The 288,358-nt window shown below is 34.3% G+C and overlaps 4 protein-coding genes across 8 annotated transcripts in view; 1 reads left to right on the top strand and 3 right to left on the bottom strand.

The window, feature by feature from the left end:
- Positions 1–62,476, bottom strand: part of Tusp (WD40 superfamily protein Tusp) — a 93,970-nt gene extending 31,494 nt beyond the window's left edge. Inside the window, exons 1-2 of the mRNA XM_089632902.1 lie at positions 62,013–62,476; positions 31,071–31,235 (exon numbers count right to left, since the gene is read on the bottom strand). Of these exons, the coding sequence (XP_089489028.1) occupies positions 31,071–31,235; positions 62,013–62,108 (261 nt within the window). The 5' untranslated portion in view covers positions 62,109–62,476. The remainder of the gene's footprint in view (positions 1–31,070; positions 31,236–62,012) is intronic.
- Positions 62,477–65,616: 3,140 nt separating this feature from the next.
- Positions 65,617–74,066, bottom strand: LOC149423177 (DNA polymerase theta-like). Its single transcript, XM_089633060.1, has 7 exons — positions 72,039–74,066; positions 71,323–71,954; positions 69,364–69,545; positions 68,511–68,680; positions 68,105–68,435; positions 66,531–66,795; positions 65,617–65,912 (listed from the first exon to the last, which is right to left on the bottom strand). The coding sequence occupies exons 1-7, from the start codon at positions 73,832–73,834 to the stop codon at positions 65,617–65,619; spliced, it is 3,672 nt and encodes a 1,223-aa protein (XP_089489186.1). The 5' UTR covers positions 73,835–74,066.
- Positions 74,067–77,171: 3,105 nt separating this feature from the next.
- Atac3 (Ada2a-containing complex component 3) lies at positions 77,172–96,561 on the top strand. 3 transcript variants are annotated; one of them, XM_089632899.1, is made up of 10 exons: positions 77,172–77,369; positions 78,950–79,002; positions 82,758–82,910; positions 83,644–83,841; positions 86,255–86,468; positions 87,418–87,483; positions 90,991–91,100; positions 91,825–91,951; positions 93,885–94,462; positions 95,413–96,561. In XM_089632899.1, exons 2-10 carry the CDS (start codon positions 78,955–78,957, stop codon positions 95,626–95,628), a joined length of 1,710 nt encoding a protein of 569 aa, XP_089489025.1. In that variant the 5' UTR covers positions 77,172–77,369; positions 78,950–78,954; the 3' UTR covers positions 95,629–96,561. The 3 variants fall into 3 exon arrangements, with proteins under 3 accessions (XP_089489025.1, XP_089489027.1, XP_089489026.1); XM_089632901.1 differs by having other exon boundaries at positions 77,173–77,369; positions 91,003–91,100; XM_089632900.1 differs by lacking the exon at positions 77,172–77,369 and having other exon boundaries at positions 78,794–79,002.
- An 8,211-nt stretch (positions 96,562–104,772) lies between these two features.
- On the bottom strand, positions 104,773–287,900 carry LOC149423175 (uncharacterized). Of its 3 annotated transcripts, XM_089632534.1 has the most exons (7): positions 287,586–287,900; positions 231,910–232,205; positions 152,138–152,242; positions 108,685–114,499; positions 108,377–108,543; positions 106,803–107,014; positions 104,773–106,174 (listed from the first exon to the last, which is right to left on the bottom strand). In XM_089632534.1, the coding sequence occupies exons 4-7, from the start codon at positions 114,472–114,474 to the stop codon at positions 105,747–105,749; spliced, it is 6,597 nt and encodes a 2,198-aa protein (XP_089488660.1). In that variant the 5' UTR covers positions 114,475–114,499; positions 152,138–152,242; positions 231,910–232,205; positions 287,586–287,900; the 3' UTR covers positions 104,773–105,746. The 3 variants fall into 3 exon arrangements, with proteins under 3 accessions (XP_089488660.1, XP_089488661.1, XP_089488662.1); XM_089632535.1 differs by lacking the exons at positions 231,910–232,205; positions 287,586–287,900 and adding an exon at positions 191,261–192,108; XM_089632536.1 differs by lacking the exons at positions 231,910–232,205; positions 287,586–287,900 and having other exon boundaries at positions 108,685–114,495; positions 152,138–152,143.
- Between the last annotated feature and the right edge of the window lie 458 nt (positions 287,901–288,358).

Below are 288,358 nucleotides of genomic sequence, written 5' to 3'. Positions count from 1 at the left end.
ATAACATTGATAATTACGAGAGAGGTATGTTATTATAGCCTTCTTATAGCTATATTCCGTGCAGTTGAACACATCTACTACTTCTGAGAAAGCATTGCCAACTGCATGCAATCTAGGTATAAGCGAGTTTCTAAATGACTCAGTCCTGATATTGTTATTGAAATTAAAAAGAATTTTGGATCGAGTGGTTCTAGTGGGTATATGGAAGGTAATTAGGCTTAATATATCAGGGCTGTCTATAATACCATTGACAATTTTAAAAATAAAAGTCAAATCGGAAATAAGTCTTCTATCTGAAAGTTTAAGTAAGTTTAATTCTTTCATCAAGTGATTGTAATTTATTGATTCTATAGGTAGACCGAGTTTATAGTTAATGTATCTTAGGAATTTATGCTGAATTTTTTCAATAGAGTCGGAGTGGATTTTAAAGTAAGGACACCAAATAGGAGAATTATATTCGATTTGACTTCGAACAAGTGAGGAATATAAGATTTTTAGTGTTGAAATATTTTTAAAGTCTCTGCCATTTCGGAGAATGAAGCCGAGCATTTTTAATCCTTTGTTGGTGACTGTTTCTACATGTGAAAGAAAGTTAAATTTTGAATCGAAAATAATGCCGAGATCGTTAATTTCACTTACAGAGGCGAGAGAAACATTATTAATTTTGTATTGATAGTTAAGGGGTTGTGTTGTTCTAAAAAATCTTATAATGTGGCATTTACTAATATTGAGATAAAGTTTATTAGTTTTGCACCAATCTTGAAGTTTATTTAAATTTAATTGAATTTGAATACAGTCATTTATTGTTTTTATAATTTTAAATAGTTTAAGGTCATCGGCAAAAAGTAGCACTTCAACATTTTTATCAAATACAGTAACAATATCGTTTATGAAAAGGAGAAACAGTATTGGGCCTAAATGTGACCCTTGGGGTACACCGCTAGTAGCTATGAATTTGTGTGAAAGGTTAGAATTATTTTTTACTTGTAGATTTCTATTTGTTAAGTAGCTTTTTATCCATTCCAATAGTTTACCCTCAATTCCGATTTGACTAAGTTTATTGAGAAGAATTTTATGGTTAACTTTGTCAAACGCTTTTACAAAGTCTGTATATATTGAGTCGACTTGGGTTTTGTTTTCGAGTGAACATGCTATAAAATTTTCATATAAGGAGAGATTTGTTAGTGTGGATCTGCCTGGCATAAATCCATGTTGATTAGTTACAATGATGTTGTTAATATGTATGGAGATTTTATCGAGGATAAGTTTTTCAAACAGTTTGGGGATAGTTGAGAGCATGCAGATGGGTCGGTAATTAGTGACATCATGAATATCGCCTTTTTTAAATACAGGTGTTAGATAGCAATTTTTCCATAGGTCGGGGAAGCAGCCAGAATTTAATGATTGGTTAAATATATGACATAGTGGATTGGCTATTATTGATGCACAGTTAATTAGAAAGGCAGGACTAATTTTGTCAGGACCCGCTTTTTTCTTTAAGTCGAGTGTTTTTATTTTGCGTATAACATCAGGAACATTTATATGTAAAGCGGGAATGTGGACCGATTCCTTTGGATGAAAGGGTGGAAGTTGAACATTTGGGATATCATTATCGTAAACATTTTTGAAGAAGTCGGCAAACAAATTAACGATGTCATTAGTATCACTACTACTTTTCCCTTCGAAATACATGTATGTTGGTAGGCTAGGTTTGTTTTTTTCTTAGTGAGTTTACATGTGTAAAAAAGTTTTTGGTATTTGAAGGAATAGACTTTTCTGTGTTGAGTATGTATGTTTGATATAATTTTTTGGAGAGCTTTTTACAGTCAGTTCTATATTTATGAAATATTTTGTAGTCTGAGATAGAGTTGCTCTCTTTGAAATTTTTGTGCCAGATTTTTTTGTTAATTATTAAGTGTTTTAAGTCATTATTAAACCATTTGGGGAACTTTGATGGTTTGAATTGAATTAAGGGAACATATTTTTCAATAGCCGTGTTGATGATGGAGTAAAAAGATTCAAGATTTTGGTTAACATTTGTGTTTTTGTCTAAAAAGGACCAGTCTGTACTTTCTAAGTATTTTGTTATGAGTGGATAATCTGCCCTTGCAAAATTGTATGAATATTTAGGAACACTATTAGAGTAAATGTTTAGGAAGTTGTTAGTAATGGTGATGTTTAAGGGAGGATGGTGGGAATCTTCGGGAAGAAGGGGGTCTATGGATTTACATAATTTTACTGAAGGATCGCTACTAAATGCAAGATCTAGTAAATGGTGATTAGAGTTGTATACGTTATTAATTTGTTTAAGACCTAGGAAATTTGACATATTTATAATTTCACGAGCATTAGCAGATGTATTAAAATGAGTTGTTGAGTTATCGCTATGGGTAATCCAGTCTATATTGGGAGTATTGTAGTCGCCGATTAGCAGCATTCTAGCTTCCGGATATTTGAGCTTGAGGGCCTCTACATCTTCAATGTGGTTTACGTAAATTTGTGTAATTGATCCGGGAGGAATATAAACACATCCAAGAATGATTTTTCCTAGGTTCGTCTTGAGTAGTAGGAAAATTTGTTCTATATTTTTGTGTTTGCATTTTAGCCTGGATGAAGTTATAGATTTGGTGACTGATATTAATACACCTCCTCCTCTTGATTTGGTGCTGGTGGCGGTACTTCTATCTAAGCGGTAGGTGTTGTGTGAAGTGAAGCCTAGTTCTTCTGTGTTAAAGGACGGATCCAACCAAGTTTCAGTCAGGAAATATATATGAAAGGGATGGATTGGAATCGATGATCTTAGCTCATTAAGTTTTGTGCGGCAGCCTCTGATATTCTGATAGTAAGCCATGATAGGTTTTAGTTTTTTGAGTTACTATTTACAATAACAGGTTTATTATTTTTGTATTTTATTGTGAGTCCAATCTCACCATCTTTGGTTCTTTGTTCTAGTGTTAAACGTAGCTTGGTGAGATAGTTTCTTTGAGCTGGGGTTTGGTCTGAATAAATTTTAATACCGGGGTATTCGGTTATGTTGTTCTTTTTCTTCAGTATGTCTATGGCTTGGATGGAACTGTCAAGGATGACTTTAAGAGGTCGAGGTTTGTCAGGTTTTGTGATTCCCAGACGAAAAGTTGTTATGTTGGCTCGGGTGATGGATGAGTTAAGAGTTGTTAGTGTGGTTAAGATTCTCGTTGTATCATCAGTATTTTTTTCTATATGGGAACTGGCTGAGCTTTCAGGGAAGTTAAAAATAATTATGTTTTTTGACCGTTTTTTCCTCTCTTCGAGCTCATCGGCAGCTTCACACATTGATAAAGTTGATGAGTTTGTCGATTCTTGTGATGAGTTTGAATCTATCAATTTTGAAGAGACCATGTGCTCGTACGACTTGACCTGTCCCTCGAGAATTCCAACTTTTACACCTACATCCAACATAGTGCCAGAGAGGTTGGACAGTTTATTGAGTAGTTTGGTCATCTGATCTTTAGTTAGTTTTAAAGCGGGATCCGTTATGTTACTGTATAGAGCACTAATTTCTTCTTTCGCTTTATTGATATAAGAAAGAGCATCTGTGGCACTCATCTTGCAAGTTGGAATTTATAAAATTATTTTAATTTTATTTTATATAATATAGAGGTGACAACCCTGCACTTGAGTTGTCTGTGACAAGTTAGATGGGCAATTCACTTGCACACTTCGATACTCTGAATGTGTATGTCAGTAGTACTTCCTTCTGTATGGCGTTTGTTTGTGTGTGTCTAATGCGCTCTGGTGACAGTTGAGATTTGAGATATTAAGTTATAAATAAAGAGTTACCAGTTAGGCAGCTGCAACTATTATTTCACTGTTTAAGTTTAGATTTTAGTTGAGTTTTTGTAATAAAAATCACTACATAGAGTCCTTAGATTAATGTTTACTGTTAAATTTTGTGGAGCAAAAAAAGTATGTGTTCACTGTGACACTTGGTATTGTTGTTTCTATATAAATCATCCAAATATTATTATCTCACCACGGCGCTACTGAGAGTATCCAGCACCCTGGGACGAGATACAAAATGTACAGGTGTATCAGCACATATCCGAAAGACTTTAACCAGAAATTCCTGAGCATATTTGGAGTAAAAAATGTGGATATCATTTTGCTGTCGGGTGATGTTTTTTTTTCAATTAAAGACAAAAATGTAAATGAAAATTTCAAGATTTTTAATCAGTGTTACGAATTTGTAAACATTCCTTTTTATTGTTTACTGTAAAGTTTTAATTTAGTGGCTTGAAGGGTTTTAGCAAAACAGTCATTATCATTCAGTTACGCAATACCTAAATAAACTTATAACGAAAAAAAAGTTTGGCAATCTAGAGTGAAATTGATTACAATGCCAGTAACAAGATTAAATGTGTAAAAAAAACGGACTAAATGCCTAACCACATTCTGATTATAGAGACGAAATCATTCTGTGTAAAATAAAAGTACTACCTTAATATGCAATTTAATTTAATTTTTAATTTCCCGATAAAATTTTATTAAAACATAATATATTATATTATATTACATCATAATAATATTAATTTATATTACATTACAAACACTCTCCTGATAAAGCTGATGCTTGTGCTCAGGAGAAGAGAACTTGTATATTACCAGTGAAGTTATAAAGTAATCATTTTCAAAAGGAAGTTTAAAGTGAAAAGTTACATAATGAAATTTGAAGGTGAAAGGTTACAGAGTGAAGTTAAGTGAAAAGTTAGATATGCATATTATATGCATGCACATTTATTATTGTGTAGAGTAATAAAATGAAAAAATTTAAAGTTAAGTTGTAAAGTGATAATTTTAAGGGTTTGAAAAATTTTGAAGTGAAAGGTTACAGTGAAAGGTTAGAGTGAAAGTTAAGTGAAAAGTTAGACATGCAGGTTCATAAATACAAAATAAGTAATGAAATTAATAAAATAGTAGATTTTACTACAGTCATAGATTATATTATAAATAATACCATAGTAGAACATGATACCATACTCTCAGTATCGCCCTGATGAAAGACCACCATTCAGAATCCACGCGTTGCTGCAATGGCTTTAACCGTGTTTGATGACCAAATCTGAATAGCCAGGTACTTCCCCACCTTCCTCTTCCCCCTTTCCTTCCCCACCCCACTACCTTCAACCTCACTACAGTCCTAATGCTCAAGATGGGAGCAGTTGGGAATCTTGTGTGATATTCACAAAATCACATTTTATTTATCGTCAGCAATTTCCTCAAGAACTTATTTTTACTCTGAATTACTTTACAAGGAACTAATTGAAAAGACGCTTTTTAATTGAAAGGTTAACTTATTAATTAATATTAATTGCAAAATCAGAGGAGAGTAGTTAATGATAATTATTCTTATTTAGTTCAGTACGATCCAATTAAAGACATCGTACAGCTGCTGGTAGATTCTAATTCATACTCAAAACTGTAGCTATACCTAATAATACTAATACAACTTGTCGACTGTTCTGCTTTTTACTGTACAGAAATGTATTTTTTTTAATTTTATTTTTCTCTACAAGTTGAATAAAGTTTTTTACTGTAAACTTGATTGTACAGCCAGCTACACTAATGAGTGAACGTAAAGCCAACTAACCCGAATAAGAGTTCAATAGGAGGAACATTAAGTCGTTTTAAAAAAAAAAACATTTTATCCAATAGTTTGAGAAATAGGACACGAGCAGAGTACTGGTTCACAGATGATGAGATTTAATAATTTCTGGAAATGTTTTTTTTTTGAAAATCTCAACCTTGGAACGAGTTATCGGCGTTTGTATTCACACTTTCAGTCAGTGGTATATACTCGCTGTAAGCCTCGGTGAAAGATCACCATTCTGAATCTAAAAATTGCTTGAAATGACTTAAAGTGGCCAGCTCTAAATATCCAAGTACTTTCCCACCTTCCACTTCCCCATCTTCTTCCTTCCCCCTTTATCCTTCAATCTCACAAAACACCCCAATTGGAGGTGCCACAGTCTCGCTGGCTCCGGTAATCAGGAAGTAGTTTGGGAATCCTTCGAGGTATTCAAATTTTTGAACAAATCTTCACTTTTTCGGACTTTTTCAAGACCTGTTTCAATAATGTGCATGGTCATCAAAATATTATACAATAGTCAACGGTAAAAACCACAATATAAACTAATAACTGAAATTCCTTTAAGAAACACCATTGCGTCTACAAATGTAATCACGACTTTCTACTTATAACTGCCCGTTTAAAAGCACTTATTGCATAATTGATAAACTTGTTGTTGGTTGGATTAATTGTACCTCGAATATGAATATTTCAAGCGACTAATTATTGCTTATAATAATTTATTATCATTTTCCAAGTTGGAACTCGTTTGACAAGAATCAGACAATTCAGTAATTTTCGCGAGAATTCGCCAGTAATGTACCAGTAAGTTTACCTTTCTATTTGTATTTTTTAAATATTTTATTGCACATAACACGATTATTACCTCTCCATTTTACTAGTCCGAGCCGCGATACAAAATAATACTGACAGCCATTATTTTTAACAAAGACCGGACCCTAACAGCCTTACAAAAGGAGACGTGGTTTTTTTCTTTTGTTCATGTCCGCCCTTTCTTTGTCTGTAATCCTTTATTTGGGACTATCATTAAACCGCCTCACAACATCGCCCTACCGGGTAGCTACATAGCTGGCTGACTTGCTAGCAGGAGAGTGGCCGGGAGGGTGGTCCGCCAAACAACTAGGTCTTGGCAGACACTCCTTGCTTCATTATTGGCTTTTGGCCTGACTCAAGTGTTTAAAAATATATAAAGTTTAAAGAAATAATAAATTAAATTCGTTTTCTTAACTTAAGTACCTACACTGTTTACATTGTTTACGACCTAAGTAACACATTTTTATATAAGTACATTTTGATTTTGTTTTTCTCAAATATGTTTATTCTAATTTCTGTTTTCAGGCTATCGGGGAGGAGATACTACCTAGGAGATACCACTTTCAGTCTTTACTGAATTGGTGTACAATTTATTATGTTGTCTTGTGTAGTGTTCGTGTACTTGTTATGTTTTTATAAATGTTGTGTTTGTGTGTTTAAATTTGTTTTACATTTGTAGATTAATAGGCACGTATTATATTCGTACAATTTGTCTGATTTTAGGTAAGTTCATTTCTTGGTACATTTGTTTGGTGGGGGAATCTGGGTTATAGTTAAAAATTATTCGGTATTATTTATAAGTCGTTTAAATACGTGATGTCTTGATTTTTTTTTCTTAATGATTTGGTTAACTTGATCGTGCCATGTCTTCCTCAGGCGTCCCCGAAATCTTCTACCATTCACATTCATATGCGTTTATGTGTGTTGGAAAATGCAACTGACTGTAGTTACAAATTCAGAAGCAGACTGAATAAAAGTTTTTTCATTTCGAGGTTTTCAGTTAACAGTTTTTAACTGCACAACTCTTGCAAAGAACAAAGGGTGGGCAAATGTTGTTTAGAATAACAAAAATGTCTGCTAGTAAACAAAAGATTAATTTTACGAATAAGTTAATATTATGAATTTTCTAGTGAAGTCACAGCCATGCAGGTACTTTCGACTGAAAATGAATTTTTTGGGTGAAAGTTTTAAAATTGTGATGTATGAGGTTAGTGCCGAATTTTTTTTTGCATGGCTGATATCATGGCTACACAATAAAATAAGCATTTCAGAAAGAGCTGCAGGTACTGAGGAGTGGAAGGATATGGTGCAGAGGAAGGTGAGGGAATCCCTGGCTATTCACAAACACCGCTAAAGTCATTTTAATCAACGTTACAATTCTGAATGGTGGTCTTACACCAGAGAGTATTTCCACTCTGGATTCTGTGAGATGCAGATACACCAGCTTCCCGCTTGGCAAAATTTATGTTTCTGTTGCTATTATGCTGCGTATACATACGAGAGCCGAACTGCCGAGCTGAACCTCAACATATGGTAAATGAACGAAGCGGTTCCATGATAACTCAACACAGTGACAATTCAACACTCTTTTAAAAAGTGATATATAGTCATTAGAAACGGTTTAAAAAAAAATGAAACCTAACCTAACCTAACCTAACCTGACCTAACCTAACCTAACATACTTAACCCAGTTAATAAAGTTTTTCTTTCATCACTTTACATGACTTTATATAACTTTTTAAAGATGTGATGAATTATCATTTTGATGAGTTATCCGGTCACCGAACGAAGCACCGCAAATTTCGCGAAACGCCGCTTGCAGTGGCTTCGATTCTTTCCTCTAATTCGTGGCTCGGTTCGCGTTTCTATTCGCAAATTTATACGTACCATTACATACTACATCGAGCCATAATCGGCAGAACAGCGTAAGCGACAATTTGTAAATTATACAGGAGAAGGTTTTTTTTAATTAACTTTCTTAATTGATTCCAAAAAGGATTTAGGTTAATGAAGATTAATAATCTTTGGTTACTGCCTGTATGAAATGAAAATACTTTTTATTTGAATGCTTCCAGTTGTCGAGATAGTGGCGGTAACGCTGTTTTGCCTGTAACCCTAACAGATTTTTTTCCCTCTGAAATGTCGCTTACGCTATTTGGAGTAGATTTTTTTTAAATTTTTTATCATGCAATAGGCCATAAGTAACTACTAATAAAAAACATATATGTTTTTAAAGTAATATTTTTTTAATTATCTTGCTTGTACTTTACAGGGAAAATTAAGATTAAATGTTATTTTCTAAAAACAATAAAAATAAAAATGTTATTTCCAAAACAATAAAAATAAAACAAAAACATTTTAACAAATAATAAGCATAATAGATACAACGTATATATTTTTTTAATAATAGCCCTTATATCGGCAATTTTTCAAAACTTTGTTAGTTTGAGCCACATTTTTCAAAACTATTCACATGTCTTCCTGGTCGGATTCAGGTAAGGTATCTTCCACTGTGGATCCATGTGGCAGTTCCAAAAATTCATGCCTCATCCTCTCAGGAATAATACCTTTCTCGCAGAGACCTTTAAGATCCCTATACTTGATCTCCGTATTTTCGACTATAACACAAATTTACGCTTTCTCCATGGGGAGTGGTTAGCACCTTCTCGAGGTCAAAACTTGCGCACAAAATATCACTATCATTTTTGCTTTTAGCCTGATCATTAATGAAGATCTCTTTGCATTTTTCCTTTTCGCTGAGGTGACTTTTGTAAATATCCATTTCAGTTTGCTAAAGCTTCTCGTCACCGGACAAATTTTTCACTTTCTCACATAAAGAACACTTGTCCTTTTTAGGTAAATAAAAACCCAAGTTGAAATTAGTATTAAATATTTTTCTAAAAATATTCATACTCACAATGTTACTATGCCCAGATTCATCTAATGAATTAACATTTTCAATGTATATTTTATACACGGTTTTCACATTACGCAAATCGGCAGGAAGATATCTTTTCGAAGATTTATTTCGACATTAGTGAGATGGAACAGCGGGCAATTGTGTAGTAAACTTTATTACCATGTCCTTTTTTTCTTGGTCCGTTTTATTGGATGGATCGTGCTTTCCTCTCAAATCGGCCTTAGAAAAATTATTTTCTAAAATATTATTGCATGCATGCCTGATAGTCATTTGCCCGATGTCAAGAGTTTTCAAAATAAATTGCTGACAGACTTGAACTCTTTTCCTGTTCCAATTTATGAAATATTTATATGATGTATTTCTTCTGCTATCATTTTTAGCCCTTTTTCTTTTGATTGGCTGTTTGTTTATATACAAAAGAAGCCAGTCCCTCTGCCGCTGGTTGCTGGCCATGCCCCAATAAAATGCATGTATGTTAAGGCGATCTTCTTCACTGAATTGAATGGCACAGTTGTTGCCACATTTTTTATTTAGACACGGATTTGGTTTAACACTTTTGTGCTGTCCATTACATTTTAGTCCTCTCCTTCGCACTCTCTTTGGGACTAATTTTGATTTCCTTAACCCAGCATATCCAACAGATAAATGTGGATCACTAACACTGCCAATAAGTAAGCTTTCATCGCTCATTTCTGCATCTGCATCATCTGAATCAGGCTTCCAATACTCTTCAGATGGTTCGAAATCTAAACATAATTCAGTATCGGAGAATTGAACAATTGGACTTAAATGTGCTGTTGCTGAAGTGTTCCCATCACAAACATCTATTTTCTGATTATGGGGCTCCTCGTCAATACATAAAATTGTTCTTAAATTATTATCGGGGGGTTCCAGAATGTCCATCGAATCACTTTCGCTATCAGTGTAATCTACTAGACGGACAGTAGTCAAAGGTTTCGGTAATGTAGGTGACATTCTTGAATCACTATCTATCTTTGGCAGAATAATCGGTAAACCTGAAGAGGTATTGGCTATAGACTGTAATGCTATTTCTACCATCTTAGGCGTTCGAGTTTGTGGAGCCATCTGCACAAGAAAAGTATTTTGTATTAGTTTACTTCATAACACAATGACATTTTACCCCTTAAACGCACAGTGCGTAGTAGGTAACAGTAATTATACTAATATTATTTAACTAATTATACTAATATTTAAATACGTAACGTTAAATTAAACAGATTTACCTTGTAGAAATTCTGCTGACACGTTCGCACTGGTCATCCGATGGACGCTAACTGACAAAACTGGAACATTCTCTACCGTTCGGCGTAAGAACGTAACCGACCATATTGTCGCTTACGCTATCAAATGACGTCGGTTGCGCTGTTTTGCTCGCCTACAAGATTTGTAAGGAAGTTCATACGCTAAAAGGCACAGGTACCAAAAAAGCGTCAGGCGTATAAGATAGAACTGTTATATTTTTGTCGCAAACGTATTAGGTAACATTGAACTGCTTTTGTTAAAAATCGTAATTTGACAAAAAACGTCGCTTACGCTGTTCTGCCGATTATGGCTCGACATATAGATCGCAAACATTTAGAAAACCGACCGATTTGTACGACAATTCTGAACCGTTTTACCGTAGGTAATTTATATGGTTTGCCAAAATAATGATACGAATTCCAATTGGCCGCTCTTCTTTTAAGTGCTATAACTTCCGAGTAAATGTGACTAATTAGTTTTCTTACTGCCCGAAGAGGCATTTAACCCTCTTGGTCCTATATATCTATTTATGCTCCTCTTAACTCCCGTCTGAACACTTTCACGCCCGGGTAAACGGTACGGCCCCTACCGAGGGGACGTAAATGCCTCGGATATTGTCTTTCGGGTTTATTTAGGTGACCGTTTCTCCACGGTAGGACATACTTGGCCTTAATTGCAAGAGTTGCTCCCGCTTTCGAAGACCTACTGAACACTAAATGAAAATCAAATTAACGAAAGGTTCATTTTAACGTGTTGGACGCTGAGTTTTAATTCAATTTTCAAATGCCTGGAAAATGGATATACCTGCTTGGTATATACTCTATTTAGTCATTTAGAGCGTTTTGATATTATAAACTTTTAATATTCGTTTTTATTAATTAAGGACGGGTTGTTTCACAGAATTTGAACAATTCATCAAAGTTGATTTTCAAGTTATGTGAACTTCTATTCAATTTCTGTTATTTTTGGTACCTTCACAGAACTTGAAAATCAACATTGAAGTTTGATAATTTTTCAAATTCTGTAAAATAACCGGTCATTGGAATACATTTAATATGTAGGTACCTACGCAAAATCGTTGACTAAATAAATCAAGGCAGTCGGGTAAATGCAAATAATATGGTGAATTGTGTCAAATCACAAACTATTCACACGGAGAAAACTTATACGAATTAATTTATATTATTGTAAACATACATTTTTTTATAAAGTTTACCGATTTAGCGACTATATTAAATTATATTAGCTGTAAATATCAAAGTTTTATCTTGAATCAGACTACACTGTCAGTAACTACAGAATCTCTTTGTGTACCAAGTTTACAGCTGTTTCATTAGACAGCACAAAACAGATTTTGATTAGGAGTTACACGCAAAAGGCTACAGTCTTATTGCCTCTAATTTTAAATCTATGATATCAAGATAATCATTAAATTTTGACCAATTTTGATCTACATTAAAAGTCCAACGTAACATAGATATTTAATTGGATGAAAATTAATATTATATTGATCAAAATTGTTTTGCAAATAACACATTATAAATTAATGAAAAAGATAAAAATTATTACTGTGGGTTATCCTATTCAAAATAACAACTCTTATTGGAAAACCTTATATTTAAAAATGGAAGTGAACTAATTAATCTCCTAGAACTAAAAACCGTACATACGATTCATAGACTTACTTAATTTATCTAAGACGTGATCAATTAATTCTATTTCAGCATCCACAAACAAAATTTAGCAGTTATGAATGTTGAATATGACTAAAGGCCCCGTGAACTAATTAATTGCTTTTTTAGTATCAAAAAGATCACGCGGACTGTTAATTTACATTAAAGTTAATATTTCAATTCGATATTGTCATTTTTTTAACTTCTACATAGCTGTCTGACATTTAGGAATGTGATTCGTAGAGAGATGTGTCAGTGTTGCAAGCATATATCGAGTTCTGATCCATTGCGTTATCAACATCGGACTGGATATCAATAGTGTAACCATGCTCGGGAAAGCGTTGTAAAATCATCGGTAGTTACGCCTATCGATCCGATATTCTAAAGATATCAATTTCTAGACCCCCAGGAGATAGAAGGGCGAATAAAGAATAAACTTCCAGCCGAGCTTTTGAGTAGCCGATATTGTAATGTTATCAGAATAATAATATTTTTCATATACATATAAGAGTCGGTGAATTATTTTCCCATTTGATCTCTGGTGAGTTGACGTGTTGCTCTTGTATTGTTTTGTATTTATTTTGCTTATATAATGTTGATTGAGTAGATGATCATTTGTGGAAAAGTGTGTGGAAGGGTTTAGTTTTTCCTATGGCGAAGATTTAACCCGGCCATAAAATCGGAAAATAATATGACAATGACAGCGTAGGAATTACTCAACGCCAAAAATAGAAATAAATCACTTTCGATTTAATATTTGCACTCGGTTGGAATTTAGCGACGTGTGAATGGGATCATTTGGCAGCAACTATGTGTCAAGGCAGTTAGCTATTTATAGACCAGCTTTAATATATTATAATGCTGGTATTTTCCCCCACATTCCGTGATGTTATGCATTTAAGCTTTAATAAAAGAGAAATTTTTCACAGAAACCATTATTTCTGTACATAAAAACTTACGAACGTATTTGAAGAGCCTCGTAGAATGTTAATCATTAATTTTATTTGCACGAGCTTTTAAACGGCAGTGCCTACCTGAGAGCTCCCTGTCCTAAAAAAACTTTTTAGAATCCCGATGCAACTACTGCTTGTTTTCAAATTTATATAATATGAAAAAAACATTAGTTGCTTGATAAATACATTTTTTTATCTGAATACCGCACAACACTCAAGTACCGTGTGATTAAGGTATCCCCAATTAGGGTATTTTGTTGGAGAGGGAACATGAAGATTGTGACATACCGTACTCTTCAGATCGGGTCACTATACATGGCTAAAGCCATTTTAATGGTAGTCTTTTACAAGGAAGGTACCCGGAGTATGTATCAACCATCCTGGAGCATAATATACAGATAAACAGATGTTTCACGAAGTAAAATTCGTGAGTGAAATACCTCCGGCGGTACCCGTTATATAATTCGAACGCACTTCAACTGACTGTCGGCTTAGCGGAAAGGACGCTAGAACAAAATATTAAATATTTATGAAATGTCACCTAAGTGGGCTTAAAAGGAAAAGCAAAATACATTTTAGATAAGTACCCATCAACATTATTAGCTATCAACTTATTTATTAAAAGAAAGCAATAAAATTAATCAACTGCTATTATTTACAAAAATGTTGCGGGCATATAAACATCTAAGTATATGTATCTATCTATATATCTAAGTATCTAAGTATATATATTTCAAATGTATACTTGTTTTCATGTGTTACATCCGAATAAAAACTCATCTAAATATAATTTAATTATATTATAATTATTTCACCTATATATTTTTATTTGGTATGATTTCAGATTTTCACGGCCAAAAGTGTTATGGTGATTTCTTTTTGGGGTATTATGCCATGTTGCGCTACCTCCTTCTTTAGCCAACGTTTCGGACAGTATTGCAGAGACCATCATCAGGGCAGATGTGTAATTTGTGATGCGTAATATATGCATATTTTTTTAATGTGTAAACCGCAAGAGCCCCAACTGTTTCCAACCGCCTGGAGCCAGTGAGACTATGGCCTCCCCAATTGGGGTATGTTGCGAGGCTGAAGGTAGTGAGAAGAGGGAGGAGATGGGGAGAGGAAGGTGGGGAAGTACCAGACTATTCAGGTCTGAACACAAAAACTCGCGAGTGGAACCACGAATAATTCGCGGAAATTTTCTCCTGCTTATGGTAGCATTCGAGATTTTTTTCTTCGAATGCCATTGTTACGAAAAATGAACGTCACCCCTCACCACTGTAGATTTGTAAAATACGATAAATTTATATTCAGTAGATTCAGGCTTTTCACTTCATTCTACAAAAACTCTGAGAACCTTGTGATTAAAAATGTATTCCACGACAATCATTGTTCTTTCACGTCGGTGTAAGAACGTAATACAGTTCTCGACGTAACATTCACGTTTTCCAGAGTGATTCGAGGAATTTGAAGCACGTACAAGACTGGTGGACTATTGAAATTCCCGTTTACATAAGAAGAAATAATTGATATTCAATTCTTTGGAATCTTTGCCTGGAGCAAGAGAAAAATAACAAAATACTTAACGCGAGACCTGAAAAATGAATCTTAAGGGTTTGTACAATCACTTATTGATATTCTTACCTAAGACCGGGAGAGAAATAATAATGCCATCGAATCGGATATTGTCGGTACTTATTTAAATATAATTTTTTAAAGCCACACAGGATGCCCTGGGGTTTACCAGTGGGCGTGTCTGTGGATATTCAGGATATGCTGTGAGGAGAATATTTTCAAGGAAAGGTATGAAACATGAATATATATGAAATAAACATGAATTGGTAACTTTTAATCCGTAGACTATTGTTTTTTCTAATGTTAAAACTGTTTAAGCTGTGGACCTTTTATAACATAATCAATTATTCTTTGGCAATGAGTTTTATAAAGGTATAAGGGTACTTACGGAGGTGGAGGAACATTCACTTGTTGGGATGCACTTGGATTACACTGTAGTTGTGGTATTAGCAAAACTTTATTTTTGCGATGCGTTAAGATGATTTTTATTGCTATGCGATGCGTTTTGGGTAATAATGTTCACCTTGCGTCACGGCTGTTGGTTTTTGACTGACTGACTCCCGGACAAAGAGGAGAAGTATGAAGGAGAGGAAAACGGGGTTCAGGAACAAAATTCATTGCTTAATTTATTTATTGTTTTTGTGTTTAATTCGTAGAACTCCATTTAATTTTTTTTTATAAATTTAATTTAGATTAAATTTGATAATATTATTATTAAGTTCTGCAAGTGTTTTAGTTTTTTATTATTGTGACAGCTGTTTCGGCTTACAAGGCCATTTTGAAGAGTTTGAAAATGGCCTTGTAAGCCGAAACAGCTGTCACAATAATAAAAAACTAAAACACTTGCAGAACTTAATAATAATATTATCAAATTTAATCTAAATTAAATTTATAAAAAAAAAATTCATTGCCATAAACAATTCTCTATGAAACGACAATTAGCCTTTATTTGGCGTAAACAAAAACAAACCAATAAAAAACACATTTCTATGAATGTAATATGTATAATTCTGCTTTATAATCTTAATAATTAAAACAAAAAAAATCATTGCGTGAATAAATAAATAAATAATAAAATTAATAACAAGTTTCGGTGAAAGGTTTGTAGGGTAAATTATAGGGAGTTTACATCTCCCGAAAATAATGACAACATTACTTTTACCACATTCTTGTGAGGGTATCATTGTAAACCTGCGCTCGATACCTCGCGCGGCAAATAATTAATTCTGTCTCCAGCGGTCTAGCCGACGGTTTAGCCCTAAAATCTCTTATAGCGTACGCGATCAGTTTGTTCATAAAATTATTGTAACATGAGTTTTGTTAAAATAAAAACTAAATTGGAATTGTCCGAATTCTCATTATTACACACCGCGAGTAATCACGCAACCTTGGATTCTGCGGATTGGAGAACCACAGAATCATTTAGCCAACAACCCATTTAAATTGGCGATAATCACAATCCTCCAAAGGTTCAAAAACAAAAACAAAAATGTTGAGGGAAAACTGGCTGACAAGCAGCCATGTGGCAGCTTTGCTAGACTAAGTATATTTTTAAATTTAACCCGTATTACACACGAATTATTATTAAATAAAAAATAAAAGTTTAAAAAGCGTTGCTTGATGTGGCTTTAGCCGCTTTTGTTAACCAGGTACTTCCCCACCGTCCTCTTTCTCTTCTATTTCCTCTTCCAACTACCTTCAACCTTACAACATACCCCAATTGGGGATGCCATAACCTCATTGGCTTCAGACAGTTTTGAGCATTTTGGTCTCTTGCGTTACTCACATAATTTACTTTCAACTTCAGTTTAAATCAATTATTATGTGTAGGTGGTATCTAATGTTTTTTCTACTTCCAACATTATTTAATAAAAATCTTCACTTTTTGGTTGTGATTATTAGGTATTATTTTATTTGTAGGGGTTTTTAAAATAATTTATCAATTTATTTTCTTAACGTAAAGACTTTGGCTTGGCATTTTCAAATAAAGGTTAAAATAATAACATAAATAAATGTTTTCTTATCAGGAATTTAGGGGTGGGCTGAGCATTAAACAGAAAGAAGCGAAGCTAATTGATGCCCTTTAGAAATTTGTAATTTAAATGTTAGACTGAACAAGTTATTAAATTATACCTGTTGAATTCTGTGATCATGATAGCAATATACGATACTACTCTGCTCAGAGGCAAAGACTGTGTTTAGCTTAGTATAAAATAAATTCTACATAATTATTTTAGCTAATTAAAGGCGTAACATAATATTACATTGAATGAGTGGTCGGTGACTGTGTTGCCTAACGCGTCAGGTTCCCGCCCATGGGACTTGGGTTCAATTCCTCGGCTGGCTAAGTCTTCCTCCACTGCACAAACAACATATTACACTTATATTGATGGTAGTAGAAGATTTTTTTTAAATGTTAGGTTATTCGTAAACCGGGAATATTTTCTTGCTTTAAATAAAAAATTTTAAAACAAGACAGTTTTCCCTGAGAAAATTATACCTGTTCTTATTGCAATTTAAGGATGTATTAAAACAAATATTTTTTTATAAATAATACTGTTTTACCTGTGAAATTGCTTATTGTACCTTGTCTTATTGAAATTAAAGGATTTAAAGGGTAAATGTTTCAGCCAAATTAGGTTCCTACTCGGCTAAAAAACAGCTGTGAGCTATTAGCCAGGAATTTTTCTGAATAATGAGGTACCTACTTAAAGTTGTTCAATTCATTCATTTTCTACGTAGGTATTCTCTCTGAAAAGTCTATCCATTAAATTTCCTGGAGTTGTCGCCATTGTATACAAATTTTTTCTCGTCTGTGAAGAAATTATAAGGCGGACGTGGAAGAGTTTTAATGTGAGGAATTTATTTTCCAAATGGGATTTTGCGGCACGTGATTTCATGTTACATGAAATAAAAACTGAAATAATTGGATAACAACTAAACATCGATTCCACGTTTTTATAAACCACTGAAGAGAAACATGGTGAGTGCTGGCGTGTCCGAAGTAAGTTCAATCATTCCCTACTATTGCTAAAATAGAACAAATATTAAAATCCTTTCTCCAGTAGATAAACAATTTCATTGGCATGTCTGAGGCCTGGCTTAGTCGAAAGGTCAAAAGTACGGATGTAATTTTTTTAGTTATTTGTGTTTTAAATTATAGCATATAGGCGAAAAAACGATTTTTCATGATTTTAGAGGCAACTCAGACAATTATTTGTGAGTTAATGATAATTATATTATCCTACCAACTACGTAAATATAAAATAATAATTAAAAAATGATTAAAAAGCATTTTAATAGCATTAAATTAAAATTACAAATGACCGATTTATATTGAAACAAAACACTGTCGTATATACTCGTATATTAAAATTTACACCATAAAAACATTTTTACAATGTTTTATTTTATATTTCTTTAGGAATGGGAAAGAGGGTGTGTAGAATCACAACGTTTATTGAGTGTCGGTATGTTGCGTATGTCAATATGTTGTGATGACTCTGAACCGATACGCGACGCAGTGAATTCCCCAGGCCGAAGATCGTCACCGCGTCGAATCCACCAGGTTCATGGTCAACACTAGATGAAGTGGAGATGAACGGTTGTGGAGTGGTCGTGGTGATGACGTCGTTGGTGGAGACCAGACTTGTGGGTGGTGTTCAGCACTTGTGAAGACCATGGGTCTTCCTGAAGCCTCAGTGTGAAGAAAGTGACCCGAAGGTGCGGCGGACGGTCGACTGATGTGTAACGACGGGTACCTGCGGGCCTGTACAGAGTCGGTGCGGCGAGGAACCCCACAATTTGAATGGTGGTTCGGCTATCTACTGACTATATACGGTCCCCGTTAACTACAACCGGGAACTTTATGGCGGCGCAGGCAGCAGAACGTTCTCGTACGTTCTCGAGCGGTTGAAGTAGCTCGATGCGTTTACGAAATAATTCTCGTAGGTGCAAGATGCGATGCGTGAATCAAATTGGTTGGGTATTTTGGCCTCAAATCCAAAATTAATTTGTACATGAAAAAAGGCCGCTCAGCCGTTCCACGGCACACTGAATTTTTTGAATCACAAAAAAATCGACTAGTCACTAAGACTCCGTAGAGTCGCCACACTCGACCACGTATTTTATCACTGGGTTGATAAAATACAGGGTTTTCCAATAAGAGGTGTTATTTTGATATTCAATCGTAAAAGACAATGGTTTCGTTGCTTGTTGATAGTAAACGTTGTCCAGATCAATACCATCCAATTCCGGCCATAAAAAATCATTAATCATCTCTTGATAGCGCAATCCATTCACCGTAACTGTTTCTCCAGCCTCATTTTCTAAAAAGTAAGGTCCAACGACTCCGCCGGACCATAAACCGCGCCAAAAAGTCACACGTTGAGGATAGAGAGGCTTTTCAACAATAACTCTTGGGTTTTCCGAGCCCCAGATGCGACAATTTTGCTTGTTGACGAAGCCACCGAGGTGGAAATGGGCCTCATCACTCAAGATGATTTGCATTTGATTCACTCAAGTGAATTTTAATAATTTTAATACGTTGTTGAAGCGTTTATCGTCCCATTTTTATTAATGGCTTAGTTTCTTATTGTCAAATGTCAAAAAATGACAGCTTCAAAAGTAACATCTACCGAAATAACGGGCTATTCAAAATAACACCTCTTATTGGAAAACCCTGTATAATGATGTGCGTCGTAGCATTTTACATCAGCTTACGCTTATGTTCAGCGGCGTGTTTTACGTCAGCACAACATAAACTTTTCATGAAATACGAAGATAATTAATTTGTCAACTTGTGAACTTTTTAAGAGCTTAAGTTGATTCCTCGGAAATTACTCATTGCTTAAAGAGGAAACTTTTGATCAAATCAGATAAACCAAAAAATATGATGACGTTATAATTTTTGGCTTTCCTTCTTTACTTAAATATTCCAACCTTTCAAAAGTTTCGTTCTCCACTTCAACATTTCATCTATCCTTAGTGTCTCCCAAAATTTGAATCATTTAAGCTTTAACCTTTAGGGCTTAACCTTAAAAAATATAATCGCTAGAAAAACATCTAAATTGTACATTTTCCTTCCCTTTCTCCGCACTTTGATTCGTTGGTTAAGTAGGCTCGTTAAAATTTTAAAGTCAGAACAGCAAAAATACAAATAAAACCGATAAAAATCACTGAAAAAATTCTCTGAAAATTCTTCGGTTATGGGTACATCATATATTTATTTATCTATAAATTCACGCCCGGCTGGGCTTTTACATGTTCTTTTCTTATTTTTTTACAAAGAACATCGAAATAAACAACAAAATCAAAAAAAAATCAAAGTAAAATAAAAAAGAAAATATAAGACATAATAAAACACGACCTATTCAACAAAAACAATGTCAGAACGATATAAAGTGGAAAATAAACACACCAACATGCAAGATGGTAAAGTATTATACTAGGAAAATTACAAAACTTTGGTAAGATAAACAGAGCTACGTAGTTTCTATAGTTAAATTATATTATATTTGATCTTCTTCTTTCTGAAATAAATTAGGTAATGACTTGTTTATATTTGGTGAATGATGTGTTGAATATATCAACAACATCTTTATAGTCATTACCCAAATTTTGTATACGGCGAACGGGGGTATAGAATTGAGATTCTGTGTTGGAGTTATCACAATAGAACGGTAGATAATGCCTCGATGTTGGTATATGTAAAAAAATCAAGTATAATAGTTCAGGGCTGTCAATTATTGAATTTATGATTTTATATAAACATTTTTGGTCATTAACTATTCTACGCTCAGATAATTTTACTAAATTGAGTTGATGGTTTAAAGTTAATTTACGATAGTTATTAGTTCAGATCATAGAATATAAATTAAGTTAGTTAAAGTCTAGTTTCTATCACTACAGAATTTCATTGAATCACATTCTAACTCATATTTACGACTGTTAAATTGATTGTACCTAATATTTTAATATTACTTGCGTGGCAACTTTTCCTTATCCCTCTTCTCCCCTTTCCCGTTCCAACCCAAGTCTATTTAAGTATACTTATAATCACATTTATTTTATTGCTGTTTATTGTAGGCATATTATAGGTTTATCGTTTGTTGAATTTACATTCGTATTATTATTTTTCTTATTTGCTGCTTTATTCTGTTTTTTATTCTATTTTTATTAAATATTCTAGTTTACAGGTTAGTTTTATGTTTCTGAATGTCTATCTGTGAACATTAATAATTGCTCTGTTTTTTGTTATCCTCTTATGTATATTGTATTACTAAGACTGTTTATGTTCCTCAAATAAATAAATAAATTTTAAATTCACATTATATGAGTTGAATATCGATGGTTATAAGTTATGATAAATTTAAAATTTGGATAAATTCAATGCCGTGGCTCGATTGTGAAAATGACATTTCTATCAACTTGTATGTTGTGATTCCAATCTATTGAAAATATAAAATACGTAAAATACATATAATGGGGAACACGCGCATAGATTGCCCAATATTCTGAGAAACCTTCGAATGAAGTCTTTAATAAGAATTTTTGTACTGAAAGAATACTGTGTACCTGAAAACTTTTTTTATTTAATAGACAGGGTTTTCCAATAAGAGGTGTTATTTTGAATAGCCCGCTATTTCGGTAGATATTACTTTTGAAGCTGTCATTTCTTGACATTTGACAAGTAAAAACTACGCCATTAATAAAAATAGAACGATACACGCTTCAACAACGCATTGAAATTATAAAAATTCACTTGAGTGAATCAAATGCAAATCATCTTGAGGGATAAGGCCCATTTCCACCTCGGTGGCTTCGTCAACAAGCAAAATTGTCGTATCTGGGGCTCGGAACACCCAAGAGTTATTGTTGAAAAACCTCTCTATTTTCAACGTGTGACTGTTTGGTGCGGTTTATGGTCCGGCGGAGTCATTGTACCTTACTTTTTCGAAAATGAGGCTGGAGCAACAGTTACGGTGAATGGATCGCTATCGAGAGATAATTAATGATTTTTTATGGCCGGAATTGTATGGTATTGACCTGGACAACGTTTACTTTCAACAAGACGGCGCTACGTGACACACAAGCAACGAAACCATTGATCTTTTACGATTGACTATCAAAATAACACCTCTTATTGGAAAACCCTGTATTTAAGGTGGAAATAATATTATTCAAAACAATTTAGAAGTTTACTTTTTCTATTTTTTTTTCACTTGATCGTGGCACGTGTTCCTCGGGCGTGCCTTTCTTCCACCATTCACTACTGTGTACCATATTGTTACTACAAAAAAACTACATTATATCGTATTTTATTGGACTCCTTATCTCATTCCAATACAGAGATGATGGGTTAAGTCTTCCTCAGGCGTCCCCAATTTTTTCTACCGTTTGCTACTGTATACCACATCGTTACTATCAGGAGAATAAAGGGTTATAATCAATGGTCATTTTACATTAATATCTGGTTCGGACCTGGAAACCTGTTAAATTTCCATCTGATTATTTTGCTTTTATATAAAATTATTTGCCAGTTTAGGAAGTCTTTATTATCTTTTTTATTCGATTACTCCTTCCCTCATCTCGTGTAATGCGAGAATCTACGGCTTTTATTACGTGGAAAATGGGTTTTATTGGTTACTCTGAAGGGCGGAACGGTACAGCACACAACTATAAAGACTTTACCTACACTAAGAAGAATGGATGTTAGCATAAAATGATCTGTAAAAATAAGAATTATTTTCCCTTTCATTCCCGTAGATCAATAATGGATTTGTGGAAAAACGCCGCTCGGACTAAATTTTCACTGGTAACTAAATAATCAAATTCCTATTTGAATATTGAAAAAACATCCACTCATTGAGAAAGCAATTTCTAAACTAAAATCTATCTTTCTGGATAAAATTTTTTTGTAAAATTTACCAAAACTTTTCTTTAGCATTCGGGAGTATGGAGGTTGAATTCATTTAGTAATTTAAGTATGTTCAATTAGTGCACGGAGAAAAATGACTATTGCTAATTTATTAAGAATCTCTTTAAATTAGTGGTAATTCCGGTTAAAAAGGGATTGCAGGCCTTACGAATGAATGAACAGGTTATAGTAAATTACGAATATATTTTGATGTCGGAACTACTTATGGTGGATTACATATCAAATACTTTTATTAAAAAATTACTGACATATTATCTCGTAAGAAGGTACAAATTATAAACACATTATTTCGCAAAAACAAGGAAGTTATTACGAAAATAGAATCAGCTGGCGCACGGCGAAAATTTAGCTTCAGCACATGACGGGATAATAGAGTGGTTTTACTGAACTAGGTCCAGTGTACGTAATTTAGCGACCCGTTCATACAACTATTTCATTCGAACACACATATTATTTAAATGGCTATCCTTTTCGCACGCGGTGCTACATTTTTTGTTCGATTAGTTTGAATATAACGTGTCTTGTATTTTTATAATATCACTGGATAGATGTCGTAATTTTTCAAAATTACAAACATTCGATAGGTAAATCTCTGCTTTTGAAAGAAAATAATCCTGTGGAAAATATATTAATTTTTAATACTATATCTTCACAAATCATGCAATCATAATAGCCCGTGATTTTTCACGGATCTGCCCTGCCCTAGTAATATTTAATATGATATGATGCCTATGTAACATTTCGTGTAGATACTCAGTGTACCCTTTGTGCTTTTGTTGTACTTCCATTGGGTAATATGGATTCCATCTAACATATCAACTTCAACCCGCTGAATAGTATAAATCTAATTAATTTGAATTGTATTATTTCTAAACCATTAAATTTAAAGCTTTTTTATATACCGACCCGTTCTGACTCTTTGGAAGCTCTTTTATATACTACTATTAAGGGGTTGGTCAAACAAGTGATGAAAAACAAACTTTTTTAACCTACTTACAGCACTCGTTCTGAGAGCTTTTCTTTAATTTTGGGACTATTATTATGATGTTTTCTGCGAGCTCATGTATTTATAAATTAAGAGTAAATCGAGTAAATCCTGTCTTGATCACATCAATGTAAAAAATATTAACTTTATTGACACTTTTGTTATACACTCAACTATTTCAGACCACTATACAACATCTCTTTGTCTTAAAAACAAGCCTCCCACTTCTTCGAAAATTAAATACGTTGCTAAAACTAATTTCAACAATTTAATTGAGGACTTGAGCGCAGAAAACTGGCTAAATGTTCTAGATAAATCAGATACTGACTTAGCAATGAAAGAATTTATTATCAAACTACACGAGTATATATCAAAACACACAAGTAATATAACCGTATCTAATAAACAAATTAAATTCACACCATGGATCACCCTGGGGCTAGTTAAATCGATTCACAGAAGAAATCATCTTCATGAAAAGGCAAAAACATATCCTGAGAATTTGGTATTACAATGTTATTATAAAAAGTATAGGAATTTGTGTAAGAAATTAATTACATCGGCGAAAGAAAATTATTATAAAAAACTCATTTACGAAAACAACTGCAATCCAAAACGTTTTTGGGATACCTTTCGCAACATAACCAAATCCAAAATCAATAAATCTTCTGAAATAAAATCGCTATACATTAACACATCAAACTCTGAAGTCCCCAAAGATATGGCAAACTTTGCAAACAGTTACTTTTCATCTGTGGGTGACACACTGGCGAAAAAAATTCTCGATAAGTGTAAGAAATCAGAAACCGCTCTCGCCAATTTAAATATCCCTAGGATCGGTCACAAAATAGACTCAATCACAACTTCAACTAACGAAGTCATGAAGATAATTGACGACCTTAAGTCATCAAAAGCATGTGGTCCCGATAAGATTTCATCAAATCTTCTAAAAATCATTAAAGCATACATAGCCATACCGATTGCGTTCATTGCGAATCTAAGTTTTAAATCAGGGAAATTCCCTAACCATTTAAAGCAGTCAATCGTCATTTTACTGCATAAAAGTGGGGACAAATCACTGATACATAATTACCGGCCTGTTTCCTTGCTCAACTCTGTCTCTAAAATTATGGAGAAAATTGTAAAGAACCGTCTCATCCATTATCTCGAAAATAACAACATCCTTTCTAGTAGACAATTCGGCTTTCGCAAAGGTTTAAGCACTGAAAACGCCATCGCTAATTTGACAAAAATCATCTCTAATAATCTAGATAAAGGTAGTAAATGCATTGCACTTTTTTTAGATCTAGCTAAAGCGTTCGACACTATCTCGCACAAAATTCTGCTGAATAAACTACAGCGAATTGGGATACAGGGTCAAATTTTCAAGTGGTTGGTTAGTTACCTAGAAAACAGGTGCCAAAGAGTGGATATTAACGGTACTCTAAGTGATCCAGCCAAGATTAAATATGGCGTACCGCAAGGAAGTACACTAGGTCCCATATTGTTTAATGTTTATATAAATGACTTATGTAATACTTCATTTGCAGACCACATTATTACATTTGCTGACGATACAGTACTTTTATTCGAAGGCAAAACCTGGAATGAGTCTTGCAGTAAAGCTGAATTTGGCATAAACAAAGTTAAACAGTGGCTAGATAGTAATCTCCTCACTCTAAACTCGGATAAAACGAAATTCATCTGCTTCAGTTCAACTCAAGCGGGTCAACCACAAGAAATTATTAACATTAGAATACACTATTGTTACGACATTATTACATGTAAATGCAATACCTTAGAATATGTGGACAATATAAGATACCTAGGAATTATCATTGATAAATTTCTGAGATGGGACAAACACATAGCCTTTACTTCCACAAAGGTCAGGAAACTTACACATCTGTTTATAGCAATAAGAAATATTCTATGTCTAAATGATTTGAAACGAATTTACTTTTCAATGTGCAATTCCATATTAGACTATGCTTCCTTAGGTTGGGGAGGTTGTGCTAAAACCATACTCGATCCCTTAGCTAAATCCCAGAAATCGCTTATACCTCCACTTCGGCTAACCCCAATTGGCGCCGAGTCACGCATAGGAAAAAAAGACGACCAGTACTTCATGGTACCGCGACTGAGCATAAAGGCCTCATAGCCGTTGAAAGGCGCAAGTATATTCATGCCTGGCAATTCGATGTCAACACTACGGTCGAGGATATTGTAAATTTCCTTCTCAATATAAACAAAGAAATTGTTTACGATGTTGTCAAATTGACAGCCAAAGCTGACTACGCCTCTTTCCGGATTGGAGTCCCGGAATCGAAGCTTTCATTTTTTATGGACCCGAACATATGGCCAAATCATGTTGCATTCAATGAGTGGTTTTTTCGGAGAAACGTTGCAACCAATGATAAAACGAAACGCTCTAAGAGTGAGAAGTAATTCTAACCTCTCTATCTATTACCAAAACGTTCGAGGGCTAAATACGAAATTGGCAGTATTTAAAAACAACCTATTTGCTCGAGATAGCTTAGATTTAATAGCAATCACTGAATCGTGGCTGAAACCAAGTGTGCATAATTCAGAGCTATTTCCAGAAAATTATGTTGTCTTTCGTCGTGACCGCCTCACACGAGCGGGGGGTGTCGTCCTGGCTGTTCGTGCTGATTCTGTAACCCATGCTGAGAGGATTTCTTCAATGGACCTCCCCGACACTGAATCCCTGTGGGTGAAGCTATCCTTGAAATCTTCAACTGTTTTCGTATGTGTGATATATGTGCCACCTCGTTCTTCAACTTCGTTATACTACAACATGTTCGAAAAAATAGAAAGTAATTATAATCTTCTCAGTGACAAAAATATCTTAATATTAGGTGATTTGAACCTCCCTTCCTGTAACTCCAATATTGTGAACATGTTTAACTATTTTAAATGTTTCTACGGTTTGCAAGAATATAACTTGATATGTAATGATTATAATAACACTCTGGACATAGTTTTATGTAATGCCAAGGATCTTATAAAGTGTGTTGAGAAATGTCATGACCCTATTACAAACGAGGACAAGCACCACCCTGCTTTGTCTATAAGTATTAGTGAAACTCACTCAGGTGTTGCAAATTCATGTCTAAACCCAAGTCCAATAGAAGTTCCCTCCTATCATGGAGCTAGAACCATAAACGCATGGAGATTCAACAAAGGAAATTTCCACTTATTATATGAATTGCTTTCTGAATGCTCATGGCAACCGGTCTGCCAAAGTTCAACAGATATAAATGCATTATGTACAAATTTTTACAATTCAATTTACAATATATTCGACAAGTGTATACCCATTTCCACACCTCGCACTACGGCACACAGAGTATATCCTAAGTGGTACACCAATAGTATTATTTCAAATATTAAAATTAAACATATTTTTCATAAGCGATGGAAAAAAACACGTCACAACTTGGACTATGCTAGTTTTTCAGCCTATCGCTCCATCGTAAAACATGAAATCAGTGAAGCTTTTAAAAATCATTTAACTTCAATGGAAGAAAAATTATCTATCGATCCCAAACAGTTTTGGAAGTACATTAAGGATCTAAAAAAATCCAACAACTCATTTAAGTCTATGATTCTTGACGGAGAGGAATTGACTACTGATGATAAAATCGCAAATAGTTTTGCGACCTTTTTTTCTGTTTACAAAAATGTCCAACCAACTCTCAATATTGACTCTACCCTTCACACTGTACAGATTGGGCCCTCATTCGACCTGGTCAGTATTTCAGAAAAAGATGTTAAGGAGGCACTCTCAAATTTAAAGAAACCTCACTCCATCGGTCCTGACAATATTCCAACATTTATACTAAAGGGTTGTTCCGACCTTTTAATACCACCATTATGTCATCTCTTCAATGTTTGCCTAAAAAACGGGATTCTCCCAGACATCTGGAGATTAACTAAAATAACCCCTATCTACAAGAAGGGAGATAAACGCGATATCCGGAATTATCGACCAGTTGCCGTTCTATGTTCCATCATGAAAATATTCGAGAAAATTCTACATAAATATATACTTAATCACGTTAATCCAATTCTTGATGACCGTCAATATGGTTTTAGACCCCAGATGTCAGTAACATCAAACCTCTTATGCATCTCAGATTTCTTATCACAAACTCTCGACAATCGGGGACAGGTGGATGTTGCTTATTTCGACCTGGAAAAAGCATTCGACAAGGTTGACATCGACATTCTTCTAAATAAGCTAGCTTCATTTGGTTTTTCCAAAAGACTACTCTGTTTTTTTGCTTCATATTTTCGAAATCGTAGACAGTTTGTTTATTATAAGGGTTCCAGTTCTTTGGAATTCACAGTTTTTTCTGGAGTTCCTCAGGGGTCTATCCTTGGACCACTTCTGTTTCTGATTTTTATCAACGATATTGGTTCAGTCATCACACATTCGCTGTATTTACTATTTGCAGATGACTTGAAACTATATCGTTCAATAAAAAACCATCTCGACTGTATTCTCCTTCAACGTGACATTGACTGCGTCTCAAACTGGGCCAAAATAAATGGCTTGAACTTCAGTACACCCAAGTGCAATATCGTCTCGTATACAAGATCAAAGAAACCGCATGTATTTGAATATACAATCAATGAAATTATTCTCCAACACCTAAATCAAATCAAAGATCTAGGAGTTATTTACGACAGCAAACTAACCTTTCACCAACACATCGATGATTTAATAAGCAGAGGATACAGGCTTCTCGGCTTCGTAATTAGAAACTCATATCCGTTTCGTAACACAAAAACACTGACGTTATTATATAACACACTAGTCCTAAGTGTACTTGAATCAAACTCGATCATCTGGGCTCCACATGAATTAACATACACTTTACGCATTGAAAGAGTCCATAAAAAATTTTTAAGGTTTTTATTCTCGCGGCTCTATGGACGTTACCCTTGGCTTTACCCATCGATTTATATATTAGGCATGACCAATTACCACTCCCTAGAGACACGTAGAGGTATTGCTTTGCTTAAATATTTTTTCCAACTAATAAACGGTCACTTATCTAATAATGAGATACTGGCCCAATTAAATTTTTTTGTACCAGAGTCTCACTCTCGAGGACGTCATCACAATCTTCTATATAGTAGAGCAAGCCGCACTAATTTATTAATGAACTCACCTGTGGGGAGAGCTACGTGCTTTTTGAATGCGGTAGATAAGAAATTAGATTTATTTTTTGTGTCCTATAGCGCATTTACGAGATTTTTGGCATTGCATATACACTGCATAAATGGTACAATTATAACGTCTTAGGCTTTATTACCTGTAATTGTTATAAATAAATGTACAAATTATATATATAAATAAATAAATAAAAATAAATAAGAGTCATACTGAAAAAACCTTTCAGGTACCCCAGCGATTCATTGTTCGCAGAGTTTCGTGTTCTTGATGTAAGACAATTATACATGAGGAAAATCATATTACATACTCAAAAACAGAGGCACTACTTAGCTTCCGTAAACCATTGTCATAATACAAGACATGCAAAAAAAAACCCAACAGTTCCGCCCACCACTTCCTCATCTTTAGCACAGAGACAATTCTCATACTTAGGCCCTAAACTGCTCAATCTCATACCTGATGCATGGAAGGCAAAGAGTACTAATATTCTGCGTATGCAGGTAAACAATTGGCTTCTGGTCTTGGGGAGAGCTGAATGCGAGAATATGCTAAAAAACAGTAATTGAATTGTAAATTTTGTTTTTCTTTACATTCTTCTTTACATTTTAATTTATATTGGTATTATATTAGCATTACAGGAACTGTATTTTTACATAAAGAAAGTTCGAAAATTGCTCAATTCTTCGTGATATTTTTCCTTAAAGGAAAAGTTCCTTCTTTACTTTCATTTTTTATTTTTTTTTATTTTTCATTCCCTTGTTTTATCTATTAATATTTCTTTAATTTATTATATCAGCTAAACAATAGTAAAAAAAAAATGTCATGGTATAACTGAAAGTATACTAGATTATGAATATACATTTGTATTACTTTACCAACAGAATTTCTTCAATTCAGTTTCATTTTCAAATTCATTTTCTTGTTTTTATCTATTAATATTTCTTTCGTTTATTATGTCAGCTAAACAATAGTAAAATATGTCGTGGTATAACTGAAAGTATTCTAGAATATGAATATACATATGTATTATTTTAACAACAGAATAGTCAACACTATAATTTACATGTAAAAACATTATCATATTGGAATGTCCTAAAACGGGCAATCGCCTAGTTGGACATTTTAAGTTCATTAATTGTATTATGTAATATTTACAAACAAACAATAAATAAATAAATAAATAAATATAAACTCGATACAAAGAAGCCTTTTAAATGAATAACCGTTCCGTTCGCCATCGATCTTATGTATTAGCTCTATACGTAATGATTAAATTGAATTTAATCAAACAAAAAAGAAGCTGTTTAAAGTTCAAACGATAAAGTAAATTCTGATTCGATTTTAAACCATCAGAAACCAAAAGTATTTATTTTGAAAGGGTAAACTTTCCAGAAAATCTTTCAATAAAAAAGACTTGAAGAACATTTAAAAAAGTCTGAAGACAGAAAACTTGCAATTATGAGAATTAAGCTTGACGCACACTAGGTATATGTAAGATAATATATAAATATGCAGTCGTCACACATACATACAGTAATATTATAATAATATTAGTAAAATTCTTATAATCATATTATATATATGATTGTATGTGATTGTACATAGCGAGCGACATCGTGATTTAGGCCAAACCCACAAATATTTATACAGGGTGCTAAAAGGCGTATCTGACATACTGTAACCAGTAATTCCTGTAGTTATTTAGATTAAAAATGTGTATGACATTTTGCTACAATGAATTTATTTTTTTCAATTCAAAACGTCAAGAATCAGTAGGTATTCAAAAAAATCTTTCTTTGGAAGGAAAAAACACAACTAAAATGTTTTAATATACTATAATTTAAAGTATACTAAAAACCTATATATAATTTTTATTATACATATATAGCCAAAGTAAGAATCGTGACTCTCTTATCAGGCACAAAATTACCTCTTTTCTGATAAGGTATACATTTTGTATAATATATATGTACAATTCATATTCTTCATATTCTTTATATTTAAAAAAATAAGAATAAAGTAAAATTGTATTCCTCGTGTGTCAGAAGATTAAGAAGGGAGGAGAAGGCCAGTGCTGCCATATTGCAAGATTAATACAGTAATAAAAATGAACTAACGTCAGATCGGTGCCCCCTCAGGTTGTAATTGGTTCTCTGGGGCACATCGGCGTTCTTCCTGCAGTGGCTGGAGGTGAAAGTGACTCCGACGATCCCTCTCACGTTCCCTGTGGCAAGCCATCCTTCTTGGTAGTAGTTCGTGCGATTCAATTTCCATCCTTCGTCCTGTGAAAACATAAAAAAATATTGATATTTTTAAACGAATGATGTCTTGTAAACTTAGTCGTCGTGAATTTATTTGACTTCACGGAAGGTAGATAGGTCCAAGAAGGCTATACTATCACATCTTTTCAATCAATTCTAACCTTTTCTACTTATATTTTATACGTACTTGTACGTATGTACGTTGTTCGTATCTCTTAATTACATTTTATGTATAATGCCACATGTGTTGTTTTTAAAAATATTTTTTTCTTATGCTTTTATTTAAGGCGAAGCTTAATGCTAAATCATTATTTTGATTAATCTTTATAACGAATTTTTGTACATTATGAATACCAAAAAATATGCTTTAGATAAATTGAAGGTTTTCCTATCATATCGCTTGAGTAGAATACAAATAAAATAATAAATTACTCAATAAAAAATATAAATGTAAACTACAAAAAAATATTTTTTTTCAATAGAAATGTATGAACGCGTAAAGGATACAACTTTAAAATACAGTATTATAGCTAAGATTATTTGTGACAGTTTCACTTGATTACCTTTTTTGCTTTCTTATAAAATAAATAAAAAACAGTCTCCGTTTGTCAAGTGATTTTAATGCCTATTACCTACAATATAAGGTATACCAAGAATATTTACATTTTTGTAGCTTCCTCATAACTGTGACATGCAATTATTGTTCATGGTCAGGGCCGGCCCTATGCGGGTTCAATTGGTGCAGTACGCTCCGGGCGCAGAATTCACAAGGTGCCAATGCGCTGATAATACCCATAACGGTCTTAACACATCGCCCTTGAGATTGTTTTTCATAAAAAAGTCGCTACACAAAAATACAAATCACAATAAAATAGAATATTAGTGCTCAGTGATCTCCTACCTAGGCGTCTACTGGTTTTATTTATACCTTTGATATATTTTATAACCATCACATCGTTTGCCCGAATGATTAGGCACTTATTCAGAGAGCATATACCGCCAAACAACATGGTATTGACACACATTCCCTTGCTTCATTCACATTCGTACATTATCTTATATATGACTCAAGTATTTCATTCACTTTATCCTGCCATGTCTTCTTGGGACCTCGGGTGTCCACGACTTCTTCTAATAATATTTGGATGATTTTTATAGCGCCGTTTTTTATGAAAAAACACCTCAAAGGCGCTCCATGTATCTACCTACAAAATAATATGATATCTTGTAATTGTGGAAAAATATACTCAGACTACAGACAGTGTAGTCTGTTAAGACCTATTCACCTTTGAAAAGCAAATGTCAAAATAATATTTCTCGTCTCACTGTTCACATCTCTATATATCGTCGAACTGTAGATCGACTCAACAGCAAGCAAATGGCATCCACTAAAGGTTACTCAAAATAACGCCTATCGCCAATTCTTATGACTCCCGAGGTCTTGCAGCGCCTCGTAAATATTCATGAAGGAACAAGTGCACTCTTTCCGATCACTACTTCGCCACCACCCCTAGTGATCTCTATTAACCACAGATATTAGAAGAACGAGATATGCTATGTTGGCCGCCGGACCATAGGCGGAGTACTACCTAATTAGGGTACTTTGAATACTATCGGGACGTGTGCGCACAGAAATCTGTTCTATGTATTAGTGCCAACTGAAACGATACGTCCTTAGCGTAAGCGAAGGTGTGCAGTAGTATTGGTGAACAAAACCGGCGACACTGGGCAAAACAATTCCACTCAGTATGAACTGCTCATAGCACATCTCGCTCTTCTAATTTTAACACATCAATTTAAGAGGTTCCTACGTAGAATTGTATATATTTCAGTTGACTTAAAGACAGGTATTTACGTAAATAAAATAACTTCATGCGTGGGTCGTTCCTGTACACTTATCCAACCGCGTTAACAAGAAACGAGAAGTCAATAAATTAATATCAAAAATTAAGATCAAAACCGAGCCTAGGTATTTTTTCGTAGGTGCACAATAAAGACTCACGCATCAGTGAGGCAATTCCATTCTATCGCTTACCAGCTAACGGTTAATATCATTGATTTTGAATGCTTCAAACTTCCAATCCGTAGCCATATCTCGAGACAATCAGATATGAAAAAATCGGTTAAAAGGGAATAGAAACTATTTCGAAATCCATTCATGTTTATAGATACATCATTACAAGAAGCAATTCCACTGGCAAAATTCCAGAAAGCTTTCACCGAGATTCGTATCTAGAGCACGGGTAATATAATATGATTAAGTCATTCTGAAAATGCGACATTCCCATGACAGGTCGGTTAAATAGCTATTACTATTAGACTATTTTTAAATTAAACGTTATGTGCGCTTTTCACTAACAATATTAGGTAGAAATAGAAACATAAATAAATGTGGAACGACGTATGGTTTGATGGCGGTAGTAAAAAGTAATCCCTAGTGGGTTAACAGTTTACTCTGGTATAATCTGATTAAAAATTGAGCTACCCTATTATAGTGACTGTATCATATTTTTTCATGTTATTTAATTTATTTTAGATTTTATTAATATTGAGAAAAGTATGTAGTTATAATTATTAATATTCAGGAAAGGATTTTATTATCCCTAATGATACATATTATAGGTACTTATATATTATTTCTGCTTTATAATTTGTGTAATCTGTATTATTCAACTTGTATTGTGTATGTAAAATAATTTGTATTGGTAAGGCGAGACGAATGAACGAAGTTGTGTGGTATCAAAGTGTTAATTGAACCGATTTCAAATAATAAATGAATATCAGAACCGGAACACGTGTTCACGCATCTGCATTTGCCTTAATAATACATAATGACGAAATGCGAAAATATTAGGATTTTTGTGAACAAGTATTCCGAAATCGTGAATAAATATAATACGTGTTTTACTAAAAGTTTATCGGGAAAGCTATTAATTCATCTGCAGCCTGCAATCCCGCTTTTAACGGGATTACCAATAATTTGAAGACATTCTTAATAAATTAGAAATACTCATTTTTCTCCAAGTAAATAATATAAAATCGATTAAGGTTTGTTGTTTATCAATATATTAAATACACAAATAATAATAAACAAGCCTCTAATAGTCTAATAGATGTAAGTAATTATGGGTATCTGATATAATATCATTTCATCTAATATTATATCAGATATTCAAGTGTACCCATAATCACTTACATCTAGTAGAGGCATGTGTATTTAATATATTGAAAAACAAACAGTACTGTCAAATTACGGTATTAAATGTTTGCTCATAATAACAGAGCTTACCTGATTAACTATGGTAAATATGACATCAAATAATTCATTACTCATTCTCATTACTTATTGGAGAATCAATAAAGGCGCACGCGTCTTTACTCTTTGAAGAGTTTATTTATAATTAATTGTATTACCAACATATTGTAACTCCATATACTTTTTCAATAGGTACATTTACTTACAAGATTTATCTTCGGTACCACCCGAATAGGCTGAGAATTATCGAATTCAAAAAGATTCAAGTTATCAATAATTAGGTAGGTGTTTTGTAGAATACAGTTTGAATTAGCGATGAGTCGTCCATGAACGAGCCGCATAATCGAGCTAGCTCCGATGAGCCATATTCGTAAGACTCCCGGTAAACCGTAGCACGGCTCAATTGAAGGTTACTCTTTTTTATTAGGAGATATTTTATAAACACAACGCCATTAAAATTATCCAAGTATCAATTGTTATTACATACTCAAAAACGTGAACGGCGTCTGACAGTCCAATATCTGGTACGGTCGTGTAAGTGTCGTACGATCATTCATACGCCTATGCTGGGGGAGTCGTAGCGGGGGAGCCGTACCGGGGGAGTCGTATCGGGCGAGCACAGTATTCTCATACTGTGCTCGCGGCTCACGTTCAATTGACCCGTTGTTCAATTGAGTCGACTCTTTGAGCAGTACGAAATTATTGAGCTGATTCCGTGACTCCCGCTCGTAATAAAATGAGTCATGACCATAGACATACGAATATTAGTAGACCTGCCCTAAGTGATTAAAAGCGTATTATCCCCACTCCCCATACCGGTTCCATTGAGCCGGCTGGGCTCGCATATGGCCTCAAGTGAAATTTGAAAACGTGACGTCATCATTCTTGTGCGAACTATGGTCGAGGCATCATCGGTTCATTTTACGAAATAACACGGCAAAATGTTGACTTGTGATATGTAAACTTGTAAAAATAGATGTGAAAAAGAGAATAAACCCAATTGTCGTATTACATTCCATAAGTAAGCATTATTTTACTTTATTTTAAGCTTATTCACACCGTATTATATGGATCACTTTTAGAAACATATACTATCACATCACAATGTAGCGATTCTCAAGTGTGCTCATCGTTGTTTACTGGGGTAAGTAAATTATGAGACATTTGTAAAAGTGTCTTAACTAAATACTCTGAAACTAACTACGACTCTGAAAATAGAAGCTGCCTTACTTTGCCGAATTTGGACTTCGCAAATTAGTTCATAACGTGGCGAGTAATTTGCGCTCCCATGTAGAAATGTCTATTCATTCAAAAGCAGATTTTACTTTTAAGAACTAAATGGTGATATTATAATGCGAGATGCCTATTTACTGTCAGATTGATTTATTGACGAATCACAGTCAGCCTTACTCCCTTCGTTCTTCAACAGTTGATTTTACCCCTCGCCATTATCTTCTCGTCTATTAATTCCTATGTCTGTGGTCATGACCCATCGCTACTTCGAATACGCAAATACTTCGTAAACTGTACTAAAGTTGTGAAATATTATGAAGAACTCTATGGAAGGATATATTTTATCTAAATTAAGATTAAATACGAATTTTCTGAATTTCTTAAAAAAAAATTAACATTTAAACATTTGTTATTTTTAGAGTAAGTATGTACCTACCTATTTAGTTTGATCTTTTTTCACAAACAAATAAAACGAATATTTTTGTCACTAAGCACAAGAATGTTGAAAAGTTAAATATGAATCGAAAGTCAGACATTTTGACTGATGACATAAAATACTACCTACCTACATTGCACAAATTCTCTTTTTCTGTAGATTTTTTCTAATGAATACCTACCTAATTGTAATATCTTGAAAAATGTGAATAGCCGCCTTATTGAGACCATGATAATAAAAAAAGTAATATGTTTGAATTTTTCTGATTATTTTGATTTTTGTGGGTATTATGCCGTGTCGCGCTACTTCCTTTTTTAGCCAACATCATCATCGCATTTAACCTGTCTGACCTAAAGAAGGAGGTAGCACAACACGGCATAATACCCCAGCAGTCGCAAAAGCTCGGACAGGGCAAGCAAGGCGTCAGGTGGGTATTTTAATGGAAACCCTCCGAGGAACTAGCGTCAATGATCCCTTCGGCACCGGTGCATAGACTGCTTAGTCGGTAAATACGTCAAACACGCGCACAACATTTGTACACGGTTGATATTTGTCGCGTGAGAACGGGTCGATTTTCTTGAGTTCAACAACTCGACTGTGGAAAGATTTGCCGTCCTCTATGTTTCCTTCACTCTATAATATGGGATCTTCAACACCCATGTTCACTCTTTTATCTCCTAAAAATGCCCTTAACACGACATCCTCAAAGATGTAACATGCTCTGAGGAAAATTATTTTTCTTAGGCCCTCCTGTATAGAGCTAATGTAAAAAGAAACCCATTCGGGAAATATTGTGAAGCTGAAGAAAATTGGGGGTGAGGGGTGGAATAACGAGGTTGGGGAGAGCTTAGCGCTAGTTAGATTTTTTTCATTATGGTACAGAATTAATGACGTTCAAATAATTTTCAGATTTTTTTGTGTTCTTCATAAGAAAATCGATGAAGCAGAACGTTAGCATCGAGTGAATTGCTGAAAATGGTGCGCGTCGGATATTGAAAAGTGATTCGATGTGAATTAAATTAAAACGAACGCGGGAGTAAATGAGGAGGGAAATTCGTCAGATTGACCCATCGCTGAATCCAATCACACCCTTAATGGAAAATCACTTCAAGAGGAAATTACTTGCAAAGTTAGAATGTAATACCGAATGTAGATAGTTGTTATATGCGAAATGTACAACCATAATAATGCCAGGCTTCTGTAAATGGAGGATGTTTTATTATGTTCGTTATTTCTTTATTTATATGCAGTCTATACTTTTAGTGTGTTTTTAAGATGAAATTTAAAATCTTTATTGTTAATTATATTTCTCATACTTTCTGGTAATGCATTAAATTACTTATCATTAATAAATTTTTTAAATTAAATTTTATTTCATTTAATTAATTATTTTCATTATTTATGTTTAATTTCTTGGTAGAATCAGAAACAAAGTAAATAAAGAAACATGCCAGATAATATACAATACAATTATATCACCACACTTTAATTACTGTTCAAGTATTCTTTTTCTCTGCAATAAAGAGAAAATGAAAAAAATGCAAATACTGCAAAATAAAGCAATGCGAATAATACTTAAGCGCAACATATACACACGGATAAGAGACATGTTAAAGGAGCTGAATATTTTGACGGTGAAGCAAACTGTGTATTTGAATGTACTTATTTTTATACATAAAATTAACTTAGGGATGATGTCTAAGGAACTGAAAAGAAAAATAAATTACAATAACGAGATACACGGACACGGGACGAGAAATTCTAAGCAAATTAGATTGCCAACAAGAAAAAAAACAAGCACCCAAAAATCTCTGATGTACCAGGCCGTTCAACTATATAACAAAATCCCGAAGGAAATTGCTGTGATAGAAAATATTAATAAGTTCAAAAATGAATTAAGAAAATATGTCCATCTCAATTATTAATGTTTCTTTTTTTGTGACTTTATTGAAATATTTAAAGAAAGATTATGTTTGCCAAACAATGTACATGTTTATATGTTTATAAAACTATTAGCACACACGAAGATGTGAGCTAACTTAAGATTAATAAATAAATAAATAAATATTCTTCCAAATCATATTAATCATTAGTCTACCAATTCGTTAGTTAAATATAAAAAGTTTATTAAGATGTTTTTATTGACAGACAGACAGTCTTAATATTTTTTCATCCTTGTCCTTTCTTAAATAATAAGATTTTATATAAGTCCCATTTGCTAAAAACTGAATGCCGCCCTAGCTGTCTTTATTATCTATTGGTTTATTCTTGGGAATAATTATTAATAAGTAGTTATGGTTCAAATATTGTTACAATATACTGTCAAATTACCCATCTGGTAACTCAAATACATATTTTTTCTTTATTTTTGAAATATTTTGTATTCGTATGTAGTATTACTTTATGTTTGTGATCACTCTATGTTTACTTCACTCAAATGCAAATTGTTAACCTCGATAAAAAATGTGAGTTATGTATAGTGAGGTGCAATTTATAATTTTTTTTAAACTTTACTCTAAAATATTTTATTGATAAATGGCCCAATTTATTTTTTTTACATTTTGGAGTTGGGAGAATTGATCTTTGTCTGAGTTTTCTATTATTTTTAAATGATACAGTTTTATTTAGAATCTTATATTTTAAAAATTTTAACGTTTCATGGTAGAAGTATATCGTATTGATTTTCATACCTATGTATTATAAATAAATACACGTAAATAATCTAATAGAATATCAACTCCAATCACTATGGGAGTCCAAATTAAAACGAATTTAAACAAAAGTAATTTCGTTGATTCTAAGGAAAACTCATTAAATATCATTCAGCAATAATCGAGCAAAGATTTTTTCCTTTAAATTTTTTACCTACATAACATTAAGTACTAGTTTTTTTAATGAAAACCTTTATACGCGGAAAGTCACAAAAGTACAAAATCTAGGTACTAGGTCCTAGGTAGGTAAGTACTATGTATAAATAAATAATATTTTAAGAAATATATTTGATAATTTTATGAAACATTTAAAAATTAGATTAATCAATTCAAATTTCTGCTCTGGGTCGGTCTGTGAGTGACTCAATGAATTTGTTTGGAATTTAAAGGTTTTTTAATTAATAAGTTTAATTTAATCATTTTTAAAGTGGAACTGATATTGCCAAGAATTCTGACAAGAGTTAAAGTACCGACAATTATTTTTTTTTTAAGAAAATTATTTTGATTCTATATTATAAATGTATATTGCCGAGTTGACATCGCGTTTGGGTCCCACCCAGGCGAAGTGTGTTCAATTCCTCAGCTGGCTAAGTCCTTCATCACAACACAAGCAACATTTTCAGCTTACTGTGGTGGTAGTAGGAGATTTTCAAATATTGTCAGGTTATTCGTAACCCGAGAATGTTTGCCTTTCTTTAAAAAAAAAAAAAAATTCTTGACAATTCAGATTTCGTGATTTTTCAAAGGTCTACGCTTTTTCCATTTTCAAGAAAGCGTTATTTACTAAATAGCCTCCCGAGCTATGGCTACTTAAATTTGGGTAGGTGATTTTTATGAATTAAAATAAAGTATAAATTTAACAATTTTTAGAAATTTTATTATAAAACATAAAAATATGAAATATACGGTGAAACATAGGTGGGAATCCTTTTTTTTAAACTGCAGTAATCAGTTCATATGTTTCCTCATTAATATTTGGAGGTTTGACATTAATTTAATATCCCTTGAATTTTTACTGGTCTAATACTATGAAATGTAAAAAAAATTAATACTTACAAATTTGCTGAAATAATCTTGTAATTATTTTACTTACGTTTTATTCTGTTACTTGGGAAGTAAATTTCGGAAGTAAAGTTCAAAATGGGCCTAATGTAACAGCATAATTAAATTATTTTCTGTGATAAAATTACGAACCACAATAGTTTTAGGCCAATTTCCTAATAGGTAGAAGACACGCCATAAGGTTTATCGGGTAATTCTCTTCGCGAACAGCCTTTTTTAATAAATGATTTTGGTTTCGTATATAGTTTGAATAATATGATCAGAGAAAATATTGTTCTAGAATAATTATATAAAATCTGCCAGTATACTTTAAATCATTACAAATAGTTGTTTCGCATTTTTTTGTAATATAACTTAAAAAGTATTCACAAGAGAAGATTTTACAATGGAGTTTTAATACTAGTCTTATGCATGGCAGTGAGGCATGGAACTTGGCTGGAAGGATGAGATTAATATAGGTTCTTTATGCATAGCAAAATGATAATAAATTATTATAAGCAATTTATTATCCTTTGTGCTATGCATAAAAAACCTTGTCTTATAAACATTAGTTTATCATTAAAAAAATAATAATATTTGACAAGTCAAAATATTTCACCAACTAATGTAAATGTAATATGTCTCTACGCCATCTAGTGGGAAATTTAGCACTAACAAAGCTTTTCCTACAAAAATAAAGTTGGTTGTTTACAGGTGAAAAAATATAATAAGGAGTAATTGTTGATAGAAATACTAGTACATATTGAATTATTTGGCGTGTTGGAAATAAGCCGACGTGGCTCAGTGGTCCAGAGCGTCTGACCGGACATCAGAAGACGCGGGTTCAATTCCGAATGAGATTAATTTTAGATTATTTTGTGGGTATAAAAAAAATCAGTGGATTTGAACCAGTGGATTTGAACTGCATCGTTAACTGTCTCAACTCTAAACTCAACGCAGTAGAAATGATATCCCTTATGGAAGTTTTATGAGATGCTTTTTTCGTCCATGTTCAATACGGGACGTCTTTTGACATGGATTCGGAATTAATAATAAGGACGTTCTGTTTTGATATTGTAACGATTTTCGAACAGTTTAAGACGTCGGATATTATTTTACATATGTCGTCTGTCATTATGTTACGTAACTATATTATGTGGAAATTTCGCATATTTATTTCGTTTAACCAATTACAAATTTTAATTAATAACAATCTATTTGTTTCAAAGCCAATGGCTTCTTCGTCAGGATTATTAATTAATTTAATAATTAGATAATTAGTTAATTAGTTAATTTTCATTATCCTGACGAAGAAGCCAATGGATTTGAAAAATGATTATTATTAGTAATTAAAAGTACCATATAAAAAAATATTTCATTTTCATAAAATTTAAAATTTAATATTTATTTGATTTGTTGATGGCAACGACAATATCAAATAACACACTTTCATGTGTTGCCTATTTTTTACATTTTAGTAGGTACCTACCGTCAAAAATATTATCCCTTCTTTAATGACGTTCTTAATAATGATAAAGTAACGTAAAGATTTTTTTATATTTCATTTATTTATATGTTTTTATTTTATTTTATGTGAGTTATTCCGTTTTACGTTTTTTGTTGTTGTTATTTTTATCTTTAAATGTAATAATTGTTTATATCTCACGTAATATGTCAGACTGGGAATGCAATTTGACCCCAGTCCCGCTGGATTAAAAACTTTAATAAATAAAAACAAATAAAAAATATGGATCGCGATAACTACGAGTATATTGGTCCCGAAACTATTTCAAATGTTGATCGATATGAACAAAAAAAGTTGTGTAAAACGCCCATTAGGTTTGGATGGTTGTGAAGTAAAAAGAAGTTCGACCGTATCACAAATGAGAAAATCCAAAAAGAATACAAGGCCGATTCAAATCTGGAGAACAAGATTAAAGGTGGAAACACATTATTAAAACCCGACGCGACCCGATGAAACGCGATGCGTGTTGAGTCGAATCAAATGTATTGTTTTCTTATGACTAGAATCACACTATGAACATCCGACGCGACGCCATGTCGGATGTTCATAGTGTGATTCTGGTCATAAGAAAACAATACATTTGATTCGACTCAACACGCATCGCGTTTCATCGGGTCGCGTCGGGTTTTAATAATGTGTTTCCACCTTAAGAAAGGCCAAACGGTGCCTGATGCGATCACTATAATAAATAATATTCGGATGATTTGTATTTTTGTGAATAATGTCAAGGGCGATGTGTTGGGTGATATTATCAGCGCCTTGGCGCCTTGACAATTTGGCGCCCGGTGCGGACTAGCGATGTGTAGGTTCAGCCGGATTGAGTCCTTGAGCCCGAGTCCTTTGCGGGAAGCGGGTCCTACTCCCACTCCTTTTCGTAATCAACCACTCCCAGAGAACTCGGTCTGGGACTCGGACCGGAATGCCTCCAATCAACGACTCCCAGAGAACCCGGACCCGAGAATGCCTCTAAGGACTTGGACTCGGACCCGAATGCCTCTAATCAACAACTCCCAGAAAACTCGGACTCGGGGTCTCGAACCCGAATGCCTCCCTCCACCACCGGCCTCGCGAGTCCTGCAGTGAGTGGTAAGTTCTGGTGGTGAAGACATCTTCTGTTTACCTGCTTTACAGTAAGTGGATGTTTTGTTTATTGTTTAATATCTAGTACTTATTGGAGTTATTTGGGGTTATGAGTTGCTTTTCTAAACCGATGAGCTAATTAGTTAAATAATAATATCGACTGACATTATTTTAAAGTTTTATTTTAATTATCGTTCACTATTTTTATTTTTTGTGTTATTAAAAATACAAATTTCAGTGGTGTCTGTCTGTGTATCCGTAACTCTGGTTCAATGAACTGTAGAATATGGATTTGCTTTGATTTTAAAAATTGGAACTGATTGTCAACTGGTATTGGAAAGATTCAGACAAGCGATAAATTAGGTACCAAGATTATTTTATTCAATAATTGTTTATTTAAAATGGCTATCTTTTGTTAAATTTTTTTAGCTATGTCGTAATAGTGTTCATTCGAAAGGCAAATTTCTGGCAAATGTTTATTTTTAATGATCCTGAGACATATATATGTATATATTTGTGAAACCAAAAGGAAAAATATACAAATCAAGTATATAATATACACAAATCCTACAATAATATATTGAACAAAGTGTGTATGTATTGTAAAAGTAAAAAAAAATGGACTGGAATAAATAGATATTAAAACATGTTGTTAATTGTTAAAATTTTAATAGTTCAATGCTGTACCTAACTACTTCCTGACTTTGTTTTTAAAACATCTCGCCTTTACTGAGTTTCATTTGATAGAGGCTTCGACCAAGTACCTTTATCTATATCGATGGACAGAGATTATGAAAACGACAAATTCTCAACGACAACCGAAATTTATGTTACTACATTTGATTTATTACTGCTTACGCGTGTGCTAAAATTATCATCTGGAACTTGGAACCTAATACTACATCCGTTACGGCCTCGCATTAGCCGTAGCCCAATCAGCTGGAACACGACAAGACACGAATGGATTTCGTTGAACTTCGCCAAAATGTAAACTGCACAACTTGCGACTCGAGTGCGATGGGTGACGGGATTGACTCCGTGTTCTCGTGTGGGTCCGAGTTCTTGTGCGGGTCCTTGTCCTGCTACGGGTCCGAGTTCTTTCGCGGGTTCTATCCGAGTCCGAGTGCCGAGTCCTTGGCCGGACCCGTGCGTCCCGGTAGTCGCCCAGTACCCAGTCCGCACCCAAGAACTCGGACCCGGGACCCACTCCAAGAACTCGAGTTCTTTTAAAAGGAAGCAGTCCTCGGATGCCTCCGGAAAAATGCAGAACTCACCCACCTCTAGTGCGGACTGCTCCAATTGCCCCACATAGGGCCGGCCCTGGTAAATTGATGATTTAATGGTTTGGACAAGTAGAAAAGACGTACAAAGAAAGGTGTTTCAGGAAAATGATTGATGGGTAAGTGAATGAAAAAATAAGATTGGGTTGTTCCAGGAATACATGTCAAGATCCTGTCTAATATAAGAGGTATGTATGAGTTAATCTATGTATGTGATTGACCTTACAAAAATTTAAAATTGGGATACATCAACTATGGATGTGTAAACGCACAAAAAATAACAACGATAAAAAAGACCAGAGGACGTAGTCTGTATCTTTCGGGTTAACAAACCTGTAAGTTCGTGGTTTAACCTTCCCTTGCCGGTGCTGTCAACTGAGTGGACATTGTCTCTATTATATGAAAGATACCTACAGACTAGGCCCTCAGATAAAATAATTGGTTAAGTTATGTTAGTTTAGGATAAGTCAGGTTAGGTTCCATATTTTTTTTTACCTTTCTTGAGTGTTCTGTTTTTTTATGGTACCGGAAAAGCGTCGTCCCAAAAATCTAATTTTGCGAATGGGGCCACATCTTCAACGTGACCCCATTTCTCAGTCACACTAAAGGGATCTGAAGTCTGACATAATATATTATATTAAAAGCCCGGAGTTTTTTGTTGCTGACCATAGCAGCACTTTGTAACATCAGCGGCGACCTTTTCAATGGCTACAAAAAGACTCCGGGCTGACCACCCCCATTCACATAGAATCTATGGATATCAACTAAGAAGCTAAGAACATATTTTGCGTGAAAACATAAACCAGAAATAAAAATTAAAAACCATTATATTTTATTTGTTTTATTTTACATGTTTAACGGCCCTTTCACAGAAGACCAGATTCTTGCAAAATTAGGCAAAGAAATCGAAGATTAAAGTCTAAGATTTAAACTATAAATCACGAAAAATCAGTAGAAAAAATTATCCTACAAATATTAAATCAAGCCCTTCCAGGGAAAGAGTTTGACAACCGTAGAAAATGAATAATTAATTACAGCTTGACACACTTTATTTTGCAGGAGGCCAAAGGACGAATAACATTGCCTAAGTAGGCACCTTATGATAAATTTATAATATTAACCCAGTCCGCTCTTTGATGAAGCTGCGGAAATGCTAAGATTTTCATTATAAGGTATTTGGTGAATAAAAAACTATAAATGAATATCTACATAGAAATTAATAGGTAAATGGGTTTATATTAGAGTCGCAAAAAATTGCATTTCAATTTTTTATTGCTGTTTGTAGCTTAGATCTTCGATTGAATCTTACACTTCGTAATATTTTAAAAAGAATATGTCCCTAATCTCCGTTAAATTGTTTGCTCAGCTCTGCTCTTAACAATGGAAATAAATATGGCCTAAGCTTCATGTCAAACCACCCTTACACCAAATATCCCCCGGAACATGTAATTCTTTATGTAATACATAAGCCTCCTTCTTCAGAAAGCTAATTTAAGAATCGATCACAATATGATCCGATTGTTTGACTAGGCGCTCCCTTCCTTAACCCTTAAAGTACCAGCTAAAATATCGAGCGGTCCGCAATAAATAATAAATAAATAAATATTGGACAATTTTTATAGCGCCGCTTTTGTGAGTTATCACCTCAGGGGCGCTTTACAGTTGATGCAGGTATTAAAAAAAATATATAAATATTACCAAAATAAAGTGAAGTGTAAAGTAAAATGAAGAACAGGAACAGGTGACATGAAGATAGAAGATGGAGACTCTGCAGCAAGAATCCTAGGTCCAGCGAAAGAGTCCACCAACAGTACCAACACGAGGTTCGTCATCTATCCAGGTATGTGTCTGCTGCTAATAAAGCGCTGACACAATATCCTCAATAGATAACAGACCTTGGCAGCACCGCTGTGACGTTCGACGCGCTGACTGACACTATTTTCATAATAACTTACTAGATTTTAGCACAATGAAGTTTTTAACGTCTTATCAGAAGCGTAAATATATATCCTATATACAGGACAAGTATATGTCATTGAGGTTTGAAAATTAAAAAAAATATCGTTTTAATCTGCACCGTCTGTAGTTCTCAGTATAGCTACTTATATTCAGAGAAATATGTTTTTCTCTCTCTCTAATGTTATAAAATAATAAAATGTGATGAAAAAACACGAAAATATTCTCGAGTTTTATCATGTTTTTCAGCTTTCTTCACACTGAAAATAATTCATGAAAACGAAAAATTATGACATCTAACACGGAATTTGTCACGTGCTTTTTCACAGATAAAAGTCAATATTTGCAATTGATGTAAGGACAAAATAGAATAGTTTTAAGATACATTATTTTCTTGCAAAGTGAATAAAACTTATTTTAGTTTGCTTGGAGCATTTTTAAAATTTAAAATACAAAATGCAGGATTTCAAGTTTTAAATTATAGTTCAAAATCGAGGTAATTAGTGCTGTGAGCTACAAGGAAATCCGCGGTAGATTTTTTGGCACATTAGATGTCAACTCCTATTTCCCTTCCCTATAAACCTATTTGACACCTATTTGAAAGACATCTATTCTGCAGCCAATCATACCTTCCTTTTCCCCTCGGCATCATCCCAATTCACTGAACTTTCATTTCTTATTTAATCCTTGTATGGAGAGGAATCCATGCTGCGAAAAGCTGATAAGACTAACCGATTGAAAAATGTATAGGTTCATTGATAATTTAATCGAACGGTAAAAATTGAACGAAACCCTCCGGAAATGATGTTGGAAAAGCTCCTGTGGTTTTAAACTCCGATAATGTAATAATTTAAGCCCATTCCGCCTGCCTTTAAGAACGCTTTTTCAATAAATATGATTATTAAAAAGACTCTTTCGTAAGCAGGATCTACTTATCTTCAGAAAATTTGTGCAGTAAACGTTTATATTTTAAAATCAAAATATGATACTGACAACTAAATAGGTAGTTGCAAGTAAATTATTTTAAAGAGACCGTTGCTTCGGTTGTGGTGTACTGGATGGATAAAAAAATAATTTAATTAAGAAGCTGAAGAAAGAAACAAAAAAAACAACGGGCGGGAATTCCAGTTCGAAAAACTTTTTTGAAATTTTGATACTATCGATGTACAAAAATCCATTACATCTTCTCTTTAAAATAATTTACATGTACTCCGTTAGTCAATCCGTATATTATTCTACGAATAAAATTTTACATTCTAGAATATGCCACCATAAAAATAATATTATTGCATATAGGTATGGGGAACCTATTTACGCACATCTTAAGGCCCCGTAGTAAGCGTTCAAAGATGGTTTGAAAGGAAGATATTAGAGATGTTCCGACTAGTCGGTAAAGCCGACTATCCGGCCACTATTGTAGTCGTCGATTAGTCGGCGACTAATCGGCAAAGAGCGCCGACTATCCGGCTTCTTACGTTGTATGTATTTCTCAATAATATGAATGCGGGGAACTACATAAAATAAAAACCTTGATTATATATTATTTTTTTTATTTTATAATCAGTCTTATACATTAAAAAATGTAAAGCAATCTTTCTTTTGGTAATCAGTTTTTAAAATTACTTGCTTGTAAAGAAAACATAATTATAACATTTATTGAACAAAATTAGTACCTATCCTAATTAACATAAAAAACAACATAATATCTTCTTATCTTCAATGAACATTTATAAGTATTTCTTATTATTAAAATAAAAAGTAGATTTTTTAAATTAACAAACTCAGTTATATGTATTAAAGCAAGATTGTATGTACAAGATGCACAGTAATATATGTATATATTATATATATATCAAAAAATTCTAAACATGAACTGTTTGATAAAAACAAAAAAAATGAAAAAAAAACATATTTCTTATAACCATACCTACATAATCTAATCAAATCAAAGTCACAATTGTGACAACCAAAAATATCATAATCTCCTTATATTTTTTATAACTTACTTATATGTATTTTTTAATTAAGGGTAAATTATGATGTAAGAATACTAAAGCTTCTGCTTCAAACCGTAATCGGCTTAGCCGACTAGTCGGTCTTATTACAACCGACTAATCGGCTAGTCGGCTAGTCGGCTAAAGTCATAATCGGCACATCTCTAGAAGATATGTAAAAAATTATGTTAGAGAGCGCGCGATAATAATTAAGCGAAAATGGTGAAAATATTTAATGTTTGAAGTAGTTAGTTAAGTTGCATTTAAAAATACACTGTGAATTTTGTCATGCCTATAACATATTAAATAACGGAACAAACGCGTTTTTAATAATTTTCGGAGCTTACTTTGCGATTTTTTTCTTTCGAGGAAATTTTATATAATTACCGTCTCGGCATAACAAACGTCTTCAAACATTTTTTTTTTGTAACTTAAAAACTTATAGTGTTAAAGGGAAACATTTTATAAATCGGTAGAAATTGGGTATGCGGGGGCTTAAATTAGGCGCATAATAATCTTTTGTTGAATCCCTTCGTAATAGCGAGAGGTCATGACTCATTTTATTAAGAGAGGGAGTCAGGAACCAGCTCAATATTTTCATACGGCTCAAAGAGTCAACTCAATTGAACGGGAGCCGCGAGATCAGAGCGAATGAGAATATTGTGCTGACCCGACACGACTCGCTCGATACAGCTCGGCAAGACTCCCCCGCTACCGCACCACCAATACGGCCCCCAGTTCCCAGCAGATGAATGATCGTACGACTTTTGGTACCAGTGCGCATCCTCATACCACGAGAAGATAGTAGGTGTAGGTACTTATGTCCAAGTTCAGATGTCGGACTGTTAGACACCGTTTACGATGAGTATGTAATAACAATTAATAAATGGATCATTTTAATTGCGCTGTTTTTTCTAATATATCTCCTGATAAAAACAAAATAGTTCATAAAAATAGCTAACTCAATTGAGCGGCTCGTTCATGAACGACTCATCGCTATTTCGTAAGTAAACTTTCGGTTGGCAGCGATGTATTTTTGATATGAGAAAAAATAACAAAAGTTGTTGTTGCCTTCTAATATAAGACTCCGTTTAACACAATTTCTGAGAAAGAAACTATTTTCTTAGCGAAATGAAAATCCAACTCAATATTGATCGAGCTTTCGGACTTTTTAAAATAACGAAAAAACAGAATGATATCATGATTTTAAACTACCTTCGAAATTTGTGGCGTTTTAAGTCATTATCATTAATCATTTTATAACCTCTTCATATTGGAAATGAAAAACCCCCGGGGTTTTTTTTTCTCATTAATGAAAAATGCCTTGGCAACAATGGTGACAGTTTATGACACTTTGGATAAAAGGAGCCCGGGAGCTTTTGGACCTACAATATGAACATCGAATCATTTAGAGCGAAAAATGTTGTAATACATAGCCTCCATGCAGCTAGCTCCTTACCCTCGCGTCCAAAAACAAGTATGTTTCTAATTTTTAATTTTCTAAATCAAAAGCAAAATTTCTTCCAAAATCAAAAGATTTGTAAGTAGGTGCTTAAATACGTACCTACTTAATTATAAACCGTATATTTTTTTAAATCTCAATGACAATTCTTTTTTCAAAATTTCTCAGGCAGATAGTAACCATAATATTGAAAAAATGCGAAAAAGGAAGTCCAAGCAAACACGATGATTTCACACTAGAAAATTAATATTTACTGAACTATTAAAACAACCACGATCGAAATGTATATATTTGAAGTTAGGTTTTATGTATTTGAATGGGTAAATTACGTTCTTCCCATGAGTGTTAGTTTACTTCTAGGTTTTTTTTAAACTATATGCGATTCAGATGTTACAATGTTGCGCCCTGGTTACAAGTTTGATATGGTATATGAAACTATAATATACAGCAACATCATTTCAGTAACATGGCGTAGGTACTTATTTAATGTAATTTATTTTTTTATGTAACACCTCAAAAGAGCGACCCCGTCTGTAGAGCGTTGTGAGTCAAGGAAGGGATTTATTAATGCGGGTCTTGAGGAAGCCCGGATTATATGAATAAGGAAAAGCAGAAAAGAGTAATTCAGTTTTTACTGTTATATTCTAGAAAAAATGTAGAATAGATTTTTTACCTACGTTATGACACCATCAGAACTGCAAACCGTTAAAAAATTTGTTGTTTCTTATTGTTTTTAAAAATATATCTATTTCAATTTCACTTTTGTCATAGGTTATGCATGAATGTAAATCTTGTAAGACACACACGCGGACATTTACGCATTTCTCTCAAATCGGACATGACATTACAGTAGTTAATATACGAAATAAAAAGACCCTCGATGCAGCATCCCCAAAGATGACTCCCGTGTGGGGTTAATGTAAAAAAAATGTCGATCCTACCCGATCGGCATTTGGTGAGGTTAGTAGAGTTGTCGACTCCATTTCCTAAATTCCATATACTATCATAACAATAGCTACATATCCCTCATTTGTGAAAATACTCTATTTCGTGTATACTTCTGTTGACGTTCGTGTACTAGTGTTGATACGTTTTATCACATCTATTTTTAAAACTACAGAACAATGTGGCGGATACAAAGCTGATAGGTTCATACACAGCACAAATCAAACAGGAAATAGGGCATTGTATAGATACAATCTACGAGTAAGTACAACAGAAAACGATGAACAACTAATATAGGCTTATGGAAAACCCGGTAGATTAAAACGACGAGAATAATGGCAGAGCAACTTGCACCTACATATTATAGTATTCGATTTTATCCCACAAATGATTTAACCAATGGAAAATAACGTACCTACCTCGAGTTAAATGTATGATCACATACACACACAAAATATACATAGACTCCTAGATTCTAACACACATTCTTTTTTATGTGAGTGTAGAATGAGCCGCTTGCATGCATATTTAATTAACTTTTAAAAAATCGATTCAATTATTTATTTTTAAATTGACAATAAGGATTTTTTTAAAGATTCATGAACAAAAAATTTAAATATGATTTATTTATACGATTCTTAACCGTACAGTTAGATGGATAAATCCATAATATTAAAAAAAAACCTCAATGTTATTTACGTCTTATATTATGTTAAGTTACGACAGTTCACATCAATCTGACATCAAAAGTGGTGACCACATGGGATAGTTTAAATTTGTATGAACTTTCGAAAAGTGAAATGTCAATAAAGATCACTTTTATGATTTATAATATATAATAATAATTTATCTGGGGTGTTAAACATGCAACATTAAAAAAATAGCGGCGGTTTTAAAAAAGTTTTATAATTCATTCTAAATGCTGAGAGTTTCACAGAAATTCAAATACCAATCGGTGACATTTTGTTATTTTAACATAATATGAAAGGTTCTACAAGGATCCTTGAACAAATTGTAATCCGCCGACAAGTATACAACAGTATGACAGTTGCGCTTTTCTGCTAATCACAATTTGTTCAAATGTTGAAACTGACCTAGAATCGTAGTTTGATGGGGACCTTTCTGCATCACTTGTCTCCATTTTACATGTCTCCAAGATTTATTTACTTTAAACTCGGTCTACCAATAAATACAACAAATTACAACCACTTGAGAAAACAATTAAAATTATTAAAACTCAGATGGAAGACTCGTTTCCGACTTGACTTTTATTTTTAAAATTGTTAATGGAATTATAGACAGCCCTCATTTATTGAGCCTAGTCACCTTCAACATACCAACTAGAATTACTCGATCAAAAATTATTTTTAATTACAACAACAATATCAGGTCGGGGGTCATTTGGATACTCACTTGCACTTAGATTACATGTAGTTGGCAATAATTTCGCAGAGATTGTAGATGTGTTCAACTGCACGGAATATAGTTAGAGGAAGGCTATAGTAACATACCTCAATAATATTTATAACTAAGCTAAGCATAATACTATTCTTCTGCATTGAATTTCTATATTATCAAACATTTGTAAAACCCCGTAAGAGCGTAGAATATTTATAAATAAATATGTACAAAAATAAACACATTGGCGGCGATAGGTAATTGACGACAATGTTCCAATTTAATTTCTGTAACTTTATAATTTCTTCCCAATAGTAAAAAATATATAAAAATCATCAGTGGCCCATTTCCTGTTAACTGGGTCGCTTTGTTGGCCAGTGAACGATGCATTTTCTATTCAGGGCGGTGTATTGATTTAAAAATAAATTGCTATTCGTTCAATCAATTGAACAAGAGAACCAGTAGTTTTGCTTTGGTTGGTTGACGGAAGGGAGGTTCGTGGTAATGTATGGCTATATTAAGGCGATGCACCACGTCGCGTAACATTTGGAATCGGGCCGCTAACAATAACACTCAATATGTAAATGGCAATAAAGTTTAAAATCCCGCTTAACATCAGCCGCCTGTTTTATTTTTATTATTATTGTACGACGGATTACTAATGCATTTACAGTACAAATCTTCTGATTCTGATACACTTAACATCTATGAAGATAAGTATACAAAAATGTATCAAGGCCATTTAAAGTGGAATAATTCCACTGTTTCAGAAATTTCATTCAACAGCACCATTTCTCGTGTCATGCTATGTTGTGCTATAACAATTGTTCTGCCGTGTGGTATATTAAACAAGTCGTAGCGACGAGTATGGCTGAAGTTTTGGGCACGTATAAGCCGTAGCATTCCAAATGGAATAAGCTATCAAAAGAGTTATAAATTATATTAAAACTAAGTACCTATTGCATAGCGTTTGGTTTCCAGGCTAAATCTATTTGTTCCCTCAAGTAAGTTTATATGGGGTATGAAACTAAGGATTTTTTTCTGGATTTGTTCCAGCTTATTTAGATATTTAGTTTGTTGCGGAGTCCACACACCACTATCATACTCCAGCTTACTTCTTATAACGCCATCAAATATTGCAATCATATTGCACCTGGGTCATTAAACAGTTTACTTGTTTTGCTGATAAACCCCAGGAGTTTGTAGCAAGCTGGAGTGAGCCGTAATATGTGGTCCGAGAACGTCAGTTTAAAGACGACACACCATGATTCATCCAAAACAAACCAAGGCCAAAAAGTGTGCGAAGTTCACGGAAAGGCTGAAATAAGCCATTCGCGGTACGCCTGCACATATTGTACATATTGGACTGGGAATTGCGGCCCAAAGGATAGCTGTCGTAAATTGCAAAATTCCTGTTTAATAAAAGCCTTGTGGCTTGGCAAAACGTGTTTCCAAGTTTTTCCTCGCCTAGCGGTCTCCTAATGACGCCGTTATTATACAAACTAACTAGTTTCCAGGCCATCACTTATTATAGCACGCTATTGGAGGTTAACTTTCATCAATACGGTTTCCTCCAAGGATACTACGGACTATTTAGCAGTACGGAGTTTCCAGTGGCGCGGTAAAATTGAAAAAAATACATTATTGATGTTAGTTTAGCCGAATTTTTATTTTCTAAATTCTCTTTTTTATATGGGCAGGTCAGAGGCAGCGCCACCCCAAACTGAAAGAATCCTGAAAATTTCGCACAAAAAATTGAAAATTTGAAAAAAACAATAGATTTATATTGTTGGTTGCAACATTCAGAAAGCAGGATTTTTAAATCTTACAACTCTATCTCACTGAAAAGTCATTAATCGCTAGGGCGGGGGAGGGGGGTTTAATGAAAGGAGATACCAAAACAAGAAAATCGTTCTAGTCAGTCAAAACTTAAAAAAATATATGAATATGATTTCAATACTAAATTAACTGATTTAAAAATGACATGGTTGGGAAGTACAGTAAGCTATTCAGATCTGGTGACAAACTCGGCTAATGCCATTACAAGCAACGGAATAAATTCGGTTTAGGGTCACTCGAATAACCGAAATTGAACTTGATTTAGACTAATTTAGGGTCATTTTCAAAATTGGAACTGATTCGTCAAGAATTCAGACTATCTATATATTATTTTTCACGGGTCTGCGCTAGTATTATATAATTATGTATTACATAAAATCACATTAAATTTGAGTAGCTCTTACTGCTCGTCAATGGCGTCTGTGCAAAATATGAAACCAAATTCTGACAGTAGAAAAACTTAATGAAAAAAAAAACGCAAAACTAGTTACTCGTCAGTCACGAGAGTTAAAAAAGCACGCGAAGCTCGCGGTATAAAGCCGAGTAGCTCTTTCTGCTCGTCAATGGCATCTGTGTCAAAATATTAAGCTAAATTCAGACAAGCGAAAAAAACATAAACTCGTTACTCGTTAGTCACGAGACAAAAAACACGCGAAGCTCGCGGTATAATGGAAAAAATTACAGCCTGTCTTATCCGGGGTGAGCAGTGCATTGTTCAGTGCATTCACGACCAGGGAAGCATAGACGAGAGGGTGCACGAGATAATGTAGAGAGGGAGGAAGAAAACCCAGATTAATCCACCCTCTTCCTCCTTGTGATATACCTACCTACTAGAAGAAGTACTCCATACTTCAGCATCTGGAGCAGACCTACTTTATATCTCAAGTATAAACTTACTCCGAGACAGAGGCGGCCGGTTCGTGTAAATGCATTGAAATTACTTGCCTACCGCCAGCGAAAATGCTTTATTTAAAATCATAATAATAAATGTTTTTAAATAAAGTTATTCGAATTCGAAATTACAAGGTGTCCGGGGGTAAAGTGTATTAACTTAGGGACGTGATTCTATATGATCATTTTTACAACGTGTTAATGTAGTTAAAGGGTTGAATCGTTTGAATGGAAAAATATTTTAATATGGGAAATAAACAATGGAATTTCGAAAAAAGCTATTTATTTATTTTACTTCTCCCTTCGTCTAGAATCATCTGCCGAAGTTAGTCCACTTTACCCCATTTGATATGTGATATATTCGTCATTGGAAAGATAAATAATTATTCTTTTTTTTAAGTTTTTTATCCTAGATAAAATAAAATTACATTTTCACTTATTTAACTAGAAATAAGTAATACATTACGCATAAATAATACATTACATAACGATATTATTCACTTTCTTTGTTTTGTTGATTGAGCTTAAGAGGGAACTTTTTTTTAATGTACCTACACTTTTTTATTTTGTCTGGAAGGCAATTATTTATGTTGCCCCCCTCGTAACTAATGGATTGCTTGCCATAATGAGTATGTATGGTGTTTAAATGTATGTTATCGTGTTGCCGTGTAAAGTGTGTGTACTTGGAACGTTTTAATGAGTTCTGTATTTGTATGTGTGAGTTTATTATTTATTTTGTATTTAAGGAGACATGTATTAAATTCATATAATTTTCTTAATGTTATTAGTTTTCTTTCCATATATAATTTGTGTGGATTTTCTAGATTTGAGGTGAAATAGCTTTTTGATTACTTTGTTTTGTGTTACCCGTAGTTCATTTATCATATGCGTTTCCCCAGATTTCAATCAAGTAGTTTAAATGAGAATGTACGAGGCTATAATATAGACATTTTTAATGTTATTTGGAAACATATATGATAATCGGCTAAATACGCTAATTAAGGGGGTGATTTTATCTTTAATATCTTGAATATGCTGTTTAAATGTTAGGTGTTTATCAATGCTCAGCCTATGATATTTCTCCTGTAACACAGTTTGTATCAAATATTTATACATTACATTATTACACAGTTAATTTTTTTTAATTTGTCAAAGTGCATAATTACGAATTTGGGCATTTTTCCATGGACAGTTGAAAGTTAAAAAAAGTGACAGTTTTATTACTTATTTCAGCGCCCTTGAGGTGATTTCTCAGCGCCCTTGAGGTGATTTCTCAGCGCCCTTGAGGTGATTTCTCACGAAAACGGCGCTATATAAATTAGCCAAATATTATTATTATTATTATTACCTACACAACAGGAAAATGTTTTATAAATATCGAATTCTTTCAAAATTATGGACGTTCTGAGTCAAAATGTCCTGGTAACTTTTTTTGTCAACATTTTCATGTTTGGTATTAAAAAATATTTTTTAGAAAAAAACGATATTTTTTTCAATGCAAATATTTCAAATATAATTTTATCTACTTTCTAAAATAGTATTTCTTTTAACGATAACTTCAAAAATAAGTAATATGTAGCACATTTTAGATATCTCGGAGCATTCCGAAATTCCAAGAAAATTCACCATGTCGTTAGGACTTGTTGATAAAAAAGACCTGAAGGGTTAAGAAGTTTTTGAAGTGAAACTTCTTTAGGCGCGTAATGAATTTTCTGGGACGGAGTAAAACCGAGTCAGGATCGACACGAAAATGCGGGTACCCCCACCACCGCTCACCGTTCACTGTCCCTCTCTCACCATATGCGCTTGTTGAGGTGGGGGAGCCGCTCACGAACGTTCTCTCCCGACACGGGACAACAATCGATGCAGTTTTTGCACGATTCATTAAGGATTTAAGTGCTCATGTATATATCTCGCACTTTAGTTACCATAACCCAATTATCACGACATTAGGAAATGATATTCATGAAATTGACAATGAAAATGGCACATGATTGGTAAATTGTCATTGTAATTTCTTTGTAATTTTTAATTGTAATATTGTTATTTATGTAATATTGTATACTTGTGAATAAATTGAAAATTTTTGGAACTATACATTAATCGAACGTCATTCATCTATAAGAAAATATTAGAAAAAGCAAATCCATGCTTCGTCGTTGAATTATTTAACCTCTAATTTTCAAACTAACCTAAGAGAGAAAATAGAGATGATGAAATGAAAATAGAGAGAGAGGAATACTAGAAGTTTCACTTCTGTCTTGCGTAGGCTTGACACACCCACTTTTTTTATTCTTGCTGTCTTTTTTTTAAATTTCGAAATAAAAAATATAATAACAAGTTTTGGTATATTTTTTTACTGTGTTTTGAATTCTAGTTGTAATAAACGAATCTTATATTTTTTCTAGTAATTTAATAAAACAATTTTATGCATTTTTATTTGTAGTTCTGTGGAATTCAAATTAAAAGTGCTGAAACCATGAATTTATTTTCCTGTTCAAAATAGACGTAAACATGCAGTACCTATAAATCCCCTTTCCCTCCGAGAGGAGTTGCTTAACTAGCTCAGAACTCAGAATCTCTCCGACCGCCCCTGTCATAGACATGATGAAATGAAACCACTCTGTTCTAGACTCATCTCGCCTTTCCTCCCAACACCCCGTCTTACTTCTTGCCACATCTTGCTCCACTAAGGCTGGGTACTTCAAGGAGGTAGGTACTCATTGCTCAAGCAGCGGAACACACTTCAAAGTTACCAGAAATAATATTTCTATCAAAACACTGGTGAACATATACATCACTTGTTTTTATAGTAGAAATACTCTGACTTTCATTAATGGAAAACGGAGGGTGCTCTCGAAATACTGCAGATTTTTATATGAAACCGCACAAGTGTCGCAACAGTCTGGAGCCAGTGAGACTATGGCATCCCCAATCGGAATATGTTGTGAGGATGAAGAAGGTGGGGAGGGGAAGGATTTGCCAAAAGAGGCAGATGGGGAAGTACCTGGCTATTCATATCTGATCACCCAAACACGACTAAAGCCATTTCAAGCAACGTTTCAATTCAGAATGGTGGTCTTACACCAGGGCGACACTGAGAGTATCTTCCACTCTGGAACATGCCGCAAATATATTATATATTATTTTTAAATAGTGATTTGTGAAATAACACTAATTAATTGAATAAAATTGAATTCTAATTTACATTTTAACCTGCGACGTTTGGATTCATAGCCAAGGATCCTAATCACTCAACCGCGGAGGCCGTCGAAATACGTCAAATGCAATGATTTTAGAAATAGAAATTATGAGATAATTATTAACATCTTATAGGCCCGATATATCAGTTGGTTCAAACCCTCGCTATATGCCACATTGATCAATCAAATTTAGGCGAGTTAAATCGGTCGCTTAAGCCTTGGTAAGCCGCAGAATAGTATTTCAGAGTTTTCAGACTAGCTAGCTAGCAGTAACAAATGTCAAATATGACGTTTAGGTAATTAATTAAATTACGTACTTCCATCTCACCGAGATACACGTAAATTGCCTGATTTTATAATTATGGATTCATCCAACGATGAGGGATTTAGACGTTTTAATTCATAATCAATCTAAAATAGACAAATAGTCAGGTAAGGTATTATAAGAAGTATTTTTCAACATTCTGGTAAGTTTTTTCTGCTTTTGTTCGTCATATTTTCAGTACATGGATGCCATTGACTCCAGCAAACAAATACTTAAAATTCAATTAGCACCATGCTGATTGAAGTGGGGAACTTTATCAAAAAATCAACTCGCAAATTGAGCCTGCCTAAAACATTTGACATTTTGAAAGCTCTTGATCTCCCGATGACAGTAGAGAGCACAGATTGACCACTCACGTGGACAGTAATTTAGTTTTACACAGAAAAAAATAGCATATTCCTCAATTAAATCAAAGACAACACGTGTAACATTACTGATAACTATGTTGGCTTCCGATCTATATATAGATTATGTTCCAAGCCGCGCTAAACTCGATATTCCAATCAAGCCTAGCTTTAAATCAAGCGATATACTATGACTTATGAAACATGTCTCTACCTATAATACGTATGTATATTTACATAAGTTTTCGCATCTTTTTGAGAGTACCATATTTCAATGTACAGGGTTTTGCAATAAGAGGTGATATTTTGAATAGCCCGCTATTTCGGTAGATGTTACTATTGAAGCTGTCATTTTATGACATTTGACAAGTAGAAACTACGCCATTAATAAAAATGGAACGATACACGCTTCAACAACGCATTGAAATTATTAAAATTCACTTGAGTGAATCAAATGCAAATCATCTTGAGTGATGAGGCCCATTTCCACCTCGGTGGCTTCGTCAACAAGCAAAATTGTCGCATCTGGGGCTCGGAAAATCCAAGAGTTATTGTTGAAAAGCTTCTCTATCCTCAACGTGTGACTGTTTGGTGCGGTTTATGGTCGGCGGAGTCATTGGACCTTACTTTTTCGAAAATGAGGCTGGAGCAACAGTTACGGTGAATGGATTGCGCTATCGAGAGATGATTAATGATTTTTAATGGCCGGAATTGGATGGTATTGATCTGGACAACGTTTACTTTCAACAAGACGGCGCTACGTGCCACACAAGCAACGAAACCATTGATCTTTTACGATTGAATATCAAAATAACACCTCTTATTGGAAAACCCTGTAGTTTTTCATTCAACACAGGCTAGCCGCTAGCCTAGTGAGGCTGGTTATGAGAAACCTCAACTTTTTATATTTGTTACACACTACCTATTGTTTTTTTACATTATTATTTTATGTTGTTAATTCTATTTACTTCCTAATTTATAAACAAATATACACTTAACCCGTTTTCTTAATTATATATGCAAATTTCTAAAATATATATATTTTTTAATGTGAACACCGCACAAGTCTCAACTTCTACCAACCGCTTGGAGCCAGTGAGACTATGGCATCCCCAATTGGAATATGTGATGCTGAAGGTAGTGGGAGGGGAAGGAGATGGGAAAGAGGAAAAGTGGGAGGGTTCCCTGGCTATTCAGATCTGGTCACCAAACATAGTTAAAGCCATTTCAAGCAAAGTTTCAATTCTGAATGGAGATCTTACACAAGAGCGATACTGAGAGTATCTTCCACTCTGGAACGTTCCACAAGTATACCATATATTATTTTTAATGAATACATTTTGAAACAACACAAAAAAATCAAATATAATTTTCTCGCGCACGCCGAGATTTGAACCCGCGACCTTCGGATTGCTAGTCGAGAGCCTTGCTCCACGCCGACGGAGGGCGTCAATTATGCAATAAACTAATTTATCGTATTGGGGACGGAATTCATGAACTGCTACAAGCAGTCAATTTCGACAGAATATATGCAGTTCTCATACAAAAAATAACCTTCTTGGAAAATAAAACTGCACGATATGCGTCAGTCCGTGTACGATTATTTTGAATATCGCTGTACTAGTTTGTGAATTACCTATATTAGTATCTAGGTATATACTAGCGCAGAAATGTATAATTCAAAAAGGCGCTATTGCATACTAATATCTCGTTGAAACGTGTTCCACTATTATCACGCGAGTAGTAGTGCGCGAGGACCAGATTCGGTAGCTTCCGGTCGCTCGGCATTGGAGCGTTGGAGGTCAAATTGGATTAATTGGATGTAAAAAGCGGACCATTTTTTTTTTTGTCTCATCTAAATATAATACGTCAATGGGGAAAGTCTGAATTATCGACAAATCTGTTCCAATTGTGAAAATGACATATTAAATAATTTTCAGTTAAAATAATAAAATATTATGTTGTAGGTAGGTACTGAACAGCTTATTTGAATTCTCCAAACAAACACTTCCAATTTTCAAAGCAAATCGAAGAGTTCGTTGAAACGGAGTTACAGCAGATGGAATCATAACCGAAATATAAAACATTAGTAGGTACTTGAATTACTTACTTATAAACAATTTCTATTATATACTCAAAGAATAATTATTTTTATATACTACTACAGATTAAGAAATTGTATTGTAAAAGGAGGCTGAAATCTGGGAGCCAGTGAGTCTATGTTATTCACAGTTTGAAAGAAACAAATTATTTTACTTTTAAACTAAGTAGAGTGGATATTAGTAGGTAGGTAGGTAAATAGAAACATTAAAATTATCTTTGAAAATAGAAACATTAAAAATTCTTCGTGGAATAGCCAAACATGACCCAACTGATAATTCACTAAACCATCATCAGAAGACTCCTGCATCACACGCGTGAGTGAGTGAGTAAGTGAGTGAGTGAGTGAGTGAGTGAGTGAGTGAGTGAGTGAGTGAGTGAGTGAGTGAGTGAGTGAGTGCGTGAGTGCATACATATTTTATTAAAATAATTAGGTACGTCTTACATGGTTGCATGAACTAATTAAGTTTCCACATAAAATGCATATTATACACATAAAAACAAAGTGGAGTTGATAGAAAAATTAAATCTTTAAAAAACACGGATGAAAAGTATATATTTAGATAATGTAGAATAAAACAAGTACCTAAATAAAAATAAACATACTTAGGTACATCATAAAATAATGTTCAAATAATAATCAATGGTTCAAAGATAAACAAAATAAAGAAAGTTTAAGAACATAATGAAAATGAGAAAATAACTTAAATATCTCATGCCACGTATACATACGCGAGCAAAACTGCCGACTGAACCTCAACTTATGGGAAAGGTATGAAGCAACCGCAAATGGCGCGAAACGCCGCTAGCAGTTGCTTCCTTCCTTTCCCGTAATTCGTGGCTCCATTTGCAAATGTATACGTATCATAACACACAGTAGGGGTAGATGATTCGTAATTAAAAATTTGATTTTTTTTTTTCCAATATACGTTTTGTAAAAAATTCTCTTTCTCAACGGCAGATCATTTAGTAAAGTTGTCTACCAAATATTTAAGGTTAAGTACCTAAGCATTGATATAACTTTAAAAAACACGGGTACTTACCTACATCGTTAATATAATATTAAAATGCGAAAGTGTGTTTGTTTGTCCTTCTTTCACGTCGCAACGGAGCGACCGATCGACGTCATTGTTTGTGCATGGGGATAGTAGGATGACTGGAAAGTGGCATAGTCTACTACTCATCCTGGAAAAACAGTTCATTCCCGGAGGAAAATTCTTTTTAGAGTAATTTCTCCCTAAAACGCGAGCAAAGCCGCGAGTAAAAGCTAGATGTTAATATTTATGGTTGACTGAATGTTTTCATTGCTGACATGATGATTGAAATACGGTTATTTCCAAAAGAACAGAGCAGGAAAAATATGCATGATGAAGAAAAAATCATTATTTGCATAAAAATAGAACAAACAAACATAAATATTTAACCCTTAATTCAATAAAAGGTTTCCTGGTAGGAATAAATCAATTAAATAATAAATTCTGTACATTTCAGAACCATTTAGGTACCTACTTACTTTCCGAAAGCAAAACTATTCGCTATAATATTATAAGGAGTTTGATAGGTGTTATAATATTCTGTCAGACTACGAATTTTTTTCCTTGTAAAAAATACTTTATAGGTAGGTAAAAAACACAAAAAATTTAATTCAATCAAATATTTATGAGAAATAATAATAGAAAAGTTCTAGAGAGTTCTGTAAATACAAACCATTATCCAACACGTGTGCTAATACCAAGATATATATATATATATAATGATAATTGTGAAAGAAAAACAAACCTCTGGTAATTCGTCTGGCACTTTGCCCATCCATGACAGCGATAGTATGGAGCAATCACACTTTGCACTCGTATTCTGTTCAAAATGTAGGTGCATGTTGAATATTAATCCACCAAATTATTATTTAAATCCTTAACTACAGTCGAAAACGGTAGCAAATAAAACCGAAATAACACACTCGCGACAACACATCTTTACACTTACGGGGATAATATTATCTACTATATTTCAACGGGGTAAGAAAATTAAATAAAGCTTACAACAGAAAATATCATAAAAACATGTCCATTTTCATTGTAATTTGCGAGCACTTTTTAAAAATGTTGGTGGTTGGCTTAAAAGCAATAATAACAAAAGCGGATTTGTCACATAGTCTGGCGTCTGAAGTTGAATCTATTGCTAAGAATTTAACCGTATTATGAATTTTCACGAGAGGAACGTCAAACCACCCTTAAACATGTCTTTGTATTGATTTCCCGCTGCGAGGGGGAGAGGAATTTCCAGGGTGAACGTAAAATGTTCACGTTGTATAATTTACCTCCGATGTATTTATTCTCTAACATCCTACATCTAGCGGCCGGCGGGAGAAGCTCTTTGACAATGGTGCGCTGTCAGGGATAGGATGCGCGCGCAAATCGGAAAATTCTCCCTCGTTTTTTTACTACAATGCCCCATTTGTGTCATTTGACTTAATGCGGTGGAAAACAGTAATCAATTCACTTTATTATGAGCTTAGCGAAGTTCACATAAAAATAAATCACTAAGATCGATAGAGAGAATTTTAGTGGATTCAAAAATGATTGCATGATTGTAAAGATGATATAAAGGGAGGGAAAAATCGTATTTTAAGCAAGTGGGTACACTTTATAGGTTTGGAAAAAAATATGTTAATTATTTTGCAGTCAAATGATTAGAAAGCATTATGCTTACGTAGGCAAATGATAATATATTTATGATAAAATTTCGAAATTACAAAATTAATGTCTATGTACAGGGTGTCCCCCCTGGACATACCCCCTACAATAGTTCACTAACTTCGCGGGGGCGATTCTACATGACTTTAAAAGTTCAAAAGCAGTTTTTTTTTTCGAAATTCCATAATTTTAAGGTTAAAAAGTTGGAATATCTAAAAAACTTATTTTACCTTTTTTACTTCTACCATCATGTAGAATCACCTCCCGAAGTTAGTGCACTTTACCCCCGGATACATGTATTAATAAAAATGCAAATGTTTGTTTGTTCAGAAGGTGAAGATTTTTCGGAGATTTAAGATTTTGAACCAACCAACATTTACATTTTTATTTGTACACATATTGATCTTCTATAACAACTGAATTATATTATTATGAATGACTATTCAGAAGGATAATCGGCATTTTTTTATAAGAGTACATATTTTTAGTTTTAAAACATTCAAGTCAATAAAACAAAGTGTTTAATTTATAATAATATTTATTAATTCATCAGAAATGTTTGCAAGATAAAATCAAAAGTTCATTATTTAACATTTCATTTTCACTACATACTAAGAAAAATAGATTTCATACTAATTAATTTTAGAATATCATAAAATTATACTAAGAGTGATCGGTAATAATATAAAACTAAATAATAAGGAACTGCAGAAAATAAATATTATGGCTTAAAAATATATATATATTCATATATAGAATAACAAAAGCTGATTCTGAATACATATATAAGTTATATTATTATGAGTAGAGTTTATAAATAGTCATTAAAAACAAAAAAAAACACCACATCACTAAAATATACCGTTTGTTAGGTACCACTAACCTGCTGATTAATTACAACCAATCTTCGTCAGTAATATATCTTCAGTTTAAAACACTTTTTTTGCCACTTCATGGAGTATTCCACAAATGGCGGGGAATTTATAAGATTTCAAGAATTTAGTTTTTTGAGGGGAGAACCTTTTTGTGAGGAAAATTGGGGATTTTGGGTATTTCTTGATTAACCAATCATTTTGAAAATAATAATTTCAATCATCGTGAGAACGCTCTATATTTCGTTGTCGATCACAGAAAATTATCAAAAAAGATAGATCAAATCCGAAAATGACTAGATACTAAAAAAACCGTCCTAATTTCAATAGAATTTTGTTTCATTTTGTATGGGAATGACTCTGCGGCCTTTTTCATACAAAAATTAAATTTTGACACCAAAATACCCAAGCAAGCATAATAATTATTTTTTTAATCTAAAGGTATAGCATATTTAGTATGGATATATGCTATTTAATTTATTAGTGTTTAAAATTAAGATATGTAGGCAATTAAAAAATTCAAATTTTCATGATTTCAGAGGCAACTTTGGCTTTTTTTGTGAGTTAATTGTAATAAAAAATAATCTTGCCGTACCTCTGTGTTAATATAATGAAATATAAAATAGAAAAATACGTTTTTTGGGGTAGATATTTAAATTTATATATTATAAATTTGTCAACGTAAATTGGTCATTTATAATTTAAATTTACACTCATCAAAATGCTTTTTGCGATTATGTTTATTTTTTTATTTTATATCTCATCATATTAGTATAGTAAATAGAGTAATATTCTTTTAAATAATTATCATTAACTAAAAAATAAATAACTAAGATGCCTCTAAATCCACGAAAAATTGAATTGTTAGACGGCTTATTATATAAAACACAAATAAATAATGTAGCACATATCCATATTAGATATTTGCTAAACCGTTAAATAAAAAAAAAATCATTCATTTTGACCTCAAATCCAAATATAAATTTTGTATGAAAATAGCAGCTCAGCCGTTCCTCTTAAGGTGCTTGTGGGGATTTTGTGGATAATTTGAAAATCTCTTGTGGGTATTTTAGAACATACGCATTGGCAACCCTGATCCACATTAAAATTTAAACCAATGGAAATATTTTAATGCAGGTTTTCAAACACCGGTAAATTTTTTAACAGGTGCGGTCATGGATGTTTTTATGCTCTTTGATTCAATACAATAACATTAGTGACGAGATCCTTTTACCAAGTGTTCTTCGATGTTAAAAGCGGAAAATCGTCTTGACTCCCTTAGAAAACACAGCGCCAGTTGAAAAAAAGAATGTAGGCTTTTTGAGACGGGTGACTGGTGATGTCACCACAGATTTGATGCGTTTTTGGGAGACCCGACAAATTAAAACTTTGAAAATTATTTTAACTATTAAAACTACCTATAACAATGAAAAAATATACAGGTATTCAAAGGTTAGAAGGTCATTATTATTTTTTTTTAAATGGACTGCAGTTCCCCATTATGAAATCTTACAATCTAACAAAAACAAAATAATGTTTTAAAAATTCATTTTGTGTAGGTAGGTAGGTTAATAATCACAGCCAATAACGATTATAATAAAATGGAAATGACAGTGATTAAAAAAATGGACTGCAGTTCCTCATTATGAAATCTTACAATCTAACAAAAACAAAATTCATATCATAAAAATAGGGTTTAAAAATTCATTTTGTGTAGGTAGGTAGGTTAATTTTCACAGCCAATAACGATTATAATAAAATGGAAATGACAGTTCTTTAAATTGTATAATTGTTAGATGAAAATCATTGCCTCCCTCATCAATGTATTTCATTTAAATCTCCCCATAAAGTTCCTATTTTAACTTTGACTGGCAGAGGCACAGATAAAGAAACTGTATTTTCCATACAATCTCTAAAAAGGACCTTAAAATGGTCCACTTTTTCAATAGGCACTTCGTACATCAACTCATCATGCAATAGAAGAACAAGTTTAATATTATGCGGCTTTTGAAACGATTCCTCCAATGTCTTATGAATCAATATCATTGCAGACTTTAAAATATCCGCTGCGGATCCTTGAATTGTTGTGTTCACAGCCTGACGTTCTGCGTGAGCTGAAATTTTATAAAACTACAATAGTTAGTTGAGTATAGCAGTAGTGAATCCATGATTAAACAATCCTGATACTAAATACTTCCGGAAGAAATTCTTTAAATGATAGTGAAACCTCATTCGAAATCCCTTGCGCACTTTGGAAGAACTAAGCGCACAAACAGGCAGGCGCAGATAGCGACATTGTTTTATACTGTTTAGAGATTATTTAACCCAAAAAGGCTTTACTGTGGCAGTATCTATAAATTGTTAAAATAAAAAATGTTGCTATCAATAAAATATTACTGTTTTACAATTTGATTTTCATTCAGTTGGTATGCGAGGTACATAAGTAGTGATATATTGATTAGAATATAACTAAACATAATTATTTCCAGGATTACAACAACACAATACTTTTAAGGTTATTGAAATGTATTTTTGATTCGGTGATACACGGCCAGATGAACACAAAATTGACTGGGAAACTAGCGTTAAACTAAAATAAAGTAATGTATGTGTATAAAGATACAATTTTATTAAATAAATTTCAAATAATATTATACTAGAATCATGATAATAATTTTTTACTAAGGCTTGGAAATTTTAACAATAATTAAGAAATTGCTTGCAAAACTTACACTTTTCAGAAAACCTTGCGCTGTTGATAAGGTGCAGATATCTTCGTCTGCCACTGAGTGTCTCCACATATCCCAAGCGTCGACATTCTTGTATAATTTTATTGGTATAAATTTCAATGGCCGGATAAGCAGCATGAAATGAATTCATGAATACCGTAGCCTCCAGCTCAGGTATGTCCAGGATCTGAGCCAAAGTCTTGCAGCCCATTCCATAAATAATGCCATAGCACATTTGTTTGGCTTTTTGCCTGAGGTCATCATCCACCTAAAATCATATTAATTAATAATAATATATATCTTTATTTAAGAAAGTTTGCACATTACAACTAAAAATGCATATTGATGATGTACCTATATTGTACATTGATTTATAACTTTTCTTTTTTTTTAAAGGTTATAAAATTAACAGAAAAATACAAAAATAATATGATGAAGGTAAATTCCACAACGTAATACTAGAAGTCAGGATTTATTTCAGTGCAGAAATTCTGGGACTAACTACCATATGTATTGCTCTTTGCCCAGAATACTAATGGAGGGAAACAATTATACCAAGTCAGTGGACATCTTCAATTTATCTTTAAACAAATATAAAATGTTTTTAATGAAGCAATTCAGTTATATACAATAAATAATGTATATTTCTTAATATCCTCATGTAAAAGCCCCGAAAAAGGGCGTTAATAAGTAAATAAATAAATAAAAAAGAAAATAGAAGTACAGTTAGTTGAGGTTTCTCAAATACCGCCTCACTAGGCTAGTATTAATAACCAATATAATTACAATCACGAGATACACGGACACGGGACGAGAAATGCAAAGAGAGTCAGATTGCCAACAAGAAAAAATCAAGCACCCAGAAATCTCTCATATACCAGGCCGTCCAACTGTATAACAAAATCCCGAAGGAAGTTACTGAGATTGAGAAAATGGTTAAGTTTAAAGAGGAATTGAGAAAACATATTTTCCTCAAATATTGATGTTTTTTGTGACATATAATAAGTAGTTACATTTAAATATTTAAAGATACATTGTTTTCCAATTACTGTAATTTTTTGTTTTTAAAACTACATATTAGCGCACACGACGATGAGAGCTAATTAAAGATTAGTAAATAAATAAAATAATATGTTTAGTCATCATATTATATATAATCTAATCATATTATACATTATCATATCCTCGCATGGCAGGGGAAAAAAAATATACAACAACCTTTATTTGATTAAAAAAAAAAGTTAACTTCTTAGGAATTCGTGTAACAATGGTCAGGCATTACGGAATACATAGGTACTTATAATTTTTTTTTTAAGTTGGAAGAGTTAGGACTGGCTGTTCAGTTCAAGAAACTGTTCAATTCTCAATTAATTGTGGTTTCACCAGCGCTAATTGACTACACATAATATCTACAATATATACATACTTGGAAATATTGAAATGGACAATAACTTGATAGTAAAGTCTTTTGGTCAGCAGAATGCATAGTGTTAAATGGAAACATACGTAAAATCTTGGCAGAATAGTTACCAATATTATTAGGGGATTAATAAATTATTAAAGGCTTCAAAACAAACCTCATCTTCAGAAATGCACTTCCATGTTGCAGCAATAGATTTGAAAATATCTCCCTCCGACATTACTATTTTTCTGAGGGTGACATCACTGGACAAGTGACCCAAAAGTCTCAACTCCAGTTGACAGTAATCAGCCGATATCAGAACAGTACCGGAAGCAGAAGGAAATATATTTCGGCAGCTAAAGAAGTAGGTCATATCTTCACAGTCTTCAATTTGACTGAACAATAGTTGGGGTGGAATGTCAAAGTTTCTCGGCACGCTCTGAAGATTTGGTTCTTGCATAGACATTCTTCCCGTTGAGGTGTGAGTGCAATAAGAACTGTATATTCTAAAACATATTTAGATAATTAAATAGACTGAGGAGGTTGGTAACAGAAGTGAAAATGTTATGCTTCTAAATTACCTAGTGTCTGTTGTATTCTCCACGGCTTTCGCTGTCAGCGGAAACAGATTCTTAGTTAATATGGCATTTAATTTTCTCCAGCAGATAACTACCTGAGCCAAAGGATTGTCAATTTTCTCCAATGTCTTCTTGCTTGTGCTAACTTTGTGTCCTTTGTAGAGACCGAGGATCTTAAACAAATCAAAAGTGATTTTTTAAAAACCTGTTCATTCTAAATAATGAAGAATGGCAATAGATATTTGAAAATAATTCAAGAATCATGAAGCAACAATAATAATTGATGCATACCAAAATTAGTCAAGAAAGATTTGGAAGACTGAAGGGATGAATGTGTTAATGGACAGGTTATCATTATGTGAGACGGAATTTGGGAGGCGGGTTTGGGTACCGCCACCCCGGGAACCATTTATTTGATATCCAACACATCTGCCATAGGTCACCCTAAGTAGTTCGCTACGTTTGGTGATTTAACAGGGGTTCCTGGGTTCATCGGATGAGGTGGGTTCAGGATGCGCCGGTTTGGGGAGACCCTTTGACCTCTCTAACTGGTCTCTTGACTTATCGCCTTACGCCGCATCGGGAGGAATATATATCACTCCTCGACACACTGATCCCTAGATTCCTAGCCACCCGTCATACCTTTTTCCTTCCCAGAACTTCCTCTCCTTTAAAAGACCCTCCACACAGCATCTCCAATGATGACAGGCCCTGAGGGAAATTATTTTCCTCAAAGCCTCCAGTGTGGGATAAAATAAATAAAAATAAAAAATGTATGAAGAACCTGATCCAGTTGGCTGGTATTAATGAGGTGATGTTCCATATTCTTCGAAGAACAGTAGATTTCAATACAAACCTTAGCAACTTCCGAAGATGAAGTAAATCTAAATCGCCGACCCGTTATCTTGAATGCATGTTTCTCCAGCATGCTTTGTGTTGACTTGACTCGGCTAATCATTTCCCCAGCTTTTACTTTATCTACCTCCATACCCGACAGCTCACACTCAGCAATCACACGGAGAGCCTTCATCTCTGTACCTAAAAGAAATTACAACATGTTATTGAATACAATATTGAAATATGGCATAAACAATATGAATGTATGTATTAAAAAACTAGCCATAACATATTTTAATTGCCTTATTTTAAGCGCAAGCCTAACTTACCAAAGGTATGCAACATCTCATGGTGTTTTAATTTAATGTAATTTTTTAATGTCTCAGTAATGCAACAAGTCGCCCAGGCATTAAGACAAGCTGCATCTCTACATTCCTTATTCAGGAGTAATGATTTAAAATCCATTGAATTGTATTTTTCCATCTGTAAAAAAAAATCAGTGTGATGCATAAGTGAACATTCTAAATCACTAATAATAAAATATAGAAAAATAATAAATTTATTAGGAAACTAACCATGCTAGGTAGAGTTTTAAAGTCCCCTTCGGGTTCCAAAAGCCAATCAGCCACGAGAGGATCTTCCCAACTACATTCAATCTTTATATCACAGCATTTATTAAGTACCAAAAAGACATATTTGCTGTTGAACAAAGTAATTGTCCTTTCTTTTTCGTTAACCAAGGTGTTCAAAAACTTGTAGGTGTCTGAAATATTATCGCGACAGTCAAAGTAATAAGCAATACTACTTTTAACGAAGACAACAAATCCTCTCACGCTTTTACCTCGATAATGTTTTACCTTTTCCGTAGAAGCAATTTGATCAGACTGGCCATCATTTTTCACAATGTTGTGTCCAATTTTCATTAATTTATTTTGTGTAATCTCCATATCAATGTAAAGAGTGATTTCCTTAAAGCTTAAAATGTTTGAACAATACCTTTTGAATAAATCTTGATCCTTGCAAGCATTCACAGTATTTATTTCAAATGTTGAACTATTAAACCCTTTAATTTCAATGACTTTATGATCCCCTCGCTTAACATAATCCAAAATATATTCATGTGTTAACATTTCTCCATGATTCATCACTTTTATTTCCTTTAAATTAAAATCAATTTTTTTTATGTTATCTTGCATACATTTTCTTTTCTTACTCTTTTTATATTCTTTCCTAACTAGCTTCCTTTTGGGTGTGACGGTCTTAACATTTCTCATTGACATATCATATTCTGATATCTCTTGTGAGCTTAGAATGATGTTATCGGCAGAACTAAACTTTTGGCTGTCGCATATTTTATCTGCAAGAGATTCATCGAATGGAACAGCAAAAACATTCTCAATAGACAAAATATCATTTGTGAAGTTCATTTTAAAACTTTCTCCCTCTGTTACTTTACGTGGAAAAGTGAGTTTATCTTCAAATGCATTGTTGACAAAGCTACTTTGGGTTTTATCCAACAAACCGCAAAGCTGTGTATCAATTTCAATACTTTCTTCAAACATACTTAGATTTTTAGAATGATCACTTTGCAAAATGCTACAATTGCTTTTATAGCTTGCGTTGGCATTTATAGCACTGTTTTCAATTGAAATGTCTTGAATATTAAAATCGTACTCCGGAGAAAGACAATTTTTGGGTGAATTTATAAAATCATTTTCAGTATTTGTAAGATCTTTAAACATCAAGTCCGAAGTATCTCTAATAGAAATATTTATATCATCTTTTGGCTGTTCTTCGACAGAAGAATGAATGTTTAAAATATTTTCAACGATTGGAGTTGAATGTTTTAAAGATTGGCTGCATGATGTGTTTTCTATTTCTTGAGCATTCATGACATCTTCTATGTAAGTTTTAGGTGGTGTTGTTTCCATTTGATTCAAATGATGATTAGAATAGTCATAAGGGTTGGGAGAAATACACTTATCAGTTTGTTTAATTTGTTCTGAAAAAGCTGATAAGTTTCTCTTATTATCAGTTTGTGAAGGCGCTAGTTGGGTTGTTTTCAATTCCCACTTAACTTCAGTGACGCCCATTTCAAATTGCAAGTAAGTTCTTGCTTCGAGGATGAGTAAATCAGCAGCTTCCTTCGCTGTTACACCTTTCTTTCCCGTTATCCAAATGTTTCTTAATGAATTCCTCTTATCCACGTCGTACTTAATCTCTCCGTCTCTCTCCTTTCCACTTTGAAAAGGCACGGAGGCGTATAAGGCAGTTTCTGTTAGGCAAATGTCCGCACTGGCTAACTGGCAAATGGTTTCTATTCCCGCATTGAAGAGTGCTCGCGCCCTTAAACCATTTAGTGATTGTAGTCTCATCAAGTCAAGCAAATCACTTTGAATTCCAAACTGTAATCTGTCTTGAAACTGTGACACCAAAGTCTCAAAGCTGTTCCAGCCCAACTGTCGACTGAAGGCCGTTACCATTCCAGCAAATGTAGCGGCAGACTGCTGTAAACTTTGGAGCATTCCACGAGAACAACTGAAAGTCGCTGAAACTGTTGCTAATGGGACTTCATTTATTAAATCTTGTAAGGCAAGAGCAGTATAGAACCTAAAAAGAGAAAGAAAAAAAGTTTAAAATTAAATACTTATGGAAATTTTTTAAAATCTATTTTTTAAATACATTAATTTATACCTTCTTAAAACCTGCAATTTACATTGCATAGCCGGAGAATCCAACTTGACCGCCCCTCGCATACAACGGTAGATAAAGCTTTCTTGAATGCCAACCATCTCCCCTACCCGCTTCATGGCTTTACTCAAGCCATCCCATAGGTTCAACAAATGCATCCAATTCAACTCTCCCCACTGAGAGCATATACTGTAAGGAGTCACAAGATATATCATATGCAAATCTGTTTCTAGAACGAAGCATTCACGGGCCTTCTGCAATTCTTTAAATAATGTCAGTCCATCTTGCGGGGACATAGAGGACGAGAGGCAGGCCTTTCCTAAAGGTGTTGCCATGTAAAACAATTCATCAGATATTTTCTGTAGACGAATCAATTCATAATCTACTAACTGCTTGACTGTTTCTTCAGAATATTCCTCTGTGGATTCATTTTTCTCTAGACTATTCATTAAGAGTGTGCAGTTAATGAAAAGTTGTACATCCTCGGGAGTTTTTGCCACTTGACTTGCTATAGCTTCTAAGACTGCACGTAAAAGCTTATCTCCTCCTTTCAAACAACTGGATATTGGATCAAATGTGCCACATATCAATCCTTCAGCAACATTCTTATCATTTGCGGAACAGATTAAAATACTTTCTCCCGCTGTGTCGATTCCCATTCGACCGGCTCTTCCTACCATCTGTTTGTAAGTTTGTATATTAATAGGTTTTGAATGAAACGTTGGAGATCTTATGATAACTCTACGTGCCGGTAAGTTCACTCCTGAACTAAGAGTGGATGTAGAAACAAGGACCCTAATTGCGTTAGTTTTAAAAGCACCTTCAATTATATCTCTCTCGTCCATTGTAAGCCCTGCATGGTGAAATGCAACTCCAAAAGATATAGTTTGATGAAGCACATGATCTAAACCAGCGGGAGAAGCCTTGAGTTGTTCCAATACTTCACTTATAGCGGGACCATTTAGTTGTTCACGTAAATACTTCCCATAATTTGACTGTGAATAACCCAAACTTCTGAAGTTACCGGCTATTTGCTGAGCTAAATTCTCGCACCAGTTTTTAGTAGGACAAAATATTAAGACCGAACAACTCTCCATGATTGTCTCCAGACATAAATAAACAATATTGTCTTTGTCATTGACAAACTCTTCTGATGATTCAATGTTTCTAATGACTTCCTTGTTGGAGTTGTAAACACAGCCAGAATGGTGATACTGCTCTTCTAATGGAATCGGACGAAAGTCAGTCTTGTATAAATCAGCATTGAGCCATTCGGAAAGCAGGGAAAGATTTGGTAGTGTGGCAGACATACCTATTATTTGAATATCAATTTGTTCATATCTTTTAGTTACATACAATAGCTTTGTAAGTAAAAGCTCTAATATATAACCACGGTGAGGATCTCCCAATAAATGCAGCTCATCTACTACCACCGCTCCTAGATCAGCGATTGAGCCGTTTTCAAGAAGGTTATTAATTAGATTGTTGGCTTTTTCAATTGTACATATAGCAATGTGGATGGCTTGGAAGCCTCCGGGGGGTGAGTGAGATCCCATAAAACCTTCCACCCTTATTCCACTTTCACTAAAAATATCTTGAAAGTAAAACATCTTTTCTCTCACCACTGACACAAATGGTAAAATGATCATAACTTTCTTCTGGCGCTCGAGAACTGTTTTCATAGCCAATATTTCAGCAACCAAAGTTTTTCCCGCAGACGTGGGAGCTGAATAAACAAGGTTCCCATTATCATTAAGCACTTTTGAGTTTCCCAGACATTCCACTTGCCACGGAAACATATTCTTTACACCTTTGGAATGATATTTCGATATTATTTCCGGTGGCAAACCCCAATATTTAAGATCGGTTTGCTGATTCGATATTACATTTTCTGATAATATTTTTGATGTAATCGTTTTACTACTATTGCAAACGTGACTAAGTGGCAGAATTGAGATATTGTTGGTAACACCATTAAAACAATGAGTTTTAATTAGTAACGAATTGTGTAGTGATGTATTTTTCTGTGATTCGAAAACTTTGTTTGAAAGAGACCATGATGATGTAAAACCTTTGACAAAAGCCAAAGTATCCTCAAACTTTACATTCTTTGAATGAGTTTCATCAGTAAACGTTATATTCTCAACGAAATTACTTTCATTCAATAAATCATTACAAAGTTCCCTTTCTTCATCATTCATAATGAAAGTCGTACATAAGCTTCATAAAGTCATTTGAATTAATACAAAGCACTGCCCTCGTAACATTTTTAACACAATTAAATATCACAGAATCATTTTATCACAGATAGTAAAATCATTTATATTTATAAAATCAGCATGACACTTTTAAAAATTCAAATTATTCAACTGTCAGCTGTCAAAATTCGAATTTCAGCTGTTCCGTTTTTCGACAAACGGCTATACCCAGCTACGATTTAAAATATTGTGCAAGCGATAGTGATAGTTAACATCATCATTGGGCATGGAATTATTTACAATTTTTCAATATCTTAAAAAGTTCTTGGATTGTGGTCGTAAAAAGTGTGTAGTAGAATCATTGAATTGAGATATATCAAAACCTCCTAGATACGTGATCTAGAAGGTTTTGGATGTTTTGGATATATCGACCAATATCGACCGTATCGACCTATCGACCCGATCAGACCCACTTTATTTATGATCAGACCCTATCAACCCTTTCCTGGCATAGGATCGTAAGGTGGGTGGTTTATTTATGATCGTAAGCGTAAAAATTGCCTTTTACAGGAGGAGGTTTTTTCTAAATATCTAAGGTTGTGTTTGGTAAATTAATTTTAAATTAAAAACGTATGTATATAGTAAAGTAAAATAAGATTTTATAAATGTGATAATCGTCTCAAATTCAAGTACTTTTGGTTCTTTCGACGTTGTTTCGTGCTCCTTCTAGAGTTCCATGTCAATTCATCGTACCGATCATAAATAAACCCCTCACTTTACGATATAATTTTAGATGTTTTGTTTGGCACAAAATAAATTTAGTTTTAAATTTCTTAAATTTTTATTCGTAATAAAAAAGTATCTCTCCTTCGTTACATTTATTAATTTTAATTTACAATTCATAAAATGGAATAATTTTTAGAGCTCGAACTGATCAAAATAAATGCTCCGTTTTGTAGAAAATGTTCACTCTAAACACGTATGTATAGGAGAAACAAATTTTGAATATTTTTGTATTGTTATAATACCTACCTATCCATTTTGTTAATAAATTCAGTGAACTCTATTTACAATCAAAGAACGCAATTTTATAATTAGTTTTTAAAATGTGTATATAATAATGGTTCGTCAATACATAATCTGAGTTTTAATTATTATTATTATTATTGGTCTTCTTTATAAATTTCTGACAAAACACGGCACATAATATATAAGCGTTATGGGGAAACTCGAGATATTCTTCAATGAATCAAAAATTAATATTCCCTTGGCACAGATGGACTTAAGATCATTGTTTTTCATACTCCGCTATGTTCAACTTTTATATGGCTGTAACGGGCCAGATGAACAGACAGTACAATTTCGACGTGATCGTTTAGGAAGAAGTTGATTACGTCGCACCTACGAGTATGATTTTTGATTAATATTTGATCGTTGCACTTTTTTCTAAAATCTAGCAGATAGGTAAGTCAATGAAAATAACTTCCAATCCAAGAAATCTTCAACAGACATCTGACATTAATATATAAGCGAGAAACAGGTGCATCGACTTTTCACTACTTTCTATAAATCTTTCTATGAATTTCGAGGAAAATATCGAGTCTTCTAGGAAACTCCTGCGGAATTTGACTTCATTTCTTTAACATTTCAGAATTTCTCTACATTTTTGTGCTTTTTCCCATTTCCCAAAAAATATTTTTATCCCCTAGAACTAGACAAATTTCCCTATACATCACTTAACCGAGACATCGCGCCCAAAAACGTAAATTTATGATTATCTCTTATCATAAGATTTGTGTGTAGGTAGTTAAATACCTACCAACTTTATTAATACACACGACGCCATAATATGCGTACGACGAAACGAAGGGTTCATGCATGCCATGAATCCCTATATTATCAAAGCGGATCAGTAATTTTTTTATTTTATTTATCTATATAAAGTTTTTTACAAGTGGTTTTTCGATGCCTGTCTCACTAGGTTAAACCTGTGTCAAGACAGTAGTGATCCGCGAGCTGTGAGAACCGTTGAACAATCACCGGGTCACCCGTTCACCGGTCATCATTCGAGAACGACTCAGCTCACCAGCTCACCCGTTCACTCGTTCGCAAAGATCTGCGTATCCGATATGGAGAGGCGGTTCACTGAGCCAAGTCGTTTCTAATCTTCTAATCTCGGGCATCGGTCGATTACAAGATGGGCACAGTTCTCCGGCGATAACTTCAAAATGTATTTTAAAATACGTCAGTATTCGTAGGAACGTATATGTAAACTACATTTAGTATTAAAAGATCAATATATGTTTTTTCTAAAGTAAAGTACAGCAAATGTTGCACAGTTTTTAAAACTACACTACATGAGCATTTTTATATAACTTCTTAGGTTAGCGTAGTACATTTTTTTTACATTACGAGGAGTCGAATAAAAACAATGACATGAATCGAACAAATATATTTATTTTTGAAGGCAAAGGGACTTTTAGTTTTATTTTGGACTGTTATGAATAGGAAGGCTATTCAGGGTTGCGTAGTAAAATTTATAATTATAGAATATGAAAACTCGAAAAACTGATTTAAGAAGTCGATTTTCTCAACTTAATCGTGATATGTTATTCTGGTTAATCATGATTTGGCCTATTTACCCTCCAATGGATAATTTTGAGTTTTGGGACAGCTACAAGGTGTCCGGGGTAAAGGGAACAAACTTCGGAATTTACATGACAGTGACTAAGCCCCCCCAGTATCGAGTACTCTTTGAATAACATTAAAATTCAACATCTAGCCCCAGTTTTCTCGCGAAGTTAGCACGGTCGAATACTGGCTGAAAAATAAATAACTGACTTGCCACATCACGTCTACGTTCCCGAAATCGTTTTAATTATTTCGCAAGTTCTGCATTTAGCAATTCTGATGTAAATTGCAAATAACAAATTGTTATAATTCATGAGGAAAAAACAAAACAAAAAACATATATTTACACATTCGCGGTTATTTCCGATGTCAAAATATTGACAATCTTGTTTCGCGCTCAAAACTGCGATAATATAGAAGGCCGTGAAACCACTTTATTTGTGCTGGACGGTTATGGCTTCTTGTCAATGTGGTTATTATTTTGGATATTAGTGCACAAATTTCTGTAAGTTAACTTAGATAATGTTGTGCCGTGCTTCTAATATTCTAATTATATGACGCGACGTGATGGCAAATATTTAGGCGGCGATATTTATGCTACTTTACAGGAACAGGAAGTATCGCAAATATGGCGTATTTCTGTAGTTGTTAACATCCTCATCCTGTCACCATTCATTTGAAACTTCATTGACGTTTGACAAACAGATACGAAGATGTTTACAAGCATTGTATATTTCCATCGAGTAGGAAAATAATCGCCTATTCCCCCTGGCTATTATAAAACAAATTGGATTTACATTTGGCAGTTATCACGAAATGACATGGCTGTCTAACAAATATAAGATTTTATTTTTCGGTGTCATTAAAACTATATTGTGCATAATATAATATAGTTTCATAAAATTAATCTAACGGATGAGTCAGTAACATTCTAATAAAGATAATATCTTCCCGAACTAATGCAGGCTTTCTGACATTGTCATATTTTGAAGGTTATGCAGATATGAGTATAATATATTTTTAAAATTATTGATATATGGTATTCATTGAAGAAAATATAAAATCGTTTTTACTGCAGTACCTAAGGTAGTTTTCTTCAAAGACATTAATAATTATTATGCAATTTTTTTTGCAAAAGTCATTTTGAAGAGTATTTTTTTCTTTCTATTGATAGTGACAATTCGTGGTGGAATTCCATTATAATGATTTATCGAAACAATTTTAAACTTTTTTCATTTTTACCGTTATCATTCTCAGCCCATCACAGCCATCTTCAGACTGGTTTGAAAATTGGAAATTTACAATTGTTTCAATATATCATTAAGATTTTTTTATATTGTATGTGGTTGCATATCTAAATACATGCTCCTATTTATAGTGGCAAAAGAATCTACAGCGGGCTTTATTTTCAACTGCGCATTAAACAATTGAATATGTATATCCAAGAATTTTACCAGTTATTATACAATGAGTGAATGGGATAAATATAAATTGTAATAGCATTCGAAAAATGTATGGTACATTTTTTTACTAACTTCCGATTTTATGTCCGGGTTAAATCTTCCCCACAGGAAAAACTAAACCCTTCCACACACTTTTCCACAAATGATCATCTAGTCAATCAACATTATGCAAGTGCATTATATAAGCAAAATAAATACAAAACAATATAAGAATAACACGTCAACTCAACAGAGATCAAATGGGAAAATAATTCACCGACTCCAGATATTTTCATATCAGAGGGTTCGGCTCGGTAGAACTCCTAACAGGGCCTATAAATCCTACTGATCCCTCAACATAAATATTTAAAAAATCTTTCGTTATCCTACATGTATTCAAAATGACTGACTTTTGCATCTTTTTTATGTAGAAATTTTTTGATAGATCTAATATGCCTAAATTTTTAATGAGAGAGCTAGGTATAATGCCAGTAGCCGAAATAACAAATGGTAATATTTTTATAGTTTGAGATATTATATATTATTATTTTATATTTTTAACATACTATCAATCTTCTTTGTTCTTCAAAATGATTTGTAATAAATTTTTTATTACTTATTTTTAGCTGGTTTTCTGTTTCAGTAAAAATGATTTGCGAAGATGGAAGCGGACTCGATGGGGCTACACTCATTCCGGTAAATAAATCATTTTTTAAATTTTGAACTACTGTTTATTGAAATAAGTGCAAAAATTATTTACATCTGAATCTCGTGACACTGGACTCGTGGTTGAGTGGGTACCTTGTGAACCTGCATTACACAGGTTCCTTCCCATGCAAGAATTTTCCAATGTACATATTCACAAACAATTCTATTTTATAGTAAGTTATACTACCTATGTACATAAATATACGTCGCATATGTGGTGCATTCACTAAAACAACGTTTCCCAACCGCCGGTATGCGGAGATTTCTGCCAGTCCACGAATGATTCGGGAGCTACTAAAAATGAACCAAAAAAAAGGCAAAATAAAATGTATGAAATCAATTGCAATTCTTATAATATATTAATGCCCTTCCACCAATATTTAAGTATTTGTTTGCTTAATTGCTAGTTGTCAAGCCTATCCGCTTCTTATGGTGTCTGGAAGAACTACTGATATACATACACACATATATATATATGTATAAATATTATGCGGCAGGTAAGGTCAGGATAGTGAAAAACTTGACTTATTATGACAGCGTAGGTATAGTTCAACCTGCCTGAAACCGGGCTTAAGGCTGGTGTAACTATACCAATATATACTTCGATTGAAATTAATATATACTTCTTTTTGAACTGGGAATTGTTTTTCCCGGACCTCGCTAGAGTAATATTCATTAAGGCGATGCACTACGTCGTGTAATATTTTAAATCGAGCCGCTATCAATAACACCCCTTACGTAGATGGCGATAAGGTTTAAATTCCCGCTTAACACCATCCGCCTGTTTTGATTTATGCTAGAAAAAAACATGGCCAAAAAGTGCCTTTTATTTTATTTTGTGGATGTTCAGACATAAATATTTCATTTTTTTCGATCATTTTATAAATAACTTAATTTGCCACATTATACAATAAAATCATAACCGAAAATGGGTTCGTAAGTAGGAGATTTTGAACTTTAAAGCAGTTTTCATAGGCCTTATACGTTATTTTTTTCTGGGCTTATAAAAAGACTTATCTAAAAAAATACTCGATTATTTCAAAGGCCAAGATGTATTCTACTCGCAGTATTAAATTAGAGCATCTGAAACATTTCTAGGCGACCAAATTTTCAAACCAAAAACACATGATTTTGCATTACTACATACGTAGTGCATCGCCTTAACCCATCGGCATACCTGCCGCCAAGATTGGGGGGCTGCTCTTCTTTCGCATCGGCATACTGCCCCGCCCCATCGGGGCGACTAAAATTTTTCCCACGCACTTAGATAGTTCACAATAAAATTATAATCTATATAAAAGCATAAAAAGTGTTTCATTTGGGGAAATATGGTGTGCAATACTGCACAGTAATAATCCTTCTCAAGTATGCACAGATGATGTCAAATAAAAATATGGGGTGCAATACTGCACAGTAATAATCCTTCTCAAGTATGCACAGATGATGTCAAAAAATTAGCATGCCGATGGGTTGAAGAGGAGTTATTTTGCATTCAGAACATGGAAGTGGTTTTTTTTATCAGAGCTCACAAATCTGTGATGCTTTACAGACAATTAATACTTGCATTTAGAACATGGGAATGGATTCTTCCCCAACGGCCTCGAGCAATTTTCTCAATACATTTGATTTTCAAGATAATAAAATACTTTATTAAGAACAAAAGCATGTTTTTTTCACAGTAACTTGCTGGAATGTTATTCATTAAAGCAAATTTTTGAGAACATTAATAATTAATTTTAGAAATGGGAATGATTTCATCACTGTTTTTTTTTTAACATTTGAATAATAAATAAATAATTTCTCTCAGAGCCTATGTCGTCTTTTGGGATACTGTGTGGAGGGTCTTTTTTAAGGAAAGAAAGTTCTGAAAAGTTATGAGGGTTGGGTAAGAATCAAGGGATCAGTATGTCCAGGAGTCATGGACATATGAATATATCCCACCCACTGCGGGGATGCTGTGTGGAGGGTCTTTTAACCTTTCCTTATCTGTGGTGTGTATTTACTACACATTGCTTCTAATAACTTTAATAACTCTATAAATATAATAAATTCTGGGTTCAGATTTTAGGTATTCCTCCGTTATACATTTATGCACTGAATTAAAAAATAATATATTACATAGTTTTCAAATTCAATTAAAAATCAGAGTTTTTTTGTTAAAAATCGGGAACAAATACACCAATACAATCAACCGTGTGATACTAATACGCGAAGAGTGTGCGAGGAAATGACACGCTATTGATGTCCCGCTTTAATTCGCTATGCGGCAACATGAGACATCCACACTTCTGCAGTTGTAGTTTTTGATTTAGACCATCGATACCTACGACCGCACAGCTGTGTTTGTGCCAGCCGCCAGCCGCTAGCCAGTTGGCCGCGAACCGTCGTTAGATGTGGACCCCTCGCACGTTTCTTTAGCATCTGCCGATGGTTTTTTCATGTTTTCAGCAATTAAATTACAATTATTATCACTTTTGATATAAAATATAATAAACATAATCGATTAGCTATGAATATTCATATTTTTCGATATTAAATCGCTTATTTTGAGATGTGTATTGACTACACAGCACCGGAACGCGTGTATTTTTTTAGCACAGTAAGGGAAAGGTTAAAGGAGAGGAAGTTCTGGGAAGGAAAAAGGTATGAGGGGTGGGTAGGAATCTAGGGATCAGTGTATCGAGGAGTGATATATATTTCTCCCGATGCGGCATAAGGTGATGGGTCGAGAGACCAGTTGGAATGGTCAAAGGGTCTCCCCAGACCAGCCATTCCCGATCTGGCACACCACGCAGCTGATGGTCAGGAGCATCCTGAACACACCTCACCTGACGAACCTGGGCACCCCTGTTAATTCACCAAATGTAGCAAACCACTTGGGGTGACGTATGGCAGAGGTGTTGGCTATCCAATAAATGATTTCCGGGGCGACGGTACCCAAACCCACCTCCCAAATTGAAATTGGCTGAATCAACCACAAAAGCTTTATTCCGTTGCAAAGTTAATTGTGAACTAGGTTCTAGTAAATTTTTCAATGGGTTTAAAAATAACAAGGCACAGAAATTATTATAGATTGCGGTGCGAACAAAAATGGGTGGCCCAGGTCTGTGACTAACAAACAACATGTTTCTAGCAATTTATCAGGACTTTGTTGCAAAAATTATGTAAAAATAAAAAAAAGGAATTTTAAAATAAAAATTCCATATGTAGAGCTAACATATTTTTTTAAGTGAAATAAAACTGCAATGTAAATGGACATTTTAAAAATATTTTAAGAGTGATTTTCCAAAAATTTATTGACGATTTACATTTTAATAGATCTTTTAAAAAAAATGAGATCCCAAATCAATAGGTACATTTTGTGAAAAAAAAATTTACTGTAGTGGTAAAGCCAGTACGAATCTTAATCCCATTGTCAGTAGGTCTGCGTATAATCCTCAATTTTTTGCAGGTCCACAGGTATGAAAAATTTGGGAAACGCCACACTAAAACACATACATTGTATCAAAATGTGCCGCATGATGACGAGCCAATTTTTAGACCTGCCGTAAATAGCCGATACTGATTTTTGAAAAATATATTTTAACGAAATTGCTGATAAGTGGCGTAATCTTTTAGGATCACTGGTTAAACTTAATAAGAATGTTGTATAGGAGAGTGAGGAAGTTTTAGAAGTTGGTAACGGGAAGGTTAATAAAATAATATATATGTGTTTTGACGACTGTGTGTTTTCTTTTTTGTAGATTGATTGTGGCGGCTCTCTGGTGTCACGGAGCAGGGCCCAAAGCACCTCCGTGCTGGAGTTGGGCAAGAAGTTGTTGCAGAGCGCGCGGGAAGGAGACACCGTGTCCGTGCTTGACCTCATGAGCAAAGGAGCTCCATTCACTACCGACTGGGTACGATATTAAAAATAATTCAGTTAGATACATTCGATATGAAAAATTCTGTTGAGCACCAGTGTATACCATTGGTAATCTGCCATTAATACATTATTTTTGTTGGATTTTTACCTACTAGGCATACCATGGAAATATATATATATATTTTTTATTTATTTATTTATTTATTTATCTATCAATATAAAGTTTTTACTTGTATTTGTCGACATCTGTCTCACTAGGGTACACCTGTGTCGAGACAGACGTAATATTATGTTGCGGGTGCTCGGCATTCGAAAGGTTAATAGGCTTTGATTCAATTATAAATTTATCAATGTTTCTGTCAATCCAACGATATTATATCTGACATCGTCAGAGAAATGTGGAATAATCCTGTGTGAGAACTCATATTTACTTTGACTTTTTAAGTGTTATTTTCAATGTTGGATTTTGTTGTGTGAAGAATTAAGATGTGTCATATATTAGGTACCTACCTATAATAATATAAAGCCACTTGTACATGTCGGCCCAATGCATTGGGTTGGCCTCAAGATCTTTTGATGTGTGCACGAAAACCCACAATAATCGTGTTGACCAGACATACCTCTAATTTGTGAACATCTGTTTTTTTTAAAGCCATAATATTGTCAGGATATTGGTAATATGGGATATTCATTTATCTTTCTTTAAAAAAGATTTATTTGTACATATTCTGTCATTGTTTATGCATGTTTTGGTTTAATGGTTTCAGCTAGGAACATCTCCTCTACACTTAGCTGCCATGAACAACCATCTGGAGACTTGTGAAGTATTGCTGCGAGCTGGTATCGGAAAGGATGGAAGGACAAAAGTGGACAGAACACCGCTGCACTTTGCAGCCTATGAGGGTCACTCGGAAGTTGCCAAACTGCTTCTGGAACACGGAGTTGAAGTGCATTGTAGAGATATGGTATAAATCCTTTACTTTTCTCTTTAACCACTCCATAATAAAATAATTTATTTTCCAGAGATTATCCCTTGCAATCATGTCAGCAATCACCCTATGCAGTGTGAGTAGGATCAAGTAATCCCAGCATAATAGATTATACAATGTACAGGGTTTTCCAATAAGAGGTGTTATTTTGAATAGCCCGCTATTTCGGTAGATGTTACTTTTAAAGCTGTCATTTTTTGACATTTGAAAAGTAGAAACTACGCCATTAATAAAAATGGAACAATACACGCTTCAAATTATTAAAATTATCTATTATTAATTATTAGAATTCCATCGAAAAATTATCTTGAGTGATGAGGCCCATTTCCACCTCGGTGGCTTCGTCAACAAAATTGTCGCATCTGAGGCTCGGAAAACCCAAGAGTTATTGTTGAAAAGCCTCTCTATCCTCAACGTGTGACTGTTTAGTACGGTTTATAGTCCGGCGGAGTCATTGGACCTTACTTTTTCGAAAATGAGGCTGGAGCAACAGTTACGGTGAATGGATTGCGCTATCGAGAGCTGATTAATGATTTTTATTGCCGGAATTGGATGGTATTGATCTGGACAATGTTTACTTTCCACAAGACGGCGCTACGTGCCACACAAGCAACGAAACCATTGATCTTTTACGGGAAAAGTTTCTTTGAATATCAAAATAACACCTCTTATTGGAAAACCCTGTAGCACAGTACTCTAACACTAATCCGCTACTCCAAAGTTAGACTTACAATTAGTAAAAAGTGTGCAATTAGTGATAACGGCGGATTATAGTGCATACATACGAAATATGCTTAAAATTGGTATTTCGTCAAACAAACAAACACCACCGCTATCGATCTATCATTAAATTTTTTTTTTTTTTTTATGTAAAGTTAAAGTGTCATGTTTATGCTTGTGGGTAGACTCCATTTTGTAAAATTATTCAAACTTAAAACGAAACAAACAGAAACATATGCAAGAGTTGCTATAATACACAGAGGACTAATCGAAAACTGAAATGTCCAAAAACAATAATAATTAACCCTGGTGACTTGTAAAATGGTCAGCGAGAGTAAGATAGATGGCTGTATAGTATCTGAGTGTGTAGTAAGATAACCCAACCTGTCTGTGTGTAAAGCTTGCCGCTCAAGTCTAGGCACGCTGTGGACTCCTGAGTTACTGAGTTTATGCAATTACCGGCCAAGCTTGATTTTGTGATTTCAACTACATAGTAAGAAAATGGCGAATTATAGTAGTTGTTTCGTGACGCTGAATTGTTTTGTAACGCTTTTTCCGCTCCAACCAATAAGGAGGCTAGGATTCAAATTTTACTGGTTTGAATCTGCGCAGTGTTGCTTTGAGTTGAATCTAGCCGCCCGCGCCGGGGCCGTAGCGAAAATGTCATCTAATGACAGTTGACCGAAACACCATACCGATAAAAGAACCGATTTGTCAATTCGAATTTTAGCCGGAGTTATAATTAGCTCAATCTTATATGAGTGCCTGTGAATTCCTCCACCATATGAGCGCTACCAAAAGAACCATATCATCGAACATCACAACCAACTCTTCCGTAAGTCACATTTGCGAATACCTATCTTTTTGATTCAGCGAACAGAGCGTTCACATATCTGCCTAGATTATAATCTAACCAATGTGTCGATAGTCTACGCGAATATTGCACAGTAGTTGTTGGATAATAGAGCGCCGAACTACTGAGTGAGAACTATAGTTAAATATAAATACCCAATCCCGTGCGGACACCAGTCTTATGCCATGCTTGAGCTTCCTGCGCTGGGCGGTTCGGTTAAGAACGTACATTCAGATCCTGTGCAGAAAAGTCCCACAACGGACTGCGCTGCAAACCGTTGCCATACTTTATCGAATTTTAAGTTTTTGCGCAGGGTCTGGTTATTTCAATGTGAGCTCTTCGCCGGTCAACGTACGATCATGTCGTAGTTCATTCAAAGCATTCTCGAACCCTCCTGGTTCCAAAAATATGGTCACGTAGTTTTCCTCCAACTCGTCTAAATAATACCCAGATTTCATGTTAGGGCAAGTCTTTCTATTAGGATGTCTATGATCTTCACTATAAAACAGTAATCTGGTTGGATGATGCAGCAAAAATCTCTAACTTGAGCTCTAACTACATAAAATTTGCACCGCTTTGCTTTCTGAAATCTTTGGAATTTATATTATAATGAGAGTTATTATGATTACACTACATAAACAATGTAATGTCCACCTAAAACATTGGGACAGTTCAGGTTTTCAGCAGAACACCAGTTTACTGGCTTTGGATATGCCCTTATTTATTGAAATATCCTTCCTTATCACAGTGTGCCTTTATTGACATTTGTCTGCTGTTAGCTCCCGTCAATACATACCTATTGTTGATGGCTTACAGTTGCAAATGACTCCGCTTCACTGGGCGGTGGAGCGCGGCCACGAGGAGTGCGTCCTGGTGCTGCTGAATGAGGGGGCCAACCCTCGTGCCGAGAGTAAGTTCCTGAAGACGCCGCTATCCATCGCCGCCGAGATGGGCTGGGACTCCATGGTTGAGGTGCTGCAGTCCAACACCACCCGGGAAGCCACTATGAGCATACAGGATATGGCACAAGGTAGGTTAACTAACTAACCCTCGCGTCGAGACCAAGTTCCTGAAGGCGCCACTATCCATCACCGCCGAGATGATGGAGGTGCTGCAGTCCAACACCATCCGGGAAGCCACAATGAGCATATAGAATTATAGGCAGCTGTTCCTTGGAGGACAATGGTGTCATGTCAAAAAAAGAAAAAACATTCCTGGGTTACAAATAGCATAAAATATTTGAAAAATTCCTACTACACACCACTATTATAAGTGACAAATGTTGTTTGTGCCAGTTCCATGATAACTCAACACAGTGACAATTCAACACACTTTTAAAAAGTGATATAAAGTCATTAGAAACAATGAAAAAAAAATTATTTTAACCTAACCTACTTAATAAGGTTTTTGTTTCATTACTTTCCATGACTTTATATAACTATTTAAAGATGTGATGAATTATCATTGTGATGATTTATCCGGTCACGGTTTTTGCCATGATGTAGGATTTAGCTAGCAAAGGAATTGAACCCACAATGCCCGGGAACCCGGGGCATTTATTCACTCAGGTAATCAATAGGCACCATAAAAAAATGTAGGAAACTCCATTAAAACTGAGAACATGTACATTTAAGACCATCTGTACTTCATCGTACGAAAAAAACTATAATATCATTTGGATATGTTACTTTTTCCCTAGAAAAATGTACAAATGCAAGCAAATCTAAACACATAACTCATTTTCGATTGACCGCCGTTGAGTCGTCTCAAGAACGAGGTATGAATTAAAAAGAAAATGCTTAGAAGACAACTCGTTATGAAAGGAGACATGGAAATGAATATCCAAGTGCGGTAATAATGATTACAATTTGCACTTTGAAAGGCCATTCACATAACATAAATACTGATTATGCAAATACATAGCACGAGCCGTTCATTGATTGATTTTGTAATATTTATGTCATTTTGTTTCCTTTCAGATATGGAACAGACAGCGGAAAGTAACTTTATTACACACAACATAGACGTACTAAATATTGAAAATGGTAAGCAAAATAACATTATGCATGCTAAGACGTGGTTGGTCCATTTAAGCATTGAAAGCATTGCTCAACTATTCTGCTGACGCAAGCAAAAAGGCAGATATGTGAGACTTTTCATGTTTATCAACCTTTTATAATAAAAAAAAGTACATCAGAATGTGAAGATTGAAAATTTCCAATTGCCTTTTTGCTTGCGATGGCAGTATTTCCTCAACCTATTATAATAAAAAGTACATCAGAATGTGAACATTGTAATTTCCAATTGCCTTTTTGCTTGTGATGGCAGTATTTCCTCAACCTATTATAATAAAAAGTACATCAGAATGTGAACATTGTAATTTCCAATTGCCTTTTTGCTTGTGATGGCAGTATTTCCTCAACCTATTATAATAAAAAGCAGTGGCGGTTCTTCCCTTAGGTCAATTGGTGTTTGACCCCCCAAAATTATAAGACAACAATAATAATCAATTATGTGCATCAAAACAACTGGTCTAATTCTTATTTTATTTAAAATGTAACGCGAAACAGCGGCGGCGGCGAGTGACTACCAGTGACATCTGTTGTCTCTAATAGAAGCTTTCATTCACAAGTCCACACGATTGGTCGGGTCAATTTAAAGAATGTCCTCTTTGGCATCTTCTGTCCCTATGCGCGCCATAGAATAAACGAGATGGCACTATATTTTTCGTCGAAGTAAAAATTAGGTACCGAAGAAAACTTAGGGACGTTTAGGTCATGACCGTGGGGGTGACAACACGATGAATATTATATGTTTTACAGAGATGGTGACATAAACAAATGTCGGTTTTTCATTTACACGCTTGTAGTGTGTGGAACGATGGTTGTTTTTCAATTGGATAGTTCGAGAAACGTTTGGAATAATTATTTATGTTATTATCGATTTAGAATGAAGCTGTAGAATGAAACAAAACAAAAAAAAGTAAAAGATCATTGTCAAATAGAATCAAACTCTTATTTTATTTACTTTAATGTTGTGCACAACTACATTAAAACTAAACATCTTAAAAATAATTTGCCGTAAGTAGGTACATGGATTGTGTATTTATTTCAATGGAAATATTATAACAAATTGATAAAGATAATAATATATGGGCACACATTTTTTTCAAATGACCTACCACGACTGGATCCTTAGAGCCGCCTCTGATAAAAAGTACATCAGAATGTGAACATTGTAATTTCCAATTGCCTTTTTGCTTGTGATGGCAGTATTTCCTCAACCTATTATAATAAAAAGTACATCAGAATGTGAACATTGTAATTTCCAATTGCCTTTTTGCTTGTGATGGCAGTATTTCCTCAACCTATTATAATAAAAAGTACATCAGAATGTGAACATTGTAATTTCCAATTGCCTTTTTGCTTGTGATGGCAGTATTTCCTCAACCTATTATAATAAAAAGTACATCAGAATGTGAACATTGTAATTTCCAATTGCCTTTTTGCTTGTGATGGCAGTATTTCCTCAACCTATTATAATAAAAAGTACATCAGAATGTGAACATTGTAATTTCCAATTGCCTTTTTGCTTGTGATGGCAGTATTTCCTCAACCTATTATAATAAAAAGTACATCAGAATGTGAACATTGTAATTTCCAATTGCCTTTTTGCTTGTGATGGCAGTATTTCCTCAACCTATTATAATAAAAAGTACATCAGAATGTGAACATTGTAATTTCCAATTGCCTTTTTGCTTGTGATGGCAGTATTTCCTCAACCTATTATAATAAAAAGTACATCAGAATGTGAACATTGTAATTTCCAATTGCCTTTTTGCTTGTGATGGCAGTATTTCCTCAACCTATTATAATAAAAAGTACATCAGAATGTGAACATTGTAATTTCCAATTGCCTTTTTGCTTGTGATGGCAGTATTTCCTCAACCTATTATAATAAAAAGTACATCAGAATGTGAACATTGTAATTTCCAATTGCCTTTTTGCTTGTGATGGCAGTATTTCCTCAACCTATTATAATAAAAAGTACATCAGAATGTGAACATTGTAATTTCCAATTGCCTTTTTGCTTGTGATGGCAGTATTTCCTCAACCTATTATAATAAAAAGTACATCAGAATGTGAACATTGTAATTTCCAATTGCCTTTTTGCTTGTGATGGCAGTATTTCCTCAACCTATTATAATAAAAAGTACATCAGAATGTGAACATTGTAATTTCCAATTGCCTTTTTGCTTGTGATGGCAGTATTTCCTCAACCTATTATAATAAAAAGTACATCAGAATGTGAACATTGTAATTTCCAATTGCCTTTTTGCTTGTGATGGCAGTATTTCCTCAACCTATTATAATAAAAAGTACATCAGAATGTGAACATTGTAATTTCCAATTGCCTTTTTGCTTGTGATGGCAGTATTTCCTCAACCTATTATAATAAAAAGTACATCAGAATGTGAACATTGTAATTTCCAATTGCCTTTTTGCTTGTGATGGCAGTATTTCCTCAACCTATTATAATAAAAAGTACATCAGAATGTGAACATTGTAATTTCCAATTGCCTTTTTGCTTGTGATGGCAGTATTTCCTCAACCTATTATAATAAAAAGTACATCAGAATGTGAACATTGTAATTTCCAATTGCCTTTTTGCTTGTGATGGCAGTATTTCCTCAACCTATTATAATAAAAAGTACATCAGAATGTGAACATTGTAATTTCCAATTGCCTTTTTGCTTGTGATGGCAGTATTTCCTCAACCTATTATAATAAAAAGTACATCAGAATGTGAACATTGTAATTTCCAATTGCCTTTTTGCTTGTGATGGCAGTATTTCCTCAACCTATTATAATAAAAAGTACATCAGAATGTGAACATTGTAATTTCCAATTGCCTTTTTGCTTGTGATGGCAGTATTTCCTCAACCTATTATAATAAAAAGTACATCAGAATGTGAACATTGTAATTTCCAATTGCCTTTTTGCTTGTGATGGCAGTATTTCCTCAACCTATTATAATAAAAATTACATCAGAATGAGAACATTCATAATTTCCAATTGCGTTTTTGCTTCTGGTGGCAGTATTTCTGCTGAAACTGGTTTATTTATGTAAATATGCACCATTTAAATTTTAAAACTAGTAATTTTTCTAGCACTCCATCCAAAATGATCAATTTTTATGATGAATGTGAATGTACTTAGGGCGGGAACTTTTTAAATTTTTTAATGTGAATGCCGCACAAGAGTCACTCCGGAGTCAGTGGGACTACGGCATCCCCAATTGGGGTATGTTGAGAGGTTGAAGGAAGTGGGAAAGATCGGTAGAGGAAGATTGAGAACTACCTGGTTCCATCAAAAACGGGTAAAGTCATTTCAAGCAACGTCTTTCCAGGGTGCCACTGAGAGTATTTACCATTCAGGAAGTGGAATCCTCCAATCATTCATCATTTTTAAAGTTCCTTGCTTAGTTCAGAATATCACCAACTGCCCCTGATGAACTTACATTACATTATTTTTCACTCTTGATTTCATTAGATTATTTTGCAGAACGGCCAGTGGAGGAATCAGAAAATTCTCAGGAAATGGAAAACGAATTAGATCAAGAAAGTGAAGCACAAAATAATCTGGCATCACTTTTACCACAGGTAAATTATAGTCATAAATCATACATACATATTAGTAGATTCATTTACATAATCTACTGTTACTGTTATACTGACTCAAGTATTTTATGTACTTGATCGTGTCATGTCTTCTCGTTGCGTCCCTTACTTCTTCTTACGTGAAGTTTTAAAACATATATACTTCAACAGCCTTCCTGAAAACATCAAATCAATCGAAAACGATAAACACCTACTAAAAGCGACTAAAGAGAAGTTCAGTGTAAAAATACCACAATTATAAATTTTAATTTTTGTTCATTTACATATATTATTTAATATTAAAATTTCCTTGAATCATAATTATAAACATTAAATATTCTTCATCCTGATGCTCAACACTCTTTTAAACACAAGCGCCAGCTTCTATAGAAGAAAAACATTAAAAAAAAAAACAAAAGCAGTGAAAACTAGTTTTATGAATTATTTTAATTAACATACATTATTATACTCTGTAAATTGATTAATTATTTAATAAAAAAATAAAAAAATTGAAGAATCTCAGTTGTTAAAATGATTTTAAAAAAAAAATTTATGACCGTCACACAAAACAGAGAGCAGTAGAACTAACAAAATTGAATAAAATGGTTGTCATTGTATTTGGATATATATGTTGGTTCATAATATTTAAATAAAAACTTACTGCAAAATTGTAGCCCACTTTTTTGAACAATAGATGTTAGACTTATTGTATAATTATTTTGTTCAGGGCGAAGAATTTACAAATGAAGCCACTATGCAACTCCTAAAGGAACACGGTATTACCATGATACCAGCCGACAACACCAACACTGTTACTTCAGCCCTTCAGAGTGGCAGACGAATAGTACTCTCTGGTAACTATATTCACTTACAGTCAATGCTCAATTTGGTAGGCGGATATGGGTACCGCCGCCCCGGGAACCATTTATTGGATAATCAACACCTCTGCCATATCTCACCCCAAGTGGTTCGCTACGTTTGGTGACTTAGCAGGGGTGCCCAGGTTCATGGGGTGAGGTTTGTCTAGGTCTAGACCTTGCACCGCAGTGGGAGAAAAGGATTATTATGTCTGTCACTCCTGCACACACTGACCCCCAGATTCCTAACCACCCCTCATACCTGTTTTCTTCCCAGAACATTTTCTCTTTTTTATTTCCTTAAAAATACCCTTTAAACAACATCCCCAACAATGACATAGGACATTATTTTCCTCAGGCTCTCCTATGTGGAGCGAATGGAAAAAAAAAATGTTTGTTAAATCCAAATCTACGGACCTCGAAAACGAATAATAATAAAAACTATTCAAAGTACTAACTAACTATCACGCCGTTTCTCCGCAGGGGTAGGCAGACCACCAAACAACTCGGTCTTGGCACTCACTCCTTGTCTCATTCACATTCGTACATACTCTTCTGTTATTCCGCTCTTTGGCTTGGCCAAACTCAAATATTTGGTTCACTCGATCATGCCATATCTTTCTCGGATGTCCTGAACTTCTACCACCATTCACTTACGCATCACTTATTCTCTATGCACTTCTTTTTTCGTTAATTTGATCTACATGGCTAAACCATCCAATATTTTAATTTTATTCATTACCTCTACTTTCTTTGCAAACTTCTAAATTTGTAACAAGATCATACATGGCCATTTTCCATACATTATTTGCTTCTGTGATCGCATTTCTACAGAGTTTGTTGTACGTTCATCCTTCCTCTGCCAGTTCCATACCTCACTGACTCACATCAGGGTTGGTCTTGACACTCCACTGTGTACTGTTAGCCTCGCTCTTTGGACATCTTTCAATAGCCCCTTTCTGCAATATCTAGAATATAATGTACATTTATATAAATTTTGTTGTTAGAGTAGAATGCAGTAATTAATTACTTATAGGAAGTGAACAAAATAAGCAAGGACAGCGTGGAGCTATGAAGCGTTTTGATACCATCCCTGATATTATGGCAGTGAGGCATGAAATTGTCAGAAGATAGATGAAATGACTGAATGCAGAAAAACAGTGGTGCACAATCCGCAGCCCTCGATCCTATCTCGTGAGCCCATTTTATACCACACTTGTGGTGCAAAATTCCATAATGCCCGCAAAGGTTTAAAAAATAGTTCATGTTGCCCCCGCCTGCAAAATAGGTAGTTTTCAATGCAGTAAATCCATGTATGTATGTACATAGGATAAAATTATAAATCAGATTTATGATGATTGCAAGATAAATAAATACCTTGAGCGATAAAGATTTCCAGACCTTCAGTTTTGAATTCGGCAGCGCTCATTCAAAATAATCATACCTTTGAATATTAATGCGGAAACATATAAACTGCTTACTGTAGTTTAAAACCATTGAATCCTACTATACTTCATCGCTTATCCCATATTTGTAGGTTTTATAATTGGGCTGTTTGCGAAAAAGTAATTGTTATAAATAGGAAAAATTCTTCTACCTTAATTTAGGCAGCCATCGCTCAAGTCCTAGAGCGATGAGAACTAAATATGGGTAGCCATTGTTCGACTGGATAAGGTGTGTATACCAAATCAGGTGGATGTGATAATCATAATTCTTTTGAAGATCCTGATTCCCACTTCATTTTCTCTTCAATTACTCCACTCCTCGCTGTCCAGCGCTGCATGGAGAGTCGACACTATCGTTCCGGACGCCTGTGAGATTTGATCACTAATGGTGCCTTTAATAATTGAAGCAATATGGCAAATAATCTTTGTTGATTTGCATGTTTTTGAAATTTATTTATGAATCTTATGTATGTTTTTATTTTCAGATGCTGGGAAACTTATCCTTAAAGACAGTAAATTCCAAACAGAACCCCCGAAACCTGTGGAGATAAAGACGAAACCCATCATATTACCCACGGGAAAGATCAAAAGTACCAAAATCTACACAATGAGCAGCAGTCAATTCCTAGCCATGACGGGACAGAGCAAACCCAACATCTTACAAAAAGTTCCAATAGAAATCAAGAAAGAAAACGGAGGAATCAACCTAGTTAAGTTACCTAAAACAGCTCAAATTGTAAATATGAATGCGGCGAAATTAAACAAAACTCCCGTAAAACAGGGCCACAACACCATCACAGTTGTAAAGCAAGGGAAAGGAGGCAACATATTGTCATTTAAAGGGAATACCATATCTAAAGTCCCTGGGAATATCAACCTCAATGCTCTGACCAACATGAACCAGGGAAAGAACACAAAGCTGATACAGTTGAAGAGCGGCACCACCTTGGGGAATGCTGTCAAAATTGTAGTCAATAAAAATAGTTTAGGAAAATTCATAGCACAGATGCCAGTTAAGGATAATCAAATAATTAGCAACGGTGTCACTAATAATATTATTTCGGTAAGTTACACATTCATTATATTTATCATTATCATTTGAACAATTGAAGACACGGGTGGATAAAGCTATTTTTTTCTGTAACCCATCACCAACGAAAATCTTGCCCCGCTTCCTAGAGAGACCACCATTTAGAATAAAATGTTGCTTGAAATCCCTGTCGCTGACTTCATTGACTATTATATATATCTGAATAGCCAGATACTTCTCAATCTTCCCCTTATTCTAGTCTTATCTACTTCCTTCGCCTTACAAAAATCCCAAATTGATGATACTGTAGTTTTACTGGTTCCAGAACTCTTGTACAGGGGACGATGATTTACTCATTATACGTTCATCCACTCTTGTCTTCAATTATCACATGTTTTTATTAGTACCTTTTAATTTCCATCTTTATCAACTTTTGTCTTCAATCATGACATGTTTTTATTATTGCACTTAGCACAGATCTGTGAAAAAAATCACAGGATCGTCTTAAGTTTTTGTAAAATCAGTTACAATTTTGAAAATGACTAGTAATTTTCTGTTAAAAATATTATAGAGGTAGGTAAATAATTGAACATAAACACTAACCTGTGAAAAATCACGGGATAATCTAAATTCTTGACAAATCAGTTCCAATTTTGAAAAGGACAATTAAATAATTTTCTGTTGTAATATTATATATTATAGGTAGGTACTTTATCACTTTTCTGAATTCTTCAAACAATTTTGAAACTTACAAATTCAAAGCAAGTTTGAATTCATTGAACCAGAGTCACGTGGACAGACACCAAAAAAATGAGTATTTTTTATGGGAATTGTCTTTTCTGCAGATAAAGTTTGCCGAGTTATCTCGGGTATAGGAATTTCAGCACATAATAGCCGCCCGAGTATGCTCAGACGTAGTTCTTAAGCGATTAATTTCTATTTTGTGCAGTGATAATCATATGTTTCATTCCTTGTTCCCGCAGGAGGATAGTTTAAAGAAATTCAAAGAAGAGTACCAACTGATTCCAAAGAACTTAGTTAATGTGAGTGAAGTTGAAAAGTTACGAATAGAACTGAAGCAAGCAAAATCAGAGGCGGCCGAATACAAAAGAAAGTTTCAATTACTACAAAATGAACTGCAATTAATCAAAAGCAAATTTAATATAAGGACCATCCACAGTAACGTATCAGAACAATAAGCAATAACATATAATATACTGTCGATTACGCTTCATTGGAACACATCAGTTTCAGTGCCTACAACCTAGGCGTTTATTTTATTGTGATTTTTTTATTATCGTTATATTTCTTTACCCGCCTCACTAGACAAAGTCTGCTCTGAGGGGGGTAGAGAAAAAAATAATCATCACACCCAAACATTTTGTCCCAAATAAGCAAAGCTTAAGGTATGTACAAAAAAGATACATATTACATTTATTTGAGTTCTATCGAATGTGTGTTTAAATTTTATTTTATTTGTGAAAAAAAAATCATTACTAATATATAATTATGTACTAACTATAGGTACATATGAATATGAAAAACTTAATAAAATCAAAATAGGTACAAATTATTAAAAAAATCATGAACAAACATTTTTACATATTTTAATTACAGTAATCCAGAAAATTAATTTTTCATCAGTCTACGCTCACTAAACAACTTTACGTTGACGAATGTCGGCGGACAGCAAAAAGGCCGGCGTGGGCGAAGTCTGCCAAATTACTTTTGAATGAACTCGAACTTAACTATAATTCGTTTACTGAGACACATTTTGCAATGACTTCAGATTCGAGTTTCTCCCAATTAAACGGAATGGTGTCCCAGATAACTAAACTAAATTAGTATTGCATAGTTTATTTATTTTGTTTCTGTTTCTTGGGTTTTGGCCCAAATAATATGACCGTCCCGATGAACCGGTGTACCAATGAAGCGGAATCGACTGTATCTGACGAAACATTTTTTTATGTACAATAAATCTTAAAATAGGTAATTGTTATTTTTTCAAATTTTAACAAGTTAACTAATGGCCTTATATACATGATTGTTATACAGCAAATATATTTTAATGAAAATATTTAAAAAAAAAAAAAAAAAATTTATACCTAATAAAACCATTGTACATTTTTAAACTATTTTTTCATTCTCTTCTTTTTTTTCGATTTGGCTAAAGAGCTCGTATACTTGCCTGAAATTCATTAATGCCTGGATTAATTCATTATTAGCATATTAATCCATTTATTGAAGTAAAACATATTCCACATATTAATGAAGTTGTGTGCCTGTAGAATGATTTGCTGTCCTCTTGCTGTTTTTTACCTCCTTCAACTTGGATCTCTCCCAAGACCCAGGTTCACTCCTTCTTTTCCTTATAAAGACCCTCTACATAGCACAGGGGCGGTCCTGTGCAGGAGCAATTGGAGCAGTCCGCTCCGGCCAAGGAGCCAAAGCGTTCATAATACCGAACACAGCACCCTTGAGGTTTTTATTAGCGCCAGGCATTGGCTCGGGGCCGACCCTGACACAGCACTAAGATTACGTGTTGTTGAGTTAACATTCAAAACTCCGACCTCAACGCAAAGACAGCAGTACTCGTCAATAAAAGCTAGTGAATGTAGCTGTGCATCTTTTGACAGTTACTCACCAAAGTTTCGGCCATTTTGGACGCGCAGTTTTTAGTTTTCAGTCGTTTGAGTAAGTCGATGTGTGTGTTTTTGTGAAAATGGAAAAAATTGAATATCCAGCTGTTATTAAATTTTTGATTTTGAAAGGCAATACGCCTACGCAAATCAAAGATGAGTTGGACTCTGTGTATGGGGACTCTGCACCATCATTTACCACAATGAAATTTTGGGCAGCTGAATTTAAACGTGGCCGTAAGAGCTTGGGAGACGATGAACGTTCGGGACGTCCAAAAACTGCAACTCCTGAAGATAACATTGCTAAACTTCAACAATTAGTGTTAGACGACCGCCGAATTAAAGTGAGAGAGATAGCACAGGTTATGAAAATGTCCAAAGAACGTGTCGGTCACATATTAAATCAAGATTTTGACATGAGAAAGCTGTCCGCGCGTTGGGTGCCGCGTTTGCTCACGTTAGACCAAAAACGTGTTCGAATGAACATTTCCAACACTCGCGCAGTTTAGGCGCAATAAATCCGAGTTTTGGCGCCGATTAATTACTGTAGATGAAACTTGGATACACCATTATACGCCCGAAACAAAAATACAGTCAAAACAGTGGACTGTAAAGGGGGAACCGGCTCCAAAAAAAGCAAAAACTGTTTTCTCGGCTGGGGAAGTGATGGCGACTGTTTTTTGGGATATTCATGGAGTTATCTTAATTGGTTATCTTCAAAAGGGAAAAACTATTACAGGAGCATACTACGCATCATTACTTGACAAGCTGAAGGCAGAAATTGCGGAAAAACAACCACATTTTCAGAAAAAGAAAATCCTGTTTCACCAAGACAATGCACCGTCTCAAACCTCAGCGGTTGCCTTGGCAAAAATCCACGAATTACGGTTTGAACTGCTTGACCATCCGCCTTACTCACCAGATCTAGCCCCAAGCGACTTCTTTTTGCTCTCTAATCCTGGAGTACTATTTGGACGTGTGATGGGAGAAGTGTGTAGAGTTACAAGGAGACTATGTAGAAAAATAAATAAAAAACTTAGGAAAAAAATTCTTGTTTCATTGTAAGGGTCTGAAACTTTTCAGACCACCCTCGTATATAGTATAAAATATGCCGGGAGCACATAATTGAATTTACTACAACACAAGTTACAGAATGCACTTGCAATGATTTATTTATAATGCGTTAAGTAATTATTATATTAAAACTAATGTTCGGAAGAAAAGGGGAAAATCCCAGAAATATTTGCAGTGTTACTTGATACTTACGCATTGATGATGTAGAAGTGAGGTTATTTATTAGCGCCTTGTACATATTGCCTTTGAAGACATTCAAATTTTCTACTTAAAAGTCTCATTTAGCAAACTATCATGACAAGGATATGACAGGTAAAGTGATGAGAATAATTGTATTTATACAAAGAGACGCACATGGTGTTAGATACATTCAGCATCGCCTTGGTGAAAGTCATGAAAGACCACTATTCGGAATCGAAGCGTTGCTTGAAATGGCTTTAGCCGTGTTTGGTGGCCAGATACTTCCCCTCCCCATACCGTAATAGCCTAAACTCTTTTCATCACAGCTAAATGAAATAATACAATTTATTTGTAACACAACATAATTATTCCGAAATAAACAAAAATTTCAACATGGATAAAGATTTTTTTAATATCAACTCCACATAGGAGGCCCTGAGGAAAATAAATTACTGAGGGCCTATATCGTCTTGGGGATGCAGTGCGGAGGGTCTTTTTGAGAAGATGAGTTTGTGAAAATGTGCAGTTACGCCATTATGCACTATGCATTAATTTACACACACATTTCATGCACACCTATGAACGTACATGCGACCACTGTACTGAGATAATATTGTTGTCGGTTGTCCTACCTTCATTCTATTCCCGCACCTTTCTGTGCACCTGTGAAATCAGTCTGTTACAATAACCCGAACCGCATAGCTCACTTTACACCGCATCTGCGTGAGATCTTATCTTATTACATTTTACATCCACGCCCGTCTCGTGCAAAACCAAAAAAAAATTGTGTTCAGTGCTATCGCTATGAGGAGAATAGATAGGAAGAAAACGAGTGCCCCTTTTCCTAATGGTGAGTCCTTCCTTATCCATACAACATATTATTGTCTTATGTGCAATGGTAATTACACTAATATTCAAGGTCCTTCGGCAGACCGTTTTTTTACATTCCTTAAAAAACATACCATAAGACCCATGTTGAAGGAGGGAGGAAACACCTGTGCTGAAGGAATATATGATACAAGTCCCTTGGAGTATCTTCCATTGAAATGCCGGTAGAACAAGGACAGCATTCCCACCTGACAGCTGTGCTCTAAAGAATGCAATCTGTTTGTTAAGACAGGGGAATCTATCAAACGGACCGCCCGTTTATGAGATGAGTCGAGGGTGTTTTTCAAGTGTGTTGCAGCTCCAGACCAGAGGCTATATTCAAAGCATGTAGTGGTATGTACAAACCTACAGCGCGTGGAAAGATATACATGCCTTCCAAAGGGGTCCCCGATTTTTTCTACTTTTCACTACAGTATACCACATTGTTATCAACTGTTAAAAACATATTGTCTTTAATTCGACCTCGTATATCATTTCAGTCAGAGATAATGCGTTAAGTCTTCCTTGGGCGTCCCCGACTTTATCTACCATTCACCATTTTATACCACTTTGTTATCTACGTTTAAAAACATATTGTCTTTAATTTGACCCCGTATATCATTTCAGTCAGACATAATGCTTTAAGACTTCCTCGGGCGTCCCCGAATTTTTCTACCATTCACTACTGATTATGAATTTTTTTTATCTGCTTTAATTCAACTGATATGTACAAATATAAGTACAAGGAAATCAACTTAGATTTACCAAAAAATAATATTAAATATTATACCCATAAAGGTGAAAGAGAAACTTTCACAACTACTGTATGAAATCGACTATTTATTTTTTGTTTCGTTTCTAATTAATTATTGTAAAAATCAAACAACGTAGGTGGTGTTTAATATCACATTCAGAGTTGTTAGCCGATCTTCGTCTCTGTTCTTCATCGTTTGCAGTCAGTTCTTCAGAGTATCCATCGAAAACAACTTTAGAATTTTTGCCAAATTGAGCATGGAACCATAAATTGTATATTTAGTCAAGTTTTTTTAGTACGTTCATTTTTTTAAAGTAATTTTAGTAAACATTCAAAATATACAAGAGTTAAAGCACTAAGCGAAATAATAGAAGAAAAACATAAAATTATTCAAGAAAAATGTAAAGTGGAAAAACATAACACAGCGTTAATCTTTGTAAGGTTGCAACACTGTATCTATATTCTTCCTTCCCGTGTCCATAATCCATATCTTAATACTTCTTTTAAAGTCGGTTATTTTTATAATGGTTTTTATTGCAAGAGGGAGGTAAGGAGAAATATTAAATAGTTTTATAGAGAAATATTGCAAATTTATTTGCCCAAAAGTCGTTTTAGTTGTAGGTTAGTGACATGTATGTTGAAAATGTATGTAAATGAATCGACTTGAGTTTGTGTGTGCAAAGTTATCCTGGTTTTTAAATGCATAAATTATAATATCTTTTGAATATAATTGTTTCAGAGACATTACATTCAGGGAATTAAAAACGTAGTCTGTAGGGGTTCTGATGGGGACTCTAATTTAACTCTAGGGAAGCATAATTTTCCAAATTGCCTTTTGTGCTATATATCAGTGGCGGCTCGAGCACATTTTCGGTGGTGGGGACCGTCATTTTTTATGTGTAGATACTGACATTTCATTGCCAGAAAATGGGAGTACGAGATCCAATATAAATATATACACGAATAGGTTTTTTACTGCAACAAAAACACTAGCACATAACCAAGATTTTTTAGAAAACCACGCTGGATTAAAATTTAACTTTTTACGAGCTAACAACATGAAACTCGATTACAATGTCTCTAGGTTGGTGAGCACCTAGGCGTTTCACTTCTACTTTTTCGTCAAATGTTAACGTACTGAATTTATTATTCAGTAAAAAGTCGACTTCATTCATTTTTTCGAATAATTTCTAACAAAAATTATTATTAGATAAGAAGATAAGTCACGCACCTAACCAGAAACACCAAATATTCATAAATATTACGTTTAATAAAAAATAACACAAGTTTTAAACTGAAGTAGATACTTCAGTTTAAAGCGCTTTTACCACGAGAACGGCGCTATAGAAATAAGAAATGATCCGATCAATCGATTATATCAATACTATTATTTTACTTAAACGTCACAAACGATTATAACACGATAACGCATATTCTGACCCGTGCATAACTGACCTACCTCAATAATTAGAACTAAAACAAACCATCACAAGGGGATTTTCAAGTCTGTCCCCTGAGATTTCGTTAGAAGATTCAAATACGCATGCGCAAATTCATAACATTTCATACAAGAGTTTCTGTCCAAGTAGAATAATCACTTTAGTGGGAATAAATCCCTGGGGTTGTCCCCCAACTGCGCAGAACGTTCTGCGCATAACTGGACGCTAGCTAGTTCAGGCTCGTCGGTCCCGTTGGTATTAGTAAATTACTAATAGTAATTAGTATGCTGCAAGGAACGGAGGAGGCTAGTCGCACGTTCGTCGGAAGAAACTTTTCAAATTTCGAGCTTAAAAATTACCCTAATGAATTTTTAGTTGAAATTTCTGCAACTGTTAATTACTTTCATGTAAAGAATGCATTCATTATTTTTTGCGAACTGAAAGAATTGTCATTTTTTTCTTGGTAGATTTCTGGAATATCTGTAGTGGGGACTGTCCCCACGGTCCCCTTGTGAAGAACCGCCACTGCTATATATGCATATATATTGATGAAATATTCTTTTGAAAACTGATATTTTCTCTTAATTAATAAATTTCAATGAATGTACGGCATTTATCGCAAAATCGAAATGGAACAATTTTTCAGACTAACTAATAAGAAACTTAACTAAAAATAAAATGGTTTGATTTCATAAAGTAGTTAAAGAGATATTAGCGTATTCCAAAAGGCTTGCAATATGTTTTATGGAGAAGGTGGGGGGAGAAACACAAGGGGGAAAACCAGGGACTTAAATTGCATGTTTTAAAGGTGAAAAATACCATCTGTGAAAAATCCAGATTGCGGGGAATTATTTCCGACATTGGGTGTTTTTTTCCCTTTATTGACTGGGCTGATAGTAAACATGAAAAATTACGACATCTATCCAATAACATTATAAAAATTGAATCCTATAATTTCTATACCCGCTATATCCGATTTTTTTGACAAAATGATCTGAGTATGACATCTTGTTCACATTTTTGCGAGCAACAAGAGGAGCCTAAAATTGAGTTTCAAAACCCACCTTATCACGACCAAAAACCATGTTAAAACTGCGAGTGAGAAACCAAATCCGCTATATCATACAGAAAGTTACTATCAAAACGCGCTATATCGGATTCAACCAATCACAAGCAGTTATTTAGCCAAAATACAATATGGCCGCCGCTCTGACGCCACGCTCGTGTGTCAAAATGATCTACGCGTGTGTTTCTAAACCCGCCATGTCGGCTCAGTTGACTTTCAAAAGCCTCTATATCACGAAGTGAGTATCAAAATCCGCTTTATCCATTTTATTTATCGAAATTACTTAATTATTGCTAGACATATATAGAAAAATAAATGCTTTTCGAAATTTTATTACTCCAATTCATTATATAAAAAATTGTAATGCAATTACTTATGTACGCTAGAGATGTGACAGTTTTTTGCGGTTTTCTCCAAATCAATGAAAGTTGATATAGCGGGTATAGAAATTACACGACTCAATTCAAGAAGCCATAAATTCATACTAATTAAACAAAAGATGTAGCACTGCTTATGAAAAAGATAAGCCATTCAAAGAATATATGTATATCCATTCTAAAACATCAAGATAGTCAAACTGTTTAATAAAGTTAACTATGAAGTAGTCAATGATGCTCTCAGAAATACTATTTTGTTGTTAATACACAAGACTTGGCTACTGCAGTACAATATTTTTATGATATTATTGATGCCCTGACAGATGATCTGGTTCCACAGAAAGTAACCAAATTTCGGTGGCTTTAATTAATACAACGAAACAAATATTAAAGTTTTTTCATTCCTAGAAAACGCTACAAGAATCCATTGTATTATCAACCTTTCTCATTAATATACAAATTCAAAAATAACTCTTTCAATCTTTGCAGCAAAGAGAGTAAGTAGTAGCTGACTTAACATTTATACATAGAATTTTCGACAATAAAATTGACTGTACCGAACTTCTGTCCCTAATTTAAACATATCATAGGTACCCAACTCTAAATATTTAATATCTGTAAATTGTTTCATCACTGTAACAAATGTACTGTTTGTTTCTATAGTATCAAATAAATATTATGAACAAGCCACTGAAGTGTGTCCACTGGACCTAGTTCAGTGAAACAAGACGCATTGCCTCACACAGTAATGCACGTAATGCATTTACACTAATCTAAGCATCTGTCAAGCATTTCACGAAACATATACGCAGTTCGAATGAAGAGTAATTTCGGTACCTGCTTTATCGCTTGTCTGACAAGTTGTTTGAATTTTGAAAATGAAAAGTTAATCATTGTGATAATGTTACGCATTATGCAGGAATATTACTATTATTACGAATACATTACTTACTTACCCATGCACCAATAACCCTAATTAGTATGTTTAATTTTCTAGTCAAACAACCATTCAATGGGCGGTTTTTTAATTCCAACAGCAATGGTGTTTCATTTTTTTAATATGTGTGAGGGGATGAATGATGATGATTACATTTTCCCTTTAGGGGAAGCAGACATGTGAACATCGTTTGTCCCATTTTCAACAGCGCTTTCTTTCTTTTTTACATACTGCTATTTAGAGTGTAAGAAAGAGCTGCAGCATTATTGTATTAAATAACATACGTTTTGTGTTATTTTATGCTGTAGCCGTAGGAATTATAAAAGCACCCAATAAATTAATATCAAATTTATGAAAAGTCTGCCAAGAGCACAAGAACTTCAGGTTAAAAATAACATTTATGCAATCCTCACAACTTTGGGGTGGTACACATTGGGGAGCAATTTAGGCCTGTTGTATCACATTCATGCAATCCTCACAACTCTAGAGTTATACACATTGCACAATCGTATCATCAAATGCCTTAGCAGGAAATTTACGCCTGTTGTATCACGTTCATGCAATCCTCACAACTCTAGAGTTATAAGTATTGCGGAATCGTATTTAATAGGTATCATCAAATGCCTGAGCAGACCAATTTACGCCTGTTGTATCACGTTCATGCAATCCTCACAACTCTAGAGTTATACACATTGCGGAATCTTATGTAACAGGTATCATCCAATGCCTTAGCAGAGCAATTTACGTCGCTTCCAAGGTTGTGTTGATTGAATCTTACTTTGACAGGTCTGGTGGTGTCAAGTATTCATATTCTCTTCTATTCATCTTGTGTTTTATCATTATTTTGCACTTGGTAGATGTTTCTTTTTCAGTAAAAGCTTTTTATCAGGAGCATAAAATGTTTTAAACAAATATGGAAAATCATTTATTTTTACTCTATGTTATTGGTTTATTGTAAACATATTTATTTCATGCTGGTGAATAAATTAAAACAATTATTCTTCATTTGGAAAAAATATTTTATTAAAAAAATCGTAATAATTTTCTAGTCTCGTACTTTTTATAATAAACAAATCACGTAGGTAATACATTTATCTTTTTTATATAAACATCATAGAACAAGACTTAATATAATTTCACTCTATATATAATTGCATTCTCCCTTAACAAACTTATAAAATCACAGTTTAGTTGTGTTCTCTCCGTCCCTCCATTCATTTCACGTGTCGGCATATTCGATATATTTACTTGAAATGAACTAATGATAAGAAAAGCTGTACATTCGTTTTATATAATAGTGTGATATGCTATTTATGTTTATTTGATATTAAATACAATTATACAGAAGCACCTTAAAACAAATCAGGGTTAAACACATGGAATTCATTTAGGAAAATATAAATACAAGGATAAACGACATACATTTTATAATATAAAAGCAGGAGCTTTTCGTCTGCTATTCTTCAGTTCCCTTAACCGTATATTACTTAATAGCTATCTGTTAATTTTGAACAAAAACATAACGTATGTTAGTCAGCTATGTGACTAAATAAAATTTAAGTACCTAAATAACGATAAAAATAAAAACAACTAACGTAATGTTTATGTTGTCATAATGGTCATTAAATAAAAATAAAATTAATTATAACATAACATATATATTCATAATATGTCTGTGTAATATAGATCAATAATTTGATTTGCACATTGCGTAAAATCCCTTTCCTAATAAATTGTCCTATTTATCTTTACAACTTTCCGGTCAATTCCGTACACAACAATAATAATAATTGCACTCTGAAAACTAAACAAACTTTAACACAAAACTATCGTCGGTAACTGAGAAGAATCAGATTGGAAATATTTGAAATATTTGCAATATGACCATACTCAAATGTCAATACTATACATTCGGTTATTTACACTTTGATCACAAAACCTACTTCATAAAAATACTGTCACCGCTTGGAATGTTCTCCTTTTATCATCTAACTGTGACGGTTTCCATATTTAAGAGTTGTTTCACTTTTTCAGTGTAGCGAACTAGAGCTATTTTGGACGCTCGAATGTTGATCTTTTCACCGGCGGCCATGAGCTGTTGACACTGCGCGCGGTCCAGGAACTCTTGCATGCGGAGTTCCTTGAGGGAATCCCTGGGAGGACCTGCTCCGCAGTGGATCTGTTTGAGGAGTGCATCTCGGGACTTGACTTGGAGTAACGAGGCCAGGTCCTGTAGCAGGCACCAGAGACCGGTGTCGGGACTGTCAGCGGAGGTGGCGGGGGAGTGGGGACGCAGGCGGTAGAGCGGGGGCAGCGGGGCGTGGGCGGCAATCATCTCGATCGGTGCAGGGGGTGGGGTGGGGGGCGAGGTAGGAGGACTGGCCAACGGGTCAAATCCACTCTCCAAAGGATCTGAAAAGAAGAATACACATAAGTATATATTTACTTGATACAGGAAGAACCACCAACGAATGATGACTGAATAAATGCAAAGTGCACCCTTAATCAAAATTTTGATACATTCTTACTACTTGCACGAACACGTAGCATTATGTTGTGAAGTAAAATAATTAACTTCCATGTTAGGGATGACTTAGAAGAATGATTATGAAAATAATTATCTAAGTAGCATAACTACCAATAATTTAGAAATCTATATACAAACAAAATATTAACAGAGTTGTCAATTGATAGGCTACATCAGAGGGAAACAGGATAACAAATGTATGTATCAGTTTATATAATCTGGCAGAATATTTATGTATAATGCGGGGAGTTCCTCGGAGTAATATTTTTTAAAGTTCAGAGTTCTGTATAAAATAAAGGACTAGAATATCTTAAGAGGAACTAAAAGGTTAAACCATTTCTTTGGAGCTGATGACCTACATTTAGAGTTAAATCAGCGTTGGCAACACTGATGCCGTTCCAGTTAAAGTTTGTTTGGCGGCTCCAACGCATGGCGGTTGGTTGAGTGGAGGCGAAATTGAAGATGTCTGAAGAGCTAGATCATTTGCAAATTTAAATTAGAAAAAGTAGTTACCCATCAGTTTGCACGGCCCTTGAAACAGCCAAGGTTGGGGCACATTTCCTTGCACATCGTTCAAGTGCAGTTGCAGCAGCCTTGCCGCTTTACCTGTGCTGAGGGAGACGGGTGTCTGGCCAGAGTAGGTGGCAAGCAGCGGGTCTGCTCCGTACGACAACAGTAGGCGGATAATCTCCAGGTAGCCGTTTTCGCAGGCCTCGTGGAGTGGTCTGAAAAAACATAAAAGAAATATTATGTGGGCATGATGTCTGACCATTCTTCGCTCAATTTTCGTATGCGAAACTGTGCTTGCCATCATTTTGACATTCAAATGGGATGGCGATATATAAAGTCGGGCAATGTAAGAGAGACAGAGGGCGTGTTAAATGGGCTAGAACCAAAAGGTACTAAGTCAGTGGAGACATTGGATTCCATTCAAATCAATATGTATGCATTTCATTATTCTTATTTATTCGATGGATACAATTGAAAAGAGAATTATTTACGCTTTTTAAAATCGGAATACAACATCAAACTAAAATGGCGACACTGATCCCTATCGAATACTTAGAAGTTAGAATTTCAAAAGAAAACAATAATATTCTTGTAATATTTATTGAAGACAATACTAACGATTCTCAAATGAAGATTGAAACAGAAAAGATATGGTCCAAATTGAATTCTGAAAATTAACAAGAATAACCTGTAAACATAGTATTTATACCTAGAGCAGGGGGTGCCTAACCCAAATCATTCGGTGGGCCAAAATTTTTTATTTCTGAACTTATTAGGTGGGCAACACAGTGAATAAGGTCAGATTATGAATAATTCACATCCTGGGGGGGGTGGAGGCTAGAGAATTTCCGAACTACAATTTCCTGGAGAGGGGGGCACAAATTGGTGATGCATTTTATATTTTTACAGAATTATTATTTTCGTTTAAATACTGCATCTTCCACTTGCTAACCGGAGTGCTCGCTTTCTTGTTCTGCACTATACATATGTGTGTCCTTTGCACTTACCCCCCACTTATTAAAAGCAGGTCAGTTGCATTTGATCTTCTGAGATGTGTAGAAAAAAATATACCGGTCAGAATTGACGGTGCAAAATAAATCCTAGTGCGGCCATGCGCCTTGCATTTTTCAAGGAATAAATCAAAACCCCCATCGACAGTCCGAGGTCTAATAACAAGAAGGACTAATTTCACAAAATATAATATAAATATGATAAATTTACGAGAATGATTTTTTTTTTGTATGAATACCAAAATTTCAAAACTTCAATTGGGCTGCAGGTTGGGATTGCCTGCCTTAGAGACTTGGGGTATTATACCTGGTTATAACCATCAGCCTTTCTCTCTAGTATGTTGGGTATTAATAGCCTCATTAATTTCCTTTGATAGAAGGAAAATTGCTTTACTGATAATGACCACATCTGTGTTCTTGATTTAATGCAGAAATTAGAGTTTTATGTACCCAACAATTTGACAAGGGTGCGCCAGGCACAGAACTTTTATTGTTCTGAGTTAAGTATGTTTTGTTACTGGTTATAATTACTGTAAATATACATTTATGTATAATAAAATGCGTTACCTTATTCCCCCTTGCGCTGCCTCAGACACATCAGCTCCGTACTGCAACAGGAGCCTCGCAATATCCATATGTCCTCTTGAACAAGCTTCGTGCAGCGGGGTGTAACCCGCATTGTCCCGGCATGACGGCGGGATGTCCATCTTCTCCAAGCAGTAAGCCACGCAGTCCTACAATTAAACATTACATATTATGTGGGGTATTTAATTGGTGCAGCTAGTTAGCAAAGATTATCCATCTTGTTAATGATAAAACTAGATAAAATTGTATAAAAAGTAAGCTATTGAATATAGTTATATAATAGTACTTACGATATAGCCGAGTCTGGCAGCTCGATGCAAAACAGTTTCTCCCACACTCTTCTTTATGATCCAGTTTTTAATTTCCTTTTGAATGTCTTGAACTGACTCAGGGCTCGGTCTCGGTATGAAATTTCTTCTGCGTATTTTTGGAGGGTCTCCTTTTTTAATCAACTTTTTCTTCTTCCGTATATAATCAAATCCAGAGCTCAGCTTCCGTCTGTTGAACAGCCTCTTAAAACGTTTCTTTTTAATTGGAAGAACTGGAATCTCACCTCCTTTGGGAAGTCCTGTTGCAATATCTACTTCAATTTGAGGAGGGGAAATAGGTTCCTTCTTTATTATTTTAGAACCGCTTGAGGCAGATATTTTATTTTTCTTTGAAGCTAGTGATTTCAAGAAGTTGTCTCTCTTTTTCATTCTCAAAAGCCTTCCCTTTGCATCACATCTTTTAAGTCGAGAGCTTCTCAAACCTTCTCTCAGTGTACTACATACGATAGACTTCTTTATTTTCTTTGTAGCAATCACTTTGATTTTATTTTCTTCAATAATGGGTTTGACTTGCCCCATGATTTCCATGGCCTCCTCCGTGATCTCTTCTTTAGTACAAGCCACCGGGGGGGCGGAGGCAGGTCTCTCATCACCAAACACTTCCTTCATGGTGGCCCGGTGTTTAAGCACCCTCGTTTCGGTTCTTGTCCTAGATTTTAAAACCATGGGTGAAAATTCTTCTGTAGCACCTAACAAGCCATCTGTATTGTTGATAAAAGCGTCTCTGAAGGTAGACACAGTTTGTTTTCTGAAAGAGCCCAAATAAAAGAGTTCTTCCATGACTTTTTCTTTGGGAACATGCTTGTTGCCTTTTTTACTGTTGCTGTTAACTTTTTCTAAGCCAAGACTGGGGGTGGCCATTAATTCTAAAGGATTGGTGGATTTAGGTATCAATTTAGCATTCCCTTCCTCTTTTATTTTCTTCTTTTTAATATCTTTCTTCCCATATTTCTGAATTAAAGTATCTGTAATAGAAGACATTTCTTGCTTCTTTGCGTTTCTCTTGCTAGCAGTGGAAATAACAGTAGAGCAAGAGGCCTCTGAATCATAATTAGAATTCTTGATTGCGTAGAGAGAACTAGACATAGATTCAGAGTCACTATCCAGGTCTTGTTTGCACTTGTCCCGACCTTGGAAGATATTGAGAGCATATTTCTTCTGCGTGTATAGCTCTTCCGTGGATGTTGAAGGAGCCGGGGAATTGGGACAAGGATCGAGATCCGGCAGAGAAGTGGACACTCGGGGCCAGTGAGGCGGCCGGGTGACTTGTATGAGAGTGGCGGGCATTCTTAGAGACCTTTTGTATTTGTAAACTTCCTCTTCCCATCCGGGATGAAAATCTGAACCGTCGCCAAATCCCGGTTTTTTCAATTGCAAGTTATCCTCTTTCATATTGATCTCTTCTTTTGTTGGTGTTTTCATAGACTTCATTCCGTCTGCAGATGCAGACTTACTGACTGACAAGCTCTTCCTTTTTCTTAATCTATTTAGTTTTATCAACTCCTCCGAGTCACTGTCACTATCACTCGATGAATCACTTGGAAGCATTTCTTTTGCCCTCTCTTGTTTCCGTTTCTTAACTATGAGTTGTTCGTCATCGCTCGATGGTTCTCGGTCATCACTTTTATTTTGACTACTAGTATTTTGATTGAAAAATCGTTTTGAGATGTCATCATTTGCTTCTAATTTAATAATAGGAGATTTCCAATCTATATTCTTAGTTTTCTCTATCAAATTATTGGCCATTTGTTCCTTCTTGACTTTTTTGTTGATCAATGGAAGATCTTCGTCCGACGAGTCTGACACGGGTTTCACTTCCAGACATTCTTTAACTTCCTCCTTTATTTTCACAAGTAAAGGATTTGTCAATTGTTCTGTTTTAATATTATCAATTACATTAACTATCACAGGTTTTTCTATCTTTATTGAACTTTCTAAAACTTCGTTACTGGCCAAAATGGGTTCGTCCACCACAGAGTTGGTGTGTTTCCTTCTTCTGGCCTTTTTTACCTTCCCTGTTTTTAATTCTTCTAAAAAGCTATCACACGCTTCTGTCCAAAAAGAGTCCTCATCGGAAACTTTTTCAAACTTCACTTGCACTAAAGATTCTTCTCTAATTATTGCTAAAGATTCAGTTACAGTTTCTTTCAAACATATTTTCGGTGCGGGTTTTTCCATAGGAGGCACTTCGCATTCAGATCCACTATCTTGAAAATCGAAAACACATGAATCGGAGGAATTTCGAACTGTTGAACCATTATCATTTATAACAGAACCGCTACTGTCTTTCTCTGTTTTACTAAAAAGTCTCCGCCTGTGGGGGACAGAATCACCTTCATTATTGGGAGGACGCTCGACACTCTTTGTTTCTGTAATAGTTACTTTATTATCAGAATTAGGGACAGGTTGAATGAATCCCTTGAGTTCTGCTTTAGTCCTAATCCTAGCGGCAATATCTAACTCGGCGGGTATAGACGGGTCACTGGGAGAGATATTGGCGGCAGGCTCAGTCTTTATACAGTTATTCTGTAAATCATCTCTGATTCGTAAAGACTTTTGTGAAGAGTCTGAATCATATCTGATTGAATCTACGGCTCTAGGTACATGAACTTTGTACGGAACATTGTTGGAATTGATTTCTTGCAAATGAAGAGCTGCAGCCGAGCGATTATTATGTTCATTGTAATGTTTTGATTTCTTAGATTGGTACTCGGTATTGTCGACAGATTGAGGAGGACTATCATCAGATGGAATGACAATACAGTCATCATCGTTCAATTTTTGGCTTTCAGTATTTTTGGCTTCTAAACTATTTCTTAAAATACTCAGGACACGCTTGTCAGCGGGGGTTGTGTTTTGACTGTGAAAGCTGGCAGGGTTCAATGGAATAGTGTCTTGCTTGGCTGGAACAGTCTTTTCAGATAAACTGTAATCATAGTTGTGATGGTTTACGCTAGCGGCCTTGTGATTATGTTGATAGTAATCTTGGTGAGGATGCATCGCCTGGGAATGTGGCAGATGATACTTAGAAGAGTGCGGTTCAATATTTTCAGACTTTTTATATGTATGATTTTCATAGTGAGTTCTGTGAATTGGATTTGGTAAATTTGTTCCATTTGGAATATTATAATGGTTGGGAGCAGACACGCTCTCCTTGTGATGAGCCATGTTGATTCGTACGTGTCTATCATGGTTCCACGACTCGTACCTCGCTACTTTAGGCGGTATGATGTGATTTGGAATGTGACTGTCATCTCTCTTGCGGTTGTCTTCTTTACTAGGTGCGGTTTGAGGATGGCGACTCTGATCTTTTTCATGGTCATCCAAATTTATTGTTAAATCAATTTTTGGTAAACTAGGATCAATTCGACGGCTATAGCCTTGTGATCCATAGTTTGGCTTAGGAGGCACTTGCTCATATCGATTCCCATAACCTTGAGGTTCAATTTTAGGTTGTCCTTTTGGTAAGGTATATACCGCACTATGATGCGGCTTGGAGTAAGCTGGATCATAATGCGAGGGTGGTAATCTACTAGCTAAATATGACTGGTTAGGTTCTCTGTACTGAGTGGGAGCTTTTTCCGCATTGGTTTTGGGTGCTGCATTGAAGTTTGGAAGGAAATCAACCTTGTGAGAGTTGACATTATTAGGTTTAGCCGGAAACCTTTGTCTATGATTGACCATACTATTGGGGGGAGGCAGGTCTCTAACATTATTTACATTACTAACATTGTTGTGATGCAGGAGCTCAACTCTTTTGTCATAGGTGATATTCTCCATTTCATCTTTAGCCGTCGAGTCAGCCGGTATCCTGACAGTCTTGACGGATAGATCCAAGGGAGATTCTTTCTTGCTTTTGTGCACTGTTGAGGTAGTGGACTCCGGGCGAGAGTGTTGTCTCATGACATTCATCTGATTCACCAACGAAGTCACGGACACGGTCATCCGAGGTTGGTGTACAAGCAAAGCTGGTTTAGCTGCATTCCTACTAGTGGCAGGGTTGTGTTTTGGTGACATATCATAAGTGGCTTTAACCGCAGAACTGGATTGGTAGGATTGCATGTGATATCCCACTGACGTTGCCGAACTGGCACTGCTGGGTGCTGACGAATGGTTAGATGAGTTGGGGACGTGGTACTGTTGCCCATCAGGAGTATATGATTGACTATTAGGTAGATGAGATTTGAGATGCGGATAATCTTCAGGTAATCTAGAACTATGATGGTGAGGATGCACTGATGGAACTCTACTGTAATGATTAGGGCTATCTCCGGAAACCGAAGTATTGGCAACACTGGAGTGCGCACTATGCTGAGTTCTACTCGAGTTCACACTGTGTTGGGTGGTTAAGGACGGATGCCTCTGGTGGTCCACGCTCACCGGAGTCACTCTTTCTTGATAGTTAGTGGTAGAGGCAGAAGCTAGATGATTGTTCACAGCCTTATGGTGAGGTACTCGGCTCGTATAGTTATATTCCTGCGAGGAGATCACTTTCGCAGCACGAGACGAGCTCTCTTGAACCATTAAGGTTTTATGATTATTCATTGGAGAAGTATAAAAATCGTGAGTGCGACTGTAGGAAGACGGAGTGTGAGTTTGGTGAGTTGCAACCTTTTGGTTATATGCCTGCTGTCGGACTTGCTGGCTCACTTCCGCTTGATGAATATTCATGGCCTTGGATACAGGTAGCGCTCTGGCTTTCTGAGGCTGCACCAGTTGGGTGTAACTTCTCACAGGCAAATGGTGAGTAGACTTATCACGATCAGTCATTTGCCGATGGTCCACATTATTCTGCGAGGGATAGTAGCTCGAGGACCTCGAGTACTGTGGTTGAGCAACTCGGCTAGATTGCTGCGGCATGGGCTGCACAGGTAACTGGGACTTGTGCGGGTTCTTCAGATAATGATTAGAGGTGGGATACGATTCCAGCGTTTCGTACAGCCGGTGGTTATAAGTCTCTAACTGCTGCGACGGTACACTGCACGGAACTTTACGGTTCACATTCTGATCATCCGGTACATGCAACGGAGCCAGCTCTGGGTACACTCGAGTTGTTGTGTACGGCTGCACCAAGCTGGCCCTGCGCGGCTCCAGGACAGTGAGGGTCCTCTGCGAGGAACCCTGTAACCGGCTGGAGTAGTGGGGCCCACTATGCTGACTGGGTTGTGGCTGGGCAGGAATGTGCGGGACGAACTTGTCCCGGGCGGGAGAGGGAGCAAGAGGTGGGGCCTCGCCTCCCTCACTCACGGCGAAGTGCGGAGGGATCCGGGGTTCCTCCACGGGCGTGGCCTGGGGAGGCGCGGGCGCGGGCGACTCAGGGGGCCGCTGCGGCTTGCGTATGATGTGCGAAGGCGGGGAGATGAGGTTGGCGGACGAAGGCCGCTCGAGGCCGGGAGAGGAGTTGAGAAAGGCCTGGCGCGCTGCATGCTGCTGGGCTTGCTGCATGACGGTGGCTTTGTGGATGATGTGCGGCTCGGGCTCCAGCAGGGGAGAGGAGGAGGGCCGCTCGCCGCCCACGGCAGCCTCGGAGGGTGGGCGGGACTCTGCCATGGCGGGGCAACCGGACTGAGCTAAGGCGCCCTCCCCGGCGGGTGGGGGGGGGCCGGGGGCCCAGTAGGGCCGCAAGGGGGAGGGGGCGCTGCCCTCATGTTGCTGCTGCTGAGAGGACGACTCGTCCTTAGGAGAATCCTTGGGAAGACCTTGGAAGTATTGTCGTGTCCCCTCTAATACGTTAGAGAAATTCACGTCCATCCTTTGCGTAAAGACGCAAAACTATCTGAAAAGGAAGGAAAAGCAAATAAATTATTTAATTCTGTAAATTTATAAAATCAATAAGACAGGTGTTTTGGATTTATTACGATTATTCATGTTTAATCTGACAAAAAATGTAATTCATTCTTCATTTCGTAAGTATATAGTTATTAAGAAATTTCAGTCATAAACCTCTAGGAAAATAATAATAAAATAATAGATATTGTGCTATATAAAGTGGACTCATAATTCATAATATTACCATATCTGTATTATTTTCATTGTTCAGCTTGGTTATGCGATCGTAGGTGGGTAACGGTGTTACTCAAATTTCAACTTCACTTATGTTATTATACAATAGTTTTTAGAATTTTAACTACAGTAAATATCTTTATAAAACTCCGATCCTATATTTTGGTAATAACAAATATTTAATATAATTTTGGGCTCCAAATAGGGGCCCAGTTGAATTAGCTATGCTATCGATCTTGGTGATCAATAACATACATCTGAGGTTATTTTACTCCAAATAATATCAGGAAACACTGGTTATAATATTCTGATTATTATTGGTATTCAAATTTTTTAAATGAATGCGATACACATAGATCAACATTGAAATAGGTTACCCCAATTCATTTTACAAAGCATACCTCAAGTCATAAATGAAAATACGGAGAGTGAGAAAGGGGGTGGGGGTGGGGGGGGTGGGGGTTGGTTGTTTGGCTGGCACGAGCGTAACAAAGTAGAAAGTAAGGGCGCGGAACTGGGTTCAACTCCGGGACACATCGAACTTGGCAACGGCAGGGGCAAGGGGTCACAGGTACAAGTTTACTCGTGGTCGGCCCTGATGCAAACGGCCCCTGGCGCTAGTAAAACCTCAAGGGTGCTGTATTAGGTTTAAGTTATTATCAGCGCATGGGTCCTTTGCGCCTTGCTCGGAGAGGTATGGAACAGAGATGCTCCTGATTCTACTCATAGATTCGCTTGTGTGAAATCAAAGAATTACAGAAAAATATGAAGAAATAATTATTATTTAAGAAGGTAATACTAACAATTCTAAACGAAACATGAAACAGAACAAGACACGAGAAAATAAAAAGATAACGGTCACAACTAGGAATCGAATCCAGGATCTCAGTTAAAGAAAAGTTGTTCCAATAAAAAAATTGTATTATAATTACTGTACGTTCAACCGAATACGTTACATTTAATTTGAAGAAATACAATATAGGACTGTCTGCGAGATGTTGGTCATAAATTTATAAAGCAGCACAATAGGGAATTCACTTCACACCAAAAAATCACTTATTATTAATTATTCACATGTAGAAACACTTCAGACACAAGAATACATAGTTTTTATAATTTTCAAAAATCATTTATTAAAGTTATAATGACTTTAAAAACAGGCGCGAACGAAATATTTCAATGCAGCTAAAAACGCCCGGTGATTGATCAAGCGTTCAAGGGCGAACGATGACGTCACTGTTGACCGGCCTGAGTAGATCCTGCAAACCGATGGCGGCGGCGGCGGCAAAGGTGTGACGTAGCACTTGTGACGTAGCGGTCAAAATGGCGCATGACCGTTTTCAGAGCCGAAATAGCACGCAATTTTTAAAACAACTACAAAAAATTGAAAATGCATTTAAAAAAAAGAAAAAAAAGAGGCACATAATAAAATAATTATCTTTATTGAAATAAATTATTTACAAAATGCACGAGAATTCCCTATTCATTGTATTACTTTCATTAAGTTCAAATTATGAGAAATTATAAACCGTTAAACAGTTTCCTATTGCCTAAATAAAATATTGATTATAAACGTAAAAATTTGTGGCGTTGTATTTATTTATAACTCTCAACAAAAACACATTTTTATCAGTTTTTTAAACTTTAATTGAGAACTTTTTGAGTGAGAATAATAAGAATTTTTCCGTGTTTTTGAATAGAAGATGAGCGGGTTATTTTTATAATAATTGTGAATTTTTAAAGTTGAACGAACACGTGCAACCTTTTTGCGATTTGTTGATGAACTAACTATAGGGTGAAGTATGCATATAATTAAAATGACCTTACTAATAATATTAAATCAACTCTAAATATCAGATTACGCAGGTCGTAAAATAGGGCATATAAAGCGAAATGAACAAGATGAATAAAGAGCCGTTAAATGGTTTGGATGTCGCTTTAGAGTAGATATAAGGAGAAAGGAGTGCAAGGAGAATACGAGCACGGCTTAACAAGTAAATAACAAAATATATAAGATACGATGTATGAACGCGCATAAAACAAAGAGCATCAGTCAAGAATGAGATGTTAAATCCTATCCTTTCTGCCTTCCCGGCGGGAAATTGCTAAACGGTTACCTAATTACTTTAAATAAATATTATGATTTGCCGTATTCCACCCTTATAGCTCTACATCTAAATACATACAAATGTTGCAGGAAACCGGATAGGTGGTGATGTCCTTCGCCGTTATAGACAAAAAGAGGTAAAAAGACAGATGGGGGAGGTAGGCAGAGGTTCCGGCCTCGGAGGCAGAGGTAGCTACCGGACAGGTACTAGGTTAGGTACTCCAACTTCCATTCATGAAATAGCCCAACAATTGTTTGTATTCCATTCACGTTTAATGGAATGCAAAACTATAGCCGGAGTTTTTGTTATTATATCAATCGTTAACGTTAGTGAATCATTATTATTTGTTTGCACAGGTCGTTTTACTAACACCGCTATCATATTAAATCATTATTAAACATTGCCATTAGGATTGTAATACTATTTATTGAATTAGCTCTAGTTATTTTAGTAATAAGATCTGATATTTTTATTGGAATTACGCTGGGCACGTGGCATGACTTACAGACGATGGAATTTATTTCTTATTAATTAACTGTGCCATTTACATACATGATAGTTATTGACAGTCATATAGAAAGGGAAAAAAGTCAGTGAAGTAATGAAAAAAAAACAAATCAAATAACCTGTTACGCAGTGACCTCGTTAAACTATTCACTGCTAAAATGTTTAAGTAGTACAGCTCAATAGAGACATATTCGAAACATCAGGTAACATCGCATGATATGAGTTACCGATGATGTGTATTCTATTTATAACAGAATTGTAGCCTGAAGCCGTAGTATAACTATTACAATAATTAACTTTTATACAGGGTGTATCGGCACGTACCCGACAAACTTTAACCAGCTATTCCTTAGCACATTTGGAGTAAAAAATGTTATGGGCACTTTGCTGTCCGGTAACATTTTTTTTTCAATTAAACAACAGTAACAAAGTAGAAAGTAATCCGGTAACATTTTTTTTTAATAAAAAAATTATCATTCATATTTTCACCACATGTCACCACTGTTTTATCCTTTGTCACAGTTTGAAAACCCATCAGGCAATATTTTATTCGAGTTTCGTTGAATAATATACGTACGTACCTACATTGGCGCGCTTTTACAATCACAACGAAATGGCATGGCACCATTCGTCTCATTTTTATTTCACTATTATTATTTAGTGTGTATGTAAGAGCGAAGACGCTCTTTGTCACACTTGCTAATAACAGCTGTTGAACACGAGAAACAATGCCAATGACAGTGACGGAGTGTGGATTTTTTAATAATTTTTTTGTTTTTAATTGAAAAAAAATGTTACCGGACAGCAAAGTGCCCATAACATTTTTTACTCCAAATGTGCTAAGGAAAAGCTGGTTAAAGTTTGTCGGGTACGTGCAGATACACCCTGTATAATAGTAATTTCAATATGGATGGCGTCTTTGGTTGAGGAAGACAATCAGAAGTTGCCCATGGCTGAAGACTTGAAAAGAACTGCCGCCACGAATCGACAAAACTGGAGAAACTTGAGGAGGGCCTATGTCCAAATCTGGACGCCAGAAGGTTCGAGAAGAAGTTTAAGATCTGAGTATCCAGATATTTCTTTTTGTATGGGTAATCTCCAAATTAATTAATTCATTCATTCATTTGAGGTTCACAAAAACAAAGTAAGTCTAATTAAAACATACCCGTAAATAATTTGTCATATTATCATATAAACACTTTTATTTTTTTATATTTATACCTCAGAATTTTTCTAAAAAATTGTGTTTTAGAAATTTCATTTCATCTAATTTAGACTATCATATTACAATAAAAATAAAAATATACTAGTACAAATGTTTTAATTTGTCCGATTACGTAACAAATAAGTAATATGTAATAACTGCGGTTAATGTGAGCAAAGTGCGGTTAATAATTGATAAACCATAACTTGCAATCTAAGACCTTCGTTGTCGAAATAATAACTCTTGAACAACTAACATAAAATACGAACCAGACAAGTAATTCGGGATTACACACAAAAACTTTTAAAAGCAGTTGGTTAGAAGCTGAAAGACAAGTTGTGAGATAAAGTCGCGAGAAGAAATTATAAGTGTAATGCTTCGGTGAAGATATATAGACTTACCCCATTAATAAATCGCGGTGTAAATATTAAAAGGCGCGAAGGTTGGAATAGCGAAAAACTTGACTTATTAATACAGCCTTGGTATTAAACCTAAGGCCGGCGTAACCGACGCATGAGAATCTAGTAAGTAAGGCGGTTAATGTTTTTCAGTCTCTGGCCTCAGCAGGGTCTATCTTACGACCTCTCCCCAGCCCGGAGAAAGCAGACGCTAAATAGTTGACAATTCCAGCCTAGGATAATGGAAATTTGGAGACTAGCTCGAACGGTGAGTCTGGTGTCAAGAAATTTGCACAGATTTCTCTATCTAAGCTAACGCAGCAAATTTCAGCATTCAGCATTCAACGCCATCCCCACCATGAGTTATGATGGAAAGTTGGAATATTAAAAAAAACAGCTATATCTTTCAATTATTGTTCAAAATAAAATAAAGAGAATAATAATTGGGAGTAATAAGGGGGAAAATAGAGGAAGGAAACTAGGATTTTAATCCAGTTTAATCGAATAATTTTAGTTTAATTTAATATTTTAATCCAGTGTTTTAGCAAGCGTGTAGCAATGTTGGTAGAAAGCGTTTGAAAAAATCATTTTTACTGTATGTGTTTCAATAAAATAAAAAAGGAAAACCCGCACAAGATTATATTTCTTTTCTATTTGTAATACGCCAACATAAAAAAATATATCTAGATATCTTCACAATCTCGTAAATATAAAAATGCCACCCAATAACACAAGATAAATATTATCTCCCCTTAGATTGAATAATGGATATCGAGACAAGGATAATATCCAATAATTACAATCGTGTGCTTATTCCTAGGGGGGGGGGTTACACCGCAGGCGCTCGCTCAGAACTGGCTAGAACCGAAATGCGAAATTGGTTTACAAACTACACGAGACGCGGCACAGAGTGAATGAACTACCGCCCTCCACCTCGGCCTACAGGCTGCAGGGGTTAACAGCCCCCACTACCAGGGCCGTATTTAAGCCTAGGCAACCGAGGTAGCTGCCTAGGGCGGCTAATTTTAGGGTGGCGTTATTTTGTCGACTATATTTTAAATTGTGTGTACACACAAAAGATCGACATGCAACAAAACACTTTCCTCTACCCAACTACAGTGACTCCCGGTCTCCTCGAATATTGCTTAGCAATCTATTATCTTTGATCGCACTGCTCACTATTAGGCGAGAAACAGCAACCGTCAAGAAATATGAAATGGTTTTTTTATAATGGTGTTTTATTGATTTTAAATAGCTGGTAACGATGTTTTAATTATACGCACTAGCAGATAAAATTCCTGCTGTCGCTCTTTGTAAACTCCAGCGGTTCTTTTTGGAAATAACAGAGGGCACCACTTCTGTTTACAACAATCCTAAACTGTATAGTCATTAGGATAATTATATATACAGAATCGGCGTTTGTTTAACTATATGAATATTTATATATACAGAAGGATTTTAACCAGCGATTCCCGAGCATATTTGGAGTAAAAAACGTAAATGTCATTTTGCTGTCCGATCATTTTTTCCTCGTTTGTACAGGGTGTATCGGCACGTACCCGACAAACTTTAACCAGCTATTCCTTAGCACATTTGGAGTAAAAAATGTTATGGGCACTTTGCTGTCCGGTAACAATGTTTTTCAATTAAAAAAAAAAAAAAAAATAAAAAACCCACACTCCGTCACTGTCATTGTTTCTCGTGTTCAACAGCTGTTATTAGCAAGTGTGTCAAAAAGCGTGTTCGCTCTTTCATACACACTAAATAATAATAGCTAAAAATGAGACGAATGGTGCCATGCCATTTCGTTGTGATCGTAAAAGCGCGCCAACGTAGGTACGTACGTACATTATTCAACGAAACTCGAACAAAATATTGCCAGACGGGTTTTCAAACTTTGACAAAGGATAAAACATTGGTGACATGTGGTGAAAATATGAATAATAATTTTTTATTAAAAAAAATGTTACCGGACAGCAAAGTGTCCATAACATTTTTTACTCCAAATGTGCTAAGGAATAGCTGGTTAAAGTTTGTCGGGTACGTGCCGATACACCCTGTATTTATCACTAAAGTCCCTTATTGTGTGAACATGGACACCTTCAAAAATATACACTGTAGAAGAATGTCCCCTTCATCAGTTTCCCGGAGGAACATTATCCGTATTGAACCTAATGGCTCCTGATGCTGTCGAATAATCTCGGCATCCAAGGATTTGAGATTGCTTTGATAGCTCCGATTTTTAAAGCGGGTTGTATTTAATTAATTTAACTTTGCAAAATTAATTGCCTAGGGCGACATGATTCCTAAACATGGCCCTGCGCACGATTCAGAGTGGGGGAGGGTGTACAAAAAATATTACAACGGTCGGGTGGACGGCAGTGCGAATGTAACGCCTAGAGCTGGGTCCAGACATGTTCTTTTGTCCGTACCGTACCTCCGTTTCGTACCAGCGTCGCGATCCAAAAACTCTGGACGCATCATCTTTTGTCCGTACCGTACCTCCGTTTCGTATCCGCGTCGCGATCAAGAGCCCGTATCTCCGTAACGTCGCTGCGATCATCGCGTGTTCATTTCCTCCCACCATGTCGTCGACTGCGGAAGTGTTTGAGAATTTGACGATTGCTTGCGCGTCCTTCATTGTTATTCACAATAATATAACGAAAAAAAAAACAAAAAAGGCGACGTTGGTGGGAGTTAGAATTGTTCAAAAACAGAGAAAGATGTAAGACGCCGCGAACACGTCCAGACTGGCGCAAACCCGTACCGTATCGCCTTTGAACGGGTCGAAAAACCGACTCGCGATGGATCGGAGCGTACCTCTATCCGTATCGAGATGCCGTACCACCGTACCGTACCGAACGGGCGTCCAAACTAGCGTTCTTTATCGCGACGCTGATACGAAACGGAGGTACGGTACGGAGAAAAGAACATGTCTGGACCCAGCTTAGCATTGTGCTGGGTGTACTCGTGTGTGTTTAGTGGCGCGTGATGGTCTATTCTCGCATAAAGAAGGCGGATAGTGGGTATCATAGTTTTTTGCAACGCGTTAAAAATTATTGACGGGGTGTCATTATAATTTTGATATCGGGGGATGAGAATAAATAATTATTATGAAGTTTGAAGGAACTGACTTTAGTCACACATGTTTTCAAAACATGATTACAAATAAGTTCGTGGGACCACGAACGGAGAAGACTTAATTATTTTTGCTATTTTATTAAGAATCTCTTAAATTATTCGTAATTCTGTTAGAAACGGGATTGCAGGCTATTAACGAATGAATTGATAGGTATCCTGATAAACTTTTAGTAAAATACCAATGTTTTGTAACGATGTCGGAACAAGTGTTCATAAAAATGATCACAATTCATTTGTACAATTCGTCATTATATATTATTAGGACAAACGCAGGTACGTGAACACGTGTTCCGATATTATAACGAATTTACCAAAAGATTATCAGGAAGCGGCCTGCAGTCCTGTTTTTAACCGGATTACCAATAATTTGAATAGATTTTTAATAAATCAACAATACTAATTTATCCCCGTGGGGCATCCCCAATTGGGGAATGTTGTGAGGTCGAAGGGGATGGGGAAAAACAGGGTTGTCAAGTGCCTGGCTATTTACATCTGGTTACTAAACTCGACTAAAACCATTTTAGAACTGTAGTTCACCAGGGCGACACTGAGAGTATCTCTACCACTCTGAACTGAAACTAAACAAAAAATTGTATTGGTTTCTTCGTAACTACCTAAGTAATTTTTGAAGCCCACTAAAAAAAACCTCTTAGGTTACATATACATTTGCGAACCAAAGCGAGAACCGTACCACGAATTACGGGAAAGGAACGAATCAACTGCAAGCGGCGTTTCGCGCCATTTGCGGTTGCTTCGTTTCTTCCCCGTAAGTTGAGGTTCAGTTCGGCAGTTCGGCTCGCGGATGTATACGCAGCATTATACAGTAAGCTTCACGAAACTTACACGGCTGTTTGCGTCCGGAATTTCTCTCAACTCCATCATGAACTATGGAACTTTTAATTACCAATTAACCTGTAACATAAGTGTTGTAATACAGGCGAGGCTTGGTCATAACAGAACAGGGAGCATGACGTTATTTTGAACTAATACAAAAAACAATGACTTTACATAGTGAATTTTTGTGATAATTCATCAAGAACTCGGACAAAGGCTGGCCAGCAAATGTTGTAATATTTTAATACCTACCAAAAAAAAACTTGATTGAATCAAATTATAAACCTTGAAAGATGACTTTTCGGCAAAAAAATATCTTGTCGGCTATAAAAATACCAACCAAAAACACTTTCTTCTTGAAAATATGAAATAAAAGTCTTAACCATAACAACGCCACTGGGGTGAAAAGGAAGTACATTATAATGTAGGTTAAGCACTAAAGTACCTACGATAAACTAAAAATCGAACAAAGTATTCGTTAGCGGCCAATAACTGACAATCATTTGAAGAATGGTGAACGTTCTGAACTATAAAAAAAATAATATCTATACAACGCTTATATAAAGCATGACCTATTTATTTCGCTGAAAGCTGTCTTTGAAATAGTAATGTACATTGTCTCCATTGTGTTAAATCTCTAAAATGTGTCTTTTCTTTTAGAGAGCTTATGAAAAGCGAACATAAAAGCTTAACTACCGCTAAAGAGTAGAGATAATGCGAAATCGTCTGCTTTAGCGTTTAACTAAACGTATAAAGTTTGTCGAATTGGAAAGCTCAATAAATGTGCGACCTTTTCTCAGATTTTATTGCTTTTATCTGTAATAAAAAAGGCAGTTCAATGCCCCCATTACTAATTTGATTAACTTTATTTACCTTCGCATTTACCAATAATCTATTAAAATGTTGACGGAAACAGTTCAAATCAAATGACAAATTCAAAATGTCGTGAATTTTCGAATTCAAAAATTCGACCCATTCTTTTTTTACTTTGACTCGTTCGTGAAACTACAAAAAAAAGTCGTTGATATTCTTGTTAATTTATTATAATATTATGAATATATAGGTACATATATATATATGTACATGCTGCAATAACACTAATGTTTGCTTTGAGTCATAAAATTATTAAATAAATTTCTTAATAAATAGACAGTCGAAACGTAGCAGAGTCAATACAGAGGCGACACAAGACTAACGGGGATTTGCTCGAGGCTCACATTTTAATTATTTCCGACGAAAATATCTAACTAGTAAATATAATATCTTTTTTAGACCGATTCCTACGGATGTAAGGTATTTATATTTAAGATTAATAAAAACTGTACTTTACCACTAGGTTTGAAAATTTTATAAAACGTTTTTCAACTATAAAATTAGCGGTAAACACCAGATTTTATTTTTCTAGGTGATGAATTGGTAACTTCCCGGGGGATTCTATTAGAAACATCTGAAATTTTAGTAATACGTTTATCAGAATTAATTCAAATAAACCCAACGAAAATCTATTTTCTAGGCCTGCCAGGGCAATTTCGACCGTAGGTCGGTCCAATACGCAGGGCCGCGCGCCAAATATTTGTGTACACGCAGTCTTATTTTTAAATTTATTACAGTTAAAGAAATATACATCGCTTTCTGACTAACTACGTAAATAAAAGCTACCGAATATTAATATATAAAACAATACTAATTTTAGAATAACAAAAAAGAACTTATATCATTGATGTCGCTATTCCAAATTCCTGTAATATTCAAAAATGTTTCTGAAGAAATAAGAAAATACACAGATTTAGGAAATGAGATTCAAATAATTTTGCATTCTGAGACTATAAAAATATTACCATTTGTTATTTCGGCTACTGGCCTTATACCTATTAAATCTGTCAAAGAATTTAGATATAAAAATGCAAAAATCAGTTATTTTAAATACATATATGATTACGAAAGATTTTTTAAATATATATTGAGGGATCAGTAGGATTTATAGGTCTAGTTAGGAGTTCTACCGAGCCGAACCCTCTGATATGAAACTATCTGGAGTCGGTAAATTATTTTTCCCATTTGATCTCTGGTGAGTTTACGTGTTGTTCTTGTATTGTTTTGTATTTATTATACTTATATAATACACTTGCATAATGGGGATTGACTAGATGATCATTTGTGGAAAAGTGTGTGGAAGGGTTTAGTTTTTCCTGTGGGGAAGATTTAACCCGGACATGAAGCCGGAAAAAAATAATATTTAACAATAATACAAATATCTTACCTTAACAATTATTCTACGATAGAGTACATAATAATTTTCACTTCTTTCACAGGGGACGGGTTGTTTCACAAAATATTAACAATTCCTAAAATTTAAAAGTTAATTTTCAAGTTCTGTGATTTTATCATTATTGGTCAGTTCATCTATAATAGAACACGTAAATTATCATTGAAATTAGATGAATTGTTAAAATTCTGTGAAACAACCCGTCCTTAAGCTATCTTATCACTTACGTCGTTAGTATTGTGGCATCTTAATTAACAGAGATGACTTTCGTTCGCGGGATACATTTCAATCGCTCGATTGGATTGACAAAAACAATCTTTAATCTTAATCATATAAAATTCATCGACCACACAATGCGACTAAAAATTTGATTTATTTAATCGACCTTGTGTGATCAAAGTGTTAAAATGTCACTGCTGCGCTGCACGTGGGAGGTGTAGTTGAACAAGCGTAGAACAATGCCTGATTAAGTGAATGGCCTATTATAGTCCTACGAAATACCAATGTCAAATTGGTTCAACTCCATCCGTTGACCTGAAGTCTAGTCTAGGCTGTCTAGAAGAGGTTGGGTCCCCACCGAGAGCACACCAATAATTCAGAGAAGCAACTTTTGACGTCACTGTCTTTTTTCAACTTCGTCGTAGTCTTTCCATAAATTAGCTGGTTTAAAAAAACGATTTACTGGAAGCATTTGAGCATTTTAAAGAAATATTTTTTTACAACTCCATACAAGAGGCCTTAAGAAAATATATTTTCTAAACTTTTTGGGGATGCTGTGTGGAGGGTCTTTTTAAGGAAATGAAAGGGGTCCTGGGAAGGAAATGGGTATGAGAGATGAATCAATGGGGAACAATTTTTCAAGGAGTGATAGCAACATTGAGATGCAATAACATAATTAAGTAATAACATGGATCACTGTAGAAATGTATTATAAGTTTGTACAGCGCCCTTGAGGTGATTTTGGCGCTGTACAAACTCTGAACGGCGCTGTACAAACTCTGAACGGCGCTATACAAGTCATCCAATTATTAATATTATTAATGACAAAACAAGGCGATGGGTCAAGAGGGTCCGGCCGGAGAGGTCAAAGGGTCTCCCTCGCATTCGCAAATTAAGCTCCAAAAAATTAAAACACGTTTTGTTCTGTTATTTAATATGTTGTATGCATGACAAAATTTAGTGTATCTTTAAATGCAACTAAAGCATTTTTCGAGAGATATTTCAAACGAGTCATGTTTTATTAAATATTCTCACCATTTTCGCTTAATTATTATTTTTTTTAAATATTTTCGCTCCCTCTAACATTCGTATTTACGTATCTCCCTTTCGAATCATCTTTGAACGCTTACTACGGGGTAAGTGTGTATTTTTTTAAATGCTCCTAAAAATAATTTAAAACAAATAAATAGATCCAAATATGAATTTCAGTCAAATTTTTCTCAGTCAAATGAGAGGAGATGGTATTTTTGGTACCCATTTAAGGAAAATTGAACTTGTTTCCGCATAAAGATCAAATTAAAGAATTAAAAGTTTGTTTGGCTTGGTGGACTATTTCTGTATAAGATAGAATTATCATAGTTACTATCAATCGAAAATAGAAAAGTAAATCACTGAAATCAACTGAAACTTCCTACAAAATTACGATGTCTGTTTGCATTTATCGTAATATTGACTCGGAGACAACAATATAAGAGGCGATTCTATGTTTCACAAACAAGTGGTGTTTTGAAGTTCCTTCCAATAGCTGATTTGGACACGTTATTCGGAGGTTGTTATAGGTTGTCTAATGTGCATTAGGTAGATATAGGGTGGATGCCCCACGATTGGGCGCCAATTGCGTCTGGAGTCTGGAGCGCGGGGTTTGGGTTCGTCTACGACTGTTGCACGCCTTCCCTCCGAAGGCTATCGATCTGTCTCGCTCGCGGCTGTTTCCTTTGTGTTCCCTCCCTCCCCCTCCCCCAGAGGGAGACATCCACCCACACCCTATATAAAGGGGGATCCCGCCAACCCTAAACAGTCTGGCGCGAGACGCCCAGCGGAGCGGGGTGGATGCTGATAATGAATGTTTTGGTCGCAAAGGTTTACAGCTTTGCCCCGATCTACTTCGGCGATATATCAACACAATTCTGGGTCAAGGAATATCGAATTTAGGAAAGCACATTTTAATATCAGACAATAATTTCCTCTGTCGTTTTTCTAGTGAGAAAATTTAACACAACTGCTTTTATCCGCTTTGTGCGGCATTACAGCTGTTCCACTTACATATTTTATTGGATATAATACGAGAATTCTCGCAATACCCGATATTGGAAAATAAAATGACCTTGTAGAATGGATTAATATACAAACATTAGAGGAATGTAATAACACAGAAATACAATGTTTACTGACTTATAACAATGCAACTAAGGTCAAGGAGTCGTTAAAAGAAAAAATTCTGAACAAATGAATATAACGCGTTGACGCGGTTGCTCGGACATAGTATTATTACCTCTACTATCTGCTTTTCTCACGTTTAACAAATTACCAGCAATTTAACATTATGTACAACGTCATAGGTATATCAACGGATAGCACGCCTATTTCCTGATAAAATATTGGTCTTTCAGAATATATCGAGAACACCTATTCTAATAAATATCATGACTTAATGCGACAATATCAATATGAACACGTGTTCCGCTTTTCCAACAAGGCAAGGAGTAGAATACATCTTGGCCTTTGAAATAATCGAGTATTTTTTATATAAGTCTTTTTATAAGCCCAGAAAAAAATTATGTATAGGCCTATGAAATTTGCTTTAAAGTTCAAAATCTCCTACTTACGAACCCATTTTCGGTTATGATTTTATTGTATAATATGGCAAATTAAGTTATTTATATAATGATCGAAAAAAAAAAAATATTTATGCCTGAACATCCACAAAATAAAATAAAAGGCACTTTTTGGCCATGTTTTTTTCTTGCTTAAATCAAAACAGGCGGATGGTGTTAAGCGGGAATTTAAACCTTATCGCCGTCTACGTAGGGGTTGTTATTGATAGCGGCTCAATTTAAAATACTACACGCCGTAGTGCATCGCCTTAACTGATACTTTGCTAGGAATTCATTTGTTAGAGGCCTGCAGTCCCGTGTTCAACAGGAAAACGAATAATTTGACCTGATTTTTAATAAATTAACTATTTTATGTCAGTAAATTTTCTCCGTGTCGCTTCATCATTTAAAAAAAATGGAACAACGTTAGATGAAATATCTACTATACAATTAGTCAATTTACTTCAGCAGCAACGTGCAATTTATTCATGAAACGTCCAACTTACACATCTGCCAGGAGTTTTGAACGATCGCAACTGTTTCATCCTTAATAATGAACGCTTCATTTAGCCGTGTTTCGTGCCATTGTGCTTAAAACTTCTGACGGCGCGTGAGAGCACGCCTTTACATAAAGCTGGGATCACAGTTTACACTGCAGATATACGTGTACCTTTACCGTTTCCCTCGCGGCTTTGCATTTTTATATCAAGCCTTTCTTGAGCTTAATACTGTCAATTGCCAAAGGCGTATTTTAAAACGGAAAGTATTTTATGAAAATATGCACAATTATTTAGCATATAGAACTCATTATGCAGGGTATTCAAGGGGTAAAATGCGCTAATTTCGGGAGGTGATTCTATACGTGGTGGAGAAGTAATATGGAAAAATTACACTTAAATTTAAAGCAAAAAATAGTTTTTGAGTTCAATAAACCAGTTAAATAAACGTAGTTACAGACAGAAAAAAATGTATTTTTAGTAATGAGTTTGTAAAATAATAACCCAGATGTGAGAACCAAGCCAAAGAGAGAAAATAACAGAATTACTAACCCACTCAAAAGCGCGATTATTCTGCAATCGGAACTTATTATTTATGCACTATTTTGCCTCGATTCCGTTCATCGACGTATCGACGATCGGCCTTATTAGGCTTAGACGAAACATTTGGGCGGGAGGTTAGGACAGGAGATTTGGGCGGGAGCGGCGGAAGGCAATTCTAAATAACGGCCCAGTCTAATTGGACGGATAAAGAGTCAGACGAAAAAGTGCAATGCTCTAAAGCAGTGCTCCGCAACCGGTGTGCCGTGGCACACTGGTGTGCCGTGAGCCGGACACAGGTGTGCCGCGAACAAATTCAATGTATTTGACATTTTACAATATTTCATTATGTATTTAATAGACAATGACAAAATATTTTTCATCATATTGTCTATTTTTCATTGTCTGCCGATACTGTTAAAAGAGGTATTCACAATATATTAGAAACACAGATTAGAAAACTGTTATTGGCTGAAAAATTTGCGCTTCAGATCAACGAAATAACCGATATTAAAAATAAAGCACAATTGATAGCTATTGTACGTTTCGTTGATGAGGACGTTATTAAAGAACATTATATATTTTGTAAGGAGGTTCCAGAGCGAACTACCGGTGAAGGATTTTTTCAAGTAACCGATGATTTCTTCAATTGCATTGCTGTTTCCACGGATGGCTCTGCGGCAATGACGGGTAGTAAAAAGGGTTTTGTCTCTTGTGTAAAACAAAAAAATCCATCGTTACAATTTACACACTGCTGCATACATCGAGAAGCATTGATGGTCAAAAATTTACTGGAGGAACTTTAGAACAAGATGAATGAATGCATTAAAATCGTAAACAAAATTAAATCAAGAGCCCTAAACTCACGAATCTTTGGAATAATCTTTGCAGAAATGGGAGCCGAATATGAATCCTTATTGTTTTATACTGAAATTCGTTGGATATCCCGAGGCAAAGTTTTGGCTAGAATGTTTGAGCTTCGTCACGAGGTGTGTGAGTTTCTTTGAAATCAAAATATGCCCGAACTATATCAGCACCTTGATGATAATTACTGGATAGCCAAACTTGCATACATGGCTGATATATTCGAGCATTTGAATGAATTAATATCGAATTTTGGCAGAAAGAGTTGCAAAAAGGATGTTTGGAAATGTACCAAAAGACCAAACATAGTACAATTGAAAACAAACAATTAACTGTGGATCTGGCCCAAAACATTTAAGTATGCTTCAGCAGAAATTGGTCGATATTTTTATCCCATTAATACGGAACAATACGATTGGATTTGAAATCCTTTTGCAACCAATGCAATAAATTCTATGGAAGCACTGCCTCTGCAAATTTGAGAGGAATTTACAGATTCAAATAATTACATGACATTAAAACTTCACTTCTCCGAAGATCCATTAGATGTTTTCTGGATTTACGTTTAAAAAGAATATCCTCGCATTTCCGTCATAGCATTCTTAACACTACTTCCATTTTCAACGACATATTTATGTGAGCAAAGTTTTTCAACGCTTATAAGCGGTCATGTTTAAAAGGTCTTGACCAAGAACTTAGGGTTGCGCTGTCAAAAATCGAGCCGAATATAAAACACAAAATAATACACAAAAGTGTTAATTGAAACAAGCGCAGGTTAATTTAACAATTAATCGTTCATTGATTTATTATTATTTTATAATAATTATTAAGATTGCGTAAAAATAAATATGTTATGGTTATAAGTATATATGTATGCTTTTCAAATAAAAAACAAAAAATTATTGTAAAATTTGTACCTCTGTATTTTAGCTTTTGGTGTGCCGCGGAATTCTAGGAAGAAATTTGGTGTGTCGTGGGTGAGAAAAGGTTGCGGAGCACTGCTCTAAAGTGTCTGACATTAAGGCCAGATATATCAGTTGATTTTAAGCTCGGCTTGGTTGGAATGTCGAGCTTAGCACGGCTTGGAACATAATCCGTATATAGGTCGTAAGCATAGATATCAGCTACGTATTGTCTATGATTTTAATAGAGGGGACGTGTTTGATTTTTACTTGAAAATCAAAGTACTGTCTACGTAGGTGGTATATTTATGATTTTTTTTAAAGATCCCTACTTCAATCAGCATTGTGCTATATGCGAGGATACTAATTTTAAATATTTGTTTTGCTGGAATCAATGCACTCATTCATGAAATTAAGACGAACAAACCGCTGAAAACACTGTCCCGACGTTGAAAACCCCTCGTATTACAAGACTATTTGCCTATGTTAGATAGATTATCTACAATTAATAACCTCAACATCCCTCATCGCTCGATGAATATAATAGTCCATACTGATAAACATAGGCAAGTTTCGTGATTTTAGGCGAGATGAAAGTACTTAATTACTCACGTAAACGTCATGTTTAACATTTGTTGCTGCTAGCGCTCCGACGTCTAAAAATGGAACTATTCTGCGGTTACCTATTTATCCCGCTTAAAATTGAGCGAGGAATGTCGCACATAGCGAGAATACGGACTGACTGATAAACCGGGCCTAAAAGTTCAATAATAAGGTGCAAAAAATGCTCAAACTTGCGGACAATTAGACAGTAGACAGACATTAGGCTCATACCTATATATATAACATTTTTGATAGGTTTTTCAAATATTAATAATTGAAAGCTATGCATATTATTCAAATGCCTTAAGAGGCTGCGCGGCTTTTTTTAAACAATGGTTAATTTTGGATTTGAGGCTAAAATACCCAACCAAATTGAGTAATACCTTTTTTAATCAAAAGGTAAAGAAAATATCTAGTACGGATGTGAGCTATTTTGTTTATTTGTGTTGTTAATTATAAAATATAGACCATTAAAAAAATCGAATTTTCATGATTTTAGAGGAATCCCGTTTTTGTCGATTTCGTACCATTACCGAGCCAATGGGACGACGGGTTAAGGTTGAAATTGCTTCATCGCGTCAAAAATCATAAAAGGGCACGAATTTCATTTATTTATTTATTTATTGCATCTCACTATACATAAAACTTTTTATTATTTTTCGGAATAACTTATTGAGTAAAACCTCAAATTATAATATTTAAATATTGAAGACAATATTAGTGATTTTTAAACGCAAATCTGAAACAGAAAAATCAGAAAAGGAAACTGTCCCAGATGTGACCGTTTCCTTTTCTGATTTTTCTGTTTCAGATTTGCGTATAAAACTTTTTTTTTCTCATAAAAATCAACCTCACTAGGACTGAGCCTGTATCGAGGTTTAACAATTTACATTATAGTGAAGCAAACATAAGAGTAATCACAAACATAAATTAATTCTACATAAAAACACAAAATATTTCAAAATTAAAGAAAAAATAAGTATTAGATGTGTTACCAGATGGGTAATTTGACAGTATATTGTAACAATATTTGAACCATAAATAATCATTAATCATCATTCAAAAGAAGAAGCAAAGTAGATAATAATCATTATACTTCCGATCTGCCGATTATAAAAACCTTTGGAGTTCTACATAATATAAGAAATCAAGCCTTATTCACAGGGAATCAAAATGTTCAGCGAAGAGACTTAATGGCTCGGGAGTCTGTCTTTACATGGTCATCTACAACGAGCGCTAGAGACACTTAAGAACTTGCCACCAACGCGATTTCAGTCGTTGATACTTTGACATTTACACTTGGTAGATATATCGCGAGGTTACGTTTAAGCTCGTCGTCCCACGGTTCGGTAAGCAATCGACAAATCAAATGCTGTAAGAGCCTGCGCAGAAGTTCACTAGATTTCAGTTCCACACTGAACTGCGCTGCAGACATACATCTTATGTATTTATTTATTTATTGGACAATTTTTATAGCGCCGCTTTGACATATCACCTCAGGAGCGCTTTACAGTTGATGCATGTATTACAAAAAAATAAATATTAGAAAAATAAAGTGAAGTTAAGTTAGGTAAAATGAAGTACAGGAACAGGTGACACGAAGATAGAAGATGGAGACTCTGCAGCAAGAATTCTACGTGATGAAGAAACTGGACCAGCTGCTGCAGCGAGAGAGTCCACCAACGGTGCCAGCACGAGGTTCGTCATTCGTCCAGGTATGTGTCTGCTGCTAATAAAGCGCTGACAGAATATCCTCACATAGATAACAGACCTTGGCAGCACCGCTGTGACGTTCGACGAAGATAGAAGATAGAGACTCTGCAGCAAGAATCCTAGGTGGTGAAGAAACTGGATCAGCTGCTGCAGCGAGAGAGTCCACTAGTAGAGTCTTACTATAACGAACTTAATTTACTGTACAGGGTCTTACAGCACTCAGTTTATGTCGATTGCTAATCGACCTGTGCTGTGGGACGATGGGCTAAATCATGGATTTCCCAGCGCAAACTAGGAACGCCAAGATTATCGGATTATTATTATCAAACGTTAATAATTTTAAACAATATTCAACGACGATCAGAGGTTTTGACTAGATAATTAGATAATGAATGAGAAATCAAGTTAGTGTAGTAGTATGTAGCTCTCTAATTAATAATTGTTACCCTTAACCTTTACGTACCTCAAGGTAAAAATTAGGTACGATCCGAAGGGGGTTCACTAGCGTCCCCCAAAAAATCGTGAAGCGACCGTGTCTCTAAATATTATTTTTGAACGGACATCCCCCTTCTTCGCCCAGCAGCATCGATATTGTTAGTTGGTAACAGTTAATATAATGAAAACGGTAAAAGAGATAATATGAAACCGAGGGTGACTCAAATATAATATACGAATTATTGCAGTCCTTTCCTGTAAAATGTACCTTTCACGACCGCACTTACGGCTTGTTTGTAGCGCAGATTTTTTTTTAGGGGGGGGGGGGGGCAGAGTAATTTCATTGGAATTTGATAGATATTATTTACCTTAAAGAAAATAGATAACTTTAACAGATCGATCGATTACCAAATAGTATTTCATCAATAAACTTAGATATCGCACAAAACTCTCGTTTGGGGCATGGGAGATGTTAAATTAGTAAATATAATGAATATATTTAAGAAAAAAACTTTTTGCTCTTAAGATAAAACGGAGAAAAAAATGTTAAAAAAGTGCCAGCACGGGAAATTCCTGATAAAATATTAGTCATTCAGAATATATCGTGAGGACGGGTTTTTTTCCTAATAGATATCATGACGGAATGCTGCAATATAAGTGTCAGTATTTGTATGGACAAGTGTTCCGCTGTCATCACAAAACATTCGCTTTTGACTGATACTTTATTAGGAACTCTTATAATTAATTCGTTATAGGCCCGCAGTCCCATTTTTAACAGCAAAGCGAATAATTTGACCAGATTTTTAATTAATTAACAGTATATCATATCAGTATTTTCTCCGTGTAGTGAGCAAACTCAAAATTTACTTGTATAATAACATGTTACTTAGGTAGTAAACAATAATATTTTTTATTGTCTTTTAAGTTTTTTTATAGTAATAATAATACTTGGATGACTTGTATAGCGCCATTTTTGTGCAAAAACACCTCAAGGGCGCTGTGGTTCTTCCCGTTAAACTACTATTAAGAATTTTGTCAACAGGATTTACATGTTCAATTACAATGTAAATACGTATACATAATATTATTACTAATTATAAATATACATAATGTTGTGGCTACTTATTAGATATTCAGATTATTATTATTGGCACATAGTCTAAAATAACACTAAATCTACATGCTAATAAATAACAACTATTGGTTAAGAAAGTATCTATGTATACTTCTTTTAACTTAATAAAAATAATAAAAACGAGTATAATTATTGAGGGCAATCTTCTCAAGTTCCTATAAACCTATTCTGGGGAAGTTGGCCATGTTCCGCGGCATCGCCTCATTTCAACTTTCTCCACAGACCGAACAAACAAGTCATCGCAATTAACGATCTGCGGTAATCTTTAACGGTTACGCGGTTGGCTTAAGCTAAGGATAAAGTTTAATTAAAATGTACAATGCATACAAAACGGTATAACACCAAACCATGTTATCATATTTTCTGTAATAAACATGATATTCGTAATATATATTCTGCATAAAAGTATCTATAAACAAAGAAAGCAATTTATTACCAATTATCTGTACTACCGCGGTGACTTTTTTGCTGATTTTCCAGGATACCGCACTACAAAATTTACAAATCACCAACTTAGACAGATTGCAGATGTACATTTTTAGTTTATAAAAAAGTGTTTAATGTTAATACTCCTTGGGTAAATTTATTGTCAATTGCTAAAAGGAGACCAAGACCCAAGTTGACTACTTCCATTCTAGGGGAGTAGATATTCTCAGTATCTCCCCAGTGACATACCACAATTCAGAATCTGAAAGTTGCTTGAAATGGCACTAGCCGTGTTTGACGATCATATCGGAATGGCCAGGTATTTCCCAACCTTCATCCTCCCCAAGTCTTCATCCTCCCAACTCCTCACCCTCCCAAACTCCTCACCCTCCCAAACTCCCCACAACACAGGGGATGAAATAGTCCCACTAGCAGTTGGGACTCGTCCGGTGTTGTCATAAAAAGGGATTTTTTTAGGGAATAAACATCAATATAAATTAAGGAAAACTTCATGGCCTATTTTGTGGATTTATAAAAAATAAAAGTAAGTTTTAAGGAGGTTTACTAAATTAGGTTTCAATCGTGACTATTCGGGGGTATATAGTAGACTAAATACAAAAATACTTTTATTAATATTAAACAGGGTCACGATCAATCAAAATGTTAAAAAAAATAGCAGGTATTTATTACCTACATGAGCCTGGGACCAGTAGTTAGTTCTGCTTTTAATAATTCAACTCTCTCGGACAATCCGGTGTATTCAACGTATTTATGCGACGAATGCCAACAAAAAACTGAAGTAAAAATTCCTCAATGTTCCACTTTGTTTGAAGAAAATACATTCAAAACTGCAAAACAAACACTTTCGCAATCCATAACAAAAATATATCGTTACTCAATAATAATCGGCAATTGGCACCAGTCGGCAAAAATGCTACACAAACAACATTGTATGTACAGTCTACCCTCTACACGAGCCGCTATTTATAGAATGTTACGTGATATTGAAAAATATTATTACTTATTGAAATGCTACGATTGTCTTAAGACAAACTACTAGAAATTTGCACTGACAGGTATAAAATTCGCCAGAACTCATGATAGTATCTACTTAAGTACTAAATATATAAAGACAAAACAAAGTCGCTTTTGGGTCTGTCCGTTTGTGCCCTTAGTTCTTCTAAACTACGCAACGGATTTTGATTGGGTTTTTACTATCATTTAGAGAATTTTGTACCGAAAGGTTTAAATATAGAATACATGCATATTATACTTATAGAAAATATTACATTGCTAACGCTGGCTAAACCTTATAAGATACATCAAATGAATACACTACGGAAATGTAAATCTTAACACATTCTTTGCGGGAAACGAAAAAATCGTCATACGCCTTTTTACAGTAAGACGCGGGAGACGAGTTTACTCGTTTTTTTGCGTAAAGCGGTAAGGAGCGGGAAACTTGTAAACAAGGGGTTCTAAATGGGTGCGGGGTCATGTGTTTTCTATTGTCGGCGATACCCGATCTATCTACCTGTCAATACAATGAGTTTGAAACACAATTTTTTTTTTAATTTTCTGTTTCATATTCTTTGAATATTATTGATATTGTGTAAGAAACTTAAAGTTTAAGTTATTTCTAATTTAAAACTTGATAATAATTGTATGACCTGAATCCCTTCATTCTCCAAAACATCAACGCAGGTTTCTGATATAACGAAGACAACAAGATACGAAATGAATAATGCAGTCACTTCACGATTCTCAATTCTTTAAAATATATATTGTGCAATTCAGTCGTACGTGTGTTCGATATTAATATTAAAACCGCTTTGTGCAATTTGGACTTGACCCACTTCCACTCTGAACTCCCCAAGGTCCGAGGTAATCAAAACCACCAACATTGGCAAACCTGACTAATCTTTTGTTTGCTTTATCTTTAGGTATATAGTAACCCTTTCAATGTTATAAGATTATTATTTGTAATACTATGTAGTTACATTCGTTATTCATTCTACTTTTTTTTATTTGGCCCTCCACTCGGAGAAAACTTGGTGATATGAAATAGGTACTGTTAATTTATTACAAATCTGGTCAAATTATTTTTTTTCCTGTTAAAAATGCGACTGCGGGCCTATAATGAATGAATTGAAAGAGTTCCTAAAAAGTATCAGTTACACAATTATTACTTCAACTATCGTGTAGAATCACCCCCCGAAATTAGCGCACTTTACCCCAAGACACCCATATACTTCCGGAAGAAATTCTCTAAATGATAGTGAAAACCCCATCAAAATCCATTGCTTAGTTTAAAAGATCTAAGGGCACAAACATGCTTTATACACTTTTTAAAAATTATAAAGAACGAACGTAAGGAACGTTCCTTTCCCAAAAATGAATATTGGTCTCTAAAAGATATCTTTATTTGATAATAATTTACTTATCACTTGCAGAATCTACTTTACGATATGGAATAACCACATGGGGACACTCTTGCAAAACTAACTTAAATTACTTACAATTAGTACAAAATTCTATGATTAAATTACTAGTTACAAAACAGATATTTTCACAGAGGCGAAACATATCATTATTGTATCGGAACTTGACTGTCTTACCAGTACAGGCCTTATTATGGCACAAAATATTGATTCAGCATATATCTGACTCTGAATATAAGAGGAAAATCGAACATGAACATAATACTAGGTTCTCAAAAAATGAAGGAATGCTTGTACCAAAACATAACAATAAATACGGACAGCGAACCCTGGAATACAACGTGCCCAAAATATTCAACATGTCACCAAGCAATATAAAAAAATGCGAATTACCTCAGAGATTCAGATATATGCTGAAAACATGGCTACTAAGCAGAGATACTCTGTATTAGTAATACTTTTGATTATGGCAGTGGTTGGTGATAAATATGATGTATAAGTTGTATTGTAATAAGTAATAATATTATGAAAATATGTTATATTGTAATTGAACATGAACATCCTGTTGACAAACTGCTTAATTGCGGTTTAATGGGATTGTACTTTGAAGAACAATAAAATAAAATAAATAAAAAATAAATAAAATAAAAAAAACAACATTAATATGACACGGTAAATGGCCGAAGTGAATGGTAGAAGAAGCCGGGGGCACCCGAGAAAGAAATGGCACCATCAAGTGAATCAGATACCTTCTTGTGTCTGGACCATGTCATGTGTCAAGAGTTAAGCGGGCCACAGACAGCTGCACACGAAGTCCACGGCCACGATTGACACGAAAGCTACGTGGCTTGATACAGCGATGTGGTCACACGTTGCTATATGAGCTACACGACGAAAACGCCCACCTTCATTTCAGCAGTCAAGGTGGGAGCGGTATGCGGGAGGAGAAACATACCTGCCGTAGCCGGCATGGCCGCCCTTGGTCCTGCAAGCTTCGCTCGGCCGGCGCATCCGCGGCAGCCCACGCGTGTGCCTCTGACGTCACATACTCACGCAAACGATTGTATATGTATGGCAGCTCATAGTGTACAAAGCTAAAGCCACGTGTGAAACGTAGCCAGCTGTCGGTGGCACGGTTCAGAATAAAATAAGAATATGTATGAATGTAAATTAATCAAGGATTGTGTGCCAATTGTATGGTTGTGTTAAATATAGGTAGATACAGCCTTGAATACATTATGCAAGGGTACCTACTTCAAAACAAAAATAAATCGTGCTTTGAATACGTAAGTTGTGATTTTGATGGGGTTTCAGATATTCAGGAAGATTCATATAAGATTCTCATACGATCTCCGAGATTGTAGATAATATATTTATTTACGTCGTGGGTACATAAAGGATGAAATAGACTATTTGTTCGCAAAAATAATTGCTTCTTGCCCTATTCTTTGACAGTTTAATTAATATTATAAAGAGTAACCGGATAATTCAACACACTTTTAAAAAGTGATAGAAAGAAAGTCATGAAAAATGATGAAACAAAAACTAGTTTAAATAGTAGTATTTTTTTATGATTAACTAATGTTTATAAGACAAGGTTTTTATGAATAGCACAAATGATAATAAATTATTATAAGGAATAATTAGTCGCCTACAATATCGATACAAATTGAAAATATCTCCCGAGTAAAAATAAATGCCGCAATGATGCCGCTTTGTGCTATGCATAAAAAACCTTGTCTTATGAACAATTAGTTTATCATTAAAAAAAATATATATATTTTACCAACAAATTTAGACATAATATGTCTCGACGCCATCTAGTGGGAAATTTAGCACTAACAAAGCATTTCCTACAAAAATAAAGGCGGTTGTTTACAGGTGAAAAAAATATAATACGCAGTAATTTTTGATTGAAGTACTAGTACATATTGAATTATTTGGTGGGTTGGAAATAAGCCGACGTGGCTCAGTGGTCCAGAGCGATTATCCAGAGAGTTCTCATGAAAGCATTATAAAGCTCGTAAGCTCATACTTTAAATCACATTTAGAGCTGAAAATGGTTGTGTTGACCTACGCATTCAAGACGGAAGAGGTTCAGATATCAGAGGTTTATTGCTTTATGAGATCTTCGGCACGAGATATAGGCAGCGCCCTACTATAACTTCGAGATAAGCTCTTGAAAAGAGACACACAATGCGTAATTACCGAGGTAAAATCACCATACAATTGCGCAATGCGAAATGCAGGCATAACCGCAGAATTCACTGTCGATCTCAGGCCGGTGAAACGTTATAAGGGGATAATTGGCCGCCATTTCACCATCACCACCATCTCTCTGCTCCGGCTATAAGGCGGTCATAGAGCGGTAAGTGTTACAACCTGCTGCTAACGGTAAACTATGGACGGAATTCGGCGGGAAACGGTATCTACCTGCGCGGCCATCTTGGTGGCGGGATTGCGTCACGGAGCAACAACGGATAAAGTGAAGAAGCGCACAGATTATTTGTGTAAAAAAAGAGCTGTGTAATTTGTAATTAGATAGTTTAGCGATGGCACGTTTTTAACTCGACGGTTTGCAGGAAACTTGAGAAATGGAAGAAATTATTTATTTTAAATTTTAGACGGTTAAGTAGCACTCAATTTAAAATGAAACGTGCTTTGTTGTCACGAATAATCAATGTTCTGTGAAAAGTGAAGTTCATCATGTAGAAGTGAAGATCATTACGCGGAAGTGAACTACATAATTTATTTTCTTCTTACATAAAACGGTTGCAAAGCAAAATATTACGGAGATTACAAATTGTGAGTAACATTTATGTAAGTATACATTTTCTTTCTTTTTTCTACATTTTATATTATTTGTACCATGACTGTCACTAGAATGCAGTTAATTCTAAATAAATAAAAAAGGTCGAGGAGGCAGTTTTATAATTTAGTGACATGCGTCAAAAGTAAGAGACGTTGAAAATGTCGATGGTCAATGTAAAATCGTTACACAGTTGGCGGAAGTGATTATTTCAAAGTAAAAAGTAAGTAATTTTTTTATTATTTAATAAATATTTACACGATGATGCACTACATTTTATTTAGTATTGGCAAGATAACACTGTTATTTTATTATACAAAAAAATATAATACGAATTCTTCCATGAATTAACAAGTTTCCCGCTGTCGTATTTTATAACATAAAAAAAAATATCTTTAACCACTGGAGCGACAGAGAGAATAATGAAAAATAGCTTCAATTGCTCGCCACCTTTGAAAGTTAATTTGGAAAAATTTCCGACCACATTAAAAAAATCATTACTCCATATTTGTATACGTAAACATATAAAAAAAATATACTGCTATGTAGCCAATGAACTCACCTATATTTTATTAATTATTTTGTATTTGTATAATTGATAGAAAAATTATAAAAAAATCGTAAACTTTGTAAATGCGCGAATTTTGTGCGTGAGTATATTTGAAATTGCCGCCAGTGGATATTTTGAATATTCACATTGAATATTTTCTACGTTTTATGTTCTCTATGACCTGTTCTACAACCACAGATCCAAATATATACTAGAAAATCATTTTTTTATATGCTGACATCAAGATAAAAATAATGCGTGAAAATTATTTTGTGTTATTTGGTACGTGAACCTGTTAAATTTGAATGAACTAAATTATGATATTTTATACATTTACCACAAAGAAGTGGTACTACATTAGGAAGATACATTAACTGTTTACAATTACCAATAAGAATAACTGCCCTGCTTGCTTTATTTAAATCATTTGATCGTTTTATACAGATAGCCTATTTCACGAAGTCAAAATCAGAGTGCTGCTTTTTAAATAATTGTGACTTTGAACTGGAGATTTTTATCCATGTTTTTGTGTTTCGTGATAGAACAAGAAACAAAGATTAAAAAAAAGCCCATATCATAGCAATAAGCTTTGCCAATCTTTCAGGATATACTTTGTAATTTGATAAAATCCTGTGGAATTCTGCCATTTTGTTTGGGAAAATACGAGATGACAGCTAGTTTAAGGTCGATACACACCGGATAAATTATAATTGCTAAAATGATGGTGATGATTAAACCTTATATTATATCAAACCTGTTGTATCAGCGTCGATCGGCAAATAAAATCTTAGTGATATTTTTTTATCTAAAAGTTGGAAATCTAAAGAAAAATAGTGGAGAGGAAAATAATTGAGGGAACAAATAATTGATTTATTTATTTATTTACGCCCTAATGGGCTTTTACATTCATTAAATTAAAATTACAGTTGTATAATTACAATGGTAGAGCAGCATATTTATTTAAAAATTGTTAACACACTTCGTCATAATAAAAATTTATTCAATTTATGTTGGTTTTTCTCAGTAAATCAATACATAGTTTCATTTTGCCTCGCTCTAGAGTGATACTCTTAGTATCGCTCTGGTGAGAGACCACCATTCAGATTTAAACATTGCTTGAAATGTCTTAGTTTTGTTAAGTGACTAGATCTAAAAAAGCCTCTTTACAGAAAAATTAACAAAATATATAATTAAGACATAAAAATAAAACTAGTGTGATTTGAGATTTTCATGGCCAAAGTATTAACATGATTTGTTTTTGGGGTGTTATGCCGTGTCGCGCTACCTCCTTCTATAACTAACGCTGCCCAAAACGTTACAGATACAAAAGGTACAGCGAGACGGCATAATACCTCAAAAACAAATCATGTTGATAAAACAAGTTATTTAATGTGTACAATAGCAGGAAAGAATGAGAATACCTATGCATTTTTTAATATGTATATTTTAATGATCAGAATTGAAATATACATATTAAATGTCCACCAAACCTTATCAGATAGAACTCGTACCTTTGGGTCCTTTGTCGTTATAACATTTTTATGAGATGTAAAAAGAAATGACTTGGTCCTGTCATCCAGGCCATCGTTATTGATGTCCAAAGAAAGTTCATTAAATTTATAAATTATAATTTCACAACTAAAAACAAGAAAAGAAAAATAAAATAAAAAAACCCTCAGTTATTCAATATGGAGAGTGGGGTGGTGTGATATGGGACCATGCAATCATTGCATAATCCCACATCACACACGTCACATTTTTTTGTAGTTCGTTTGGTAATTTTTTTAATTGAACACCACACACAATTCAACGTTCGCCCGCTATGGACCGAGAAGTGGTTGCCTTCCAGGACAGTACGCAGAATCTTTCCTTGAGCTATTTGGCCAATGATCACAGTCGGAGTCGGGTTAATTTCCCTGTGACAGAACAGCTGAAGGAGATTCCTCGCAACCTCACTCCTAAATGTTCGATACAAAATGCATTTATTTTCCTTGCGGAGCTTTGAACTGTACAATATATACGCATTCTGCACCGAAACACTTAGTAGTCTCCTGAAAAGCTTCTTGTACCAGACCAGGTTTCGCTGTCGTTCAACGGGGTAGCCTGCCAAAAGCTGATCCTTTCTGTCAACTCCCCCCATTACCTTGTTATAGTCTAGTACAATTTGGGGTTTGTATTTCCAAGCCCCAAACTTTTCAACTGCCCCGATTTCTGCTTTATGGTAGGTGGACAACATACTTACCAAGCTTTTGTCCAACCAAACCATAACATTGAGGTCCCCGCAGTTCGAGTATACGAGCTCACCTTCCCTCAGTTTTGATTTGAGATTGGACTTAAATATACTGGGCACAAATTCTCGGTTCAACCGCAATGTGCCCATGCAATCCATCCCACTTCTTTTGAGGCATCGCGCTAATAATGGACTATTGTAAAAATTGTCCATTATTAGCGTGTACCCTTTGTTAAACAGAGGGCTGGCCAAATCGTATACTATCTTTGCAGTGGCCCCAACTGGGCAGATATTGTGAGCACCAGAAAAGTTGGCCTGTGTCATGTCTTCCGTTATGTCGTCTTCCGTCATGTCTTCCTGGTCTGGATGTGTCGATTCAGTCTGACTGGAAATGGTCTTCCCCGTATAAATTTGGAATTTCCAAAGATAGCCAGACTTGGACTCACAAAGCTCGTAAGACTTTATACCCGAGCCTGCCGCTTTAGATTTGATCATCTGGACGAATCCCAAACGGCCTTTATAGCGGAGTAAGGATTCATCTAGAGAGATGTCTTGCTCGGGCAGGTATAAACTCTCAAACTTATGGGAGAGGTGGTCCAAGACGGGCTGAATCTTTTGTAACCTTCGCACAGATAACGGTACATCAGAAGAAAGAGTTTCATTGTTGGTGAAGTGAAGGAATTTTTTTATTAGAAGAAAACGATTATAGCCCATGGTTTTGCTGAAATAAGGCATGGCGGTGACGTCAATTGAAAAGAAGAAGTCTTTTTCAACGGGAAGGGGACAAATACCTTGATGCATTAGAAGTGCCAAGAATACGTACATTTCCTCTTTATTCGTGGGAGCCCATCTATTGATACGCGCATAGCGCTTGAATTGGGTTAGCGCAATGTGTTGTTCTGCATACCTGTTAGTCTCTCTTACGATCAGTTCAACGAAATCGGCATCGAAGATTTTAAGAAAGGCATCCACAGGTTTGCCCATTTCGTCGGTATTGAAAGTTGGTCCCGGCGTACCTGTGAATATCTCCCTTATCCCATTAAAATGTGAGATATCGCTGGACCAATCGAAAGAGTAACTATCAGATGGCAGAATCGAACGCATTGCCTCTCTATCTACCTGGTCTTGTCTTAGGTCTACGGCCATACCGGGGTTAAGTGCATTGTTCATACGATGATAAGGTTTTGGTGGCATGCATAAGTTATCCTCGTCGACGTCGCTCCCTTCGTCCAGATCCGTTTCTAAAACAACAGAAAACACAAATTAAGTTAACATTTCTACTTACTTCATTACACTAGTACTTACTCCCTTTGGTACAACGCTTTAAGATAATGAACTCTTGGCTCGATCAAGTTAATCAAATACTTGAGGCGCGCAATGTCAGAATAACACAAGGGCAGGTATAAATGAGTTTGAATGAAGAAAAGAGTGTGTGTGCCAAGACCGAGTTGTATGGCGGTCCATCCTCTGCCTACCCGTGTAGCGAAATGGCGTTGTTAGTTAGTTTTATAACTTACGGTCTTCAAATGCCGACTGATCATGATGAAGAGATGCAGCTTCAAATTCACCCGCTCTGTCCATGCCTGGGTCTGAAATGTATATAACACAAATTGATTTAATGTGTCTTTATTTCAATTACGGAACGCCTCTGATATGACGTTTTAAAACAATAATCTCACTGTTTCTAAACACAGACACTTCCTGGCAGAACGGCATGTCCACCCACAGCTCTCTATGGTAGCCATGCTCCAGAGAGTGATCGCCCCACTAGCGTTCCCCATTCCACGATTTTCAAGCAATGTTCAATTCTGAATAGTGGGCTCTCACCAGCGCGATACTGAGAGTATCGCTCTAGAGCGAGGCACAATAAAACTATGTATTGATTTACTTAAATTATGAGAAAAACCAATATAAATTGAATATTTGAGGCGGGCTATGTCAGAATAGCACAAGGGGAGGAACGGATGAGTTTGAATGAAGAAGAGAGTGTGTGTGCCAAAACCAAGTTGTATGGTGGTCCATCCTCTGCCTACCCGTGTAGAGAAATGGCGTGAAGGTTAGTTAGTTAGTTAGTTTTATAACTTACGGTTTTCAAGTGCCGACTCATCATAATAGAGAGCTGCAGCTTGAACGTCACCAGTCCCCGTTCCATCCATGCCTGGCTCTGAAATGTACAAAACATAAATTGATTTAATATGTCTATATTTCAATTACGGAACGCCTCTGGTAAGATGTATTAAAAAAAACTCACCGTTTCCAAACGCAGACACTTCCTGGCAGAACGGCACTTCCACCCACAGCTCTCTATGGTAGTCATGCTCCAGAGAGAGATCGCCCCACTGGCGTTCCCCATCCCGCGATGTCCCAGGTAACGGCTCTGGAGAAGTCGCCCGCGTTGGCACAGCGGGAGCCGTTGCTTGGGTCGTCGTTGTGCCAGCTTGCTCGTTGGATAACCACGGTGGGGGAATAGGCGATGGCAGCGTTGAAGGCGTGCCCTGTGAAAAGGGACACGCTACTCTCTCCGGAGATGGAATTCTGAAAACATATACATAAATCATATGAATCGTTGTCATTCACACGTGAAACAGTAAATAAAAAACAATGAGAATTGGAATAGCGCTGATTTTACTGCATGTGCATAATGCAGAGAGCGCTGATCCAACCAACTCTCACGGTGGCGGAAAGCTCTCAGGGAAAAAAAATAATATTGTGTAATGCATCTTAAGACGATAACTTACTTTCTTTTAGCTTTTCTTGCAGGCGCGGTGGGGAGCAAAATCCGCGCCGCCTGCTTCTTAAATTTACGGTTTTCCAGCTCCAGTTGGAAAGAAGCAGGCAGGGCCCTAACGTCCTTTAGGGCCCTGACGCGATCTTCCCGCACCATAACCAGAGCAGGGTCACTGTTAAAATAAATTAAAATATATGATGAGCTCTACCCCTTATCCACAGCAAAAAAAACCTTATTTAAAAACATTAAAAAATACTAACACTCCAGACCGAGCTGCCAGAGCTGCTCCACGTTGACTTCCACGTCCAGCTCGTACAGCCCCCCTCCCTCTGCCTCTTCCTCTGCCTTTTCCTCTGCCTCTCTGCATCGGTACACTTCTAATTAAAAATATTTCATGTAGATTTTATATTTTGAATCAAATCATAGATTTTTATATATCTTATCATATAAAAAATAGATATTTATACATGGATTGTGGAACACTTTCTTGTGGATTATTGGCTCTGTAGAAATTTGAAATAAGTAAATAAATTAATTAATTACAAAACGAAACGAAATAATCCCATATTCATTGTGTGATGGTAACTTTACATCAAATTTCATCTAATATTTTTCCGATTTTTTCGACATTTCTACTGAGTTATAAAATTACAAATATCTGGAGAAAAAATGACCACACCTAAATAAAATTTATAATTATCTCTTGGTAATGAATCATTCTAATAGAAAAACACTATTTCAAATACACAAGTGGAGTAATTAGGAATTGAATTGCAAATTAATAACTTAAAAAACCTAACCCCGCCAGAAATTATAGTTTCGTATCGAAAATATGCTAAAAAAAACCCGTTTTTTTAATCAAAGGAGTTGAAAACACATTAATAATTGAATCACGATTACACTAATATATATTATGGTGTTAAAACGCAAAAAACACAATTACTTACGGCATTTTTAAAGATGTGTAAATATAACCAATCACTCAAAACTCGAAAGTAAAATTTTTGGAAACAACTGTCAGTTAAAACCGCCAAATATTTATTCCAGAAGCATCTATTGATAATCGGTGTTGCCATAGAAGAAGCCAATTTTACCAGCTTTACAACGGAATAAATTACTGGCCAGGGACTGGTTTAAATAATATTATATTTAATTTTTACGAGTGGTACGTAATAAACGTCGAATAATTCGACATGCTCAATATTAGAAGAAAAAAAAACGTCGAATTATTCGACATGTTCGCTCGAGTGGTTAAAATTCGTATCCGAGCGACTCATGCGAAACACCATTCGTTTATTAATGTTATATTATCATTAATGTTATATTATTTCTAATGTTCAATTATTTTTAATGTTACTTTTGTATCGATGCGTTAAAACAAATTTTATACATTTCGAAATCTTCTAAATATCAACTCAATTACTATTGCATCAATATTATTTCATCACGCCATTAGTGCTAACTGCTATTAAATGACAATATTTGGATAATATGTACTTTCATTTTTTTAAATGATAATATGATATAATATATATAATCATAAACAGCCAACGACTAATAATGACAATATACATTTATAACGGCTAATAAAACTAACAATATACATAAACAATATACGTAATAATAATATACATTGTTAACGAGCCTCTTCGAAAATAATTTATGAATGCATTTATAATGATTGTTTTGACGTAATATTTTACTTATTAGTCGTCGAAACACGCTCTGGAAATTTCTGTTGGTTCAGATACATTCACAAAAAAATGCTTAAGGTAAATTGCTTGTTTTGAAGGTCTAGTGTACAAAATTTCGTCAATATCGGTGTACCGGACAGCAAATGGATGTACCTAATAATTATTAAATAATCAATAAAATGAATATTTGATGTCACACATTTTACGATGCCGACTCCTTTGAGGCTTGTCTCGTACGATGATAAGATTTTTAATCACCGCACACGTGTCATATCGCCAGTTCAAGGATGAATTACTCGCACGACAAACCGTGGGACCTTAGTATATGTTTAGATTTAAGAATAATTGCTCCACATTAACACTTGTAGAAATTGTTGAATTCGAACCCAATAAATACGCCAACAACTGGCCCAACCAGTCAGTTGTCCGACAACATTCGCAAGTTGTGTTTCTTTGCAAATCCTTACCCAAGGTACCCCCAGAGGAAACCGACATTTAAAGTCAATGTCACTGGCGTAGGTGTCCAATACAATCGGAATAAAACTGTAGATTTGGAGAAAAATCAAATCCACGCCGCCCGCCACAGACACTCTTCTTTACATAAAATACTATAAAGACAGTAACAATGTTTAATTGTATTAATAAATGCTTACTAGTAATTCAGTCTAGTACCTACCTGATTAGAATCGGACAATGTCCTTCTGCTAACACAAACTGTGAAAAAAATCTTAGTGGAATATTCGGGAATAGAAAAGATTGTTTAAAATGTTTGTTTTAACAATGTCTAAGGACTGGTTATTTTTATTTATCATTATAATTACCAAGGTATTATAAAATAATATTATTTTCAAATATGATTTAAGATTTTCACGGCCAAAAGTATTTTTATTTTTTTTAGTTTTTGCGGTGTTATGCCGTGTTGCGCTAAGTCCTTCTTTAACCAACGTTTAACAGTGTCCATCATCAGGGCAGATAACATATTGCCCTGATGATGGACACCGCAATGCTGTCCGAAACGTTGAATAAAGAAACAAAAATATTATTTTCATCTCTTCAGACACTAATAGTTAGGTGTATGTATAGATACATTATATATCTACTGTGTTTTGGTAACACTCTTCAAGTCAATTTATTTGGGAATTAATTATTTATTTGTTAGTTTTCAGTGGTTTCATATAGAATAGTCTTCAAAGTACATGGTAAAGTAATTACTGCTAATTAATGCATTTTTTGAACAAGACAAACTAAATTTAAGTGTATAATTTTTTTGTTATTTCGACAAAACCGTAGATGAAATTACTCACCCCTCAAATCTTTCATATTTATTTAAACAATTTCAATTTTTTAAATTATTTTTACGAAATTTTAATTGTTCGTTTCTATCGTCTCCTGCAAAGTTTTCATTTTGTGGCTTGAAGGGTTTTACCAAATTATAATCGAAACATTTTCGATACAGAGGCCGCTCAGGGTACTAAATGATATTTGTTTTCCAATACTGTTAGCGGCAAATGGGAAATTTATGTATCTAAGAAAGTAAAATTTCGAACTGTTCATCCGAACGAAATCCATCGCTTATCGGCGATACGAAACGGTAAAACATATTCATAAAAGAAAGTAGTATCCACTGCCTTCTGCCGGCTGCTTCGATGAAAAGCGCCGTTTCGGAACCAATCGTGTTCAATCAACGTTCAATGGCGTCTTGTGGGTAAACACGCAGCGTCACGATTGTGCATTCGGGCATGTTCGGGAAACTTCGGAAACACCCGACGCCTTCCGACGTTTCCCGAGCGCGAGCTTTCTCCCGCCTCGGCACACTTTCAAAGCGACTTTCCGCGGGCATTCGGCCCCGAGCGGTCGAGCTCGCGATGGCCGCTTATGATGCGATTTCTACCGTCATTTCTACGTGAACGGGATATAAAGCGCAAACCGGTTCATTCGGAAGGCGTATGTTGACACCATTTCTCTGAACCTCGGGGAATCAGCGAACATCGCGTGAACCTCAGTAAACAGCAGCGAATTGCCGCCTTTATTTTATGAATATAAACTAGCTATGAATATGAAATACAACGTCTAATTAAAGCGTTACAGCAATTTTTTTGCAACTTAAGACATTGGTCAGCGATTTACATTCGTAGATATTATTCTGATTTTTATTACCGCGAAGCAGCAATTGCATTGCATGTGATAGCAACACTAATTATACTTGAAAGTAATTTTTTAGTTGAAAGTAATTATAATCGGAATTTCATAATATATTTTAAACGGTAAATTTTAACCCCTAGAGCCTCTAATATTTCTCGCAAACTTCCAAAATATTGATTGCGAGGGAAATATTTGCGCATTACATTTGACATTTGATTGCAGATAAATTCGCTTAAAATCGTATTTAAAAATAAAATCCTGTTTTTGAAAGCAGATGAAAGACTCTTCCAGATTTTAGTACCACAAATCGTAAAACATCCAAGTAAACAAAAAAAAATTACGCAAAAGTAGATAAGTTTTTAAAATGACTTACCGATGATTATCGTGTAAACTGTTAATTATTACTTTACATTAAACTAAAAACATATTTTTAGGCAAAGGTATTATAAAATTTATTGTAACTTCACAAAAAAAATCGGGAGCGCCTATGGTAAACTTTTGTATGCAAACTGAAAGCGAGGTGTTCACTCTTTCTAAAGCCGTATATCTCACCGTAATGCAGAATGAATTTTAGGAGTCCGTATCAGGCTGGAAGAAAATCTTGTCGTCTGGGAGAAATATCTCCAAAAATTGCTCTAGGGGTTAAAATGGAATTCGGTTTAGATAAAATATAATATTGAAGTTCCAAAGTATAAAAGTTCCAAGAAAATAGTTTTATACAGCTGAATGAAAAACAGCCTTAATGGGATTTAATCACAGTGTTAGGATTCATTCTCCCAACCAGTGTAGCCAGGAATACGGAGGGAGTGGAAGGAAATGAAAATGGAGGAGACGGAGATAACCTTAAACGTAGAAGTTATTTAGCTACCCTTACTTGTAGGAATTATCGATTTTCCATTAGCTTTGCGGGGTCTCCCGATTTCTAGGTCATCTAACGGATTGTGTTCACTCATTAAAAACTTTGCGTTGGACCAGCCGGGAAACATGTTCTCATGAACTTACGTTACGACTTTCTGCAGGAATTCATATCTGCTTTAAATTCTATAATTTCATTCATGAATTAAGCAAATCTTATACAGACAACCATGTATTTGTTAGTTTTAAAGGGTTTTCGAATAGCCGTTTGTCCTTGGGTTTTAGAAGCTTTTCTTCTCAAGGACCAACAAATGTCAGAAAAATATTACAAAAATTCCGTAGGAGTAGACGGAAAATGTCTTTCTTTTTCGGCATCACCGCTTCGATAAATATAGGTAATTAAATAAAAATCAAATTGTTTTGTTGTTGTTATCGAAAGTTTGGTCAGGTTATTATTGTTTTCACCGAGCATCATGTCAAAACGACTGACACGCGTTGTATATAATCAAGCAGAATTTAAAAAGTATTACATAACGTATTTGCTTGGGAGGTGTAAATTTGATTTTTTTAAAGTAGTTTTTAGTTTGAGCTGTAGAGAAAATGTGACATTTAAATTAGTAATTGAAGGTTTTTATTTTGAGGCAATGTAAAAAAATCTCAAAAAAAGAAAATTATTTTTATAAATTGTCATATAAATAGTTACTTTTTAGTTATCAGTACACGAATAAAAACGTATGAATTAATTAAGGGAAATTTAAACGGATTTGTTCATCCAGTATTGCCATTCAATTAAAATCATTCCAATTAAACTCCAAACGGATTCCGTAAAATCTAAGTGCTTATCCAGAAAGCAATAAGTATGGTGGGTTGACTGGTTAGTTACTTTATTACGTTCAAAGGATTTTGTAAAATACATTTTAATCCCCTTTCCTTTAAATTTCCATAACCTGTATTTAGTTTTTAAAATTAAAAAGACTCTCAATTAACTCGTAATTTAAGAGTCGCTTTTTAATATCCATGAAATATTGTTGATAATGATGAACTCCTAGATAACACAACCCGCAGTATTAAAGTTATAATATAACCTGCTAGCGTGGTGCTATCAGGAGGAAATAGTTGCAGGGGGTGAAGCTGTCCTATAAATAGCTATAAGGGGCCGGTAACGCCGTCTGAAACACATTATCTTGTAAAAGCTGTAAAGCATGGGGTTCTTAGGGATCGGAAAAATAATTTCAGTATTTTTCCAATGGGTAAAAACCGAACTCTCTCATGTAGAAGTACCATAAAACTTTATTTTGTAATTTCTCAACCACTAGTACAATGACAGTGTCCTCAGGCCCCCATACTTGAGATACACTCTCAACAAAAATTGAAAAGATCAAAAATTGAAATTCAAAAACTCCTTTGAATTGTGTATGTACGACATAACCCAACATCTTTGTGGCTGATTTACAGATCTTTTCGATATGAACATAAAATGTTGCGAGCGTCATACACAATTCCTAGATCCTTGCAAGTCGGCATGTGTTTCAGAGACGTATGTGAAATAATGGGAATATCAATTTATGTAACTCACCACTGCGAGGACAGTTTATCCGACTACCCCGTCGTGAAAGAACTTTGAGTACGAGTCCAGCTGAAGCCACAAGAGGCGTATTCTCGTATCCAATTTTCACCCATCCTGCAAATAAACAACTCAATTAATAAAGAAAGCAAACAAACAAGCATTTACATTATAAACCAATACACGTATTAATTTGAATATATTAAGAATGGTAGAATGGAAACCACCCACTTCAAGAACTCAAGAACTCAAAAAACTTCAACCCATGCAACCCCACCAATTTTATTTGTGTATATAAAATCTACGTTTGGGAACGAAAGCGGATTTAAAGGCAAGAGTTTCAAATAATAATATTTCAAGAAAATTAAATATCGACACGACAGTAGCATTTATAATCACCGTTTTCAATTAACTTATTATTTTATACCATTTATATGTAGGTATTTAAAATTATCAAACGGTTGTTTTTGAGTCCATGAAAAGAGAGGTGTTCCGCAAGGCTCAAGGTTCAGACCCACTTTGTTTCATGGACACAAAGAAACAATTAAAATAAAGGAACAGGTGGGTCACATGACACGAATCGGGATAAGGAAATAACTGACGAAAGAGAATTAGGAAAACGAAACACCAGATTACGAATGAGCAGGGATTTTAGAGAGATATTTTGAGAAAACAGAAACTTCAAGAATGGGAAAGGGTGTGGGTTCTACAAGAATAGTAATCAAAATAATCACCCAACCAAAGCGAAGAACAATAACGACCGCTTATTAAAACAACATTAGGTCTAACGCCTGGTACAAAATACAATTTCAGTGCGATCGTCTTAAACCGCACCCAGCCCATGAAGGCTCGAGATGATGACGTAATGGATTGGCTAATACGCGGCCTTGCGACGTTGACTCCGCAACTCCACACCATAAACATTATTATATACTTCACAGACGATGGCTTCCTTCCTTAGTAATTCAGATTGCGTTTCGGCTTCGGGCACGAGAATAAAGAACCATAGAGTGTGGGACAACGATGCAACCCATTGAGCAAACATTTACATCAAGTTGGCCGCATGTAGGATTTTACATTACGTTGCTGATGATTACATGGTTTAGCCAGTTAATGCTATGCTATAGAATGCATTTACTATTTTACATTTAGATCCAGCAAAATGAAAAAAAGATATATCTATATAAAGACTTTATTGTTCTTTCGTCACTGGGACAGTCGCACAGAAAATTAATATCTAAATCGCACAACTAATAAAGACAGCGATGTGTTTGAATTGAAATTTGGACAAAGCGGAAAGAAAGGTTCGTATTGTTAACATAAATTGATTTCTTTTGGCGAGTGTGGGAGATATTGTGCATACGAAAGAAGGATGAATATTCCAACATTAGGATTATACAGGCACTTTTCAATTTGAATTTTATTTTTAGCACCACGAGTTGGCACTGATCAATTAACGAATCATAAGTCGGCATCTATTGTATATATAGCAGCTACATCGCATTTAGAAAACTAAACTCCCAGCAATGTTATTTACCTTCGTTTGGGGACGTATGATAAAACTGGTAGTATAAGTATTTTTTGTTTGAATGTTGATTTAAATAATAATATTGGGCAATTTTTCAGGGTAATTAAATATATTACTAGTTTATCTTTGATACTTACAAAGATCTAATCCTTATTTTGGTTTTTAGTCCTTGAAAATGAGGTGTTTCATAAGGCTCATGGTTGAGCCCTACTCTGTCTTTTTTGAGTTGTTGACACAGAAGGACTATTGGAATAAGAAGGAGTATGTCATTTAATCGAAAGACGGGAAATATTGACGGGTTACACGTTATTTAGATAATATTTGACGTGGTTTCTATAACAACATGTATCAGAGGAAAGAACAGGGTCACCTCAATAGGATCGTGAAGGGGCTGAAGAATTGGAGACCGCTAACTAAAAAGATTAATTGAAATGATGTACAAACTCAACTTTATTAGGTATAAATAATTGGCGCTTATAAACCACACAGTAAAATTTAAATAATATTTGCCACCGTTACCTTTTTATTTTTTATGTATGTCTTTTCATATTTTCATTGAGAGTTGTTGATATTATTTACGTTAAATATCACCTTACATTACAAAACACTAGTAGTTACTACCCAGTATCACTCGAGTCGGGAGTTATAAAGATAACATTTTTTGAGATATAAATACGTAGTTGAATGTTACGGCATCGCGCACTTGTTCAATCAAATAGATTAAATAATGCTGACTTTAGAGTCAAATAAGACACGATTCCTAGGAATCACGACAACAACGGTCCCCTTGTCTCTTCACGTCCCGAGGCAGTGAGTCACGTAATCGCACCACAGTACATATTGTACACAGTACCATAGTGTCAAAGTATAAGAGCAATCAGAGTTTATAATAGTCTTTTTAAACACATTAATTCTGAAAACGTACAAAGGAATAAGTGAAAAAAGAGATCAATGTATAAAAGCTATAATGTCACACACAACTCATCACATTCGGCACACGATACATATGTGAAAAATTGCGAAGGAAATTTCAATTCACTAATTATTTTTTTAACATCACAAAACATGTTTTCAACATGTCAACCCGTCTTGACGGGTGATAAATAACGCCATGCTGTCGATGACTCGATGACGGAGATAACCAATGGGAATATAGAAGTGAATGATCTAAATGAAAATCGAGTTACCGAACAATTCACGAATCAATGTGGACAATGTTATGAAAATAAAGTATATTTCGAACATGGTCTTATGAAAAGTTTTTTTTATGAAATATTAAATAAATAACAATATTTAAATGACTCTGAAAGACAAGTTCATATGCAGCTCTTAAAAAGAATAAACATGATTCATTGTCATTATTTCCAACTGAAATTATGTTCTACTCATTTTGGTTTGGAAGAGTTTTATTTTAGAATGTACCGATAATAACAATAGAAATATTGCATTTCAATGTTTCGATTCTGAATGGTAATCTTCCACCACAGCGATACTAAGGATATCTATCACTCTTTTGGGATAAGCAGTATAAAACGTTGAAGCTATGCTAATTATTGTACTGACTCCATAACACAGTCTGGAATAAAAGATTATTATTGTAAAACACCTCATTCTGCAGTCGGATTTACACATTCCATCATCGCACTACGGTTGAGTTAGAACGTTTATAACTGGAAGGGTTATTTACGGCCGCGCCCGCAAGCAGACACGAGATATGAACTAAATTAAGTAGAGTGACGCACGTGTGACTGTGGATTGTAGGAGGTACGTACAATCAAGTAACCTGCGGCCTACAGCTACAATACAGCAGACGCGACCTTTTACGAGTGAATTCATTGCTACAAGCTACAATGTCCACAGATTGCGGAACATCGCAACTGCTCAACAGTAATACCCAGAGACCTGAAAAATTCATGTTTGCGATTTTTAGTCATTTTCACGTGAACAACTTCAATTTCGAATTAGACATTTTTGGACAGAATTCGCCATTTTCTGGCAAATAAAGCTATTTTTTTTGTACTTTTAAGAGATTTTTGGTAATTTAAAATAGGAATATACACAAACATATGTATTTGTCTATAATAATCATAAATTGGAACTCGGCTAACTTCACGTCAAAAACATCGCGTATCATTTATTGTGACAAGATTTCCACCACTTTTTTCATTTCAAAAATATCAAAAAATTAACATAACATCACTTTTATTGCAAAATATCACTACTTTTCCGTGTAAGTTTTTTTTTTATTGGCAAAATTTTTTGATACATATATAATTATACAAAATATAAGACAATTTCAAAAAAAAAACACAAAGGCGAAGCCTGTGCGTGGGCATTAGGGTGTATCGATTTTTAACTTTTTTTTTGTTTTCAATTTCCAAGTTGAAAAAAAGTTGCTACTAGGTACCACAACTTACCACAAAAAGTTTTGGATTTTTAAAAAAATGTTTAGGTCTCCCGCACAAGGCCTAAAGTTTTAACTTTTTTCAAAAAATATCAATTTTTTTTTAATTTAAAAAAATAAAATCGTTACTTTTGTGTTTATTCCAAGTTAAAAAACAGTAATATTAGGGCATAAAAATAAGTAAGAAACGATGTTTTTTTATAAAAAAATGGATTTTAGGTCTCCCGCACAAGCCCTAAAGTTTGTTAATTTTGATGAAATTTTGTAATTTTGTGTACATATAAAAACCATGTTTTTTTAAAGTTTAAACTACCTCTTTATTTTTATTCCCTAATATTACTGTTTTTTAACTTGGAATAAACACAAAAGTTACGATTTTATTTTTTTAAATTTAAAAAAAATTTGAAATTTTTTTGAAAAAAATTAAAACTTTGGGCCTTGTGCGGGAGATCTAAACTTTTTTTAAAAATCCAAATTTTTTTGTGGTAAGTTGTGGTACCTAGTAGCAACTTTTTTTCAACTTGGAATTCGAAAACAAAAAAAAAGTTAAAAATCGATACACCCTAGTGGGCATTATAAATTATGTATTCAAAACAGTCGTGGTTAAATAATGGAATTTCTGCGAATTTAATAAACACAGTTAAAGTTGAAGTTAAATATAAGTTTAAGTAATTTTAAAAGTTTTTTTTATGCAGACGGTAATGGCATATTTTAGGCATCATAGGCGTAGTACAAATTATAGAAAAATGTTTCTGACTTCCAGATGTTTTCTTACCCAGCTAAACTTTAGAAGGTGCAATTCTCTCCATGTGTAATTTCGTCCACGTGTAATTCTGGCAGTGTAATATAGGCTCGTAAAAATCACGCCAGTGTAATTTCGTAACCATCTGATAGATACATTGAAGGTGGGTAAGTCCATCTCTTCTCAAATACTTCAAACTTTAATATCTCACAATATCTTAAAATGGGTATTGAATAACATCACCCAACTGTAGCAACGATGTCCGAAATTTCGAGACCAAGAATATTTGTCTTATATACCACCGGACGCAAATGCTAATGTCACTATATTACCATTACCTTTACACGGCAATTTTCACGCTATTATTTTAGAACATACTATTAGGCAGACCTTGCTTACTAATTCATTATTATCTAGGATTTGTTTTGCCTTTCAATAGGACAAGCGACATCGGGTTAAATAGGGTGTTAACGGTCCACGGCTCGAACACAACATTAATTTTCTTATTATTAACTTGTAAATAATAAGTACCTACGTAGGTACTCGGTATGTAAATAAAGCCATGACAAAGGGTGCGGGTCAATTCAGCCAAGGGGTTACTTTGAAGTAGGGTTGCCAAGTATCCGGATTTAAAGGGTAAAAAATTACTTAAGCGGTAAATTTTGACGAGTGGCAGCGTCCGGTCAATATTTTCGGGATGAATTATCCATCTCTGTGAGTGTGAAATCTACGTGACAGTTCCGATGATAGCCAACCTCCGATAGGATAAGGTACCAACAGAAGAAAATGAATATAAAACTTCAAAGCTGACCTATTCACAAAGTATCCAACAAAATATTTTGCAAACAGAATAATACTTATATGTCGCGCAATTAGAATTGTGGCGAAAAACACATACTTTGAGTTGTGTGTATTGGCGCACATATATATATATAGCTTCCTACAGCATTTTGCCTTGCTTGAATGAGAAAGGGACGTGTATACGATCGTCGAATTTAATTATCAAAAAGTTTTACAGTGTTTTCGTTTTGTTACTTTAAAATTTGTATTTATTTTCTTTTGTAAGAATTAATAACTTTGAAACATGCTGTATGAAAGCAATGCATCTGTGTTGAGCAGGTACTGATTTCGACTCAGCACCCGTTGAGATACCTATACGACGAGTCTAATCACAAGCGCAAGCCAAATACTAAGTTTGGTGATCGCGCTTTCGGAGTATCTGGGCCAAAGGCTTGGAATAAACTCCCTCCGGAACTAAGATCCATAACAAGTCCAACAGAATTCAGGTCTAAACCAAAAACTTACCTTTTTAAGTTGTCATACCCTTAAATTAAACATACCATTCAAAAAAGAAAGTCCAGTTATATTCAATTTTCCAATCATGTCCTAAATCCTGTATCTAAATTTCGCCAATAAACAATTAGATAATGTTAATTAAGTGTTAATCTCAAGTGACCTATCAGGAAAGTATTGTACTGTATATTATCTCCATAAATAGTTAGTAATAACATAGATCACCTCTTGAAGTGATTTTGCACAAAAACGGCGTTATACAAGTCATCCAATTATTATTATTATTATAAAAAAGAATCATTGTCACTTAGGTATTGATTTTATCACGCTCATTCGTGGAAGAACTCCGAAGCAAGCGGTAAATAAAGCGTTTCGTCGACACTTTCGCTTCCCTGTTCCACTTTTCTACAGGCCGGTGTTATGAAATGGTAATTTATTAACAATCTGTGTACTTATCCCCAAACGTACCAGCGCTGATAACTGGTGCGACCAACTTTGCTTTTTGCACGCCTTCAAAAATGAGGTCAATACATTGTACACATTGTTAAAGATCGCACTAATTGCAACGGTTCTTTCTTTTAGGTCGAGCATTTTAGTCATTCGTAAAAGGACAAAAAATACTTAACTGCTTATAAGGCCCGGTATGTCAGTTGCTTTTAACCTTGGTTTGGTTGTAATATAGATCGGAAGCATAGATATCACCAATATTAAAGGTTTGGCTATTTTAATAAAGGAACGTGTTTCTTTTATCTTTGCATAACCTAACTACTGTCATCGCGATGTTCAAAAATGAAAACGATTGGAGTTTATTTTTACGCGGGTTTAATAATTCACGGGTTGATATTTGATTTTGTCCCCCACAAGGAGAAATCCTACTGATATGAAATACTGTTAATTTATTAAAAATCAGGTCAAATTATTCGTTTTCCTGTTAAAAATGGGAGTGCAGGCCTAAAACGAAAGAATTGAAAGATTCCCAACACAGTATCCGTCAAAAGCAAATGTTTTATGAGGACGGCGGAACACGTGTTCATACAAATACTGATATTGACATACTGATACTGTCGCATTCCGTCAAAATATCTATTAGGAAAAGAACATGTGTTCTCGATATATTCTGAATGACTAATATTTTATCAGGACGTTGGCATGCTGTCACTTTTTAACATGATCAATCTTCTCCGTGCACTTGGAGGATACTAATAATTATTGTAAATAGTATTTTTTCAGTGTACTATTCATCAAATTGTGACAAACTAACCGTTGAAAACCAACCAACCAATGCGAACTGCTTATATCACCTTTATCAATTAATATCAATGACATTCTAATCCCAAATTTGACCCATAACAAAAAAATAACGGCTAACGCCTCAGCGTATAAAAATGAACTCCTTTGCGGCTTATCGAGGATTAAGCATCCGGTTTAGCCCGCTTAAATTTGAGCGAGAATTATCGTACTTAGCGAAGATAAAGAGCAACTAATACACCGGGCCTAAGAGATGCTTAGTCGGCTAGGTGCTTGTTACGGTGCAATAGTGTGCATAAACCCCGTAATAATATTTATTAATCCTAAATCTGCACAACATCTCACACGGATAAAAAAGAGTATTCTTAAGAGTATATCTTCAAATTATTGGTAATCCGGTTAGAATCGGGATTGCAGGCCGTTTCCTGATAAACATTTAGTAAATTTTTAATATATCGAAAAACGTTCACGTGCAAGTGCATTTTCCTTTACAATATACATATAGTGACGAAATTCGAAAATATTAGGATTTTCATGATCACGTGTTCCGACATCGTGATAATATAGTCGCCATTTACTAAAAGTTCATCAGGAAACCTGTTCATTCATTCTTTAAGGCCTGCAAATCTCGTTATTTAACCGGATTACCAGAAATTTGAAGAGACTTAATAAATTAGCATTAGTAATTTTTCTTCGTGCAGCAGACAAACTTTTAAATAATGTCAATGCACTTTTGTTCTATGCCGTAGAAAAGACCATTTTGTGAGAAAAATAATGAACATATGTACATATATAATACATTAAATTCAATAAGGTATTGTAAAAGTCTTCACATGCTTACAGTATTACAAAATGATGAAACAACTAAGAATTTAATAAAAACTAATAAGCATATAATCGTGTACCTCAGCAAAGTTTCTCTTAATTTTTGTAAGTTATCCGGCTGGGATTAAAAAGACTGCTACAAGCAGTCATTTACCCATAACTTCAAGCAGTCATTGAGAAAACTTTACAAAACACGCAACATTCCCAGTCTTACTTGTGTTTTATCTTTAACTCAACTTTCTTATTTATTTTGGGGCTAGAAGATTTGTAAAATAAAAAAAGAACTTGAATACAATTTCGCATTTGATAACGCAACCAGAGTACAATGAAACTAAAGCCAGTGGGCATAAAGAAAAGGAAATAGCGAGAGACGGATTTATAAGACCTAGCTTCGGGTTTGTATCAGATTATGCATAATGAAATGGAAATGTTACTCTGCGAAAACAAATCGGTCGCATGCGCTCGGAGCGGTCGGAAGGTGAAGGTCAAATTAACATAGAAACCTAGAACCTAGCCTAGACAATTCGTGCTGGAAACTAGTGTGGAAGGATCCTACAAATAACGGTATTTATTGGCAGATAACGACAATAATGTTTTGGATGTAATCCATGTAGGTAATATTGTTTTAGCTTGTATGATTTGAGATTTTCACGGCCAAAAGTATTATAGTGATTTGTTTTTGGGGTGTTACGCCGTGTTATGCTACCTCCTTCTTTACCTTCTTCTTCGAAATTACGCATCTGCTCTGATGATGGACACTGCAATGCTGTCCGAAACGTTGGCTAAAGAAGGAGGTATACAATCACAACGGTTGCATATGTATGAAGTAACGAATAGATGAATAGATTAATGATTATGTAATTTATGTACTATTGGCACGTTATCAACGTATTGTATACTAATAATACAAACCATTGTGTGTGTGTGAGAGATTACTAATATATATCTACGTAAACAATTGTAGGCTGCTTAGCAACTCTTGGAATGTACACCAGGAAAAAGGCTATTTTCTGTCACGCTTTACAATATTACAATAATAAATTCTAGATAACTGAATAGGAGGGTTATATTTATTTTAACCAGTGAATAAGAAGACAAAACTTATATATCTAAACGAAGCAGAACAAGACACGTAAATAAAAAAAGGTAACGATCGAAACTGGGATTCGAACCCAGGATCTGTCTTAACGGGAAAAAGCCTCTAACCACTCGGCCATTGGAACCTGATTATTGTACGCATAGACATATGAATATTAGTAGACCTGCCCTAAGTGATTACAAGCGTATTATCCCCACTCCCCATACCGGTTCCATTGGAGCCGGCTGGGCTCGCGTATGGCCTCAAGTGAAATTTGAAAACGTGACGTCATCATTCTTGTGCGAACTATGGTCGAGGCATCATCGGTTCATTTTACGAAATAACACGGCAAAATGTTGACTTGTGATATGAAAACTTGTAAAAATAGATGTGAAAAAGAGAATAAACCCAATTGTCGTATTACATTCCATAAGTAAGCATTATTTTACTTTATTTTAAGCTTATTCACACCGTATTATATGGATCAGTTTTAGAAACATATACTATCACATCACAATGTAGCGATTCTCAAGTGTGCTCATCGTTGTTTACTGGGGTAAGTAAATTATGAAACATTTGTAAAAGTGTCTTAACTAAATACTCTGAAACTAACTACGACTCTGCAAACAGAAGAAATTTACTTTGCCGAATTTGGACTTCGCAAATTAGTTCATAACGTGGCGAGTAATTTGCGCTCCCATGTAAAAATGTCTATTCATTCAAAAGCAGATTTTACTTTTAAGGACTAAATGGTGATATTATAATGCGAGATGCCTATTTACTGTCAGATTGATTTATTGACGAATCACAGTCAGCTTAACCCCCTTCGTTCTTCAACAGTTGATTTTACCCCTCGCCATTATCTTCTCGTCTATTAATTCCTATGTCTGTGATTGTACGTCATTTTTGTAGAGAACCAGGGTTTGATTCCCAGTTGCGACCGTTACCCTTTTTATTGTCTGTGTGATGTTCTGTTTCATGCTTCATTTACATTTATTAGTACTATATTCTTCAATGATTAAATACGACATTGATGGATATAAATTTTAAAAGTAATAAACTAATAAACTCTACATAAAGAAAAATGTAAATATTCGTTTGTTCAAAATCTTAAATCTCCGAAAGTTCTTAAAATGAAAATTTGATTCAACGTTGCATTTTAATACGCCTATGTTTTTATATACCTATATTATACAGGGTGTATCGGCACTAACCCGACAAACTTTAACCAGCTATTCCTTAGCACATTTGGAGTAAAAAATGTTATTGGCACTTTGCTGTCCGGTAGCATTTTTTTTCAATTAAAAACAAAAAAAAATTAAAATTTCCACACTACATCACTGTCATTGGCATTGCGTTTCGTGTTAAACAGCTGTTATAAGCAAGTATGTCAAAAAGCGTCTTCGCTCTTTCGCACACACTAAATAATAATAGTTAAAAATGAGACGAATGGTGCCGTGCTATTTCGTTGTGACTGTAAACGTGCGCCAATATAGGTACACACGTGCATTATTCAACGGAATTCGAATAAAATATTTGCCAGATGGGTTTTCAAACTTTGTCAAAGGATAAAACAGTGGTGACATGTGGTGAAAATATGAATAATAAAATTTTTATTAAAAAAAAACGTTACCGGACAGCAAAGTGCACATAAGATTTTTTACTCCAAATATGCTAAGGAATAGCTGGTTAAAGTTTGTCGGGTACGTGCCGATACACCCTGTATAGATGTCACCAGTGACAGGTAAACTTGTAAACAACACGCGCTATTGTATCTCTATCTGCACAGACAGACTGAGCCACAGCAACGTGTAGCGGGGTACAGCTAGTTAAATCATTTTATCTAGAGAAAGTATCGCCCGTGCACAGTGCCGTGACTACAAAATTGACCTGCAACATCTGAAAGCATACAACAAAGATAACATGTTCTGCTGGAAAATAGTTCGAATCACCTCTAATAGTGCTAAGCCAAATCAATTACAAATCTTTGTTATTGCTCTCTGTAAAAAAAACACAAATTATAGCAACTAGTCCAGTATTGAAATACAGCGAATGGTACGTGACAAGTAGGGTTGCCAGACGTCCTTTATTTTAAAGGACGTCCTCTATTTCAGACCCAAAAATTGATCTTGTCCTCTAATTTAAAATCTTCAATAGAGGACAATACTTTGTCGTATAATTTGGAAAAAATAAATGAATCAGCGTGATTTTGCACGATGTGATTTCACAGAAAATATTAATTTCCATTGTTTGCAGCCGCTGACACTGACGAAAGAAATTAAGTTCCATGATTTGTGCATCATGGTATCAAAACTACAGATACCTAAAATTAACCTTGATGCATTGTATGAAGAGTTCTGTATATTAAAGCCTCTCCTGACGAAAATTATAGACGATAAGAAGGGTGAAAATGTTCTTGAAATTTGGATTCAGATTCTCAAATCTACGGATGAAAACAAGAATCTGTTAAAAATAATACAATACGTATTTTCCATCCCCGTTTCTAATGCCCAAACCGAAAGGATTTTTTCCTTGTGTACGAATACGTGGACCAAAAACCGAAATAAGTTAAATATTGATACTGTAAAAGCAGAACTACAAATAAAGTCGAACTTCAACATGAAATGCAAACAATTTTATAATTTCATTATAGAAAACGAAGAAGCTCTTAGAGCAGCCAAAAGTAATACCAAGTATTAACTTTATTTATTACTTTAAATGCAAAATGACTAATTAAGGTCGTACTACTTGGCTTCGATTAACATTGTTTTTTTATTAATAAATCAACTACTGATACCATAACAGCATTTCATCGAAAAAATATTGATGTCCTTTATTTTCATTATATGTCCTTTATTCAATCGTATCAAATCCTCTAATTCATAAAACGGGAGCTGGCAACCCTAGTGACAAGTCACATTCGCCTGTAAACAAGTTTTCGAAGACGTCGAGACGAACGGCAAATGAAAACTAATGTGTAAGGACCCGAAAAATGTTGTAATGTCAATACGATAAAAGAAGTCACACGAAAATGTAAATAATTCGTCGGAAGGTGAAGGTCGAATTAGCATAAAAGCCTAGACTCATGCGCTAAGAGCCGAAAAGGAATTATGTGAAAGGACCCTAATAATACTAAAGGTTGTAAGGTTAAATTTATGTGAAATGTAAAAATAAACTTGAATTTTTATTACCGTCATTACTTTTGTTTTGTCACTTTCACATTTCTTGTAAGCGGAGGAGAGAAGTTTGTTTTATTATTTGTGTTCGAGAAGGCGAACGAAAACTGAGAAATGCCCAACATGTCATAATCTCGGAGATAAAAGAAATTAATGTAAAATATATTGTTTGTGCTCGTTTTTGTGACACGAAGGAATATGAGTGAAATGACGACGCAATAAACTGAGAAAATCACGAATGAAAAGAGAATTTAATATTCAATAATACTCGTATCAAAGAACATAGATCATACAATAGATTTATATATACCAATTGTACCTCGAGTCAGTAAAAGTTTCTAATTTTATCTTATTAAATAAATCAAAACCAAAATTTCCTCTGAAATGAGAAGATTTGTAAAGTAGGTACAACATAATATTAATTATAAACGTTATATTTTAAGGAACCTTTTCAAGTTTCAAAAAAGGATTTCTACAATTTGTCCAAAGAAAGGTCAGTTTCCGATGACAAATCTTTTTTTAAAAACTTTCTTCAGTCAGGTGAAGGTGGTGTGGTCCCATTATACTGAAAAAATGCTCATAAGATAGTAAAATTATATTTGGCTAATTTATATAGCGCCGTTTTCGTGAGAAATCACCTCAAGGGCGCTGTAAAATAGTAAGATAGTCTTAAAAAACAAATTTCTAAATCATTAAAACGGCCACCATCTTGAAACGGAACGTTAAAAAATGACAAAAAATAGTTCAAATGTGATAGTTTTAAAAGTTACCAGGAGTGCACGAGTTACAAAGAGAAATTGCACTCCAAAATGTTTGCCTACACGTACCTGCAAAGAGTGTGTCGCGCATTTTACCACTACCTTCCGTCAGTTTGGCGCCAGTGTAATGGGGGGAAACGACACTTTCGCCTGACGACCTCCTTTGGCACGTGTAGCGGCACGTGTAGTCGAACCAAGCTATCCCCGCTGGACGCCGTTCCACTTTCGCCATTAATATACGGACAACTTATTAAAAGGGATACTTCGATCGCATGAAATCGAGTGTTCGATTAGATAATGAAAATAACTTTTTTATTAGAAGTTTTCACTTCATACAATCTAAATACTCTGTAACAACACAATAATAGCGTTTGGTTACGAAAACCCGTTTTTAGACTTACAATAATTATTTAGCATTTAATGTCGTTCGAAAGAAATAAAAAAATGATAGTGAAAAGGTTCCGTGATAACTCAACACAATAACATTTCAACACACCTTTTAAAAGGTGATATAAAAGTCATTATAAGTGATAAAAAACTAACATATTTAACCTAGTTTTTGTCTCATCACTTTTACGACTTTATATCACTTTGTAAAGGTATTTCATAAATATATTGGCACTTGACGAAACGAGAATATAATATTATGATACATTATTTTCTTGCAACGCCAATAAAAATATTTGAATGTGCTATTATGTTACAAAATACAATAAAACCAGAGAAAGTTCAGTTAAAACTATTAGCGATCCACGGTGGATTTTCGGTGGGTACAGACGTCAGAAATCCACGGTGGATTTCTCGGCACCATTAGGGGTTAAGGTTTAATCTATAAATACCCAATATTAAGACTATAGTAAATAAATTTTTGAGCTAAAGCCGAGAAAACGAAATAGAACAGATATTTCTATTTGGAATTTCCAGGTCAAAGCTAGGTTTTCCCAGGAAGAATTTAAAGTTTTAAATAGCCATTTGCATAAGACAACTCACCACACTGTTTATTCCAAATGTTCATAAAAAAAATTACTCGTTTTAACGAGCCATATTTATAGCCAGAGAAGTTAATTTAAGAGCGGGAAAGCTTAAAAATCTATTTATAACTCACGGAAAATTCAATAGGTACTGGCTGAAATTCCAGGAATTCCATTCATTAGAACATCAACAACAATAAGTACAATAGAAACGTTTGAAATAGATTCTTGTTGGTGAGGTGGTGTACTGCGGGGTAAGAGGGGAATGGGGGCAGATAACTAATTAATTAAACTGTTACATAATTAGCAAACGCCACCTTCCAAAGATCAGTCAAAAACTAATCTATTCAACGACGTTCTAATTCCAAATTCAAACTGACACGGTACGGAAAATGGTGCATTGCGTGATTGAAATGTAACATCTAGTTTAAATATAGAACGTCGGGACGAGCTTACACTAAATGTTAATAGGAGGAGTGCTTTCAGTTCCGTTTTCCGTGCAAACCGCCATGTTGGAAAAGCTGCGTCGCTTCGACACCGAGAAGCTCTGCTATTTTGCAGAAGCGATTTATCTGGAGTTACCGTTCGATTGAAAATTTATTTTATTTCCGACCCGTCAAAGGGATTTCTTTATTTTTCTAAGTAAGTACTACCAAAGAAGCATAATTTACCTACTAGAGATGAAACGATCGAGATTTATTACGAAATAATATTCGAATCAGTTCGTTTTTTCTTAAATCGATTAATTGAAAAATGGTTCGTATATTTATCGTGCCTTTGACTATAAAAACAATAAGTAGGCAGTCGTAAGAAAGACAAATCGATGTTTCTCAGAAATGTTTCGCAAGTACAGGGTTTTCCAATAAGAGGTGTTATTTTGAATAGCCCGCTATTTCGGTAGATGTTACATTTGAAGCCGTCATTTTTTGACATTTGACAAGCAGAAACTATGCCATTAATAAAAATAATACACTTCAACAACGCATTGAAATTATTAAAATTCACTTGAGTGAATCAAATGCAAATCATCTTGAGTGATGAGGCCCATTTCCACCTCGGTGGCTTCGTCAACAAGCAAAATCGTCGCATCTGGGGCTCGGAAAACCCAAGAGTTATTGTTGAAAAGCCTCTCTATCGTCAACGTGTGACTGTTTGGTGCGGTTTATGGTCCGGCGGAGTCATTGGACCTTACTTTTTCGAAAATGAGGCTGGAGCAACAGTTACGGTGAATCAATTGCGCTATCGAGAGATGATTAATGATTTTTGTATGGCCGGAATTGGATTGTATTGATCTGGACAACGTTTACTTTCAACAAGACGGCGCTACGTGCCACACAAGCAACGAAACCATTGATCTTTTACGATTGAATATCAAAATAACACCTCTTATTGGAAAACCCTGTACATCACTGTCGGAAGTGCATACCTTCATATACACCAAAACACACAACCGTATGTTTTGGTCGCCTCCACTGTAATAAGGAAGTTGAGTCCATTTTTTTTATTTTTTTTTATCAATGTTCGCATTCAAACTTAAATACTGGTATTTTTTTTTTTTTTTTTAAAGTTTGTTTTCATAGTTAAATTAATTCTCAAAGTTTAAATTTTATTAAGCCCGCCAAAACGAGCGGAATCCGAGCGGTAACAGGCGGGGTGTAGTGTGACGTCATTAGAACTGTGAAAACCACGTCGCTTAAGCATTATGTATGGAAAAAAAATTAATTCTTCAACAAGGAATTCCAGTAATTTTTTTACCAATGTTAACCGTCTATTATAATTGATGTTATTAAAAAAAAAAGAAAATTGATTAAGATTTCATAGTTAAATTAATATTTTAAGTTAGAATATTTGCTTTTCACGCCCGATACGGTACTTGTACGGTATCGCCGTCGCTACTTGTTGACGTTCCCCGCGCGAATTCAGGACCACCGCGCAGAAAAGTAAAGACCAAAAGTAAAATAACGGTTTACAGCCCAGTTCACTGTGAGACTTTTCTGAGCGGCCGGCGGCCTGAAGTGTATCACATGCTTTGTGACATGTATAATAATAAAAACATCTAAGTTATGCAATAAACAACATATTATTATAAAGCACTATACGAATATGTATCTTTAGAAATCCATTTCATATAATAATAATAACAAATACGTACATATATTTGACAAACCCAAATAAACCTTTGGCCTATACACCTCTCTCATCTAAATCGACCATCTCTCATGTAATAGAAAGAGATGCACCATAGGTGTTCCGTTGTACGTACAAGTCACGACACATGTGACGACAGAATTCTTTCGACCAATCGTGGAGCGTATACAGTATATTGCTATTGAATGCTTTTTCAAGAACGTTTAACTAATTGTAAGAATAATAATATAGAAATATATTTATATATTTAGAATCGATATTTTTTGATCTACATGAACATATTTTTTATAAGTCAAAATATTTTTCACTCAACTTCCTTATTGTGCGACCTATAAATAACTAGGGATCGAAATAGCCAATCGGCTAAAATTCATTTCATGATTTATTTAGATAACCACTTAAAATACCCGTTGTATTATTGTTACATTATATTTTTAAAATATAAGTCACCAACTGCAAATAATACCACCTTCTTGCATCGTACTCACATTATTAGAGTAGATTTTCGACGTTATTTGGAGTAAAAAATGCGAGGGAAATTTTGGTTTTCGGAGACTTTTTTGATTTTTTTTTTCGAAATTTTTGAATAGGAATTTTTTTTAATCTTTCACCTGTCGTCGTCACTGGTACATTCAATCCTTAACATCAATTTTAACTGTCCAATTCCTACTGATTTTATGTTTTTGTTTTTAAAAAAATATACATAAAAAATTTCACCAAAATTTAATCTACATTTTTACTCTGAATAATGTTGGGAATCACTGGTTAAAGTAAGTCAAGTACGTCCCTGTATAGTGTCACATTACATAGGATTATTTGATAGACAGGGTCAAGGGTGATTAAAATTTGTTGTAAAATCGTTAGTGTAAACAAACTTTTTTGGGCTCAAGGTCAATAACTTAATATATTATTATAATGAATGGTTAAATCAGAATTCAGGTGACAAATGTTTTGTCACGATTACTTTCATCGTTGTTATGTTGAATTTACATGACCTTGAATAGACACTCCGGTGTAAGTGAGTTCAAAACGGTTCCAAAGATTAATTAAAGCAGGTAGATTTTAAGTACATATTACACTAGCTTATTGTCACTCTCTCACGCGTAAAATCTGGACAGGTTTGAATAAGGAACTTGAAAACTTGAGTGAAAAATATTATGACGTCTATTCAAACAGATCAACAGTTTAAACATAAGTTTTATTATATAAATACTTACAAGTAGAATTTAAAAACCATTAAAACAGTAATAGATTTAAACGCTCTGTGATTGGTCGGCTGGTTCTGACAACTTAGATCGCCATCTCACGGATCGGCCGGTCGTGTGCATTAAGAGTGCGGACAATTGTGTGCTCCGTAGATTCGAACACGGTTCACCATTGAGGTATACAAATTATTTCAAAAGAATTAATGTTTCTGGGAAACTTGCTAAACAATTAAATTGGGATTTGTTGATTTCACACAGACCCGAGTGAGATTGAACTTAATGTTAACTGACAAAACCGAGGTACGTGTGACATCACACGTACCCCGCCAGATTTCTGTCGTTCTGGCGGGCTTTGAAAAATGAATAATTTGAAAATAATTTTAACTATGAAATATCTTATAAAAATAAGGGATTCACAAAAAATTGACTGGAATTCCTTACTTTGTTAACAAGTTCGTAACTTTGTTTACCGTTACGATTAACGAGTCAATAATGAAACCGAATGGATATTTAATTAAATTGCATGACGAATATGTCGATAACCGTCGACATATTTATGAACAAGATCGATGCGAGTTACGCATTCTTTACTTTAATAATAATATGAGCAGTATAATGTTAACGATTTTAACAACAATGTAATAATTATGTAATATTATACTCTCCATATTCATAATAACAATTTAAGTATTCATTTTGCCATAGGACAACCGGTTTATATGTAAACCCTTTCAGGCCTTGTGTATATTTGAAAATACATAGAATAAAAATTGGTAGTTTTCGTTTTTCAATTTGAGTAAAAAGTATTTAAAAAACATATATTCATGTAGATAAAAAACACCGATTCTGAATAAACTTATATTTTTACTCTCAAAATTAATAAAACGTTTTTGGAAAATGATTTAAAGCTCGGGTACTCGCTCCATTATAGGTCAAACGAAATCTGACGTCAGATGTACTCCGCGTTAAGTTTGTGCAACATAATAATTAAACATTTCTTTCTGTTACATGCGTACTTTGATATTAAGAGGGAGAGGTCCCTATACAGTTTTGAATTGTGTAGTAAGGTATGTTAATATCTCCTGACGTTTTAGAATGGTTTGTTAAATTCAAAGCGATAAAATTGAAGCTGTACCATAATATAATGCAACTCAAACTTGCGCGACCGCGACTAAAATCACCTACGTGCCAATTTTTTTGTAAAAAATGAGTAAGTAGGAACTCATTTCAAATTTACGTAAAAGCAATGTCAATGTGGCGAGAGCCTCCCGTACTACCGCGGCGTGAGCTACTTAGGTACATCGATGATACCATCGATGGTAGACTTCAGTGTGCGGGCTTTTTCTGGCGATGTTTTGGGCGATTTCAGTATGAAATTTTGATATTAAAAAAATGTACCGGAATTCCTTACTAAATAATAATAAAAAAATCACCACACAAAATGTACTAACTACGGGACGATCAGCGCACGGATGACGTCACGCACGCTTCTTACCGCTCGGATTGCGATCGTTTCAGCGGCCTAAAAATATTCAAACTAGGAGAATTAATATAACCATGAGAACGAATTTAAAAAAAACACTAGTATCAGGCGGTAGCAATTTAAAAATTCTCAACTCTAACAATTATTGTTATCATCTAATATTATGTTCTACCATTTCCAGTTTAATTTTTAGTTTCAGGTCTGAAGGGGTTGATTGTTATCTGTTAGGTAATATTATTAACAACATAGGTATTTTAAAAGGCAATTAGTTATGTTGACACGTGTATTGACTAATCATTAATAAAGAAATCACTATTCACCTTATTCACATCGTCAAGCCAGCGGAGGGCGCAAATACTCAAGTCAATAAAAAATACCGACATAAATTAAACACCCATTCAGATTTACGTACTAGATTTCGATAGGTTATACTTTATTTTTATGTGAATACCACACAAGAGTCCCAACTACTCCCAACCATCTGGAGTCAGTGAGTCTATGGCATCCCCATTTGGGGTACTGTCTATTAGGGTGAGTATCTTCCACTCTGGAACGTGCCGCAAGTATAATATATATGATTTTAAATTAATAAATTAATAAAATTTACTTGCGCATTTAGGCTCGCTTGTCGAGAGCCTTACCCCTAAACCACGGAGGCCGTCAAAATAAACAAATATAACATTTCTTCAATAATTGAAAAATCACTTTGTGGCGTCTTATAAAATTACCGATAATTTGTGCAGTGAACTCTCATAAAAATATAAGAAAATAAGATAACTTTATTATAATTTTACCACACTAGTGCACTCTTAGAATTCCGTTCTAAAAATCTACCCTTCTGCCCGAGAGCGAGAGCTTGAATTCTCAGACAAAAACATGCAAATAAGCTTGCACGCCTTAGAAATTTGTTGGCTGCCCGGGTGGTGCGCGGCAACTATTAACACCAAATTTTTACGGAAAAGAATTTTGCAAGTAGGTAACAATAGTTTTTTTTTCTGTGTTTATGTCATTATTTATTATTAAAACAAGTTAATCATTGAAGATTTTATTGCCTTACATAAAACATTTCTTAAATACGTAAATTGTGATTTTCGTGTTTAAATATTTTATAACCTACAACGTAATATTCATTAGCAACAGACAGGTTTAATGAATCGCTAAATTGAATCTCATTGCTAGGTTGCTAATCTCTGGTGCAGTGATCGGTGCAGATCTATAGAGTATGGAATAGAACAATGTCGGATTTATAGAAGAGAGATTTTTCTCTCTCTTTTTAATGTTCAATTGAACCCCCAAAGTGTTAGGCCACGAACCGCCACTGGATATAATAAGTAACACATTCCTTAAATATGAGTTTATGTAAGGAATGAGTTTATATAAAGAATGAGTTTATATAAGGAATGAGTTTATATACATAATTAGTTTATACAAGGAATGAGATTATATAAGGAATGAGTTTATATAAAGAACGAGTTTATATAAGGAATGAGATTATATAAGGAATGAGTTTATATAAGGAATGAGTTTATATAAGGAATGAGTTTATACAAGGAATGAGATTATATAAAGAATGAGTTTATATAAGGAATGAGATTATATAAGCAATGAGATTATATAAGGAATGAGTATATAAGGAATGAGTTTATATAAGGAATGAGATTATATAAGGAATGAATTTATTTATATATGAGTTTATTATGAGTTTATAGCATCTCACCTTCTACATTCTCGTATTTCCAAATCTCTCTCACCGCCCGCTTTCACTTTCTCAGAATGACAAAAGAACCTACAAGATGGCTACTTTATTTTTGAAAGTCAATAATCGAGTAGCCGAGTCAATTTAATGGTTGAAGGGATCAGTTTAAAGTGTTAAGTAGCAAGGCCATTTAAATTACATTCATTTCCGTCATAAACGGAATAGAATATAATTAATAATAATAATAAATTAATTTCACATAAAAATCATACGATAAAACATGCGGAAACTTTGACTAGCCAACTAGGAATGGATCCTGTTTTAGGCTAGTCAAATTGACAAGTTTAGTTCATATTATAATTTAGTACTTAATATAAAACAAAACCGGTAAAGTAAATAACAGCCAGATAGTAGTAATAAAAAGACAGATCACCACAGGAGTTGTAAGGTAGAAAAAATTCATGGTGTCATTTTGCTAACAATTTAAATACATATAATATATTGTATATGCACGGGTTTTTAAAGCAAATCCGATTGAGATTCTATCTTCCAACATAGGTACTTAAATCCCACTCCAGTAGTGTTACGCCCCGCCAACTTGAAAATACTCCACAATTTACATTATATTGAGTTCAAACGAACAACGGTACTCCGAGCTATGTCGTAATACTTGTGAAATTTAACTTCTGTTCATTCTAGTTTCTTTTTAGTTTTGTTAATATATATTTCATTCCAGAAGGTGTTGCAATGAATACTATAATAATATAAAGCCCAGCTTATATACATAATAAAAAGCCCAAATGAGAGTAAAATGGTACGAAAACAAAAATACTGACTGATAAGAAAAGAAAATAAGAAACAATAATAAAAACCAAAACACAGCCGTAGAGAGTTCCCACACGGACAAATGAGTATGGCAGATGTATTGAAATCCTGTTAAAAACGTGATGGCAATCCATTTCCTGATAAAATATGAGTCAATTGCAGGTGTTCTTTTCTTGATAAATATAACGACGATATGCGACAATATTAGTATTTTTATGAATACGTGTTCCGCCGTCCCCATAATACATTCGCGTTTTACTGAAACTTTACTAGGAAAACTATCAATTCATTCGTTTAAGGCCTACAGTCCCGTTTTTAACAGGAATACGAATAATTAGACGAAGAATTTTTAAAAAAATTAGCAATATTTTGTGTCAGTGAGTTTTTTACCATGCAGAAGAGTGGCAGAACACCATAAAATATTGTAAATAAAATGAACTTTTTATAATCTAAAGTTACTTAAAAAATATATGTATACAATTTCAGTTATTGGCTAATAATTGTCGCCGAAAGTTGTGTAGGAAAAGTAACATTTTGTCAGATTAAAGTAACGTCCAAATGGTAATAGATGCGGGATATACTGCTTTTGAAACTGGTGTGTAAAAAGCTATTTTAAGATGAATAAAAAATGATAAAACGACTGCTAGAATTATACAATTTACAGGCCACGGTAATTTTGTTCGAAAATTCAAATATCGAAATAGTATATTAAAGTATAAGTGGATAAACAGGTCTTTAAAACACGCGCGATTTTTCGAGCACGACGGCGTAGCCGAGTGCTCGAAATAAAGCAAGTGTTTTAAAGACCAGTTATCCACGAATACTTTACGCTATTTTTTTTATTGGTACACTTTGAAAACATAAATATTGATATTATTATTAAAAATTTGGAAATAAGAACTATTAATGAATTCGTGATGTGACATCACAATATCTTGTTGTCATGGAAATGAAAAACACAAACATTAATTTGCAATCTAATATTAAACTTTGAATAAAATTTTTGAAACATTTGTAATGTTTTATTTGACGTTTAAAATATTCCTGTCAGATTTATAGTTAAAAGTTGACATTTAGACTTCACATTTTGTTGATTTGTTGATGTTGCCATGGTAACTTTAAAAAACGCGCGTTCCATAAAGTGCGATTTAAACACGCTAGAGCGTACTTTAAATGAGTAAAAAAGGGCACCAATAAAAAAATAATATTATAACTGCCAATCACCTCATCACACGTTGCGCGATAATCGGAGCTATGCGCTATTTAAAACTGTTTAGGTACTCCCACCATCGAGAGGTTGTGGGCGGTCGAATCAGTTACTCAATTAATCAACTGTTATTCCTCATTTCACCGACCGCAGCTGTCGATGGTACGAGTGTGTATCTCAATAAAAAATCTTTAAACTAATAATTATTATTAATCGACATTATTTACTACTGGCTAAAGTCCCCGGCGTTGCCCGGGCTTTACCTGTTATTTTCCTCTTATTTTGAAAGTGTGCAAAATCAAAGTTTGGAAAGAAGGATGGGGTGTTTTTTTGAAATATCATATAGACATTCTTCTTCCTTTTGTGTTGAAGGTCAAGTTTGCAAAATTTCATCAATCTAGGAATATAATTGTACATTTATATGAAAAACAAAGCCACCCGCCACTAATATATATAGAAAGATAGATTCCTTATACCCGTTTTACTAACCTTTAGTACCTACTAAAACAAAAACAGAGTTACAGTTAGTGTGTAAACTGATGACTTTTCCCACAAGAAAACTAAATAAACGAAGATTTTTCTTTGCCTAAATGATAAAGTGCCTATCTTAAGTTTTTAAATTCAAATACTGTCTTCTACCAGTTATTATTATTGTCTCATAGTCAATTTATCGATAACAGTTAAATCCGATTTGCTAGTCTTACTGCGAAGGTCTTTATCGATATGGCGATTTCGTAATAGAAACATTTAGTAATTCGGAGAACCAATAAAACGTATAATTTTATCAGTATCACAACAAAACTGACGTGTTGATTACGTATTAAATAAAATAGCACAATATCGCGCATATTAATAATTGATAGCCATAGATAATAAGTAGCGCAATATAACTTTAGGTTAGAAAAACGAGGTGAGGCATCACACATTTTCAAAAGGAATTGAACCACCAGCAAACGGGCGTAATTCCATTCATTTCTATAAGACGCCCAGTGCAAAAAGGAAAATGAGGAATATTTATTTATTTCTTAAAATGGTGACCTTACCAATGGGCTTAATGGGTTATTGTACGGGGTGTAAGGGTTCACTGTAACTTATTGACATATATTATATTGTAGGATAACGTTCGGTCATTCACACGAGCGTTAAGCCTAATTTGCGTACACATTTGCGAACCGAAATGCAAGTCGAATCTCGAATTATGGGAAAGGAACGAAGCAACAGTAAATGACGCAATACGCCGCTTGCGCGTTGCTTCGTTCCTTTCCCATAATTCGAGGCTCGGCTCGCGTTTAGGTTCGCAAATGTATACGCAGCATAAGACACATTACGCTATACGCATCATTTCGTTATTTAGGAGGGGCCTATGCAGAGGTGCACGCTATAATCATCCTCAGGAGAGGGGGTCAGATTAATTGAGGAACTGCCGCGGAACATCATTTTTGTAAGGGATCTGTCACCTTGACAGATGACAGCCGCGTGATCACGGCGCTCCGTAAATCATTTTCAAATATCGCCTGGCTAGCAGATCACGGCATATCGTCGTAGCCACTCCCACACTCATAACACATCATCTGTCAGGTGTGACAGGGCTGTATGGGATTGTATGGCGAGCGATATGGTGTTATTAAAACGCCTTGATACGTATAGCATAATGTGTCGCCACCCTTAAGCCTGTGACAGACCACGCTATAGTTTTGTGGCTTTTCCCATGTAAAAATTGTACTCATTTAATTCATTTTTGCATACTTTAGTAACACTATCGTAGGCACAACATGTTGTGCAAAGCAATATTTTTTGATTAAATTTAACTCTTTTTACTTAGGGAGGAAACACAATACCGAAACAATATGAAACAAATCCTGGAAAATTCACTATTTCTCACAGATTAACATTAACAGATAACGCGACTAATAAATAAATTTAGACATGTTTGAAGGGAGAAAAACATAATTTAACATTAATTTGTGCTACACAGAAAACAAAAAAAAATTGTCTAAAATCTACGTGAAATGGCAGCAGTTAACATTTACAAATATTTTGGAAAAATTAAGGGAGAAAAATAATTAATAATAGTGTTACATGGAGAAATGAGAAAAATAGTGTTACACAATAAATTTTTATGATGTAAAGACGCTAGCAAAATAATTGTGAATAAAGCTATTTGGTGTTGATAAAATTATGAATCATTGCAATGTAAACACTGGCGGTCTTAAACCGAATCGATTACGTGACCTATTTATGAACGTTTGTTCAAAGAAAGATTTACCTCAACCACTAGATTGAATTGTGATTATCCATTACCGTAACCAGCGGTTGAACTTAACCACACATTGGACTTTCAGCCCTTCCATTATTGGTTTGATAAACTTAATGGTTATTGTATTCGTTATATCTGATATCTATTTCAGTTAATGTTTTGGACAACTGTTAAACATGTTACAAATGGTTTACAACCATGACACATCGACTTTGCTTCAATATTAATACGCTTTGGCGTATAATCTTTTGAACGTTATCCTGTCTGTTATTCTGGTAGAGGTAGGATTCTGACTTTAGGATAATTTCACGCGAGGCCGCCAACAAAGACGTTTGATACTTCCTAGATGCAAAATCAACTTACAAATGGTGATGTTTTTGGGAAAACTCAGTGGACTAATGGTAAATTTAATATTTTTTTGCTATTTGTTATCGATAATAAATTATACTAGCGCAGACGCGTAAAAAATCACGGGATTCTTTACAATTGTAGGATTTGTGAATTGCCCTCTCTTTTTTCAAAGGAAAAACTAATAGTGATAATTTTCTTTGTAACATACTTATATTTTTTTTGTTGACAAATTATAAAGATCTAACCAAATAGAATAAACGTAATAATATCAATAGTAATGGAAGATCTAACAGCAGTAGCTGTAAATTGTGCAATGCAGTATTCAATATCTCTTCGTGCAGAGTCGTATCTTCTCCCAAGCTTAATATCTCTGCGTGCAAAGTCGTATCTTCTCCCAAGTTTAATATCTCAGCATGCAAAGTCGTATCTTCTCCCAAGCTTTATATCTCGGCATGCAAAGTCGTATCTTCTCCCAAGCTTAATATCTCTGCGTGCAAAGTCGTATCTTCTCCCAAGCTTCATATCTCAGCATGCAAAGTCGTATCTTCTCCCAAGCTTTATATCTCTGCATGCTAAGTCGTATCTTCTCCCAAGCTTAATATCTCTGCGTGCAAAGTCGTATCTTCTCCCAAGCTTCATATCTCAGCATGGAAAGTCGTATCTTCTCCCAAGCTTAATATCTCTGCGTGCAAAGTCGTATCTTCTCCCAAGCTTAATATCTCTGCGTGCAAAGTCGTATCTTCTCCCAAGCTTAATATTTCTGCGTACAAAGTCGTATCTTCTCCCAAGCTTTATATCTCTGCATGCAAAGTCGTATCTTCTCCCAAGCTTAATATCTCTGCGTGCAAAGTCGTATCTTCTCCCAAGCTTGATATATCTGCATGAAAAGTCGTATCTTCTACCAAGCTTAATATATCTGCGTAAATATGTCAAAGTTTTTAGATTACTATTTTTTAATAATTAAAATAAAATAATTATATTTAGGTACCTACTTTATATTTATTATTTCGAATTTTTAAATTTAAAAATTCGTTGAACTTGAATATTATCGTGCCCCGTCAACCGAAATTTAAAGTATGTTCAATAGGTTTCTAGTTTAACTGTATTGTTAAATGAACTAAACGAACATCGTTAACATCTTTCCCTTGCAATCTTCGAGAATCTTATTCGCTTTGTGACCTTTAACAAATCAGATGTATTCATTCCGTTGTTGAAGCAAATTGGCTACTAAATATAAAGCACGTCGCGTGACGCAAACTTGGTCATAAATGTTACATCATGAAGTCGACAAACCTTTATTAATGCCCTTTATCTATTAAAATTAAACTTTTAAATAGTATCTATTTACTGATGATATGATAGATGGGCCATAATATAGCAAGCTTATTCAATTTGCATTTTGGAAATTATTTTTACTCAAACAAGGCATATTTTTATTTTGCTATTTGCGTTAGCGAGAAATCGCCAACGATACATAATGTTGGGGTGACAAAATCGCTATAATCGTCCTCAGGAGAGGGGGTCAGATCAATTGGGGAGCTGCCATGGAATATAATTTCTTTGTATGGGATCTGTCACTTTTACAGATGACAGCCGCGTAATTACGGCGCTTCGTAAATTGTTCTGACCCCTTCTCCTGCCGTAGGTACGAGATCACTTAATTTTCAAATATAGTCTGGCTAGCAGATCAGCGCATTATATAAAACGCTTTGAACTTATAGCGTAATCTGTCACCCCCTTAAGGCTGACACAGACTAGGAATAAAATATAAGTGGGCGTGGCCTATCTCATGATATCGCTTGCCATACAGTCGTCACAGACGAATAAAAATCTACGAGAATACGGTCTTTGGCAGCGTGACTGTTTAAATCAATAGTTTTATTTTGCGACTTTCGAAAATTTCGCACACTTAACCTTCAAAACAAGAGGAAGATGACTGTCTACATGAGATTTGGAAAAAACAGTCCAATCCCCTTTTCCCATCCAAAAGCAGAATTTTGATATTTCTCAATGAAATTTTGCAGATCTGATTTAGGAAACTCTTGCGTAAAGCCGGGGCAACGCCGGGTACTAAAGATGGTAGGCGTTTCCTAGGTTATATTCCTTGATCTAATAATCGGGCGATATGTTGTTATTTATCTTTCCCCCACGCCTGCTTCACCGTGCCCTTCAGCCTTGCACGGAAATTTACATAACATTACATTCCTCGTGTTAGATTTGCGCGATCCGACCGTTGACTTTTATAGACAAGAAATATTATTTCATTCGATCCTTTGGCTTGCATATCCGGTGATTAAAAATACAAAACCCTGTAATTACCAATCTGTAAACATTTGGACTTTTTAAGCGTTAACTCATGCAGGTGATAAAGACGTCGGTCAAGTGATACGGATGGCATTGGCCGGAAGGAATTAACAATTCAGGCAAGGAAACGTTGCGGAACGATTTCATTCTGTACAAAACTGAGGTTCTCAACTTTTTTAAGGTGGAGAACTACTGTTAACTTAATTTTAATGACGATAGACTTCTAATAAGAATTTTGTAAAATGTTTTATGTTCGTCGTTTTAAATGACATATCGGATAATCTACAAAAATCAAATAATTTTAATACTTTCGTCATTTGCGATGGTTTACATATTTTTAGACATTATGTTCTTTAATATTTAAAGGTGACCAAATTTTATGAATATAATTAACTATTTAATATTGGATACATTAGGAGCCTAATTGGGATCAATTAAAATTTCTTTCGCGAAAGACCGTTCAATCACGATCGATTGGTTGGTGACCCTTGTACTAACTGTACAGGGTAGAGCACACTCTCATTTGAAATCAAAGGTATGACGTAAACATTCCCCGGTTACGAATAACCTGGTATTTAAAGAACTCCTACTAACATCATTATAAGCGATTTTTTTCACTAGCATATTTGTCTCCTGTTGACAGTAACGCAGTTCGTTGGCGATGATTAACCATTGAATTTAAACGTTGAAATCAATTGAGTAGAATAATTCCTACCGATCAATGAATGATTCAACTGTAGATTTTAAAATTTTCAAATTTAACTTCACCATAAAATTCAAAAGTCACAGAAAAAAGCTCCTGTGGAATGTGGCGTAATGTTAATTTTTTCTTATTTGGCGAAACAATTAAACAATCCTCTGGGGTTACTTCTTCATCCAGTGCAAGCGGCCGGTTTACATTAAGGCGATGCACTACGTCGTGTAATATTTTAAATTGAGCTGCTATCAATAACAACCCTTACGTAGATTGCGATAAGGTTTAAATTCCCGCTTAACAAATTAAATTTAAATTCGAATTTCGAAATTCGAAATTTAAATTTAAATTCGGCGCTATATAAATTAGCCAAATATTATTAACACCTTCCGCCTGTTTTGATTTATGCAATAAAAAAACATGGCCAAAAAGTTACTTTTATTTCATTTTGTCGATGTTCAGGGATAAATATTCCTAAATGTCTACCTTTGGACAAAGAAACTCTGAATTTTTAGCAATTAAATTATATAATAAACTCCCTCTCAACATCAAACAAAGGAAAACGAAAAATAACTACATTAAGAACATCAAATCTTGGCTTAGGGAAATATCGGAAGAAGAACTAGCTAATATATTTAAAACATCATCTTAGTTGCTGAAAACGTATACTAACATATATTATAGTCCCCCTCAGCACAGGATCTCCTAGTGAGGAGGACTTCAATGATCTGTTTTAATTTTATATATATATTTTATTTCATGTGCCATACAAAAATGTACCTAATTATTTAAAAAAGTAACTAAATAAAAAAAATAAAAAATTTTCGATCATTTTATAAATAACTTAATTTGCCACATTCTACAATAAAATCATAACCGAAAATGGGTTCGTAAGTAGGAAATTTTGAACTTTAAAGCAGTTTTCATAGGACTTATACATTATTTTTTTCTGGGCTTTATCTATAAAAAAATACTCGATTATTTCAAAGGTCAAAATGTATTCTACTCGCAGTATTTAATTCAAGTATCTGAAACATTTCTAGGCGACCAAATTTTCAAACCAAAAACACATGATTTTGCATTACTACGTATGGCATCGCCTTAAACACACTGACACGTTTCGCGCGATGTAAGCTGCAAGCACTCTCCTAATTGGAAAATAAATTCGCCAAGCAAAAGGGAGCCAATTCGTTAATAAAATAATTAATTACTTGCATTAAGCTGCCTAGTACCTACCCCAACGTTTTCTTGCGGAACTAAAGAGAATGGTGGGGAAAGAAAAGGGAAGTAGTACGAATACAGCCACAAAAGGAATGAATTAATTTTTGTAAACTCAGTGTTACGTAAGGGTGCGAATAAACACACGAGCCGAACTGCCGAGCTGAACCACGACGTATCGGAAAGGCAAGAAGCAACCGCAAATAGCGCGAAACGTCGCTTGCGGTTGCTTCGTTCTTTTCCCGTAATTGGTGGCACGGGTCGCGCGTTTTTTTCGTGTCTATACACAGAAAAAAAATGTAAGAAAACGGACGATTATGTTATGTAAACACCATTGAATGTGTAAGTAATGTTAAAGTAAGTGTAGGTATACAGTATCGTGCATTGCTTTAAAACCAAGGATAAGCTCTAAGATCAAGGCTTTTAGGTGTTTGGTTTATAGGAGTTGGGCATAATAAAGTTGGCATCCTCAATTGGGATAAGTTGGAGGCAGAAGAAAAAGAACAGGGGAAGGAGGTTGGGTAGTAATTGGATATTTAGATTTTGTCGGCTGATGCCATTTCAAGAAAAGATTCAGTTATGAATGGTGGTCTTTCACCTAGGCGATACTGAGAGTACAGCTATCTAAATCTCTGAATATTAATGGACTTGAAACGAATCATTCGAATTGCTGTGTTTATTGTATGAATTATCATAATAAATCAATATTTAAAACTAAATTTAAAGTGAATAGCAATTTTTTTAAACTTATCTTTGTTAAATAAATCAAAACAAAATTTGTTACTGACATACTTTTTTTAGCTTTGTTAAGCGACTTTAAAATCCCGAGACTAAACATTACTGAATTCCCGAGGGATTGCAAACCCTAGTTATGCCAACAGTATTTCACTTTTAAAATGTACCTAGTGTGCAATTTATGTGCAGCAAATTAATGAACGGGGCATTCTATAGTCCAACGCATTCTATCTACCAAGTTATATTTGTAAGCTAATTGATTAAATAATACTGCTACTTAAGCGTTTCCAAAATCATCTAGAGAGTAAAGGACACGCAATTCATGAATTCAACCGTTTGAATTCACCGCGCACGAGCGTGAATGTCGTAGCGCTAACATTGTACATTAGTATTTCTAAACGAATACATTCCAGACGCATTAGATTACGCATGATCAAAGTGATTGAAAATTCACTAGTCGTCAAGGCTCTTTGATAATGCACGGGGTGAGTTATATATATGCACTGCTCTAATACGTGATTTGACGTTAAGAGTGTAATCCGTCACGCTCATGTCACCGTTTCAGCTAGGTCGGGCTGTCTCGATACCGCCCGATTTGCTGTTTCAGTAGTATGAAAGAGATGGTTCTGTGCATATCGGGGTAAGGTCTTCTACTCGAAGATAGCTCAAATAATTAACTGGCGGGAATTACGACTGGAGCGTACTTTAGTAAATCGATAAATGAGGCACAGGTGTCGTTGTAAGTTGTTATGTGAAGACTGAAGACAAGCAGTGCAATGCACAAATGCACATACCAAGGAACCGCCTCTGGTTAGATTAGATTAGTCGGCGACATTTCTATAATTAATTTGAAAAAAAGGAATCTTGGAAGTAGGCCTACTTTTAAATAAAATATTGTAATGGAATAAATAAGGATTTCAAAAACAGGATGTGGTAAAGGAGCGATGAATAAAATCAGCAAATGATCGCTTGGGTGGTTTATGGCATGGTTGAAGAAGTAACTGTTAAAAAACTCTGTTTTACGAAGCACAGATGTGTCAGCGACTGGCGAGGCGAGAACAGGCAAGTCGAAGACACAACGAACACATGGCACGATCAAAAATAATTAAAAACAAAAACTATAGACGAGTGGTCATGAGAAACAACCGAATGAATTCAGAGAAAGCGACGGTATTGCTATACGAGTCGAGTTAATTCTATTAGTTGCCAAGTTGGCCACCTTGAGGAACAGCGGCGCTGTTGAACGGCTTTCATACAAAACATAAGTTTTTATTTGAATTATTAATTTGTGATTTCCCGCATAAATATAATAATCCGGAAGACAGGTTTATTAGACAAGCAATTTTGCGCGACCAGGAATAAACACATCAGTTTTATTTTTAGCGCTAGCAACACCGACAAGACGTGTGTGTAATTGCATTCAAGATGGCGGCGCGACTAACAGCTGTAGTAGATAGTGTCTGCCCACGAACGCGAAAACGCCGTAAAAACTTGTATAAACATAAATATGGCCGTACTCACACTCGAGCGCTGTTTTAAGATGCGGGCGCGGAGAAATAACGCACACTGCAAACAACTCTCGGTTGCTGTTTGCCGGTGGTTAAAGCGTTAAAGGGGTAATAGCCAATACAAGTGCAGTAATAACCCGGTGACATTTGCGGTGCTGCCAGTGAAAATGAATCAATTTCGCGATATTATTGGGTAAAAACAAAAATAATAATAACACACTTCGTATGTGATATCTAGAGGAGAATACGTATATTAACTTTTTGCCCAAGTATCATCACGAACGAGCCCCATTTCATATAACTATGAGATCCTGTCCTATTTTTTTATGAAAATTATTGCATTTGAAGATATCAACTGGTGAAATTATTTTAAAATTCTTAAAAAATGAATCAGGAGTCATTACATTTGCACAGCTTTTCCTGCCTGGATTGTTCATGTCGACCGCGATAATTTTCAGCTTGAATGTGACGTCATACGTCAAAAATCAGAAAAGACGCCATATTGTTTGGTCCACGTTTTCAAATGTAAAGAAAATCAGGCGTAGTAATACAGGCACAGATTTAGAAATGGCGAAAACAAATCTGAACTATCCAGTTTGGCAAATTACAAAAACTTGAAATTACGATCGATTTCAAAATAAATATAACACACTAAAGTCAGGCCCCGACAAGTTACTCAACTAGATAAGCAAAATATCAAACGTCGACACAAAAACCTATAAATTTAACAGCGCATTTACAAGTTTGCGATTCAATTCGTGTACATTTGGACCACAACCGCATTCAGACGGGAGTAAAAAAAAAACAGCCAGAAACTTTTACCTTTTTTGACAATCAAAAACCTCTGCGTCATTACATTTTTCTGGACAAAAACTCTCAATCACTCTCCTTTTTTCTTATAAAACCAACGGCGTAATAGGTCGCGATGGTGTTACCTTTTTGGCAACAATTACTAAAAAAAGGTCGTGTTGACACAGTGGCGGCAGTTACAAAAATGACATTTTTAAGTTACTACAACACTATAACGTACTGCTCTTTTAACCCTGCCTGAAAGCGGCTTATATCAAAAGCTCCTAGATCACACTAGGAGGTTTTGCTTATATTCGGACATTAGATCCGGGTTCGGTTTCGTAATTCGACCTCTTATGGCTGAAACCAACGTAATGTTTGATGCAAGGCTTATTGCATATCAAGTCGGTTTACCGTCTCTACGCGGAAGGAAGCGAACAATACTAAACACAAGGCCGACTGGCATAAGAAGCGATCTAGTATCCAACGTTATGATAAGTTCACTTAGCAGGAGAACAACGTTGGGCGCCAATTACGCAAAAGGTTCGAACCTGCGGTTCACCTTTTTAATTAAATTTATGATCAAGACTTTACACATTTTGAGATATGAGCGAAGCTTTCAGTTTAATTTGAAATACTGAAGACTGAACGCACACGACCAGAAATGTTAATTATGGTAGATGGACGTGCATAAAGTCTAATTTAAGATTAAAAAATATTAACACGTGTAGCGAACGTGTATCAAATGAAGTTTTGTTGAGAAATTCATATTTCAGTACTAGTCAATTTAAATAATATAATAAACATGATGACATATCAGAAGAAATGCTTTGCAGCATGAGAAAACATACAATATGTTCATAATATTGCGTTAATAATAACATTCCCGTGGGATGTTCTTCTTTTAGTGTAACATTTTGTTCAATTATATTATTTTTTTTAAATAAAAAGCTGGATACAAAACAAAGGTAAATCAGAAATAAATAATATATTGACAACAAATACAGACTGAAACCGAAACCACTGAACTGAGCAAAAACACCATATAATATAATAATAATTATTAAAAAAATAATCACTATTTAATATATTTATCATTACTATCCATACAAAAAATTAATATTATGTAAATTAAATCCTCAGCACGGGAGATCCCACCGAGGATATCATTATTTCTATTTTTTTTTAAAGAAGATAATAAAAGACATTACGGATAACTTATTGAAGCTTATTCTTATAAACCGCATTGAAATATTTAATTATTGATGTAAATATAATATTTGTGAAAATGTGTGAGCGAGAAAAACACAGAAAATAAAAAGGTATTGGTCTCAACCGGGATAGTCAATTTGTTATTATGTTATTAACATTTTGACATGAAAATTAGGGTCTGCGGCTAATTTTATTTACCAGGAAAGAGAAGCTAAATATGAAAGATGCGTGCGCCAACTTGGAGTTTTGGATTGCGACAAAACGAACAGATTGTAAAAGATAATATTTCATTAATAATTGCAGACGATGGAGTTTTCCAAAGCGTACCGGAAAAAACTAGCAAGTTAAACAAAGCTCTTTTTAAAAAGTAACACAGAATTGACTACATAATGTCAGGGATAAATATAAACATTTTTACAAGGTGCCTTAGACTTGTTTCTGTTTTAATCAAGTTCGGACAATGTTTTATCCACGGGTAACGTGACCTGGTTTCGACATTCGCGGCCCTGTTTGAAGCATTTTAATCGAACCGTTCAAGCGAAAGAATCGCGAGGTATTTATGTTTACCTGTGAACACAAATCGGGGATCAAATTAAGCACAGGCAATTGATTTTATTCGAAAACCTTCCACGCGAATCCTTATACTTTCGTATTACGTATTGTGGGTTCAAAATCAACTTATATTTTGTTTGCGGATTGTGTTTTCTTACGTATGTGAGTTCAAAAACATTTTTACGGATTCGTCTCCGTCGTTCCTTTGATTAAAATTGCATGTTTACGACACAGGTAACAACGATCGATCATTTGTAAAAATAATAATATATACCAAAATATATAAGAGTGCAGAAAATTTTAATGTTATCATCTTCACATAATTTATATTCTATAAAATAATATATTATGTAGACAATGTGCCTAGTTAGGAACTAATATCGGTAGGTAGATACACATTCTCAATTAAAAAAACATTTAAACTTAATATGCTATAATGCTTTCTACAGCCATATAATTATGTCCACACTTTTTGAAAAATAATTATAAAAGTTTTAAAATTTTTATGTGTTAGAATAAGTTATTTGGTAGGAGTTTGTGGTAGTCATCAAAAAAACATCACCTTGTTTTTCAAGGAAATTTAATACCATGCGAAGAGTATAAAATCTCAGTAACCTTGAAATTATTAATCCCACAGTATATAGATGGTGTGAATAAGTGAGATTTACATTGTTGACGAGTGGGAGGAAATTCATGGAACTAGATTTAACTAAAGGTTTAATAGGGAGAATCCCAGAAATCAAATAATACCCATTTTCGTCTCAAGGTCTTGGGTGAGTAATATTTAATAATTCAACACAAAATATTTAAGGGGAGTATACTTACCGCTTGGAGTTATCATGATTCCGAGAAAATAAGATTTAAGAAATGTATTTATACATTATTTAGAAACACCTAGTAAAAATTCATAGGGTCAATCATACATCATAAGTCGTCATACGGTTGTAGATCTTACGTCACAACGTCTAAGTGACACCATAAGTCATAATGTACAATCATAAGTCGTCATACGTTTGTAGATCATACGTCATAACGTCTAAGTCACATCAGTGGCGGCTTGTGCCTTTAGAGTGTGATTGATAGAGTGCTAAGTTTGAAAAAATCGACATTATTGATGTTGTTTAAACTAAAACGATTTTTTATTAAAAAGGGAATTATTGATTTTGTAGTCAAAAACGATTTTTTTTTGCGAAAATTCGTTTTTTTGTATGAAGATTTTCAGGAAATCCGTACGTTGAACGGCCAAATTGAAAAAAAACCCTTTTGACTTCAACAACATCAATAATGCCATTTTTTGTAATATTGGCATTCTAGTCTAGTACACCCACGTCTCAAGCCGCCACTGAGTCACACAATAAGTCATAAGTCGTCATACGGTTTATTCATTTATTTTAATATCAACGGTATAAAATATACCATAATACAATAAATTATAAACAGTGACATCAGAAAATATACAATTAACAGCAACTCTAGATGGATATAAAAAGTTAGAGGTACAAGTACATGCAAAACTTGTAGGTAGACTAGGTTAGATTAGTATTGATTGAAATATATGATAGTATAGATACATGATATAATATATTACAATAGCTAAAATGTATGCATTTATTTTCAGGTTTTGGTTGAAAGTAGGTAAGTGCCAATCAAGCTGTTGGTTCACCGTATTGACTATTATTATTGACCCAAGTTTCCTCAGTTGCCCCATGCAGTTCATTTTATATACATATTTATTTGACTATGACGGTTGTAGATCATACGTCATATCTAAGTCACACTATAAGTAATGTCACATAAATATACAATCAGAAGTCATAAGTTGTCATACGGTTATAGATCATACGTCATAAAGGCTAAGTCAAACCATTGGTCATTATAGTATACGAATAAGCCGACAGAAAAAAAATCGATGCAACGATTATTATTTAATTACAGTCGATTATAATATATGTTCGATTATCTGTTTAAGACCCTAATTTCGAATTTCTACCGACATATTATTTCATACTTTCCTTGAACTCTTGAAGTTTTAAGCTCTTCAAAAAATATGTTATTTTTGTCCAATGCCCAATTGAAAACTAACTATATGAAATTCCCTACATAGAATAAAATAGCAAAGAATGTTATGTTATTTCATTTATCATAGGTATGAAAAAACTCTGTGTTTTTTTAATGCTACTTAACTCAGACGTCGAGAGATTTTTACTATATTTGCCGTGGTTTATTAAATATTCAATATAATTATTTTCACTACAATCTCTTAAGCTTATTAATTATTAATTCTAATAAAGTTTTTTAATATTAGCGCGCTCTCTCTATCATTCGTATGTGCATGTCTTGCTTTCAAACAATCTTTAATAATCTTACTCGCCGCTTGTAGGGCGAAATCTAAATTATTGCTGGAGGTACTTCAAAACAATGGGCTTTTAACTTAGCAGTGTAGTAGTGTGAGTGCGAATTCATGTTACATTAAAAATGTTGTTAATTTCTGATAAAAAATTATAAAATGATTGTAATCCTCAAAGGACTACATTTAATAAAGAAAATTTTATCGCTGTCAATGAGAGAAATATTGTTATCACTTTATCACACTCGACACTCGTCATAATCGCGGTGGGTATCGTAATTCGTAATAAAATAAGTCTAAAAGGGAATTCTTCGAAGTAGATCGACGCGGTAAATAATATGAAAGTGTGGATAATAATAGGCGAACCGCGATTTGACAGGCAATACTCGTATCTGCCACATTTCGGTGTATTTGCGAAGGAAAAACAAATCGATTCATAAGTCGCACGTTCAGGCATTTTTAAGGCCAATTTTAAATGTTGATAAAATGGTGCCAAATTAATACTGTATAAACTACGTAGTTAGTAATACTTTCTTTGGAAGCGATTTTGAGGTGATTTTCTCTCGAAAACGGCGCGATAAAAATGATCAAAACATTATTATTATTATGTTATTCCGAATCTTAAAATTATTTAATACGAAGCAATTAAAAAAAAAACATCATTTTATGTAAATAATTTTAGGTTTATAAGGTCAAAGCCATCAATGACGACATGGAAATACACGAATTTCATTCAAATAAACAAAGCCAGGAAGTAGAAAATAGGTTACCTTATTTTGAAATTATTTAATTGTTAAGATGTTTTAATTATCCTTCAGTATCGTCAATTCCCAATACAACTTGGTCATAAAATCTACGGTAAAATTTCGATCGCGCTGGCCTCGCTTATTATGAATATTTTTTAGATAAAACCTTTAGATTCACCTTAATTACTGTACGACACAACTTTTAACCTTCGGGGAGGTGGAAAATATTGCAATAAAAATTTCAATTACGTAAAACTAAAATTAGCTTTCGTTTTGTGAAACGAGACCGTCCATTTTCAAACTTTTATTTGTTTATTGTCAAATGTCATTTTGTTTTGTTGGTATTTCTGTTACTATAGGACAAAACGAACGGCTAGAAGTAGCTAGAGACAATCGCGCGGGCGTTTTTTTATGTTAAAAATTCCGTCAAATTAGTATTTACCTAATATGCATGCATTATGTGCGTTGTGATTGAAATTTATTAGCTGGATTTTATTTTTTTACGTTCAAATTTTATTTAAGTAAACTATATCTGCGATGTTGAGCGGCTACGCTAAGTTTGTAATACAAAAGAAAGTGCCCCTTTTATAGCGCCTGCTCGCGTCAAGGCAAGAAAAACATCCCAGTTTTCAAGTAGTTTAGCGGCTACGCTAGGTTTGTGTAACATGGTTTGTGATTCAAAAGAAAGTGTCCCCTTAATACCGCCTGCTCGCGTCAGGGCAAGAAAAACATCCCAGTTTTCAATTAGTTTAGCGGCTACGCTAGGTTTGTTGTAGTTTTATATATATTGTACATATAGATATATATTTTATATATCTATATATAGATATATATTTTATATATCTCAAAAACCATGTTACACAAACCTAGCGTAGCCGCTAAACTATTTTAAAACTGGGATGTTTTTCTTGCCTTCACGCGAGCAGGCGGTATAAAAGGGACACTTTTTTTTTAATCACAAACCATGTTACACAAACCTAGCGTAGCCGCTAAACTAATTGAAAACTGTGATGTTTTTCTTGCCTTGACGCGAGCAGGCGGTATAAAAGGGACACTTTCTTTTGAATCACAAACCATGTTACACAAACCTAGCGTAGCCGCTAAACTAATTGAAAACTGGGATGTTTTTCTTGCATTGACGCGAGCAGGCGGTATAAAGGGGCATTTTCTTTTTCATCATAAACCATGTTACAAAAACTTAGCGTAGCCGCTCAACATCGCAGAAATAGTTTACTTAAATAAAATTTGAACGTAAAAAAATAAAATCCAGCTAATAAAATTCAATCACAACGCACACAATGCATGCATATTAGGTAAATACTAATTTGACGGAATTTTTTAACATTAAAAAAAACGCCCGCGCGATTATGTTTCTAGCCACTTCTAGCCGTTCGTTTCGTCCCATAGTAACAGAAATACCAACAAAACAAAATGACGTTTGACAGTAAAGTTTGAAAATGGACGGTCTCGTTTCACAAAACGAAAGCTAATTTTAATTTTACGTAATTGAAATTTTTATTGCAATATTTTCCACCTCCCCTAAGGTTAAAAGTTGTGTCGTACAGTAATTAAGGTGAATCTAAAGGTTTTATCTAAAAAATATTCATAATAAGCGAGGCCAGCGCGATCGAAATTTTACCAAATCTACTTCCAACAGCCAAAATCCACGCGTGCATGAATAATTTTTATTATTAAAGTTGAAAATAAATAGAAACTGTTTTTCTTTGCGATTAATTATACCTATTCGAAATTGAAAATGTTTCTGCTTTATTCGGGGATAAATACTGTAACTTTGAGACTAAGGCTTATAATAAAGGATTTAATAATGAACTTACCGAAAATTAATCCCATAAAATGCAACACTTCTTTATTACTGCATGATTGAAAACACTTCTCATCGAAAACAAATAAATTTGAATGGGTACTTTATGTTAAAACATTCACTAAACTGAGCAGTATCTCAGAATACTTCATTACTATCATAAATCGAAAAAGAAAATGTCATCTTGCCCAGGAGGCCGGACTTCATAATATATGATAAAATAGATAAGCATCAAAGAAAAAAATTTAAAATTCAACACACTTTGCAGAAAACTTTAACTAGACACAATACTTATTATTAAATTTAAATTTTATTAATAATAATATTTTCACATTTAATTTCAATAAAGAACGTCACTAATTTCACAAAACTGAATTCGGCAAGTACGAAGGCCACTCGTCACAAGATGGATTTTTCACAACCACACCGGTTTAATTTCACAACACTCCAAGTTCGTAAAAACAAAAATATTCACAATAAATTCAAACACCTTTGGGTAGGTACTTGATAGAAGTTATTTAGCGTATCGAAAACTATTCGTGATTCGTGACACAGCGTTTAAGTTTCCACTGTAAAGTTGTTCAAACATCATTCGTGGTGTTCTTAGCCGAATTCCAATTATTAATACGAAACACAACACTATTCGAAAGATGAACACATTCACAAACAAATTCCATTCCATAGAAGTTTTCAGTGAATAATTTAAAATTAGAAACATTTGAGATTCCGTTGAACGGGCCGCGGCGCGCTGTGCGCTTTGGTCGAACGCGAGCGCAACACTAGCGCTCAGTGTTCGCTAGTGCCAGTGACTAGCATCGGCCGCGGCGCTGGCAAAGTTTAGTTGGTCATGCCTTGACCCAGTTTCCGGCGCAGATAGCAACCGGCACTGGTTGGCTTTTTATCTCCCACCTTGCTGCACATAGGTTGTCGCCGCCGGCAAAACATTCCGTATTCAAAACCAAAAGTAAGACAAGTACAAGTACCTACTTGCCAGGAGAGAGTGCCGCTAATTTGGGGGAAATAATCATCATCGACGACGGCGCGTTCAATTATCGAACAGGGATAAAAGAAAATTTGTTCGTTGATGATACCTAGTGAAAGTGCGTACAGATTGCACGGATAACTTCGCAGGCAGCCAAAAGAGTAACTACAAACACCAAGTTTTGGTCGGGAGAAAGTAATCGTTGAATACAATGCCGACTGGATTTAACTGAAAATTTAAATGCTGTGTTTTATCCCAGGGTAGCATATTGTCTTGTCCCGGATTTTGGGGGCAAGGATTACGAACACCTGCTATGACAATGTGAGTGAGGTTCATGTGTGAATTTATATGTAGGGTTGTATTGCATCCCTAATTTACATATCATTATGTGTCTAACGCAGCCTACGCCATATAAATAAATTTTAGAATTAGGTGTATCTATGTTAACACCACAGGAGTTATTGTCAGTACACAGAAGAGTACCCTTAACCTTCGAAACGCCGAGCTGCCGCGACCTAATACCTCCGACGAAAATTTTTCGCGCGGTTCGCCGTGCGCCAGCTGATTTTATGATAACTTTATCGTCTTACCAGATGATGTGTTTATAAATTTATAAACATAGTAAATAAATCACCATTAGTATTTGGCAGAAAAGCTACTTGGATATTTTTTCTATATAAAAAAAATATTTTAAAGAAATACGCAAATTTTCCTGAAGTTTTTTTATATTTTCCATAAAGCTTTTTCACAATAAAATATAAAGAAAATTTAGAAAACTAACTACACAAACTACATCTAAGCTGCGCGTTAGACGGGCGCGTTGAAGAAAGACTAGTACCTAGTAATTATGTTGTCATTTTTAAATGGTTGCTCTTTACGAAACGAGCAAGAACTTTTGTATTATTATCTGTGTTTCCAATCGAATAAGATATATTTCAGTAAGCAACGAACCTTTTTATACGATACAAAATCCCATGAAAAGAAAGTATGTTTTGTTTATGCCAAAGTGATGGGCACTTCCGGCACACAGAGTTAAAAATATTTTCAAAATAAATATATTGTGTATTATTTGATATAGATCAGATTATATGTATAAGAGTAAAGGGCATTAGAGGTGACATACATTGACAATTATTATTAAGCTATAATTTTGATGTAAATATTATTATTAATAGATAATAATACAGGGAGCAAAAAAGACGGTGCAATTTTGAAGAATATTAAAAAAAATACGGCGCAGCTTACAGAAATGGGGTTTATTTTATTTGGTAGATCTTGTCGTTTTATGTACAAACTCCTGAAGATTACATCAAAGAGATGATGGCCCTCATCATCGATACATTGATGAAGGCGATTTCTGAAGTTTTCGACGGGCGATTTCCTCCCGAATTCGAACCTTGCGTTCTTCCAGGGTGAGACCGATGTTTAAACACATTTTCTTTCAGGTAGCCCCACAAGAAGAAGTTGGATATTACGGCCGGAAGGGTGGCGACGAAAGAACCGCCATTTTCAAGAAACGTGCAGACTGCGAAGCCCGGGCGTTGTTCGGACCAAACCATGGCAACGACTGAAAACGGAACGATCCTCCCGACACAATGAGACCTTTTCCCAGGTTTCTACCCCCCCACACTGGATGTTCCGGCCCTTCAAAACTGTACTGCCTTTTTTGCTGCACCATTTACATTTGCAGTTTGCAGTGCAATGAAGACAATGGGTGATTCCGCTTATAATTCTGCGTTTAATTAGCAGTAAATAGTAGCATGTTATCTATTACATCAAACTTACAACCCTTACAACATATTGAATCTACATTTTAAAATGAATAATTACTAACTATTTTGGGTTAATTTATAATGTCAACTGCAGTATATACATTTTTTTTAAAAAAAGAATGACAAACATTCCCGGGTTACGAATAACCTGACAATATTTGAAAATCTCCTACTACCACCACAGTAAGCGGAAAATGTTGCTTGTGTTGTGATGGAGGACTTAGCCAACCGAGGAATTGAACACACTACGCCCGGGTGGGATCCAAACGCGATGTCAACTCAGCCACCGACCGGTTTCCATTGCCTATAATAATAATTATTATTTTAGTATCTTAACTATCTAGTTGAGTTAATTTGAAGGGAAATTACATGTACAACAATACAGTATAGTGTAGTAAGTCGAGAGATAAAAATATGTTTTACTTATACAAATTTTAATTTGGAAACAAGAGGTATAAATAATGTAATTTTGAATGCAAAATCGTATGAATTCGTTTGAGGTTTATAATTCAAAAGAAAATAAAGTTGACAAAAAACCAGAATACAGTTTTAAAAAAGAGTTTTTTGCGTGGGTTATTTCGGGTTAAGTATTTTTATGATAGGAAGTCGAGAAGGTAAAACGTCCCGTTCAAAATAGCATCTCAAATTTAAATTCGCTGTGGGCGGACTTCAATGGACGTAAATAAGAGTGCATCATTTCTTGGGAAAAAGATATCGGAAGAAAAGCGCTCTACACAATATGTACCTACTAATAGCAGAGGAGAAATAAAAATAGTATTATTTATTTTATATTATTGTATCATTTTTTGGTGACTCTCTTTGCAATTTGAGCATTATTTTATAATATTGAGTAATTATACAGGTTTTCTTATCGTTATTTATTATCTTTTTTTATGTGAATACCGGATTTTATAGAAGTCCCAAGGGTCCGCAGCCAGTAAGGCTATGGCATCCCCAATCGGGGTATGTTGTGAAACTGAAGGGAGCGGAGAGAGGAAAAAGATGGGAAAGAAGAAAGTACCAACTACCAGGCTATACAAATCTGGACACTAAACTCGGACATTGCCATTTTAAACAATGTTTCAATAAATCCTATAAATTTCGCATATTTTGGAAAACGCCTATTTAGTACGTACAACATGATGAAGAAAATTAATAAAATATTTTATGAAGCACAACGCTTTGTGGAGAGAATTGAATACGAATATGTCATTTTAACCCCACTATTTATTATTCATTTAGTCAACGATCACGTTTCGCTCGTGCCGAAGCTTAATCAGGGCTGTATAATAATATTTACATAACAGTTAATTAAATTTTAATCCTCTTACTACAACCTAAAATGAAATAAACGATATTTGCGTGTTTAAGTAATAATTTGAGAGTATTTATAACGCTGGACTCGTGTGCTTCGCGTAGCGGCTTTCATCGATCGACAACACCGGGGAGGTAGGAGGGAAGACGGGAGTGCTTTTAATAATAAAACAAATTCTGGAAATAGCTCAGCAAATTGTGGAGAGCCAAAGGAAACAGGAAATTGCCCTGAATAAACAAACAACATGGTTGATAATATTACAGAAGCGCGGAGGAAAACTCTATCTAAATAATATTAAACCAGGCATACCTGTCGAATAAACACTTTGTTGCAATTTGAACTAACCTTGGTTTGATTCTACGGTATGTTAAATATTTGTTATGATGCGAATACAAATGTGCTTATTATTTTCTCATAAATGCGATATAAAAATGGAATTCACACGCAATCATTTTTGTTGTATATTGCAGACAAATGCTGACATTTCTGATAAACTTACATGGAAAGGGGGCTAAATGACCCATTTAAATCAATTCCGAATATATTAAACTAAATCAAATGACTGCGTTCTTAAAATCTGTCACTGAATACAATAGAAGTTATACAATAATAAACATAAATTAATCCGATAATTATTATTACAAACTGTCTCTTGCATTTTTCTTGACGAGGGACAAAGCTCTTCACTAGCAATCCGGAGGTCGCGAGTTCAAATCCAGGCGTGCATAAGTAAATTTTATTTGATTAATGTGTTTTATTTCACAATTTATTATTACACATTATAGTATATTTGCGACACGTTAATAAATGGCTATTACGAAATTGCTTTAGCCGTGTTTGGTGACCAGATCTGAATAACCTGGTACTTTCACACCTTCCTCTTCCTCATCCCAGTTGGAATTCCAGTGCGGAATTCACATTAAAAAATTGGAAAAAAACATTTTTTTCCATAAATTTATAACTTTTACGATAGTTCGTACAATGTTTAGACACATATTATTTAATATTCTAGCGTTTATAAACATGGTTTGATTGATATTAATAACACAGCTGTAAATTACATCGATTATACCACACAACAGTATGGGTAAAATTTAATAAAAACAACTGCGTGAACAAATTACTTAAGTAAATGAAAATCTTTTGAAATGTACAGAATAATTAATATGACCAAATAACATCGTGCTAAAAATTTAAAACAATACAGCACGATAAGTAATACACGTAATAGTTTACGCTTATCTAACTAAAGATGTGCCACGTGAGTGCGCAGATATAACATGTAATAATAATAGCATGAATTCCTGTTATCAAAGTTAAAATAATATAACACTACATAGGTACTCGGAAAAATAATAATTAAGGTTATAATTATTAACAGTATATGAGGTTATTCGCATCAATTGGGCATGGCCTTGAAAGCGATATCGATTTAATGGCCCGCAATTACTTCCGACACACTGAATTAAAAGATATATTTATTTATTTTCCTTTGTGAATCTCGATTTTAATTCTAATTATGTTCAATATGAGTTGAGACAAACTGTACGATATATGCTACGAAACATCAATGTCTAATCTAAAATTACCGTTACTTTCTACCCGGAGATATTATAAAAAAATTGTTTTCGTAGATGGCGGTAATTTAATTATTTTATTAAAATACGCTTTTTGCAAGTTATGATTTACAATATTAAGACGAATTATTTGTTTGCACACACGGAATATAAATATGAATAAATAGTTCTGTCTGTATAAACACTCAACTCTTCCGAGAAAGGCCGTCGAATAAAATATTGTATCTGTATGCCTCTTTTTAAAGATTCAAGTTTTTATACAGACAAAACTATTTTTTCATATTCATATTGCTTATGCACGGGCGTAAATTCTTCTTAAGATTTTGAATCATAATTTTGAAAAAAGAGTTTTATTTAACGTAAGTTGCGTTTAAACTTAAGGGGGTATTTCACCAACTTCTTAATCCTGAGCTTATCCATAGGATAGATAGTTTTGATAAACAAACAAACTAACACTTACAATGGTTCTATTCATATGTTCGATTACCGAATAGTAAACTCGGACTTTATAAATAAATAAATCGAAAATATACGTTATCCTACGGATAAGCTATCCAGAGGATGGTGAAATACCCCCAACGTGTTATAAATATCGATATCCCTGTTAAATCTACTCGACTCCACGATCTTTTCCATGTTAACTATAGCATTGACTATTAATTATAGATATAAATATATATTAATATAAATTACAGAATATGGTCCCTCTTTACTGAAAAAAAACCAAAAACTAGTACAACGACTCCAAAATGCATGTTTCCGATATTGTTATAATGTTCCGAGACGCGATCGGTTCCATGCTAACTATTAACTATAACACAGTGACTATTCAACACACTTTTAAAAAGTGATATAAAGTCATTAAAAACAATGAAAAAAAAAATTAACCTAACCCAGTTACCTACTTAACCCAGTAAATAAAGTTTTTGTTTCATCACTTTCCATGACTTTATATAACTTTTTAAAGATGTGATGAATTATCATTTTGATGATTTATCCGGTCACCGACGCGATCATATCTCGCCTTACCTCTATCGGCATCAGATTCTAAATATGTCGAACTGTAGTAAATTACACCAATTGTGTCAAATGTTCATTTTGATGAATTCAAAGTTTCCTACCTATCTTTTTGACAGATTGCAGTAGTCCCGTGACTCTCGTATACATAGTACGCGTCAAAGAAACCACTTATTCGTTCTCTCCAAACATAAAACTACTGTGTTTGAGGGTAGTTTTAGCTATTCTCTATCAAAGCTTTGGAACGAAGTACCACTGTCAATTCGAATATCGACATCGTTGCATTGCTTCAAAAAGGTTTGCTGCGAATGGTTGCTATCGTTACAATAAAGGGGATACTTAGCTACATGTGGTTGCGATTATGTATATTGTTTATTTTGAATTTTTGTTAGCTAAATTATTAATTTGCATTGATTTGTATACCTACTATTTCTATTTTTATTTGTTTGTGTTGATTTGAGTTTTTATTGATAATATTATTTCATTGTTCATTATTATACCTAAATATGTATATATTTCCCGGAGAGATCCGGAATGCATAGCTGAGCAGTGACCCTTTTGTCAAAGAATTTATGTTAAAAAAATATGTAAAATTTATCTACAGGCAAATAAATGTTATTATTATATCACTCACACATCACAACTAGCGCGATCTTTTCAAAACAAAAATAATTAGTTGTAAGTGAAACTGAAGTATTTCCGTATTATGTTTGTAAAATGATAATTATTTATTGTACTGATATGGATTGTGTATTTATGTAGAATGTTTGTAAAATTTCGACATGTATTCTGTTTGTAAAAACCCTAAGAGCGTTCAAGAAATAAATAAAATTACTATCCATCACGACATATCCGAAGAGGTAGGCAGAGAAGATGAAACGGTACTAAAATCACACAACCGCTGTACAGTGTGCACTACAATTCGCAAACCCACTCGTGTCTTCATCCAAGTGAAATATATGTATGGTATACAGTGTATATATGCACCTTGTGAGTAAGTGTCATTCCGAGGTCACTCACTTTACAAATGACCTGAAAGAAGTATCTGCATATGTTATTTGAACGGTAAACAATAAACAATAAATATATGAAATTGGTTAAATCACAGCAAAATCACACTCACATCACTGCATCGTAACTTATGACGGCCTCCGAGGTCAGCTAGCAAGCCAAAGCCTGGTTCAAATCCTGGCGTACGCAAGTAAGTTTTATTTAATTAATTTGTGTTAATTTAAAATTTACTAATTAAAATAATATATAGTTTACTTGCGGCACGTTACAGAGTGGAAGATACTCTCAGTATCGCCCTAGTGTAAGACCACCATTCGGAATGGAAACGTTGCTTGAAATGACTTCAGCCGTGTTTGGTGACCGGATCTGAATAGCCAGGTACTCCCCCCACATTCCTTTTCCCAATCTCCCCCCCTCCCCACTACCCTTTAGCTACACAAGATACACCAGTTAGGGGTGGCATAGTCTCACTGGCTTCGTATTAATTTTTTTAAATGCATGGGAAGAAAAGTTATATTTAATATATATTTTAAAAATCGGTAATGTAGGGGGTCGAGTTTTTTTATATCTTAAGTCCTGATCGTCCGCTAAGTCTGGTTGTTTGATGAGATCACTTAATTGGATAACGTTACGGTATTGTAGTTTTAACACAATAACCCTATACTAGTGATTATGGCGGTTATTTGGTTATCAAAGATCAAGACGTCAAAGGTTGACAGAATCATGTTCGCAAATTTAAATAACAATAATTAGTAGCACAATAAAGTGATAATGATAATGCGTCACTTCTAAATTGGGACATCAATCATGCAAACAGTAATAGGGTTATAAGATAATGAACATAATTCGCAAACCCGCAAATAGACTTACGGTCTTACTAAAAAACGTGATGAAAATTTTATTCAATTGATAAACGACCGTGTAAACGAAAACCTTACTAATTGAAACGTAAAATAGAAACTGACATAAAATAGTTCATGGAAAGATACATAAGATGCATACGGGGCAATGCAAAAATAACAATATTTTATTAAAGAGTAACGAATGAAGGTAATAACCTTCCTGAAATCAGCACAAACTGCAGAACTTTTTATGGTTCTTATTTTTATGTCAGCTTCATTCGAATTATTTTTAAAGAAGTAAACACTATTAACAATGGTAATTTTTGAAGACTTTTTTAGATGGCATACTTGGTATTTTTTTTATTTAAAATACAAAATTAAAATTACATTGAAAGGGTTAAGAATTGGACCACAACACGTATGGTAATTTTGATAGCAAATAATCTCCCCTACCACCCACTTTGTTTGAACCATAGCTTACTTTGCAACTTTGTAAAATTCAGACAGAACATTAATATGTGAATCAGAATAAATCAAATTAACATAATTACGTACTTTTTCAATGTGTAATTTTTTACCAAGGTACCTATTATACTTTTCAGTGTAGTGAACGCGAGCGTGTTTACAGGTTTATCGACCTCTTGTGAAGGACAAATTACTGTCGAATTTACTATTGCGTATGCGACTCCGATGCAAAAATAACATAATCACAATAAAACGAATAAATTATTAAGCATAAACATTTCATTCATAATGTTAATAAATAATTCGTTTTAATAATTCCAGGAAAAGTTACAACTAAAATGCATAAGTAATAAAAACTTAAAGAGGAAAAACCAGGTTAGATAAAATATTTTTTCCTTGATGTTATTTTATTACATTAAATTTATTGAAGAATTCCAGTTTGACCTTGAAATACAATTGCCTAAAAGCAATTTTTTATATACGTTTATTTTTACAACTCCATTAAAATTATTTCCCTCGGGGCCAAGTCATATTTGGGGATGCTATGCGGAGGGTATTTTTAAGGTAAGAAAGTTATCGGAAGGAAAAAGATATAAGGGGTGGGTAGGAATCTGGGGATCGGTGCTTCCAGGAGTGCCGGACGTATTAATCCATTGAACATACTAATTTCGGCTGTCGGTGCATGGGTAAGCGATGTGATGGTACTCCTGCGTAATGCGTAACATTATTCAAGTTCAATGAATTTTTAATCTAAAAAATTGTAATTGATAAACAAAAATCATTTATTTATTTATTTGCAAAAACAGTACAAAAACCAATACATTGCAAAAGCGGTAAACAAATTATGGAAGAAAATTTTATACATAAGTATACAGTTAAAACATATGCCAAAGCGGTAAACAAATATGGAAAAAAATTATACATAAGTATACAGTTAGAACAAATACAATATTTCTTGCTTAAAGTCGTTGTAGGACATATGGAAAATATCCAAGTTAGCTGGAAGGGAGTTAATTAACCTAGTGAGTCTTCCCAGGGGCATCACCATTGGTAAGTTAGTTCTGGACCTGGGAAGAATTAAAAGCCTGTGTTGGCGGCCTCTCGTGAAATTATCCGGGACATAAAGTCCTATTTTTGAATCATATCAGTCAATGGAGAAAGTTATACCAAAATTATTTTATTGATTCTTCATTGAAATGTGTATTTCATTTGTTTTAGTGAAACTACGCGCGTAGTTTCACTAAACTAGGTTCAGTTGAGATAAATTAATTTGTATTTCATTTGTACACACAAATTCTTTGAATGACTATCCTTTTCAAAAGCGTTGCCACATTTTTGGTTTTTTTAATTAGTATGAATTTAACGAGTATGTCTTTTTATTTTTATAATTTCATTGGATAGATGAATTAATATTTCATGTTTACTAACATTCGAAATGTAAATTTCTTCTCTTGAAGGGCAATGATCCTAAGGCAAATATATATGTATATATATATTTGTTAAATACTTAGTTTCAGAAATCGTACAATTTTAAAATTTAGAGCAATTTTCCAACATTTACACTTACGCAAAAATTCATCTGGATATTCTATACTAAACGATATTCCACAGTCATGATAGGCATTAGGCGCTTAGCAACTCTATAAAACCAGGAAAAAAACCTATAAAAAGGCTGAAGCGAGTTGATTGAGTAAAAAAAATATTACAGCATTTGATAATACGTTTACTTTTGCAGGCGTTCTGAAAAATCGTTTACGATTACTTTACGTTTCAATCCGGACGAATCGTAATTGAATAATAGTAACAACGTATTATTTGCACGTAATAATAAATTATTCCAATGGTATCGTTTCTTCATATTGTAGTTATAGTGTCGAACAATGGTCGGCATACCTATAACATATTATGTAAACGATAAATCATTATTCCTTCATTTCGTGCTACTTATATTATTATTCAAAACTTATGACATAATAATCGATGTTTTCCTCCACATTCTTCTTCCTCCACTCCCAATTTATTATGCAACCCACACGGGTAAAAATGAGTATTGCTAATTTATTAAGAATCTCTTCAAATTATTGGTAATTCCTGTTAAAACGGGAGGCAAACCTTACGAATGAATTAACAGTTTTCCTGATAAACTTTAAGGATGGGTAGTTTCCTCGAATTTGAATAATTCATCAAATTTCAACGTTCATTTGCGAGTTATGTAAATGTCCTAATCAAGTTCTGTTATCATATCATTATTGGCCAGTTGGAAAGAACTTGTAACCTAGTAGATTACGAATACAACATACGCGTTCCGACATCGTGATAAAAATATTATCGTGTGAACACGTGTTCATGCATTTGGTAATATGTCATGACGTTAAGTTTATCAGGAAACCTGTTAATTCATTCGTCAGGCCAGCAATTCCATTTTAACCGGAATTACCAATAATTTGAAGATATTCTTAATAAATTACAAATACTTATTTTTCTCCGTGCTATAATCTCAATTCAACAAGATTAATGATAAATGTGCCTAACCAATTTGAATAAGGATATTTTTTCATATAACCTCAAGGAAGTTCTATTCAAAACTATAAAATAACTAAATATTTACTACTTAAATGTGTGTAAAATAGGTACAAAACCAAATACATACAGATGTCTGCAGATTATTAAAACTCAAACTCACGTTTTTAGGAGTTTGACTTTTGTTTGAGTTTGAGTTATGTTTAGTTTTTGCTTTTATATGGCAATCATGGTAGAACATATTATGGAACATACGACAAGGCTATCTGCCACAATGCCAAAGTTGTCCACAAATATCTTCAAGATATGCGTACGAATTCCTAGGAAATAGCTCCGATTGCAAAATGTCCGTAAATAGACCCGATATAAACCCTATTTAAAATCTATGGTCGATTGTGAAGAATTGAAGAAAAACAAGATAACTATCATCGAGGAACTCATTCAAGTATGGTATCACAACCAAGAAATACAAAAATGCTCCAAAAAAATTGTGCACAGCATAAGAGCTCTTAAGAACAAAGAAATGTTCACCAAATTTGAGATATGTAAGCCATTCATGTAATTAAACGTAAAGTTTTTTTTTAAATTTCAAAACTGAAAAAAATATATCGTTTTGGTCTAGTATTCTGCACACGTCTGTATTAAGTACTGTAACTATTTGAGACTCTGAGATTAATGTTATCTACTAATGGAAATAACTTTCGGGAGAAAAGAATTTAGAGTAAAGTTAAGAGAGTGATTACTGACAACCGATGAAACCTTTAAATTAACCCATTCTGATGTTTTAGATTAAATAAATAAAGATGTTCAATGATTCCAACTTCTATCGAAGTACAAAATCCTGGTAACGATGAGTTATTTATTATTTCGGCTGGAGACTGGCGACTGACAACAACTAACAACGCGAATATTAGACCGACCTTGACATTCAGCTGGTAGCGGGTAGACACAGATAACAGACTCCGCACCCACACTACTTCAAGCAGGGGCTCGGTTTTACAAGGTTTGTTTGCTTTTAGGCGATTTATTGAGATTTAGTTGTTGCGTCGATCATGTTTCCAAAAAACATGAATTCTTTGTATAGTAAGGAGAGGACTCGTGTTTAAGCAAGTTTTTTTCAATAATTTTCAATTTTTTAGCTTATTTTTCAATAATTTGCCATGTTTAAGGAGGATTCACACCGTTTCACACGGTTTAGGTCCCAGGGGAAGGAAATGAAAAAAAAAAACATATTTTAATAGTCAAAAATGGTCTGAAAACTGTTTTACATAATTTAGTGTTTTTTGTATTTCTATCTCTTCTAGTAAAGCGAAATGGTGTGAAAAACTTTTTTTCCCAAAGTTTTTATTAACATTGTTGGTTAAAAAAACATTATAAATTAAGTGATTCATTTTTGGAGGAAAAAAATGGCGACAGAGATTTATATTATTATTTTTAATGTGATTGAAGATTGAAGGAATAGTCTAAAACGTAGTCTAGATCCTTAAAAAAACTTGTATGACTGTATTTTTCGTCCAAACGGTTCTTTCATTAAACTATTTTAATTTGAATACTTTTTCGTGTTTTCTACAAATAAATATACTACAACTAATTAAGAGCAAATAGTTGGTGTTTTCCTCACTTTCCAGACTACCAGTGTTAATAATATAATCTAACAATAAGTATTTCGGGATAGTCCTTCCCACCCAAAAAAAGTTCTCCGATCCCTGATTTATATAATTATCTATTCAGTGGTTCCACATAAAGCCAGGAATACTAACCATAGCCAAAATTTCAGCTAAAGCTGAAATCAATAGAATTATGACAATATCTATCTCAGACACTCCACAATATAAATAATAGGCCATACACACGATCCTACTTGCAGAGCCCAACAAGGTGAGCAGCCAAACGAATAATAATAATTCGGTCGGCGGTTTTGCCTGCACACTTGCAGAAAACAGACATATTGGGTCGGTTCGTGTGGAGGGACATTAAATGATTGTCATTTCGGCCCTCAATCTAATGAGATTTAAAATGTATATTATTAAGTTAACTCATATAATATTCAACAGATTTATTTCGCGTCATTATGTAAACACTTCAGCCAGTACTGAATCACAGTATCCCGTGAGACCACCAGATAAGAGACTCCCTATCTCCTAATTTATTCATAATAAATAATAATGTCATGACCATGTTAAAACCATTCAGTCGAGATAAAGCTTAAAGATAGTATGCACATTATCGTAGCATAATACACATCTAAATAATATTAATACTGAGCATAATACACATCTAAATAATATAACATGTCATTATGCTGTCAAATCAAAATACCAGATTCCTCTTAAGGGGAAAGGCTGCGCGGCCAATTTCCCACAAAATTTAAATTTGGAATTGAGGCCAAAATATCCAACCAAACTAAATAATTATATTTTTAATCAAAAAAATCTAGTACGAATGTGTTATACTTTATTTGTTTTTGTTTAAAATTATAATACATAGGTATTTGAAGAATTAAATTTCACACGATTTTAGAAGCAATTAATTGTAAGAATTAAAAAAAATAATCTAGCCCTATCTACTGTGTCAATATAACGAAAAATAAAATTAAAATAAATATCTTTAAAATAAAAGGTTTTTTGAGCAGAAATATTAATATGTAAATATACGACAAATTTGTTTTCCCGTCTAAATCGGTCTTTTGTCATTTGAATTTACGCCATCAAAATGCCTTTTTAAATCATTTCAATTTTTTAATTTCTTTTTCCTCATATTTAAAAAGTAAATAGAAGTTGATGAATCACCTGTATGTTATATTATTTTTAATGATAAACCAATGTTTATAAGACAAGGTTTTTTATTCACATCACAAAGGATAACAAATTCCATATATCCATACAAATTGAAAATATCTCCTGAGTAAAAATAAATTAATAATAATTTATGCATTTCCCGTCGGCGGCATTTATTTTTACTCGGGAGATATTTTCAATTTGTATGGATATTTCAGGCGACTAATTATTGCTTTTAATAATTTTCTATATGTTATAATTTAAAATACAAATAAATAAAGTAGCGCATAACCGTAATATTATTTTGGCCTCAAATTCAAATTAAAGTTTAGCGTGAAAAGACCGTGCAGCCGTTCCTCTTAATAAAATGGACCATTCCAACGGGAATACGACGGAGCAAGATTAAATCAGACATAAACCTTGAGACTGTAATTTGTTCATCCATGTTGTGTTGTTGGAAGTAACTTCTGCTTGAAGTTAGAACTTTTTAGAACTTTGCCCTCGGAGGGAATGTATTCATTGTTAGCGCTGGCGCAACATTATAAAACTTTGGACTTCACTGATATCTCCCTTTAGATAAAAACATAGGTAACGGTTTAATAAACAAATACTTAACTGACATTAAAAATAAACGTCGAATCATAGATTCTGGAGCTTGTTGTAACTTATTTTGTGTATTTAAAGGGTTGTCAGATTATCATTTTACCTTCTGAAGTAAGACTCGAAAAAAATTGCGGCACGTTCCAGAGTGGAAGATATTCACAGTATGGCCCTGGTGCACTCAAACAGAATTAAAACGTTGCTTGAAATGGCTTCAATCTTGTGTATGACCAGATCTGAATAGACAGGTACTACCCCATCTTCTCCTCCTCCCCACTACCTTCAGCCTCACAGCATACCCCGAATGGGAATGCCATAGTCTCCAACTTTAGTGCGGTATTCTCACAAAAAAAATATATAAAAAACGGGTTTTAGAAGCAAAAAGCGATACATCTAAAAAATGTAATTTTAATTTTTTGGTTTGTTTCTGTGATATTAATCTGTGAGGTGCCAACGCCAAGTACCCGTACGACATACAAACGCATTAATCGCGTTTCTGTGTAAAGCTGGACACACACGGCAGAGAGCCATTTGGTTAAACCATGGACACGTAAATTAGGGGAACACGCAACCGAGCCGAGCCTGTCCGTTATGATCTTCGTCACCATCGAGTGAACAACTTGAGATGTGTGTGTCGAGCTTAAGGCTCCGTAGTGAGCGTTCTAAAAGAAGATGATTTGAAAGGGAGATATGTAAACACAAATGTTAGATGGAGCATGCAAGTGCTAAAAATACAATTATGATAATTAGGCTAAGCGAAAATATTTAGTAAAAAAAAAACTTATTTTAAACAGAGAAAAAATCTCGCGGGAAAAATTTCTTAAGTAGCACATAAATAAACACTGAATTTATTCATACTTAAACTAAATAGTACGTTAAATACCTAACCAGACGTGTTTTTTTTCTATCGAGGGAATTTCATATAATTATTTTTGTAGAAAAAGTAGATTTGTGGTTTGACATATTGACAACTACTTTGTTTATAACCACGAATTTTTCTTTAATTCTTTATAACGGATCGGTTTCGATTAGTACAAGTATTTTCAGGGTGTAAAATTAAAAAGTTTAATACTCAGCGAAACCGGTCGATTATAGAGATTTTTTTTTTAAATCGTGGTTATAAATTTTTTTATTGTTTTATAATCATTCATATGCATAATTAGTTTTCGGCTCGGCAAATGTATAGAGATTATCTTGAAAAATAACTGTTTTTAATAGCTTAAGAAATTAAGCGTAAAGGTTAGTTAAGCTAAGAGAAATATGTCATAAATCAACAAAAACACAAACAATTTGCTTTCAGTAATTCAATCCTTCGTCAGTTTTTTTTTTCAAAACAAATGCACTCGAATTTGCACTGTGTTCTTGCTGTTGTTCCAAATTTTAAATACTTTTCCAGCAAGGTGATGGTCGGGGATAGGTAGGAACTGGACAAATGAAATGAAAAAACCAAACATTCGCCATACATTCCGATTGGGATTTGTTTGGAAGTTGAAGGCAAGGCATTGCTGTGTGCCCATATTTTTGGCAGTGGTAAGACTGAATTAGGGGGGTTACAATCTTCTACTTTGATTTGGTAAAAACCAAGGTTAACTTTTTTTTCTCAGTTCATAGATTTGTCAAATCTCCACTGGTTTCGCGATGATATTTTTTTGTAGAAATTTTGTATTGGTATTGTTCCTTTATATTTTATTTTATTTGGGTCCTTTTCGTACATTATTTTTATATTTTGCAGAATTAAATCCGACATCAATTCTTCATGTGTGAATTTTTCGTTGATGTATTTAAAGATCATGCACGGTCTTTTGAATCAATGTTTTCAATTTGTATTCCTTCAAGTTTTAACTGTGTAATTTCGTTTTGGATGTTGGCCATATCATCTGCTTTTTGGGAAATAGTCGAAGCCATGCTGCGTATAACGTAATCTATCAGTCCCATAAAACGCGAGAAAAGAACTCGATGCACATGAGCAAACATTTTATCAAAATTTACTGTATACAACTATACATAAGAATAAAAAGAGGAAATTTATCAAATAATTTAAAATAATAATTATTACATCAAGAAACACGAGAATATTACAAAATGTTGATTGGGTAATAAAATATATAAACACGAATTAAATTACCAAATTAAAGGTTTGGGTACTAATAAGAGGACGTGTTATAATAATTTTTATCGAACTTAGGATTAATGAATAAGATTAGGTAGTAATAGAAAGGTATACCAATGCCTGCTAAAAAAATCTTATTAAAAGTTTAGAATCAATCATCCATTATTTTTAATCAGTTGACCAAATAGTAATAATCTCTGATATCTAGAATAAAAATCCATCCACCTTTGCAAATCGAAGGTTACACTTGAATAAAAAGGCAATTATTTTTTGCACGTTTTCCTTCAGTGCTTATTACTAGAGGCTGAAGCTGTAAAATCAAGGTAACTCGTGAAGAGGTGAAGAGTATTAAAATGTATCTAGTGTGTAATATAGGCGTCGAAAATAAATTAAGGGGGGTTCACTCCACTATGTTTCATTTTTTAAATTAATAAATAATAATGTTCCGTCAAGGTTCGCAAAATCATCTCGAGAGAAAAGGACACGCAATTCATCACTGAAAATCTTCGCGAAACCGTTTAAACGTACCGCGCCCGAATGCCAATGTGCACGTTCCTCGCACGAGTGAGATTGTTGTAGCGCTAACATTATAAATTAGTATTTCTAAACTAATCAGTCCAGACGCATTACACGTGATCGAAGTAGTTAGTGCAAATACTATAATTTGCTTTTATGGCACTTCGCGCATGTCGATAATGCACGTGATTTGTCTCATTCGTGTCACCGTTTCGGCGGGCCGAGCTGTCTCGATACCGCCCGATGTTGTTCCCGTAGTAAGTATTGTGCACATCGGAATATGCACGTCTCGTTTACGCTTGCGCGGGAGTCTTGTGCTCCATAGAAGGTAGCTCAAATAATGATCTGGCGGGAATTGTGACTGGAGCGTACTTTCGTATATCAATGACTGGAGCACAGATGTCGGTATACGTTTTGTGAAGGCTGAAGACAAGCAGTCCAATGCACATACCAAGGAACGCCTCTGCCTACCATAATAATATGTTTATTTATTTCATCTGAACAGAGCACGGGGCGCAATACGCTGTCTGCTTCTAAAAGAATACATATAAATTAAGTATAGGATATAAAATTAAACATAGGACATAAAATGGCATGAATTTGTGTAATGTATGTCTTTAAAAAAATAATAACAATCGTTGCGAAGTCAAGGTTGAGGTGATTCAGACTATCACATTTGATGACCACCATTTTTAACTAGCAGTTTAAAAAAACGCCGGTTCTATACCAGTTACAGTTATGATCAAAACTGTGATCAGTTTTAAGATGCTCTTATGCTTATTAGCTGTCGCCGTTGAATGCCGAATCTCGGCCCATTTTACCTTATTTTTTGTTTTCCCAACTTAATCCCAAGTCTAGAGCCAGTGAGACTATGGTATCCTCAATTGGAGTGTATTGTGGGGCTGAATGTAGTGGGGAGGGGATGGAGATGCGGAAGAGGAAAGTGCCTAGATATTCAGATCTGGTCAACAAACACGGCTAAAGCCATTTAAGCAATGTTTCTATTCTGAATGGTGGTCTTTCACCAGGGCTCTACTGAAAGTATCTACCAGCAAATATTTTATTAAATACAAGTACGCCGAGATTTGGACCCGCAACTTCTGAATTCATAGCCTAGGATCGTAAGCACCGCGGAGGCCGTAATCCGTCAAATAAAAATATTATGTTAACCCGGCTGATACGCTTCGCAGCTTTCACAGCTCGATCAAAAGTTGAATCGACGAGGGGGACCAAGTTTCTAAAATTAAAAGATGGCCCTGATCGTTAAACGTGATGGAGCTTAAAACACCCCTACCTCAGTATTCTATCCACTAATTATAGCACTTATGATTATATCGTTGACACGAGTGAGAGTTGTTATTGATGAATCGGTGCCAAGTAGCCATCAACAATATTCCGACCGATATGAAACGCTACAAATACAAGTGTGTATGTATCTGGACACATAATGCAAGCAGGCATGTACCATAGATGCACGTACGCACGAGTGCAGTTCATACGAGTACGGAAGGTCGCAACAGTTATTATTACATATGAACCGAGGATCAATTCGAATGGCGTCCGTCACCGGATAAGGCGAATTAACCGATAGCGTCTAGTCGAGAGACGAGTTTGTCAACTACGGTTCTTGTGTCGTTAGTAGAAGTAATACGAAAGTGCAACGTCGCGCGATGGCCTTGATATAGTTAACAACAAACTAAGGATTTGGAGCAGGGCAATGTTGAAAATTGCACCATTTTGACATCTTAATGATATTTTGCAAGTTAAACTCTTATTTGTGTTCATTTCCATCTGTTTTCAGAAATCCACAATTTTATATAAATCACACGTATATAATTATATACCTGTCGCTTTCGGTTTCTGCCATATACGTTATATTATTTGTTGACACACTCGTGCTAAAATAAAGATTTCCATTAAGACCCCGCATTCCGAATTTCTACCAATTTTCTAACATATTTCCCTTAAGGCGATGCCATACGTAGTAATTCAAAATCATGTGTTTTTGGTTTGAAAATTTGGTTGACTAGAAATGTTTCAGATGCTTTAATTAAATACTGCGAGTAGAATACATCTTGGCCTCTGAAATAATCGAGTATTTTTTTATATAGTCTTTTTATAAGCCCAGAAAAAAATAATGTACAGGCCTATGAAAATTGCTTTAAAATTCAAAATCTCCTACTTACTAACCCATTTTCGGTTATGATTTTATTGTATAATGTGGCAAATTAAGTTATTTATAAAATAGGCACTTTTTGGCCATGTTTTTTTCTTGCATAAATCAAAACAGGCGGATGGTGTTGAGCGGGAATTTAAACCTTATCGCCATCTACGTAAGGGTTGTTATTGATAGCGGTTCAATTAAAAATATTACACGACGTAGTGCATCGCCTTAAATACTTAAATGTTTTTTATGCTCTTAACAAAATAAACGTTATTTTTTAACATCGATCGAGCTGAATAATTAATTTTATGAAATTCCCCGATAGAAAAAAATCGTAAATTATGCTCCAAAAATGATTTAAAACACATCCGATTCTGTTATTTAACATGTTACAGATATGAAAAAAACAAAGGTTCTTAAAAATGCTACGACATTTTGTCGACAGATTTTTCCTCTATTTTCAAATATGTTTTCGCATACGCCTAATAATCATTAAGTTACTCGCTCCCTCCAACATTCGTATTTACATATCTCCATTTCAAACCAGCTTCTTCTTCTTTTTGAAGGCTTACTGCGAAGTTTTTTTTGTTTCCATTCTGCGAATTTGTGCTACAAACCTTAAACTTTTCACAGCCCGCGTGCCATTTCTATAAAAACCGGTCTTACTTTATTAATTATTTAAAAAGCCTTATTTTATTTTATATCAGCGCAGACCCGTGAAAAGTGACGGGATTTTTTTAAATTTTAATTTATTTTTTATACTTACATTTTTTTAATTAAAAGTTAAAAAATAAATTAGATTATAAAAAGTCAAGTACTGTACTGAAAATAAAATAATTACAATACGTATTTTTGAATTTTATAATGTAACATACACACACATCACGACCAATAAAAAAAAAAATATATATATATATAATTTGTTTAATTAGTAGAAAACACGTAAGTAAATTTAATTATAGTTTTGAGCTATTTACCAGCTATACAGGGTGTGTCGGCACGTACCCGACAGACTTTAACCAGCTATTCCTTAGCACATTTGGAGTAAAAAATGTTATGGGCACTTTGCTGTCCGGTAACATTTTTTTTTAATAAAAAAATTATTATTCATATTTTCACCACATGTCACCAATGTTTTATCCTTTGTCAAAGTTTGAAAACCCGTCTGGCAATATTTTGTTAGAGTTTCGTTGAATAATGTACGCACGTATCTACGTTGGCGCGCTTTTACAATCACAACGAAATGGCACAGCACCATTCGTCTCATTTTTAACTATTATTATTTAGTGTGTACGAAAGAGCGAGACACTTTTTGACGCACTTGCTAATAACAGCTGTTGAACGTGAGAAACAAGGCAAATGAAAGTGACGGAGTGTGGATTTATTTATTTTTTGTTTTTAATGGAAAAAAAATTTTACCGGACAGCAAAGCGCCGATAACATTTTTTACTCCAAATGTGCTGAGGAATAGCTGGTTAAAGTTTGTCGGGTACTTGCCGATACACCCTGTATAACACTCTGGGATGATACTTCACTGAGAGTATTTTATAAAAGCATATTATTTCTATTGTAATAGGTAATTCGTTATTATTAGATATACAATCGGCTTATTTACTTTTTAATGAACAATAAATATGGACCAAACATTACAGTCTTACCATTAAGCGATGATCGAAATAATATGTAAGAAAAATGTAAGAAATTGAAAAAGCATTATCCCAGAATATTCAGTACCTAATATAACATCTGTTCGCAAATATAAAATAAGTTATTACTTATATTATGAATAGTGCCTATAATATTAACCATTACATAGATAAAATAATGATTATCATCTCCCCAGTTCAGTGAATAGGACCATACTATTTCCGTCTTCGCAGCCACCACCTTATTACCACTCGATACCCATCACATTCATCTGGTTACAAGTTTTTGGCATTTGAACTAATAAATAAATTCGCATCATCAATCAAATTTATCCCGATACGCCACTTTATAATATATATTTCCATTTCGACTTCATTCAACGCCTCATTAAAAATGAATTAATTTCACTCTAGCTGACTTGTGAAAATATTACTTTCAGTTTGTTCAATTAGAAGGTACCTAATTATTTTGATGGGGATGTATTTTTATCTTTATTCATTACTGCTGAAAGCCCGGTCCTTAAACAGAGTTTTTAGAAACCAGTAAAATTTAAATGAATAGAAGATAGATAAGTAGATTCATAAGAAAACAGGCTTTAGCATTTTGGGATCTTACGCCAAAATTAGGAACAGTCCCGTAGAATATTGTAATTAATTTATTGAATATCGAGTAATAGCGTCGTTCTGCTGAAAAAATCAAAAACACAATTTGGAAAACTTTGGAATATATAGGTGTAAATTAACAGTTAAGAAAGCGTAAGGAGAGTATACGACGCTAACGTGAATGGTAGAACAAATCGAGGACGCCCGGGGAAGATAATCTTCATAAAATGTAAGAAATGAAAAGAACATTATCCCAGAATATTCTGTACCTAATATAAGAAAGGTATTATCTAGATTTTTTATTGTGACTTTCATAATAATTTTTTTATAAACATTTTTTTATGTTATTTCAACCGCCATGCTAGGCATGCCCCTGTGTTATGGCGGGTTAATAATACCTCACTGTAGTTCTTATTACAAAAATGAACACAATGACATGCAGTCGTTTTTTTTTTAGTTTTTACTGGCTTCTTTCTGTAGAAACAAGAACGCATATTGAAAAACCGAATTTTTCAGTTAAATGGAGCGAACATGTTTAATGTTATGTTCGCATGTCACTGCAAGCGACCAAAGATAAAGGAGCATGTACTTAATGCGATAAATATAATTCTATTTGTGTTGACATTTAAGTAGTTGTTGTAGTTGCAATCTAACCAATACATTATTTGTAACAAGCGTTGTGTTTTCTACGCATTTCACAGAACTGTTAAATTCTGATAACAAAATAAACTTTCGCCTGACAGTTCAAGGTCGACAAACTCCGTTCAGTTACTATAAATAACTATAAAGCAGAAAATCTGACAGCCAGGACAGCAAAAACTCTTGGATGGTGAACTCTGGCGTCGTGGAGTTTGCACAACTTTTTCCTTGCCTTATTTGTGGTCCATCGCAATTATTTTCATATCCTCACACCATTTACATGATCTGCTAAGGAGCTTTTAAATATCAGTATATCTGTTGGTGTAATAAGACAAGACGCCAGATTATTTGTTAAAACTAGATACTTAAATCAATCAACGAATAGGTTTTGGCGTAGGTGAGAGATTACATTGCAGAATACGGATGTAAAATCCGTTACCTGCAGCATACCGACAAAAATACTAATATAATTTTTTATCCTGGAGTTGGCTGTTGACTTATAACATAACTCACAGTACATAGTCCAGAATTGAAACCACCTCATTAAAACGGCATAAGTTATAATTGGCGCAATCATGGAGATAGGGGGAATTCTCCTCACATTCTACTGAGTGGCTACACGTTGCTAGTATGCGAGGTCAACAACTTGAGCCCATTGTATGGCTATATCGCGCAGAGGTGATTGTCTCTCAGTGTCGCTTTTGTCCGCCACAAAATACGCCGTAAATAATAATTTTGTCGGTCAGACAGTTCGCTCGAATCTGGCGGGTCAACGATATAGTCCAGTCAGCCTGTGTTTTTATATGTAACTAAATAGTATAAAGCTAATTTTTTCCCCATCGACTACTATCATCTAGACAAGTGTTTAGCAAAAAGTCCCCGCCCCTACCCCTCTTGCCTCCCCCCCTGTGACCCCCCAAACATGAAAAGTGTAAGGGTTTCGTAAATCGCGTCTATCTCAATTACTAAACAACATATCGGATTGCAATTTTTTTTATTCTCTTTGCTGTAACGTTTTCTACAAAAAAAGTTCAGTTAACTTTCGTCGTAACTTTTACCGTTTGTTTGTAATTCGTATGATAAGGTAAAAATTTGTATATTTTTTGGCACATAATTTTACATTTTGTCACAGAACTTTTCAGGCCGACATTTTATGAAAAAATATTTCCTACAAAAGTTGTAGCCCCTATTATTACCTTTAAAATGATATAAAATAGTACTTACTTTGTTGGAGATCCAGCGAGATTATCATGGCGGGTTCGGTCGAGGTGGGGCCGGCCGGCGTGGCGTTGCAATGCAGAAATATTGTTGTATAGTGATAGTGTTTTTTATCTTCAAGGTACACTATTGCATTTTCCATAAATAAAACTAATCGAGTCTCGGTGAAACCTAAATTCCCCACTTTTTAAATTTGTTTAAAATAATAATAAGTCCTTGTATACAGCGAAAATAGGTATTTTAAATAGTTTTTGGTTTGAAAATGCATGTAATATTTTTTAAAGATGTTATTTTAGAACAAAATAATTGCGGTATCTTAATTTGATCATATCCTAAACTTCCATGAGAGGTTCTTCAATTTCCTCGACTTCAACCAAAGTTACATTGCTGCATGATCCACCACAGCTCCCGCACATTTCTGTGCAATCAAGTGATGCTTTAAAGCAGCTACAATTATTTTTGCAAGCCTTTTTGCAGTTGCAGGAAACTAAGTTTATAACTTCTTCAGGTGCCGGTGGTTTTTCAGGTGCATGGGAAATACGGTATCATTTGCTTGACTGTATTAATGTGCAAATTCCAATCGCCGATTCTCTCTGCCAGAATAAAGTCTAGAGACAAATTCTTGTAGCCACAGTTTTGAAGTTCTACTAGTTTTAACCAAATCTTCATACACTTCTTCTAGTCTTGTCATTATTTCATTTGTTTTACACTCTCTCATGGCGTTTTCAACAGTTGTTTGTTTGTTAATTGTTTGGATATGAATATCATTAAAATCGTTTGTAATCATTTCTTTAAGAGATGAACATTCCTCGAATAGCAGTAACATCAAAGCTGCCTGGGTCATCATGTGAGCTCTATAAGACCTTGCGTAAGCATGTCCTGACATAAGGTGAGGAATCGTTGATTTTCCATAAAACAGAGGTCCACATTTCTTCGATTCCACTACCTTCCATAAACTTTCCTAAGCAACCAAGGAAACTCATTAGAAGATGGAATCCGCCTAGTCTGACGATTACTCCAGATATTTCACTTTCTGTAGAAGAACTTGCAACAATGTCTACTGCTTTCAGGAAAAGTGGTTGGTCAAAAGTGACAATACACGGCTGGCCAGCTAACTTGCTCTCTTTAGAAGCGTAACTAAGGGCAGAATAAATAGCAGTCGGATTTCCTGGATCTATGTTTATAAAAGGCAAAGCCAGTACATAAGATGGTTCAAAGTTTTGTCTACCATCGTAACAGTTTCGCATGTATGCAGACCATCCAGGTAGTGAAACTGGCACAAAAGCAAAACTACATAACCAAAGCATGTTACGAGCTGAGACTAAGCATTGAGTGGGCATATTTTCAGAAATGTTTTCTATTGTTAAGGACTTTAAGCCACTTTTCGCCTTTTTAGTATACATTAAAACTGGGACATTGAATTTACCTTCAAAGTCGCATGTCTTAACACGTGGAACTCGGACATCACTCGACACAACTGTTTTTGGAGTTACGCACTGTATGCCTCCGAGAGCGTGAAATGTGTCTTTACCGTCAAGAGTTCTTAAGTTGATATCAATATTGTCAAATACAAATTGGAAAAAAATCCTTTCCTCAATTTGGGGCCCGCCTGCTTTTAACAGCGATTGTAAGTACATTTCTGTCTCATAGTATGACGTTGAACATCCCAGAGATGAACAAATGTCTATTAAATGTTTAGAGCCATACCGTCTAGATAAGTATAATCCAAAAGCAGACTGGACAGGTGATTGAAAAGACCTAGGCCTACACAGTTTTAATATCATGTGATTTATGGTAGTCCTCTTTCGTTTTACGTCCATACTTTCGTCTGAAGTTTGCCCTCTTCTCTTCGTTAGATCGTTTAAAAACAAATCTAGAAGTTGTGGAACAACATCTTTCCCGCCTGACCTTATATCTTCAACACTGGGGTAAGTCGAGTCATCATACACTTGATTTTGAATTTCTTGTCTTATCAAAGCTGCTGCTGTAGAAACGATTCTCCTAATCTCATCATCTTTATTGCTTTTCTTTTGAGAGTACCAAGTTTCAGACAAAACCTTGCCCGCCCCATCTCTTAAACAAACGATGGAGGATTTATGTTTTATGTTTGTAATAAGAAGTCTTTCACCAAAGTGCCTAAGTAATAGAGTTTTGAAGTAGTTAATTTCATAAACCTGGTCTCTGCCTGACACACTTTTCATCAATTGCAAAAGGTCAGAAATACTATGCTGACAATCATCGTTTTCCTCAATGAAATCACAAACTTTTATGAATGATTCTTTTAATAAATCGTCAACTGGTCTACCACGACCTGCGTACGTACTGGATGATTGAGTGGGTTGTTTCGAAAACCTAGCATAACAGTCGGAATGATAACGCCCCTCAGCAGCTACGAGGTCTACAACTCCTTCTAGCCTGGACCTAACCAAATCACCCCAATCATCATTCCTATTTTCAATATATTTAGATATAATTTGTTTTATAGTTAAAGTATGAACTAAATGGACCGGTTTCCTATATTCTGTTGGAGTCTTTATATTTACCACCGCATCCATACCACAAAATAAGCAATTCACTTTTAAATTAAACTTCTGAGAATTAGACCTACGTTTTATAGGCGCACTGTTTGATTCAAAATCTTCAACGTTTTTGGAGCTCGCTATGTAAGCTTTTATTGAACTACTACGGGTATACACTTTACGGCATTCTTTGTGTATACTGATTGTCGGAAGAGTTTCGAATTTACACTGTAGGCCGTCCTTCCTTTGAAGGCTAGATTCGATTAAAGTTTTAATCCCCTTAGAAGTAACTGTAACATTTTGACTTACAGATAAAGGTTCATTGCAAATAACACATGACTCGCCCTCCATTTTGGTTCACAAAAACAAACACAAACCGTAAAACACAAACCATAAAACACAATCACTGCGAAACACGGACTCTCGCGACGCGACCCTTTCTGTCTGGCGGGTTTCCGTAACTGACCTATTTATGGCCTTGACATCAGTCACTCTGCATGCAACAACCCGAAACCCCCTCCTCAAGGCCAGTACACTCTGATGTCACATCCCGACTTTCACGGTTGATATTTGGCGTTTCCTAGCCATAAAGTACACATTAAAATATATCATTTTAAAGGTAATAACAGGGGCTACAACTTTTGTAGGAAATATTTTTTCATAAAATGTCGGCCTGAAAAGTTCTGTGACAAAATATAAAATTATGTGCCAAAAAATATACAAATTTTTACCTTATCATACGAATTACAAACAAACGGTAAAAGTTACGACGAAAGTTAACTGAACTTTTTTTGTAGAAAATGTTACAGCAAAAAGAATAAAAAAAATTGCAATCCGATATGTTGTTTAATAATTGAGATAGACGCGATTTACGAAACCCTTACACTATTCATGTTTGGGGGGGCACAGGGGGGGAAGCAAGGGGGGTAGGGGCGGGGACTTTTTTCTAAACACTTGTCTAAATGGTAGTAGTCGATGGGGAAAAAATTAGCTTTATACTATTTAGTTGGTCTAAATGGTGTTCTACGACACAGGCTGACTGGACTAATATTACTATTGCTCGAATCAAGGCTGTATTTTATTATTTCTTCTCGTTGCATTATGGCGACCAAGATTCGTGAAGCAGAAATATGATTAAAATGGAGAACACTAATAGAGTTGTCAGGCCCATTTAAGAGGAACGGCTGCGCGGCCCTTTTCACGCAAAACTTAAATTTGGATTTAAGGACAAAATACTTAACCAAACTGAATAATATATTATAATATGCAAACATCTAGAACGGATATGTGTTACTATATTTATGCGTCTTTTAAATTATAAAATATAGGCCATTGAATTTTTGATTAATCTTTGAATTGAATTTTTCGTGATTTTAGATAACTTTGAAATTTTTTTGCGAGTAATCGTAATTATAAAAAAAATCTTACTCAACCTACTACCCAAGTATAATGATATATAAAAAGAAAAAGCTTATCTCTAGTAAGCGTTCAAAAAGAGGAAGATGGTTTGAAAGGGAGATATGAGGTAAATATGAGTACTAGAGGGATCGCGCTAATATTAACCTGTTAATCGGGCGGGACGTATAAATACGTCAAACGTAAACAGTATAGGGTACGAATAGGACGTATAAATACGTCCTTGAAATATATGTTGCGCCCTGGAACGAGCGGGACGTATATTTCCGAACATATCACACGGAAATTGAGTTTTTAATTATTACATATTTTATTTTTTTAAACTCAATGTTTCTCTTTTATCTGTGTGCTTTTATTTATTGTTCTGTAATTATAACCCTTTTTTATATTTTTTGTAATCTTTATAATTGTTTGTAAATATTCTATTTTTTTAGTTCGATGTTTTCACTTTTTTTGATGCATAAATAAAAAATAAATAAAAATAAAATTAACGTCCACCGGGCGTGACGTATTGATACGTCCTAGTGAAGGAGTTCGCGCCCGTTATATGCTGCGTAATTCAAAACTGAACTCCCCGGTTAACAGGTTAATTTATAAGATTATAATTAATATGCGTAAGCGAAAATATTTAATAAAGCTTGACTTATTTAAAATAGAGCAAAAAGTAAGAAAATTTTTTCGTACCTTGTAACGTGTTAAATAACAGAACCAGAAGTTAAAGTGATTTATTTTTAGAGTATTATGTATTCAGGCGAGGGGTATTTTTTTAATTGATTTATTATTATGTGACTAACGCGCAAGAGTCCCAACTGAAAAGGGGGGTTAGAGGAGCGTGGGTAAGTAAGGGTTTTTATTTTTAATTATAAGAATAACACACAAGAATCCCAACTGCTCCCCCCCCCCCGATACGAACATATTGTGACACCTCATATCAGTATTTGAGTACCTCAAAAAATCATTCTGATATCGGGTCCTACCCAACACTAGTTCCGTTTCGCTGTGGGAGAGGTGCGTGGTGCGGGAAAGGGACGGCGAACCACGGGTTCGGTTTGATAAGACGCCGCGAGTATGCTGCCCTGCAGTGGCAGTTTTATATAAACCAGACTCCGGACCAGATTCTTGCAATATCTTAGTAAGCAAACTGACATTTTATTCTGTTATTCGCTCGGAATTCGTATATTATGATGAACCATCGACGGTCGGCAGTTCACTAAAGCTGCGTACACATTTACCAGCCGATCCTCGAATTACAGGAAAGGAACGAAGCAACCGCAAGCGGGGTTTCGCCCATTTGCTGTAGTTTCGTTCCTTTCCCATAATTCGAGGCTCGGGTCGCAAATGTATTAGCGCCAATAATAATAATAATAATTCTCTAACTTCCTCTTTCTACCAGCACTGATACTATCTTCAATACTATCAACGTTGTGGACATAAAACAGCTCTTTGCAAGATCCATCTTGATTAATTTACACCAAAACAGCAAAACAATATACAGACCAACTCAAACGATACACAATACCCGAGCCAAAAACAAAGAACTTCTCCAAACTTCTTTTGCTAAAACCACCTTTGGGCAAAGACATTTCAAATACATAGCTTGCAAACTATACAATATACTACCAGCCACTATTAGACGAACAGAGTCAATGACCAAATTAAAACATGAAATAAAGAAATGGATAACAAGTCTTGGGCGTCCCACTATCACAAACATATGTAAACCAAATTACACGTAAACAGTAACAACAATTCACAAACAAAATAAAATAATTTTATAATAGCCCCTTTGTAAGTAATCTTTAAGTACCTGAATACGTCTGTCTCGACACAGGTGTACGCTAGTGAGACAGATGTCGAAAAATTTATGTAATAAAACTTTATATTGATGAATAAATAAAAAATTAAATAGACTCCACTTGACAGCAGCGACTTTGGGCCCTTAGTTTCGTTCGTAATTTATATTATATCTATGTGAGCAGAGCGTACTTAGATATTTAAGTTCTCACGACTCGTTCGTTGTTGGCCTGCGAATTTAGATAAAAATCTCTTCCATTGTATAATTGTACCATTTCTTTCAGACAAATAATATTGTTATGACGTATTTTGTTACCATTACAATAGTTTTATTATATCTGTAGAACTCATTGAATATATTCTAGTAGGGTCACTTATTAACAATTAAGATACTTATGTATTCTGAATGTAGACTTGAGCAGTATCATTTAAATATTTGGTATTGAATTGCTTTAGAATTCGACTGAATCAATTTGAAATTGCATTTTGAATTCAATGACTAAAGTTGAATCAGATTTCAAGGGTTTGTAGCGACACAACAATCGAGATAATTTATTATTAACTAGCTTTACCCCGCCACCAGTTGCTGTAGCTCAGTCTGTCTGAAAGAGAAACAATAGCGCGTGTTGCTTTAACGTCCAACAGATGATGCTGTTTAAAAAAATCATGTTTTTACCTGTCACATGTGACATCTATATAATAATATAAGCATATAAAAACACGCGAGTATTGGAATGCAAGGTTTTGTCAAAATTTCAAAGCAATCGGTGAAGAATTTTCGGAGATTTGAGATTTTGAACAAACGAACATTTACCTGTTAATTTATATAGATTTAATGTAGTAAAAAATGAATGAATGCAGGTATAAAATATAGACCCCTCCAGTCGGACTCTCAATTGCCAAGGGCTTGTGCCGCAGAGAGGGATAATTTCACACGTCCGTCACTCCTGGACGCACTGACTCCTTCTTTTTCCTTCCCAGGATCCCCAAAGATGACACGGGTCCTGAGGAAAATTATTTAAGGGCCTCCCGTGTGGAGTTAATGCAAAAAAAATCAAAAAGACCTTTTCATATTACTCACAGTCAGAGATGTGCTTTATTTCAAATAAATCCATTTCAAATGGAAATGCAAAATGCAAAATGGGTATTTTCCATTTTGCATTTTAAATGCTTTTCTGAAAACCATTTTGCATTTTAAATGCTTTTCTCAATGCATTTTCCATTTTAAATGCTTTTTTGCAACATTCTTCCTGTTATCTCCATTCATCTTTTCATCATAGGCCCAGTATATCAGTCGGTCCTCAACCTCGCTATGAGAGATAATTTACGTCTGTCAAGTTGCTACCTGGTAGGGGCCCTGGCAATTAAGTGATGCTATTAAAAAAATACAGATTCAAATAGTGAACACGGGGCCATGACGCTGTAATATTAAATTTTAGATAGCAGTTTCTATTTTTTTTAACATTAGTCCCGCGCAAATTTTTTGTGTTTTTAATGGTTTCATAATCTGTGATCGTGGTGTTTTTGAATTTAAAATCATGTAAGTACTGTAATTAATATTATTATTTCTCATATCGAACTATCTACCTATGAACGCTTCCTAAAGAAAACCAATATATTATGCTAGAATTGTAGAATGCTATGTTAGTATATTCAGTAGTTTAAGAATATACAAGTGAAGATGGATTTAGATGGATAACTTGTATGGCATTGCTTATTTTATTTCATTATATAAATATGTACGAACTGCATTTTAACCAAATATATTTTTTCTTTGAGAGATATCAATACATTACCACGAATAAGAAGTATTTGCTTCAAAGATGTTACCAGCATTGGCTGCATTGGGAATGGAAATGTTTATTTATTCAACTTGTTCAAAGGTTTTAAAAGGAAGCATGGTCGCTACTACAAGTACAATTCGCGCTACAGTGTCGCATCCATTTTTTTAAATGAAGTACACACCTAAAGAACAGAAGGACAGAGTCCGTTCAGTGTTTTTACTACAAATAAGGAAATTAAAAGAAAGTACCAAAATGTTATGTAAATCCACAAAGTGGAACTAATGGTACAAGATGAATCTTATTTTTTTCGAAGATAATGAAGATTCATCTGATTCTTCCGCAGCAACAGCAGGAACTCCAGATTTAGAAGCCTCGCAATACCTTCAAGACAAAAGAACCGATTTTGAAATGTTTCATGACTACCCTACTGTTAAGCACTTGTTCATCAAATGCAATACTTGTCTTCCGAGTTCAGCACTAGTTGAATGTCTCTTTTCAAATGGAGGTATAATCATGAGACCTCATAGAAGAAAGATGAGTGATGATGTTTTTGAGAAGCTCGTACTTCTAAAATCTAATAATGGCTAAGGCTACATAATACCTACATAATATAGAATATATATTGGTTTTCTCAAAGTTGTATTATATTATCTGTGGGTTTTCTAGTGCGCCTGCTTGGAGTTTTCTGTGACAATCTATGGTCAAATAATGGGTGCGCACTAGAAAACAACATTTTATATTGTCTGATTGTCTCACTGTCCTGTATTTCTTTATTGTTCACTGGTGGATGTCCCCTCACTAGAGAGTTACTACACAAATGATGATGGCCTTAGGAAAAAATCATTAAAAATGACAATATTTAGTTTATAATAGATTCTATTATATTCCACTCAAATTCAATTGTTTTTTACACAGTACATATCAGTATGTATGATTTGTTATTCCACAAGTTGTTCTACATTGATTTCCATTATTAAATGACAAAGTTGTTTACAATTTCAATAATTATTTTAAACCTGAGAAACCATTTTGCATTTTCAATGCATTTTGAAAATAGGTATTTTGCATTTTGCATTTGAAATGCTTTTCTAAAAACCATTTTGCATTTTCAAATGGAAAAGTTTTGACCCATTTCCATTTTGCATTTCAAATGGTTTTGGGTACCCATTTTGCACATCTCTGCTCACAGTGAATCATAGCTTCAAAGATATGATAAATACGCTTATTAAATTATTCGATTGGACAGTAACCAAAAGTAGATCGCCAAAGCATAAAATAAGATAAAATGATAAAACCAGCATTTTCCATTCAATAACATTCATAACTTACCCGAATAACAATTTCCATAAGCAAGATGATTTAGGTACGCAAAAAGAAAAACAAGCTGAATACAAATGATTCATTAATTTACACAGATTTATTACGTTAACGAGACGAACATAAATATTCATGCAAAATGCATTGCACAACACTGAATTAAAATATATTGCATATAACGAGTCATGATGGGATCGCATAGAAACAAAGGATAATTCTCAGCTCACTTTATCTAGATCTTAACATACGTGTTCTCTCAGCGCAAGTAAAAAAGTCAAATTCCCATAAAACAACTGCTTTTTAATTTCGTGCAATAGGTGTAACTATTTTTACATGGTGCCGAGTTTAAATATGGAATTAAAACGTTGCACTGAGTCGTGTTTTCAGCTCTGTAAAAAGGATGAATTGTCCATTAAACCAGATTTTAAACGTGCTGAAGAGTAATTTTCCTTTTTGCATGGTGTTTTTTTTACTGTAATTGAGATTTATTAAGTGCAGGCTAGATCTCTGAATAACTAACAGTGGATCTGCATAAATAAACGAATGCTTGAATACTGATGTGTCAGCGGGCATACACTACCTACACTCTGCGAACAGTCTGTCTGTTCAATACATAAATAAAAACTCAGCCTGCTTATGTTTGCTCTCGCAAAACTCGAAAAATAGTCGACCAATATCGCTGAACATTTCAAAGTGTATTCTTATTAGTGCCAGGAGTGTTTAGAGAGTGGTTTAGTGATAGAAGAAGTCGGGGACGCCCGAGGAATACTTAACGGTTGGCGATCTTTGTTAAGGTCATCCCATACGTAGTAATACAAAATCATGTGTTTTTGGTATGAAAATTCGGTCGCCTAGAAATGTTTCAGATGCTTTAATTAAATACTGCGAGTAGAATACATCTTGGCCTTTGAAATAATCGAGTATTTTTTAGATAAGTCTTTTTATAAGCCCAGAAAAAAATGATGTATAAGGCCTATGAAAACTGCTTTAAAGTTCAAATTCTCCAACTTACGAACCCATTTTCGGTTATGATTTTATATTATAGTGAGGAAAATTAAGTTATTCATAAAATGATCGAAAAAAAATTAAATATTTATGCCTGAACATCCACAAAATAAAATAAAAGCCACTTTTTGGCCATGTTTTTTTCTTGCATAAATCAAAACAGGCGGATGGTGTTAAGCGGGAATTTAAACCTTATCGCCATCTACGTAAGGGTTGTTATTGATAGCCGCTTAATTTAAAATATTACAAGACGTAGTGCATCGCCTTAATTCAAAAATAAAAGTGGTTTACAAAGTGTGTTTTTTTTCATTTAATTAAGAAATCTATTTGTTGAAACCAATAATTTATTTATTTATTTTCTATCCAAAATATGTAATGCAATATATATGTTTATTACTATAGCTCGCACTCAGTTCAATAATACATAAGATTATCCATTGAACCATAAAAACATAAGACAAGACGCAATATAGCTTTTTCTACATTTTCAGTTTTTCAATAAGAATAAGATGGTAGTTAAAACTAAGACAAAGTCGCGTAGTAACTACTTGAAACTATCTATGACATAAACAAACAAACAATAGTTAATAACTAATTTAACCAAAGAGATTGGAATGTCCAGTAACGCGCTATCAGAACATTAACTAACCGGTTAAAACCAGAATTGTTATTATACATTTCAGAACAATAATAGCACGGAGCATTACGCAAAGGGTGTTTGTATCTCGTGTCTCAACTGACACAAACGTGATGTCTCCCGAGACCTCCCTGACACATCCTGAGACCCGGGGATTCTCCGATGAATTCACACAATAATGAACTGCTAAGTTACCGGTCCCGAACTGACACTTTGTATGGAATTCATCATTAACCTTTCTTTGAATAGAATAATTGTTCACAGGCGTATTTTTAATGCGCAAGATTTTAAGCAGAAGAGATTTCTGTTTTTTCTACCGGTATTTCAACGGAATGTGCTGGAAGACGCGCACAACGCGGATATTTTGACCATTTTACCGACTGTTGTCAGTGGAATGATTTATATTCCCTTGAAGACCGAGGTTCACTCTTGTCGTTTCCTTAATACTATTTACCCAGCATCCACAAACAAGCACAAGCCCCTAGAGAAACCTCGAGAAGGCCGCCTGAGGTGTTAATAATAAAACTATTAACTTTTCGACACGAGAAATGTAATGTAATAAATCACAAAAAGAATGCATTGTAATTAGTAGTTTACATAAGAAGTGCATTTAAAACGTCCTATAAACCATCTGTCAACTAACTGAATTTAGAGATGACCTCCAAAAGCGTTTATCAGCAGTTAGCAGATAACGAGTAAATAGTATTGTAAATACTAACGAATGGTGTATGCTGATAAGCATAGAGAAAGTACGCGTCCGTTCTGCTGTTGTAGAAAGTCATCACTCGACAGCTTTAGAAATAATGCTTCGGAAATATACCAGACGGCCCCGTGGTCAGGGGTAAGGCTCTCGACTAGCAAGCTGGAGGTCGCGGGATCTAATCCCTATTAGTAAATTCTATTTGATTAATTTGTGCCCTGGTGTAAGAACACCATTCAGAATTGAAACGTTGCTTTCAATCGCTTTAGCCGTGATAGGTGACCAGATCTGAATAGCCCGGTACTCCCCACATTCCTGTGGCCCATCTCTTTCCCCCCCAATACCTTCAGCCTCACAACATACCCCAATTTGAGATGCTTTAATCTCACTGGCTCCAGACGATTGAGAGCAGTTGCAGCAGCAAAAAAATGCATACAAATCAACGTGCCTAAATATTTCAATAAAATTGTAAAATTATTCACCCTTCTTTGAATTTCTTTCCAAATTTAATACATAAATAATGTATCCAATTGCTCCTAGATTCATTATTGGATTTGAAGCCAAAATACCCAACCAAATTGAATTATCTTTTAATAAAATTTTGTCCCTCATAACTAACTTACTAATGTTGTAAAGAGTGGGTATAGGCAGTGCGTTCGTAAAATCAAATACTGATGTGTATAAATTACCGAAAAACGGTGATAATGATGCAATTTATTTGCATTAATAAGAAATTTTAATGCTCTAAGAATGGCACACACGGATTATCATTAATAATTATTGCGTTATTTGCATCTCAATTACTACCATTTTAGAGAAATGGGTCACAAATTAGAGATTTGGTCGTTATAGTTGAGCAATGCGAGATTCCAAAACCGTTCGTGATTCAAGCTAAGTGTAAGGTGCATACAAAACGATGACGTGATTATTATTGTAAAATGCATCTGTTGGGAAATCTAATTTCGTGGACATTCTTCTGTTGGCTCAACTTGAGCAATTACCAATCTTGAGGATAAAAGCTTCAAGGTCACGTTGCATTGGTGTGTTTTGTACATTATAACGGGCGTCATATTGAACAATTTTTACTGTCCGGCTTTGCACGAGATTTAAATTTAAAAAATATGGTACAAAAAAAATAGTCTAGTTTATTTGACAGTCAAATAGACATTTCAACGGGTCAGACATGATGGCACTGGACCAGCTATTTATTTGTATTTTACACCCATACGTGCTTGGTGCATACATGTGATATACAAAATAATTTAGTGGAACAGTAATCCAGAAGAAAAATCTAAATTATATTACATAGAAATATTATTAAGGTATGTTTTTATAGCCTTCTTGTAACTATATTCCGTGCAGTTGAATACAATGACATCTACTATGCGAAATTATTGCATGCAATTTAGGAACAAGCGAGAATCAAAAGATATTGTTCTTGCAATCAAAAAAATTTTTCGATCGATTAGTTCTAGTTAGTTTATGAAAGATAATCACACTGATTACACCAGGACTGTCTATAGTTAGACAAAATTCATGCCAGAGCTCACCGTTTAAGAGTTTTGCTGCTTCAGACACAGATATTTTTGGTTTCATAGTTACAGCGTTCAACTAACTCCTAACAGATTGGAAGGTGACCTAAAAAATTCGAAATGGTATTTTATTTTAAGAACTCGCACGCATTTGGTTTGGTCTCAAAGAGACCAAGATCAAATAGAGAAGCAAATATAAACCAATTGCTTGAAATTCTAATTTTAAAAATCATGTATAGGTATAGGTAGAGCTATCCTTTGATCTAAAATTACATAAGCTTAAACTATGTATTAAGTACGGTACCTGCCCACAATGAACTTAATAATATAACAATATAATATGCCAAACAGATAACATTCGCACCTAATAATAACCTGTGGCAATTTTATCTGTTGTGGCGGTTTTATCTGAAGAGAGAGAGACACGTGGCCAGTCATCGCTGTGTTTATTTCGTAACTGAATGCGATGAGATAACAAACATTGAGTTACAATCATCAAACAAAGTACGCCTTTGATAATATTTAACGCTGGAAAGAGAACAAAACGTATATTAAAACACTTGTTGATTCTTATGAAAGGAATAATCAGTTTATTTTTTTGTTATTTAACTTGAAAACAGTCCCATTGTTTTTTTTTTTTTTTAATCATTCACGTTATTGGTTAGAAGGCGGGGACGCTCGAAAAAGACATGACACGATCAAGTAGTGAATAGTCAGAATAATAAGAGGGTATGTATGAGACAGAGTATGAATGTAAATAAAGCAATGAGAGCGAATTCTTTGGTAGTTCATCCTCTCTGCGGGGAAACAGCGTGATGGTGTTAGTTATTGTATATCAAAACAATGTTGTTTAGATCATAATAATAAATTGCATCAGTACTTAATTGATAAATATAAACTAATAGCGCGATAAATAAATGCATTACACAGTAATCGCAGCCTAACTAAATATAACAACGATTCGTTGAGTTATCATCAACAGTCAAATCTAAGGTTCATACAAATGGTGTTACCAGTATAAGTATGTCACGTACGAGCTTTCAAATATAAATTTATTCTAGGGCAATTAATCAGTAATCGTAAGATTTTTTTTAATTGCAAGACCACATTGTTACTCTAATCTGGGTCACAGTTGAAAAGGGTTATGACCCCTGCTTTAAAAGAAGCTTTGTAGTCATACAAGTGTTGAAATTTAATTGTATTAATTAAATTCATTTGATACAACCGAAATTTGATCTGATCTCTTTAATTTCTAGGTAGTAGTACCTGTGTGACAGATGTTACCAAGTTACAAGCCCATTGCTTATTAAATCCTTAAAATATTCACGTTTCATGAATACTAATAGAATTGATTAGGTCTGGCTTGTCGGTACAGTCCTATGGTGCCCCTCCAGGGGCAAGGTCACCACAGTTAATAGGTGTGCCTACTACCTACTTGGTGACCTTACAATCCAGGTGATAAATTATATATCGGATAACTTGGGAAAATAACATTATGTAAAGAGGAGGAAATGTTTTTTTTTCTTTACTTATATGTGAACAGAAAATTATAGATGTAATTTACAACCTGTATTGCTAACAGTACGTAGCAAAACTAAGAATAAACATTTTCATGTAGAGTACAGCATGTATAGTGTACATTAATTAATGATAATTCTGAAAATTGTGTACTTAAAACGTGTCTTACACAAAACAACATTACTATGTAGATTAAAGATGTAGATTCATTATATTATACAAGGCTAAAAATAAACCCCCTAACCTATGCATAAAGCTATGTTTATTTCGGTTAAACCTTTCATTCGTTTGTTCAAAATCTTAAATCTTCAAAAGTTCGTTGCCGACTTCTTTGAAATTTTGACAACGTTGCTTTCGAATACGCGTGGGTTTTAATATAGCTATATTCTATAGATGTCACATGGTAGACTTTTTTAAACAGCGCCATCTGTTGAACGTAAAAGCAACACGCGCTATTGTTTCTCTATCTGCACAGACAGACTACTCCACAGCAACGCGTGGCGGGGTGCAGCTAGTTTCAAATGAATCTACAAACAAAACTTTAAGCAACCTCTGGATAATAAATCCGAATTCCGGGGGAAATTAAACGGGACAATTCGGCGAAAATCCTTCCATTCGCATTGCTGCGAACAAAAAGACAAAAATGAATGCACGCAGTTGTAGGTACGCGATACGAATTGACTTCGTAGCGTTTCGTATCCCGAACGATACTGACCTAGTGTACTAAATGCCGCCCGCACATTTCAACCGAAAGACCTACATTCATTTGCCGGAAAACTTTACTGAACTTTTACCGAGTTACTAGTTCCTACCAATTCGGAAATGTATCCCAAAAAGTATGGACAATCCGAGAACGTTCTGGGCTAAAAGATGTTGTACAATACTATTTATGAAATCGTACTATAGTCACGTAGTCGAATCGAGTATTTGTATTGGAATAAGGGTTTGTTTTGAGCTCGGAATATCTGTTGAATTCAGTATTGAATAAAAAAGCAAACCGTAATTTAAAAATATAGATTTGTATTTGGAAGGTTGATGAAAGGCAAGAAACCATAGACATTTAAATTAATAGACATGCCCTTACATGAAATCTGGGTATCATTTCGACGAGCTGGAGGCAAACCACGTGACCATATTTTTGGTACCAGGAGAGTTTGGGAATCCTTTGAATGAACTACGACATAAGTCGTACGTTGGTTGACCACAACCAAAGTTCGTTAAAGGCAAAGGTTGGCAGCGTTGTCCATTGTGGGACTTTTCTGCGCAGGATCTGAATGTTCGTCCTTAAAGACGCTTGGCATAGCGACGCTAAAATTGAGTGAAGTAGGTTAATTATAACATATTTGCAAAAATGTCTAAATAGTAAAAAACTAAATAGTGTAACAACATATAAAATTTTTCAAACAAGCTCAAACTTTTGTTTATCCGTTGTGGGATGTGTAGTTAAGTTTTTTACGCAGCCAGCAATGTGCACGCCATTGTAAAAAAAATACTAGTTATTCGTAAGCAGATTTTATTTTCTAGAACCGAATGGTGGTATTACAATGCGAGTTTCCTGTATACTGTCTGATTCATTTATTGACAAATTACCGAATATATGATGGTCATGCCGCCTCCCGCACTCCCCGCAAGTGGTTTGTTCTCCTTTCCCTGATCAGCGTCTATTAATTTGAATGTCTATGCAAGAAAAGAAACAAAAAATAAAAGGTCATTGAAATGGCTAAGTTTATATTCATTATTTAATTCAACACGAATTTCACGACAAAAAACGACGAGTGTCATAATGTAAACAATAAGTTGGCATATAAAAATATAAGTGATCATACTGATCATTTTCAGGATTTTTATACTGATGATATAAGCAGTGTTATGTCCTTAAAAAAATTAATTCGTAATTCTTTTGTAATGGTTATCTTCTACAGCAAGAGCAAGATACATTTTAGGTTCGCGGGGAAAAGTAACATTTTTAAACTGACGTTGGGAACGTCGCGCGGCGCGAAAAGTTTAGTAATCTGCAAATCTGTTACATTACCTGAATAAACTTCGAACTTATCTTTTTCTTAGTTTTGTCATAAATTACACCGAGAAAACTAATTATTACTCAGTGTTTTACGCAAACCTTCTAGATTTTAGAGTGGGTATGTATCTATATCGATACTAAAAGCAAAAGTCTGTTTGTCTTGGTTCCATGATAAATCGACACATCGACAATTCAACACACTTTAAAAAGTGATATTAAGTCATTAGAAACGAAGAAAAAAATTAAATTTAAACCTAACCTAACCTAACCTACTTAACTCAGTTAATAAAGTTTTTGTTTCATCACTTTCCATGACTTTATATAACTTTTTAAAGATGTGATGAATTATCATTTTGATGATTTATCCGGTCACCGTTTGTCTTAAGCCCCGCATTCTCAATTTCGACCAATTTGTTTCAAATTGACCATTAAAAAAATTGTACAATCTCAATTTGATTCTCTGTGCTAAGCGAAACCGGTTTCTCACAGCAAATTAAATAAATAATATTTCGTGGATATAAACAAGTAACTGTTTTATTTTTATTAATATGTCAAACCACAAAGTGACTGCCTTACACCAAAAAATAAATATTAATTAAAATTTTGTAAGAAGAAAAAGCATAGAAAGTTGGAGAAAATGACTTACCTTGAAATTAATTGTAATCCATTATATGGAACTTTTCACAAGTTTAAAAATAACTAATATCACTTTGTTTTAGTCGTACTAGAAATTCACAAAATATCACTTGCGATACTTTTAGTATCCTATTTAAAGGTTTTCACTGGTATATGTGCATTTGCTTAGACAGCAATATCTATAAATAATTATTATTATTCTTAGAAATAAGTTAAAAATAATTACGTAATTATTCCTAGCACCATCCCTTGCGATACACTGCACGTCCAACACTAATTAACTTCAGAGTTATTCCAGTTCAGAACCTGCAATTAAAGAAAAAACACAAAATTAATACATTGATACGTAAGAACTCATCATTATTTTTTTGGTAAACAAATGTTTAAGACAAGATTTTTTATGCATAGCACAAATAAAACTAACATGAATGTATCAAACAAACAAGCAGTAATTGTTGAATGAAACACTAGTATAATATTGAATTATTTCGCGGATAAGAAAGCCGCCATAGCTCAATGGTCAGAGCTGTCGACCGGAAATCGAAAGGACACGGGTTCAAGTCCCGTTGGCGTCATGTATCTTTTATCAGGAGATTTCGCAATGTGGATGAGTGTTTCAGGCTAATAATTATTGCTTACAAAATAATTGTTACGTAAGAACTCATTAAAACTAAACACATTCAATACGAATTTTATTATATTTATATTTTAACATATTTATAGCTATTGAAAAAATCGTTATCGGAGCTTCTTCGTTATTTCCGAAATCCGGAGTTACGCAAGGTCCTGAACTAGGTCTCGAATTATTTTTCTACTCAAATCTACTGCATGCAATATGATGTTAATAATATTATAATAATAATATGGCATTTAAATAGCGCAGTTTAGTGCCATTTCACTTCAACCCTTGTGGGACCAATTTTTTTATTATTAGAATGTGTAATAGCATAATATAACAAATACTTATGATAATAATTGAATTAAAGTGCGGGGAGTTCCACAAGGTCTTGAACTAGGACTCGTAAAATTTTTATTCCACTATTTCTAATATTGTGTTGATCCCTGTGGAAACTGATAATTGATTCATGATGTACGAGTATTTAAGAGAACATACTAAAAATAAAAAAAATAAAAAAAATAACTTTAGTATATTTTCCTTTCATATAGTGGTTTTGAAACTTCCCTTTATTTCCAACACTTCTGAATCGAAAAAAGAGATCGAGGGCAGGAATTTAAACTTCTTTAGACGCATTCTTGATTATAAAACTGAGTCAATAATGTAGTGTTATTATTGCAGGATTCTGTATATTTTAAAGAAGACGCGTTAACGTAATACAAACAAAGTTAGAAGTTGAATGTTTATAATCCACGCGGGAGACAGCAGCCAGTATAAATAGAACGCTACATGGCTATTTTAATTCAGTGTCTGGCACACAAACATTCGGTATTGAATACACGCGGTGTAATCAAATCACTAATGTGAGTATATCGCTCGCTTGTCGGAACTATTAATTATTTAACTACAAAACTTGCTACTCTATGGCCATGGTGATCAGGTCAAATATGTAACCCGTCGAGATATTTCTTACTGATTTTTTCATTCGAGATTCAATTATTATTTGTGGGACAACTTCATGAAATCAATTTATAACCAACAAAACATAACGCGCAGCGCGGCGTTTAGAGAGAATTGACAGCCATTCTCTGTTTTGACTCACACCTCTTCTTCGGTATATGATTCACTTGATCGTGCAACGCAATACTCGGGCGTCCCCGACTTCTTCTAACATTTACTAACGCGTCTTACATTCCACTCACCGCTCTTTCGTTCATCCGATGTTTATTCACTCCTCGGGCGTCACTAACTTCTTCATTCATTCTCTTTATATCTCTTTCTCGTTTATTACATAAGCCACATCTTACTACACAAGGTATCTGATTCATATTTGATGTGGAGTATTGAGTCCCTTCTTTATTATTAATCACGTTTACATTCAGCCTTGCATTCCTTTCGGATATACACTGCACTACAAGTTCATGGTTTTAACATGCATACTCCTCAGTGATTTAATTTCTACAGCGTTCAGTCTACTCACATCCTCCCTCTGCCAGTTGCATTCCTAAAATCCACAAATCAGGGTTGGTGGTATCAGCACAGAATTCGTAATCTACATAAAGTTTCCATGAATCTTCAAATAACCATATGGCGTATTTTATGATCTATATTTAGGCAATGATTTCCTAAGCAGAAATTATCGTCATAGATACATTTAGTAATAAGGAAACCTAGCAAATTTGCAATAAAACATTAAAAGAAGCAATCAATCTCTAACTAATCGCTGCACTCTAAAATATCTGACATTGGATTTTAGAAATTATGCAATTCGATGCTTTGAACCAGCCAAGAGAAGGAGCGTTTCTCAGTATTACAAAATCTATCGGGGTTATTTCAATATAACGACATTTGAATGGATTGGCCTTGATTCGGTTAAGTAACAAAAAATCGCATCAGTTGCATTTACGAGTAAAATCACAAGTAATGAGGTCATTCGTCTTTCAACTTTGACACAAGAGGAAATCTCTATTGAATTATGATATGAAAAAAATTGGTGGGCGGTTGAGTATATACCTACATCTGTGTGTGGTGACTAATTATTTTATAATGAAGTGTGATTGCATTAATGTAAACATTTAGACGAGACACGAAGCGTAAAAATGGATCCACTTAGATGGAGGTCGGACATCCAACGCTCTATTCCACCACTTTAGTTGACCTACAACCATCGATAGCGCTTGTCGGGTGTGCAATATCAAAATGATGTGGGAAGGGATCCAGCAATGAGCATAACTTAGGGAAAGGACAGTAGGATGGACAAGCCTTTCGATGTGGTGGCTTCAGCTTAAAACGGCAGTCTGTAGGTACTAGACGTACCAACGCCCGCCGAGTTCTATCGGGTGAACAACGGAAACTATCGAACCCGGTTCCCCCACACCGCTAGCACTGCTTTTTGTGGAACCCGCTTCGACGGAATATTATATACGACGTGGCGCCTCTAATTATTGTACAGCTCTATGGCGTGTTTGACGATTTTTATTATTTTTGCACCATATGGTTTAATGTCGATATATTTATGCCGATGTTTAGCAAAATGACAACACTTTGTCGTATTGTACACGTACACCTCTCCATTTTATTATGTGGCAAGTAATTTTCAAGGTGCTATTGATTGACCTCTAAATAAACTTAGGTATACAGTCTCATTGGTACCTTATCTGAACGATTAAAGCAGCGACGACCATCTAGGTGAAGTGGTAAACACACTTGACATAATGACTAGAGGTGTTTGAGGCTGCGTAGTTCAAAAAGAAGAAGAATTTGTAAATATTAATTTTAGAGGGCGCGGGCTAATATTAAAGAAACGGTTATAATTAATATAACCGAAAATATTTGAAAAAAAAACATTACTTAAAATAGAGCAAGTATCTCTCGACAAATACAAATGACTTAAGTAGTTTTTAAAAAAAATACTGTAATTTTTTTCATACTTATAACAATAACAGAACAATTTTTTTTAAATATATTTCGGAGCATACTTAGATTAGTCGATTTCTTTTCTATCGAAGGAATTTCATACAATTACTATTTCAACTCGGCAAATGAATAGAGATTATCTTTAAAAATAAAATATATTTTTATTATAAATTATGATGAGCCACAAAGTGAATGCTTTTTACAATTACGTATATTTTTAAGAGATTAAAAACGTAACGTGTTCAAGGGAGGGGAGTTATTAATCGGTAGAAATTCGGAATACGGGGTCTTAAGTCCCGATGAAGTGCAACATTGACGACAGAGAGTTTTCTGCTTAGAGTGTTATTGGGTGCCAATCAAATTACCCCAAATTAATTCATAACTATCCGAAGTGAAGGTTATGACTGTTTTGAGGTCACAGGACGCTTGGCTAGCAAACCTTCAGCGTTTACCGCTATACTCCCTTTTAACCTTTCAGGCCTCGGAAGGACATCACTAGCCACAAAAATCATATTCCATTATAGCCTCTGAAGGACAGATCTGACCGGGGCGTCGCACAGTGGGCTGAAAATCGCCTTTCATAGACATAGAGACTTGAATTTTCAAGGGTATTTTTTTTGGCTAGAAATGTATTCTGCTGATCATTACTATGCTATAAAATTTCGTACGAAGCAATTGCGTGTACAAATGAAGGAGTTATCATTTTTTTAGGAAAAATTTGTTTGGCAATGACATTAAAAATGAGGCTATCCTGGAATCATAAGGTTGGCCATTCTATCCTTACACACAGATATACTACTATTTATTTGTATTTTTTGACATACTTCGTATTGTGGCGCAACTTGCGATTTTTTTTTTTAAATCCCCAAGTTGAAAAAAAGGCCTCATTTTTAATGTCAGTGCCATACAATTGCTTCGTACGAAATTTTATAGCATAGTAATGATCAGCAGAATCCATTTCTAGCCAAAAAAAATACCCTTGAAAATTCAAGTCTCTATGTCTATGAAAGGCGATTTTCAGCCCACTGTGCGTCGATACATTATAAAAGTATTTTTATCTTTTTTTCTATGACACGTATATATGTGTTATTTTCGTCAGTTGAAAGATAATTATTCTTCAAAGTTTGTACCAAATATTTATACATGGTAAAATATTTGAAAATTGTCAAAGTGCATGATTACGAATTGGCTGTATTTTTTGGCAAGGGTAAGAACTTCACAATAACAACGACTGGTTTCAGCAAAAAAAAAATAATAAAACCAATGAAGTACATAATTAACTTCACCAGCGCCGACAACTGAATCGCTGGCTGTTATAACGGTTGATTCCAGTTAATTATACCATAATATACAACGTAGAATAACTTACTCGATGCAGCGAAAAACAGGTTTCCTCGCACAGGTAGCCGGTACAAAGTTTATAGAGTTGTACAGAGATGTGCCGACCAATGAACGCCGGAGAAAGTTGGTGAAATGCCGCGAGTTGCAGCACGTTCGTGTTTATAAACAAGTGAGTGAGAATCGTGTAGACCTAGGCGGCAACACATCTACACGCTTACATATGTACTTACTAATAAATGTGATGAATATTATTCACAATTGATAAACTACCGTGTATAGAAAAACCTAATAGAAACTGCCATAAAATAGTTCATGGAAGATAATGTACATTGTTTGTACAGCCAAAGATCTTATCTGTTGTGTAAACTTGAAATTTCTAAGGTATTTTAAATGTTATTTTGTTGGTAAACTAATGTTTAAGACAAGATTTTTATGCAAAGGGTAACAATTATTTTATAAGCAATAATTATTAGCCTGAAACACTCATCCACATTGAAAAATCATGTATCTTTTATCAGGAGATTTTTCAATGTGGATGAGTGTTTCAGGCTAATAATTATTGCTCATAAAATAATTATTTTAAATGTGCTTATATATTTCTCATTTTTGAAGATGCCGTAAAGAGGAATACCATTTTAAAAACTAGATAAAAAATAACATTTTAGATTTATGAATTTGAAATATACTTTAATGTTTTTAAATTGGAAAATTATAATTACAAACGTGAAAAATAAAAAAAAACACATATTCTTACTCCAAACGCCGAAATATTGTATAAAATACGAAATTTATAAAACACATTCAATTCACTTTTTTATCCCGTTTTTAAAATAAAAAATAAATATTTTAACAATTCCCAGAGAATAACCAATTGGATTCATTATTTGCGCGAGATGAAAGTTAATAATTATCCACACAAGCATAAGACATTTACCACATGTATAATAATTTACAAGATGCACATATTTACTTATAAGATATGTCAGTGGGTGAGTTGGCATCGAGTTTGGGTCTCACCCAGGCGTCGTGAGTTAAATTCCTCGGCTAGCTATGCCCTACATCAAAACAAAATCATTATTTTCCGCGTTTTGCGGTGGTAGTAGGAGATTTTCAAATATTGTCAGGTAGGTTATTCGTAACCCGGGAATGTGAATTCTTATTAAAATCACGCGGTAACAGTAAAAAATAAAATGTCCGAAATAACCTCAATTTTTAAAGATGGGAATTTTTGTCTGCCGTTTAACGGTTGGGATCGGTTTTTTTATTAGTAAGACTGTTTGTCGGGGTTATTACGTTATTTTAAATTAAATAACTGCCCCAGAAATTGATCATGTCGAAGCGACAACAGAAGTGATCACTTTTTCTTCGCAACTCGGTTGAGAGGTTGATTCGGAAAATACCACAGAGCTATTGGACTCCACAATTGAAAGAAAAATTGAAGTGGCTGAACAGTTGGAAAGGTAAAGTAAGGTCTTGAACCGATTGAGACATCCATTAGTACCATGATGACCAAGTTGCAACTCGAAGAAAAGCGCACAGAATGCTATCTTGAAGGCAAACAAAATAATAATATAATAATCTCACTAAAAATCTTGTAATCGTATTTCAGTTGATAACTATAACCTATTGATCCTAAGCTCTTTCGGCATGGATATAAAAATAGCATAAGAACTTCCCCAAGGCTCTTTTAACTTGCCTCATAGTAAGTATTCCGAGTCATGCTTACGTTAGACAGTTAGACACAATAATTATAAATGCGACAGGAGGAAAATGGATAGGATAATTTCTTTATTTATTAACGCGTCTTACATTTAACGACGTTGATATTCGGTTGCAGTATTTAAGTATAAATTAATGATTAACACTATATGGTCGGGCATTTTACGGCCAAATTGGGAACGAAGCGCGGGTGTTTAGCGCCAAAATTAGACTTTCCGCAAAATATTCATATCTTATGATCTATTTGATATTTTTCGATGAAACTTTCAGTGTTTAATTTTAAAAATATGTTTCTATTTATTTACTTAGCAATGTATGTGTAATTCCTTTTTTTATGAACAAAAACTTTCTACTTTCTCGGGAATCATAGAAAAAACAGTATTTCACAATGGAAATTTATTCATACAAAATTACAAGATTGTTTAGAAATTTTCAATACATATAAAAAAAAATTATAACCTAATAGTGCTTCAATGTGTGCTAGCGTTCGAAACACTTTCCTTTATGCAGAGGCACATTGCAAAACTTACACATGTACCGCGTTTCACTGCGTACTTTGTGAGCGGAACATACGCGACAACGATTTTATTTATTTTTATTTTTTTGTTGTGTTTCAAACTCGTTGTATTGACAGGTAGATAGATCGGGTACCGCCGACAATAGAAAACACATGACCCCGCACCCATTTAGAACCCCTTGTTTACAAGTTTCCCGCGTCTTACTGTGAAAAGGCGTATGACGAGTTTTATCGTTTCCCGCAAATAATGTGTTAATAAAGAATAATAATAGTGCAAATCAATTTTTAAAAGTGTTTCTGTACATTTTACGATGTGGATGTAACTACAAAATGAACCAAGAAAAACGCAAAATATAATCAGAAGTGAAAAGCTCCAAGTTAAATCTTATGTTGAGCCAAGAATCGTGAATTCATTCCCATTTCCTGTAGCGTCAATGCCATTACAAGGTTGCCAACTTTAATCACCGGCATTTTTGTTGTTGAAAAGCCACTTGGTATTTTTAGAAATCATATCGAGAAATAACAAGAAACACAATCATGCAAAGAAGAAAATTTGACGGAATAATGTATGAATTGCAAAGAAATGTTGTTGTCTGGAACTGTTGTTTACTAGAACCAAAAAAAAACAATTTCTCTTGTTACCCAGGATTTAAAAAAATGAAAAATCGAAGGAATTTAAAATTCCGTGGATCCTGTACGGCCCGCGGGACTGAAATTTCACAACGCTGATTAAATTGGTAACGAATCTAGTGGTAACCCTGTTTGTGCAAAATATGGCCGGGAGTCCTAGCGCGGTGAACCGGGCTAACCCAGTTAAAACATATGACCGAAATATAAATACACATCAGACTAGCAGAGAGACGCCGCGGATGCGCGTCGACTCGGGAAAACAGCCACGTCGATCGGGGAATTTCAAAGTAGTTCAAATTGAATATGGATACTTTTGAACTTTTCACAGTATTTGACTAGTGGGATGACTGTAAACCAATTTACTTTTTCGAAGAAAATGTTTTCATCGTTTGTAGCTTTGTACTTTGAAGCTACTTTTGAACGGTTTCGGGAAACACAACATTAAACAGAATCCCCAAATTGAAATACCAGTGTATATAAAATTTATGGATGTACCTACCCAAAGAGAAAAAACCTTGTCTCATTTTACAATCAACGACCGAATCAGTGAAGAGTGACATATATTATATCTGGATTCTTGCGATTATTTACTTATTCATTTATGTCGGACGTAAATAGTCCAAACACAACATTATATTATGAATAATTATTTATTAATCTCTTGGATATCTTCCGAATTGTGCCTTCATCATCTATAATCGTACACGGAGAAAAATTATCCTATTAATAAAAACTTCCTGGTAAAATATAATTATAAAATGCTAAAATATAAGAATATCGGTGTCTACATCAGTATTTGTATGAACACGTGTTCCGCCGTCCACATAAAACATTTGCTTTTAACTGATACTTTGTTAGGAACTCTTTCAATTCATTCGTTATAGGTCCGCAGTCCCATTTTTTAACAGGAAAACGAATAAATAAAAACAAACAACTCGTTGGCATTATCTATTCATAATAAACACATTATCTATAAACCGGTATTTGGGGCGTATATGGAATAAACTGGTGGAAGTTTTCTTAAACGTTTTTATTCATTAGATAATAACAATATCACAGAAGTGGCCAGATATTTTGTCACAAGAGTCGTGAATAAAACGATAATATATATTATTAATCTGTAGTAAAATATCTTCGAAATGTAGCTTAAAAAAAAAACTGATAAACCAGCACTAAGGTGGCCGTTTTTTCTATTTGTTATCGTATCCTCTTCTTCAGTAGATTCTTGTTTCTTTAACAGAATTTCGTAACTTCTGACGATAAATGAAAAGATTTGACAAAGGAAATCAGTGCGCATCACTGAACAACGAACTAATCCCATTGTAGCCCAGATGCAACACGTTTTTCAATACAACCATAAAGAGTATTGTGAAACTCGGAGCAGGTAGTTTTGGAACTAAAATGGTCGATACAAAGGACCATCCCGCTGACTGTAAAAGCAGGGTCACCATTTTTTCTACGATAATAATGATTGAAAGGTGCATCAGAATACTACTAGGGAGCATTTTTATTTTTAGTTTAATAATGTGGGAAATATTTGTTGTTTTCAAGACGTCAAAAGATATAGTGCGGATAATATATATTAGATAAATACTTGATAACGAAATATCTAATAATAAATCACAAGGTGACGGGAAAGACACATATGGGAGTTATTTGCATGGAGATAAAAATGCCGCATTGTAGATTAAGTTGATAGCTACGCCCACGCCGGAATAAAAATTGAATTTCTTAAGCAATAAAAGTTTTTGGCATACTGTAGAAATTGATACTGTGTATCAAAATATTAAAGTATCTGTTGCTATAAACATTAACCGTACAATATTAATAAAACACAACTTGAGATGATAAATATTGATGGGACTTGTTAGTTCGACCGAGCGTTTTCAAGTAATAGACTGATCGGTAAGATGATGAGACAAATAACACCAATGTCCAAAAGATTATAGGTAATACGAAAATATTTATTTATTTGCAAATGTCCAGACCAGCTTTTACATACCTGTTGATACGCACACACACTATAGTGTAAATAATTTGAAGATAATACTAAACACTCCCTAAAAAAAAAAAATAAGAAACAGAAAATACCGAAAAAGATTCGGTCGCATATGGGAATGTCTTTATGTTTCACATCTTTCGTTTGTTCAATGATTAAATGTTACAATTTGAGGTTTTACTCAATTACTTATTCACTATAAAAATATTGAATTAAAAAAACAAACATCCGAAATACAAGTTATTAAAAATAATTTTTCATGTTCTCCATGAAACGGTTATACACCAATATATCATGGAGAAGATTACAAATTAAAAGGTTTACACAGGCAGTTTTACTATTTTGTCACATGCGTTATATAAGATAGTTACTGAGTATATATATAATATATATCATCTACCATGGGATAAACATGTTAAAGATATATACCTACAGACACAAATACTTCCTGGTACGATTCTACCAAAATATAACATCATAACTGCCATTCTATAAATAATTGAACACTCCTCACAAACCAACACTAAACCAGTCTTTAATTCCGACAACACATCAAATACGCTCATCGTCATCCACTTACACGACTAAATTTAGAATTAACTCCTTACGCATATAAGCAATACAACGCATTACCTAGTAACTTAAAACTTCCAGCAACGAACAAAAAAACATTGGCAAAATCTCTTAAAAGCTATTTCCTCGGCAGTTTTATTAATGAGTTACACACTCTTTATTTGGAACTCCAAAAGAACTTATGTGTTTATTTCTTTTAATATGAAATATTTTCCATTTAACTGTGTCAAGTCTGTCTAGTATGTTTTAAAATCTATGTACACAGTTACTTTTATTTTATTAATGTTAATTAATGTTGTCTTTCCCGAAAAGATTTTTTTTTGTTTAAACTCACTGTTATTTATTATTATAAATATTATTCTTATTATTTTGTAAAGTATTATCACTAAATCAATAAAGTTATATTAATTTCAATCTTGCATCTTTACGTGCACTTAAACGCATCAGTCACCAATTCGTATGTATTAACAAATACTCAATATTATTAATAATACCTCCAACTTCATACATTTCCTATACATTCTGATGGCAACTTACTACGCTAGCACCTCCTAGCGGTATGAGTTATGCGCATTGGTTTTCTTTCATACGTTTTAATGTATTTTATGTGAAATATAATAATATTTATTTTACGTTAATAAATTACAGATATCTAAAAAATATTTAAATTACGTAACCTACATCCGACCTTTACTGCTTTTTTGCTGACAAAAAAATATTAAAGCGTCTATTAACTCTGTCTTCGATAATTTGAGTAATAAAATACTTAAACAATTGTTATAATATACTATTTAATAACATGAATACATAAAAATATAAAATACGTTAATATTATATTTCAATATATTAAATAAATCAAAACCCATTTTTGTAAAACAATTTTTTTGGAACACCAACATTGAAGATGATTTATACTTCAACTTAAACACAGAATGAATCAAGGAACTAACACAGCTTTGCTGAATTAACCTTAAATATTCTATAATTATATTGTTCATGGGATAATCCATTTTTACGTAATCATAAACATTTTATTTGCTAGAATTTAATGAACTTTTTTATATTTCACCAACTAACCTAGCAACGTTTTTTTGCAATTCTGAAAGCGACTTGGAGTGTTTTGTTGTTTGTAATTATTACATCCGTAAACTGCACACACAGAACCTCTTTTTTTGGACATTTTTACAAATATTTTTTTATTATTGATAAAAATTCAAATTAGAAAGCGCAAAACATCACCACCAAGTACTAAATAAATTCAATTTGCCGCCATTGAAAGGAATCTAAAAGTAAAACATGCTACACTAACGCCTCTAGCGGCTTGAGTTGTTGATATTGCCACTATTTCACTGGAGTTGGACGTATTATTATTATTAGGGTATTTGGTATTACCAACTACTAAAGTGCAAATCTAGATACAAGTGGTTAAATATGGTTGTTACATTTATTAATTAGTAAGTTGCTTGTTATACACAGTGTCCGGAAACTCGTAGTACAAGCGGGAAACTGGAGAATCTACACCACATGGGGAACCCAAATAAACATAAAGTTTTTTGATTTAAGCATTTTCACAAAAAAAAATATATATATATTTTTCGGCTATTTTAGGGTTAAAGTTTTTTCTGGTGTTTAGGGTTGAACAACAGATGTTTTAACCCTGCAAAGCAGAAATATTTTATGATTACACCGGATTAAATGAAGGGTGATTTCAAAATAATGGTTCAAATCCGAGTTTCTTCATTTGTTTTACTTTCAAATAGTTTTAATTAGTTGGGTACTTTGATCTTCAGTAATAATTTATAAGAATTTGATTAAAAAAAAAACACACTTCTAACTCGATTTACTCGATAACGAAAGCTCAAATCAAAAAAAAATATACTACAAAATCGACTCCAAATGTGATGTAGATTCACCAGTTTCCCGCTTGTACTACGAGTTTCCGGACACCCTGTATATATGTAATATACATATATAATATACATATGTAATATACATATAATAGTATCCATTCTTCTATAAGTGGCGGGACCTTTAAGGAAGGATATATAAAGACCTACCTACACAATGATAAAAGATATATGTAAGATTTTATTTATTTATTATAAAAATATAAATGTTGGTTTGGTATGAATTGAGATTTTCACGGACAAAAGTATTATAGTGATTTGTTTTTGGGGTATACTCTTTCTTTAGCCAACGTTTCGGACAGCATTGCAGCGTCCGTCATCAGGGCAGATGTGTAATCCCCAAATATAAGCATAATACCCCAAAAACAAATCACTATAAAAATGTTGGTTTGTTGAAAATCTTAAAATTGTTCACCGATTGCTTTGAAACTTTATAGACAGTCTTGCCAGTATGTACGTTGAATAAATTAAATACTATTTTTGTAAACATCATAAAAACGAGCGTATTTACGATTAGTTCTTTAGGACAAAAACACATTTTCTGGGGCCGTTGACCGTTATGCTCACGAAACTTAAAATGCGTAAAGCAGTGCGTAGTTTATGGGACTTATAAGCTGCGTTACTTAGTTGTTGTTTGCGTAACTGCATACAGAAGGGGCGCATTGCATAAATCACTTTCAGGTAGGCCTTTTTTTTACTCTCCCGACACGTGGGAGACATTTTGTGAAATAAATAATGCCCCTGAAAGAAATGTTAAATCTTTCTTGTTGTTAACGACAAGTTGTAAATTTCATTTGTGTTATGGGTTTAAATCAAGGCTACTTCGCAATCATTATTGTGTGGCTACCCCTGCAATAATGGGGCCTCGTCACAATTAAAGACAGGGAATTCGTTTTAGAGTATTCAGTGAGTTACTTTTCTTTGTTATTATTGAACTGATTTTCATGTAAAAGATTCTGTAATAATAATAATATTTTGAAGATTTGTATAGCTTGGTTTTTGTGCAAAATCACGCTGTACAAACCTATCCTGTATCGCAGTATGCCCATTACTTTGAAACAATTAATGACTACAAATACATCTACAAACTTTTTCAAAAAACATATCGTAGCCTGGATAAAAAATCAAGGTATTCACTTTATTCAAAAGATTATAATTCCAAACCAAACATAACCAAAATATAATAAGTAAAATTAAATATTATACACGTTCTTCAAGAATTATCCAAAAATACATACACTCACATTTAAATGTGTGTTTTCATGTTTCTATATGTATATGTCTATGAAAAAAAAAATTAACTTTCTACTACAACACATAAATACCTGTCACACTTAATCACAAACACGTTAACACCTCAGCACAGGTTCTCCTAGTGAGGTGTTCACGTAACATACAATATCACCCACACACAGTTTTACCTATATCAACCTATGTTCTTTATTTTTTATACCTTTTTTCTGTACTACAATATAAACCACTGTAATCATTTGTAAAATGTGTATTCAAAAATACACATGAATAAAATAAAATCATGTGCGTAAGCTTTTTTAAAATTAATTAAACATAAATTCATAGAACTTACAACGTACCTAATCTAACATTGCTATTTAGATAAAATTTAATTAAAAAAGGAGCGAAAAAAATAAAAATTCATCCCGTAAAAAGTTTTTGAATTATTTTTTTTTGGTTTGACCGAGGATTGAACTATCCTCCCCAGGGACTGGAGTCAACCGCGCTAACTGCTGTGTCAAATCTCTAAGGTAGGGACATTGATTTTGTCTATTAACTGCTGCAATGACATCTAATTTCAGAGAAATGCGTATGTCCGCGTGTGTTTGCGTGATTGCTGCCAAGTTTATAGAATGCATTGTCATCGACAACGAGTCTATCTGACTAGTTTCAGCTCTATTGGAAGTCGGAAAGTGGGTTAATTTCCACTTCCAGATTTGAATTCATTCACATAATAAAAGTACTTAAAAAGACTCATTTTCAGGATTCATTTGATAAATAATAATAACTTTTAAGAATTGGATTGTGTAACAGTTTCTTTTCATAAATTTAATTTCCAATTGATCAACTCAATTTTATTGCATTGTGTTCTGCAATTAAAAAGTCGCAACAATATTTATTTTATAGTATTTCTGGTAGATTAAATAAGCAAGTTTTTACATCAAGCGCGCATTTTAGGTGACCGCACCCTTTGAAAATAAATATTTAAAAAAATCTTTGGACGTTGACCGGACGACGTTACAAAAATCGGAAGAACACCATGTTTTATAACTAATGATTAATGAAACTAATGGATACGCGAATGCTTTTAATAAAATTACTAGCCAACAAAGTTCCTTGTTGTGACAATGGGTTTCCGCGAATTGCCTGCAAAGGACATTAAAATGGAAGCTACACAGAACATCGCATAGTGAACAGTGTACGGTGAGCTGTACAAGGGTACAGTGTACATGCAAGCAGTGGTATGTTTACACGATAATAGACAAAAATAGATTAACACGGGTTTAAAGTTAATGAACCCTGCGGAAACTAGGTTAGCTTAAAATACGCTCACGGGAACAGTCACAAATACTGGGGGATAAAAATCTCTCGTGCTTGGTGTTAGCGAATATTGTGAATGGATCAGGAAGTAGTGGATTTGAAAGGGTACATATACATTTGCGAACTGAAACGCGAACCGTACCACGAATTAGGGGAAAGGAACGAATCAACTGCAAATGGCGTTTCGCGTCATTTTCGGTTGCTTTGTTTCTTTCCCATAAGTTGAGGTTCCCATAATAAATTGGAACTGATCGTGTGAATTCAGATAAGCGATAAAGTAGGTAGGTACCTACCTATAATTAATAATTGTATAATATAAATATTATTTAAAATGTACATTTCTTTTTTTAAATTTTTTGTAAGTTTACCAACGGTGTTCTTAAGGTAAATTTCTATTTGTCAACGAAAAAATATAATTGTATTATAAAAAAAATTGACATCTGTTTTCGAAAGGCAATGGTCCTGGGGCAAATATTTTATAAATACTTTCAGCCTTTCAAATCGTTCTTCGACCTGGATTCCCAATAATTATTCAACATATTGTTCACAATTCCAATACAACGACCATGAAGTGATGAACACACCATAAAAAAAAATACTACAACAATAGAAAATCATGATAAAAAAACTTCAGCGCATATTGACGCTGGTATTCCCCTGCCTTGAAATGCAGTTTTATCAATGCAATCAATTGCATAATACAACGTAATGTGCATTATTAAATATAATTGACGGCATACTATTTCAATATCATATATTATAATAGTTATTGAATACTAAGATAGTACCTATTCGCTTCATATAAAGAGTTGTCCGTGAACCTACTTGGAGGCGTAAAAAGTATACGATAATCAGCGTCAAACCGCTTCAAGGCCAAGCAGAAAAGTTAAAACTAGTTGACCGTGTGACGAGAGACTTACTGCGACTGTTCGGCTTGGATTGGCTCACCTACTGTAACTTTTAAATACGTATAACGAAATATTATTTCGTATTCGAAATGTTTACAGTGCAATCTCAAAGTGGTTTTAACCAAGTTCATCAATGTAAGTCCCGATGAATTAATCTCTTCGTATTATTTTTCAAGTAACGATTTCATACTTCTAAACTCACTTCACCAGTCACACGTCATCATATCGTAATAAAATACTTGCAAGTTACAATTCTCAATCATAGACTTAATAAATACAAAGACAGATTTCATACATCTACCAACTTCACCAGCCACACGTCATCATATCGTAATAAAATACTTGCAAGTTACAATTCTCAATCATAGACTAAATAAATACAGAGCCATGTTTCATACATCTAACCTCACTTCACCAGTCACACGTCATCATAGGTTCCATACATCTAACCTTACTTCACCAGTCACACGTCATCATAGGTTCCATACATCTAACCTTACTTCACCAGTCACACGTCATCATAGGTTCCATACATCTAACCTTACTTCAGCAGTCACACGTCATCATATCGTAATAAAATACTGCAAGTTACAATCCTCAATCACATACTAAATACAGTAAATCTCAAGTATGTCTACTGGAGCTAGTTCGGTGCAGCCATCCGCGTTGTCTCACTGATAATAAAATCCCTCAAGTCACCAGCCTCACCTCACCATTTCAAAATCATATTACTGGGGTTACCAGCCTTACTTCATGTCGTAATTAAATTCCTGAGGTTACCTCACCATTTCTTATCACCAGATTTACTTCGCCATTTCGTATCGTGTCGCAATATCCCTTGGGTTACCAGCCTTACATTGCTACTTCGCACTGACTCGTAATAATATCCCTCAGGTTACCAGCCTTACATCGCCACTTCGCACTGAATCGTAATAATATCTCTCAGGTTACCAGCCTTACATTGCCATTTCGCACTGAATCGTAATAATTATCCCTCAAGCCACCCAGCTTCAATTCTCCATTTAGAATAGTATCGTAATAATATCACCCAGGTTACCAACCTCACTTCACCATTTCGAACAGAAATACCAGTTGCCTGCTTCGCTTATCATTTATTTCGTCTGGTCGTATTAAAATGATCATTTTCTTTCGTTAAAACGTTTTCTTTAGGGAATTCATACTAGATTGATGTTTTCACTTAAAAAAGCAAACAATACGGTCGAACTCTTTCATCAATAAATATATAGGGACAAGAGGAAATTAATGTTCCCAGATTTCTCCACAAATTAATTCAACTAATAATCTTATTTGTTTCTCCCGCTATGATAAACATTTTGAGTTTGGAAGCGCAGTCAAAGCGCGGCAAACCAGAGGCCGACCACGCCGCGCGGTGTTGCCAGATTGAGCGCGAATCGTTTCGTGCAGGTACCCCCAGTTGGTACCTAAACGGCGCGAAGGTCGTGAGTACCCACTAACATTATTACATGGCGCTCGGTAGGCACTTTACTGTTTTGATTCAAGATTTTTAATAAACAAGCATTATTCAAATCTAATGATAATGAATAAACGTTATCTCATATCTACGTAATTTAAAAAAGATTGTTTTTATTGAGCTATTGATTTTCTAACAGATAAGATGTCATTACTTGCGTGAGACTCTGGCAATGGTGTGTTAGTAAATATTATACTAGCGCAGACCCGTGAAAAATCACGGGATATTATTATAATTGTAGGATTTATTAGCTGATATTATTTGTAAAAAAATTTATATATATTTGCCTCAGGATCCATGACCTTCAAAAACAAATATTGTCAGTTTTTATTTATATTTTTTATGACAAATTATCGATATTATAAACCTTTCCGACGTTTACTGGCTTGTTTTTCCTCTTTCCTTTTATGTCCGTTTTTTAAAGTTGCTGTTGCGATATTTGTACATGCACACTACACTAGACTCACTTCGCATTCGCATTCGCCTTAGATTGGTGGACAATTTTTAACATAAATTTTGCTCTGAAATTACCTTGTGCGTTCTATAACAATGTTAAATTATTATACACACTTCTGTATCGACCTTATATCTTTTCTTACCAGCAGGGAGAAATACTTGAATCCAAATCTATCTAAAATGTCAATCAATCAATCAAAAGTAATAACTCAAAAAATAATAATAAAAAGTAACGGTTCCAGTTGGAACTGTTTCCAGCGGCCGGCAGATGGCAGCAGGTCCCGGGTGCGGTCATCACTAGTCATAAGCGCTAACCACTTCGCCACCGGACTGTTCCTCGGCTAACAGTTGTGAACCCATTAGCTCCATAATTAGATAGCGCTGGCTAATAACAATAATAACACACCGGTTACCTGTTGCCTAGTGACCATTTGCTACTTGAATTCTAGCTACCGGAGTTCATTACCTACCAAAATCATCTTGTAATTGAATGACGACAGAGCAGCTTCATTGTTCGAGAGTTTTGCAGTTTAGCACACTATTATTACACTTATATTCTGAATTATTTAAAATATCGAGTTTTCTGTGGAGTGGACCCAAGTGTACGATTTTAGAGATACATCGTTAAATTCGACAGCCAAGGCCGATTGGGTTAATTGTGGCCATGAAATTTATAAAATCAAAACTAAACTTAGCCGGAAGAAACTGACTGTAAAGCAACTCTAAAGAATTGTTAACATTTATTAATTTAAAAAAAAATCGGCATCCCTGTGTTTAACAATTTATTAATAATAGATTTATTTAGCGCCGTTTTTGTGCAAAATCACCTCAAGGGCGCTGTACAAATATATAATACACTTTTACAATGATCTACTAACTAAATATGGAAATAATATACAGTATTTAAACAAAATCTTAAGAGTTTTAATATAATTGTAATATTTAATCATTGAAGATAATATTAGCGACTCTCAAACGAATAATTTTAATGTTCCATTTAAATATTTTGTCCTCGACTTTGAAACATTGTTTAGTAACGATAATAAGGTTAGTTAATTAAATTAGCTCGATTCATGTGAAATGCTTAGCGAAAATAATTATATTAACCGAGGATGTCGTTAATAACTACAAAATAGCTCCCATATAAATAATTATACTAACCGAGAATCTCGCTAATGAGTACAAAATAGCTCCCAAATATAAATAATTATACTAACCGAGGATGTCGTTAATGAGTACAAAATAGCTCAAAAATATAAATATTTATATTAACCGAGGACGTCGTTAATGAGTACAAAATAGCTCCCAAATATAAATCATTATATTAAGGCGATGCCATACGTAGTAATGCAAAATCATGTGTTTTTGGTTTGAAAATTTGGTCGCCTAGAAATGTTTCAGATGCTTTAATTAAATAATGCGAGTAGAATACATCTTGGCCTTTAAAATAATCGAGTATTTTTTAGATAAGCCTTTTTATAAGCCCAGAAAAAAATAATGTATAAGGCCTATGAAAACTGCTTTAAAGTTCGAAATCTCCTACTTACGAACCCATTTTCGGTTATGATTTTATTTTATAATGTGGCAAATTAAGTTATCTATAAAATGATCGAAAAAAAATTAAATATTTATGCCTGAACATCCACAAAATAAAATAAAAGCCACTTTTTGGCCATGTTTTTTTCTTACATAAATCAAAACAGGCGGATGGTGTTAAGCGGGAATTTAAACCTTATCGCCATCTACGTAAGGGTTGTTATTGATAGCGGCTCAATTTAAAATATTACACGACGTAATGCATCGCCTTAACCGAGGACGTCGCTAATGAGTACAAAATAGTTCCCAAATATAAATAATTATACTAACCGAGGATGACGTTAATGAGTACAAAATAGAGCTCCAAAATATAAATATTTATACTAACCGAGGATGTCGTTAATGAGTACAAAATAGCTCCCAAATATAAAAACCGCACGTCACATTTGTCATTATCATTAGATACTTATAAACGTACCTACCATTGTTGTAGGTAATTTATACTATAGTTTTAAACGTGTGACCAGCATTTTCAGCAGGTAGGTACTTCGATTTCATTTTATTTATTTGAACAACAGAGATAACAAACAGCTACGTACTATTTTACTAAGTAGAAGAGGAGGATGCAGCATTAAATCTTTAAAACACAAAGATCTTTCATAATTATATTTTCAATATTGCACGAGTTCGACACGTTTATTTTCTGTTTTATTTTATTCATTTATGTCTATTCTTGAATAAACATTTTACAAATGTTTATTCGAGAATACAGTGGTTTATATTGTAGTACAGAGAAAAAAAGTACAGAAAAAGGTATAAAAAATAAAGAACATAGGTTGATATAGGTAAAACTGTGTGTGGGTGATATTGTATGTTACGTGAACACCTCACTAGGAGAACCTGTGCTGAGGTGTTAACGTGTTTGTGATTAAGGGTGACAGGTATTTATGTGTTGTGGTAGAAAGTTATTTTTATTTTTTTCATAGACATATATTGAAGTATGAAAACACACATTTATATGTGAGTGTATGTATTTTTGGATAATTCTTGAAGAACGTGCATAATATTTAATTTTACTTAATATATTTTGGTTATGTTTGGTTTGGAATTATAATCTTTCGAATAAAGTGAATACCTTGATTTTTTATCCAGGCTACGATATGTTTTTTGAGAAAGTTTGTAGATGTGTTTGTGGTCAATAATTGTTTCAAAGTAATGGGCATACTATTAAAAAGTTTGGTTGCGTAGTATTGAAAGTGTCTTTGTCCGTGTGTGGTGTGTGTTATCGGAATGTTCAGTGTTTTATTTGTCGAGGACCTGGTTTTTATTATGGCTTTTGCTTGATTTGTAATATGAAGATTATTATGGACGAGGTGTAGGAGAGCAGTTTTGGCGTAAAGTTGTCTTATTGACATGACGTCTAGTGTTTTGAAGATTTTGTTTGAGTCTGTGTAGAATGAAACTTGCATGAAACAATTGAAAAATATGGCGTCTCGACTTATTTTTTGACATTTGAATCGATATTTAATGATGATGAAAATAGAAACCAAAGTCCAGGAAGAAAAATAGCTGTGATTTTCATGATTTTTCTGGTTTAGGTAAGATATGGCAGTAATAGGAAGCTTTTCCGTAATTGATGCACGTAAAATGTTCAATAAAATATAAAGCTACTTTGCAATTTTCCCATTGAACCACGAATATCAGGACACCATATCGACTGTAGTAAAAACCCTTCAAGCCACATTTTGGGAATGTCGCTTTTCAATGGTTTCATATATAATAGTTTTCAAAGAACGACGTGGTAAAGTAATTTGTGATGATTAAGGCATTTTTATTACTAAAAAAACTAAATTTATGCGCATTTTTTTAAGGTTATTTCGAGAAAATCTTAGTTGAAATTACTCAACTATCAAATCTCTCATAATTATAAATAGAATAGAAATATTTTACATAAAAATTTTGAAAAAGAAATAACCATTTTCATATAAACTTGAAGATTTTTAATTAGTTTTACGAATCGGGTAATATTCGTTTTTATCGTCTCCTGTAAAGATTTCACTTTGTGGCTTGAAAGGTTTCCCAAACCGCAGTGGATATTTTATCAAATTTTAATCATAATTTGACTACAATATTGCTTACATTGCACACACTGTAAGCACATTTATTCGAGATATTTACACGCAGCATCCATTTGGTTTATATCATTTGATGATTTAGAAAATATATTTTCAAAAATCTTTTTTTTTTTAAATCAATAAGAGCCAATAGTTCTTTCGTCACAGTAATAATCGAAGTCATGATCAAAGAGTACACTATCCTTGAGTTTATTAAAACCTGTATGGCGTTCTCGAGACGTTCGACATTTAAACAATCCGTACAATGTTGCGGGAAGGCCGCGCCGAGTTAAAATCGTTCGAGCGGATTTTTCAGAACCAGTAAACAAATCGTAGTACGTAATGATAAATATTTAAATAATATAGTTCACACATGGTGTTAAGAGGAAGCTACAAGCCAAAAATGTGTATATTCTTGGCATACCTTATATCGTAGGTAATAGGCATTTATGTAAATAATTTTATAAGAAAGCAAAAAAGTTAATCAAGTGAAACTGTCACAGATAATCTTAGCTATAAAACTGTATTTTTAAAAGTTGTTTACTTTACGCTTTCATAAATTTCTATTGAAAAAATATTTTTTTTAGCACTTTACATTTATATTTTTAATTTTTTTATTTGTATTCTACTCCAGCGAAACGATAGGAAACCCTTCAATTTATCTAAAGCATATTTTTTTGGTATTCATAATATACGCCAATTTGTTTTAAAGATTAATCAAAATAGTGATTTAGCAGTAATCTTAGCATTAACAGGACGTTCCTTATGGCTTTTCCACTTTAATACTAGCAGACGTGTACCCGGCGTTACTCGACTTCTTTCTACTTTCTACAAATATAATATGAATTTATTATATATATAAACCTTCAGGAAGAAAATTCTTTAAATGATAGTGAAAACGCTATCAAAATTCGTTGCGTAGTTTAGAAGAATTAAGCGAACAGACAGACGCAGATAGCGACTTTATTTTAGTATAATAGAGAAGAAGAGATACGAAAGATTGATACTCTAAGCACAAGATCCACGTGGTAAACACAGTGGACGGTAATAGGCGTTTTACACGATGTTTTTTTTCATACCGATCCAGAAATGGAAACTATTTCACCCATGTGAAAACTTTTTGCTTTACCCGATCATTGTTTTCATATTACGATTTCATACAGATAGTTGCCATTAGAGAACAAATAATATTTTGGGACGGTACTAAATCGTAAAAAAAAAATAGCAAACCTGAACGTAATCAAAGATACACGAAAGCAACATAACATGTTATTTGCCATTGCCGTCGACAAATGATAAAAAAATACACAAAAAATTACAATACCGAACAGAAATACACGTTCACAATCAGTAAGTGTAAGTAATAAACACTTTATATAGACATTTTTATCAATATTTTGAATATAAAACAAAATAAACATGCAACATTTCCATATAATATAGGAAAACAATGTCAGACAACAGACGTCAAATAATGTCCGCCATCTTAAACTGTAACGTTAACTTATCAAAACAGAAAACGTTATATCACGAAAAGGCACTACCAATTAGGTAAACTGAACGAAAAAATTATCGTATAAAATTAGGGTCTGGGTGGGCGGTTACTCGACTGAGTGACTAGAGGCATTGATGTATTATTTAGTCTATGACTAGAGGTGATAATTTTGTTGTATTTAATTGAAAAAAAATTCACGGAACAGCAAAATGACATCTACTTCTGTTTATTATTAGTCCAAATATTCTGATTAGAGTCTGTCGGATACGTTCTGATATTTGATACACCTATACACATATATTTCTTTCACGTGTCGTCATTAGTACGCACAACAGTTTGGCGATTTCATCACTAAAGTGTGTGAATCACAAAAGTTCAAGGACTGATTCGTCAACTTTTAAAAATAACGAGAATTCCGAAAAAATCTCATTACCCGTCTAGTTTTTTTCAAACAAATCAAAATTTAAATATTTTATACTCGTTATACTTATGCAAACTTGATGAAATTCATAAGCGTCATAGAATAAGTTCCAGTTCTCTCTGTTCAAAATGATTCACCAAAACAGAGTGACGCATTTGATTTTCGGGAATCCGAAACATCAATATGCTAGTTATAAAATTTATCTTATAATAGATTCTTACTTTTTGAAATCCAAATAACAAACTGCTTGACTTTGGAATTCGTAGGAAATTATGTTTGTTTTAAAAATCTAGATTAATTTTACAGTTATCATAGTTTATTCTTGTCTATTTTTTAAATCTTTTTCGCTCTCAAAAGTCATTAATGTTTGGAAAGACAAGGAATTGCCCTTAATCTTAAAAATAACGACTTTTGACAGCGAATTATCGACTTCGGCAGCGAAAAAAAAAGAATAACCTATGTTAAGGACAGCAGTAGTCTAACTTTAAAGAGAACGACTTTTTCGTCAAATAGGGGCGGTTCCTTTTTTATTAACTGCGATTCCAGTTCTTAAGGATAGAAAATTGTCCATAACCTTAGAATGAATAACTTTTTCGTTAACTACCATTCTAGTTCTTCTTAAGGATAGGGAATTGTCCATAATATTATAATGAATAACCTTTTTGTTAACTGCGATTCCAGTTCTCCGGGAAAAGAGCGAAAAAAATCGTTAATTTGAAGACTAAGCAAGATTCTTCATCCTTAAGTAGAAACGGAATATCCCCTCAGCACTTACGGCCCCGTAAGTAAGTGTTCAAAGATGGGTTGAAAGGTAGTATGTAAATACGAATTTTAGAGGGAGCGCGCTTATATTAAAAAACGATAACAATTAAGTGAAAATGGTGAAAATATTTAATAAAACATGACTCGTTCGAAAATCCCTAGACAAATGCTTAAGTTGCATTTATAGATACACTGTGAATTTTTTCATGCTTGTAACATAGTAAATAAAAGAACAAAACGAGTTTTTAATAATTTTCGGAGCTTACCTTACGATTTTTTTCTATCGAGGGAATTTCATGTAATTAACGTATCGGCATAACAAATGTATAGATATTATCTTAAAAAACAACATATATATATATATTTAGGAATTTAAAACTTATAACTTGAGTAAACGAAAAACTTTTAAATCGGTTAAAGTGGGTGGGTAGGCGGGGGCTTAAGATAAACAAATATGATTACTAAACAATTGAAAACATAGCACCTCGTATTGTTTTACAGTTGTCAGATGAATATTTCGAATAATAGAAAAGACGATGCGAACTGAAAACAGTTCTGTTGGTCAGAAAATTTTAGATACAAAAGTTGTGCAAAGTTTACAACGTCAATGGTCCCTATTCGAGATTTTTTTAATGTTTTATTTCTAACGAAGCCAAAATTTACAAATTCATTTCCGATAGTACCAACGTATTCACGGATCGACAGATTGATTTATTTTTATGCTAACAGAACCCAATCTACTAACCTAACCTTACTTTTTGACGATTTTAGAACATCTCTAATACACAATACATACGAAGTCTTGCATAAGTTTGATGTTCATAATTAATGAATAACGACCGATTGAGTTAAAATATTCAATGTCAGCGTTACTTCTAAAGTTTGGTATTAATAATATTAAAGATTGATTGACCTAATAAATTCGCTAAATTTTCACGCCTTAAATAATAATTTAAGCCCACCTTGTTACAATGATTAATGATAATCATAATTTAAATAAAATTAATTTGAATCTTTTGGAGAGCTTGCGGAATATCACAGACAAGATCTTGTGAAGTACGACCTTCAATAAATAAAATTAATAAAAGGCTCGTTGTGACCTCGGGGGAGTTTTCTGCCTCTACCCGGGACAGGTTGTTATTTACAATATTAAATCAATTTATCGGGTAGTTTGAAAGTGACAATTGTTATTACGTATTTAAAGAGTGGAATACAATGAAAAACGCTTCAGAGATTAATTACAAACGAATAATTACTTTTTCAGTTTCGAAGATTCGAGATGTCACAGCTATTTGATATTTTACACAAAAGGTTTGTATTTTGACGGAATGAGGAATTTTCACAAACTATGGACATAATTACTTATTAAAGAAACGATCTAAAACGCACATTACGAAACAGTTCTAACCTACTACAATTATGACGTATAAAACGCTACAGGCTTACCGGTTGGTAAGACGGCGGCTGTCACCGACGTGGCCAGCATGACGTCAACAGTGTCATTATCACAAAAGAAAAACGAACGTGTCGTTTAGGCGGCATATCAAAATGACGGTTCCATGATAACTCAACACACTTTTAAAAAATGATATAAAGTCATTAGAAACGATGGAATATTTTTTTTAAAACCTAACCTAACCTACTTAACCCAGTTAATAAAGTTTTTGTTTCATTACTTTCCATGACTTTATGTAACTTTTTAAAGATGTGATGGATTATCATTGTGATGATTTATCCGGTCACCGAAAATGACACATTTTAAATCGTTACAGAAAATTTATTCGTCAACATCAAATTAAAACAAAAATTCCTTCACTGTCGTATTTTTTGCCAGAATTAAAAATAAGTGAAATACCGTACTACTATTTTTATTTAGTAAATAAAAAAAAATATAATAAATAATTAAGTCATAAAAATATATTTTATACATTGGCTCTGAGGAAAATAATTTCCCTCAGGGTCTATGTCATCTTTGAGAAAGCTGTGTGGAGGGTCTGTTTAAGGAAAGGGTTATGGAAATAATATCTACCTTTTTTCCATGGATTATTGACATTTTGAAGCATGAAAAAAACAATAAATGAACGCATCAAAGGGGTCAAGTTACTGGGTACACTCTAGAGTAAGTGTAAAAGTTTATGCAATTTAATGGTTCACGAACCAAATGAAATTTGCCGGTCCCCTGAAATACATTAGGAGTAGGACGGGGGTTACATGCGACACACACACATAAGGTTAATGCCCCCTGCTTTATTTCTTTATGGATTATTCAGTTCCGTGAGTTATTATTACTCATAAAAAAATCAACTAATAATATCTTATCAAAACAAATAATCTCCTTGATAAGAAGGTTTCAACAGAAAACAGATCGCTAAGCTTAAACTATAATATATTTGCGACATGTTTCAGATTGGTAGATACTCTCAATATGATGAAAGACTCATTCAGAATCGAAACGTTGCGTGAAATGGCTATAGCGGTGTTTGGTGACCAAATCTGAATAGCCAGGTACTTCCCAGCTTTACAACACATCCTAAATGGGGATGCCACTGTTCCAAAGGCTATGGAGAGAACTGTATTGTAGATATAGAGACTTTCGTACGGTATTCGCAATTAAAAAACATTACCATTTCACTGTCGATATCAAAGATATTAGAACTTATTTTCTAATATTTTCGGTCGATATAATGCTATGTACTTTTGTGTGTCACCTCGAAAGGGCTCTGTTTTTCGCGTGTAAATAAATAAGTAACGGGTAAATGTTTAATTGTTTTCTTGTATCCAACCGAAAATGATAAAGTGGAATTAATTCACGATTGATAGGAAAAGTTTCTTCGTCAGCCAGAAAGTTTATTTCAAGTTTCTAGTTTCAGCATCATTTCAGAATGGGGGAATATTCACAGAAATAATGCTGACTAACGAATCTGTAGATATTCACATAAAAATAATGGGTCATATTGCATACAATATTGGACTCGTTAATCAAACATATTGTACATGTATAATTTCCTCCGTTGATTAATGGAATTGCAATTTATTAGTTGTTCTAAGCTTATATGTTATTGTTAGATTTATACAATAACCAAGGCATTTATTCGGTTATATTCGCTGTAAAGCGTTCTTAGTGAGTTTTTACAAAAATAATCCAAGCCAAAAAAATATATTTTTCAGTAGAAGTAAAACACAATTAATTAAAAATGGTGCAATTCAAGTATTTTCATAAACAATAATATTAAATTAGGATACAACCTTTGATATTTGTACAGCGCCCAGGCGATTTTTACAAAAACGGTTATTAGATACTTATTTGACAGATCCGACAAAGAATGATCATGTTTTGAAATGCTTTAGTCATAAAAATGGACTTAAACCTTGGGCAAAGAATTTATTAATTATTATCATTAGTTTACTTAAATTTAAAAAATAATATAAAAAAACTGTAAATTATTTAGTCGATAACTCTGCAGAGACTCTAGCAATCAGACATAAACAAGAAATGCACGACAAAAACATTTTTAAAACGTTAAGTGCTTTCTCTTTTCAAAGCTGGCTGACACAAGTTTAAATAATTTTTAAAACCACACACAAGAGCAGCATGTGTGGTTCCAAATCTAAAAAACGTCACCTCCGTAGAGGGAGCATCGCTCTCGTGGACCGCGATAACGCGTTATCTAAAAACAAATGCACGCAGCGAGTTCCAATACTGAAAACTAGCATTCGGTTCCGATACGTCGTTAATCTGTCCTCTCGCTCTCTGTATAGTGAGTAGGTAGAGTCCCTCTTCCTCCTTCACAGTGCACACTGCTGACTGAACAGTACCCAGTCCCAGTACCCTTGCCGCGGGTTGTTGACCGACCGTTGGGCCAAAATCCCTACAAAAAATAAAGACAGACGTCTCGAAAATTTAATGCCAGCCGCTATGAACCTAACGCTGGTCTGTGCAAGCTGGGTGAACGCTGAACCGCGGGAGAGACGCGAACACAGGTTGTTTATTTCTACGAACCGGCGCAGATGTCGCTAATTACTCTAGAACTCGTCTACATGACATTACTGATTATAAAATAATTTTATTTGAATGTACAGTAATAAAACTCCAACCAAACAAACAATATTTGTGGAAAATGAATGTGTCTAAATTAAAAAAAAAAAAATAAGGAAAAAGATCATAATTTGTAGCATAGGAAATGTGCAAAATTTAAAAAAAATAAGGACTAAGATCAAAATTTGCAGAATAGCGCCGGAAAATATTATATAATTATAGAATTTTGAAAAATCGTAAACACTAGTACCTAACTCTCTACACGGTAAAATAATAATTATTTCCGATTATTTATAAGCTCTTGTCTTTAAAACACAATTGTGAGTGATTACACTAATAAATTATTAATTTTCGTACATTTTGTTTTAATTATTATGAGTTGAGTACGTGACGCCAACTACTTACTCTCTCGAAAATTATTTCAACAATCATTTGTGTTGACCGACGTATTCAAAACGCACCTTATCAGTATGACCTATTTGCAATCAATATGTCGAATACTATCATCCAAAAGAAGAATGGAATGAGATAACAGTCATTAGTATTTAGGATAACAAAATATTGCGATTATTTATCAAACTTGGCTGACTTCGTACCAGCGTGTGAATATGTTATTTATGTGTCAATGTTTGTAATTAAAACAACAGAATTGGCGAATCAAAGTTACATTTTCTTTCATAATAGACGTAATTTGTAAATGCAAATCAAAGGGCTGAGTAATGTCGCCGAGATTATTCAATCTGTAGGTATATGAATCTGTGGCGGTTTTCTCTACAGTGCGTTTGTGCGGTAAACCCCCATTAAATAGATGATTTTTTTATTTATTTAAGACAAACTTGCATTATAATAATATCAGCGCATTATAAACAGAACGCTATCAAAACTCCGTCTTTAAAATTCACGCGACTGAAAAATCCGGTCGAAGAGCTACACGATATTCCTATTGTGCGTTATAGAATAAGCAGAAATTGCTTCATATAAAAAATCAAAACACCACAACCGCCCTGACGGTGTTATCGCAAACCTATGCCAAATTAAGACTATCTTGGTGCGCCGCGAAGCACAATGTTTGATGCCACTTGACCTCCGTAGATTAACGGATGGCGCGGCCGGCCGGTCTTTGGGCAAAATAAGGATGCAAGTTAAATGTTATTTATTTATTATGTTTTGGTATTTAACTTTCTATAGTAGTTGTAGTAGTTTTTATATTTTTGTTCCTGCATTTCTCCAACCGTTTGTTTAATGGCTGTAAATCTACTAGTGTTCTGATGAAACAGATTTTAATGTAACCCTTTTTAGATAAGACGCCATATTCCTTAGTTACTCTTACGAAAGTTTATAAATCTATGCAATATGGTGTTGAGCTTTCTCCAGTATACTGCGACAATAACAGTAACAATATTTTGTATGTGTTATTATGTGTCTTCTCTTGAATTTCTGAATCCCCAGTTGAAAAGACCACGAACCGCCGCTGATATGGATGCAAGAATTGAAAGGCGTAGGCTTGGGTGCGAAAAAGAGAAATCTAAAATAAGTCACCAAATCCAGCAGGATTGATTTTTAAAAACATTGAAAATCCAGAGTATCTTGTTTCTAGGATGAACGAAGTATGAATTTTGAATGAGTTAACGATGTATGAAGGGTATTCGTAAGCAAAAACTGAAAGTATGTTGCCTAATAAATGTTTGCTATCGACGCGGTTTTTATTTCTTATAACATGAAAAATCCAATCTCTCACAGAATAAGTTAAAGATGGATGTAAGTGCATTGAAAGAACATGGTAATCAGATAAAACAGAACAGTGACCAAAAAAATGGGTTAGGTTAGGCAAGTTTTTATTTCACTTTTCTTCTGTTCTGTTTTGCCGTGGAAAATCTCGCGCGTCGCGGTTCGTATAGTGTAGACAAACTTGACGCGAAGGGTACAATCGCGTGCAGGTTAATTTTTTGTGTAGTTTTATTTTTTATAAGGGCTATCGACCGCTCGGAGGAGGAATGCAGTGAACGGGGGTTGGTTATTGAGAAGGGTCCCACAAGGGGCACATGGGGTCTAGGGGTGTCGAGACTGCCGGGGTCGGCTTATCTCGTGGGACGGATAGAGATCCGTCGGTTAACTCTAAAATTTTGTAAATTAAATGTGAAACGTCTAAATCGGGGCTAGAGTATTGGAAAGGTGAATTCATTAGGATCTCCATAGTAACCAGTAAATGTTCATTATAAGTAACTAATTAAGCGTTTATAAATTAGATATTAAAACATAGAAATCGAAAGAGGAGTATATTTTTGTCGGAGTTGAAGCACATTTTCGATTTTTTGCGATTTACAGCTCAGATCTTATCTACTACTCTACTAGATAGTCAATGGGACTATGACGTCCCCATTTGTGTATGCTGTGAGGTTGAATGGAGTGCGAAGGGGATGAGGTAGGGGAAGGTTGGGAACTACCTAGTTATTCAGACCTGCTCACTACACACTACTAAAGCCATTTCAAGCGATGTTTCGATTCTGATATTGTGTGCAGGGCCGTTATTTTTTAAGGGTTTATAAAATGACAAGAAATGAAATTGAGGTGATCAAGACACCAACTTTTCAGATACTTATATTATTTTTTGTGGGTACATTGCTTTGCGGTGTTACGAAAGTATATTTACTGGAATAGTGCAGGTTATATGGTATAAGTAACCGGCAGCGGTAGAAAGCTAGCATGACCAAGTGAAACTTTTTTAGGAAGCTGAGAATCCGTAGGTACTTGAAACCGATATATCGGTACCTATACATGCACAGGTGCCTGGTGAGTCTGTTGCTTCGGAGATAAAAAAAACTACCATGCTTACTTACCATAAAATAGAATAAATTTCAAATTTAATAGTCATGCGAAAGTTCTGTTATTATTTAATCACGGGCCGGTTGTTTAACGGTATGTACTTGTATATAAAATAATTTGAAGAATTGTTCAAATTCTGTGAAACAACCAGTCCTAACTGTACTATTATTAGCTATTTTAATACTTACTCACAAGTGGACGCCTTTTCATGAAGTCAAAATAATTGATAAGTATTATATTATTTACGTTGAAGATTGATAGTTTCTATTAACGATGTCATTTTTAATTTATATCAAATCATTGATAAACCAATAAAACATTACTTATTATAAGAATTGAACCCGCACCTTCGGACTGCCGGTCGGGTGCTCTGAAACACTAAGCTATGTTCTATGTTATTCCCAACCCGCCAAATAATTCAATATGTACCTACTAGTATTTCAATCAACAATTATTGCTTATTATATTTTTACACCTGTAAACAACCAACTTTACTTTTGTAGGGAAGGCTTTGTTAGTGCTGAATTTCCCACTAGATGGCGTCAAGACATATTATATTTTTAAAGATAGACTAATGTTTTATTTTTTTATGCTAAGTATTCTGTTATGCATGTCACAAAGAATACAAAATTATTATAAACAATAATTACTCGCCTATAAAAAACCATATGATAGATGAGCCTAAATATCCATATGATCAGATCAGAAGGTGCTGGTTCAATTCCCGTCGGCGGCATTTATTTTTATTTGGGAGACATTTTCAATTTTGTATGGATATTTCAGGCGAGTAATTATTACTTATAATAATTTGCTTACCTTTGTGCCACGTATAGCAAAAATCTAGTCGTATTAACATTAGTTTAACTTTAAAAAAAATCGTTACTTTGTGGAGACTCTCCTTCGCCATATTTTTGTATAAATAACGTCCTTGAGAACGAATTTTATGAGTTAAAACGAATAAAGAAATTGTGGTTATTGTGTCCAATTCTTCTTCCATGACGATTATTCTAGTTTTCCGAATCAACATTTTCTCTCAACCATTTCCTTCGTAATGTGTTGAGGGAGGCGGTATTTTCTATTTCCATGAATATTTTACTTTAACAATCATTAATAATTTGTGAGGGTATACCTATTTATACAGTAGAACAAACGTGAAATTTAGCCGGCTGGCAATAAAGTTAACTTAACATTATTTTAAGAGAAAAATAATTGCCAAAACCACGTAATGTTCTCGTTGAATTTATTAGAAAATTCTAGTGAAGCTGAATTCAATTACCATAACCACAAATTAAAATAAATTTGTTTTATGTAGAATACATACATTGTACTTCACTTACATGTTCTCCACACTTTCCTATCAGTCACTATTATAATAAGCCTCCAGCAATTGGCGTATAATTAGCTTATTAAGTATGATATCCATCTTAATTATCGTGTAATAAAGCTTTGACTACCAACATAACAGTTATAATATATTACCAACATAACGAAGTCACCACCAACTTGAGCAACACAGTATGAAAGCAAAATCCGCTGAGGAATTTCACTTTCACTTAGCGTTAGCACAGTGCTCGAGTGGAAATTTCTTTTCGAATTTAAATATGCAGTAGTAATGTAATTAATCTAGGTTAAAATAATTCAATACCACTGACTGCATATTAAAAAGGTGATTCACGATGTTCAGTAAAGAAAAAGCATCAACCCTTCTATATTTCTTGAAGATGCTGTCGAGAAGAAAGTCGTAGAATTTGTGTGTATTTCCGCTTCTCAATAAAACCCAAATAAATTGGATTTTTCTGAACATATCCAAAGAGTAAAAATTGTTTTTGAAAGGTGGTGAAATACGATTTCATATTTTATTGTTAAAGATAAACAAATAATTTTCTAAATATTAAAAGGAGGAAATTATAAACATTAATTCCTTATTACTTTTTGTTAACTTCTATATTTGAATATAAAGCTTGGTGTTATCTCTTTCTAACACCCTTTAGTTCAAATTTCTAACTATGACGGTAAGGGAGACAACGATTTCTAAGAGACCATGTGAATTGTTCCGAAAAGCGAACAAATCGACTCTACAGATAATAATAACTGTTTGTTCCCAAAACCGAACAAATTAGCCTGAGGAGTTAAGGAGTCACCCTACAATGGTAATTAACTGGATTTGCCTGATCGAAGATCTGACGGAAAAAATAAGAACTTTAGGAAACAAGTGAACCTCAATGGCTACGAAATTTATGCAATTCTAAAGATTTTTCAAACAAATTTACTATTATGTTTAATGAATTAAAAAAGTATAACCTGTAGAATATGTGCCCATATGGCAGCGCTTTGTATGACTACGTTATTATTATTAAAATTATTGGAGATAATAATATTAAATTAAATAAATAAGTGAGCAATTAATTTTCTGCCAATCTCAATAAAGTGCCAACTCGACAATTTATTCTTCATTTGAGAGTTTCTCCAATCTGCCCACGTTCGTTTTACACTTATTTTACTCTCCTCAGAACTCATGCTTTGACAGAATTATAATAAATGAAAACGTGCTGAAATATTATATAATATAAAACCACGTTAAAATTTACGAAAACATTTGCTCGCTTTCTTTACGTACATCAAACGAATAAAACATCGAGGTGTAAATGGTTTTATTACGATTAAAAATATTTTATTGACGATTTAAATCAACAGATTTATATAATGTCAGCATTATAACAAACCTGCTAAAGAAATATATTCTTTAGCATTGTGAATTAAGTCGGAAACATCTGAATCCAAAGTTAACCGCTAGTTTTCAGAGATATTCACACAATTTTACCTGGTCGGTGGTTAATCACTACACGGTATACATACGTATACAAAAACAGGTAAAATATTATCAGCTTTTAACAAAGCATAACTCTATTTCCGCTTAAAGCAGGCGGGACTTGTTAGCCTTGAGTTTTAAACCGCCAGATAATATACCTAACATTCAAACAGTTAATATGTTGTCTTCGAGTGTTCTGGTTTTATCAACATTAAACCAACCCAAGAACGATTAATATAAATTCGGTTGAAGATATGTACGCGGACTCAAATGTACATATTATGGCATTCCACAAGGACGCATCTTGGGACCATTATTAATATAGCAGAAAAAACTTATGCTTCGCATTGTCGCTAACAAGGTGGTTTTGGTTATGTCATCTGTATCTGTAGGTACACCGTTCTGTATAAATATTATAAGACTTAACAACTGGCGGACTGCGAGCAGATTTTGTGCGACCTGCGGACCTTTTCGTGCGGCCTACTTGGCTAAACAAAATTCTACAGCAGTAATTTGTTGGGTTTGACCTTGGGCTTAGAAAAAAATTCGGCTGTGGCGCTTTCTTTTTACGCACTGTATTTAATATTGTAATGGGTTCCATTTTATAGGGATACAAGTCCAAAAGTTGTTTCTGTAAGTGATATTTCATGTGTATTAGCAATCGTTCTAATTTCCCGGTGCATTACAAAAGACGATGTGGTATTGAGACAGACTTGTCCGTCTTTAATATTTTGAATCAGGCGCCCAAAATTACTATATGTTTCATGTGTTCTATAAAATTTCTAGTTGATAGAATTCATTATAGACAGTATTTATTGTTATAACCTCGGAGATGGATAATAAATGGCTAAAAAGGTTGCGCATCACTTCCCTAAGCAGTGATAAAGATACGTAATTACTAGATAAAATAAAGTTAAAAGTTAGAAATACTCAAGATAAAATATATTATGTGATCTTATTATCTATCACGCTAAGCATAACGAGTACAAGTCAAAAACAATAACTTTTCAGGAGAGCGATTTCATATTCATAAACTGTGATTACTTTTATTGGGTGATTAAGTAACAAATTACCTAATTGAAACATATTTTTGAGATTTTAGACAAGATATTGTCCCAGAGATTAAAAAAAACGAAATAATCTTAAATTTTATACTTAACAAGACAGATGTAATATTTATACTACGAAGGGCAAACTTCTTAGATTTTCTGGCTGATAAGGTAGAAAAAATGTGTTATATGCTCACGGTAGGAACTAAGTTCCAGTTAATTTTCTTTTATTTACCTAATCTTTCCTTTAATTAAGCTTTTTACCGAAATAATAGGGGTAATTTACCAATATAGCCAATAGCCGCGGCAAGGAGATTAGAAAACAATATTTTACTGATTTTATTGGAGGATTTTCCAGTTTCTGAACACGTTGCGTTAGTACTTTCAAAACATATATTTTTACGTTATCTTTAGTAAGTCTAGTATGAGTTGTATCTTCAGAACAAGACGCGTTTAATTTCACAGATTTAGATCTCAAGTGGCTTTCTTTATGTGGGTCGTTCATGTTGACGTGAGATGCAGTTATCATAAATAATCTGTTTTTTGTTTGTTCAGTTTAGTATCCTAATTTCGAGGCGCGTCGGAATTATAAATCTCGTCAAGTTTGATAGGTGTGGGAAGAGATTAAGACATGATTATAATAAATATTATTTAACGTAAACAGTGTTGCTTGTAGGGTATAAAAGGCCTGTAAGCGTGAATAAGGGCTCTTTCATTTCTAACCGCCATACCAAGTTGAACTTTTATATTTTATACAAAAAGTAGGAGTCCATATTTTATTCTACTAGTATTTATTAACAAAACATTATGTGTTATCCTAGAGAGTACTTTAAGAGGTTACCTACAGAAGGAACATGGCTGTCGATAATGCAAGGATTGAGACTAAAATAAATACTATTGCAACCTCAAGACTGAGGTCGAGAATGATTCCTAGCGGCTGTTGAATAAGCCATCAGAGATCATTGTTATCTATCACAAATATAGCCAAGTGTTTTATTGATCCCGTAGTTTTTATTTAAAGATATTTCGAGACAAAACCCGGAGTTACCTAGTGTTTTCATCAGTTTATAACGTTTTAAAAGTGTTCCGATTTGTCACTGTTCTGATTTGTCCGGTTCCCATTTATAATAGGATTTAAATCTCGGAGTTGAAAACTTAAATAAGGGTGGCTTTGTATCACAATTAATCTTTGTCTTCAGCTATAATTATGAAAATAAACTACCTTAGTATAAAAACGTAAACAAATCAAAAAATGTTGGTCTTTGACATAAATTCTTTTGTAATCGCATTAATCCTAGCCCACAAAGCATGTTTGCTTTTCTATTCGGTTCGGAGAACGCGCCCGCTATCGCAGGTCTCCTTGGTGTGCATTTTCATAATAGGCTAGGTAAGGCTTCCCGGTAATACGATCGATGTTCGCGCCGGGAGGGTGGAGGGTGTGAGAGGTACACGAGTACATCAGGGAGAAGGTTGGTATCCCGACGACACCTTCCACCCTGTTATTGCTAGCGGGAATATACAATGAAACAAACAAACATGTTAACAGAATATAAAGCACCTTCGCTGGATTATAGACACATAAAGAGAGACGATAAAGGAGACACATCATTTAAATATGACATACAAAATGATCGATAATTATTGTGTGTAGGGTAGGTTGTCGACCGAAGTTTTGGTTTCGGTTTCGGCCAAAAATTAACCGAAACCTGCGTTCGTGATGTGTCGGATCACGTTCGGCTTTCCTCGGGCGCTTCCGTATGTTTGGCTCTAGAATAACTTAATTATTATTTTACTAAAATAAGCTGTTACACAAAAGTTGTCTTAAAGTTAAAAATTTAACAACATTTGTAATTTTTAAAAATTATAATGGAGTATAATAATTAGTTATTGTACTGCTATTGTTTAACAGACTAAAAGACTTTGAAGACTAGACTGATTCGTTTACTACATTTGTCAGTAGTAAGATCTTTCTTTAATAATACTATAATTCCTTAGTATCTACGTATAGCGTAAATTGAAAAACTGTTGTAGCGTAAATTGAAGTATTTTATTTCATTCCGCATTTTATTTAACACCACAATGAACTATGTATGTATTACAATTTTAAGAATAAGAACGCTTGATTTCAGGGTAAACTGTTTTTTAAAACTTATTTAAATACGTTTCAGTGTCGGCTGAAAATCCAGTTACGGTTGGTCACTAACTATGTGTACAATATACAGGGTGTATCGGCAGTATCGGCACGTACCTATTTTTTGTATTTATTTTTTGTTTTTAATGGAAAAAAATGTTACCGGACGGCAAAGCGCCCATAACATTTTTTACTCCAAATGGTTAAAGTTTGTCGGGTACTTGCCGATACACCCTGTATAATGATATAAAATATCACACGGTATACGCATGACTCTTCAAGAGATACTAACTATACTATAATTTATTTATAAAATACTTGTTTTTTTAATTAACATTTACAAAGCATTGAATCACCATACTAGACAACTGCCTGTTTCATGGTGACCAATACATTATACTTATTTTAAATAAAAGGTAAACAATATAAAGTATGAATTTGGGCCTTACTAATAAACGTGTTTCAAACCCTACACAACTGATAACCAACCCTTAAGGCAAAGTGTAATGCCAAATCACCATTTTCGATTAATCTTTATAACGAATTACCTTACATTATGAATACCAAAAAATATGCATCAGATAAATTAAAGCTTTTCCTATCGTATCCCTTGAGTAGAATTCAAATAAAAAAAATTGTTACTCAATACAAAACATAAATTTTAACTACTAAAAAATGTATTTTTTCAATACAAATGTATGTAAATGTACGCATACATGAAACAACTTAAAAAAAATACAATATTGTGGCGAAGATTATCTGTGACAGTTTCCCTTGATTAACTTTTTTGCTTTGTTATAAAATTGTTTACAAAATGAATAAAAACCACTTTTGCGCTCGAAATCGAGCGTTTCTAGACTCCGTTTACCAAGCGATTTTAATGCCTTTACCTACATTCGTGACGATGCAAGGCATAGCAAGAATTCACACATGTTTGGCTTGTGACTTCATCTTAATGTAAATTAAATGGTTGATTCTCAGCTGGACAAAATCTAAATACGCCCATTAGTAAGGAGGTAAAAATATAAACATTAGAAATAGATTTAGTTTTGAATTAACGTTGATATTATGTAATTAATTTGAATAAAATAAATTTTACATATAGGTACATTATTTTATTTTTTTAAAGAAAGACATATACTCCCGGGTTACGAATAACCTGACAATATTTGAAAATCTCCTACTACCACCACAGTAAGCGGAAAATATTGCTTGTGTTGTGATGGAGGACTTAGCCAGCCGAGGAATTGAACACACTACGCCTGAATGGGACCCAAACGCGATGTCAACTCAGCCACCGACTTGATTATATACGAGTACATCACCTTTGGGAGTCATGGCAAATATTGGCAAACGACTGAAAAGGGATTATGGAAAGTCTATTGAAATTCATTATGCAAAGGTAATTTATTTTTGTTGTTATTTACAATACACTTGATTACACATTCAAAGAAAGTGACAAATATCTATGTTGACTTTCCCAATTTGCCCTGGTGTTTACTGATTAGAGTGATTGATTGATTAGCTATTAATGGGACCAATTAGTTTGTACTGAAAATATTAAGAAAATGACAATCATAAAAGACGTTAAAGGGAATGGCATTTTTCCATTTTATTTTTTGGGCATTTTCGCCAAAGTTGGCTCACGTTTTATATTTTTGAAACATTTACTTTTTTTTAATTTTTACGTTTTCACCAATACCAGATTACTAGAAAACGGGATTTTTTTCTGTGCAAAATTTCTGGGACTAACTACCATAGTATGTACTTTTCATTGCCCAGAATACTAATGGAAGGTAATAATGTGGATTCTTCAGTGGACATCTTCAATTTATCACTAAAAATGCAAAAGATTGTTGCTAGGGCAGTTCAGTTATGTACAAAATAATAATTTCAAAAATTGCATACGAGCAATAAAATTATTTAAATTTTTAAACTATTCCTTTGTAAAATCCTCTAAAATATATTTACATATACATAGTCACGGAATGGAACTAACGGATTCTATATCAGAAAATTTAAACGTGAGTTTTTTCAATAATGGTTCAAATTTACGTCAAAATTGTATATTTTCCCAAAATGTATTATGTAAGCTATTTAAGACAAATCTTACATGCCTAAAACATTATTTCTTTGTTCAATTGAATGTAGAAATGGGAGATTATAATAATACATTACCTATTAAGCCTGTCACAGACCACGCTTTAAGCACGCTATTTTTTTGTGGGTTGGCCTATTTCAGCATATCGCTTGTCATACATTCCCATTAATCATGTATGGCGAGCGATATGCTTAAATAGACCAAGCCATGATGCCTATAGCGTAATGTGTCACCTACCTTAATCTATATAAATAAAAATGTTAATGCTCGTTTGAAAGTTCTTCGCCGATTGCTTTGAAATTTTGGCACAACGTTGCGCATTCGAATACGTGTGTGTTTTTATATATTATATAGATGTCACCTGTGACAGGTAAAAATAGCGCCATCTTTTGGACGTAATAGCAAAATGCGCTATTGTTTCTCTGTCTGCACAGACAGACTGGCCAGACAACGGTGGCGGGGTACAGTTAGTTAAAAAAATATATACAGTTTCGACAGTTGTATTTATGCGTAAAGTTCTTCATTAATTAAACCTGTTCTAACTTTATCTAAAAAAAAAAAACTAAAAATTCCCATGAAAACGAATGTTGATAATGTTATTAATACAACAAAACTGATGCAATAATAAAATACTCAATTAATAACTAATTTTTGGTTGGAACTGATGGAACGGAAAGTTAATTAATAAATTTGCACTTTAAAAATAACTTTCCAATATTCTGTTAATACAAAACTATCAAATAAACAATCAAAAACGTGGGATATGCCAAAAAATCAATTTACAAACTTTGGCGGAAATGCCCTCATATTCTATTCTGTCTTATGTATCTGGGTGTAGTACCTAGGTTTCTATTTGAAAACTCTATTGTTGCACCTTGTATTAAAATACTACCCTTGAAGTGAAAATAATAAAATGACAAATGTTCATTGTGCCGTCCACTAATTAAATCGCCTCTGGGCATAGAGCTAATCTTCTGGGGCGCTTTAAAATTGATATAAGATGAAAGATGACATACATAAACGAAGTCACGGATTCACAGAGTCGCTAGCACTCTCGGTTGTGTTTATGAATCACGGAGGGGTTGATGTCACTGACTACATTTATAACGTAAATATTTAAATATGTAAATATTTCAAAGTGTGACAGCTTCTGAAATCATTATTTTACTTAAAATGAATAGATATCTCGTATGGGGTCGAGTGAATATTCCGCGTGATATATTTATACCATAGAATCATTTTTTCGTAGGTCCTATAAATAATATATATAAGTAGAATTAATTTAACTGATAGTTATGATGAGCACGTCAAAAATTCCCCCTATTGTATTTGGAGAGATATTAATTAGTATGGAGGAAGAAAAATGAGTAAAAGGAAAGCAATAACCAAAATTAAGCAGAACAATAGAAATAGATGAACCAGAACATCAACAAAACGTATAATACAGAAAATGTCAGTTTCACATTACAATAACAATTAATACCAGATTCAAAAAATATTTCTAGAAACACAACAAAGAATATCAAATAATAAAAATAAATCATATACCATTCTAGTTGGTATTCTCAATTCTCATACTAGAGAAGTTGAGTCGTTAAAATAATAATTTGAACTATGCGATATTATATATATGAAACCATTTCAAGATTTAATTTATGTCAACAAAGAAGTTTGTTTCTAAAAATAAAACATTTCAATAGCTTTATTTAGTTAGGATCAAAACATAAATAAACAAAGTATCCTGCTTTTAGCAAAATAAACTTAATTTAATTTGGAAAAAGAATTCAGTTTAATGAAATGCAAAGTTGGCCAACTTTTATTTCGAGAGTGGATTTCAGATACCTACGCGCCGGTAACCGGATAAATCATCACAAAGATAATTCATCACCTCTTTAAAAAGTTATATAAAGTCATGGAAAGTGATGAAACAAAAACTTTATTAACTAGGTTATGTAGGTTAGGTTAGGTTAAAAAAAATCATAGTTTCTAATGACTTTATATCACTTTTTAAAATTGTGTTGAATTGTCACTGTGTTGAGTTATCATGGAACCCTACGAGCAATGTTTATGGAAAATGTATCTAAAAACATTAAATAATCTCGCAGGGAAGCTTTTGCCAATACTAAACAATATGAAAGAAAATCATTTCAATCCTAGCCAAATTGTTGTAATCGCTAGTATAATAAGTATTGTGATATTAAATAAAAATATAATACCAACTAAAACTTCAAATTAAAAAATAATATGAAGCTTATAAATAATATACCCAAAACACGGACATAGAAAATACGAGAGGCCACCATTTTTACATATTTTTATAGTTCAATAAGAAATAAATTATAAAAATGTGTTCAAATCACAATGAACAATAATTTTAAAAATGTTTAATTAAAAAAAATATTTAACATTTGCAAGCAGAAAAACACAATAGACACACATTTATTTAAGGTTGGATTGAGATTGACCCAGAAACGAAGATTGATATTTACTTAACTGTCATAACAGGTGCAGAATGAGCTTCTTGCATGCATTTTAATTGACTTGCATTTATGAATAAACTTTTGAAAAAGATGCATATGAATAAACTTTTCTACTAGAATACGAAAGTGTTAATTTTATTTTCAATAATATATTTTTTTTAAACCATTACCTACTGTATGAAAATTACGTGATTTGCTCTGCGTTCTTTATTTACGTTCACATAAAACTGAAAGTTTTTTTTAAATGTAGTTTTACGTGACTATAACTGGATAAAACAGAACATGATAAAATAATAAGTTGGGTTTTAATTTTTCTTTATGAAATGAAATTTCGATAGTGAATTCGACGATTTTAGCTTGTGTGCTTTATTTTTACGAAATTGTAACGAACCTTTACTGAATCACTTCATTTACTTGTACGACACGCACCCGATGGCAGTTCGTTAAATCCATATTTTAAAATTATAACTCGATTTTACTTAAGTCGGTAAACAGTTAAATTATTAATAAACAGCAATTTTTAAATCAATTTAAGGGTGGTTCGTTCTCTATGATGCAAGTAGCTCAATGAATATTTGAGAACAATTCACCGATAATAAATACACACTCTTGTTTAGCGTTCATCGTACAACAGATGAGTCGATGATATCTCATTCTTAGTTGGAATTTCTATTTTCGTTGGCAACTAACTATACCTAAAGCAGAAAAACTGTTTGTCCCACGCAAAACTCACGAACGGTGAGCATAAACGAAATGAAAATTCTAGTTAAGGCGAAGCACTACAAAGTAATGCGAAATCATGTGTTTTTGATTAGAAAATTCTAGTTAAGGCGAAGCACAACAAAGCAATGCGAAATCACGTGTTTTTGATTAGAAAATTCTAGTTAAGGCAAAGCACTACAAAATAATGCGAAATCGTGTGTTTTTGATTAGAAAATTCTAGTTAAGGCAAAGCACTACAAAGTAATGCGAAATCATGTGTTTTTGCTTAGAAAATTTGATTGTTTATAATATTGTAGATGCTTTAATTAAATACTGTGAGTAAAACGCATCTTGGCCTTTGAAATAATTAAGTCTTTTTTATAGGCCCAGATAAAAAAATTGTATAAAATAAAATATAAAAATGCCCATAAAAACGGTTTTAAAGTTCAAAATCTCCTACTCTCCGGTTGTGGTTATATTGTATAATGTGGTATAGTTTTATAGTTCTTTATTTGTGCCTGAACTTAACACAATAAATAAAATAAAAACATATTTTGGTGATGTTCATTTCTTGCATAAATCAAAACCGGCGGTTGGCGTTAAGGCGAAGCTTTATGCTAAATCTCTATTTTGATTAATCTTTATAACGAATTGGTGTACATTATGAATACCAAAAAATATGCTTCAGATAAATTGAAGGTTTTCCTATCATTTGGCTTGAGTAGAATACAAATAAAATAATAAATTACTCAATAAAAAATATAAATGAAAACTACTAAAAAAAAACATTTTTTCAATAGAAATGTATGAACGCGTAAAGGAAACAACTTTTTTAAAATACAGTATTATAACCAGTGGCGGCCGGTGGTCAAAATATGTGGGGGTTCACCGGATTACAACATTAAGTCATAAAATAAATTAAATAAAGGTACATACCTATTTATAAAGAAGTTCTATTCTCTGTTCATTTTGTTTAGCAAAGACCTCTATCAATGCTTAACACTGATAGTGCGTTCAGTCTGTCCTGGCTCAACGTGTTAAAAGATTTTATTCTTTTTAACGTTGAGAAACATCTTTAGCTTTCAACTGAGGTCATTCCAAAGGTCACGAATGGTGCACAAAAGTTTTAGTAATTTCACAGTCTCGGGAAAGTCTTCTAATAAACAAGTACTATAAAAAAGTTGTAAAATTGATAAAGCGCCGTTAGCTTTTGAAAAATCGTCGCGGGCGTAAATTGCACAGAGTTTACCTTTTAGGTACTGAACTTTATTTAGGGAGTCATACGTTTTAAGCTTCACATTGAAATCATGTTCTGGGAAATTTGACCTGTATCGATTTTTATTAAATAGCTCATTATGGTGTTTACCTTAGGCACGGTAGCCTGAATCCAATTGCATTCTGATGTCAACTTTTCCTAAAACCTTTAAGCTCAAAACTTTTTGTAAATGTAAATGATAAGAATTATGTTTTTTGATTTTTTCAGAAAGGTGAGTTACATCAGTAACACCGCTGATTGTCCAAACTGAATCAACATCGTAAATTAAACACGTAAAACAAAATAAACTATTCAATTGATCACATGCACAGAGCTACAAGCTTTGTTATACAGTGTTTTGTTAAATGATCGAGTAAACTTCTTCGATCCAGATTTGCACTCTTATTTTATTATCAGTTCAGGTTTTAGGTGGACCGGCATTTTTTATTATCACTTTGTTTTCAAAACTCGACCTATTATTCTTAATGTATTCCACATTCAAACTCATTCTTAATTTATACGTTGAACAAACACAAAAGTAATCATAAATTAGTATAACATGCAATTGATATGCCTTATTAATAATTGATATACAAGATCGATATAACCTGCAATTAAACTTCAAAACTTTCTCAGAGTAAGAAAAGTTTTAAATTCAAGAGACAATGCCTGGCAACGGCGAGTACTGACTGAACTGATAATAAGTAATCTGACCATCACTCATCTCTTAATGACAAGTTTTATCCTGTATGCTTGTATCGAAGAAGCGTAACATTCGCTGAAAAATAGCAGATGGTAAATTGAAACAACGATATCGACAATAATATCAAACATACGCGTTTTAGTTTAACTTTCTACTGAATAAACCGTTCCTTCTGATGTGGTGGTAAAACTCCGAACGCCGTTCTTGATATGGTATTATTTGCAAAGAATAGTATGTAATGGTATGGACCCACGCTTTCGACTGTTCCACAGAATATGCGACAAAGCAGTTAAATTTTGGATCGCAATCGAAAACGAACTGCTACGAACATAGGCACAAGTCAAAGTCGGTCTGCAAGTTAAGCGCGCTTAATAAGTAGGTACCTTTTGAATGAGATATTATAACCGAACCGAGTTTCGTATTGTGATTAGCCATGTCGGAAATCTTGTTGGTTGTTCGGCGCTCGGGAGCACATATTAGCTGGCCGCCACTGATTATAACTAAGATTATCTGTGACAGTTTCACTTGATTATCTTTTGCTTTCTTATAAAATTATTTACAAAATAAATAAAAACCAGTTTTGTGCTTGAAATCGAACGTTTCTAGACTCCGTTTTTCAAGCGATTTTAATGCATATTACCTACAATATAAGGTACACCAAGAATATACACATTTTTGGCTTGTAGCGGGAATTTAAACCTTGATTGTTATTGTTAGCAGTCCGATTCCAAATGTCGCGACGTGCAGCAGTTTATCAGTGGTGACATGTATGATTTTGCTGATTGTTATTATTTGAAAAAAATATATCATCGGACAGAAAAATTAAATATACAGGGTGTATCGGCACTAACCCGACAAACTTTAACCAGCTATTCCTTAGCACATTTGGAGAAAAAAATGTTATAGGCACTTAGCTGTCCGGTAGCATTTTTTTTTCAATTAAAAACAAAAAAAAATTAAAATTTCCACACTACATCACTGTCATTGGTATTGCGTTTCGTGTTCAACAGCTGTTATAAGCAAGTATGTCAAAAAGCGTCTTCGCTCTTTCGAACACACTAAATAATAATAGTTAAAAATGAGACGAATGGTGCCGAGCCATTTCGTTGTGATTGTAAAAGTGCGCCAATATAGGTACACACGTGCATTATTCAACGGAATTCGAATAAAATATTTGCCAGATGGGTTTTCAAACTTTGACAAAGGATAAAACAGTGGTGGCATGTGTTGAAAATATGAATAATAAATTTTTTTATTATAAAAAACGTAACCGGACAGCAAAGTGCACATAAGATTTTTTATTCCAAATATGCTAAGGAATAGCTGGTTGAAATCCTTCGGATTTTTGCCTATGCAATTTTATTTTAATGTAAAGTGAATGTTGTCACAGGATATTTATTTGTAATTATCGTTATATAGCCATGTAAATAGCGTTACAGGTGGCAAGCTATATAACACATATTATTATTGAATAAACGAACAAATGGCGGAACGAGTTTGTCCGTCCACGGCATTATTTATACGAGGTATTGCAACCTTGGATAATTATTATACGTACATTACATTATTCAAACATCTTTTCATACAACGCTTTTAAAATGTATCACTTCTTAGTACAAAGACCATAACTGCGAAGTCAATACGTTTAGATTGATGATATATATATTATTTAAGGCGATGCACTACGTAGTAATGCAAAATCATGTGTTTTTGGTTTGAAAATTTGGTCGCCTAGAAATGTTTCAGATGCTTTAATTAAATACTGTGAGTAGAATACATCTTGGACTTTGAAATAATCGAGTATTTTTTAGATAAGTCTTTTTATAAGCTCAGAAAAAATAATGTATAAGGTCTATGAAAACTGCTTTAAAGTTCAAAATCTCCTACTAACGAACCCATTTTCGGTTATGGTTTTATTGTATAATGTGGCAAATTAAGTTATTTACAAAATGATCGAAAAACATTTAAATATTTGTGCCTGAACATCCACAAAATAAAATAAAAGGCAAATAAAATTAAAAAATGGGTCAAGTTCGGTTATGGTTTTATTGTATAATGTGGCAAATTAAGTTATTTATAAAATGATCGAAAAACATTTAAATATTTGTGCATGAACATCCACAAAATAAAATAAAAGGCACTTTTTGGCCATGTTTTTTTCGTGCATAAATCAAAACAGGTGGATGGTGTTAAGCGGGAATTTAAGCATTATCGCCATCTACGTAAGGTGTGTTATTGATAGCGGTTCGATTAAAAATATTACACGACGTAGTGCATCGCCTTAAGTGTAAATCTGGGTCTCTTTGGTATGGGTCAAGTAAAAGGTAAATCATATAAGGGCGCCTGCGCGGCCTTTTTCATAAAAAAAACGTAAATTTAGATTTGAGGTCAAAACACACGAGCAAACATATTTTTTAATTATGAAAGGGTATTTCTTATTATTATTATTTATTATTATCTTGTACGGAAATGCTCTAATTATTTATGTGTGTTTTAAATTACAAAATAATTGAGTTAGGTTAACGATAATTATTAAAAAAGCATTTTGATGGGCATTCAAATTACAACCGACCGATTTATGTTGTAAAACTAATTTGTCGTGTATTAAATAAAATTTCTCCCAAAAATACCCTTTTATGACGTTTTATCGGCACGTTGCTCCGGTTCACAAAGACTTAAGGTGGAAACACATTATTAAAACCCGACGCGACCCGATGAAACGCGATGCGTGTTGAGTCGAATCAAATGTATTGTTTTCTTATGACCAGAATCACACTATGAACATCCGACATGGCGTCGCGTCGGATGTTCATAGTGTGATTCTAGTCATAAGAAAACAATACATTTGATTCGACTCAACACGCATCGCGTTTCATCGGGTCGCGTCGGGTTTTAATAATGTGTTTCCACCTTTATCGTTTATATCATTCCGGTTTGAGAATTCAGTCGGCAAAAAAGCCAAACGTTTGAACAGTTATATAGTCTGCTAGTGAAATTAATGAAAATTTTAGAACGGTTGAGTGTGGGGTTTAATTACCCTAGAAATCAAAGATGGTGCATGACAGGGCGGAGGACATTGACCTGAGGTACTCAGAATAGCACGCGTTCTATGTTAGCACGTGTGGTTCTTTATTTAAAACAGGCGTGTCGTTTCGAATTAAGAACATTAATGTAATCAAACAGACGTGATCCAATAGGGAGGAAAAATTCCAGTCCGGCACTAAAAAAATATACGAATTAATGCTAGGTACCTATCTACGGCATCATATCATTTATATCAAAGTTCTCTACCTCGAGTTTAAAAATTAACAATAACTGAAGAAATACTTTAAAAAAAGTAACGTAAATAATGGCAACACTGAGCAAAGCTTTTTATTGATCGCTAAACTAATCCACGAAGGTAGGTACAATAAGGAAGTTAAAAATGTAATTTTTGATAAGCGTCAGGATAGACAGACTTTTATTCGTAGAAAATTAATCATTTTTAACCACAAAATTGGAATACGAATGGTTTCGAAGAGATGAAACTAATACCTTCGGTGAAATTACAACAGAAACCATTAAAGTATACAGCGATCGTTGTTTGCTTATTTATACTGTCTATCGCCCGCAAATTCAAAGTACCTACCTTGGTTCTATGAGAGCTGATACCGACTGAATGAAATAAAAGGCGGGAAACGGTCATTCAATATGGAACGCCGCCATGTTGTTACGCGAAATAATAGACAATGCAATGCGGCCGTGGTGGTTCCATAGACAAAGTAATTGCCGGTCAGATCAGATGGAGAAACAAGTATTATAGAGGATCGGTTGCAATATATTTTTTAATTACTGCAGTGTTATTTTTTAATGAAAATTCTAGTAGAATTTCAGCATAATACGGTCATTGAACCTTTAGTGGTTTACCAAAAATCTTAAAACTGATTTGTTTTAATTTCTAATTCATATTCGGTAAACACCTTATAATGAACATCTTAAAAATTTTCGGCTACCTACCTAAATGATCATTATAAGTTAGTTATACAGCGAATATAAATTAACAAGAATTAAAAACAAAATAAAAAAAATATAGCAAGGTTGCTTTTTTGAGAATTAAAGCTTAGAACTTCGATTGAATCAGAGAATACGTATTCTATAAGAGTCAATTAATATAGTATATTTTGTATAGTATCGCCTGGGCGAAAGACCAATATTTATCATCGAAACGTTACTTGAAACGACTTTAGTCGTGTTTGGTAATAGCTAGGTACTTCCATATCCCCCTCTCCAAATCCTTTAGTCTCACAACATTGGTGAATGCAATTGTACCACTGGCTTTGGGTTGTCGGGACTCTTGTACGATTCCTATTAACATATGGGAGTGATTGAGTGAGTTCTTGCGAGAGCCCTGAAACAGTAACCAACTGTTAGTTGCACCAGGGCGGGAAAGCGGTGGATATCCTCCAGGGCCTTTTAAAAGCATTCGAATAGTGTAACACCAGTTCTATAATCCCACGAAACACGAGAGCATTGGTATTGCACAGGTGGGTACCTAACTACCTACATCGGTACCTACCCGCGGCGGGACGCCCTTGGGCCAATTCGAGCACTGCATTGTCGTTTATCCGCTGTCAGCCAGCGAGCACTAGCGGTGGCAATAAATGGAAACTAAACCACTACACGTGGTTAGGGGCGGATCCCATATTGACTGGAATCATTTCACACTAATGAATAAAATTAAGACGGGAAAGTCAGAAATCAATCCACAGCATATCTGTTTGTCTGAAGTAGTATAAAATTCTTCTATCTGGAATTTCGTAGTGACTGTTCTACTCCATTTATTTTGGGGCCGGTCTGTATTGGCTAGAGCTTTTAAATATTATGGTACCTACCTATCTGAAGAAAGTTTGAAAAAAGAATTTTCATCGAGATAGTGACGATTCTTTTGACAAATTGTGGATTTCACAAATATACGGTTTATAATTAAGTAGTTCGGTAGTACCTACTTACAAATCTTATGTTTTTTTGGCGCGAGGTATACTTTTCACAGAACTACTAGTTTATTTAACGTTACACAATAGTTATAAAACTGGGCTTATTGCCAATATTTCTCCCTAATAAACAAAATTCTGAGCGGGAAATAAAAATACATTTACGTATACAATAAAAATGTAGGTAAGTTTTTAGATTCTCACGGCCAAAAGCATTTTTGTTGATTGTTTTTGGGGTGTTATGCCGTGTTGCGCTAACTCCTTCTTTAGCCGACGTTTCGGACAGCGTTGCAGTGTCCATCATCAGGGCAGATCCGGTAGATCCGAAGATGTGTAAATTTGACAAACTCGACAACCAAAAATTTACACATCTTCGGATCTACCGGATAACAAAATCAAAATAACACATCTGCCCTGATGATGGACACTGCAACGCTGTCCGAAACGTCGGCTAAAGAAGGAGTTAGCGCAACACGGCATAACACCCCAAAAACAAACAACAAAAATAAAAATGTTGCATTTTCCGCGTGTTATAATTATTTTATCTTCGGTTGATTTATAGGAGTTACCGCGATCGTGTACTCTTATTTCGAAACTGCTACCGGTAAGTCGACCAAGTTCAATGGAAAGAAACGCCGTGATTTCTCTTTTGCGCGAGTGTAAAATCGCCGAGAACACCGACTTAGCAATTATAATACAATCAAAAGCCTTTAAAACGCTAACGAAAATTAGATATATTTTGTATGTTTTTAACTTAAATAATATATATTTTGTAGGTTTCTGTTTTCCAGAGTGGAATATACTCTCAGTATCCCTGGTGAAACACAACCAGTCAAAATCGAAACGTTGTTTGAAATGGGTTTAGCCGTGCAGCCGGTTGCAAGCAATTATTACAATATTACTGTGGTTGACATATAACTATGTATATGGGAGCATAAACTCCGAGTAATCGCTTCGGTTATATCGAAAATCAAAAATTATATCGTTTTTCGTTTCCAACCGATTATTAAATACGATTAATGCAAACAAAGTTATCTCTCATTGACGGCTAGAAGATAATATTATAAACGGAGAAAAATTAGTATTGCTGATTTATTAAAATCCTGTTAAAAAGTTGACAGCAGGCCATTTACTATAAACTATTGGTAGTTTCATAATATATCGGAACACGTGATCATGCAGCTGCGTTTATCCTGTTATTATATAATTATGACGAAATGCGAAAATATTAGAATTTTTATGAACGGACGGGTGTTCCGACATCGCCATAACACATTCGTGTTTTACTGATACGTAGTTTATTATAGAAATCTGTCAATTCATCCGTTAAAGGCCTGCAGTCCCGTTTTTAACAGGAATACGATTAATTTTAACAGTATTTAATAAATTAGTAATATTTCATATCAGTAGTTTTCTCTGTGATATTCGACGAATGAATCTTTGTCAGTGTCTTTATAGTTTATTTTCACTACTATTACTGATTCACAGTCTTCAATTTTACCTACGACTTGTTGTACAATTTCTAATAATGTGTAGGTACATTAATTATTAATAATGTTGCCAGTTTTCATCTTAAGTTAAAGTTAACGGTGTCAAGCATAGAGGAAATAAATATAAATGAGATGTCAAGCCCAAACGGGCGCGACTTCAACCCGTGCTCCATTTTATGGACAAGTTTTGTAATGCAATATAATTTAAAAACGAACATAATATTTTTAATAAATAATCAACATCGTAATAAATAAACGCCACGAGCTTCTACGCCATCTTGGTTCTAGCATATCGTTATCGGACATTTTAATCAAAAACTTCTATGGTTATCTTATCTCCACAGAGATAGCGTCTTTAAAACTATGATGAAAATACTCCTTAGACGCGTAGACGCTCATACATAATTCATTCACTTGCTAATATTTATGTATTTATAAGAGTCGTAAAATTAATTAAATACTTTATTCCTTGTCAATACAATTAAATGCTTCAAATAATTTATAGTCCGAGTAAACAATGTCTACTAGGTTATAAAAATATAACATGCAAAGAATTAAATCGTAGTATTTGGCAACGGACAGAAAAAACAAACTAACAGATTATGTACTTGGCTAATTTTTTATTGTATTTACGAAGTTAGGTTGGTTTTTAGTTTATTCTGGTGAGAGAAACATTGATTTTTTTTTGTTGGAATGTTACATTTGATGACCGTTAAATCGACGAACAGAGGCATTTTGAAATTTGTACGCATTATGGATATTACATGCCGATCCGTGATTTGTTTCAGTCTTTGATCAATTATAACTAATAAAATAACGGTCATGTTTGTCAGCTGATCAAAAACTGGAATTAAGAATCGACGTTTAGGGCGGGTTGTTTCAGAGAATCTGAACAATTCATCAATTTTCAAAGTTGATTTTCAAGTTCTAGAAGTTTTTATTCAAATTCGATTATAATTTCAGTTTTGTGAAGCAACTGGAAAAATATTGATACAATAACCGAATTTGAAATTTGAAGAATTGCTAAAATGCTGTTCACACATCAAAATTGCGCTATTTGTAGATTTGAAAATGTGAGGATAGTTTAAAATAACAAGTTCTCCGCCATCAGCACAAGGAAGTTATTTGGAGTAAAAATAATTAAATTATCAATTAAAATAAACATGGCTACACAGACATAAGAATATAATATAGACTAGAAATTAAAGGTGAGGGGTAAAATCAACTGTTGAAGAACGAAGGGGGTAAAGCTGACTGTGATTCGTCAATAAATCAATATGACAGTATATAGGCATCTCGCATTTTAATATCATCATTTAGTTCTTAAAAGTAAAATCTGCTTTTGAATGAATAGACATTTTTACATGGGAGCGCAAATTACTCGCCACGTTATGAACAAATTTGCGAAGTCCAAATTCGGAAAAAAAAAATCTTCTATTTTCAGAGTCGAATATTTTGTTTACGTATTTAGTTAAGACACTTTTATAAGTGTTCATAATTTACTTCCCAGTAACAACAATGCGCACACTTGAGAATCGCTACATTCGACCAGATGTATCTCGATGTAATAGTATATGTTTCTACAACTGATCCATATTATACGATGTGAATAAGCTTAAAATGATGCTTACATATGGAATGTAATACGACAATTGGGTTTATTCTCTTTTTCACATCTATTTTTACAAGTTTTCATATCACAAGCCACTATTTTGCCGTGTTATTTCATAAAATGCCTCGACCATAACTCGACGCTAGTTCGAACAAGAATGATGACGTCACATTCTCAAGATTCACGGGAAGCCATACGCGAGCCCAGCCGGCTCCAATGGAACCGGTATGGGGAGTGGGGAATAATACGCTTTTAATCACTTAGGGCAGGTCTACTAATATTCATATGTCTATGCACGGCTACCTTCTCGCATTTCAATTGCTTTAACTTTTGCCAACGAAGTATAATACCATTACCAAGAAACAATTATCCGAAATACAAGTTATCCAAAATAGAGCCGTAAGGAATATATTATATCATATACCATGGGATACACAAGCTAAAGATATATACCTACTCACAAACACAAATAGGTACTTCATTTTACGATTCTGCCAAAATATAGCTTCACAAATGCTATTTCTAAAAATAGATCAACACTCCTCGCATACCAACACCAAACCAGTCTTTTTCCGACATACACCAGCACAAAATACGATCACGAAATCAAATACACTTATCGTCATCAACAAACACGAATAAATTTGGAATTAACTCGCATGAACACAATACAACGCATTACATAGTAACCTAAAACTTCCAGTAACAAACAATAAAAACATTGGCAAAGTCTCATAGATAACATTTTCTCAACAGCTTTATTAACCAGAACACTATATTTTTTTGGAACTCTAACTACTGTATACCTTTTTTAATGTATTTGTGAAATATTTTACAATTAACTGTGTTAAGTTCGTCTAGTCTGTTTTATGATCTATGTATCTACACTATCCCTTTTAAATTCGTATCCTTATGTAAAAATAATTTCATTTTAATTGTTTAATGTTGCCTTTCTCGTGTTTTATTAAACTCATTGAGAATAATGCGTTATAAATATTATTGTGGTTATTTTGCAATATTAACACTTAAATAAATAAAAATATGCCTAAATATATAAACCTCACGTCAGCCGTGATGAAGTATTTCTTTTAGCAAATAAACTTGTCATTGCAGAGAACACCTACGTCACTGTTAAGATTCAGCATTCCTGTTCAGGAAAGCACAAAACGTGACCAATAGATTCCCAAGGCCCGCGAGCCAACAACTAAATGAACAGGCAACGAACGAACGCAGTGCCGACTCAATATAGAATTATTTATTTTAGTTTTTCACGGGCCGTTTCTCCATTGCCGATTTTACGCGAAAGAGCTGTTCGCTTCACGAAAGCACGATTAAAAACAGTTTAATAATAATATTAATGAAAATAGCAAAATTAATTTATGCTCAATCTTGCACAAAGTCTAATTTGCACAGGTAAGCATGTACAGTAAGACGGCAAAACGGTATACCTACCGCGCAAACGTCTTGCATGAACGTTAATTTGCGCAAACTAAATTTGTTCTAATTTGCACAAGTAAGAAAATACGCCAAAACTGTATAATGCGCAAATCGCTTGCATTCACTTCAAAATTAAATGATTCAGTGTACCGCGTTTTTTGTGCAAAATTTTGAACAAACTGATTGCGCATGCAAGTCGCTGCATGGAGATGGACAAAGATAACTAAATAATTCATAGAGGAAAATTAACACTTTGGTAAGTAGGTATTTATAGGTGAACGAAAATTTTTCAATAATGAGCTGCGGAGCTTCGAAATATTGCAAGACTAAATATTGTTTGTTCCCTCCTTCTATGTTTGTACCATATTATTATTTTTTTAAATATCAATTGCTTATTCTTATTAATAAGAAAAAAAGCGTAAAAACTTGAGTAGTAACTAATAATAAAATGTAGATTCAGCATAGAAGGTAAATTTGAGTTCAAATTTTGCAGTTCGATCTTTTTCACGAGGAAAATTGGGACATAACCTTAAAAACCAGAACGCTTGGCCAAAATGAGCATTGCTACTTGCGAAATGCTCTTTCATGCACTAATAAGCTAATTCCTTGTTTTCGATGTCAAAAGTAACATAAAATAAACGTTTTTTTTGTTAGTGTTATCTACATAAATAATATTGAAGTGATCATTGCCGACAAACATATAAATCATAACCATTTTCTTTAAACGAGAACCCTTAATTATTATTATTAGTCGGCAGGTTTACTACTTATGAGAAATGAACACGATCCACCTGACGTTAGCCAAGCGTGATACTCATGGGATTATCTACCAACAAAGCCGAGATGTTAACTAATTATTTATCGGACACCCACAAAGTAAATGATTATTTTAGACACGAAAGTAACGATAGTCAAATCACTAAAGAAATCACACTATTGTCAAAAGACTGAAAAAAATGTCGTCCTAATGGATATAATTAAATCGTAAAGTTCAAACAATCGAGAAGATACGAATAATAATGCTCCTTTGGTAGGAAGTTTCCCCATGCGTGAAAATACGCTCACTAAGCAAATTCACGAGAGTAAAAAACTAAAGTTGTTTGTCATAAAATGGTCGTAAAGGAAAAACTTTGTCGGAAACGGGACGCAAAATGAAAAAAGAGACCGAGTTTCGTCACTAGTTATATTATAAGTTCTTTACTCCGAGAGTCGCCGCTGGCAATCTGACAACACTGTAAACACGGACCAGTCGACAGTCGACACACACATCATTACAATACACTCAAACACTGATGACTTGATTATTTTTACGATAAACTCGATAAATTTGAGCGAACTCCTCACGGAATAACACGAAACGATTCAGGAACAAAGAAGAACCTTCGTTGCGCAAGATCACACAAATTTCACGTCAGATTCACAAATTATTTGTGTATCAATCAAATTATCACAGTGTACGCAATTCTGTCACGAATTTACGAATACTTTTCACTGACCTCCGTGTATGAAGAAGTATTCGGTATGTTTCGAGGCGAACCTTGACGATCGATCACATGACGAAGCTGTATTTATACAAACAATGCGAAAGCACGAAGGAATCGCATACTTCGCGGGAAGAAAGCGGAGGAGTACTGCCCGATTTACGATAAATGCCTTTGGAATTATTTCAAAAGTCTAAACTCATAATAACAATTCGTCGGAAACAGTGTGTATGTAGTTATAACGGTACCCAGCCAACGCTCTGCTCGACTACTGAACTCTCGACCGAGCGGAACGTCCCGAGCCAAGACAGAGCAGGCAGCAGGCAGCGAGGTCCCTACTGCTTCTGTCGCTAGTGGGAAGTTTACTATCTGGGTTCATAACAAAGCTATCTTCCCATCACCAGAGGCCCTTCAAACACCAAAAGTCTCCACCGTAAACATTCGCGAGCCACAGCAGCCGCACACGAACTTGCTCCGCCCACCGGGGCCGCCAGTGCCGTTTAGGGCAGGCAGATAAGAAATTCAGGTTGGACAGGGACGTGGCAATTCGTGCTAGTCACCACTTGAGGAACTAACTTTATATTAATAATAGCGAAGTTTCGGAAGAAAGCACTAAGATCTCACAAAAAGGTAAGAATGTTGTTCACATTACCTTCCGTCGCGAAGGTGGCGAACTGACGAGGAGAGAACCGCTAACGTCTCGGCGGTGGCCGAACAACGGTGAATAAATCCGAGAACAGGGAACGTCGCCATTCGGACTACCGACTAGCACTCACTTATACACGCACTAACTTTATTCTGTCTGAACGAAACTTTGTTTTTTAGACAAAAGAGCGTTTCTCCCTGTCAATTAAAACACTTTTTATAAGTTTTAGTTTATATAACACTTCTAAAACGATATTGAACACGACAAACTCTGTACGGGTATCGCAAACCGACACGGAGAAGAGTGGCGTCCACCTCTCGCGGCTTTCCGAACTCGACTGAGGAAGGGCGGGGACGGCGCGGGATCAGAGGCCGACTGCAGACGAACATTACCGAAGACATCCGAAGGGCAGTGTGCACATTTTGCTTGCTTTCACGTCAATCTGGTTCTGAAAAATGTAGGTACCTATACGGCAGGATCATAATATGCCGGTATCAGTATGTATGTATTATTATTATGATCAATGACCAATGACGTTATAATACAATTCTTACAGTGTTTGTTGTCTATGTACAAGAGTGAAGAGTAGTAAGTTGTAAAACATGCACGGCGCACGGGCGCCGGGCGGATTATTGGGTAGGTACCAACAACGTCGTGCTATGATTTTAACGATAATAATTAGTCTGTGCAGCATGTTATGTATCACTTCCGCCAGCCACCTACCTCAAGTTACCGTCTACCTGTGACCAGGGCCGGCCCTACGCGGGCGCAATTGGAGC

The sequence above is a fragment of the Hesperophylax consimilis genome, chromosome 6, assembly GCF_061612785.1.
Source record: "Hesperophylax consimilis isolate HC1 chromosome 6, BYU_Hcon_1.0, whole genome shotgun sequence".
Classification (NCBI taxonomy): Eukaryota; Metazoa; Arthropoda; class Insecta; order Trichoptera; family Limnephilidae; genus Hesperophylax; species Hesperophylax consimilis.
Note: the sequence above shows the minus strand (reverse complement) of the source record. Positions and strands in the feature narration are given on the sequence as shown.

Coding starts and splice junctions, on each gene's coding strand:
- LOC149423177 (XM_089633060.1), bottom strand. CDS start 73,834: ATGTTTCCGTGGCAAGTGGAATGTCTGGGAAACTCAAAAGTGCTTAAT. Junction 68,436..68,510: donor GAGAATACAACAGACACTAG/GTAATTTAGAAG, acceptor AATATGTTTTAG/AATATACAGTTCTTATTGCA. Junction 65,913..66,530: donor CGCAAGGTTTTCTGAAAAGT/GTAAGTTTTGCA, acceptor ATAAAATTTCAG/CTCACGCAGAACGTCAGGCT.
- Atac3 (XM_089632899.1), top strand. CDS start 78,955: ATGATTTGCGAAGATGGAAGCGGACTCGATGGGGCTACACTCATTCCG. Junction 86,469..87,417: donor CATACAGGATATGGCACAAG/GTAGGTTAACTA, acceptor GTTTCCTTTCAG/ATATGGAACAGACAGCGGAA. Junction 87,484..90,990: donor CGTACTAAATATTGAAAATG/GTAAGCAAAATA, acceptor TGATTTCATTAG/ATTATTTTGCAGAACGGCCA.
- LOC149423175 (XM_089632534.1), bottom strand. CDS start 114,474: ATGGACGTGAATTTCTCTAACGTATTAGAGGGGACACGACAATACTTC. Junction 107,015..108,376: donor GCAGCGCAAGGGGGAATAAG/GTAACGCATTTT, acceptor ATGTTTTTTCAG/ACCACTCCACGAGGCCTGCG. Junction 106,175..106,802: donor AGGGCCGTGCAAACTGATGG/GTAACTACTTTT, acceptor TCTTCTTTTCAG/ATCCTTTGGAGAGTGGATTT.